The following is a 288358-nucleotide window of genomic DNA, read 5'->3' on the forward strand; positions in this document are numbered from 1 at the left end:
CGGAAAACCACAAAAACAAATGAATCAAATCTGGCTCTGCTAAACTGTGATTACTATATAGACTGAAACCTTTGCTGACTCATGTAGACTTCCATACGGTACTAAAAATCCTCATTTTTTTCAAACTTAGACTACTGCAACTCTCTTCTACTCAGGGCACCTAAAGGTCTTATAAAGAAAAAACAAAAAACAAAACTACAACTACTACAAAATGCTGCAGTGAGACTCCTAACAGGATCCAGGAAATTCGATCGCATCTCCCAAATACGGATAGCTCTGCACTGGCTACCGATACAATTCAGAATCCATTACAAAGTCTTAACATTAATACATTCCTCCCTCCATTGTGCTAACACTGGCCTGGCAGGGGTGGCGATACAGCCACACAAGCCACAGAGATCACTAAGATCTCATAATAAAGGATTACTAGCTGTGCCGTCATTACAGAAAACACACCTGACAAAAATAAGAGACCACATGTTCTCCATTGCAGGCCCTCCATGTTGGAACTTTCTAACTGAGACTCTACTCCTGACTATTGAAACAAAGAAATTCAGACGTGACCTCAAAACATAGTTTTCTCAAAATGCCGACAGTCTTACTTAACCTTTCTGAAATCATCACCTGCTCCTGCACTGACAAACGCATGATGACCCTATCTAAGACCTCATTACCACTCTCTTTCCAACCCAGCACAAATAAATGTATCAGACTCATCTTCTCTCAACTCCCTCTTTATATCCCTTCAGCACCTTTTGCAAAAAGTGCTACTTCATTCCTGTATATCTCCCCTCCCTGACCACTTTAGTCAATGAACGTGTCTTTCGCTAAAAAGTATGAGATCTGACCTCATCTAGTGAATATAATTGGCTACATATAAAATAAATAAATTGAGACACTGCAGAGTGAAGCTTGATTTTAATGGGACCCTGAGCAGACCTGGGGTAAAGAAAAGGCAATTTGGGAATCTTCTGATTGTAGCGAAAGAGATCATGAGCTCCACAAAATAGAATTTGTGTCCCAGGTACTCTGTGGAACTGGTTTCCAGTAGATATAGTCCTGGTCTGGGACTGTGCGTTTTGTAACTCTGAATTATTTACACGCGGGAAACCCTCCCATAGTCCTGCTGATCACCAGCATTGAGAGGTCTCCTGATGCAGAAGGAGCTGAGTGTTTCTGATCTGTGTTTCAGGTCCCAGTAACCTTTGAGGACATCGCTGTTTATTTCTCCCAGGAGGAGTGGGAAGGTTTAGAAGAATGGCAGAAGGAGCTTTACAAGGATGTGATGAAGGAGAATTATCAGACCCTCAGGTCATTGGGTAAGGAGAAAATTTATTAAAACAAATTTCTTAGTAATTGTAGCGAGGAAAAGGAGAGGATGAGGGAGAGGAGTGTAACAGGATACAAAGGGAAAATATTTCTTAGTAATTGTGAGGAAGAGGAGGGGATGGGGATAAATGAGAGAGGGGAGGTGGGGAGGAGTGTAACAGGATAGAAAGGGAAAGTATTTCTTAGTAATTGTAGTGAGGAAGAGGAGGGAGATGGAGATAAATGAGGAAGGGGAGGTGGGAGAGGAGTGTAACAGGATAGAAAGGGAAAGTATTTCTTAGTAATTGTAGTGAGGAAGAGGAGGGGGATGGGGATAAATGAGGGAGGGGAGGTGGGAGAGGAGTGTAACAGGATAGAAAGGGAAAGTATTTCTTAGTAATTGTAGTGAGGAAGAGGAGGGGATGGGGATAAATGAGGGAGGGGAGGTGGGAGAGGAGTGTAACAGGATAGAAAGGGAAAGTATTTCTTAGTAATTGTAGTGAGCAGGGGGATGGGGATAAATGAGGGAGGGAGGTGGGAGAGTGTAACAGGATAGAAAGGGAAAGTATTCCTTAGTAATTGTAGTGAGGAAGAGGAGGGGGATGGGGATAAATGAGGGAGGGGAGGTGGGAGAGGAGTGTAACAGGATAGAAAGGGAAAGTATTTCTTAGTAATTGTAGTGAGGAAGAGGAGGGGGATGGGGATAAATGAGGGAGGGGAGGTGGGAGAGGAGTGTAACAGGATAGAAAGGGAAAGTATTTCTTAGTAATTATAGTAAGTAAGTAGGAGGGGGATGGGAATAAATGAGGGAGAGGGACACTGAGAGGAGAGGATCACCTTGCTGGTGGCTGAAAGGAATCAGTAAGTTTTTGCTTGGGACATTGTCTTTTTTAAAAGTATTGGGGCAAAGTTAACTATTTGGGAATATTATTTAGTGTGTTTGTGTGTGTGTGCTTTTAATAGTCAGGCAGTGAATAAACAAGTTAGACTGTTTGTATTTTTAAATAGTCAGTCAATAAGGTAGCTAGTAAGCAGTAGGTAGTGTGTTTATTTTTAAAAGTCTGCAGAACCGAGTGTTCTGCAGACTTTTAAAGAACTGAGTATTTGTATGTAGATAGCAGGGTGGCTGGTGGGCGTGAGGATCGCCTGGTAACTTGCCTACCTGGTGCGAAGGTGGCGGACCTCATGCGTCACCTAGATAGGATTTTAGACAGTGCTGGGGAGGAGCCGGCTGTCATGGTACATGTGTGTCGGGGAAGACTATAGTGATTGGGGTATACTACCGTCCACCTGGTCAAGATGGTGAGACTGACAGTGAAATGCTAAGAGAAATTAGGGAAGCTAACCAAATTGGTAGTGCAGTAATAATGAGAGACTTCAAATACCCCAATATAGACTGGGTAAATGTATCATCGGGTCACACTAGAGAGATAACGTTCCTGGATGGAATAAATGATAGCTTTATGGAGCAATTGGTTCAGGAACTGACGAGAGAGGGAGCAATTTTAGATCTAATTCTCAGTGGAGCACAGGACTTGGTGAGAGAGGTAACAGTGGTGGGGCCGCTTGGCAATAGTGATCATAATATGATCAAATTTGATTTAATGACTGGAAGGGGGACAGTAAGCAAATCCAAGACTCTCGTGCTAAACTTTCAAAAGGGAAACTTTGATAAAATGAGAAAAATTGTTAGAAAAAAACTGAAAGGAGCAGCTACAAAAGTAAAAAATGTCCAAGAGGCATGGTTATTGTTAAAAAATACCATTCTAGAAGCACAGTCCAGATGTATTCCACACATTAAGAAAGGTGGAAAGAAGGCAAAACGATTACCGGCGTGGTTAAAAGGGGAGGTGAAAGAAGGTATTTTAGCCAAAAGATCTTCATTCAAAAATTGGAAGAAGGATCCAACAGAAGAAAATAGGATAAAGCATAAATGTTGGCAAGTTAAATGTAAGACATTGATAAGACAGGCTAAGAGAGAATTTGAAAAGAAGTTGGCTGTAGAGGCAAAAACTCACAGTAAAAACGTTTTTAAATATATCCAAAGCAGAAAGCCTGTGAGGGAGTCAGTTGGACCGTTAGATGATCGAGGGGTTAAAGGGACACTTAGAGAAGATAAGGCCATCGCGGAAAGATTAAATGATTTCTTTGCTTCGGTGTTTACTGAAGAGGATGTTGGGGAGGTACCCGTAATGGAGAAGGTTTTCATGGGTAATGATTCAGATGGACTGAATCAAATCACGGTGAACCTAGAAGATGTGGTAGGCCTGATTGACAAACTGAAGAGTAGTAAATCACCTGGACCGGATGGTATACACCCCAGAGTTCTGAAGGAACTAAAAAATGAAATTTCAGACCTATTAGTAAAAATTTGTAACTTATAATTAAAATCATCCATTGTACCTGAAGACTGGAGGATAGCAAATGTAACCCCAATATTTAAAAAGGGCTCCAGGGGCGATCCGGGAAACTACAGACCGGTTAGCCTGACTTCAGTGCCAGGAAAAATAATGGAAAGTGTTCTAAACATCAAAATCACAGAACATATAGAAAGACATGGTTTAATGGAACAAAGTCAGCATGGCTTTACCCAAAGCAAGTCTTGCCTCACAAATCTGCTTCACTTTTTTGAAGGAGTTAATAAACATGTGGATAAAGGTGAACCGGTAGATATAGTATACTTGGATTTTCAGAAGGCGTTTGACAAAATTCCTCATGAGAGGCTTCTAGGAAAAGTAAAAAGTCATGGGATAGATGGCAATGTCCTTTCGTGGATTGCAAACTGGCTAAAAGACAGGAAACAGAGAGTAGGATTAAATGGGCAATTTTCTCAGTGGAAGGGAGTGGGCAGTGGAGTGCCTCAGGGATCTGTATTGGGACCCTTACTGTTCAATATATTTATAAATGATCTGGAAAGAAATACGACGAGTGAGATAATCAAATTTGCAGATGACACAAAATTGTTCAGAGTAGTTAAATCACAAGCAGATTGTGATAAATTGCAGGAAGACCTTGTGAGACTGGAAAATTGGGCATCCAAATGGCAGATGAAATTTAATGTGGATAAGTGCAAGGTGATACATGTAGGGAAAAATAACCCATGCTATAATTACACAATGTTGGGTTCCATATTAGGTGCTACAACCCAAGAAAGAGATCTAGGTGTCATAGTGGATAACACATTGAAATCGTCGGTTCAGTGTGCTGCGGCAGTCAAAAAAGCAAATAGAATGTTGGGAATTATTAGAAAGGGAATGGTGAATAACACGGAAAATGTCATAATGCCTCTGTATCGCTCCATGGTGAGACCGCACCTTGAATACTGTGTACAATTCTGGTTGCCGCATCTCAAAAAAGATATAATTGCGATGGAGAAGGTACAGAGAAGGGCGACCAAAATGATAAAGGGAATGGAACAGCTCCCCTATGAGGAAAGGCTGAAGAGGTTAGGACTTTTCAGCTTGGAGAAGAGACGGCTGAGGGGGGATATGATAGAGGTGTTTAAAATCATGAGAGGTCTAGAACGGGTAGATGTGAATCGGTTATTTACTCTTTCGGATAGTAGAAAGACTAGGGGGCACTCCATGAAGCTTGCATGTGGCACATTTAAAACTAATCGGAAAAAGTTCTTTTTCACTCAATGCACAATTAAACTCTGGAATTTGTTGTCCGAATATATGGTTAGGGCAGTTAGTGTAGCTGTGTTTAAAAAACCTGCTATTAATTAAGTTGACTTAGAAAATAGCCACTGCTATTACTAGCAACAATAGCATGGGATCTACTTAGTTTTTGGGTACTTGCCAGGTTCTTATGGCCCGGATTGGCCACTGTTGGACACAGGATGCCGGGCTTGATGGACCCTTGGTTTGACCCAATATGGCATGTTCTTATGTACCATTACCAGTTCCAAGCACTACCCTTCGGCCTAGCAACCGCCCCCAGAACTTTCACCAAAATCATGGTGGTCGTGGTGGCAACACTGAGGAAGGGATCTTGGTACACCCTTTCCTGGATGATTGGCTAATCAGGGCAAAGTCTTCGGAAGAGAGCCGGCAAGTGACCAGCAGAGTCAAGAGCTTACTGCAGGAACTCGGTTGGGTCGTGAACACGGGCAAGAGCAGTCTGCAGCTCTCTCAATCACTAGAGTACCTGGGGGCACGTTTTGACACCAAACAGAACAAAGTCTTCCTCCCTCCTCCGAGGAGAAGGAAACTGATGGAACAATTACGACAGTTGATGACCAATGCACTCCCCAAGGTATGGGACTATCTTTAGGTCCTCAACCTCATGGCATCAACCCTGGAGGTCGTCCCATGGGCAAGGGCCCATATAAACTGCTGCAGCGCTCATTACTGTCACGCTGGAACCCACTGTCCCAGGACTACTCAATTTGCCTCCAACTACCAGCAGATGTACGTTCTCAGCTCCAGTGGTGGCTACAGGAAGACCACCTAAGTAGAGTAAGCCTATCACCACCGAACTGGATCTTGCGAGCCTGTGAGGGTGGGGGTCCCAGGGACAATGGAACAAGGAAGAGGCGGAATGGAACATAAAATCGCCTGGAAGCTCAAGCAGTCAGACTAGTGTGCCTGCGATTCAGCCACAGACTCCGAGGCAAAGCAAATCGAGTAATGTTGGACAATGCGACAGCAGTTGCTTACATCAATCGCCAGGGAGGAACCAAGAGCCAGCGGGTGTCCCTGGAGATAGACCCTCTCATGGCGTGGGCGGAGATAAACCTACCAGGGATCTCTGCCTCCCACATTGCAGGAAAAGACAACGTCTCAGCAGACTTCCTTAGCAGAGAGAGCCTGGACCCGGGAGAATGGATGCTGTCGACCACAGCCTTCCAACAGATAGTAAATCGCTGGGGCCTCCCAGCCATGGATCTACTGGCCACCCGTCTCAATGCCCAAGTCCCCAGGTTCTTCAGCCGCAGACGAGAACCACAATCCCAAGGAATCGACTCTCTCATCCAGTCTTGGCCAGAGGAAGACCTACTGTACGCCTTCACCCCCTCATGGCCACTTACTGGGCAAGGTCATCCGCAAGATAGAACACCACAGGGGACTAGTTCTACTAGTGGCCCCGGATTGGCCAAGACAACCATGGTACGCAGACATGCAAAGACTCCTTGCAGGGAACCCTCTGTGCCTACCTCCACACAGGGACCTTCTCCAGCAGGGCTCGATTCTCCACGAAGATCCGTCTCGATTCTCTCTTACGGTCTGGCCCTTGAGAGGACTCACCTGAAGAAGTGCAGATACTCAAAGGCCGTGACTGACACCCTGCTCCGAGCACGCAAGTTCTACACATCCCTGTCTTACATATGGATCTGGAGAATATTCGAAGCTGGGTGTAAGGACCGTGGGATTCTCCTGCAGACAGCCAAAATCCCCATGATCCTGGAGTTCCTACAGGACGGTATGATGAAGGGGCTGTCTCTCAACTCACTCAAGGTCCAAGTAGCCGCACTGGTTTGCTTCAGAGCAGAAGTGGACAGTATCCGGCTATCAACCCATCTGGATTTGTCCCGCTTCCTGAAAGGGTTAAACAACTCCAACCACTCCTAAAGTGTCTGGTGCCTCTATGGAATCTTAATCTAGTATTGGACTTCCTAGCTGGGGCTTCCTTCAGACCAACGCGCAGTCTGTCTCTACGCCTCCTAACATTGAAGATGGTATTCCTGGTGGCAATATGTTCTGCTCGTCGCATCTCCGAACTACAGGCCCTATCCTGCCGGGAACTGTTCCTTAGGTTCACTCCTGGAACCAATCAGCTGCACACCATCCCCTCCTTCCTACCAAAAGTGGTTTCCCAGTTTCACTTGAACCAAACCATCTTGCTACCATCTCCGGATGAACATAAGGACTCGGAAGACTCCCGCCTTCTTCGCCATCTAAACGTTGGCAGACTCCTGGTGCGATACTTGGAAAGATCGGAACCGGTGCGCAAAACGGATTACCTGTTCGTTCTTCACAGCGGGAAGAAACAAGGAGAAGCGACCTCGCGGGCGACCATAGCCCGCTAGATCAAGGAAGTAATCAAGGCAGCCTACATAGAGGCAGGAAAGCCTTTACCCCTTTACCACTACAGGTTAAGGCTCATTCTACGAGGGCACAGGCAGTTTCTTGGGCAGAAACCAAGCTGCTGTCGCCCACTGAGATCTGTTGGGCGACAACATGGTTCTCCATACACACCTTCTCCAGGTTCTACCGCCTGGATGTTCAGGCCCGAGAAAACGCAGCCTTCACAAGGGCAGTACTAAGTGGGCCACAGGCAGCCTCTCGACCTGTCTGGGAGTAGCTTTTGTACATCCCACTGGTCCTGAGTCCATCTGGCTACACGCTAGGAAATGGAGAAATTACTTACCTGATAATTTCACTTTCCTTAGTGTAGACAGATGGACTCAGCATGCCGCCCACAGCTGTCCCAGAAAAGGAGAACCTCGGATAACAAACCTCGAGACTAAGCAAATACAGGTGAGCCACGGCCTACCCCTAGTTCAAGACACCCACAGTCTGTCCTGTGTCGGGGTTAATTGGTTGAGTGCACTGGCGGTCTTCAGTTTGGAAATTAGTTGAACCAGTTCAAGTTTTAATCAAATTTAATCAAGTTATTGAAGCCAAGATACATCCACAATGCTTTTCGAGGAGAATACTGAGGATCTGCACTTCCTGCAGGGGTATATGTACTAGGGCTGACGTCAGATTGAAATCTGATCCGTCTCCAACTGCTATCAGGAGCACACTATACCAATTGGTCCTGAGTCCATCTGTCTACACGAAGGAAAACGAAATTATCAGGTAAGTAATTTCTCCATTTTCCCAGTTCGTTCCCAGTTTGCCTAGGTAATGGATAGGACTTCAACCCCGCCCCCCCCCCCCCCCCCCCCCCCCGTTTATTAGCCTTTCATTTCCCCTGTTAGCCCCTACCTTTAAAACCCCGCCGATCTAACTATTTTTCTTTTTTTTATTACTTACGCAACCTCCATATCAGAAGCAAAGTTACACGGCAGGGGGGACGCGGTACGTGCCTGTGTGTGTAACGCCCATTCCCCGCGAACACCCCACCCCTTTTTTGGAATTTCCATTTGCACGCGTAGCGGGAGATATGCACGTACGTGGCGCCTTTTAAAACTCACTCTGATCACGCCGGCCCGTCACATTCACGTACCTCCTGCTTTTGGTGCTTGTGCTGGGCTTTTTTAGATTCACCTTTAATTCTTTGTGCATGGGAATAAAATGGAATGACTTTTGGCCAATGCTGTATATATAATATATATATATATATAGTGATATTCCTCATTTCACTATCAAAGCCCAGTCCAGATCTGCATTTAAAAAATGACCTGCTTCAGGTGTCCATGTTGGGTTCTGATAATGGAGTGTTGAAGATCGCTGGGAGACTGCTTCATTGAAGGAGACAGACAGACGTCATAGCTATGATAAGCACTTTAGAATTTTTGTATAAATTTCCAATTAAAAGTAAGTAACTTCAAACTAAGAAGGGCTCAGAGTTGTCCATTTTTGTAAGGACTTTCAGGTGAGAGCTATGATTATAGGGAAGCACTGATTGCATTTGCAAGATTAACTGTATCCGTGCATGAAGACCTCCATGAATGTTTTGACCTGAGTGCTGGACATGAAAGGGCTGTTTACATTTATTTATCTATTTATTTAAAGGGTCTTCTATACCGATATTAGTAGAGACATCATATCTGTTTACAGCGAACTATAGATTAGAAAATTACAAAAAACAGGGGAGCAATATAAGTTAGTTTACAAACAGGTTTTTGATATGTGTGAGTTACATAAAACAACGTTCTGAGAATTTTATACAGCTGACAGTGTTTGCATGATCAGTCCTCTTTTTCATCCTCCTCTGAGTCCTGGCGAGGTGCTGTAGTTCATCCCAGAATGCTGCAGGAAGGAGGGGATGCAGCTGCTTTACACCCCTGTTCCTTCTGAGGTGTTTTAGTGCTGACCTTTGTCACTGTGAGTCTCTCTCACATCAAGTAATGTCTGTCCTTTGTTTTCTTATCCAGAGATCAATGAGTCCAGGAGAAGACACGATGAGACGCATCCTGAGGACCCCACTAAACATCTGGAAGTGACTAAAACTATATCTGAGAAAGATAGAGCAGATACCTGCCCATGTTGTGAATGGGGGATAAAGTACTGGAATGAGTGCAAGTCAGAGGAAAGGCTGAGAAACCCGACAGGAGACTCCACTGAGAATGTGACTTCCTGTGAGCAAAGTTCACAACATTTGAGAGAACAGACTGGGATGAGACCCTTTTCATGCAGTGAAAGTTCAGGTAAACTAATATTAAAAGTTCACCAGAAGATTCATACAAGTGATAAAACTTTTCCATATAGTAAATGTAATAAAAGCTTTATTTATGCATCACAACTGAAAATGCACCAGAAGATCAACTCAGGAGAAAATCAATTTACATGTACTGACTCTGATAACAGCTTCACTTGGAAATCAAAAATGCAAAAGCAAGAAATAATGAATGCAGAAGAAAAGCCATTAACTTGTACTGAATATGATAAAAGCTTCAGTGGGAAATCAGAACTCAAAATGCACAAAAGGATCCACGTGGGAAACAAACCATTCACATGCATTGAGTGTAATAAAAGCTTCACTCTGAAATCGGATCTCAAAAGACATAACAGGATGCACACAGGAGAGAAACCATTTACATGCAATGTGTGTGATAAAAGTTTCAGTTGTAAATCAAACCTTAAAGTCCATGAAAGAATGCATACAGGAGAGAAGCCATTTATTTGCACTGAGTGTGATAAAAGATTCAGTTGGCAAAGCATCCTGAAAATTCATAAGAGGATCCACACAGGTGAAAAGCCATTTACGTGCAGTGAGTGTGATAAAAGCTTCAGTTGCACATCAAAACTGAAAATGCATGAAAGGATTCACACAGGAGAGAAACCATTTACATGCACTGAGTGCGATAAAAGCTTTAGTTATAAATCAAGACTGAAAATGCATGAAAGGGTTCACACAGGAGAGAAACCATTTACATGCACTGAGTGTGATAAAAGCTTCAGTTATAAATCAGCACTGAAAATGCATGAAAGGGTGCACACAGGAGATAAACCATTTACATGCACTGAGTGTGATAAAAGTCTCAGTTCAAAAGCTGAATTGAAAATTCATGAAAGGATCCACACAGGAGAAAAACCATTTACATGTACCAAGTGTGATAAAAGCTACAGTTCAAAATCCCAATTGAAAAGGCATGAAAGTATCCATGCAGGAAAGAAACCATTTACATGCACTAAGTGTGATAAAAGATTCAGTTGGCAAGCCAACCTGAAAATGCATGAAAGGATCCACACTGGAGAGAAACCATTTACATGCACTGAGTGTGATAAAAGCTTTGGTTTCAAAACCGATCTGAAAATTCATGAAAGGACCCACACAGGAGAAAAACCATTTAATTGCACCAAGTGTGATAAAAGTTTCAGTTCGAAATCTGTTCTGAAAATGCATAAAAGAATCCATACAGGAGAAAAACCATTTACATGCGCTGAATGTGATAAAAGCTTCAATTCAAAATCCCATCTAAGAAGGCATGAAAGTGTCCACACGAGGGAGAAACCATTTACATGCACAGAGTGTGAAAAACGCTTCAGTCAGAAACAGGCACTAAAAATGCATGAAAGGATCCATTCAGGAAAGAAACCGTTTACATGCACAGAGTAATAAAAGCTTTAGTTGGAAATCCCAACAAAAAATGCACGAAAGGATCCACATAGGAGAGAAATCATGTACATGCAATGAGTGTGATAAAAGCTTCAGTTTATATCCTTTGGCTTTCCTTTCTCCTGTGTTTAGATGACTATTTTTTTTTCTTCTTTATCTTACTAAGATGTTTAGTTTTTGTCTGTGCATAGATGCAGCTCTGCCTTGGGAAAGGAGAGGGTGGGGGGTGTGCTGCTTGCTGTCCTGTTTTCTGTCTCTATGCTGTAGATTTTAATTATGAAATGTTCAGATGCATTCCATGTTTTCAACATTTCCTAGTAATCCAGTTTCTTGTTCCTAGCTCCAGAAGTTTAAGAAAGAAAAAAAAAAAGCAGTTAATTATTATCCTCTTCTTTCCCTGGAAAATGTTGTTATACTAGAGGCAAATGATGTTAAGAAGGAAAAGAAAACTGTTACATTTTGTTCACTTGGTGTTGAATTAATGTTTTGAATTTTTCCTGACTCATCTCAGGGACTGCTCTAGATTCCAGGCTAGGCACATTCTGCTCCTTGTAATTTACCTTTTCCTGTGTCTTCATTAAGTTACAACTGTTTTAAAGTTGTTTTTCTGCTTTCAGGCTTGTTGATTTGAAACACTGCCTTTGTAAAGTAATAAGGATTAATGTTGTTTCATCTAAAAGAGCGGGGTTTTTTCCCCCTTTCTTCTTTCATATTTAAAGTGTTTATGGTTTATATGGGTTAAGATGCACCCAAACAAAAGGAATGTATTCTTTCTCTTGCTGCAAAGGAAACAGTTCCTAAGAAATTTCCATGCTGGGTCAGACCAAGGGTCCATCAAGCCCAGCATCCTGTTTCCAACAGAGGCCAAACCTGGCAAGTACCCAAACACTAAGAAGATCCCATGCCACTGATGCAATTAATAGCAGTGGCTATTCCCTAAATAAACTTGATTAATAGCAGTTAATGGCTGCTATTTATGAAGTCATAAATTTGATTCATTTTAAACTCATTAATCATGTTAATATTTTAACTTTGCTTTTAGGTAAAGAGGAATTTAAAAGCAAATAACTTACCCCTAGTTTCATCAAAATGCTTTGTTTATAGCGCGCCTACCACTCACGATAAACAAAGGGGTGTGTTTATTCAAATGGGCGGCTTGCCGTAGCACACAATGAGAGAGTGCTCACCGTGGTACGTCATCGTGCAGTGCGATTATTTTTTTCCTAATATGAATGTTCACTTACTGCTCCTCCTTCTTTGAGGGTGTGTCGGGCGTTGTAGTGAGAGGAGAGGTTAGTGGTGTTTAGAGGAGTTCTGGTGGTGTAGTTTTGTGATTTCTGACTGAGTTGTGCTGTTTTGTGTTGTCATTTGTTTCCCTTTGGCTTTGGCTTTTTGATATTTGTTGGAGTGTCATTTTCTGTGGAGTGGAGGAGGAGTGCCAGGAGTGGGTAAGAAGTGTGAGGAGGAAAGCGTGGAGCGTGATAGGCCTGAGAAGAGGGGTGAGAAGGTGGCAGGAGTGCCAGAGGGAATAGGAGTTAGGGACAGGGGGACAAGTAGAGACAGGCAGGAGGGTGGGGGAAGGGGGTTAGGCAGGAAAGAGTGGGTGGGAGGAGTACGGCAGCATAGGGTTAGAGAGAGAGGGCAGAGGGGAAGGGAGTTGGTAGAGCAGGGTGAGGTGGGGGGGGGGGGAAGGGAGGGAAAAGGAGAGCTAGACAGAGAGTGAGGGCAAGGAGGATACCTCACCGGGAGAGGAAGTGGCACCCCCTTCGGCCTGCTAGCAGTATGGCAGAGACTGCTTGCAATTAGGTTCAGTGGGGCAGAGAACGAGCTTCTCACCGCTGGGGTCCTGCAGCACTACACCAGTCTCTTTGGAAACAGAGCAGCCAAGACATCCAAAGCATCTAAAGGGCAGATTTGGCGCAACAGTGCCCAGGCCATCATCCGGCACAGTGGCATTCAGAGAAGCGGGGAGCAGGTCGCCCATCGCTATCGAGATATCAAAGCCCAGCTGAAGGTGAAGGTAGCAGAGCGATCCAAATATGTGCGCCAGACTGGAGGAAGGGCCCCCTGTCCCATTGTCGTGACAGAAATGGAGCAGCAACTGATGGAAAGGCTGGGACTGGACGTGTTGGAGGGCATGGATCAGCGGCCAGACACCACACGAGCCACTGCCGGTAAGTTCACCTCACCCTTAAATGGCCAGACAGCAATGGCTATAGACATAGGGGGTCTTTTACTAGGCATTTTTCCCATAGAGCCAGAATGGCAAAAACCCTTTAGTAAAAATGCCCCAGAAATTCCTATTAGATTATTACATTGGGCTTGATTCATAAAGGTGTTTTCCCATAGACACAGAATGGGAGAAATGCTTTAGTGAATCAGGCCCTCTTTAAAGAAATAAAGTGCACCTCTGATGGCAAAAGGAAAAAAACAATTCTTGCTTGCATATGTTCCTATGGGTTTTTTTTCTCTTCTCTGTTTCCACAGCTCTCGAGCAGGAACACCCAGGGACCGGCCGCCCAATACCCATGCTCTACAGGCCCTTACTCATGGATGCAGAGATGGAGTGGGAGGAGGAGGAGCAGGAGGAGGCAGAGCAATGTAAAAAGTGGGGTGGCTGAGTGGTAGGGTTCTATGTCACAGAGTACACAACACACTTAATTACAAGTATAGGTTCTTTACTTATCAGTCTGAGAATAAGCAATCAAAGCATAGAGTTTGCATTAAAGAATTATTTACACAAAGTACTTTCCTTACAATTCCCAATGTGATGTATTTTGGAAATCCAGGACACTGCATGGGAAAACCAGCAACAACTCATTGGTCACTTCGTTAATCACTGGTAATGTCCAAAAAGCTTTTCCCTACTCCAAGGGTACTTTGTTAACACTGGTGATGTCCAAAAAGCTTTTCCTCTAAGCTGTTGGTTCTCTGATTCCAAACAACCTGTCTCATGTTGCTCTTCTTAAGTTAATTCTTCTGACCTTTGCCTTGTTTTAACTCTGAACCACTCCCCAAGTGCTCGCTGAGGCCCCAACTATTCATTATCGCATCAGTAACAAACAGTGAGGTGTGGCCGAGAGGCTAAGTCCTGTTCTGTTCAGATATCTGCAGTTAGCCTTTCTGAGTAACATGCTCCAATGTATCTGATTTCAGGACTTGTTTTGTTACAAACAGTTATTTGTTACAAGCAGGCTAAGAAACATGGCATATGTATTCTCAGAACTTATAGGCCTTATATTAAGTAATTACACTAATAAATATCAGTGATTTTCTCTGCTTCATTCCTGTCTATCATGGCACAGTACTCTCCCGCATGCTAACTTCCTCCTGAAAATAATTTCCCACAAGCGATCAGAGCCCCCCTGTATGTAATGCACTCCCCAGGCTCAAGAAGTCCTATTAATGTTAACCTCGATCTTGACACCTTAATGGACTGGCAACATTCGGATGAACAGGTGCCAGGAGCCAGCACCCCACGCCACTCTGACAGAAGCCCAGCTGTGCCCACATTGCAGCCTTTGACACCATGATCAACTTCACCACTGGCAATGCTACTGCCACCATTAAGCTAGCCGCCAGCAGCCCCCACATCGCCGCCATCAGGCCCGCCAGCAGCACCAGTTCCTGCAACAGCCGTCTCGTCAGCAGAAGTCCGGCAGTTTCGGGGAGAAATAAGGGTCCTGCGAAGAAGTGTACAGCGTCAAAACAGGATCCTGCAGAAAAGAATGGCAGCCAGTATGCAAAATGCCAACACGATAGCTGCAGCCATCAGCAACCTACAGACGTGATGACAAATCCTACAGCAGATGCCGGACCAGCCATCTGAATTTTCAGATACATCCCTGCGGGGTGTCGTCTCTTCTCATCTCCTGCAAGTGCTGGCTCCATGCTTCTGGGTCTTCTGCTGCTCCTGTGATGGTGATGGCTCATTCTGCAGTCTTCCTCCTGCTGCCTACATGATAAACTGTTTGCTCATTTGCTGCCTGCATGCTGAGCTGTTTGCTTGTTCTCTTGCTGCCTACGAGCTGGGCTGCCATGGTCCCTTAAGCTGTCTTCTTTGAGTTCACTTTTTCAACATGCACTGTCTGAGGCCTTAGCATTTACATACATTGTTGTGCTTTTTGTAGCTGTGCCAATTCCTCTTTCTGGGGCCTATTTACTAAAGGGTTTTTCCCTATTCTTTTTCTATGGGAAAAATGCTTAGTAAATGTCCCCTGATGTTATTGGTTGTAATCATCATTCTGCATGAAGGATAACATGCAATACCTGTATATGTCATGATGCTGTTTGCATATATTACTGTACAGGTTTACACCGAATGTGCTCTTCATGAAATGTACATTGTTGTGTGCTGTTAGCTATCTTGTCTTTGCAGAATGGGATAACCAAAGAAATTGGCTACATTTCAAAGAGTGCACTACATGTGTTTGTTAATAAAGTGCTCACTGTTTGGAAAGATTAACTTTCTGGCGGTGGTGGTGTTTCATGGTGTGGTTTGTGTGTTTATGGGAGCAACGGTTAAAGGCTTGCTCTCAACGTGACCTTGCACGCTCCAATGCCCTGCCACATTAAAAAATGTGCATTTATGGAGCAGGCAAAACCATATGGTCTATGGCAATACAATGAAAGCTCCATGTATGCTGGTTAAGAAGACATCCAGAGGTAAAAAGGAAGCCCCTTACTGTGGTCCTTCACTATTGCCTCTGGTTGCCTTGCGAACCCCTGCTTACACGGGCCTGGATGTCACCAGCTCTGTACCTTAATGGCCAACACATGATACAGGGTGCATGTACAGGCTGGTGGTGGAAAGGGTGAACTTAAGAGTGTTCAGGACCCTGCTTTTTATTTTCTGTCCACTTACTTCAGTCAGGAGTGCAAGGGTATGTGACCGTATACATGAATAGCTTTTTCTTGGTACCAAGGCATGGCATGTGTAGGGAAAGGTTCAGAGGTCTGGAGATTCTTTCAGGCAATGTTGCTTGCAAGGTGCTGAGAAATCACATGCACGGAGTTAATAAGTACTAGTGGCAGTGAATTGAGTATTCAGCTGTGTTTTCACAATTCCTTGCTTTCCCCCCCACTGCACGGTGTTTTGCCGTGGCTTCATCGGTAAGAAGTATGCATGCATGCTGCTATGTGTCTTTTGATTATCTAATGACACAAGGCAGGATGCATACTTCCTGATGATGAAGCCACAGCAAAACACCGTCCCGTGGAGGGAAACCAGGGAATTGTCAAAACACATGCAAACACTCAATGTACTGCCACCAGTTCTTACTAAATCTGTGCATGGAATTTCTACACAACTTGCTTGCAACATTGCCTATAAGAATCTCCAGACCTGTGAACCTTTCACTGCACACCCCATGCCTTCTTATACATTTAGATATGGTGTGATTTTACATTCTCCCGCATCCTTAGTGGTGCTTACTTAGTCTTTGTCCACACGCTCAGCTGCTGGCTCAAAAGTAGGGATGATGAGTGAGGGAGTACCATGTGCTCTACAATGGGCAACCAGCAGAGGTCCTAGAAGGGTGTTGCAGTTGCTGGGGACCAGGTTGCCTTCCACACTCTGGGTGACACCCCTGGTACTGGGCTGCCTTTGGGATCTGGATGCAATGTGAAAGGTGAGCCTAAACTTACATGTACTATAATGACCCCCAAGGCAGGACAGTACAGGCATGGCAGCCAGATTGTGGAAGTCTGCCTTGTGCACAGCCCCAGCAGCACACCTTGTCATCCTCTGCAGAGGACGTACCGCACAGTACTCACTCCTCCCTACTTGTTACACAGCAGCTGAGATGCGTTGCATAATTCACCCAAGTACACAGCAAAGTGGAGCACAACGTTTGGATACTGAACGAGTGAAGCTCCTACAGTGTTTAAGAAACATCCCTTTGTAGGTAGGTGTAGGTGAAACACATGCAGGTTGGCACAGAAAAGGTATTGTGTTTCATATGGGCGACAGCAGGCGTACCATTCCTGTGTACACAGCACAAAGGGAGGAGATTAAAAAAAATGGGCTGGTGTGCCTACCTCTATGTCAACTATGCATGATATTTGTATTGAGAGATGAAAATAGACGGGGAGCCCGTGGAGAGAGAGTGAGGGGCACCAAGCTCCTACCTGCACCCGGTGAGAGAACCCCCCCTGGAATAACTTGGTGGACACCCTTGGAACAGCTCGGGAGCCTAGGCCAACCCGCTGGGCATGTGAGGAGGCGGTGCCAAGTGACGGAGGGGAGCGTCTGCCCATAAAATCGAGAGGCAGATGGTATACACTTGGGAGCCCATGGAGAGAGAGAGAGTGAGGGGCACCAAGCTCCTACCTGCACCCAGTGAGAGAACCCCCCCAGAATAACTTGGTGGGTGCCCTTGGAACAGCTCGGGAGCCTAGGCCAACCCGCTGGGCATGTGAGGAGGCGGTGCCAAGTGACGGAGGGGAGCGTCTGCCCATAAAATCGAGAGGCAGATGGTATACACTTGGGAGCCCATGGAGAGAGAGAGAGTGAGGGGCACCAAGCTCCTACCTGCACCCAGTGAGAGAACCCCCCCAGAATAACTTGGTGGGTGCCCTTGGAACAGCTCGGGAGCCTAGGCCAACCCGCTGGGTATGTGAGGAGGCAGCACCGAGTGATGGAGGAGAGCGTCTACCCATAAAATCAAGAGGCAGACGGTATACACTTGGGAGCCTGTGGAGAGAGAGAGAGTGAGGGGCACCAAGCTTCTACCTGCATCCACTGAGAGAAACCCCCCCCCCCCCCCCGGAATAACTTGGTGGACGCCCTTGGAACAGCTCGGGAGCCTAGGCCAGCCTTCTGGGCGTGTGTGGAGGCAGTGCTGAGTGATGTCGGAGGAGAGCATCTGCCCATAAAATTGAGAGGCAGATGGCGCCCCGCCTAAGCTGCGCGCTCTGTAAGGGGCACGCGGCTTGGTCCAGCTTAGGCTGGCGAAGGCTGGAAGGCCACCTCTCCTTCTGACTTGGATCAGGTACCCCTAACAGGACCTCGTCTCCATTAATACTGGGAAACAACAGAAGCGTGAGTAGAGGGTCAAACTTGTTTGAAAATTTTATTTCTTCTTTTCGATTGTTGCTAACGCCGCATACAAAGTGGAAGGGCAAGATGAGGCAGGAAGCCTCGACCCTTGTCAGACCAAGCCCAGCACAAACAATGCTGACAAACATTTACTCACCTGCAGGGTTTTTGACCCCGGAGAATCCCGTTACAGCAGTTGAAGGAGAGCAAGCTTCACTACTGTTGGGAGAAGTTAGTCTCAGTCCCGGGGCCCCAACAACACCTGCACAGCCTAAGAGGAGCACATCCACCACGGATCCTGGCCCTACTGTAATAAGGGCATCGTTTATACAGTCGAGTCCGTTCGAGGAGGAACGTGATGTAGGAGTACTGCGTAATGGGGGAATAACTGCGTAATGGGGGAATAACTGTTACTGACAGAAAATGAGTGATGTGTGGTACTATGTACAATTCTGGTCGCCGCATCTCAAAAAAGATATAGTTGCGATGGAGAAGGTACAGAGAAGGGCGACCAAAATGATAAAGGGAATGGAACAGCTCCCCTATGAGGAAAGACTAAAGAGGTTAGGACTTTACAGCTTGGAGAAGAGACGGCTGAGGGGGGATATGATAGAGGTGTTTAAAATCATGAGAGGTCTAGAATGGGTAGATCTGAATTGGTTATTTACTTTTTCAGATAATAGAAAGACTAGGGGGCACTCCATGAAGTTAGCATGGGGCACATTTAAAACTAATCGGAGAAAGTTCTTTTTCACTCAACGCACAATTAAACTCTGGAATTTGTTGCCAGAGGATGTGGTTAGTGCAGTTAGTGTAGTTGGGTTTAAAAAAGGATTGGATAAGTTCTTGGAGGAGAAGTCCATTACCTGCTATTAATTAAGTTGACTTAGAAAATAGCCACTGCTATTATTAGCAATGGTAACATGGAATAGACTTAGTTTTTGGGTACTTGCCAGGTTCTTATGGCCTGGTTTGGCCACTGTTGGAAACAGGATGCTGGGCTTGATGGACCCTTGGTCTGACCCAGTATGGCATGTTCTTATGTTCTTCTTCTTATGTTCTTATTACACTTGGTGGCCTAGCTAGCATGGTGTGGCCTGAGAGCCATCAACAGTGGCCCTCGTTTTCACAATCAATGTGGATGTCACCGTGTCATAAGTGTGCTGGTAGCCCACATGCTCCTGGACCCTGAAGAGTGACAGCTGTAGTAGTACAGTAAATGTGAAATAACACTGAAGCTGCAACGTGCATGGCAACGTACGAAGAGCACACTGAAAAGTAGCCCTGGCAGATAGCTATTGATACACCCTCATTTGGAAGTAAGCTTACAGGTGTGCAGCTGAACCAGTACCTCTATAATGGGTGTGCTTCATGTCACAAGGGCATTCCCAGAACAATTTGTGACCACTGGTAGATCAGTTAAAGAGCGAGATAACACTAGGATTTAGAGCAGCATATCAATTTGCAGCACATGTACAGCTAGCCATCGTCTAACTCCCATACCTGCAGGCACACAGAGAGCATTGACGTTGCTGCCATTGTCATGAAATAGCAGCATGTACATACTTCTCATTCAGGACAGGTGGCCACAATACTGCACACATCACACAGCTTTGGCATCACACCTTCCATTACAGCCTGGATGAAAGGGACTGTGCTGTCTGGTGCTGGGTTTCCTATGTGCACAGCTCCTTCAGAGTTTGCATTTACCTTTCTCAATGCATGCACTCCTACGTGCAGGCACTGTAGCACATCAAGCCTGAAAATGTATCAGAACAGTTAACAGTGCAGGTGTTATTTTTGAGGCCCTGTAAAACTCATAGCCTTAGCACGCTTGAGCAAAACACTTAGCATATAGTACTAGTCCCAAATCATGGCTGACTTTTCCACGCTTTTATGGTGCTGCTGATGCACATACGTGTGAGCACGTCTGTGTCCTGCTGAACAGCTGCTATGCTGCAGGCTCACCGGTAACTCCTGTGACACACACGTGTACTTTAATTAGCGAGGTGCCCTGCTATGGTCCAACACGGTCCATGCAGTCCTCTGTGGATTGCATTCTCTGGTGACATTGGGTGGTCAGGTGAACAGGTTATGAGCTTACAGACAGCCTCCATTGCAAGTGCCACTCCCTACTTAGGGGCAGATTTTTAAAGAAGCGCGCGCGGGGTACATTTGTTCACGCTACCCGGCACACACAGATGCACACCCCATTTTATAACATGCGTGCGCTGCCGCGCGCATGTTATAAAATCCAGGGTCAGCCCGCGCGCAAGGGGGTGCACACTTGTGCGCCTTGCACGCGCCGAGCCCTAGGGGAGAACCGATGGCTTTCCCCGTTCCCTCCAAGGCCGCAGCCGAAATCTGAGCGGCCTCGGAGGGAACTTTTCTTCCGCTCCCTCCCACCTTCCCCTCCCTTCCCCTATCCAACCCCTCCCCCCCAGCCCTACCTAAATTCTCCCCTACCTTGGAATTACGCCTGCCTCTGTCCCGCCCCCCGCCCCCGACGTTTTTCAAAGCCCCAGGACATACGCGCGTCCCGGGGCTTGCGTGTGCCGCCGAGCCTATGCAAAATAGGCTCAGCGTGCACAGGGAACATTTTAAAGGGTTACGCGCGTATATTACGTGCGTAACCCTTTGAAAATCTACCCCTTATTTTATAGGGCTACAGCTCCCACTGATGTGATGTGCTTGCCACGATTGATGAAGTCCTTTACGTGTAGGCATCTTGACAAGCAGGCTTTTCGTGCCACCTAATCCATTCAGGGACCCATGTCACAATCTTGCAGTGATATATGCCAGTCACAGTAGTGTTTCCTGTGGGCAGCTATACCTAATGTTTGTGGAGGAAGGAGTCACACCGACTCATTACATGTTACAGGAAGCTGACACACACCTGCTTTTGGTTTAGTGTGGATATCCGCATGTAGTCCCTACTGCTAACATTAGTGAGTGTGGCACTCGGTGGCAGACGTTCTGTGTGGGCCTTGCTTGCGCACTGGGTGACGGTGATATAGCTTTCCCAGCTTGGTCCCTTGCACCTCAGTTCCAATACACCTTACCAGCCAGTGTTTCAGAACTGAGCACGGTCACCTGTTGCAGACTTTCATGGAGTGGTTGTCCTCCGGAGAGGGTGTGCATGTGACAGGCGTAGGAATTGGTTTTACAACTTTTAAGGGCTCATTTTCAACAATTACACTCACAGTTTATATGCACTGTTCGTTGAGGGGCAGAGGGGTGAAGGTGAGCATGGTGACACATCGAGCATGCTGGAGAACTTGAACGCTATTCTGCACATGTGGCTGATTCTCTCACTCCCACAGCGAGGTCTTTCCTAGAAGTCATTGGAGCAGGGCACATAATGCCTGTGTTTAAGGGTTTGGGTGGGCTACCCACAATGACACCTGGCACAGACCCTTGGAACGTCATGGAGGGTGGTTGTGCAGCTATAGATTATGGCCATTGAACGTGGGAATGCTGTGCTGCATAGAACAGCCACTGTAAAGGAGTAGGTTTTTCTGTTTGCACTATAGGCATGATTCACATGAGTGCTTACCATCCCGCAGCTAAACACGCTGCATGTACATAGAATTGCCAGTGCATGGCTTTGTGTAGCTCCTGGCAGCCTTCACTCCTCACACAGGCATTGGGAACATCCTATTACTGAATCCCATCTTTGTGTCAGTCTTGTCTGTTTGCATCTCTATTTTTTTTTTTATTATTTATTTATGAATTTTTAATTTACAATCAAGTAAATAACAGTTCAATGTTACATTATCCAGTTTTCATTGGATATTCTTTAGGAAAACAGGTTTTTTCATTGTATACATACATACTCCAAGAAAGAAAAAAAATTACAATAAACCACTTGTAAATTACCTATTTTCCCTTTACCAAATTACATTGGAAGCCCTTTGAGCAATTAAACAAAAAAAAAAAAAAAAAGAAAACATATATCAATTTATTACAGAAGTCAGCAGGTATTATAATTTAATTTTATTTTCCCAACTATGTATGGATTTGAGTACCACTCTCCTCCCTTTGGTTCCTACGTTCTTCCAAGAACTTTTCTAAATGATCTGGATCATAATACACATTAGGGATGTGAATCGTTTTAGGACGATTAAAATTATCGTCCGATAATTTTAATATCGTCTTAAACCGTTATGGAACACAATACAATAGAGATTCTAACGATTTATCGTTATAAATCGTTAGAATCGTGAGCCGGCACACTAAAACCCCCTAAAACCCACCCCCGACCCTTTAAATTAAATCCCCCACCCTCCCGAACCCCCCCCCAAATGACTTAAATAACCTGCGGGTCCAGCGGCGGTCCGGAACGGCAGCGGTCCGGAACGGGCTCCTGCTACTGAATCTTGTTGTCTTCAGCCGGCGCCATTTTCCAAAATGGCGCCGAAAAATGGCGGCGGCCATAGACGAACACGATTGGACGGCAGGAGGTCCTTCCGGACCCCCGCTGGACTTTTGGCAAGTCTTGTGGGGGTCAGGAGGCCCCTCCCAAGCTGGCCAAAAGTTCCTGGAGGTCCAGCGGGGGTCAGGGAGCGATTTCCCGCCGCGAATCGTTTTCGTACGGAAAATGGCGCCGGCAGGAGATCGACTGCAGGAGGTCGTTCAGCGAGGCGCCGGAACCCTCGCTGAACGACCTCCTGCAGTCGATCTCCTGCCGGCGCCATTTTCCGTACGAAAACGATTCGCGGCGGAAAATCGCTCCCTGACCCCCGCTGGACCTCCAGGAACTTTTGGCCAGCTTGGGGGGGGCCTCCTGACCCCCACAAGACTTGCCAAAAGTCCAGCGGGGGTCCGGAAGGACCTCCTGCCGTCCAATCGTGTTCGTCTATGGCCGCCGCCATTTTTCGGCGCCATTTTGGAAAATGGCGCCGGCTGAAGACAACAAGATTCAGTAGCAGGAGCCCGTTCCGGACCGCTGCCATTCCGGACCGCCACTGGACCCGCAGGTTATTTAAGTCATTTGGGGGGGGGTTCGGGAGGGTGGGGGATTTAATTTAAAGGGTCGGGGGTGGGTTTTAGGGGGTTTTAATGTGCCGGTTTTGCGATTTTACGTTTTTTCGATTTTTCACGATTTTTCACGATATTTTACCCCCCCAAACGGCAACAATACGATTCCCTCCCCCTCCCAGCCGAAATCGATCGTTAAGACGATCGAGGACACGATTCACATCTCTAATACACATACCTTACACCATCTATGCGCATAACATATTTACAAGGAAATCTTATTACAATTTGAATGCCATATGTTCTTGCTAAGTTGGCTAAGGTTATAAATATTTTCCGTCTTACTTAGAGAATAGCCACTGCCATTAGCAATGGTTACATGGAATAGACTTAGTTTTTGGGTACTTGCCATGTTCTTATGGCCTGGATTGGCCACTGTTGGAAACAGGATGCTGGGCTTGATGGACCCTTGGTCTGACCCAGTATGGCATTTTCTTATGTTCTTATGTGTTTCTTTGGCTATATCTGGATAGATCCAAATTTTTTGCCCCAGGTATAGAGAGGTTCTATTTAACATGAATGCTTTTAAAACTTTGTCTCTGTCCGAAGGCAGAGCAAATTTTACCAAGAGAGTACCTCTCTTCTCAACCTGGGAACTAAAAGATGATTCTATCAACTCAGTAACATTTAGTGAAGTTTCTTATATAGCTTGATCGGATATTATACCTTGTTTACTTCCATTTATAAAGTATACATTAATAATCAATGGAAAATTCTCAGGTGACCATGATCTTATTTCAAGAAAGTAATTTTTCAATTGTTCCTTTGAGGAGACCATCTTACACTTTGGAAAATTGACAATTCTTAAATTTGGGTACCTAACAGAATTTTCCAGTATCTCAACTTTTTTTGAAAGAGACAACTCCCCTTTTATTATTAAAGTCTGAACATTTTTGATGGCGGTTAAATCCTCCTGTACTTTTGTCAAAGCTACCCCATAGTTAGATACCATGGGGTTCAAGTTTAACAATACATTTTGCATCTCTTTTATATTAGTATTCAACTTCATTATATTATTTTGTAAAAGAGTTATAGCTTGCCACATTTTTTACATTTCCTGGTATTGCCATAGGCATAGAGGGTAAAGATTGAAAGTTAATTTGCTCTTAGCTGACGTTGTTCCCTAATGGGGGAGTAGATACCCTTCCTCCTGATGGATCAGTTCTTCCGTTGGCTCCGCCCAAACACTCACCAACTAAGGGCACCATCTGGGGGGGAGGAAATTCCTGACCTCTTCCCCCATTACGCATAACTGTCAGTAACCCATAACAAAAACCGTGTAAACTATGTACAAGGAGGGAGTACTTTGAGAATGAACTTTAAGCTTGGCCTCCTCTTCAAAAATTCTGCAGAATGAAAAGGACAAATATGATACCGAATGGACTCTCCAGACTAGTATACCCTGGGCGGGCGTCTGGACTGATCCGTGGTACTACAGGAACGAAAATTAGCAGGTAAGAACCAATTTTCCTTTCCCTGTACATACCTGTATCAGTCCAGACCGCTGGGAATGTACCCAAGCTAAATGGGGTGGGACCTGGAGAGTCCCGCTCGAAGAACACTGCTGCCAAAACAGTCGACATCCGGAGCACGGATGTCCAACTGGTAATGTTTAGCAAAAGTGTGTAGAGATTTCCAGGTAGCCGCTCTACAAATCTCCTGCGGTGAAACAAACTGACTCTCAGCCCAAGACGCCGCCTGAGATCTGAGTGAATGAGCCTTCAAATCCTCCGGTATTGTGCGTCCATGACAGATATATGCTAAAGCAATGGCGTCCTTCAACCATCGGACTATAGTAGCTTTGGATGCCTTCCGACTTTTCTTAGGACCACTCCATAAGACAAAAAGGTGGTCAGACAACCTAAAATCATGGGTCACCTCCAAATATCGAAGCAGAATCTGTCGGACATCCAATCTTCGTAAATCACGAGCCTGAGGGGAATCCCGATCTAAGTCCGTGAAAGCCGGCAACTCCATGGTCTGATTCATGTGGAACGCTGATACGACCTTCGGTAGAAAAGTCCTAAGGGACTTTTCGGTAGAAAACGTCCTAAGGGACACTCCTGCATCTGAAATTCGCAGAAAAGGTTCCCTACAGGACAACACTTGAAGCTCAGATATAGCCTTGCCTAAGTGATAGCCACCAGGAAAACCGCCTTGAGAGTTAGGTCTTTTAAAGTAACCCGTTTGAGAGGCTCAAAAGGAAGGCCACACAATCCACGTAGAACCAGATTCAGACTCCAAGAAGGACACACTGGTCGAACTAGGGGGTTCAAATGTTTCGCACCTTTCAAGAATCGCACCACATCCGGATGAGGTGCAAGAGATATCCCATCAATCTTATCCCTCAAACAGCACAGAGCCGCCACTTGAACCTTGAGAGAACTACATACAAAGCCTTTCTTCAGCCCCTCCTGCAAGAATGCCAGAATATGAACAATAGAAGCGCGACGCAGGGACACATTCAACCCACCACACCAGGAATCGAAAACCTTCCAGACGCGAACATACGTGAAGTAGAAGCCTTTCGTGCATGCAGAAGGGTGGAAATAACCGAATCAGGATAACCCTTCTTTCTCAACTGCCTCCTCTCATAAGCCAGGCCGCTAGACAAAAGCGAGCCGTTTGATTGAAAAATACTTGACCCTGTCGCAGAAGATTCGGGAGATGACTGAGCCGGACAGGATCGTCCACCGCTAAGTTGATCAGATCTGCGAACCACGGCCTCCTTGGCAACTCCAGGGCTACGAGAATGACCAACCCTGTGTGAGCCTCTATTCTTCTTAAGAGTTTGCCCACCAATGGCCAGGGAGGAAAGATGTAAAGCAGAATGTTGTGGGCCAAGGAAGGACCAGAGCATCCACTCTTTCCGCCCCGTGTTCCCGTCTGCAACTGAAGAACTGAGCCGACTTCACATTTCTCTGAGTCGCCATCAAGTCCAGACAAGGCACCCCCCACCGACGAGTCAAGAGATGCATCGCCTCCTCAGAAAGTTCCCACTCTCCGGGATCTAGGTGCTGGCGACTGAGAAAATCCGCCTGAACGTTGTCGACTCTGGCTATGTGAGAAGCCACCAGGCGGACCAGATGGCATTCCGCCCAGATCATTAGTCTGTCCGCCTCCGTGGCCACGGGACGACTTCTGGTTCCTCCTTGACGATTGATGTAAGCCACTGTTGTCGCATTGTCGGACACAACTCGTACCGATTGATGGCGCACAAGGGGGAGGAAACTGCACAACACCAGGCGTACTGCCCTGGTTTCCAAGTGATTTATGGACCATTTCGCCTGCTGACCTGTCCATCGTCCCTGTGCTGCCCGAGATTGGCAAACCGCCCCCCAACCAGAGAGGCTTGCATCTGTCATTACAATCACCCACTGAGACTCCTCCAGGTCCATCCCGCACTGCAAGTGGGCCGGGATCAACCACCAACCTAGACTGGACCTGGCGGGATCCAAGAGCGGTAATGGAACTCAGAATTCTTCCGACTTCGGATCCCAGCGAGAAAGTAACGCCCTCTGCAAAGGTCTCATATGAGCGAAGGCCCAGGGGACTAACTCCAGAGTAGACAACATAGAACCAAGCACCTGCAAGTAATCCCAAACCCGGGGCAGCGGTAGAGACAACAGTCGTCGAATCTGTGCCGTTAGCTTGTTGATCCGCTCCTGCATGAGAAAGACTTTGCCGACCGAAGTGTCGAACCGAGCGCCTAAGAAGGTCAGGACCTGGGACGGGACTAACTGGCTCTTGGCAAAATTGACGACCCATCCGAGAGAGTGAAGATGGTGCAAAACCGACTGAACCGCTGTCCTGCAAAGCTCCTCCGACTTTGCTCGGATGAATAATCGTCCAGGTAAGGATGAACCAAAATTCCCTCCCGCCTGAGGGCCGCTGCTACAACCGCCATCACCTTGGTGAAGATGCGGGGAGCCGTCGCCAATCCAAATGGGAGTGCTTGGAACTGATAATACTCACCCAAGATCATGAACCTGAGAAATCGCAGATGATGCTCGTGGATCCCTATGTGAAGATACACCTCCGTCAGATCTAAAGAAGCCAAATATTCGCCAGAGTGGACGGCCACAATGACTGAGCAGAGAGTTTCCATGTGAAAACGAGGTACCCAAAGTGCCCTGTTCACCTTCTTTAGATCCAATATCAGGCGGAAGGATCCTTCCTTCTTGGGAACCACAAAATATATGGAGTATCTGCCGGTTCCGTACTCTGCCAGAGGAATCTGGACAGTGGCTCCCAGGGCTTTCAACCGACACAGGGTTTGATTCACCACCATCCGCTTTGCGCAGGACCCACAGGGAGACATCAAAAACAGGTCTCGTAATGGACGAGCAAAATCCAAAGCATTGCCGTGTTCGATGATTCTTAGAACCCACTGGTCCAACGTAAACTTGACCCACTCCTCGAAGAACAGAGAAAGGCGGCCGCCGATCACTGGAACTGAGGAGTGGGTCAGCACACCTTCAATGGGAAGATTTGACTCCTGAAGATCCCCGAAGACCTCCGTCTCGGGAAGGCCTGCAGCAACAAAAGGAATGACCCCCAAGCCTGCGACCTCGCCGACGGCTGATGTGGAGTAAAGGAAGGGGCTCTGCACTGTTGAAAACGGCCACTGTCCTCAAAACCGAGCACAAGCCAAACCGAACCGAAGGCCCTGTAAGATCTAGGCTTGTCCTCCGGCAACCTGTACACCTTGTTGTCTCCTAGGGACTTGATAAGAGCTTCCAGATCGTCCCCAAACAAGAATTTCCCTTTAAAAGGAAGATTGCTCAACTGTGATTTAGAGGAAACAGCGGACCAGTTGTGGAGCCACAGGAGCCTCCTGGCCGAAACTGCCGAAGCCATCGTGCGAGAAGAAGCATGAAGAAGGTCATTTAAGGCATCCGCTGGATATGCAACAGCAGCCTCCACCTGATCCGCCTCCTCTGGAGGAAGTTCCTGCGAGGTGAGCAACTGTTGTACCCATCTGAGGGATCACCCTTTGCATGAGACTACTGCAAAATTAGCAGGTAAGAACCAATTTTCCTTTTTGGAGTAGTAGCTTGGGGAGGGAGGGGGGTGAAAAATTAATCTACTGTGATGAACAGTTTGCCTATTTTTAAATAATATCTGTGTATGGTATTCTTTGTTCTCAGTAAAAATGTTAATTAAAAAGACAAAGGCTTTGCTGAAATACAAGTTCACTACATCTAATGCTCTCTCAAATCTCTGGTCACCCAATAAAAGAAATTGATCAGATTCATCTGACTAGATTTTCCTGTGGTAAAGCCATGCTGCCTCGGTGTGGAATCCATTGGATTCCAAAAATTGCACTGTCCTCTGTTTTAGCAGCAATTCCATTAGTTTGCTCATCAGAGGTCAGGCCAACAGTGGCCAATCCAGGTCATAAGAACCTGGCAAGTGCCCAAAAACTAAGTCTATTCCATGTTACCGTTGCTAGTAATAGCAGTGGTTATTATCTAAGTCAACTTAATAGCAGGTAATGGACTTCTCCTCCAAGAACGTATCCAATCCTTTTTTAAACACAGCTGCACTAACTGCTCTAACCACATCTTCTGGCAACAAATTCCAGAGTTTAATTGTGCGTTGAGTGAAAAAGAACTTTCTCCGATTAGTTTTAAATGTGCCCCATGCTAACTTCATGGAGTGCCCCCTAGCCTTTCTATTATCCGAAAGAGTAAATAACCGATTCACATCTACCCGTTCTAGACCTCTCATGATTTTAAACACCTCTATCATATCCCCCCTCAGCCGTCTCTTCTCCAAGCTGAAAAGTCCTAACCTCTTTAGTCTTTCCTCATAGGGGAGCTGTTCCATTCCCCTTATCATTTTGGTCTCCCTTCTCTGTACCTTCTCCATCGGAATTATGTATTTTTTGAGATGCGGTGACCAGAATTGAACACAGTATTCAAGGTGCGGTCTCACCATGGAGCGAAACAGAGGCATTATGACATTTTCTGTTTTATTCACCATTCCCTTCCTAATAATTCCTAACATTGTTTTCTTTTTGACTGCCACAGCACACTGAACCGACAATTTCAATATATTGTAGGGAGGAGGAATAGCCTAGTGGTTAGAGCAGCGGGCTATAAACCAGGCGACCAGGGTTCAAGTCTTGCTGTTGCTCCTTGAGACCTAGGGCAAGTCACTTTACCCTCCATTGCATTACTTTGCACTTGTCCACATAAAATTTCAACTGCCATATGAATGCTCAGTCTTCCAGTTCACAAGAGTTTTCCTGCAATTTATCACAATCTGCTTGTGATTGTAATTACTCTGCATCTTTTGTGTCACCTGCAAATTTGATCACCTCACTTGTATCCCTTTCCAGATCATTTATAAATATATTGAAAAGCACCGGTCCAATTTCAGATCCCTGAGGCACTCCACTGTTTACCCTTTTCCACTGAGAAAATTGTCCATTTAATCCTACTCTCTGTTTCCTGTCTTTTAACCAGCTTGTAATCCACGAAAGGACATTGCCTCCTATCCCATGACTTTTTAGTTTCCTTAGAAGCCTCTCATGAGGGAGTTTGTCAAACTCCTTCTGAAAATCCAAATACACCACATCTACGTTATCCACGTTTATTCAGTCCTTCAAAAAAAATAAAGGTTTGTGAATCAAGTTTGCCTTGGGTAAATCCATGCTATGTTCCATTAAACCATATCTATCTAGATGCTCTGTGATTTTGATCTTTAGAATAGTTTCCATGATTTTTCCCAGCACTGAAGTCAGGCTCACTGGTCTATAGTTTCCCAGATCACCCCTGGAGCCTTTTTTAAATATTGGGGTTACATTGGCCACCCTCCAGTCTTCAGGTACCATAGATGATTTTAATGATAGGTTACAAATTTTAATTAATAGATCTGAAATTTCAGAACTTCCTCTGACTCCCAGTTGCACAGATAGAAAAAAAATTTACTGAAGATAAAACACATCCATAGCCTTTGTCTTCTGTTCTGCTTCTGTCACACTGTCATTGGGTGATCATAATGTCGCTGATGCTCCTGCTTTTTTATTTTCCTGGCTGTAATTAGTTTTTTCTCCTTTGAGCAAAAGAGAGATCGGCTGTAATGTCATCTGATTGTCTAGGGGAGGGGGTGGAGATTGGGGAGAGATTGATCCAGTAGAGTCTGTTCTGATGAGTGAGGGGAGAAGGAACAGGACCAGCCAGCATGGCACTTAAAAAAGGTCTCACTTTCCTTTACTTGCCTGTCACATTCCAGTTAGAGGAGGTCCCACTCTCTTGCACATTCCTGGGGCACTCTAGCCAGAGAAAGGGGGTCCCACTCTCTTGCACATTCCTGGGGCACTCTAGCCAGAGAAAGGGGTCTCACTCTGTTGCACATTTCTGGGGCACTCTAGCCAGAGAAAGGGGTCTCACTCTGTTGCACATTCCTGGGGCACTCTAATCAGAGAAAGGGGTCTCACTCTGTTGCACATTCCTGGGGCACTCTAGCCAGAGAAAGGGGTCTCCCTCTGTTGCACATTCCTGGGGCACGCTAGCCAGAGAAAGAGGGGTCTCACTCTGTTGTACATTCTTGAGGCACTCTAGCCAGAGAAAGGGGGGGTCTCACTCTGTTGTACATTCTTGAGGCACGCTAGTCAGAGAAAGGGGGGGGGTCTCACTCTGTTCTACATTCCTGGGGCACTCTAGCCAGAGAAAGGGAGGGCTCACTCTGTTGTACATTCTTGAGGCACGCTAGTCAGAGAAAGGGGGGTCTCACTCTGTTGCACATTCTTGAGGCACGCTAGTCAGAGAAAGGGGGGGTCTCACTATGTTGTACATTCCTGGGGCACTCTAGCCAGAGAAAGGGGGGTTTCACTCTGTTGTACATTCTTGAGGCACTCTAGCCAGAGAAAGGGGTCTCACTCTGTTGTACATTCCTGGGGCACTCTAGCCAGAGAAAGGGGGGGGTCTCACTCTGTTGTACATTCTTGAGGCATGCTAGTCAGAGAAAGGGGGGGGTCTCACTCTGTTGTACATTCCTGGGGCACTCTAGCCAGAGAAAGGGGGGGGGTCTCACTCTGTTGTACATTCTTGAGGTACGCTAGTCAGAGAAAGGGGGGGGGGGGTCTCACTCTGTTGTACATTCCTGGGGCACTCTAGCCAGAGAAAGGGGGGTCTCACTCTGTTGTACATTCTTGAGGCACGCTAGTCAGAGAAAGGGGGGTCTCACTCTGTTGTACATTCCTGGGGCACTCTAGCCAGAGAAAGGGGGGTTTCACTCTGTTGTACATTCTTGAGGCACTCTAGCCAGAGAAAGGGGTCTCACTCTGTTGTACATTCCTGGGGCACTCTAGCCAGAGAAAGGGGGGGTCTCACTCTGTTGTACATTCCTGGGGCACTCTAGCCAGAGAAAGGGGGGGGTCTCACTCTGTTGTACATTCTTGAGGCACTCTAGCCAGAGAAAGGGGGGTCTCATTCTGTTGTACATTCTTGAGGCACGCTAGTCAGAGAAAGGGGGGTCTCACTCTGTTGCACATTCCTGGGGCACTCTAGCCAGAGAAAGGGACTCACTCTGTTGTGAGGTAAGACTTCCCTTGGGTAAATCCATGCTGGCTGTGTTCCATAAACCATGTCTATCCAAATGTTCTGTGATTTTGATCTTTAGAATAGTTTCCACGATTTTTCCCGGCACTGAAGTCAGGCTCACTGGTCTATAGTTTCCCAGATCGCCCCTGGAGCCTTTTTTAAATATTGGGGTAGGAAACGGGAAGGGGGGGATCTAAAGGTTCACCATGGTCAGTGATTCCTGTCTCCAGGTCTTTGACATCTTTACTGTGGTATTCTTTAATCATCCTGACAGCTTATTCCCAGCTCCCAGGGTCATCCCAGCAGCTGCTTTCCCCATCCCCTGCTCCGGTGCTTCTTATCTGTTTGGGTGCCTCTTTTTCTTTTCCTTTTTCCTCTTCTTTCCGGCCTGTTTTTTTATTCACTGTCAGACTGAGAGCCCTTCAATGCTGTAACGTTTCTTGGTGGGTCCTGGAAAGATCTGTCAGGACTAAAGTAAAGGAAATTAGTAGGGATGTGCGTTCGTTTCCCATTACATGTCAATTAGATGTGCATTTGTTTCATATGTTTCATATTACATGCTTGTATAGGAAACGTATGAAACGAACGCACATCCCTAGAAATTAATAGTTAAGTATCAGCTCCAAGCACGTGTCTGTATGATAACTGCATTGGTAATGAGGACTGCTCCTAGATCCTGCATATGAGCAGCCTATGACACTGTGGATCTCAGGACATCGCTCTCTAGGATGTAATCCCATGGGATATCTGGGATAGTGTTGAGCTGGTTCTTTTCCTATTTAACTAGTCACTCCCAACAAATTAGAATTGGAAATGCTGGCTCTAATAGGAACTCAGTGACCACTGGAGTCACGTAGCTACAGTTCATCATTATCAGCGACATTATTTAACATTTACCTTTCCATTATGCAAACTTTTGGCCTGTCTTGGTGTAAACTATAAGATTTACATTCATGACATCCAATTGTTTGTTCCATACCACTCCCCATGGGTTGGAACATTCGACTGGGTATTCCTGTGTATGAATTTAATAAAGCACTGGTTATTGCATAATAGGCTACAGTTAAATGTTGAAAAGACTGAAATAATCATTCTTACTGGTATTAAAAATTGATCCTTTGAGATTCCTTCTCCATTTCCAAGTTCTCTGCATTCCAATTCCCCCCCCCCCCCCCAAAAAAAAAAAGAAAAGAATTTAGGCATAATCATAGATTCAAATCTGTCAATGAAAGCCCAAAATAGTGCTATTGTAAAATTATCCTTTGCCAAGCCAGAGTCTTTTGAAGCAATTAAAACCACTGCTTGAGCCACAGGATTTTAATTTTGTTCTTCAGTCCCTTGTATTTAACATTCTGAGTTATTGTAATTCATTATATGAAAGCAGTCCTGCCAGTACCGTCCAAACAATGCAAACAGTGCAGAAATTTGAAGGGTGCCAGAATGCAGGCTCACCTAACTCCCATGCTTTCATCTTGGCTTGATTTAAAAAAAAAAAAAATTCTTATGGCTGAACAATTTAGACGCCAATAGCAAGGGGTGCTTAACATAAGACACTTCAGCAACCTCAGCAAAATAACAAACAGGTCGATACAGTAAAGTGTGCTCCGTCGGAGCGCACTGTCAGCCTGCTCTGGACGCGTGTTTTCCCTTACCCCTTATTCAGTAAGGGGAGGAAAACACGCGGCCCACCCGTGGCACCTAATAGCGCCCTCAACATGCAAATGCATGTTGATGGCCCTATTAGGTATGCGCCCGGGATCCAGTAAGTAAAACGTGCAGCCAAGCCGCACATTTTACTCTAAGAAATTAGCGCCAACCTTTGGGTCGGCGCTAATTTCTTCCGGCGCCAGGAAAGTGCACAGAAAAGCAGTAAAAACTGCTTTTCTGTGCACCCTCCGACTTAATATCATAGCGATATTAAGTCGGAGGTCCCCAAAAGTAAAAAAAAGTAAAAAAAAAAAAATTTGAATTCGGCCCGCGGCTGTCGGGCCGAAAACCGGACGCTCAATTTTGCTGGCGTCCGGTTTCCGAGCCCATGGCTGTCAGCGGGCTCGAGAACCGACGCCGGCAAAATTGAGCGTCGGCTGTCAAACCCGCTGACAGCCGCCGCTCCTGACAAAAAGGAGGCGCTAGGGACGCACTAGTGTCCCTAGCGCCTCCTTTTCCCCGTTTGCACCCCGTCTCCTCATTTGAATACTGGATAGGTCGCACCGGCGAGGGGCCGGTGCGTGCGCCGGGAGAGCGGGCGTTCGTCCGCTCTCCCGCGGTTTTACAGTATCGATCCGAAAATAATCGGCCTGAAGAAGCAGGATGACAACAGAAGCTCATATTCAGGCCGATTCAGTACGGTGCGCTCAGCCATAAGGAGTAATAGTGCCTTGAAAACGCGCATCCAAACTTGCGAAAACTAATAGTGCTCATCACATGCAAATGCATGTGATGAGCCTATTAGTTAGTTGCCCGGGATACTGAAAGTAAAATGTGTGGCCAAGCCCCACATTTTAGTCTCAGAAATTAACTGCTTTTCTGTACACCCTCCGACTTAATATCATAGCGATATTAAGTCGGAGGGCCCCAAAAATAAAAAACCCCAAAAACTTCTTAAAAAAAAAAAATCTGCTTGGCAGTTGGTGGGTTAAAAAATGGATGCCCTATTTTGCTGGCTTCCGTTTTCCAAACCCGTGGCTGTCAGCGGGTTCGAAAACCGACGCCGTTAAAATTAAGCGTCAGTTGTCGGACCTGCTGACAGCCGCCGCTTCCGCTAATAAGGAGGTGCTAGGGACGCGCTAGTGTCCCTAGCACCTCCTTATTAGCGCGGGCCATAATTTAAATACAGAATCGCGTGCCTGAGTGCCCGTCGGGAGAGTGGGCACTCAACACGGAGTGCCGGCTCTCCCGCAGGTTTTTTTTTTAAATCAGCCTGACTGAGCGCCCCTTGCAATTTTGGGCATCCAATGCATTTGAGCGCTATGGTCACACAATTCCGCGCCCTTTTTTGCACAGCCCCTCATTTAAATACTGCATCGAGCACCCAAGGGATGTGGCTGCGTGTGCGTTAGGTAAACGGGCGCTTTTAACGCGCGTCATATCACAACAGCCCCATACCGCCACTGTTGTTTCCCGTCGATAGCAGGGCTGAATTAGCCATGCTGTCATGGGATCTGTCCATCAGGCCCAGAGGGTGGAGCTTGACAAAGCAGAGGTTAGACTTTTAGTCCCTCTGCGGCTGCGCGTGGGTTCCCGCGCAGGAAGTACAGATTCTCCTCAGTCTGTTCTTTCCGCGCGCCAGAACGCACGCGGAGCTTGTAATGTCTACAAAAATGTCATCAAAATCGGGTTTTAAACGTTGCCGATGCGGCAGAGTGATGGCAAAAACGGACGGTCATGACCGCTGCTATCGCTGCCTCGGCATTCATCATAAACCAAAAGAATGCGAATTTTGTTCAAAAATGTCGCCTCGGGCGCTACGACAAAGAGCTTACCGCATTCAGGAATTAATTACTACCTCTGATCCTTCAGAGGTTCAGTCCTCACCGGGACCGGTGAAGACCAACCAACAAAAGAAGAAAAGACCCACTTCATGCGATAACGTATCGGGTAATGGTCGGAGCCCAAAACAACAAAGAGGCCGCTCACCTGCCCGAAATCCGCAGCCTTCCACTGCCAGACATGCCAAACATGGCGCGGACCGCGCCACCCGACCAAGTAAGTCGGCACATGGCAATGTGCGCCATACTAAGGCGCAGGACACAACGGCGCCATCGACCACGGCGCAGGACAAGAAAAAATTAAAGGCGCATAGGCATTCTACGGCGCGGTCAGCGCCAAGATCCCTCACTGCGCAGACGGTACCGTTTGTGGACCTAACGAAGACAGCGCAGCATTCAGCACAGTCGGCGCACACTGCGCAGCAACCTCCTGCGCAGACTACGTTACCATCTGCGCAGACGGCGCCGCAGACTCCTTCTCCGGCGCGGTCCTCTTCCCATTACACTTCGGCGCTGCATTTCGATTCGGCGCAGACGGCGCCTTGTCCATCTACTGCGCCATCAGCGTTACCTCCTGGTGGATTAACGGCGCAGCAGCAGCACCATTCTAATTTAACTGAATCTGAGAAAATAATACGGGGGATAAATATTCCTGCAAAAGATTCCACACGCAAACTAAGCGTAATAGAGAAGTCTCATAGGAAGGATTGGTACTCTCTCTCCAGGAAGTCCATATCTGAGGACACTACACATGGAGTAAAATCTCTCAAAGTTCATCGCAAACGGAAGCGTCATTCATCTCATTCCGCTAACTCTTCTGGCTCTCATCATCCTTCCAAAAACTCGTCTCATACACGGAAAAGAAGTCGTAGTCCAGTTCTTCGGACTCATCAACACCGTGCGGAAACTCATACTCATCATTCCCCTTCAGATAAGAGAGTCTCTGGAGCCAGTAAAAGAAAGCTTTCTTCCTCGACTTCGTCATCTCGCTCTAAGTCTATTACCAAGTCAACATCTTCTGTTTCTGTTTCTCAACGTTCTCTCTCTAGAAGCAGATCTCTTACCCCGGTTTCTAAATTGCCTCCGAACCAACCGGAAATCCGTGCAAATCAAAGGCCAACAATGCCATCTCACGCTAAAGAAGCGTTTTTCCAGCTATCACAATCTTTGACTGGCTTCTATGAAACCATAGAATCCGCTTTTCTGATGCCTACTCAGAATGAACCACCACCAGCTATATCAGCATCTCCACTAAAAACTGCTTCTCATCAGCAACGATTGCAGTCTCCAGTTTCAAGTCACAGTCTATCACCTTCGTCTAGACACCATACACATCGTGGTTCTCCTTCGATGTCCCCATCTCTGTCACCGTCCTCCTCAACGGGGTTCCCTTCCGACCCATTAGATGTACCTGCTGAACCGTATTCTCCACCAGAGGATCTTACATATCCAAGGTTTTTGGAGAAGATAGGAAAGATTCTAAATTTACCATTACAGAAGGAAGTGGACCCTCGGGCTGAAACCCTTGGCCTCCTTCGTATTTTTGAAACTCCCGGTGAACCTCTGGCTATACCGCCACACGAATTGCTTCACCAAGTTCTATTGAAATCCTGGGAAACTCCTCAATCCATTACATCTGTTTCGAGAAAATCGGACCTCAAATTTCGTATAAAGAAAGAACCACCTTATGCACTTCCACAGCTTCCACATGACTCCATTGTGGTAGAGTCAGCTATGCAGCGGTTTCGGAAAATGAGAACTCACGCTTCCTACCCGCCAAATAAAGATAACCGCTATCTAGATGAAGTCGGAAGAAAGCTTTTTCAAAATTCCATGTTGAGTACTAGGATATTGAACCACCAGTTTTACATGGTTCAATATCTTTATGAGTGTATCCAGGCGACTAAGGGTCTCTTGACCACTTCAGCCACTACTACCCCTCAGACCCTCCATGATATGGAGGAGTGCACCAGGCATTTATTACGCTCCATATACGAAGGCATGGAGACTTCCTTCAGGGCGTCCGCAATTTCCATAGCGGCTAGACGTACCGCATGGCTTCGTTCCAGTTCCATAAGAGAAGATGTCCATCACAAATTGGCGAATCTTCCATGTATCGGAGATAATCTATTTGGCACCAAACTCCAGGAAACGGTGGGGAAGCTAAAAGATGAGGCACTCGCGGTGCAGTCTCTACAATCTTCTGCTTCAACTCAATACCCCAGGCGCAATTTTACATCTAGTCGCCGTTCAAACTATAACCGCAGACCTTATAGGTCTTACCAACCCTATAGACCTCCTACCTATCCCACCTACCAGAGGCCACAGCAACAGTCTCAGCAAACTCAACAGCCACGACGAGGACGCCCTCGTAACCAGCGTTCTCAACCACAATCTTCCACTACAACAACAAAACCTGCACAGGCTTTTTGATTTCGCAGCCACCACTTTCCCTCCATGCTCCTCCGGGCAGAATTCAAACTTGTTTTCCCAAATGGCAATCCATTACGTCCGACCAATGGGTACTGCAGATAGTACAAACCGGTTATCAGTTACAATTTCAACACAGACCGAACCTCCCGGTTCTTCCCCTACCCCGGGCCACGAGTTCGGAAACTCAACTGCAGTTAGAAATCTCCTCTCTCCTTCAAATGCGAGCCATCAACAAACTCTCACAAGCACAGATCAACCAGGGATTTTATTCCCCATATTTCCTTGTGCCAAAGAAGACGGGAGGACATCGCCCCATTCTAGACCTGCGAGAGCTCAACAAATTTCTTGTGAAAGAGAAATTCAAGATGGTATCCTTAAAGACCATTCTCCCCTTACTGCAACCCAACGATTGGATGTGTTCCATCGACCTCAAAGATGCTTACACTCACATTCCAATCCATCCAGAGTCATGGAAATACCTATGTTTCAAACATCGGAGCATACATTATCAATACAAAGTACTCCCCTTCGGCCTTTCAGCGGCCCCCAGAGTATTCACCAAGTGCATGGTGGTAGTGGTGGCTCATCTTCGAAAGCGTGGAATAACGATTTTTCCATATCTAGACGACTGGCTCGTAGTAGCCTCTTCCAAGGACGCATTACTCAATCAACTTCAAGTGATAATACCCTTTCTACAGGAGCTCGGACTGGTAGTGAATTTTTCAAAGTCCCACCTCCAACCGACACAGAAATTAACTTTCATAGGAGCTCAACTCGACACCACTCGTTGCAGAGCTTATCTTCCACAGGAAAGGCAACTTCTCTTCAAACCTCTCCTCCTCCATCTCTCCGAGATTCGTTCATCGACAGCGAGACAATTGTTAGTAGTCTTGGGTCATATGGCGGCGGCCAACTTCATGGTGCCCAACACCAGGCTTCACATGCGCAATCTTCAGTGGGGGTTGAAGCGTCAATGGAAACAGCACGCCCAACCACTTACACACATGATCACAATTACTGCAGCCATGCGACAAGACATTTTATGGTGGATGAAACCCACTGTTCTAAACAAAGGAGCGTTATTTCGCACTCCCACTCACGACTTAGTTCTAACTACAGACGCCTCAAGAAAAGGTTGGGGAGCGCACCTGGACATATACGAGACACAAGGTCTCTGGACTCCGTCCGAACGCGACCTTCAAATCAATTTGTTGGAACTCAGAGCCATCAGGAAAGCGCTTTTAGCATTTCAGAGCTACTTACAAGGCCACAGAGTAATGATTTACACGGACAATCAGGTGGCCATGTTTTATATCAACAAACAGGGAGGGACGGGATCCTGGACCCTTTGCAGAGAAACGTTGTTGATATTTCAGCATGCTCATCTCCATTGCATTCATCTACAAGCAACATATTTACCAGGAGTGGACAACACGAGGGCCGACAGATTGAGCCGAGTATTCCACCCTCACGAGTGGACTCTACATATGGAAGTCGCCCAACATGTATTCACACAGTGGGGAACCCCCACAATAGACCTCTTCGCTACGGAAGCCAATACACGGGTTCCACGTTTTTGCTCCCTTCGGCCAAGCCAATACAGGGAAGCGCAGGATGCGTTCCTGCTCTCATGGTCGCACGATCTCCTATACGCATTTCCACCCATTCCTCTCATTTCCAAGACCATCCAGAAATGTATAGAGGACAAGGCCTTTCTGATACTAATAGCTCCTGCGTGGCCTCGCTAACCGTGGTACACTTTTCTACTCCGCTTGTCGCAGCAGCCTCCCATTCATCTCCCACAACGTTCCGATCTTCTAGCTCAAGATCAGGGAACACTGCTACACCCCATGCATGCCTCTCTGCATTTGACAGCATGGCTATTGAACGGAGCTATTTCACCGATTACAACGTCTCTGACCGGGCACAACTCATTCTTTTAGAATCCAGAAGGCTCTCGACCAGACGTAATTATAATTATAAATGGAAACGTTACGCTGTTTGGTGTACAAACAACGGGTTACATCCAAAAGATTGCCCTCCGGACAAACTGTTGGACTACTTATGTACACTTTTTGACACTGGGCTTGCTGCCTCTTCAATTCGGGTACATCTCAGTGCCATAGCAGCTTACCATACGTTGTGCAACAACGCAAGTATCTCCACTCATCCACTCCTTTCACGTTTCATCAGGGGACTTTATCGCATACGTCCACCTGCATCCAAACCACTCATACCATGGGACATTAACACGGTTTTGGAACGTCTAATGCTTCCCCCATTTGAACCAATGGAATTGGCACATCCCAAATACTTAACCTGGAAGGTAGTTTTTCTGGTAGCCGTAACATCGGCAAGAAGGGTGAGTGAGTTACAAGCATTGGTACACTATTTTCCTTACTTTCAGTCTCACCCACACAAGGTAGTACTCAGGACACACCCCTCCTTTTTACCAAAAGTGGTCTCGGCTTTTCACCTCAACCAAACCATTGAGCTTCCAACCTTTTTTCCACCACCTCATACCAATGATAGGGAAAAGCTGCTTCATACCCTGGACTGCAAACGAGTACTACAGTGTTATCTTTCCAGAACACAAGCAGTATCGAGACCGTCACAGTTGTTCCTTTCCTTTGACCCTAAAGCACCGGGTCTACCGGTCTCTAAGCGGACCATTTCTAGTTGGATTGTACAGTGCATTCAGTTTTGCTATAGATCTAGCAACATACCACTGTCCTCCACTCCTAATGCTCATCAAGTCAGAGCTTGGTCAACCTCATGGGCTCATCTTAACAATGTCCACCCAACGGATATCTGCAAAGCAGCAACGTGGACTACTCTCCACACATTCACTGCTCATTACTGCCTCCATCAGCAAACCACTCAGGACGCAAAGCTGGGGCAGGCTGTACTCCATTCCTTATCATCTGTTCCTCAAGGACTGCCACTATGATCTGATCACGAACAGTTACCACTTATATCAACCGTGATCGGGAGCTTTGGACTCCCATGACAGCATGGCTAATTCAGCCCTGCTATCGACGGGAAAAGCAAGTTTGCTTACCGTAAACGGTGTTTCCGTAGATAGCAGGATGAATTAGCCATGCTGACCCACCCTCCTCCCTGGCAGTCCATATGTCTTCAACTACCTTAGCTTAATCACAGACTGAGGAGAATCTGTACTTCCTGCGCGGGAACCCACGCGCAGCCGCAGAGGGACTAAAAGTCTAACCTCTGCTTTGTCAAGCTCCGCCCTCTGGGCCTGATGGACAGATCCCATGACAGCATGGCTAATTCATCCTGCTATCTACGGAAACACCGTTTACGGTAAGCAAACTTGCTTTTTCTCTGGCCCAAGCACCTCTACTTTTATGTTGCTACTCATATGTTCCCTCTGCCAGAGCTCCCTCCAAACCCTTCCTTCTAAGCCAACACCCCTTTCTCCTGCACACTGGCCGGCTCTGTCCACCTCAAACAGAAACCTCCCTCTCTTCCTTCCTTCATCTCCCACCCCTTCAGCGTGAAGCTGCCTTGCCTCGTATGTGACGTCATCAGCCTGTGCCTTCGGTGTGAAGCTCCCCTTTTGAGATGTCATCAGTCTGCGCCTTCAGTGTGACGCTCCCCTTTTGAGATGTCATCAGTCTGCGCCTTCAGTGTGACGCTCCCCTTTTGAGATGTCATCAGTCTGCGCCTGGCAGGCGAGGGAGGAAGTAATCAATGCTGTACATTTCCAGCAGCAGAAAGTCAGAGGAAACTTCATCCACCCAGCTCTGATTCTCAACGTTTCTTACCCTCCTATTACAACAAGAGGCAAACACTCAGCTCTTTTCCTGCCTGAGAAAGAGCCTCCAATTCATTTCTAATCCAGAAAGCAGAGAGTCAAATGCCTGCAGGAGCTTCTGCTCAGGTAAGAGATTGCCCCCAAAGTCCTGCTCTCTCTCTCTATAAGCATTAAAAAGGGAATTTTAATACCCGCGCGCGAGGGCGTCCATGTGCGCGTGGTTTTCGTGCGTGCATGTTATAAAATCCGCTACCTGTGCGTGCATGCAGGCAAGGGCTGACTGGTGCGCTTAAGGGGTGGCATTTTATAAAATGTGTGCTGAGAGGTAATAGACCCCCCTTCTCCAGTTCCCTCCCAGTCCTCTCCAATAAAGGAGCAGACTGGGAGGGAACTTCCTACACGCCTTACCTACCCGACCCCTAAAACCCCTCTAACTAGTTTTTTTTAATTTCATTACTTACCTGCTCTCCAGAACAGTAGTAGGTTGCGTGGGTTGGCCAGCTGCCAGTACAGTGCCTAAAGGCGCTGTCCTGGTCCGCCCATGGCACATCCATACCCCACCCTTCCATGGCCTGCCCCCTTTCTCGAAGCTGCCTCTTCCGCACTCATCTCCCATTTTTTTAAAATGAAAATCAGGCCATAAGAAGATGATAAATGCCAGGCTGGGTCAGAGCAATTCTCCATCGAGCCCTGCATCTTGTCTCCAACACGGACCAGTCCAGGTCACCTGGTTGTATCCTACAAATCCAAGTATGAAAGTCTGTTTCCTGTTGCTCTCCACAAGGAAGACTTTGGATTCTCCACCTCTTATGTATCTGATTATTAAAAAATTATGGCCATGTCCCACAATCTATCCTTTTCCCCCTTCCTTCATTCTACTCCAGTATCCCCCTTTTGTCTGCTTCCAACCAACCAGTCTCTCCTTCCTCTCCTCTCTTTCCCGATTGCTCACTCTCCCTATCCTGCAGTATAGCCTTCCTCTCATTTTCTTCTCCAGCTCCCCAGTACCTCATAAGAACATGCCATACTGGGTCAGACCAAGGGTCCATCAAGCCCAGCATCCTGTTTCCAACAATGGCCAATCCAAGTCACAAGAACCTGGCAAGTACCCCTCATCCCTGCTTTACTTGCTGCTGCTATCAGCCTCCTGTACCCCCCCCCCCCCCCCCCACTTCAGCCAAAACCATGTAGCTTTGTTTATTGTACATCACTGCCAGCAGTAGCTGTCAAGGTCAGGCAGGAGAGACTTGTGGCAGTAAGGACGAGCTGCAGAAGTGGCCTGTGAGGGTGGCTAAGCAGCAGGGAGGAAGATCATCAGCAGTAGGAATGGGAACCCAACCGGTAGGAGTTAGAGCACAGGCCTATGGTAGTGGGATCAGTCACGTGGCTACAGCAGTGGTGGAAAAATCCATTATGGAGTGGTGAATTGGATGAAGTGGTGTTAGTGGTGGGATGGGGGTCAAGACAATGCCGAGGTGGTAGTAAGCAGGCAAGAGAATGAGGTGGCAGCCCTATGAACAGCTTCCCATGAAAAAAGATAAAAAGCTGCTGAAGAGAAGGGCAACAGGATCAATGAGTATGGAAGCAGGGATATTTTAAGGAAAGATCTATAAAGTTCAGTTTCTTTAAAATAATCTCGCCTCTCCCAGTATTATTGTGGAACTCTTCACTGTACCTTATGAAAGTTAAAGAAATGACTGCTGGGGATTCTGATGAGTAAATCTGCTAACACATTATCATATTATGCTTTGAATATCCTTTAATTACTACATTAGTAGCTAAAATGAAAAAGAGAGTAGTAAACTCTGCAATCCTGCCCTTTCTATACAATCATTACTGCAGCTTTCTAACTTGAGACACTGAAGCCCTGACTTTAATGAGACCCCCGAGCAGACCCAGGGCATAGAACATGCACTTTGGGACTGTCCTGAGTTTAAGGAGAGAGATCAGGAGTCTCTCAAGGTAAAACATGGTGTCCAGGGTTCTGTGTGTAACTGGGTTTCCAGTTAAATTAGTCCTGCTCTGGGACTGTGTGCTATATGACTGTGAATTATATACACCCAAAAAACTCTTCCCCCCCCCCTGCCCTGCTGGGTCCCAATACTGAGAGGTCTCCTGATGCAGAAGGTGCTGAGTGTTTCTGGTTTGTGTTTCAGGTCCCAGTAACCTTTGAGGACATCGCTGTCTATTTCTCCCAGGAGGAGTGGGAGGGTTTAGAAGAATGGCAGAAGGAGCTTTACAAGGATGTGATGAAGGAGAACTATCAGTCCCTCGGCTCACTGGGTAAGGAGTACTTTAGAAATTCATATCAGGAGGGGCAGCTCAGAATATTTCACTATTGAGTGAAGTTGGGTCTTCTCCTCCCTGAGTCGGCTCACTGGGTAAGGAAGGATATTTTTTTTTTAAGAAATTAATGTTTGGGATGGGGAGAACAGAATATTATTTCATTATTGATTGAAGGCGGGTCTTCTGTTCCCTGAGTTGGCTGAAGTTGGGGCTGGAAATTATGCAGAGGCAGCATTCATTGCCCCTGGGGAGCAGGAGTCAGGGTCATTGCTCAGTGGAGACACCTAGTGGCTGGATACAGGACTTGTGATTGCAGGGTTATAGAAGGTGCCTTGGTGTTTGCTCTCCCACAGCCCTGGACTTGTTACTGCAGTGAGCAGATTTGATGTTTTTGGGGGGATTTAAAATGTGGGGAGAAATTCCCTGGTAGGTTCACGGTGCCAGGTCCAGCCTTGGTTTTCATTGAACTGGAAATACAAAGGAGCAAGAGAAAAGTGGCAGATCACAAAAAGAAAGAGAGGCCAAGAATTTCTTAATAATTGTAGAGAGAAAGAGGAGGGGGATGGGGATAAATGAGGGAGAGGAGGTGGGAGAGGAGAGTAACAGGATAGAAAGGGAAAGTATTTCTTAGTAATTGTAGAGAGGAGGAGGAAATGAAGAGATGAGTTTGTGTTGTAGACGGTGGAAGGACAGACAGACTCCTGACTTTGGGAGAAGGATCTGAGTCATGGATTTTATCTTTAAAGTCCGTAGTAAACCTGACCTGCAGAGGGCTCAGACCTGTATCTGTCCTGGAGGAGATTGGACCCTTTGTGGGCCGTGATCCCTTTCATTAGACTGGGATAAGGATCATCCTCAGATGACGTTGGTGCTTGAGCCTTTGAGGCCCCACAGGCCCCTCCTTCAGATGGGAGCAGAGTGAATCCTGACCCCAGCAGGATTGCTTTGAGGCTGAAAGGCTGTAATCTGCAGTCAGGGCACGCTTGGTTCATGTATGTACATGATATTGTATTCAGACATGTTCAGAGGGGGATATGGTGGAATTACTGTTTTCCCTCTTTTTTGGAGATTGTGAGGGGTAAATGTTCTTGTAATAGTTACACAGCAGCTTTCTGGCAGTTTAGGACTCTTGGTCTTCCTGTGGCCTCCCCCTCCACACTCCCTATCGTGTCACCCCTGACCCTGCCTGACTCTGGTCTCCCTCACCTGCCCCTCCCAGGCCTTCACTGTCCTCTCAGTAAAGAAAGATTTCCTCTGAGCCTCTCTCCTTTCACCTTCTCTACCTGTAGCTTTTTTGTATAGAAAATGCCCCATTCATGTACACTGGGGAGCCCACCAGGTTTTTGAATGTCTCTTCTAAATCCCTCTTTCCCTTCAGTACAAGCATTTTCCAGAAAATAACCAATGATATTATTCTGAGTGACTGTGAGAAAGCTAATGCAGTGCTCTTACCCCAGGAACAGGCTCCCCGACCATCACCCCTGAGATTATATCCCACATTGAACGAGGGGAAGAGCCGTACATCAGGGATGAGCCGGGATCAGAGGAAGGAGGCACTGGGAGAAGCAGCTGCTCAGGTGAGTGCAGGAATAAGAGGGAGCGGGGTCAAACTGCTGAGAGGAAGAGTGGAAGGAGCAGCTGGGAACTGCAGAGACCCCTTCACAAGCTCCTCTGCAGATCTCTGTAATCACGCACAGGGTTGCGGTGACAGGCAGTGCTTGTGTCTGTGTCATTTACTCATATTCACATACTGTGATACTATGTGAGTGGTACTTGTCTTACTAGGTGGGCTGAAGGACAGAGCAATTTTCTTTAGATGATGATTTTATTATTTACAGCACAAGAGAAAACAGGAGGAATAAAGTCTGCTTATTTTAGCAGCTATAAATCAAAAGGTACAGCAATCACAAGTAGTCTTAGGATAGGATCTGCCTTCTCTTCCCCAGAATGTCTCTGTTCCTCTCTAGGCCTGAGCTTTTATTCTTCTCCCCTGGGAAATGCCCTGTGTCTTGGCTTCCCCTCCTGGGTCTCTCTCAAGGTTGATTGTGCTGGGTAGCTGCAGCTGTTCCTTTAAGGGGGTTCTCAGTGCTTTTCTTATGTACCCCTTCCATTACCCTCCCACTCAGTTCATCCTTCGTATGTTGAGCACCTGCTGTACCAGGGTCACTCCCCAGGGAAGGAAATCTCCATTCCTATTTTCCTTTCCTGCCCTGAGCTATGGCTCTCCATTTCTTCTTCTAACAGAGGATAGAGTCAAGGTGCAGATCCCTAAGCCAGGGAGTGACTTCCCCTCTAACATCTGTACATGCCCCCTGCCAAACTTAGGGGAACCATCGTCCACTGGGGCTCACTTAACATTTCCCATGCATTCTGGGGAAGCAATTAAGAGTACGTCGGGTGCCCACAGCCCCTTATTCCTTTTAGTAAGTCTATCTACTGTGGCCTCCGGGTGCCTTCCATTGGTGGCGATGCCATCGGAGTTTGGGTGTCTTGTCATCCCTCACGTATAATTCTGAGCTTCTCCAAAGAGAGGTCTCTGGAAAGGACTTTTCTTTAGATATAACATTATGCTGGATCCAATTTGTTTCAAAGGTTGGGAAATCATGTGCCAGGATGACAGGACATGAGAGCCACAGGAGTGCTCCCACTTCAAGGCTAGCTCACCCAGCGGGTGGCTTCAGTGCCTTTGGTCTCCATGAATGTAAGTTAGTTGCACATCTACCTGAACTTGTGGCCTGATAAGTTGAATTTTAATTTTAGTTACACATGATACAGATTGCTTTCTTGCTGACCTTTTTCTATTGAATTGTCTGTGTTTTTCATGGTTTGAAATCTTTTTTTTTTTTAGCTTTATCAAATTTTTCAGAATCCTTGCTAGTTACTTGTATTTAAGTAACTGTATTTGGTAATTAAAAAAGAAATTAGGGGCTGATATCCTCTGGGTCTAGTGATTCACAGCACACTGTAGAGCGTCATCGAGAACTAATTTAGCTGGAAGTAAAGATCCTCTGTAGTAGCATTTCCCAAACAGTGCGCCACGACACACTAGTCTGCCACAGTTGCAGTTTTTTTTTTTTTAAATAATTAAATTTTTATTAGCAGTAAAATAGTAACACCAGTATTCCGGTATATGCAAGCAAAAACATGATAGAAGCTCAAATGTAACATCCAAATCTTTTACCGGAATTACACCACAATATTATAAATCAGCAAGTCAAAGGATAGCGGCATTAGCTAGTAACATACAGTTTGCATCTCATATAACCACTCCTTTTAAACTTTTACCCCGATCCCTTGTGCTGTGGTGACCATAAAAGCAAACAGAATGTTAGGAAATATTAGGAGGGGAATGGTGACACGACAATGCCTGTGGTTCAGAGATGCAACGAGCCACGCATATAGCCATCAGGAACACTGTTTTCAGGGCTAATAAACACAAGGAAAGACTGTGGATGGATTAACCAGGTAACTAATGTACCACAGAAAAAGGTCCCTTTGACCATTGTCTGGTTTCCTTACACTTTTTCTATATCATGCTTTATGTGCTGCACAGGAGAACTCCAGGGATCAGCCAGTATATGGCAAACATCACTAACCATAGGCTTGCAAATCTCGTTGTGGACAGATGTACTGTGCTCTCAATGATGGACAAACAAATCATTCAATTTAAAACAGCGTCCTCATACCTTCTCTGACATTTCATGTTATCATGAAAACATGAGAGATCCTCCCTTGTGCGACCCTTCCGGTCACATTCAAAACCGTGAGGTGAACTTGTTGACCAGGATTGTCACAAATGAAGGCAAGCAAAATAAGTCATTCAATACAGGAAACCATTACCATGCTTTCCTCAACATTTGGCATGTTGGTGAAGATGTGGGTTTTCCCCTTGTGTGACACCCTCAGCCATGTAAAAGAAAACAAAAAAACCTGGTAAAATAAACTTTTTAGCCAGTTCTGCCATGAATGAAAGTAAGAAAAACAGGCCGCTCGATTCAGCTCAGGTATTCCTTGACTTCTGATTTACTAGTGAGTTTCTCCCTTATGTGATACTCTCAAATGTGCAGGGAACTGTAGAGTAAACTCGATTCCCTTAGCCTATAAATGAATGCAGTATGGTGTCTATTTGCATCAAGTCGCCATAACCCCCCCCCCCCCCCCCCCCCCCCCCCCCCGAGGAGTAATCAGGAAAAATTAGAACCATCATATCGCAGTTCTTTCGCTTTACGATAGGCATTAAGCACTTTAGCTGTTGTCAAGGCAAATGAGATATTTGAGAATCAATTGCCTTGGCTTGTTCTCAGATTCTCTCAGCGGGCCAAGACGGTGTGCACGTTTCCCAATCACTGACCTATTGGGATTGCCTAACGACAACAACTCTGCAAGGCCCTCAGAGCACCACTCATGAAGTGCCTCGCCTTGCGAGGAATTCCAGGAGTCGCACAATTCATAAATGATTCCGTCGACTCCGATTTTATAACTCCTCCAACTTGTCTTCCGATTGTAACTTTTTCTTCTTCAGCCGGTCTTCCTCCGAATCCAGTGAGGCTAGCTGATCTGCGTGTTCTTGCTCCACTGCCGTTAAAATCAAATGGCTTCCTTCCACTTTGCCATGAAGAACATCACTGTGAGATTGGAATTTTTGCAATTTATTGTTCACTTCTGCCACAGCCTTGGAAAGTTCTTTCAATAGAACATCAGAAATCTCGTCAGTGGCAGGGCCTAGGTCAGGTGCCATTTTGTCATCCTGTGACGCAGCTTTGTCCAAACCCCATTTTTTTTTTCCCTCTTCCGGTCATTTCCAATGATTTTTTTTCACCACCCTATTGTACAATAAGGTAGAGCAGAGCACCAATAGGTAAAAAAAAAAGCAAGTAATTCCAGAAACTATGTGATGAAAAAGCAGGATGGATGCTGATCCCCGAGGAGCTCAGATGGCTGGCTTCTTCTCAGCAACTCATCATCGCCGGAAGTCTCAAAGCTACGATAACTAATTTTAATTGCAACTATGACAAAAAATCCCCCCAAAAAAGGTAATTTAAAATTAAGACGTGCTCACTGTTGCACATTTTTGTAAGGACTTTCAGGTGAGAGGTCTATGATTATAGTGTAGCACTGATTGCATTTGCCAGATTAATGGTATCTGTGCATGAAGATCTCTATTAAAATTTTAACTGCGTGCTGGACATCAAAGGGCTATTTAAATACAATTTAAGTTAGTTTACAAACGGGCCGATAAAATTGGATGTGTGTTTTAGACGCGCTAGCTTTACCCCTTACTCAGCCGCCGCTCCTGTCAAAAAAGAGGTGCTAGAGATGCGCTAGTGTCCCTAGCGCCTCTTTTTACTGCCGGCCCTAATTAAAATAAATTAAAATACTGAATCACGCGTACAGGAGAGTGGGCGTTTGCCCGCTCTCCCGCGTTTTTACTGTATCGGCCTGAAAGTGGTTTTTGTTATGTGCGAGTTACATAAAACAATGTTTGAGAATTTATATACCTGACAGTGTTCAGATGTTCAATCCTCTTCTTGATCCTCCTCTGAGTCCCAGCGATGTGCTCTTCTTCATCCCAGAATGCTGCAGAAAGGAAGTGACACGGCTGCTTTACATCCCTGTTCCCTCTGAGGTGCGTTAATGCTGGGAAAAACCTGACTAGTGTCACTGTCTCGCTCACATCAAGTAATGTCTGTCCTTTGTTTTTTTTTCTAGTGAGCAATGAGTCCAAGAGAAGACTCGAGACACATCCTGAGGATCGCACCAAACATCTGGAAATGATTAAAACTTTATCAGAGAAAGATGAAGCAGATACCTGCCCATGTTGTGACTGGGAGAAAAACTGCTGGAATCAGTGCAAGCCAGAGGAAAGGCTGAGAAATCCAGTAGGAGACTCCACTGAGAATGTAACTCTCTGTGAGGAAAGCACACAAGACCTGAGAGAACAGACTGGGATGAGACCTTTTTCATGCAGTGAAAGTATAGATAAACTAATATTAAAAGTTCACCAAAAGATTCATACAAGTGATAAAACATTTCCATGTAGTGATTGTAATAAAAGTTGTATTTATCATTCACAAATGAAAATGCACCAGAAAATACATGCAGGAAAAAAGCAATTTACATGTACAGACTATGATAACAGATTCAGCTGGAAATCAAAAATGAAAAGGCACATGGGAGACAAACCATTTGCATGTACAGTATGTGATAAAATCTTTGGGCAGAAATCTCATCTGAAAAGGTATGAAAGGATCCACACAGGTGAGAAACCAATTACATTCACTGACTGTGATAAAAGATTCTGTCAGAAAGTAGAACTGGAAAGGCATGAAAGGAGCCACACAGGACAGAGACAATTTATAATCAGTGAGTATGATAAAAACTTTGGTTATAAATCAGAACTGAAAAGGCATGAAAAGGTCCACACAGGAGAGAAACCATTTGCATGCACAGAACGTGATAAAAGCTACAGTTCGCAATATCAATTGAAAATGCATGAAAGAATCCATACAGAAGAGAAACCATATTCATGCACTGGGAAAAGATTTTCATGCTCTGAGTGTGATAAAAGATTCAGTTCAAAATTCCTTCTAAAAATCCATGAAAGAATCCATACAGGAGAGAAACCGTTTTCATGCACTGAGTGTGATAAAAGCTTTATTTGGAAACATGTGCTGAGAAGACATGAAATGAGTCACACAGGAGAGAAACCATTTACATGCATGGAATGTGATAAAAGTTTCAGTTTAAAACCTGAACTGAGAAGGCATGAAAAAATCCACACAGGAGAGAAACCATTTGCCTGCTCCGAATGTGATAAAAGGTTCTGTTTTAATTCCAATTTGTTAAACCATAAAAAGATCCACACTGGAGAAAAACCATTTACATGCAAAGGGTGTACTAAAAGCTTCAGGTTTCAATCAAGACTGAAAAGGCATGAAAGAATCCACACAGGTGAAAAACCATTTACCTGCATTAAGTGTGATAAAAGCTACAGCTCGAAATCTGAATTGAAAATGCATGAAAGAATCCATACAGGAGAGAAACCACATTCATGCACTGAGAGTGATAAAAGTTTTAGTTTAAAATCTCATCTAAAAGTGCATGAAAGGAGCCACACAGGGGAGAAGCCATTTTCATGCACTGAGTGTGATAAAAGCTTCAGTTCAAAATTCATTCTAAAAATCCATGAAAGAATCCATACAGGAGAGAAACCGTTTACTTGCACTGAGTGTGATAAAAGCTTTCCTTCGAAACATGGACTGAGAAGGCATGAAATGAGTCACATGGGAGAAAAATCATTTACATGCATTGAATGTAATAAATCCTTTAGTTCAAAGTCTGAACTGAGAATGCATAAAATAAGCCACACTAGAGAGAAACCATTTAAATGCAGTGAATGTGATAAAAGCTTTAGTTCAAAACCCAGATTGTGTACGCACAAAATGACCCACACAGGAGAGAAACCATTTGCATGCTCTGAATGTGATAAAAGCTTCTGTTTTAATTACAATTTGTTAAACCATAAAAGGATCCACACAGGAGAAAATCCATTTACATGCATGGAGTGTAATAAAAGCTTCACTTTTCAATCAAAACTGAAAACACATGAAAGAATCCACACAGGAGAGAAACCATTTACATGCGCTGATTGTAATAAACATTTTCGTACTAAATCGGAACTGAAAAGGCATGAAAGCATCCACACAGGAGAGAAACCATTTAGATGCACTAAATGTGGTAAAAGCTTCAGAAGTAAATCAGAGCTGAAAAGACACGAACAAATTCACACAGGAGAGAAACCATTCACATGTACTGAATGTGATAAATGCTTCATTAGCAAATCAGAACTGAAAAGGCATGAAAAGATCCACACAGGAGAGAAACCATTCAGATGCACTAAATGTGGTAAAAGCTTCAGAAGTAAATCAGATCTGAAAAGGCATGGAAAAATTCACACAGGAGAGAAACCATTCACATGTACAGAATGTGATAAACGCTTCATTAGCAAATCAGAACTGAAAAGGCATGAAAGGATCCACACAGGAGAGAAACCATTTAAATGTCTTGAGTGTGACAAATGCTTCAGTGAGAAATCAAACTTGTATAAGCATGAAATAATTCACACAGAAAAGAAAAAGACGGAGTAAATGGAATAAGTATCTCTCACCAAGTCTTGCTGAGTGTCCTCACGTGGTAAACCTTTCATATAATATCTAAGATAAATCTCAGGCAACTGCTACTATTAAAGTACAACAGGAAGCAAAAAGAAAAATTCTTACCGGCTGCATGTCACCCAGGACAAAAAGGTGCTCACCATTAGTCTAAGCCCTAGGACTAATGATGGTGGTAGCGATAGTGCTTGAATCTTCAGGTGAAGATAAAAACCTTGATGCTGCTGTAGGCCTTCGTGATGCTGTTATTGGACCCACTACAGCAGATGATAAACCATAGAGGCTTATGAAAAAAAATAAAAGGATTATCTACTACCAAGTGGACCCCTGAAGACAGAAAGGAGATGATGTGCTACTGTTTCTATACCAGAAACCCCATTTTTACATCTAAGGGGTACACAAAGAGAGCTCATAAAAAAAAAATGGAAGAAAGAGCAATTATATCAAAGGCAAAGTTGCAAAAGGCAATGAATAAAAGTCTTAGATCTTTGTTTGGCCAGATCATAACACAGAAATACCTAAATGACAATATCTTTAAACAACTGAAGGATGAAGCTGAACGAGAAGAAAATGTAGAGAGGAACACCCCAAGGGAGAAAAAAGCATAATAGTAAAAGTACCAAAGACCAATGCAAAACCAGCCTAGAAGAAGAGCGAGAAGGACCGTGTGACTAGGGTTTCCTGAGCAGCCAGAGGTGGAGGAGAAGTACCTGGTGGGAGGTCCCTGGGAGCTAGAGATAAGCTGTAAAGATGATTAAAGAATACCACAGTTGACTTCTGGTTGTGCATTGAGCCGAGGAAGAGCCACGTGGCTGAGGTCCCAATAAGACTTTTGAAAGTATTCCTGGCCACATTATACAGCTGGGATTGCTCGAATTTCTGCCTCTATGGACTCGGTTAAGTGATTGATTCCAGATCTTTGGCTGAGAGGGGGTTAAAAACTAAAACAATGGACTATAAAAAAGCTGTGGCCCCGTGGCTAAGGCCGCTGAACCTGCCTTGGATGGTGACGCTGAGATCTCCGAATCAGAAGCCGTGAGTGATAACACATACATTTCAAAACTGATGGTAACCTTTGCCACAGAGACAACTAAATAGTCTTGCAACTGATATAGTTGCGATGGAGAAGGTACAGAGAAGGGCAACCAAAATGATAAAGGGGATGGAACAGCTCCCCTATGAGGAAAGGCTGAAGAGGGTAGGGCTGTTCAGCTTGGAGAAGAGACGGCTGAGGGGAGATATGATAGAGGTCTTTAAGATCATGAGAGGTCTTGAACGAGTAGAATAATAGAAGGACTAGGGGGCATTCCATGAAGTTAGCAAGTAGCACATTTAAGACTAATCGGAGAAAATTCTTTTTCACTCAACGCACAATAAAGCTCTGGAATTTGTTGCCAGAGGATGTGGTTAGTGCAGTTAGTGTAGCTGGGTTCAAAAAAGGTTTGGATAAGTTCTTGGAGGAGAAGTCCATTAACTGCTATTAATCAGGTTTACTTAGGGAATAGCCACTGCTATTAATTGCATCAGTGGCATGGGATCTTCTTACTGTTTGGGTACTTGCCAGGTTCTTGTGACCTGGTTTTGGCCTCTGTTGGAAACAGAATCCTGGGCTTGATGGACCCTTGGTCTGACCCAGCATGGCAATTTCTTATGTTCTTATGGCTGCCGGCGCGCGTGTCCCTGGGACAGCGTCTAATGGCATGCAACCCCCGGTTTTTATGCGCACGGGCCTTTTAAAATCGGGCCTTCTGTGTCTAAGACTGACGCTGGGCTGGACTTTGGCCATCGAGATCTGATGCATATGTTCAGTTTAGTTGGTGTCTGGAGAAAGCGTAACCCGACTGTTTGGGATTATACACATTATTCTCAGAGGTACAAGTTGCATAGTAGACTGGATTACTTGTTGTGCTCAGCTGATGTGGGTGGCATTGGTGACCCAGGCAGATGTAATTGTCTAGCAGTCTGTCAGATCACCACCCAGTGTGGATGTCGATAGATTCGGCAGGGACTCGTCTCAGGGCATGAAGTTGCTGCTGGAATACTTCCCAGTTAGGGGATCAGAAATTTAAAGAGATGGTCATTGGGGCTATTGCTGAATTTGCGGTAATTTAATCCAGAAACGAGTTAGAATACTACATTAAGGTGGGAAGCTCTTAAAACTTACTTAAGAGGTCACATCATAGCATACTCTGGTCACAAGCACAAACAGTGTACGGGTTAAACAGGTGGCTTTCAAAGTCTGACATTATTTTTGTTATGAATCTGTATATCAGACTCTAAGTCCAATTTAAAAACAACTGAAAAATGATTCATATATTTAAGAATTTAGATCGTGCCTTTACATAAAAATGTGCTTGCTGTTAACTGTACTCCCATAATAGCCCGTATTAAAGCAGACCTTCTTAAATGGGGTGACCTAGATAGATCCTGGGATGGTAAGATCAGTCTAGTCACTGTAAATATTCTGCCTCAATTAGTATATCTATTCTCTCTCCTCCTTTGTCACATTCCAATGGCAGTTTTTGAGGATTTACATCGTGCTAAGGCTAAATTTATTTTGAATCATAGACCAGCTAGAAATAAGTTAAGCAGCTTATGGTTACCAAGCAGCAAGGTGGAATGGCCCTTCCAAATTTTTGTTGTTGTTACTGGAGCATCCAGGTTGCTCTGTTTAAAATCCTGGTTTAAACCACAGGCAGATAGATGCAGCTTGCGTGTGTTGTGAGCGAGAGTTGGCCGGGGATCTCAGTCTTCATTCTTTTTTTTATTTGTAAATTTTTATTAAATGTTTGTGCTCCGCAACAATAAAAATGTAATATCCATTGACATGTTACATAGTCGGAAAGAAATTGAAAACCTTATCGAGCCAAATGAATATTCTGTTCGTTAACACAATTACAGGAAATAGAGCAATATATACCCCCTCCCACTTCCCAACCCTTGCCCGCCCACCCTCTCCCCCAGGGGTAGACGCTCCGAACAAAATACAGAAGAAAACAAAAGAAAAAGAAAAACAGAGGAAACGTCACAAGTACATGGATTACCCTCCCCCCCCTGGAATTTTTCTACGCACTTTGTAACCCCTGCTTTCGCACACAATGCTAAAGATAAAGCTATATAGTTTGTACAAAGTTACTTTTTCTCTTTATACCTTTTCTTTTTTTCTACCCTACCTATCAGTTCTTTCATGTTATTATATATAACCATATAATGTTTTATTTTCTTATATATAACCATATAATGTTTTTTTTAACTATGATACATTATTCTGTTCATTGTATTTTCCTCCTTTTCAGTTCAATGTAAGCCGGCATGATGTGCTTTACGAATGTCGGCATAGAAAAGCCTATAAATAAATAAATAATGTACAATGCTTCATATATACAGATTGAAAGAGCATTCTGCCAGGGTATGGGAACAGCTCCAATTTCCTAGCCTAGCAACCAGGTGGGTTGCAACAACTGAGCCTAGTCGGAACAGTGATCCAGTCCCAGAACCAATTGTCCAAGTCTTATGTTCTTATCATGGAATAGACTTAGCTTTTGGGTACTTGCCAGGTACTTGTGACCTGGATTGGCCTCTGTTGGAAACAGGATGCGGGGCTTGATGGACCCTTGGTCTGACCCAGTATGGCATCTTCTTATGTTCTTATGAAGGAAGTGACGCTGTCCACTTCTCGTAATTCTCCCATATTTTAGAGAACGTATTAATCGTTTTGTGTTTGAAAGCTGTGATCTTTCCTAATGTATGAATAATTTGAACTTGAGCTTGCACCTTTTGTAGTTGTGGGGCCTGAGAGTCCTTCCACTTTCTTGCTCTTGCACATCTGGTCGCTGTGATAACATATTTAATAAATGAGTTATGGTATCTAGAAGTGTCTTGACAGTTCTTCATTCCGCAATGCTTGCGAGGGCTGTAGTGAGACAGTATTCCCCAACACCGTAGACAACCAAGTCGGCACTGCCTGCCATAACAGCTGAATCTGTGGACACGTCCACCACACGTGGAAGAAAGTTCCCGGGGTGTGACAGTGTTTCCGGCGGAGGTTAGATACAGTATTGGAGAAGTGACTAATTTGTGTAGGCGACCTGTACCACCTGAAAAACAGTTTATATCCATTTTCAATGTGGAGAGATGAAATAAGCCCTTTGCCCATTCTCTGGAATATCCGTGTCCTGTCATCCACTGACCAGTCACATGGAAGGTCACGTTCCCATGCAGCGATGTGCGTTGCAGACAAAGATAAGGTACCAGCAAGCAATACATAAATCCTTGAAATGTGTTTTGCTTACTTTGTCTGCTCCTCTACACACAAGTTCAAAAGAAGAAATGCCCCCCGTAAGCTCTGTGGCTGCATGTTGTTGATGAAAGAAATGCCGAACTTGCAGATATTTAAACATATCTCCTCTGTCTAACTGGCAGCGATCACAAAGAGAGGAAAAAGACAACAAACCTCTGGGTTCCCGCATTTGAGTGATGCCTTTATTCACCCAACTTTTAAAAGCTCGTGGGTGATGAGCCGGTTGAAAGGAGGTACGATGAAAAATGTGTGTGCTGTGGAATAAAGTTTTAGGACCTGTCAACTTTCTCCTCCGTTTTTCCCATAATCAACATAGTGGCCTGCACTGTTTCCGGTAAAGATGCCTGTGGGTGCCATGTAGACTGTGGTTGCCAAAGTAATGCCGCAAGAGGCAAAGAGCCTATCAGTGCTTGCTCCAAGAGTACCCAAGGCTTCTGTCGTCGTAATTTATGCCAATCGACTGCAGCCTTTAGCTGTGCTGCCCCTTGATAAAGCAATAACTGTGGCATTCCCAACCCCCCCCTGGCTTTTAGGCAAATACAATGTCGCCTTGGCTATTCTGGGTCTCTTACCCTTCCACAAAAATTTGTTTATACGTTTTTGCCATTTATCTAAGAGATGAGTGGGAACTACATTGGGCAATGTTTGTATCAGGTAGAGAATTCTGGGCATGATATTCATTCTTATAACAGCAAGACGGCCTAACCAGGAGATATGGTACCTGTCCCATTCCTCTAGGTCTTTATATATTTTAGCCAGCAGTGGAGGATAATTAAGTTGAAATAGATCCGCCTCTCGGCCAAGGTAAATCCCTAGGTATTTTATCTTGGACTTGGCCCACTTAAATGGAAACTCCCGTTGCAACCGGGCTACTAGATCCGGAGCCATGGAGACATTCAATAGTTCAGATTTCTCCCAATTCATTTTAAAGCCAGACACCTGACTAAAATTTGTGATTTCCTCAGTGACCGCCTTCAGCGATTGATAAGGGTCCGTAATGGTAAACAGAATATCGTCTGCGAATAGTGAGAGTTTAGACCTAAAAGCACCTGCCGTAATCCCTTGTATTCTATCATTATTCCGAATCTGATGTGTAAACGGCTCAAGGAAAATGGCAAACGAGAGTGGGGATAACGGGCACCCCTGCCACGTCCCACGACCCACCTCAAACGGTTTGGAATAACCCCCATTAATTTTAAGACAGGTGGTTGGGGGCTTCGTATAGTTTTTGGATCCACCGGATAAATCTCTCCCCAAGGTTGAATGCGCTCATAGTCTTAAATAGGAAGGGCCAATGTACATAGTCAAAGGCCTTTTCTGCATCTATTCCTAGGAGTACCAAAGATTTGTGCTGTGTTTTCGCCCACCGTAATGTATCAACCATCTTCCGAACATTATCGGAGGCCATCTGACCAGGTATAAAGCCAGATTGATCAAGATGTATCAACTCCGGTAAAAATTGGTTAAGGCGATTAGCTAAAATTTTGGCGAGGAGTTTCATGTCTAAATTGATCAGAGAGATAGGCCGGTAAGATCCACAAACCGTCGGGTCTCTTCCCGGCTTCACTATCAGGGTCACCCCCGCAAGATTGGCTGCCTGAGAAAAAGAGAAGGGTCCCTGCAGCGCATTGAAGAGAGTGACTAACAGTGGTGTCAATGTGGTAGCAAATGTTTTATAGAAGGTAGCGGTGTAACCATCCAATCCCGGTGACTTCCCCGTTTTCAATGATTTTATGGCCCACTCAACCTCAAGGTTCGTTATATCTTTATCTAGTGTCTGTTGGTCCGCCGGCTGTACCTGTGGGAGGGCAATACTGCTCAAATAATTATCCATCTCAATCTGACTTATATGAGGATCTGTGGCATATAAATCGGCATAAAAGCGTAAAAATCGGTCCCGAATGGCGGAATTAGAGGTTAATATCTGACCAGATTCGTCCTTCAGCTTTTACTATGTTGTTGAGCGTTGTTTTAGTTTTTAATCTTTTTGCAAGTTGCCTTCCGGCCTTATTTCCTCCTTCGTAGTGTGTTTGCTGTATAATTTCTAATTTGTGGGCTATTTGTGCAGCATCTGATTCCTCGAGGTGATGTCTAAGCCTATCCATTTGACCCAGAATCAGACCATCCCCAGTTTGGATATGTGTGTATCCCAAGGTTTGCAGTTTTTGGAGTGTCTCCTGTTTGTCCTTATTGCGTTGTTTCTTAAGGAAGGACCCTCTAGCTATTAGCTTACCCCTAATAACCACCTTTAAGCATTCCCAGACGGTCACAGGGGAATTCACAGTAGGTACATTTATGCGTAAGTATTCCAGGATATCTCTCTGGAGTTGTTGACAAAAGCTTTCGTCCTCCAGCAAGCTGTCATTTAATTTCCAAAATCGTAATCCCCTAGCATAGGCAGTGATACTTAATTTCATAGTAATGGAACTGTGATCGGACCACGTTATGGGTTCAATGGATGGGTTTGAAATTTGGTTAACACAGCCCTTATCAACAAATAGATAATCAAGCCTGGAATATGATTGTTGAGCCCTTGAATAAAAAGTATAGTTTCTAGCCCTAGGATTCCATAGTCTCCAAGAGTCAAGAAGTCCCTGTCCTTTAAGGAAGCTTTTGAAAGCTCTTCGTGCTTTGCCGAGGCCTTGTGATGAGGTCTGGGAGTTATCTAGTTGTGGATTAAGAGTCAAATTAAAATCACCTCCAACTATCAAATAGCCCTCTGCATGTAGTTCCAGGAGTTTAGTCATGTGATCTAGAAATATATCTTGACCCGTATTTGGTGCATAAAGGTTCCCAGCGTGTAGCGTTCGCCCCCAATTGCTATAACAAGTATTATGTAACGGCCTTCTACATCTGGGAAGTAGGCTATTTCCTCAAAGATGAGATCTTTATGTATCGATATTACCTACTCCTAAATACTTGTGTGCTAGTGGTCTAGCTGCCCAGAATTGGGAAGGGTAAGAATTGTTTTTGAGCAAGCATTCATATCTCCTTTTGAGGTTTGTTTCTTGGATAAATGCGATGGAGGTTTGAAACTGTGCTAAATCAGAAAAGAGTGAGTGGTGTTTTTTGGGAGAATTTAACCCCTTAACATTAAGGGGAAAAAGATTTATTGTGGTCATAGCTCAGCCGTAGTGCCCATGTGGCGTTTGTTACAGAAGCAGGACAACTGATCCCAGAAACCAACCGTCTCCGTGTGCCAGCTGCAAATGACCCCCAACTCTCAAATAGTGATTGTGGGAATTATCCCTAATCACACCATGCGAATGTGACTTTCCTAAATCAAATACTGTAATATATGTCTTGGACCCCTGTGTCCCCCTTTAGCTTTCACATTCCCCAAGCAGCTAGAATCCATCCGTGATTCTGAGCTGTCTCATTATAAGGGGAGGAATACATCCTAACAAAAGCCCCCATCTTCCCGACAACATATGATCCTAACTTGAAAAAAAGTCCATATTTATAAATGCTCCTTCTTTGTAAAAAGAGAGAGAGAAATAGGAAAAAGAAGAAAAAAAAATCCGAATAGCCAGATTTTCAAGAGCCCAACGGAAACAAACATAATAGTGTACAATGGTATTGAACCGGTTAATATGAACAGTACGACCAATATGACAACAAAGCAGAGACATAATTGTCAATACTTATCAGAAATGTCCAGTGTGCTGTGGTAAATGAAATGAGCTGTAGTGGATCTGAGTAAGCTCAAGTGAGTTCACGAGTGTAAGCCTGTTGCTCCAGGTTGCGGCGCAGCGGGTCTTCCCTCCGGATTGTTGGTTTTGCCGTGACTGCTACCTCGTCAAATCCAGTGTAGCCTGTATCCTTAAGAATTCGTGATGCCTCTGTTAACGTTTTCAGTCGCTGGGTCTCCCCCCTTCAAGGCAAAACTCATTCCAAAAGGGAATAGCCAACGGTACCTCACGTTTTCTTTGCGCAGGCAATCTGTGACAGGTTTTAATTCTCGCCGCTTTCTTATGGTAATGGAAAGATCCGCGAAAATCACGATCTCGTGGCCTTGCCATTGCCACGTGGCTTGTTTGCGCGCTATCGTCGCAACTTTGTCCTTCACCGCAAACTCATGATAGCAAGCAATGATGTCTTTTGCTTGGTTGTTGTCTCTGGGGTCCAAGACTCTGTGAGCTCGTGCAGTTTTCACGGATAAGCCCTGCTCTGGGGCCTGAGATGAGGTATCTTCTGCTAATAGCATTTCGCTAATCTGGGCCACCACCATTGCACGGTCTTGATACTCGAGTAGTTCCGGAATGCCCCGAAATCTGAGGTTCTGTCTCCGAGACCTATTTTCAAGGTCCTCGACTTTTCCATGGAGACTTGCGACTTCTGATTGTAATGCGTGGAGATTTTCTTGAGGGCACAAACCATCACCGCCAAGCACCCCCTTTACTGGTTTTTGTTTTTTTTTTTTAAGTCTACATCTGGTCAGGTTTCCAGAAGTAAAGTGCTCAACTGAGGGAGGGACCAAACGGGGGTCACCTGAGGAGCTCAAGCAGAGCATCTGAATCTTTTCTTAGTCTTTCATCTGCTATATATATATATATTTTTTTTTTTACCACAAGCAGTCTCCACCAGGGCAATGTACGTCCACAACGTACATCGCAACGGATGCCAGCCGGGTCCGCAACGGATGCCAGCCGGGAGGTCGGCAGCCGCGAGCGGAGCCCATCCCGCTCACGCTAGAAGAAGAGGGAGGCCTCCGGGGCTGCGAGCGGTGGGAGCACTGGGCAGCTCCATGGGTCTGCAGCCGGCAACTGCATAGCCTTGTCTTCTCCCCGGCCCCCCTGCGGCCTGGAAAAGGAAGTGGTGGGTCTACAGGGACGGGAAGAAGGAAAGGTCATACAGTCGCGACCCGAAGCAGGAGGAAGAGCAACAGTGCTGCCCCCCACCCTCCCCATCGCAGATGCAGGAAGTAGAGCCGCACCAAGAAAAATGAAGAGTCCCCGTCTGTCACAGGGGCTGAAGGAGGAAATCGCTGCTGTGCTTCTGATGGAGAGCGGGGTAGATAGTGAGAGTGTGTTTGTGTCTGTGTGCATGTATGGGAGTGAGGGTGCATGTTTGTGTGTGTGAGAGAGAGCTGTGTGAAGAGTTGTGTATGAGAGAGAGAAATGGAGGGAGCCTGTGTGCAGGGCTGTGCGAGAGAGAGAGCCTGTGTGAGAGAGAGGGGAACCAGAGATCACTGAATTGGGGGGGGGGGGGGGGATGGAGAAATGAAGGGGAGAGGAGGAATGGAGAAGTGAATCTGGGAGGGGGGTGCCAAATACTTTAGGTACACCACTGGTTATATGTCAGTGATGTCAGTGAGTCAGCTTTACTTTGTCTCCATCTGCTGGTAGGACTGCATAACTCACTGGTGTGGATTGCCCTGCCTGAATGCAGAGGAAGTGCATGGTTTGGAATGATGAATCTGTGAAGGATACTAAGAGACCAGGGAATATAAGCCATCCCTATAGAAAGGTTGAGATAAAATGCTAAAGTGGAGAAAGTGCCTATAAGAGCAGAAAGATTCCAAATTATCCCTGATAAGTGAGTTGTTAATACAAATAAGTCAAAAAAAGCAAACAGAATGTTAGGAATTATTAGGAAGGGAATGGCGAATAAAATGGAAAATGTCACAATGCCTCTGTATCGCTCCATGGTGAGACCGTACCTTGAATACTGTATACAGTTCTGGTCATCGCATCTCAAAAAATATATAGTTGCACCAGAGAAGGTACAGAGAAGGGCGACCAAAATGATAAAGGAGATGGAACAGCTCCACTATGAGGAAAGGCTAAAGAGGTTAGAGCTGTTCAGCTTGGAGAAGAGACAGCTAAGGGGGGTTATGACAGAGGTCTTTAAAATCATGAGAGATCTAGAACAGGATAATGGAAGGCCTAGGGGGCATTCTATGAAGTTAGCAAGTAGCACATTTAAGACTAATCGGAGAAAATTCTTTTTCACTCAACGCACAATAAAGCTCTGGAATTTGTTGCCAGAGGATGTTGTTAGTGCAGTTTGTATATCTGGGTTTAAAGAAGGTTTGGATAAGTTCTTGGAGGAGAAGTGCATTAACTGCTATTAATCAAGTTGACTTGGGGAATAGCCACTACTATTACTGGCATGGGATCTGCTTAATATTTGGGTACTTGCCAGGTATTGTAGCCTGGATTGGCCGCTGTTGGAAACAGGATGCTGGGCTTGATGGACCCTTGGTGTAAGGGAAACTGCAGAATCAGCTAAGCACAGCATGTTTGCAGCACTGACATGCGGCCCAGAGAAGGGATGACCTGATCAACCAACCTTGAGTCTGGAATGCATTGTTTAGACTGGGACTGCTGGCACAGGCCTGATTCTAGGATAGTGAGTAATCCTGTCCCACATACACACACAATTTAGTTTGACACGCACACTTGTTTACATCAGGCTAAAAAAGATAAACAGCTATGGCCCAGAGAGAGAGAGAAGATCTTTTTTTTCCTTTGTAGACGTGCAAAGTGATGAGACCCCTTCGCCTGTGAAGCTCTCTCTCTACCAGGCTGATGACTATCAGGGTGTTGTGAGTATTGGTTGAGATACAGTGTACACACACATATATATATATTTTATGCTTAGAACTGTTTATATTTTATGCTTAGGACTATTTTTATGCTTAGAACTGTATATTTTTATGCTTAGAACTATTAAGATTGTATATCAATAAACATATTATTTTACCCTTACCTTGTTCTCGCTTACCTCATTCCAAACACTTGGTCTGACGCAGTATGGCAATTTCTTATGTTCTCATGTTCTTAAAAAAACACTTGGAAATATCTGTATACAAATGCTAGAAGTCTAAAAAACAAGATGGGAGAGTTAGAGTGGATAGCACTAGAGGAAGAGTTTGATATAATTGGCATCTCAGAGACCTGATGGAAGGAGGATAATTAATGGGACACTGTGATATCCGGAAACAAATTATATCAATATGATAGGATGGATCAAATTGGTGCAGGGGTGGCACTAAATATTAAAGAGGGCACTGAGTCAAAATGATAAAGGGGATGGAATGAGTCCCCTATAAAGAAATGCTAAAGAGTTTAGGACTCTTCAGCTAGGAGAGGAGACAGCTGAGGGGAGATATGACAGAGGTCTATAAAATAATGAGCACAGTGGGATGAGTAAATGTGAATCAGTCGTTCACTCCTTCAAGAAATACAAATACTAGGGGACTGTTCTGGGCTCAGACCGTGCACACGGGCATTCTGCCTGGGGGCTAATCTCACTGGAGTCTACACTGAGGGGCTCACTGCCTGCACGCTCACAGGACTACCTCGGGGGCTTCCCAATGTAAATGCACACACATTTACTGGGATGATATCCGGGAGCTTATTCCCCACCCAAATACTCACACGTGCACTCTGACTCGGTACATCATGGTTCCAGGCAATAAGAGGCTAGCACAGAGAATAAATAAAATGGTAATACAGCAGAGTTAATGGCAGATACTTACTGAAGAGAATTCCTAAATATTTGCATACATATATCTATATATAGAGATAGACAGATATACAGTATAGAGCATACAGTATCAAGGGATCAGTCTGTGTTTTCAAATCCAGAAAGCTATCTCTCTCTTCCCATATAGCCATTCTCGCTTCTTATACACTAAAAATTGGCAATTGCTTGGGAGAGGAGCAATGCCCACTCTCTCACTGTATCTTACCAATTTCAAGCACAGTTGTGTGAGGGTTCTGTAAATCCTCCCTCTCTCAGACTAAGTTAATTATTTACTTTCTTATCGTAGAACTACTGGCATAACTAAGGTTAACAGACTCTTGCCTGTTCATAAGCATTTTTTAGCTGTTCACAGTGCAAAACAGTAAATATAAGTTCACTTAGAGGTTGGCCTATGGCCTTCAAACTAGTTTGTGTCTGTGTGAGAACTCTAAATCCACTACAACCTAATTTCTAAATGCATCTTCAGCCAGAGTAGGCAGAAGCAATTCTATTATAGGGAGATACAATGAAGTTATTAAGTTGTACATTTAATACTAATAAGAGAAAATATTTTTTCTCAATGCATAATTATTAATTAAGTTCTGCATTATTAAGGAGGAGTTGAGAAATCCACTGCTTATCCCTGGGATAAGCAGCATAGACTTTATCCTTTGGGATCCTGCCAGGTACTTGTGACCTGGATTGGTCACTGTGGTAAACAGGATACTGGGCTTGATGGACCTTTGGTCTGCCCTGCAAGGCAAATCTTAAGTTTTCCGATCCAGCAAGAAATATTTCAGGGAGATTCCATTTCACTATTCTTGTTTTGCCTGGCGCTGAGCCAACTGAGTGTTCTTATTAACACTTTGGACTATGGATTTTGCCTTAATTCCAGAGATGTTAAGGATCCGCAGACAATGCACCTACTGTCAGAGGAAACATCTCTCTGCCAGAGAACTGTAGCCTAAAAGAACTTCAGTAAGAAATTTTTTAATTTATAATTTCAAGGTAACAGGATTTAAATACAAAGCAGTGTTTTTTTGTTGAAAGACTTCAATACAATACAGTGAAGAATTGTCAAATAAAATGTATAACAGCAATAACTTCAGGTTATCCACTGTAAACTACTGCAGCAAACAATAAACTTTATCAATTCTGTTCCTTACAAGTGTTTTCATCATTATTTCCCAGGTCTCCTAACCCCTCCCCTCAACCCTCTCCCAGTCGTTTCCCCCCCCCCCCCTACTAAATTACCAAAGTGACAGCCATAACTATTAGGTACCTAGCTGTTGCTTTTGCCCTCGAGCGTCAAATTTGGACATTTGATTATGCCGCACTGCAGTCAAGTTGTGTAAATAACACATCAGTCTCGTTTGTACACGACTCAACAGGGGTGCGTCTACTAGTTTCCACTTATAGGCTATTTCAGCCCTTGCTGCCATAAGTATTTGGTGGATAAGATATCCATGCGGGTATGTTACAGGTGTCATTGAGATATGCAGTAAAACGAATGCCGGGTCCCTGGCGATGCGGACTCCCACCACGTCATAGATCATTTGGATTACAGCGTCCCAGTAAGGTATAACTGTAGCGCACTCCCACCACATATGAAGGTAAGTTCCCACTGCACCACACTCTCTCCAACAGTTGTCCGATAACCTTGGGTAAAACCGACGTAACTTGGCAGGGGTGATATGCCACCGATAAAGCATCTTATAACTGTGTTCAATCAAAGACGCAGTTGGTTTTTCACAAAGTTGTTCTTTCTTTTTTTTGTTTTTTAGAGATAGCACTAAAAAAAATGCTCTTTTGTGGTTGCAGAGGTAGTAAGGCAACTAGGTAACTAAAGAATTCTTAGGAGACACAAAAATGCTTCAGCTTGGACAATAAATGGCTGAGGAGGCTCACGAGACAATGCCCACGTGGGAACTCCTGCACATGCTCAGTAGTGCTCAAAGTTTTAAAAGCTAAGAGACAAGAAACCATTCAGTGCAGCCAGATGACATCACCCACTTGTAAAGGCTAATTCAGCCTGCTTATCGACGGAAAAACAGGGTAGGCTAAGTGGTCAGTTTTCCAAATGGAAAAAGATTGTTAGTGGGGTGCCCAGTGGGCTGTACTGGGACACTGAGCATTTCCTGACAGACGGGAAACACCTTGTCCACTGTGTAGGGGGTTAAAGTTGTTTGCAGGTCCTTTTCACCATTGGGTGATGTGTGCCAAGGAACGCCAAGGATCAGCATTTAAAAAGGCATAAATCCGTGATATCAGCCGTCTGAATGCCCCCGCTTGATCACAATACCCTTCAAACAATGATTTCCCCCTGCTTAAATTCAGATTTGACATTTTTCTGGGACACATAATGCCTCAAGCTGGCAATAAGAAACAGTGATCCGAGGGAGGCAAATCGTTTTTTTGCCGAAGCTCTAAAACTTCCTTTATCTGACCCCCTAGACCAGAGGCGAGCTAGTCGGGAGCAGCCTTGTCCCTCCCACCTTGCCACCTGCTACTTACTTTTGGAAACACCAGGTGGGAAATCTGGGTGAAAAAATATGGGGGGTTCTAAGAAAAAAACTGCCTATTCCCCACCAGTTTAGCCTTCCATTGATCCCACAGTTTCAGGGTGAGAGCTATCGAAGGAAAGTCCCCAGTCCCCTTCAATCTGTTCTTACTCGGTAACCAGGCTTGACGTGCGGGTGGTATCCCCCTGTAAGAGGTCTGTTTCCAGTTGCACCCAGCGTTTGTTTGTCCCCCGATTATGCCAGTCAATAAGAGTACGTAATTGGGACGCTACATAACACCAGAGGAGGCAGGGGACACCCCATCCTCCTCTCTCCTCAGACAGAAACAAAGACAGCCCGGCTAACCCGGGGAAGGGCGTCTCTTCCAAATGCACTGAAATAGCTTCCGCTGCCACCTCCAAATGGTCGAGGTAGGTATTTCAGTAGGCAGGGTCTGAAATAAATATCCTAATCTGGGGAGAATATTCATTTTAACAGTGGCAACTCTGCCTAACCAGGACAAATCTGTGCGGTCCCACGTTTTGAGTGTCTGCAAGAATTTCCCCCCCCCAAAGTCCCTCGTAATTTATCGCATATAAATCGGCCAGGTTAGAACTTATTTTTACTCCCAAATATTTTAAAGCTGAATGTACTCTTTTAAAGGGGAACTTCTTTCTGCTCAGCCATAATTGGTCTTCTGAAGGGGTGACATTCATCAATTCGGATTTGTCCATATTCAGTTGGTAGCCAGAGACCACACTAAAGATTCTCAACTCCTCCATCCACGGCCCTAATGAGCTGGCTGGTTGGACTATAGTAAACAAGATGTCGTTCGCAAACATCGTAAGCTTGTATTCATGCTCTCCTACTGAGACCCCTCTTATCCCTGTGGCCCCGCGGACTTTCACGGCCAGAGGCTCTAAATATAATGCAAAAAGCAACTGGGACAAGGGACACCTCTGTCTAGTTCCCCGTTCGATCCCAAATGCCTTGGAATAACCCCCATTCACCTTAATACAGGCACTAGGGGAGGAGTATAGCTTCTTAATCCAGGTTAGAAAGTTTCCCCCCAGTTCCATTTTTTCTAATACCGAAAATAAATAGTCCCAATGGACCAGATCAAAAGCCTTTTCAGCGTCCACAGTAAGGGGTACCGTAGGTATCTGCATCATCTTTGCATGCCATATGATATCAACCACCCTCCTCACATTATCAGCAGCTAAACAGCCAGGCACAAATCCCGTCTGAACAGGGTGGATCAGCAAGGAGGCTACGCGGGAAAGGTGAGTCGCTAATATTTTTGCTAGGATTTTTAAATCCAAATTTATTAAAGATAGGGCTCTGTGTGATCCACACTGAGTATTGTCCCTGCCCAGCTTGGCTAAGATTGTGATGCCAGCCTTGTTTGCATGAGTAGTAATTTGGCTGACCCCCAATAAGCTATTGAAGGCTGCCACCAAAGGGTGGGAGCTAACTGCTATCAATTTTTTTATAAAAACCATCAGTAAAGCTATCAATACCTGGAGATTTTCCCAATTTCAAATCTTTGCTGGCCTGGGTAACTTCCAACTCCGTGATCATGATGAAGACTCACAGCATGATCTGACCAGGATATGGGCTCTATCCCTGTGTCATGAACCTTATTAATCAAAGCTTTAACAACCAAAAAATCGTCAATCCGTGAGTAGGATTGGTGGGCCTTAGAATAAAATGTATAGTCACGTTCAGTAGTATGGAGCAGTCGCCAGGCATCAATTAGATTCCCTTCTCGCATAAGATGTTTTAACCCTTTTCTACTGGCACCCGAATAACCACCGCGCCCCTTACTGGAGCCCAGGAACGTATATCTAGTCAAATTGAAGTCACCGCCTATAAGAAGTTGTCCCTCAACCCATTGCTTCATAGTATTTGAGAGTTTCGCCAAAAAGTGACCTTGTCCAGAATTATGGGACATAGACATTGATCAACGTGTATATTGAGGATCCCAGCATGAACTTAAGGATAACATACCTACCCTCAGTATCCCTCAGGACAGACAGCACATTTACTGTGACTGTTTTACCAAAGAGTATTCCTACCCCCCATATTTTTTATCCTTAGTGGCCGCTGAAAAGTATTGAGTGGGAAAATGATTGGAAAGCAGCAATTTCTCATATTTTTCCCTCAAATGGGTTTCCTGACATAATAACACATCTACCCTGTCCCTGATAGTGTCTTGTAAAAGACATTTTCTCTTACGGTAGGTGTTTAGTCCCTTGACATTCCAAGAACAGATTTTAAGTTCTCCCATGGTTACCGCCACCTACTTGTAATGCAATCTTGCCTCCCATTGTAAACACTATATTCCTTGCAGTATCCCAGACACAAAACTTACGACACCACCTGTAAGTGTAGTGCATACAGATATAGTGGCACTCCTTCCAAAGCATGAGCACTCGATGTATCCCAGATGGTTGTACTTCTAACAAGTAGTCAATCCCTCCCTATACATAACTATACCCTCTTCCCAACTGCACCTTTGCAGGTGCATGGGTCTGATGTCACACTTAGCGCCCCAAAGCCCACGTGTGCTCGAGCCCTCCTTCTGCAAATATTCAACATCAATGAATACAAGAAAAATTAAAGATTCCCTCAATTAGTAGTCATTGAAAAATAAATCTGTGAATGAAGGGTAATCCTTCTTTTCAGACCGGCCCACCAACTCAATGTAATGAGTCCTCATGTTACTGGTAACCTGAATATACTGTTCCATCATAATGTCTCACAGTCCCTCAAGTAGCATCATCTCTGAGAGTGGAAGGTCCTCCTGACTGCCTGCGAAGCCTCTTGCCTCCATGCTGTGCCCACTGCCATCTCTGAGACATTTCGGAGATCGATGATGAAGTTTGGGCAGCGTTGGATGATTCACTGCTTGTCACAAGTCCTGCAGCTCGTAGCAACTTGTACGTGTCCTCCACCGTCTTGATTCTATTGGGTCACGCCTTGGATAGTGAATTGCAGGCCAAATGGGTAAAGCCACTTATATCTATGATTATTGGCTCTCAGGATCTGCAGCACTTCACGAAATTCACGGCCATTTGCGAATAGTAATGGCGGAGAGGTCCTGAAAGATCTCAACCTTCACCCCGTGCCATTGAAGGTCCTTAATTTGGCGCGCTTGCCGCATTACTTATTCTTTGAAAGCGTACTCGTAGAAACACACCACGATGTCCCTCGGTGCATTCCCCTCTGGGTTTTGCTAGCACTCTGTGCGCTCTCTCAATCTTAATATTGGAAGAAGAGGTAATCTCAGTTGTATTTTGATCATTCAAAATAAAGTGACAGATGTCTTTAACCACTTTCTCACAGCCAGCATACATATCACCCTCGGGGATGCCTCTGAATCTCAAATTGCTGCGCCTAGACCTGTTTTCTAAGTCCTCTAACCAGGTTTGGTGCTCTTCCACCTCCTTTTTCAAGCCGTGAATATCTTGCTGAATCACATTTAAATTTGTCCTCTGCTCTCTAACCTGCATTTCCAGCCCGTCCACACGGTCGCCTAGCTCAGCACACTCGCGCCTCATCTCACTGGCGATCGAGCGCAGTTCCTCTCGCAGGGTCCCCATACCATCCCAAATCTCCCGAAACCAACTTTGAAATTCCTCCCACATTATAGCGGGTTCGGCAGTCTTTGTAGTTGGGGCTGTATTAGACCGTGCGGTCTCAGGTTGTATATGCGCGTCCCCGGCCTCCTCCTCAGGCAGGCCCTCTGGCAGGGATCTCCATCGCGTTCTCAAATGAAAATTGCCGCAGCTCTGCAATTTTCTTTCGGAGGGACATTCTCAATATTCTGGAGATGATTCGCTACGATTTAGTAAAATTTTAGGGAAGGATTACCTTATTTCAAGAGGGATTTGCAAAATTCGGGCACGGAGCTCAGGCTTCACGCATCCATCCGGGCTGGTGACGTCCCTTCCACCCTCCACTTTCCCTTTCTATTCGATGTAGTCGGCATCAGAGACAGGTCGGGCCTCCGGGGCTGAGTTTCACTGCAATCGCTTATTTCTGGTTAAGAAAAGTAAATTGCTTTGTTATGAACACGAGGTAGGGGAGAGCTCTTTGTTTTCCATCTAACTTCTGTAGGAAATTTGATACAAATATCTAGGAGTGATAAAAGTGCACAAATTCAGCAAAAGTTACTGAGAGAAAAGACCAGCAAAGGAAACTAAAGGAGACAGAATAAGTTATTTTGAAAAGTTATTTAAAAATCTGAAATAAAATACAGGTTATTAATCAACTTCCAATCCCACACTCTCCTGTATTTTTGGAGCAGTAGACTAGGCTGGTAAAGATCTGAAAGAGTTAGATGTAAGAACAGGAAACTTCTTTGTGTGCGTCATGTATGAGAGTCAGTGTATACTGGGATTGTATATTCCAAAAGTTGAAGGCAGTATGGGCCCTATAGAAATATATTATACACATATAGATCTGCTATTATAGACCTTCAAACATACTTAAGCGCATCAACTGATCCTAATACTCAGAAAGTCCTGAATTACGAAAGTAAACAGCAAAAGTCAGTCTTCATGTTTAAGCTCAAGGACAGAGTTCTTAGTTATTTTTTCTTATATTTTGTGTATGAGCATCAGCCTTGGAGGACTTGAGGATAAAGAAATAATGTAAACAACAGGGAAGGATTGAATCAGATAAAATGTGCCTGGACAGCAGAGATGTGTTCCTAGGGAGACTCTGCTGTGGAAAAAGAAAGAGAGGAACCATCAAAAGGGCTGAAAATGAAACAAACGAGTGATGGTTAATGCACCCCACAATAAGTTGTTAGTGGCATTTCTAGAATAATCAATCACAACTAATCCTAGACTAGCAAAAAAAAATATATATAGTAGTTAAGTGACATATTGCAATCTGAGCTCTTAAATGATGTGAACCTGCCTGCAAGCTACGTGGTATGTTGTATCTCAGCTACTCTACCCTCTTGTATGTATTATTTCTAGTGAGCTTTTTTATATTTTATACTAAAACAGTGTGGCCGTCAATCTGATCTGTTTTGTGCCCTGCACCTAATGCTCAGACTAGACCTTCAGGCATCACTAATGGCTGATGATGGACTCCTGTAAGAGACTCCTGCTAACTACTGAACGAATTGAAACTGTAAAACTGCTGAATGTGCCGACTCCAGTGGAAAAGCAAAGATCAACCTGTTCTGAGAAGTGCAGGCTCATAAGGTCAAGGGCTTGTAAATCATGACTCCACCCTAAAGAAGACCTGCTTTTGCTTTATATTTATTTCTTTTTGCTGGCTGTAATTTGTTCTTTCGCTTTCCTACAGAGAGCTTGGCCCGGACTTGATCAAATTCTGGCTGATCTGTGTAAGGGTAGGAGTTAGGAGAGAGACTTAACCAGCAGAACCTGTTCTGAGGAGTAAGGGATCGTAGAGAGAGAGAGGAAGCAGAACCAGCCAGCAGGGCACTCTAGACAAAGCACGTCTTAATCTCTTGTATTTCCTGCCCCAGTCTAGCCAGAGGAGGTCTCACTGTTGCACATTCCTGGGGCACTCTAGCCAGAGGAGGTCTCACTCTTGCACATTCCTGGGGCACTCTAGCCAGAGGAGGTCTCACTCTTGCACATTCCTGGGGCACTCTAGCCAGAGGAGGTCTCACTCTTGCACATTCCTGGGGCACTCTAGCCAGTGGAGGTCTCAGTCTTGCACATTCCTGGGGCACTCTAGCCAGAGGAGGTCTCACTCTTGCACATTCCTGGGGCACTCTAGCCAGAGGAGGTCTCACTCTTGCACATTCCTGGGGCACTCTAGCCAGTGGAGGTCTCACTCTTGCACATTCCTGGGGCACTCTAGCCAGAGGAGGTCTCACTCTTGCACATTCCTGGGGCACTCTAGCCAGAGGAGGTCTCACTCTTGCACATTCCTGGGGCACTCTAGCCAGTGGAGGTCTCAGTCTTGCACATTCCTGGGACACTCTAGCCAGAGGAGGTCTCACTCTTTCACATTCCTGGTCACTCTAGTCAGAGAAGGCCTCGTTGTCTTGCACTTTTATGCTTCCAGATATGCTCTGCAAGTTGTGAGGCTGATGAAAATTATAAGGCGCTGAGAAAGTTGCTAGATTAGTAGCTAACTTAGCTCCTCAATTCGTTCACAGTTCTAAAATCTCCATTTGGTTCAAAAGGTCTACCTACAAAAGCTCTAAATTGGCAACATTAGAGAGTACGGCGCTCCGCCTCCTGGTGATGTCATCATCGTGAGCCCAGAGTCAAGCTATCGCTCTCCCTCGTCTGTGATGTCGTCAGTATGTACCCTAAATGTAAAGTTCCCTCCTGTGTGATGTCATCAGTCTGCACCAGGAAGGATGTGGGGGTGGAGCTTGCTTCAAGTTTGAAGCTTTCGAGAGACAGAATTGGAAAACGAGCGGCTCCTTCCCTTCCCCCAGCTATGCAGCTCTGATTCTCAGCTTTACTCAGCTCTTCCCCAGCCCAAGAAAGATTCCTTAGTTCATTCCAAATCCTGAAAGCAGAGAAGAAAATGCCTGCAGGAACTTCTGCTCAGGTAGGAGATCGACCCCCAACTTCCTGACCTCTCTCTTTAAACACCAATGACATAAGAAATGCCAGGCTGGGTCAAGCTCAGCATCCTGTCGCCTGGATGGATCCTGCAAGACCTAGTATGAAAGTCTGTTTCACGTTGGTCTCTGCAAGGATTAGACTTTTGCTTCGCTGCTTCTTATCCATATGGTTAATAAATATTTATGGACCTCTCCAAAAATCTATCCTTTTTCACCTTCCTTCAACTCACTCCAGTCTTCCACTCATTAATCTCCTTCCTCTCTTTTTCGTGCCTACTAGTATTCCTATCCTGCAGTATAGCATTTCTCAACCTTTCTTCTCCATCTCCTCAGTAAGTCTACCCTGCTTTACCAGCTACTGCTGTCAGCTTCCTGTGGCCCCACAGATTCAGCCAAAACCATGTAGCTTTGCTTATTGTACACCATTGGGCCAGAAGTAGCTGGCAGTGTATGCCAGGAGAGACTGGTGGCAGTAAGGATCAGCTGCAGAAGTGGTGGTGGAAGCTAACTTGTTGGGGTTACTACACAGAGCAAGAGACTGCCAGCAGCAGAGAGAAAGAGGAGCTATAGTAGCAGTGGAAAGGCATCGGGCAGGAGGTAGAACATGGGACTGATTGTAGTTGGATCAGTCATAGCTACTGCAGATGTGGAAAAAGCCATTACAGATTATTGGAAGCAGGGGAGAGGAGTGATGTTTCAAGGAAATGCCAAGGTTTCTAATACCATCAGAATTTTGTGTGATATTGCAATTATTAATTCCTTTTCATTCTGCAGACCAGTCCACACTGTGGGATTCCCCTGCTTGCCAGTAGGTGGCGACAAATAATTTTTTTCTACTTTTTTTTTTTTTTTTTTGCTTATGACACTCACTATATATCCTGGGATAGCTGGGAGCTTCCTCAGTAGTTCTCTGCCTCCGGCTAGGTGGGAGATATACTGGGATAGTTAGGAACTATAATAAAAAAAAAAAAGAGAGAGAAAAGTAGTAATAGGGCAAGGTAGTTAGACTCTGGGGGGAACCCCTCCTCACCTTTTGAAAAAAATAAGTAAAAACCCAGGAATAGTGCTAAGCAAGCTGTGGTCTGCAGAGGGCTGTTCCAGGAGGGGGAGGCCCATGCTCATAGGGAGCAGTTTGGGGTTCTTAGCCACAGCGGCGGGAGCACAGGCTTCTCCCCCTCCAGCAGCAAGATGCATGGCCGAGAGGGGCCGGAAATGTGAGCATTGTGGGACAAGGAGGAGGAGCGCCATCGCGGGCTCATTTTGCCCTCATTGTGATGGCTGTGAATTGCCAGAAGACAGACAAGGGAGATCAGGGGAGGAGGGGAGGGGCAGGCTGCAAACAGATGCCCTGCCAATCCTGGCTCAGAGGGAGCGCAAGAGCAGTTTGATGGGGCAGAGGGCCCATCATGGGGGGGGGATGCAGCCGAGGTGCAGGCAGGTCCTGAGATAGAGAAGCCCCAAAGGGAAGTAGGCAAGGCACAATGCAGGAAACTGAAATTTCCACAGAATTTATTTTGCTAATGCACCAGGCCTATAAAGAAATGAAAGCCAAAGTGGCTACATTAGAGGGCCCCCCCCCCCTGGAAATATTCCCCCCTTGGGCTCCCAACGCACACTAGGTTTAAAGAGAGCTAGGACAGAGGGAACTCCCCTGCTGCCCCCCCCCCCCCCCCCCCGTCCTTCCCTGGTGGTTGGGAGAGTGATGCAGGGGATTTGGAGCTCCCAGGGAGGAGGAGGAGGAGGGGCGTGAAGGAGGAGATGTAGCAGTGAGATTGTTCAGGAAGGAAGAACGGAGCCTCCTCATAGTAAAAGTTATGCAGAAGTCAGGCAAAGAAAATTAGGAAAAGAGCGTGCAAGGGGACCCAATAATGAGAGGCATAAGGAGACCAGCAAAAGCCTTTCTCCTCCACCCTGCTGTAGAGGAGATGAGTAAAGGAGTACGGGTCGGAGTGGCTGCCTAATCCACAGCTCCTGACCGATCCGGCGGGAATCTTTAATGCTTTTAGCCATCCAGTGACGATTTTTCGCTACAACAGCCTTACCTTGCCTCTGAAAGCTGTCCCATGTCTTGTCGGAAGAAAGGGCACGATGTACAGCAGTACTCTTATCAAAAAGCAGACCGAGCCGACCGTGCCGAAAATTCCAAGATGGCGGGCGCGGCCGAATCGCAAACTCCCGAGGAGGCTGAGGACCTAACGACACCACCAGCCACAGAAATCCCGACTAGGGGTGAGTTCAAGGTCTGGTTCCGGGAATTAAGACACGGATTTGCAAGCTTTTAAAGCGGAGATCCGTGAGGTGGTGGGCGAACTTCGGGAGGAAGTTAGCGACATGGGGGCGTCGCATCTTCGAATGCGAAACGCTAACGGAGGCCCAAACGGAATCTCTTAGCAAGCTCAAAAAAAGAACATGCTATCGCGTCGCAAGATCTGCAGCAAATCTCCACGAAACTAGAAGATCTAGGAAATAGATATCGCAGGGTGAACCTTCGATTCAGAGGCATTCGGGATACCCCTGAATATGCAGACTGCATACAAGTTATCGTGAAACTTTGCTCAGAAATATTACAAAAGCACAGAGACAGTGATGCTGGGGACGCTATTCCCCCTCCAGCAGTGAAAACAGAGAGAGCTCATCGGGCACTGGGCCCAAAGGTAGCCAACAAGGTCAAGGATGTAATAGTGTGCTTCCACGAATACGCAGTTAAGGAACGGATCTACTCGGCTGCGCGCAAGCAGGGGAAACTTGTACTGGATGGGCACGAGATACAGGTCTACACTGATCTTTCGCCTCTTACTCTTAAGAAACGCTCAGAATTGCGACCTGCCACGATGATACGGAACAAAGAAAACATCCGCTGTCGGTGGTTATTCCCCTTCGGGATAGCGTTCACAGTCCAAGGCAGGACATACAGGGCCCAATCTTTAAAGGAGGCGGTGAACTGCCTCCACGAAGCAGGTTTTCAAGTTCCGGAACACCGGGCTCCACCTTCACCTGCTACAGTCCAGAAGGATGAACCCCTGATGGCAGAGAACGGGCAAAGGGGGAAAGAGACTACGCCGCACACCAGATCCGGAAATTACTGCTCTGGAACCCACCTGATGTCTCTCTCTCTGTTTCCCTTTGGCACAGATGAGTATGCTTTTGAAGATTGGCACTGGATGGTTACTTATATCTATGCTGCATTTTTGTTTCTCATGATTCCCTGCCGGGAGGGGCAGCAGGAGTTCTGCTGAACCATGCCTCCTGATGTGGGACACGAGATCGCAGATTTACATGGTCTCGTGGATAGGGGAGGGGGGGGGGGTTCGGGGTTGGGGAAGCATCGCTACACCAGCAATTGACGCATCTACATATATGCATAACTCTTTTTATTATGGATTATCGCTTTCCCACAGCACATCATGTCTATGAATGCTCCGCAGGGGGGGCTAGACTATTTTTGATTTGGTATAAAGTCCACTTTTAATTTGCTTTCTCTCAATGTAAAAGGCTTGAATTCTCCTCACAAACGCAAGCTTCTGTTTAAAGATCTACAGAGGACTAACACCGCCATTGCTCTGGTTCAGGAAACGCATTTGAAACGGAGATTCGAGCACCTGATGCGGTCGCATCACTACCCACAACAATTTTGGTCTGCTTGTACGAAAACATCACGATGTGCAGGAGTGGGAATTTTGTTACAGAAAGATTTCGCCTTTGAACTTCTTAACTGTGTATCTGATCCAGAGGGGCGATAGATTTTTTGCTTATTATTTTAGTTGCGGGGGAAAAATTTACATGGTTAAATGTTTATGCACCAAATGTTCTTACAAGCTGTATTTTTTGATAAGTTACTTAATACTGTTCAACTACATCTAGAGGGCCATCTCTTGTTGGCAGGGGACTGCAACATTACCCTTTAATCCTACACTCGACACATCTGTTGGCCGGGGGTCAGTATCTAAGAAGGATAGACGTGGTCTACTCTCCTTTCTCCGCCATTTTCACCTTGTAGACACCTGGCGTTTCCTATTCCCAAAACAGCGGGAGTATACGTTTTATTCTAAACCACATAAATTATATACCAGAATCGACTATATTTTTGCCGATAAAGGTTTACTTTCCAGAGTGACCAAGGCCAATATAGGGGTTTTCACATGGTCTGATCATGCTCCGACGGGGGGTGGATTTATCATTCCCATTATATGATTGTGGCCAGAAGTTTCGGAGGCTAAATGATAGCCTTCTAGAGGATACTCAATTTCTGACACAGTGCAAACAGCACATCACTGAGTATCTCCAACTTAATTCGACCCCAGATATTTCCCCGGTAGTCCTATGGGACTGCTTGAAAGCGGCGATCCGGGGAAAGCTTATAGCAAGAGCTTCATTTATAAAAAAAAAAGACCGAGAGACAGGAACGGACATCTCTCTGTAATAGACTTGCGTCACTAGAACGACGACATAAGCAGACGTCATCTGAGAAGGTATTAAGACAGGTAGAGCAATGCCGAGCACAGATTTCAGCGTTAGATGCAGCTAAAATAGCTTATGATCTGGAGCGGGCAGAACAAGCTTATTTTGAGGGGGGCAATAGGGCCGGGAAACTGTTGGCTAATAAACTGAGGGCAAAACGTATGCAGAACCTCATTACTAAGATCAGGGATGAACAGGGGACACCACTTACCTCTAATGAGGACATCAGGCAATGTTTTCTTCGGTTTTACGCCAAACTGTACCAAGGCAGCACTGATGTTGCTGCTACTGACATTGAGGCCTTTTTGAGAAGCATTTCTCTGCCTCGATTGTTTAAGAGTCGTCGTGAATCACTGGACGATGAAATTACTTCTTTAGAAGTTTCTTATGCCATAAAGCAGTTGAAGGTAAATAAGTCACCTGGTCTGGATGGGTTCACTACCCGTTTCTATCAGTGTGTTTTGTGGAGGAGTTGGCAGGTCCCCTATCCCAAATGTTTAATGCACTCCGAACGGGGGGGGGGATAATCTGTCGCCACACTCCAACGTGGCTGGTATCACCATCCTAGCAAAGCCGGGAAGGGACGCCACACTGTGTGGCTCTTACCGGCCTATATCACTGTTAAATATCGATCTCAAATTATTGGCTAAAAGTTTGGCGAACCGGTTAAGTAATTATATTGCATATTTAATCCACCCAGACCAGGCGGGCTTTATCCCAGGGCGTATGGCCTCTGATAATGTCAAGAAGATTCTAGACTCTTTATGGTGGGTTAAACGTTGCAAATCCCCTTTCTTGTTGATGGCTATGGACGCTGAAAAAGCCTTTGACTTGGTTCACTGGCCATTTCTCTTTCAGACCCTTGAGAAAATGGGATTCGGTCCCTATTTCATTAATTGGATACAAAAGTTGTATGACGGGCCTCGGGTGTCTATAAAAGTGAATTGGGGGGGGGGTATTCTACTTATTTCCCAGTTGGCAGAGGAACTACGCAGGGGTGTCCTTTATCCCCGCTATTATTTGCTATCTTTATTGAACCGCTTGCCCAGAAAATTAGGGAAGCTCCAGGGGTTACGGGGCATACAAGTGGGAAATTTCTCTTCTAAATTGGCCATGTTTGCGGACGATGTGATTCTGACATTGACTGACCCTGTGAACTCTCTACCGATAGTGGTGGATATTACCAAATCATTTAGTCGGGTTCTCGGGATACCTCCTTAATTGGGATAAAACTGAAATTCTTAATGTTTCCCTTGTTAAAGCGCTTAAAGCAGCCTTCCCGTTTAGGTGGGCCAAAGAAAAAATAAAATATCTGGGGGTTTATATTGGGGCTCATAAGGATCTATTGAGTCTTAATTCTCCTCCCTTCCTATCTAAAATGTACAGAGAATTGGAAGAGTGGAGTCGCTACCACATATCATGGTTGGGGGCGGATAGCCACCTTTTTAAGATGAATATTCTCCCTAGATTGTGCTACCTATTTCAGACCCTACCCGTTAATATTCCCACCTGCATGTTAGTAATATGGCAAAGGCGCCTCATGAAATACGTATGGCAAGGTAAGCACCCACGAGTAGCTCAGAAAGTGTTATTTCGTCCAAAACTACACGGGGGGGGGGGGGGGGGGGATGGCGATTCCCAACTTAGTATGGTATCGCGCTGCTGCTCATCTTAGAGTGGTAGCAGAATGGCATAGGAAGGGAGAGGGAAAACCCTGGAGAGCCCTGGAACAGGAATTAGTGGGAACTCGTCCCTTAGCTGCATTGATTTGGAGGCCTAGGACAGAATGGCCTAAACTGCAGGACCTTCCCCCCCCCCCCCCCCCCCAGTGCAACATACTTTTCAAATTTGGCATAAATGGCGTAAGGTTTTCATGGGGGACCGGATGGGTTCCATTAATTCGGCTCCTTTTTACCATCATGATTTCCTGGAGGGGGGAGGCGCACCTGGTATATAAAACATGGCTTGGGAAAGGTATTACTACCTGCGAACAATTATGGGAAAATAATAGCTGGGTGCCCTTTGAAAACCCTTCAGGACAGATTTGGCCTCAGTCCCAGAGAGCATTATCGTTATTTACAATTGCTGACATATGGCCACAGATCAGGCCTGAAGAGAGATCTTCAATCACCGGGATCATTATTTGAAACCTTTTGCAAGGTAGTAGGTAGGATGCTCCAGGTTGCTCTCTAGGATTTATAAACTGCTAAACAGAGATCTGAAATCTCAAAAACGGGGGGAGGCATTGAGGGGAAAACCCTGTGGCAGAACCAAGGGGAAGGAGCAGTGCTGAACGTGGCTCTTAACCAGGACACCGACTTGTCCACTCAGTTTACCCCCTAGTTCAGTGTTTTTAACATAATCTCTCCTCTCCCAATCGGAGCATGGAGCCCTTCACTGTATCTAGTAAAGCTTAAAGAAACTGGTCCTGGGGATCTACCCGGTCACACATTATCATACTATGCTTTGTATATCCTTTACTTACTAAATTTAAAGGTTAAAAAGGAATGACTGGTATTAAACACTGCAATCCTGCCCCCTCTGTACAAACCCTGCTGCAGCTTTCTTACCTAGGACCCTGCAGAGTCAGCCCTGACTTTAATAGGACCCCGAGCAGATCTGGGGTGCAGAAAAGGCACTTCGGGGCCCTCCTGAGTGTAAGGAGGGAGATCAGGAGTCACTCAAAGTAAAATGTGGTGTCCCAGGTTCTGTTTATAACCGGTTCCCGGTTGCTGTAGTCCTGCTCTGGGATTGTGAATTATTTCCATCCAAAAAAAACCTCTTCCCCCACCCTGCTGAGTCCCAGCACTGGGAAGTCTCCTGAAATATAATCCTGCTCTGGGACTGTGTGTGAGGGGACTGTGAATTTTGTACTCCCAGAAATGTCTCCTCCTGCCCTGCTGAGTCCCAGCACTGGGAGGTCTCCTGAAATATAATCCTGCTCTGGGACTGTGTGTGAGGGGACTGTGAATTTTGTACTCCCAGAAATGTCTCCTCCTGCTCTGCTGAGTCCCAGCACTGGGAGGTCTCCTGAAATATAATCCTGCTCTGGGACTGTGTGTGAGGGGACTGTGAATTTTGTACTCCCAGAAATGTCTCCTCCCTGCCCTGCAGAGTCCCAGCACTGGGAGGTCTCCTGAAATATAATCCTGCTCTGGGGACTGTGTGTGAGGGGACTGTGAATTTTGTACTCCCAGAAATGTCTCCTCCTGCTCTGCTGAGTCCCAGCACTGGGAGCTCTCCTGATGCAGAAGGTGCTGAGTGTTTCTGGTTTGTGTTTCAGGACCCAGTAACCTTTGAGGACATCGCTGTCTATTTCTCCCAGGAGGAGTGGGAGGGTTTAGATGAAGGGCAGAAGGAGCTTTACAAGGAGGTGATGAAGGAGAATTATCAGATCCTCGGATCACTGGGTAAGGAGAGAGAGTTTTTAAGAAATTCATATTTTTGGGAGGGGTAGAACAGAAGATTATTTCATTACTGAGTGAAGTTGGGTCTCCTCCTCCCTGAGGCACTGTTGCTGGATATGTGGGAGGGGTCATCCATAGTTCTTGGGTCGGGGAGGAGGCAGAGAGTCATCGGCATTGCTCAGGGCTGACACCTAGTGGGTGGATTCAAGATCCATCATTGCAGGGTTCCAGAAGGAACTCTGACGTCTGCCCCACCCCCATCCAGCCCAGGATGATCCCTGCAATGAGCAGACTAATGTTTTGGGAGAGGTATAAAATGGGGAGGCAGGAGAAATCCCTGGGTAGTTAAGAATGAAGACGCTTAGTGCCAGTCCCAACCCTGGATCTGATTGACCTGGAAATGCAAAGGTGCCGCAGATAATTCCCAGATCAAAAAAACTGAGAAAAAGGAAGAGGAGGGGGATGGAGATAAATGAGGGAGGGGAGGTGGGAGAGGAGTGTACCAGGATAGAAAGGGAAAGTATTTCTTAGTAATTGTAGTGAGGAAGAGGAAGGGATGGGGATAAATGAGGGAGAGGAGGTGGGAGAGGAGTGTAACAGGATAGAAAGGGAAAGTATTTCTTAGTAATTGTAGTGAGGAAGAGGAGGGGATGGGGATAAATGAGGGAGGGGAGGTGGGAGAGGAGTGTAACAGGATAGAAAGGGAAAGTATTTCTTAGTAATTGTAGTGAGGAAGAGGAAGGGATGGGGATAAATGAGGGAGAGGAGGTGGGAGAGGAGTGTAACAGGATAGAAAGGGAAAGTATTTCTTAGTAATTGTAGTGAGGAAGAGGAGGGGGATGGGGATAAATGAGGGGAGAGGAGGTGGGAGAGGAGTGTAACAGGATAGAAAGGGAAAGTATTTCTTAGTAATTGTAGTGAGGAAGAGGAGGGGATGGGGACAAATGAGGGAGGGGAGGTGGGAGAGGAGTGTAACAGGATAGAAAGGGAAAGTATTTCTTAGTAATTGTAGTGAGGAAGAGGAAGGGATGGGGATAAATGAGGGAGAGGAGGTGGGAGAGGAGTGTAACAGGATAGAAAGGGAAAGTATTTCTTAGTAATTGTAGTGAGGAAGAGGAGGGGGATGGGGATAAATGAGGGAGAGGAGGTGGGGAGAGGAGTGTAACAGGATAGAAAGGGAAAGTATTTCTTAGTAATTGTAGTGAGGAAGAGGAGGGATGGGAATAAATGAGGGAGGGGAGGTGGGAGAGGAGTGTAACAGGGTAGAAAGGGAACGTATTTCTTAGTAATTGTAGTGAGGAAGAGGAAGGGATGGGAATAAATGAGGGAGGGGAGGTGGGAGAGGAGTGTAACAGGATAGAAAGGGAAAGTATTTCTTAGTAATTGTAGTGAGGAAGAGGAGGGGATGGGGATAAATGAGGGAGGGGAGGTGGGAGAGGAGTGTAACAGGATAGAAAGGGAAAGTATTTCTTAGTAATTGTAGTGAGGAAGAGGAGGGGATGGGATAAATGAGGGAGAGGAGTGTAACAGGATAGAAAGGGAAAGTATTTCTTAGTAATTGTAGTGAGGAAGAGGAGGGGGATGGGGATGGGGATAAATGAGGGAGGGGAGGTGGGAGGGGAGGTGGGAGGGGAGGTGGGAGAGGAGTGTAACAGGTTAGAAAGGGAAAGTATTTCTTAGTAATTGTAGTGAGGAAGAGGAGGGGGATGGGGATAAATGAGGGAGGGGAGGTGGGAGAGGAGTGTAACAGGATAGAAAGGGAAAGTATTTCTTAGTAATTGTAGTGAGGAAGAGGAGGGGGATGGGGATAAATGAGGGAGGGGAGGTGGGAGAGGAGTGTAACAGTATAGAAAGGGAAAGTATTTCTTAGTAATTGTAGTGAGGAAGAGGAGGGGGATGGGGATAAATGAGGGAGGGGAGGTGGGGGAGGAGTGTAACAGGATAGAAAGGGAAAGTATTTCTTAGTAATTGTAGTGAGGAAGAGGAGGGATGGGGATAAATGAGGGAGGGGAGGTGGGAGAGGAGTGTAACAGGACAGAAAGGGAAAGTATTTCTTAGTAATTGTAGTGAGGAAGAGGAGGGGGATGGGGATAAATGAGGGAGGGGAGGTGGGAGAGGAGTGTAACAGGACAGAAAGGGAAAGTATTTCTTAGTAATTGTAGTGAGGAAGAGGAGGGGGATGGGGATAAATGAGGGAGGGGAGGTGGGAGAGGAGTGTAACAGGATAGAAAGGGAAAGTATTTCTTAGTAATTGTAGTGAGGAAGAGGAGGGGATGGGGATAAATGAGGGAGGGGGAGGTGGGGGAGGAGTGTAACAGGATAGAAAGGGAAAGTATTTCTTAGTAATTGTAGTGAGGAAGAGGAGGGATGGGGATAAATGAGGGAGTGGGGGTGGGAGAGGAGAGTAACAGGATAGAAAGGGAAAGTATTTCTTAGTAATTGTAGTGAGGAAGAGGAGGGGATGGGGATAAATGAGGGAGAGGAGGTGGGAGAGGAGTGTAACAGGATAGAAAGGGAAAGTATTTCTTAGTAATTGTAGTGAGGAAGAGGAGGGGATGGGGATAAATGAGGGAGGGGAGGTGGGAGAGGAGTGTAACAGGATAGAAAGGGAAAGTATTTCTTAGTAATTGTAGTGAGGAAGAGGAGGGGATGGGGATAAATGAGGGAGGGGAGGTGGGAGAGGAGTGTAACAGGATAGAAAGGGAAAGTATTTCTTAGTAATTGTAGTGAGGAAGAGGAGGGGATGGGGTAAATGAGGGAGGGGAGGTGGGAGAGGAGTGTAACAGGATAGAAAGGGAAAGTATTTCTTAGTAATTGTAGTGAGGAAGGGGAGGGGGATGGGGATAAATGAGGGAGGGGAGGTGGGAGAGGAGTGTAACAGGATAGAAAGGGAAAGTATTTCTTAGTAATTGTAGTGAGGAAGAGGAGGGGGATGGGGATAAATGAGGGAGGGGAGGTGGGAGAGGAGTGTAACAGGATAGAAAGGGAAAGTATTTCTTAGTAATTGTAGTGAGGAAGAGGAGGGGATGGGGATAAATGAGGGAGAGGAGGTGGGAGAGGAGTGTAACAGTATAGAAAGGGAAAGTATTTCTTAGTAATTGTAGTGAGGAAGAGGAGGGGATGGGGATAAATGAGGGAGAGGAGGTGGGAGAGGAGTGTAACAGGATAGAAAGGGAAAGTATTTTTTAGTAATTGTAGTGAGGAAGAGGAGGGGATGGGGATAAATGAGGGAGAGGAGGTGGGAGAGGAGTGTAACAGGATAGAAAGGGAAAGTATTTCTTAGTAATTGTAGTGAGGAAGAGGAGGGGATGGGGATAAATGAGGGAGAGGAGGTGGGAGAGGAGTGTAACAGGATAGAAAGGGAAAGTATTTCTTAGTAATTGTAGTGAGGAAGAGGAGGGATGGAGATAAATGAGGGAGGGGAGGTGGGGGAGGAGTGTAACAGGATAGAAAGGGAAAGTATTTCTTAGTAATTGTAGTGAGGAAGAGGAGGGGTTGGGGATAAATGAGGGAGGGGAGGTGGGAAAGGAGTGTAACAGGATAGAAAGGGAAAGTATTTCTTAGTAATTGTAGTGAGGAAGAGGAGGGGATGGGGATAAATGAGGGAGGGGAGGTGGGGGAGGAGTGTAACAGGATAGAAACGAAAGTATTTCTTAGTAATTGTAGTGAGGAAGAGGAGGGGATGGGGATAAATGAGGGAGGGGAGGTGGGAGAGGAGTGTAACAGGATAGAAAGGGAAAGTATTTCTTAGTAATTGTAGTGAGGAGGAGGAAATGAAGAGATGAGTTTGTGATGCAGAGGGTGGAAGGACAGACAGACAGACTCCTGACTTTGGGAGAAAGATCTGAGTCATGGATTTTATCTTTAAAGTCCGTAGTAAACCTGACCTGCAGAGGGCTCAGACCTGTATCTGTCCTGGAGGAGATTGGACCCTCTGTGGGCCGTGATCCCTTTCATTAGACTGGGATAAGGATCATCCTCAGATGACGTTGGTGTTTGAGCCTTTGAGGCTCCACAGTCCCCTCCTTCAGATGGGAGCAGAGTGAATCCTGATCCCAGCAGGATTGCTTTGAGGCTGGAAGGCTGGAAGGCTGTAATCTGCAGTCAGGGCACGCTTGGTTCATGTATGTACATGATATTGTATTCAGACATGTTCAGAGGGGGATATGGTGGAATTACTGTTTTCCCTCTTTTTTGGAGATTGTGAGGGGTAAATGTTCTTGTAATAGTTACACAGCAGCTTTCTGGCAGTTTAGGACTCTTGGTCTTCCTGTGGCCTCCCCCTCCACACTCCCTATCGTGTCACCCCTGACCCTGCCTGACTGTGGTCTCCCTCACCTGTCCCCCTCAGTATCTGCCCCTAACCTGCTCAATTTCTGTCACTCTTGTGCTTTCTTCAACCTCTGGTTGTCTCTCTCAGGCCTTCACTGCCCTCTCAGTAAAGAAATATTTCCTCCTGATTCCTCTGAGTTTCCCTTCTCCTATCTCTGTGCCGGGAGCCTTTGTCTTTTTTATAGAAAATGCCCCTTTCTTTTACACTGGTGCAGCCCACTTGGTATTTTAAAGTTTCTGTCAAATTCATCTTTCTCTTCTTCGTATTTTAGTTCAGCACAGGTCTTCTCCATAAACTCTCTAATAATATTATGCTGAGTGACTGTGAGAAAGCTAATGCAGTGCTCTTACCCCAGGAACAGGCTCCCCGACCACCACCCCTGAGATTATATCCCACATTGAACGAGGGGAAGAGCCGTACATCAGGGATGAGCCGGGATCAGAGGAAGGAGGAACTGGGAGAAGCAGCTGCTCAGGTGAGTGCAGGAATAAGAGGGAGCGGAGTCAAACTGCTGAGCTGGAGAGTGGAAGTGCAGAGACCCCTTCACAAGCTTCCCTGCAGATCTCTCTAATCACTCACAGGGTCTCTGTGACAGGCAGGGCTTGTGTCTGGGAGAGTTTCGCAGTGGTTCGCGTATATGATTAGCATGTGTATGTGTATTTAGCATGAGGTAGAGTATATGTGTGTGTGCAACCCCCCCTTTCCCTGTCCGTACCCGGATCAGTCCAGACTCCTGGGTTCATTCCCCCCAGCCGGCAGATGGAGACAGAGAAAAGCTTCGCTGACACTGTCTCATAAACCCCAGCGCCCCCTGCAGTTCCTCAGTATTTCTCTGTCTCCAGCAGATGGCAGAGGGTGTGAATCCTGTGCAGTTCCTCGGTATTTCTCTGTCTCCAGCAGATGGCAGAGGCTGTGAATCCTGCAGTCCCTTTCCTTTTTTTTTTCAGCAATTTTTTTTTTCCTTTTGAGCCTTCCTCCCGGGGGTTTCTTTTTGATTTCTGGAATCCTAGTGGTTCTACTCTGTCCGGTCGAGGCGGCCGAGCCGGGGGCTGGTGCCCTTGCGTGTGCTTAGTCTGTGCGCACACTGGTTGTCCAGATCCCTCCTCTTCACGAGGCCGCTCGGGTGGCTGCAGGATCTGCTTAACTTTTAGATCCCCGTCTTGAGGCTCAGCCCTTTTTTTTTCTTAGGGGCTGGTTTGTGTCCTTGGGACAAAGTTTAATAATAAAAAAAAAGAAAAAAGAAAAGTTTAAGGCAAGGCTGTTTTCAGCGGAGCACAACTCTGCTATGTGGGCGGCTTCCTCCCCTTAGGGTTGGGTCTCTTCCTGCCTGGAGTTAGTCTGCTTAGAGGGGCTGCTTGCGGCAGTGTTTGGAGGTGAGGGTTTATTCTGGCTCAGATTGCTTCTCCTCTCTGCTGCGATGGCTCGCGGCCTGGCGTGCCGCTCGTGTGGCTCAGTTCTCTCAGGTTTTTTTTTAAACAGGTTAGGGCTGTGCGCAGGGTGTGTGGATGGTGGGGAGGGCTCCTCCGACGCCCCCCCCCCCCCCCCAGCTAAGCAGCATTGCGTTTCCAGCGCTTTTGTACCGGCTCTGAGCAGGGGCTCTGGTTCTGCCGCGGTCCCTCACCCGATCTGCGCGGGAACGGTGGCCATATTGGATTTCTCGGCGGCAGTTCCCGCACTGTCCGGGGGGGGGGGGGAGAAAGGGTTCCCCGTGTTTGCCTCTGGCCTGATCTGTTGTGGGGAAGAGTCAGGGAGGGCTGGAGGGGGAGAAAAGCCCGTTACCGCCATCTTCTCAGCCGTGCCCTGCAGGAGTTTAATTTTGATTCTCTGCGAGTCACCTTCAGATTTTCTTCATATTACCCAAATTAGTTGCCCTTCATCCCGCTTTTTCGCGGGCTTTTTTGAGATAAGTAGACAGCGCAAAGGAGAGTACCTGGCGTTTCTGGATCTCACGGAGGCTTAGCTACATAGCCCCATTCATCAGAAATCACAACGTTTTCTTCGTTTCATGACTCTCAGGCAGCACTTTCCGTTTCAGGTCCTTCCATTTGGTCTGGCCACAGCCCTGCGCACCTTCACTAAGGTGATGATTGTGGTGGCATCATCTCTCCGGAAAGAGGGGATTCTAGTGCACCCATATCTGGATGACTGGTTTATCAGGGCGAAGTCAGAGTTTCTATGCCGCAAATCAGTTCAGAGAGTTTTTGGGATTCTCCAGTTCCTTGGTTGGGTGGTGAACGTCTCCAAGAGTCAATTGTCCCCGGCACAGTCCTTGGAGTACTTGGGGGTCAGGTTCGACACTCTGGTGGGCAGGGTGCACCTTTTTCAAGACCGGATCCTGAAACTTCAGGAGCAGATCAGGTGGGTTTTGCAGTTGCGCATACCCAAGGTCTGGGACTATTTGCAAGTTCTCGGCTGGATGGCCTCCACGCTGGACTTAGTTCTGTGGGCGTTTTCCCATATGAGACCATTGCAGAAGGCGGACAGCCTTTCATGGTGGCTTCAGACGGCCAATCTTGTTCGTGGAGTGGACCTCGGGCTCCGGAATGGGTGGTAGTTACTGCCGATGCCGGTCTCTCTGGTTGGGGAGCGGTTTGTCAATGTCACTCGGTTTAGGGGACCTGGTCCAGGAAAGAGTCTGCATGGTCTATCAATCGGCTAGAGACCAGGGCTGTGCGCTTAAGCTTGCAGGAGTTTCTGCCGCAGATAAGGGATCGCGCAGTCCGAGTGGTGTCGGACAGTGCGACAACAGTGGCTTAAATCAATCAACAGGGCGGAACCAAGAGCCGGGCAGGAGCTCGGGAGGTGCAGGAGTTAGTTCTCTGGGTGGAACAAAATCTAGAGCGAATAGCGGCGTCCCACATAGCCGGAGTTGAAAATGTTCAAGCGGATTTCTTGAGTCAGACTTGCTTAGATCCGGGCGAGTGGGAGTTATTGGAGACCGCGATGCTAATGATTCAAGATCGTTGGGGATCCCCTTATGTAGACCTAACGGCGACTCGTCAAAATGCCAAGGCCTTTCGCTTCTTCAGTCGAAGAAGGCAGCACGGGGCCGAAGGGATCGACGCTGTAGTCCTACCGTGGCCTCAGGAGGTTCTACTTTATATTTTTCCCCCTTGGCCGCTGGTGGGCAAAGTTCTGCGTCAGATAGAGAAGCACTGCAGCGATGTGATTCTGGTAGCCCCGGAGTGGCCTCGGTGTCCATGGTTCGTGGATTTAGTCAATCTGGCTGTGGATGGGCCACTTCATTTTTGGCCACCTGAAATGTCTCCTTCGTCAGGGTCCCATATTTTCAGACCAGGCTGTTCACTTGTCTAGCGGCATGGCTTTTGAGAGGAGGCATTTGAGGTGGAAAGGTTATCTGGAGTCTGTTGTCACTACGTTGTTACAAGCTAGAAGGAAGTCTGCTAAGCTGTCTTACGTTAGGGTATGGAAGCTTTTTGAGACCTGGTGCTCCGCTAAGGGCATGCGTCCGCTCAGGGCTTTCATCCCTGATATTCTATCTTTCTTGCAAGAAGGCTTTGCCAAAGGCTTGTCACTCAGTTCACTTAAAGTGCAGGTGGCCGCTCTGGGCTCTCTTCGTGGTAAAATTGATGGTTCTCCTATTTCGGCTCATCCGGATGTCATTAGGTTTCTTAGGGGGGACAATGAATTTACGGCCTCCGGTTCGGAGGTTTGCCTGTCCTAGAATCTTAATCTCGTCCTTAGAGGTTTGTGTGAAGCTCCCTTTGAACCACTCCGGAGGTCAACCTTGAAGGATTTATCTGTTGAGGTGTTTTTTCTTGTGGCCATTTGTTCAGCTAGGAGGATTTTTGAATTGCAGGCTCTGTCTTGCTGGGATCCTTTCCTTCAGATTCAGGGGTTTCCTTAAGGACTGTACCTTCATTTTTACCAAAGGTAGTCTCAGTGTTTCATCCCAATCAGCTTCCAGCTTTTCCGGCCTTAGAGGTGTCCGATCCTCATGTGAGGGAGCTCAGACGTTTGGACATGCAGAGAGCTTTGTTATGTTACCTAGAGGCTACGAATGAATTTCGAAGGTCTGATCATCTCTTCGTATTGTGGAGTGGTGCAAACAAAGGTTACAAGGCTTCTAAAGCCTCTATTGCAAGTTGGTTAAAGGAAGCGATTGCTTCTACGTATAAGACTCGGGGTCGCCCGGTTCCGGAAGGTTTCCGTGCTCATTCTACACGTTCGCAAGCAACCTCATGGGCGGAAGCACAGCTTGTTTCTCCACAGGAGATTTGCAGGGCGGCGACTTGGAAGTCGCTGCATACTTTTGCTTGGCACTATCGTCTGGATGTAGGGGATACCTGCTAATTTTCGTGCCTGCAGTACCACGGATCAGTCCAGAACCCATCCAACTAGGGAAAGGGGAGTGTCAGGGGAGAGTCGTCCGCTCAGCTGTAATATTGTTCTCTGATGTGTTCAGTTTTGTTGGAATCAGTTTTTCTTGTTCAAAATGTTTTGCTTTTTTTATTTTTTTTTATTTATGTTTTTTGCACAAATGTTTTGCTCTTTTTACTACTTTCTGCTTTGGTACAGATATATACTGAGGAACTGCAGGGGGCACTGGGATTTATGAGACAGTGTCAGTGAAGTTTTTCCTCTGTCTCCATCTGCCGACTGGGGGGAATGAACCCAGGAGTCTGGACTGATCCAGGTACGTACAGGGAAAGGGGGGTTGTTCACTCTACCTCAAGTCTGAGATGATGTCCCTACCTCATATTTCTACAGCATGCGTGAGAACTACATTATTTCCTTATTCGTTCTCATATATATATTTATTTCCTGTTACTGTTTCTCATTTATTTTACTTCATTATACTTTTTGCCTTTCCTCATTATAACTATGATTTTATTCACTATTATTCTATTACATTACTCCCATTCAATTATTGCTATTATGATTCCTTATAAGTGTCATGATTATTATTCTTGTTGCATTAGTCCTACCTCATGTTGATGATATCATCATTGGTGGTCATACATTCACAGCTGAGGCCTGCATAGTAGCTGATAGTTAGGCTTAAGCAAGATAAGCTCCATTGATGGCTCTTCCTGCCTAAGAAGGGGGAAATGTTGGGAGATATGAATCATAATAGCCAAGAAACGTACAGGCCCCAAAAGCACTGTCACAGCAAGGGAAAGAACCTAGGCCCCTAGCAAAACAGCACTGTCTCAGTGGAAAAACAACAGACTTACCCTGACATACTAAAATATACTTCCTCAAGATGTGCCTGTTTGCAAATGTCTGACTAAATTAAAAAAAAACAACAGATAGAGAGACAATACAACTTAAGCTCATAAGTAGGAATCATGGATGAGCCAAAGCAGAGCCCAGAGGTCACAAAGACCCCCAACCTTGGAAGAAAGATGGGAGGGGGGAGGCTGTCAGAGATGGAGGAAAACACTCTGGCACACAGCTTGGCATACAGATGTGGCAGTTCCCCCCCACTGAAGAAATGGGGAGGGGGAAAAGACCTGCAATGCAGCAAAGACCCTCCATCCACCACATGATTTTGCCTGAGCTTATGCATATTTATCAGGTGGAAAGTATAAGACAGGGGGGCAAAGAAGAAGAAAGGAATGAGACCCGAAAAAACAAAGGACGCGCTGGGGAAGCGAACACTGAGAGGGAATCCTGAGAAAAAGCCCTGAAACTAGAAAAGGGACCCCTGAAAGAAAAGAAAGGGGACCCTGAAGCTTACCAGCGGCCCTGCTATCGAGGAAGGAGAAGACTAGGTGTGGCCAAGAGACTGGGGCAGGAGGACAGAGAGAGGAGACACCTGGCTCAGGTGCAGAGAGTGACACTGCTGCTATCTCTGTTATTCCCCTGAGCCCTGAGGCTCCTGGGAGTTGGGTTGAGATTTCAGTCTTGGGACGGAGCTCATTCACAGTCCTCATCCTCGCCTTGATAACTTTTACTCCAATGCACTGCATCGCTTCTCCTCAGACGAGACATCCCAGTGGCAAGATAGGTGACAAAATCTCCTGGAATAAGTCTCCCCTCATTCTTTTACAAACAAGAACACATTTATCTCTCCTGTTCTCTGCAGTACGAAGGCTCGGGGTCTGGGTCCACAGATCCCCTTTGTCTTTTCCCTGCGTGATTTGGGCTTACAGAGTCCTTTACAGTCTTTTCCTTTGACTTGCTGCCCTCTGCTCTTCTGTAGGGCCTCTCTTTTGGGTACTGAGACGTCATCATTCAAATCCTTTTCCTCTCCTGCTCTCATTGGGTTCAGAGTTTCTCCGCATGGGGGGTGCGTGAGCTCTCGCTCTGTTTACAAGGGTAAACAGTGGAGTGCCTCAGGGATCTGTACTTGGACCGGTGCTTTTCAATATATTTATAAATGATCTGGAAAGGAATACGACGAGTGAGGTTATCAAATTTGCAGATGATACAAAATTATTCAGAGTAGTTAAACCACAAGCGGATTGTGATACATTACAGGAGGACCTTGCAAGACTTGAAGATTGGGCATCCAAATGGCAGATGAAATTTAATGTGGACACGTGCAAGGTGTTGCATATAGGGAAAAATAACCCTTGCTGTAGTTACACGATGTTAGGTTCCATATTAGGAGCTACCACCCAGGAAAAAGATCTAGGCATCATAGTGGATAATACTTTAAAATCGTTGGCTCAGTGTGCTGCAGCAGTCAAAAAAGCAAACAGAATGTTAGGAATTATTAGGAAGGGAATGGTTAATAAAACAGAAAATGTCATAATGCCTCTATAATCGCTCCATGGTGAGACTGCACCTTCAATACTGTGTACAATTCTGGTCGCAGCATCTCAAAAAAGATATAGTTGCGATGGAGAAGGTACAGAGAAGGGCAACCAAAATGATAAAGGGAATGGAACAGCTCCCCTATGAGGAAAGGCTGAAGAGGTTAGGGCTGTTCAGCTTGGAGAAGAGACGGCTGAGGGGGGATATGATAGAGGTCTTTAAGATCATGAGAGGTCTTGAATGAGTAGATGTGACTCGGTTATTTACACTTTCGAATAATAGAAGGACTAGGGGGCATTCCATGAAGTTAGCAAGTAGCACATTTAAGACTAATCGGAGAAAATTCTTTTTCACTCAATGCACAATAAAGCTCTGGAATTTGTTGCCAGAGGATGTGGTTAATGCAGTTAGTGTAGCTGGGTTCAAAAAAGGTTCTTGGAGGAGAAGTCCATTAATGGCTATTGATCAAGTTTACTTAGGGAATAGCCACTGCTATAAATTGCATCCGCAGCAAGGGATCTTCTTAGTGTTTGGCTAATTGCCAGGTTCCTGTGGCCTGGTTTGGCCTCTGTTGGAAACAGGATGCTGGGCTTGATGGACCCTTGGTCTGACCCAGCATGGCAATTTCTTATGTTCTTATGAAGGGTTCGGCCCAGCTCTGTCTGATCTTTCCCTTCCTCGGGGAATCCATGACGACCTTCATTTCCTTGCACTTCACCAGCGTGAGGGCAGTGATTGAGCTGAGAGATAATGTCCAGTCCCTGCTTACAGCGGCTTCTGCTTCCTGTTACTCCTGCCCTGGGACTCTGCAGGGGTCAGGGATCAGCTCTCTCCTGTTTATATGGAACAGGCTTTATTTATAGAGAAATAGAAATCTTGGTACAATATCTCTGTATATATTTTAGGTTTAGATTTATTTTCATTGGTAGCTCAAGGCGTTACATTCAGGCACTGTTGGTATTTCCCAGTCCCCAGGGGACTTACGGTCTAAGGGGCTTATTTACTAAGGGTTTTCTCCCATTTTGTGTCTACATGAAAAATGCTTAGTAAACAGGGATCTCACTTTCCAGTGATTAATGTCACAGCATTGTTTAAAATTGAAATGACATTTTTAAAAAAACGTAAGCGGTCGATGCAGTAAAGTGCGCCAGCCTATCACACAGGTTTTCGCGTAGTTGGACGCGCATTTTGGATGCACCAGAATAGCACCCGATGCATTAAGGGGGATTAGTGTATCGAAAGTACTCCCTGGAGGAAAGGAGGAGCAGGGGTGATATGATTCAGACTTTCAGATACTTGAAAAACTTTAATGATCCAAAGACAACGACAAACCTTTTCCGTCAGAAAAAATTCAGCAGAACCAGAGGTCACGAGCTGAGGCTCCAGGGAGGAAGACTAAGAACCAATGTTAGGAAGTATTTCTTCACGGAAAGGGTGGTGGATGCCTGGAATGCCCTTCCGGAGGAAGTGGTGAAGTCTAAAACTGTGAACGATGTCAAAGGGGCGTGGGATAAACACTGTGGATCCATCAAGTCTAGAGGGCGTGAATAAAGAGGAGGCATTCAAACACTGCACGGAGCGGCAGTAGCCACAGAGGCATTCAAACACTGCACGGAGCGGCAGTAGCCACAGAGGCATTCACGGAGCGGGATGCCAGTGGCCAGTAGTTGGTGTTCCACCTTCACGGAGCGGAAGGATGGAGGGCTGCTATCTCCAAATAAATAAATAAATAAATAAATAAACAAACAAACAAAAAAATAAAAACAGGGGTGGGCAAGGGGGTGGCCTGCTTGTTACAGCGGTTGCTACCCCTATTGAGCTGGATGTCACTTGAATGCAGATATGGAGCTGCTCTCTAAATTGGTGGTGGAGTGGAGGGGAATTAGGGCTGGAGGGTACTGGAAGCCAATAGTAACAGGTGGGAGAGAAAAAGGGAAAAAAAATGGATAAAGTGCGTAGCTTGCTGGGCAGACTTGATGGGCCATTTGGTCTTCTTCTGCTGTCATTTCTATGTTTCTATGAAAATGCATCCAAACAAACGGGCACCCAATATCGCCCGTGACTTGTAAAATTCCATGTAGAGGAGGGCTGTTAGCTTTTACCCCTTGATGCACCAAATTGCCGGGCGCCACAACGCACCCGTTGCAATGCAGCAAATTTTAAGTCCAGCCCCAGAGCTGGCGTTAAGTCAATCCACGAGTCAAGTGCTCATAAGAATTAAAAAAAAAAAAAATTACCATCCTCTGTGGTTCTTCCTACTCACTACTGTTGTGAGTCGTAAATCTACTCTTTACAGTGTTTAAAAAATAAAGGTATTAATATTGTGCCTTGATGTAAAAAATTAAAAAAAATTCTAGGCGCACACGTTACACACACGTTACACACACAATGTCCATGCACAATAGCAAGGGGCGAAATCGACCTGAAGCGCATGTTGAGCGCTAGGGATTCTTCCCCTAGCGTAGAGCTTTCCAAACTGTGTGTCGGGACACGTTAGTGTGTCGCCTGCAGTGTGCAGGTGTGTCGCGCAAGCCCGGTCAACTCTGATGCGAGTTTGGGCTTTTTTTTTCCTAGAGATTCACTTTTTTTTTTCAGTTTATGGGTTGCTTATTATTGGGTGATTTTTGCTGTCAATCGCGTTTTTTTGGGGGGGCTTGGTGGGTGGAACGAGCCCAGCCATCCTTGCATTGGCTGCTGCTGCCGATGAGGCCTGGCCATGAGGAGTACTGACTGCAAGCAGCAGTGTCTGGTGATCATGGAAGGGAGTGAAGCACTTAACTGGCAACAATCAAAAAGACGAGGTACATGAGTGTGGGGGCCAGACATGTGCTGGGGGGAGAGAGATGAGTGAGTGGGGGGCAAACGTGCTGGGGGGACAGACATGTGCTTGAGGGGGAGAGATATGAGTGTGTGGGGGTCAGACATGTGCTTGAGGGGGAGAGATATGAGTGTGTGGGGGTCAGACATGTGCTTGAGGGGGAGAGAAATGAGTGTGTGGGGGCCAGACATGTGCTGGGGGGAGGAGAGAGATGACTGTGTGGGGGACAGACAATTTGTTTTATTATTGTTTCTCATAAATTATAACAATAACATGAATCTTGGAATATATATTTTTAATATAAATTTAAGGTTTTCATGAGATAGGTTGTGTCGTGAAACATTTTATTTATGTATATATTTAAGGAAACATACATAAATTGTTGAAATATGTTTCGTTCGTTTAACCTTTAACCTCTGGTTTGCTAGTAGACAGAATTACTGTGTCCTGAAATTATGTTTGTCTAAAAAGTGTGTCACCAACATGAAAAGTTTGGAAAGCTCTGCCCTAGCGTGTTCCTTTATAACCCAGCAGCTCCTTTTAAATATTCCATCGGGCGCCCAGGGGACGTGGCTGTCTGCCCGTTAGGAAGAGGGGAGCTGAATACGAGTGCCCGTTTTTTAATTTGCGTCTTATTGCATTGGTCCCTGAATTTCATCCTCCACCGGCCTTCCCCCAAGGCTGCATCTGATGCAGTCCTCTGGCGTCCGTTTCATAGAAAGGGCATCACTCCTGTCCTTAAGGAGCTTCTTAACTTTAAATTGCTTTTTCTGGAATGTTTGTTTATAGGGATGTGCTTTGGTTAAACATTTCATGTTGGGCTTCGTTTCAGGCCCCCCCATGGGAATTTCGGTTTTCCCCCGTGGTTCGGGGTTTTGTTTTTTTTTTCAGGGGCCCTGATCTTCGGGTTAGTGCGCACTAACTCAAAAATGAATTTGTTTCCAAAATTTCGGAAAAAAAATCAATCGTTTTTCAGTTCTCCCGAACCATTCTGAATTAGGCAATTTCATTGACATTGGCTAATTCGGGAAAAACGATTGCACGTCCCTATTTATATTCTCAATTAAAATTACTTATCATAAGAACATAAGAAATTGCCATACTGGGGTCAGACCAAGGGTCCATCAAGCCCAGCATCCTGTTTCCAACAGTGGCCAATCCAGGTCACAAGTACCTGGCAAGTGCCCAAAAACTAAGTCTATCAGAGCTTTGGCTTCTGATAGTGGAAAGTAGAATATTGCTTGGGGACTGCGTCATTGAAGGAGACAGCAAGAATTCACTGCTATGATAAGTGCTTTTAATTGCAAATTTGACAAATTCCCCCCCAAAAGTAATTTGTCTATTTTTGTAAGGACTTTCAGAAGAGATCTATGATTATAGTGAAGCACTGATTGCATTTGCAAGAGTAACAGTATTTCTGCATGAAGATCTCATTAATATTTTGAACTGAGTGTTGGTATTCACAGAGCTAAGTAAATACAATTTAATTTAATTTACAAAGTGGTTTTTGTTATGTGAGAGTTACTTAAACCAACGTTTTGAGAATTTATACACCTGACAACATTGGGCTGATCAGTTCTCTTCTTCATCCTCCTCTGAGACCCAGCGAGGTGCTCTAGTTCACCCCAGAATGCTGCAAAAAGGAGGTGATGCAGCTGCCTTACATTCCTGTTCTCTCTGAGGTGTGTTAGTACTAGAAAAACCCTGACCATTGTCACTGTGAGTCTCCTGCACATCAAGTAATGTCTGTCCTTTGTTTTCTTATCCAGAGATTGCTGAGTCTAAGAGAAGACACGAGGAGAGACATCATGAGGAACCCAGTAAACATCTGGAAGCTAGAAAAACTGTATCAGGGGAAGAGAGAGGGGAATCCTGCCCATGTTGTGCCTGGGGAAAAAACCGCTGGAATCAGTACAAGCCAGAGGAAAGGCTGAGAAATCCAACAGGAGACTCCTCTGAGAATGCTATTCCCTGTGAGGAAAGTCCACAATACCTAAGAGAACAGACTGGTATGAGACCCTTTTCATGCAGTGAAAGTGCAGGTAAACTAATGTTAAAAGTTCACCAGAAGATTCATACAAGTGATAAAACATTTCCATTTAGTGAATGTAATAAAAGTTTTATTTATCATTCACAAATAAAAATGCACCAGAAGATCCACTCAAGAGAAAAGCAATTTACATGTACCAAGTATGATAACAGCTTCAGCTGGCAATCAAAAATGAAAAGGCACATGCCAGAAAAACCATTTGCATGTGTGGTTTGTGATAAAATCTTCGGGCTAAAATCTCATCTGAAAAGGCATGAAAGGCTCCACACACGAAAAAAACCATTTACATGCATTGTGTGTGATAAAAGCTTCAGTTATAAATCAGAACTGAAAAGGCATGAAAAGATCCACACAGGGGAGAAGCCATTTAAATGCACAGAGTGTGATAAAAGCTTTATTTCAAATTCTAGATTGAAAAAGCATGAAAGGATCCACACAGGAGAAAAACCATTTAGGTGCACTGAATGTGATAAATGTTTCAGATGCAAATCGGATCTGAGAAGCCATGAAAGAATCCACACAGGAGAGAAAACCATTTAAATGCACTGTGTGTGATAAAAGCTTTATTTCAAATTCTGGGTTGAAACAGCATGAAAGGATCCACTCAGTAGAAAAACCATTTAGGTGCACTGAATGTGATAAAGGTTTCAGATGCAAATCGGATCTGAGAAGCCATGAAAGAATCCACACAGGAGAGAAACTATTTAAATGCACTGTGTGTGATAAAAGCTTTCTTTCAAATTCTGACTTGAAAAAGCATGAAATGATCCACACAGGAGAGAAACCATTTACATGCACTAAGTGTGATAAAGGTTTCACTCGCAAATCAGACCAAAAGTATCATGAAATGCTCCACATGGGAGAGAAACCATTTATATGTGTTGTGTGTGATAAAAGCTTCAACCGTAAATCGAACCTGAAAAGCCATGAAAGGATCCATACTGCAGCAAAACCATTTATATGTACTGAGTGTGATAAAAGCTTTAGTTTCCAATCAAATCTCAAAAGGCATGAAAGGACTCACACAGGAGAAAAGCCATTTGTGCATGTAAAGGGTGATAAATGCTTCAGTGAGAAATCAAACCTGAATAAGCTTGAAAGCATTCACATAGAAGAGAATCATATAGAGTAAGTATCTCTCACCATGGTGACCGTTTTGCATAATATCTAAACTCAATCTGAGCTAGGCGATTACTATTATTGACATGTGGTAGGAAGCAACAATAAAATTCATGCACGTCACCCACCCAGGATAAAATGGTGCTCACCATTAGTCTAAGCAATAGAGCTGCTGATGGTGATAGTGACAGTGCTGAATCTTCCCATTGCAGCAGCTGATAAATGATGGAAGCTAATGAAAAAATTAAGAGTATTAGCTACTACCAAATGGCCCCTGAAGATAGAAATGAGACGATGTACTGCTATTTCTGTGCCAGAAACCCCATTTTTTAACATCTGTGAGGAACACAGCCCACCAAAAAATGGAAAAAAAAAGCAATTATATCAAAGGCAAGGCTGTAAAAGGCAGTGGATAAAAATCTTAGATCTATCTTTAGCCAGATCATAACACAGAAATACTTAAGTGACAACCTCTTGAAGCAACTGAAGGATGAAACTGAAAACAAGGAAATCTAGAGAGGAACCCCAAGGGAGAAAAGATCTCAACAGTAAAGGTACCAAAGACCAATGCAAAACAGGTCAGGAAGAAGAGGAAAAAAGAAATAAAATGAGGCACCCAAACAAATAAGGAGCACCGGAGCAGGGGTGACCGAGCGGCCAGAGGAGGAGGGGAGGAAACTGCTGGAAGGTCCGTGGGAGCCGAGGATAAGCTGTAAGGATGATTAAAGAATGCCACAGTGGACTTGTGCTATATACGCTGAGTCGAGGAAGAGCCACGCGGCTGAGCTCCCGATGATAAGTCTTTTGAAAGTATTCTTGGCCACATTATACAGCTGTGATTGCTCGAATGTGTACTTCCAAGGACTCAATTAAGTGATTGATTCCAGATCTTTGGCCGAGAAGGGGTTAAAAACTAAAAAAAAAAAAAAAAAAAAAAAAGAAAGGAATATAAGAAAGCTGCGGTCCCCGTTGGCTAAGGCCGCTGAACCTGCTTCGGATGATGCGCTGAGATCTCTGAATCAGAAGCTGTGAGTGATAAAGCATATATTTCCAAACTGATGGAAACCTTTGCCACAAAAATACCTACAAAATTAGACTTGCATCTGAATATTATTGTGGCGAAAGTAGTCCAATTAACGGAGGCAGGGGAATATACCACTCGCTTGGATGAATTTGGATTCTGCCGGCTCTGTAAGATATCGGATGTAAAAATGGTGTTGTGAAAACAGACAGGGCCCATCCAGCACCAGCAGCAGGAAAGAGACCGCATGCAATTATTACGAGACTTCATGATTTCGCTGACAAACAACGTAATTTGAAAGATGCAAGGGAAACAGCCGAGCTGAGTTATAAAGGAAATAAGAGATCCTGATTTTCCAGGACTTTTCAGTAGAGCTCCAAAACCAATGGCAGGAATTTGGGAAAATTAAAAACGAATGGCAGAAGCTGACGCGGCTGCTTCCCTTTGACAAGCTCGTGAACTGATTGGTGGACCCTGTTTTATCAAGTGTGGGCTGATGCTGTTTCTCTAGAGCAGGGGTGGGCAGTTCCGGTCCTCGAGGGCCACAAACCAGTCTGGTTTTCAGGATATCCCTAATGAATATGCATGAGAGAGATTTGCATGCACTCTGCCTCAGTTGTATGCAAATCTATGTCATGCATATTCATTAGGATATCCTAAAACCTCGACAGGTTTGTGGCCCTCGAGGACTGGAATTGCCCACCCCTGCTCTAGAGGGAAGGGGGGTGGGTGGACAGGTTGGGGGTTACCTAATGTTTCTGGAGAGTGTTTCAGATCTCCAGCACTCCTCCACTATGTTGTACTGCCTTTTAAAACTAATAAAAATTGTTTAAAACAAAAAAAAAAAGGAGCTGCATTGGCTTGGAGTTAAGCCCGCACCGATGTACCCTGCAAAGCTTGGGGTGGTGATTGATGGTAAAGTCACCATCTGTCCGGACGTACGGGCGGCGGAGGCAGTGGTGTGGCGAACACGAAGGGCGGCAGAGTGAGGTCTTTTTTTTCTTTTTGTGCATTATCTGGCTGCCTAATTATGAGACGAAGCGGCTCCTTGACCTGGCAGTGAAGAACGGAGTCCTGTTTGGGTGCAAGTTTTGTTTTTTTTTTCCGTTTCCTCTTGTTTTGGGGGTCTGCACCACACTCGGATTATTCACGTTACTTTTGGGTTTCTTTCACCGTGTGTGCTGTTAATGCTTCTGGAGTGGGTGTTTTTTGCTTTCTCTCTTTTTTTTTTTCTGGAAGACTGCAGAAGACGTGTGGTGGTGTTTGGTGACTCAGCTCTGAGAGGTCTTTATAGGAAGCCGTTTCTCAGAACCCTATTTGGATGTTAATTGACATTTGCTTTATGGGGTTTTTTTGGCCTCACTTCAGGTCGGAGGGCCTTGTGCAGTCTTGAGATGCAAATTCGAGGGGAATTTCCTTGCTGGAAATGACATTAAGATCTGGATTCCCCTTACGTTTTTCAGGCCTTGTTGCTGTCCGACTGAACATTTGGTGTTAATTTAATACTTTGGACCCACTTTTCTCTATACATTGTTTGTGTTTTCATGTATAATTTTTCCCTTTTAATGTTTTTATTATTTGTAGTTGTGAGTATTGATGGAAGGAATACAATGTTCCAGAAATGTATGGAGAAAAGAATACAGATAGGGATTGGGGAAGGTGTGGGGGGTAATAATTAATCTTGGGAGTGGGGTTTGGTTGGTTTCCCTGGTCCTGAAGATTTTCCCACCAGGAGTTTAAGGTTGGGGATTGTCCAGGGTGGAACTGGGGTCCTCCAGATTCCGCACTGCTTAATGCGTTTCCCCACTGGGTCCACGGGTAGGGTTGGCCGGCGATCGGACTGGGGATGTTTCTTACAGGGGGAGTTCAGTTTTAGAAGGGAGGGTTTGGTTGAAAACAAAAAAATGCATTCTCGACCTTTGGAATGAGGAGAGACGCAGATCATCGTGCAAGAATATAGCTGGGGGTGTGTGGAGGGGTTGGCACTGGACTTTGCTCTTCTGGTGCCTTTTTCTAATTTTTTTCTTAGTAAATGGGCAGACAGATTAATATTTTCACCCAAAATGTACAAGGTATCCTCCAGTATCAAGAGGAAAAGGATTCTTCAGTACGCTAGAAGACACAAAGCACAAATCGTGCTCTTGCAAGAGACGCATCTTTCACAGACAGCATGGGAAGTTGAAGTATGGTCGGATGGGTCAGCAATACACAGCCACATATAATTCACGTGGCCGTGATGTAAGCATTCTTATTGAGGAACATCTTCCCTCAGTGGTCAAGCAGCATATTGCTGATACGGCTGGGAGGTTTGCCATACTAAATTGCTCTGTGAATCAGTTCTCATTCTCTCTGGTTATTATTTATGGTCCCAATTCAGCTGGAAATTTAGTTTTTCACACATCTGGGAGAGAGATTGCTAGAGCTGGGTCCCACCACATTGATTTTGGGAGGGGACTGGAATTGGTGTCCACATCTTACTTTGGATAGAACTTCTGTGTCTAAGACTGGTGCTGGGCTGGACTTTGGCCATCGAGATCTGATGCATACGTTCGGTTTAGTTGGTATCTGGAGAAAGCGTAACCCGACTGTTTGGGATTATACACATTATTCTCAGAGGTACAAGTTGCATAGTAGACTGGATTACTTGTTGTGCTCAGCTGATGTGGGTGGCATTGGTGACCCAGGCAGATGTAATTGTCTAGCAGTCTGTCAGATCACCACCCAGTGTGGATGTCGATAGATTCGGCAGGGACTCGTCTCAGGGCATGAAGTTGCTGCTGGAATACTTCCCAGTTAGGGGATCAGAAATTTAAAGAGAAGGTCATTGGGGCTATTGCTGAATTTGCGGTAATTCATCCAGAAACAAGTTATAATCCTACATTAAGATGGGAAGCTCTTAAAACTTATTTATTTATTTATTTATTTAAGAATTTATATACCTGAGGTTCCTGTATAATATACATATCACCCCAGTTTACAATGAACAGTAACTATCGCTTCAAGTTAGCGGTTTACAATGAACATAGTTAATCCAAGAAACAGAAAATATATATATATAACAATGCTAACAATTAATAAAAAACAATAAATGAAATAACAATTAATAAATAAACAACAATAAATATCAATGAAAAAAAAATGGCAATAAATAAAATGACAATAAATAAAATTGCAATTAGTAAAATAACAAGAGGGTTAATGAGAAAATAACATGGTTAAATAACAAGGTTATGTGAAATATGCTGGGGTAATCGGATAATATGTGACTGACTTTCTTCCTGCTCTTAGTTCTACGGGAATGCTTGTTTGAATAGCCAAGTCTTAAGTTTCTTTTTGAATGTAGCGTGGCATGGTTCAAGGCGAAGGTCTGGAGGAAGCGAGTTCCAGAGTGAAGGGCCCGCTGTGGATAGGGCGCGTTTCCTCAGCGAGGATTTAGCCGGTTGGGTGATTAGTCTGTTTTGATAAGCGCTTCTAGTCGGTTTCATGGATGTGTGTAGTTGAATTTGGAATGTTAACTTGAGCGGCGCGATGTTGTACTTAAGAGGTCACATCATTGCATACTCTAGTCACAAGCACAAGCAATGCATGGCTAAACAGGTGGATTTAGAGGCTAAGATCCTAAAACGTTGTGAGAGCTCAAGAAGGTGCACAGACAGCTGAGATCTCTGGAGGTTGGGCGGGTTGAAAGGGCACTCAGAGTTACCAAATTAAAATATAATGAGCATGGGAACAAGGCTGGGGAGTTCTTAGCAAGGGCGCGTAGGCAAAGAGCTAACAGTACTATTATTGCCTCAATTAGGAATGATTCGGGTCGAATGTTTCATGCAATTGCTGAGACTGAGCTAGTGTTCGTTAGGCACTTTTCTACCTTTTATACTGCATTGGGTGATGTGGATCCAAATGCCATTGATTCCCCTTTGACGTCTGTCCTATTACTAGAGATGGCTTTGGACAAGATTGAGATCGCTCAGCTCCAATTGCCCTCATGGAGATTCAAGCTGCTGGCTCAGCTCTTCTGAAAGGGAATGCCTGGGACCTGACGGATACCATATAGACTTTTCTAAAATCTTTTCGTTGGGTGTGGGGCCCTTATTACCATATTTCTTCGATTCTAAGACGCACACTAGTTTCAGTCGGGTTACGCTTTCTCCAGATACCAACTAAACCGAAAGTATGCGTCAGATCTCGACAACCGGAGTCCAGCCCAGCGCCAGTCTTAGACACAGAAGTTCTATCCAAAGTAAGATGTGGACACCAATTCCAGTCCCCTCCCAAAAGCAATGTGGTGGGACCCAGCTCTAGCAATCTCTCTCCCAGATGTGTGAAAAACTCATTTCCACCGACAATTTAAAAAGCCGGTCGCACCACAGGACCTCACTTTTGCTGACGGGGAGTGGGAACCCCACCAGCACGTCACTGCTCCGTGCCGCCATGGGACCTTCCTGCTGGTGGCAGTGGCACCCCTCCCCCTGTTGTCACCCAGGGTGGAACACCCCCCTCGCTCCCCCCCCCCCCTTAGTATGCCACTGGTCCCTTCAGATATCAATAAAAAATGTAAATAAAAAAGAAACACAGTTATCCAGATGGTAGAGGATGTTGAAGAGCCAATCTCACCTCTGTGAATAGTCAACAATGGAGCAGAGTGGAGCAATAACAGTAAAACTTGGATGCAGGGTTTCCGCATACAAACGAGACGTGTGGTGCCATCTGCGCAGAAAATTTTGGAAAAAACGCAGTTCTTAGACGATCGCGATTCTTTGACGCACCCTGTTTTTAGAGATTTTATGTGGGAAAAAGATGTCTTAGAATCGAAGAAATACAGTACCTAGACTCTTCATCTCTCCAGGGCAAGGTGGGTTTCAGTCTGGTAATTTGGTTGACACTAATATTTCCTTCATATTCAAAAAAGGAAAGGATAATGACGATTGTAGTTCATCTGGAGGAATTTGGAGCAATTCTAGAGCTTAGCTGTCCCATACCACATCCAAGACTCACTGGTCCATTGTAATCTGGGCCCACCTTTGATAAAAGTGAGATAGATGGCCTTCCTAGCTCCTGATCCAGTAGGTGAGCCCCACACATTCATTGTGAAGAACGAGGTGCTGCGGGCCCGGAGCCCACATCCTTAAAAGGCTTCCTAGGCTGAAAGGACTGAGATCTTCCAAAGCGATGTGACTTTTGAGTAGTTGCTCTTCTGTAAGGATGAAATCGACGAGAAACCCTGGAGCAGCCCTTCCCCCAAAAGGATGTGATGCCGTCTTGTCCTGCAGCAATTGAGGAACCTTGTATCTTCCCTAGCTATTCACCATCTTCTCCAAGTCACTCTAGAATATAAGAGAACCTTATATCTCACAAGGTTACCTAAAGTGGTAACCTTGTGAGATTGGAATGGAAATAGTGTCTGCTGTTCAATTCCACAGCCACAATTGGCGCCCAGCCGCTATCACTAAAGCCACCCCTCTAGCGGCCGTCCGCACCAAGTCACAGCGCGCATCGGATAAGAATGCAGCTCCCGGTTCCAATCACCGATCTGCTATCGTACCCTGCTCCTTGTGTCTCTTGAAAGAGATGCAAACCAGCCCAAGCCAACAGGCAGCAGCAAGAAGCAATTTGAAAATTCATGGTCATGGCTTCAAAGGCCTGTTTAAGGACAGCCTCCATCCTCTGTCCTGAGCATGTTTTAGAGCTGCCTCTTCTTCCATCAGGATGGTGGTGACAGCGCATACCAAAGCATACACCTTCGGGAATCATAACTGTTCCCTTGTCTTCAGATCCAAGGTGTACAAACCCGCTAAAGCACGCCCCCCTTTAAAACTTGCCTCTGGGAAGTTCCACCCAAGGCCAATTAACTCTTGAATAGGATCCAAGAGGGGAAAGAAACAGGATGCTTTGCATAAAGTGAATGATATGGGATCTTTCGTTTGTAAGCCCTTAGCATCACCCCTGTCCACATCGAGAGTCTTCAGGGTCTGAGTCAACAGACTTGGCAACTCATCCTTGTGAAAAAAATGGAGTAGAGTCTAATGTGGCTTCAAATCAGCTGGAATTTCTCCCTCTGCCAGAGGGGATAAAACCAAGGCCCCATTGGAGTCATCTGACGTACTATAATCCACAGTCCCCTTAACATCTCTGGGGATAGCCTCCCTGTGGGTTTTCACGCAATGGCTGACAAGTGGGAGACCTGAGCATGCTATCCCCTCTTAGCTGCTGGGCATCCATGCAGAAAAGCCTGCAAGTCCTGGAAAAATTCCAGCAAGGGGAAGGAGGATTGATCCATACTAGGGCCCATAGCCCAAACCTGGCATTCTGCGACCACTCCCTCAGGAATGTCTCTGCCTTTGGGGACAAGGGAGGAGGGGAACTTGTCTGCTGTGTCACCTCGCATCCCACTCTACTCCACTCCGGAGCCACCAGAGGCTGAAGAGATATCCCAACATCAACAAAATCTGTAGTAGCCAAATTGCCTTGAGCATCTAAACAGCGCTGACACAAGCGTAAAGAAAGAGATTACTGGATTAACCTTATATGGCAAGCCTCATAGAGAGCAAGGCACTTAGACACTTTCGTCCCTGCCACTATATTATTCCTGCATTCAGTTCTAGGCGGCCTCCTGCGTACACAGCAATGGCACTCAGGTTTACCCACACAAATTCAAACTCAAATCTAGGCCTCACCCTTATGCGCACAAATACCCGTACACGTGCCTGTCCACATCAGGACAGTACCACGCAGCAAGAATGCGTACATAGGCCTGAGCGAGTGGGGAAAAAACGCCAACGTGGCCTACAATGCGCCTGCTGAACCAAGCTTGAGAGAAGCAGGGTGTAGCCAAAAGCAGCTCAACCCGCCGAGCCCAAGCTGCCTCCACTCTACACTTACTCCCAAGAGAAGTGAGAGGGGAAAAAGCGGGTAAGAGTTGCAGAGGAAACGCCGAGGGAAGATGGATCCGGTAAGGAAAAAAAAGAAGGGCTTAAAGCTTCCTTATTCTTTGTATTTACCTAAGCTCAGCCCTCCCTGGCTGAGAACACGATTGGGTCACCAGCTATGGGGGGAGAGGGCATAAGTCTTCAGCGCTGAGCACTCCCTCGTCCTCTCTTCCACTTTTTTCTTTTTTTTAAGTCTACGCCTGGTCAGGTTTCCAGACTTAAAGCACTCAACTGAGGGAGGGAACAAACTTGTGTCATCTCAGGTGCTCAAGCAGAGCATCGGAATCTTTAGTTTTCTATCATATATATAATATTATTTTTACAACAAGCAATCCCCACCTTGAAGATGCATGTCCACAATCTGCTGGAGATGGAGAATATTGTTGGGCTGATGTTGGGGCAGGGTTATATGTCAGTGACCTCAGCAAATCAGCTTTACTCCATTTCCATCTGCTGGTAGCAGAAACACTCTTGGAAAGTCCAACATGCACCAGGAACTGAGACCCAGCAATGCAATGCTGGTCTCTAGGATAGCCTCCGGCCAGTCCAAAAGCCCTTTTGGACTTGCCACATGGCAACAGCTTGTGCATCGGGACACATGAAGGCTGAGGACTGAAGATGACTCTGGTGATGTGAACTTGACAAAGGCACTAAAGACTTGAACACTGAAGACTCAGGAACTTGGCAACATGATGAAAGTTCAAACCTTAGAACATGTAGAAGCTCTGGAAGAGCCTTGCACTGCTGCATGCCCTACATGGCCCGTGGGCTGGTCATGAACCACGCCGAAGGTGGAGCAGGCTCTAGACTTAGAAGCATGACAAAGACTCGGGGAGAGCCCTGCGCTGCTGCATGGCCTACGCCGAAGGTGGAGCAGACTCTGACATTGAGACTTGGACATGGATGGAAGCTGGAATAAGAACTCCAAAGACCAGGAACAGGACTCAAAAACTTGGAACTCAGACTTGGAAACTCGGAACAAAAGGACTCTCGAAGACTTGATCCAGCAGCAAGGACTCTGAAGATTCTGGACAGAACGAAGGCTTGAATCAGAAATGAGACTTGGACTCAGAACACTCTGAGACTTGAACAGAAAGCACTCGGAAACTTGGACTCAAGACACCCGGAGACTTGGACTCAAGACATTTGAACTGAACCTTTGAAGATGAAGATTGGAACATCAGGAACTTAATTGAAGATGCAAGACAACAGGAACTCGCTGGCAAAACCAGGAACAAGGAGCCACCGAAGACAAGACGAGACCTTACAAGCAGACAGAAGAACAAGAAGGTGGAGACCAGAAAGACCTTGCAAAGGCAACAGGGAGTGGACGAGGAGCCCTTTTAAAGGGCCGGAGAGTGATATCATCAGGGGGGTGCAGTGGGCTTTTCCCATCACAGGCACTCTAAATTAAGAGGCAAGGAGTGCGCATGCCCAAGGAGGACATCAGCAGAATCTGGTACAGGAGCGGCGTCGGCGGCGTTTCCAGGCCGCACGGAAGATGGCAGCAATAGCGGCTCTCCGCCGCACGGAAGCAGCAGCGTCGGTGGCGACCATGCCTCGGAGAAGGAAGGGGCGGCGTCTCTTTGCCGCATGGAAGCAGTGGTGTGGCTGGCAGCGTCAGGTGGCCGGAGAGAATGGCGCTTCAGGCCGCACCGCCAAAAGGCAACAACTGGGATGAGTGAGCCACTCACAGGCCTGTCCCACGGGTGGCCATCGTAACACATATCTGTATCTGTATAGATAGAGAATACAGTATATAGCTTACAGTATTAAGGGATCAGTCTGTTTTCACATCCAGAAAGCAATTTCTCTCCCCCCACCCCCCCCAAGCTCTTCTTGCTTCTTATGCACTAAAAATTGGCAATTGCTTGGGAGAGGAGCAATGTCCACTCCCTCGCTGCTTCTTACCAAGTTCAAGCACAGCTGTGTGTGTTTCCTGTAAATCCTCCCTCTCTGACTGTTAAATGTTTACTTTTTTATCGTAGAACTACTGGCATAGCTACAGTTCACAGACTCTTGCCTGTTCATAAGCATTTTTAGCTGTTCACAGTGCAAAACAGTAAATATAAGTTCACTTAGAGGTTGGCCTATGGCCTTCAAACTAGTTTGTGTCTGTGTGAGAACTCTAAATCCACTACAACCTAATTTCTAAATGCATCTTCAGCCAGAGTAGGCAGAAGTAATTCTATTTCAGGGAAACAATGGCGTTAACTAAGTTGTACATTTAAAACAAATAAGAGAAAATATTTCTCAATGCATGATTATTACTTAAGCTCTGGAATTCATTCCCAGAAAATGTGGTGAAAGCTGTTAGTGCAGCTGGGTTTAAAAAAGGTTTGGACAAGTTTCTAGAAGAAAAGATCATAAAGCATTATTAAGGAGGAGTTGCAGAAACCCATTGCTTGTCCCTGGGATAAGCAGCATAGACTCTATCCTTTGAGATCCTGCCAGGCACTTGTGATCTGGATTGGTCACTGTTGTAAACAGGATACTGTGCTTGATGGACCTTTAGTCTAACCCATTATGGCAAATCTTAAGTTTTTAGATCCAGCAGGGGAATATTTCAGAGAGATTCCATTCTATCACTCTTGTTTTGCCTTGCACTGAACCAACTCCGTACTCTTATTAACATTTTGGAGTATGGATTTTGCCTTAATTCCAGAGGTGTTAAGGATCTGCAGACAATGCACCTACTGTCTGTGGAAACATTTCTCTGACAGAGGACTATAGCTTAAAAGAGCGGTTCTCAACCGGTGTGTGGCAGCACATTAGTGTATCGCGATGCACCAGCAGCTGTGTCGCGCACCTGCTGCTCTCTCCCCCCCCCCCCTTTCACCTCAGCGGGATGAACACTGCTGCTGTTCCTGCGCGGGCTATCAGCACACTCAAACCCCAAAGGGGAACGGCAACAGGAACGTGACCTTTTCTTCTTCCTGCCCCTGTGGCCCGGAAGAGGAAGTGATGTTTACCGGGCATGCGGGAAGAAGAAAAGGTCCATGCTGCAGAAATTGCACCCCAAGGCTCTCCCCGGCCCTACTACACTCAGCAGTTTGCCTGTGCTGCGATCATGTGGCCACCGGGATTTCCTGCTGCGCAGCTGTTGGGGAAATCTCATCCATTAGCTGCCCGGACACGGAGCTGAAGATCGATGCTGGCTGGTCACTTTGCCAGGGGCTGCAGGAGAACAGTGCCACTGCCCCCCTCCCGGCCTGGCTCTGACCCCCCCTTCTCTCGCCAGTGCAACACCAGAAAGAAAACATAAAAATAATAATAAGCAAATTGCAAAAAAATAAAAGGCTGGGGTGGGGAGAAGAGAAAAAGCATAAAATTACATTTTAGGCTGACTGCTCTGTGCCGTGATAGCAGCACAAGCAATCAGCTGAGTGCTGCCTTCTTAGCGCTGTGGGGCTGGGGAGGTCACTCCTGCTGCAGTTTCCAGCCTGTCAGGACTCTACTTTTAATAGCAGCATACCGGCTACCTTGTGCTATAACTGCCATGTGTTCTGTGGATTGGGGTGAGTGAGTGAGACAGAGCGAGCCAGCATATGTGTAAGTGTATGAGAGAATGTGTGTGTGTGTGTGTAAGAGAGAAAATGTGTGAGAGCAAGATACTACTCAGGAAAGTTACTGGTGTGTGTGAGAGACATTGGTCAGGGAGGTGACTGGTATGTGTGTTTGAGGGAGAGAAAGATATTGGTCATGGAGATGACTAGTATGTGAGTGTGAAAGAAAGAGACATTGGTCAAGGAGGTGACGTTTGTGAGACAGAGATTGGTCAAGGAGGTGATGTGTGTGTGAGAGAAAGAGATTGGTCAGGGAGGTGACTGGTGTTTGTGTGTGAGAGAGAGACATTAGTCAGGGAGGTGACTGGTTTGTGTGTTTGAGGGAGAGAAAGATATTGGTCAGTGAGATGACTGGTGTGTGAGAGAGAGAATGTGTGTGTGTGTGACGCCCGTCGGTCGCAGATGGCTGTGACCACTAATGCTCACCTCTTTTCATGCAGCCCTGACATCATTGGGGAAAGTGGCAGCCTCCACCAGCTACCGCCGACCTCCCTGGCGTTCCCGGGACAGCGTGGGCGCTGCCGACCATCATCTTGCTCATGGGATCACTTAGGTGCATGCACGGGTCAGTATTAAGCATGTCATGGGGCGTCCCATCCGGATGATGTCTACACTCTGCTGTACTTAAGCTGCCTGGCCCTGCCTATCAACAAGTTAGCAAGGAGTTCCCTCATTGCTAAATCCGCTTCTCTCGTATGGACTTCCTGTTCCAGTTCCTGCACTTTGGCGTGAGACACTCTGGGTACCCGCTCCTCAGGGGCCCTTCCTCATCTCTGGCTATCCGCTCCTCGGAGGGCCTTCTGCCTTGGACTGCGGTCTGTTCCTGTTCCCCGGGACCTCTCCTGGAACTACCACTCTGTGAGTACCTTGACTCCACGGATTACTACTGAACCAGCTTTATTGTGAGATCCTCTCCAGTGTACCCCGTACCTTGGGCCACTACCGTTCCAGCACTAGTGAGGAACCGCCTCGGTGTACCCTGCGCTGCAAGCCATTGCCACGTCATCGTTACAGAACCCCCGCTGGTGTACCCTGGGCCTCGAGCCAATACCGTGCCAGCTCTAGTGAGGAACCGCCTCGATGTACCCTGTGCTGCAGGTCATTGTCATGTCATCGCCACAGGTCCCTCGCCGGTGTACCCGTACCCGGGCCACTACAACATCATCTCTGAATGAGGAATCTCTCGGTGTACCCTGCGCTGCAGGCCACTACCGCATCATCACTTCGGAGAGACTTCTTCGGCGTACCCTGCTCTGCGGACCATTACTGGATATTCATGTCTAAGGCATTCCCTCTGGGTGTACCCCTTCTCAGACCTTATCTCCTCCTGCACCCCCTGCTCCGTGGGCTGTGCCTTTTCTACTTTTATAATAAAGACAATTCCACAGCTGTGTCTGACATCCACTGAGACCGCGCCTCCTGACGGTGAGGCTCACAGGGCTCCTCCCTGTGGGCAGTACCATCTCTCACCTCGGCCCAGGGCCCACACACCTACAAGTCATAATAGAGAGAGAGAGAGTGTGTGTGTGTGTGTGTGTGTGTGAGAGAGAGAGAGAGAGAGAAATAGACTAGTCATGGGCCCTAAGGAAGAAGAACATGAGAACAGAGCTTCAGCAGCCCTTGCTGCTTCTGGTATGTGCTATTGGCTTACAAGGGAAAGGAGTAGGAGAGTTACTGGAGAGGGTAAGTAAAGGTGGCTTTTTAAGTTTATCTTTCTTGATTGACTGCCATTTTAATTATTGGGTATTATGTGATGTCTGCTGTTAGAAATATTTTATTGGTGTTTGAAGAATTTTTAATAATTTTGAAAAATTTTAATGATTGGATGTTATTCCATTTATCAGTTTTGAAACATTTATTATATTCTAGTTTTAGAATTATTTTATATTTCTCGAGGAATGTATAAATAGAAATGTGTAGACAAAAACTGAACTGGAAACAGCAAGAAGCCAAACTTTGTATGCAGTAAAACAACACAAAAACAAAAACATTAGCTTTCTGGTCACTTTATTCTGTATTTGGTGAGGGTCTGTCTGTGTTCTGCGAGCTTGTAGTTTCTTGGTAGGGATCTATAGCAGCTTGGCTTGTTCTGTTTTCCTAATAGGAGGTGTATTGGGGTTTAGGGCCTGGTGTAATTTTTGCAGTGCTGCCTTTTCATAGGTAGGGTTCCATAATGCAGGTGTAACTTTGGGCATGTTAGTTTGTGTACATTATTTCAGATCCTGGAAGTCCGATAGGTGCTATATTTTTGTTTGGCACTGCATGCAGAGTGGCTTTTTTGGGTTTCCATTCCAGTTTCTGTTTCCATATTTGTAATTTGTGATCCTTCTGTACTTGGTGAAGGTTGACTCTATGTGTGTGACCGAGGTGAAGTATTTGACTAGCTTATAGGCATTTGTATCAATATTATTTGTTGTGTTTTCTCAATAGAACATGCATTGGTGGTAAATTACTGTTTTTTCATAAGGAGGGCTAATGCACCTGGTAGGAGAGAGTGTTTATGTTGCTGTTACTGAGATGACACCAGAAATATCTCTTTTTTATGGTAAATTGAACGGGGAATGTCCTAGTTCTTTTCTGTAGCCATTGTTGGAGGGGTCAGGGTGGATCCTGTAGATACAGAATATATGATTACATTTAGCCCCGTGACTATCACATGTGTCACGCATGTGAGAACCATCTGTCAGGTGTGTCCCGTCAGAAAAGAGTTTGAAAACCAATGGCTTAAAAGAACTTGAGCAGGAAGGTTGATAAAAATGTCTAGGAGTGGAAGGTGCACAAATTCAGCACAAGTTATGAAGAGGAAAGACCAGTAAAGGAAACTCTAGGAGTCTGAATAAGTTGATTTTGAAAAGTTCTTTAACATGCTGAAATAAAATACAGGTTGTTAATCAACTTCCAACTCCCGCCCTTTCTTCTCGATTTAGAATAATAGACTAGACTGGTAAAGACTTGAAAGAGCTGGATGTAAAAACAAGAAAACGCCTTTATGTGCATTATGTATAAGAGTCAGTGTATGCCGAGTTTGTACATTCCCAGCGCTGAAGGCAATATGGACCTTATAGAAATAGATTACACATCTAGATCTCCTATTATAGGTCTTCAGACATACTTAACAGCATCAACTGATCGTAATCCTCAGAAACTGTTGAATTACAGAAGTAAACAGCCAAAGTCGGTCTTCATCTTTAAGCTTGAAGGGAGAGTTTTTATTTATTTGTTCTTATATTTTATGTCAACTGAACCACAGGGAAGAGTATGAATCAGATAAAATGTGCCTGGACACCAGAGATGTGTTGCTAGGGACACTGCTTTGGAAAAAGAAAGGAAAGAAGCATCAAAAGAGCTGAAAATGAAACAAAAGTGATGGTTAATGCTAAGTTGCTAGGGGAATTTGTAGAATAATTAATCAACTAGAAAAAATATATTAGTTGTTTGACATTGCAATCAGAGTTCTTAAATGATGTGAACATGTAATTAAACATGTAATTAATAGACTAAACCTTAAGAAAATGGTTAATTCTACATCCAAAGACTGCTTTTACAGACTCCAGGTTCTGAAACGACTCAAGCCACTTCTTTTTTTTCAAAGATTTCAGAACAGTACTCCAGGCGTTGTTATTCTCCAAGATAGACTATTGCAGTGCCCTCCTCCTTGGCCTACCCAAATCGACCACTAAACCGCTTCAGATGATACAAAATGCTGCAGCGAGAATTCTGACCAACACCAGCCGAGGAAATCACATCTCACCCATCCTCAGAAACCTACATTGGCTACCAGTAAATTTTAGAATCCTCTACAAAGCAATCACCCTAATTCATAAATCCATCCATCACCAACTCCAACTCAGCCTTGAAATACCCTTCAAACTTCATTCCTCCAACAGGCCAATTAGAGATAATCATAAAGGTTCTTTGGATTACCCCCCAACTAAAGCTTCACGCCTTTCCTCAACCAAAGACCGAGCTTTTTCAATAGCAGGTCCATCTATTTGGAACAACATTCCTTCAAGCCTCCGATTAGAACCCTGTCTCATTACGTTCAGAAAAAAACTTAAGACGTGGCTATTCCACCAAGCCTTCGATGATCCTCCAGACAACCCTTAATCTTCTTTTTCCTCACCTGGACGTAGAAGATTAAATTCCTCCAACCATTCAAACAAAGAACTCTGGCACTCACTGATTAAAGCATCTTTTGCTCTAATCTAAATTCCTTTTTGGATTATGCTTCTTTAATTACTTTTTGCCTTTAACTTTCTTCCAGCTCTTAAGCTTCCCAAGTTTTTACTCCTTGTTAAATGTAACTTTACCTTATTCTCTTCTCTTGTTAATTACTTTTATTTATTGCTTCAGTTATACCCTTGTTTTATGTAAACCGATCCGATATGGTTTATTTACTATGAAGGTCGGTATAAAAAAGTGTTAAATAAATAAACAGTGTGTCGTCATATTTTGTGTCTCGGCTACTCTTCCCTCATACATATATTTCCAGTGAGCTTTTTTACATTTTGTAATAAAACAGTGTGGTGGTCAGTCCGATCTGTTGTTTTGTGCCCTGCACTTTATGCTCACAGTAGGACTTCAGGCATCACTAATGGATGATGATGGACTCATGTGACAGACTCCTCCTAACTACTGAACAAATAAAGATGGAAGCCATAAAACTGATGAATGTAACGACTCCAGTGGAAAAGCAAAGATCAACCTGTTCTGAGAAGTGCAGGCTCACAACTACATGTGCTTGTAAATCAATGAGTCCAACAACAGCTGTAAACAGGGACCATTGATGAATACACAGCAAGGCTGAGGGAAAGGTTTAGGAAAGAAATCCAATTTGCACTCCCCTAATCTGTACGTCACTTGTACCTAACAAGCAACTAATGTAAGAATGACCCAGAACAATAGACTATGGAGACATCATTATATAGATATCCTGGCAAATACTGGTCTGTGCTCCTCCTATTTCATAAGCATTGTTATCTTCAGAAATGTGGTCTGCATTTTAATGCATGTAGTATCTACATTCGAAGGATTGGGTGAAGAGATAATTAGCACAACACCCACAATGGCTCTAATGTAAACCATGATCGGTGATGTCATTACCAGTGGTGCCAACTCCTATGTAAAGAAATTCACTACGAAAAGTCTCCAGCATCGGCAAAATGTAGCTAGAATTGAGGTTCTTTGTAGTGCCACCAGTATAGCTAGGAAATTAAATTCTAATACCCAAAGAGGGGCAGGGGAGACATGCATAGACATTGCTGCTGCTCATGCACTCAATGAGTGCTTCCTAATCCGAGCTCACGTGGCCACTCCCTCCAACACAAAAGCCTCAATGGGAGGAAGAGCAGAGAAATCTCCTTTCCGGTGACAGCAGCTGCCTTTCAGTTTTCCCGCCCCTGCATGGGATTGGTCGGTAGAAACGTAAACGTCATCAGCAAGCCCCCCAAAGGGCGGGGCTCCGAACCCAGTACCTGCTGAGTCTGTGAGAAGCTGAGTGGATATTTTAGAAATGTGAAATTTCAAAACTAGCTATAGAAGATTGCTGTCGCATTCATGTTTCTAAAAATCTCCATTGAGTTTAAAAAGTAATCAAATCCCTCTAAATTGGCAACACTAAATCGGCCTCAGACTAAAGTTTCCCTTTCACCTGTGATGTCATCAGTCTGCACCCTCTGGACCGCTGTCCCGCCTTCAGTGTGATTTCATCAGTCTGCACCGGGCAGGATGTAGGAATGGAGCTGTTCTGCAAGTTTGATTCTTTGGGGCCGATGTATTAAGACCTGCTTTTTGCTTTTTTTTATTTATTAATGGGATATTAATGGGAGATTTCAACATCCATGTTGATGCTACACCTCGTTCATCCAACTGTGAAGCCTTCCTCAGCTCCCTCAATTCCATGGGTTTCAAACAACTCATAAACGAACCCACACACAAAGCTGGTCATACCCTTGATCTAATTTTCATAAATCACAATCTCTCCCTCAACTCCAATATTACCTGCCATTCTATACCTTGGTCTGACCACAAGTTAATCAACTTATCTTTACGAAACCACCTCTCAATTCCTACTGCCCCCCAAAAAACCACAATCCATTTCAGAAAACTCTGCAAGCCAGAAACCCTTTTATCTCATCTCACTCAGGAGTTAAATATTCTAGATCTTACAGACGCTAACTCAGCTTTGGCCTCCTGGTCTAAAATCACTAACAAAGTTGCAGACCTTACTTGCCCACTAATCACCAAAAACATTCAAAGCAACAAAGATCCTAAAAAACCTTGGTATACTCCAAATCTCAAATCTGTTAAACATGATCTTAGGCACAAAGAAAAGATCTGGCGCAGGAATCCTTCAACTACAAACCTCATAGCCTATAAAACTCTAATGCATCAATACAGGATCTCCCTTCTTCGGATAAAAAAGGACTTCTACGCTCAAAAAATTCATAACTTCATATTCGATCCTAAAGCCCTCTTCGCTTTAGTGACATCACTCACCAAACAACCCGCTTTCTCATTCCCAGACGACAAAGCAGTAAGTAAAGCCGCAGAACTCGCCACCTATTTCAAGAACAAAATCCCTAACCTCCTGGACCCTCTCAAGATAAAGAAAGCCTCTTCTCCTCCTCATCTACTCTCCTCCCCTCCACAAATCACTGCAAGCCTTGAGATCCTTGAACCGGTCTCCTCGTTGGAAATTGAAAATGTTCTAAAAAGACTCAAACCTTCCTCCCACCCACTAGATGTTATTCCAGCTAATCTCCTTATCTCAATTGCCAAAGACATCTCTTATCCTCTATCACAGATCATCAATGCCTCCTTATCACAAGGTCTCGTTCCTACCCCACTCAAACTCGCCATTCTGAAACCTTTGCTAAAAAAACCAAATCTCTCTCCAGATAATCCAGCCAACTTCCGCCCTATAGCTAATCTTCCAATCATCTCTAAAATCATGGAAAAATTAGTCAATAAACAACTTTCCGAATACCTGGAAAACAACAACCTCCTTTCATCATCTCAACTTGGTTTCCGTAAATCTAGAAGTACTGAATCCCTCCTTCTATCTCTATCAGACAATATTCTCTTGAACCTAGAAAAAAAACATTCCTGCCTCCTCATTCTTCTCGACTTATCTTCAGCCTTCGATACGGTGAACCATGATTTCCTCTTAGATCGTCTATCAGAGATTGGCATAAAAAACACAGCACTCAAATGGTTCTCATCTTTCCTCCAAAATAGATTTTACAAAGTCAAAATTAATAGTAAAGAATCACCTCCTTTCAGATCCACCATGGGAGTCCCACAAGGTTCGTCTTTATCTCCTACATTATTTAACATTTATCTTCTCCCCCTATGTCAGCTCCTTTCCAATCTTAATCTTACACATTTTATTTATGCAGATGACGTCCAAATCCTTATCCCAATCAAAGATTCATTACAAAACACCTTACAATTCTGGAATTCCTGTTTACTTTCCATCAACAATCTCCTAACAAAGCTTAATTTGATACTTAACTCCAATAAGACAGAATTTCTGCTCATCACTCCAGATGGCAACCATTCCTCACTCAACACACACTCCTTTTCTCCTCCAGCCTTCTCCACCCAGGTCAGAAATCTTGGGGTCACCATGGACAATCTGCTGAACTACAAAACTTTCATCAATAACATCATAAAGGATTGCTTCTTTAAACTTCAATTATTAAAGAGACTAAGACCCCTATTATATTTCCATGACTTCAGATATATTCTACAAACAATAATATTCTCGAAAATAGATTATTGTAACTCTTTACTGCTTGGTCTACCCGCTAACACTTTGAAACCTCTACAATTATTACAAAATGCCACTGCGAGGATTCTAACCAAATCCAACAAAAGGGAACATATTACACCCATCTTAAAGAACCTTCACTGGCTCCCCATCAATCAGAGAATCTTCTATAAAACCATAACAATAATCCACAAAGTCATCAAAAACTCTTCTCCAATTGAACTCACCATCCCTTTACAACTTCACACCTCTTCCCGTCCAACGAGGCTAGCCCAGAGAGGCACGCTTAAGGCCCATCCGCTCACAACTTCTCTTAGTAAAAGAGCTCTTTCCACCGCTGGACCTAAACTCTGGAACTCTCTCCCTCCTGACCTGAGATTGGAACAATCGACTCCCACCTTTAAAAAGAGACTCAAGACTTGGTTGTTTAATCAAGCATTCTCCTAATCCCAATAACTATTCTGAACTTTTCAATATTCGACCTCAGGCCCGACTCATTCAATTCCGAACATAGATTCTCCTAAATTATTTTGTTATTTAAATTGTACTCTCCTTGCTCCGTTGAAGTTATTTATTGTTCTCATTAAGTTATTTTATTTTTCCAAGTTAAATTTTCCCTGTTCTCTGTAAGACATTATTCTACATTCTGTCAATTTTATTGTTACAATGTAAACCGAATTGATTAGTAACTTTGTTGCTAGAACTTTGGTATATAAAACTGTTAAATAAAAATAAATATTTATTCATTCATTCATTCATTCTTGGCTGTAATTTATTATTTCTCCTCCCTGCAGAGAGAGCTCAGCTCCGACTTCATCAGAGTCTCCCTGATTTGGGTATGGGTGGAGGTTAGTGGAGAGGCATAGTCAGTAGAGCCTGTTCTGAGGAGTAAGGGACTGTGAGAGTGAGCAGAACCAGCCAGTAGGGAACTCTAGCTAAATGTGATCTCAAATCTATTGTACTTTCCTGCCAGAGGAGGTCTCACTCTTGCACTTTTCTGCTTCCAGATATGCTCTGCAAGTAGGGACCCCGATGGAATTATAGAGCTCTGAGAAAGTTGCTAGATTTGTAGGTAAATTAGCTCCTGGTCTCATTCACAGTTTTAAAATCTCCATTTGGTTCAAAAAGTCACCAGATTTAGCTACAAAACGTCTAGATCGGCAACAATGGGGAGGGATGTCATCATTGTGCGCCCTCAGAGTAAAGCTATGACGCCCTCTCATCTGTGTTGTCATCAGCCTGTGCCCTAGATGTAAAGCTCCCGCCTTCTGGGTGATGTCATCAGTCTGCACCGGGCAGTATGTTGGGGGTGGAGGTCTCTTAAGTTTGAAGCTTTTGCCAGTCAGACCCAGGAAACGAGCGATTCCCTCCCACAGCTCTGATTCTCAGCTTTACTCAGCTCTTCTCCAGCCCAAGAAAGAGCCCCAAATTCATATATAATCCTGAAAGCAGCAGAGAGGAAAATGCCTGCAGGAGCTTCTGCTCAGGTAGGAGATTGCCCCCAACTTCCTGCCCTCTCTCTATAAACACCAATAACATAAGAAATGCCAGACTGCGTTCATCGAGCCCAGCATACTCTTTCCAACAGGGGCTAGTCCATGTTGCCTAGATGGATCCTGCAAGACCTAGTACGAAAGGCTGTTTCATGTTGCTCTCTGCAAGGAAAAGACTTTGGCTTTGCCACCACTTTATCTAGCTGGTTAATACATATTTATGGACCAGTCCCCAAATCTATCCTTTTTCCCCTTCCTTCAACTCACTTCAGACTCCCCTTCATTCATTTCCTTCCTCTCCTTTTTCATGCCTGCTGGTATTCCTATCCTGCAGTATAGCATTCCTCACATTTTCTTCTCCAGCTACCCAGTAAGTCTATCCTGCTTTACCAGCTACTGCTGTGCCCCCACCAATTTAACCAAAACATTGTGGCTTTGCTTTTTGTACATCACTGTGTCAGAAGTAGCTGGCAGAGTCAGGCAGGAGAGACTGTTGGCAGTAAGGACCAGCTGCACAAGTGATGGTGGAATCTGGCTCGTAGGGGTTTCTGCACAGAGCAAGAGACTGCCAGCAGCAGGGAGGAAGAGCAACCACAGTAGCAGTGGAAAAAGCCATCACAGATTATAGGAAGAGGGGGAGAGGGGTGATGTTTCAAGGAAATGTCAAAGTATCTATTACATTCAGATTTTTGTATGATATTGCAATTATTAATTGTGAGCCCTCTGCTGAGAGGAAAATACTTACAGTACCTGAATGTAATCTATTTTGAAGTGCCTGAAAAAAACAGAATATAAATCAAATAAATTAATATTATAAAGGCTGAATTATTGTAGTTCAGTCTACATTGGTCTGCTAGAGAATACTATTATGGTTGTGCTTATGACTGCAGAATTGTGACTTTATAATCACATCCCATGAGTTTTGAGATTACTACACTGGCTTCCAGTCTCCTGGTGAAAACAATTTAAAATAATTTTGAGGGAGTCACATGATGCGGTGAACTCGGGTGGATGCTTTCTACTGGGCTCCAGGTGCCGTTCCCTGAAATCAATTAATAAGGACAGCATCGGCACCTCCACAAACTCTGGAAGAATCAAATTGAGCTGCTCTAATGAATATTGATCGATCCATGCAAATATCTCCCTCTGGTATGCCAGTGAACCTGGCAAAAAAGAAGAGAGAAAAGCCTAAGCTCATGAGGAGAAAATAGCCGCCACATCAGACAAAACTCAGCAGTGTCTGATAAATGACAATGCGATCGGTGCAATCATAGTGGCAGTAATGGCAGCAATATTGGGCAAGTTAGATGCTATTGCTGAGCAAATTGCTGAACTAAAACCCTCAATGTCAGGCTGAGGTTGGATATGTTAGAAGGCCGCATAATGGTGGCAGAGGATGATTTGCTGGAGGCAGCTAAGAAGCTACAGAAACTGATAAAAAAGTAGCAACCAAGAAAAAAGATTGATGAATTAGAGAGCCAGTTGCAATGAAACAACTTATGTTTCATTGGCACATCAATCCATTGGTACAACTTATGTTTCATTGGCACATCAATCCATTGGTACAACTTATGTTTCATTTGGCACATCAATCCATTGGTACAACTTATGTTTCATTTGGCACATCAATTCCATTCACACATCATGTAAGAAACCTCGGCGTCATCATTGATGACCAACTCAGCCTTAAGAAATTCATCACTACTACTATGAAAGACTGTTACTTCAAGCTACAAACCCTGAAAAAAACTAAAGCCTCTCCTCCACTTCAGTGTCTTCAGAACAGTGCTCCAAGCAACCATATTTTCAAAAGTCGACTACTGCAACTCTCTCCTACTTGGCCTCCCCAAAGCCCACATTGCCCCCCTCCAAGTGCTCCAGAACGCAGTCGCACGTATTCTCACCAATACCAGAAGGAACGAGCACATCACCCCACCCCTCAAACAACTACACTGGCTTCCCATACAACAATGCATCCAATACAAAATCCTCAACATCGTTCACAAAACCCTACATAACCAAAATATGAAATGGCTAAATGACTCCTTAGTCTTCCACAAAACCAATAGACCAACCCGTTCCTAATACTCAGCAACCCTAAACACACCCTCACCCAGACTTACCCACTACAACTCCACCAAAGTGTGAACCCTCTCCATCGCAGGTCCCGCACTATGGAATACTCTATCCCCTGACCTTTGACAAGAAATAAGCCCACAAAAATTCAAACAAAAACTAAAATCCTGGCTTTTCTCACTAGCATACACTTAACCCTCCCTTTTAAACTCCGCCCCCTCCTCACCAGTTACCGATGTAATTATCTATATTTATTTTACTCACCCTACCCCAACTCCCGCCACATATATAGCCCATCCAAACTCTGCAAACATCTAATAATTGGAAATTTTGTTATCATCTATGTGTCATTTATATAGTTCGCCCCCTGCTCCCCCCCTGTATATACGACCTTTGTTTAATTTCACTGTGTTCTTTGTAAAGCATATTCTTACTATTGTTATGTTTCTAATGTAAACCGATGTGGTGTATCTAACGAATGTTGGTATAGCAAAATCCTTAAATAAATAAATAAATAGATGTTTCATTGGCTTGCTAAAACAATCGAGGAATCGAGAGTGGATTGCTGATGCGTTGGGCCTTCCAGATTTGCATGACAGTCTGGTTATAGAAAAAGCGCATAGATTGGGGCGAAGAAAGCAATAGATGCGCGGCCTCGCATTGTGATCGCAAGGATCCTTAGCTTCATCCACAAACAAGCGATCCGAGAAGTCTCTACAATAAAACAACAGCCCGATAATTTTCCAAGATTTCTCATTTAATGTATCGACAAAGCAGCGAGAGTTTGGTCCCCTGTGCGCTCAGCTAGCAGCAAAACAGGTCAGGTTCATGTTGCAGCTTCCGGCTAGGCAATGTGACTAGCGCAATGGCCGTGCATACTTTTGATAAGATGTCCGAGGTTAAGAAGTTCATTGTTGCGATGTCCCAAGCCTCAACTGGCTAAGGGCGGCTAAGAGGCCAACGTTTTGGAACTGTGTTCTTCTTTCTTCATAATTGTGGGCCTTTAACTACAGTTGGAATGCAGTTGATTCCCGGGGTGGGGTCGCACGGAAGTTGAAAGCACGTTGTGCTCTTTGTGCTGTGCATACGCTCATTGGTCGGAAGTTCATTACCTTGACTCTTCCATAAGTGAGGTGGAAGCACCGACTTGCTGACATTCTCCCATGCCATTTCTGCAGTCATTGTTAAATTCTATCTGTGCTGTCGTCGAAGGGTTATGGCGCCCGAATAAGCAGAATTCAACAGCTGCGGCCCTGTTGGCGGGTCTTGCAATCGCTTTTCTTCAAGGTGACAGCCATTGCTAATTCTTTTGTTCCGGCAATCACAATTAGACTTGGTTGATGTTTTCTAAAGCGTGGTAAAGTCTACTCCAAGTTCACTATACCTGCCTGAAATATATATATATATATATATATATATATATATATATATAGGTGGAAGTTGTATTAGCTGCAAATTACCTTCTTTTGCCTTAATTATGTGTGTGTTTTGTATTAGTGTCTCAAGAGGATATCACTATATTGGGATAAGGTAAGGGGATGGTATCTGATCGCAAACATAAGTGGCTCTGGATCTCTGGACTAAAAGGGGTATAGGGGAGGGGAGGGCAGGATGAGTGGGTGAGAAGGGGTGAATTGGAAGTGGTGGGACATAGGTGGGGTAGGGGGCTATATCCTTCCATAGCAATATTATTACAGTTGTACATGTCCTTACAAAGGGTGATAAAGGTGTTAACTAGTGGCATTTGCAGATGTTTGTTAATTTGCTCCTGGGCAATTCATTGGCAGGGGTGGAATTTGCTGACGCATGGCTGGTGCTGTCTGAACTGTGCAGTTGAAGCGAGCTGGCTGTCACAATTTCGTGACGGGAGCCAGGGCTAGGTATATGTCTTGGAATGTAGCTGGCTTGGGCTCATCCATTAAAAGGGAAAAGATTTCGATGCACTTTCAAAGGTCAGAGGGGGATATCACTCTTTTACAAGAAACACATGTGAGAGATGGGGACCACAGCAAAGTGAAAAAATGTGGGTTTAATCAATTTTTTTACTCTTCAGATACTTCCAAGCGTAATAGAGTAGCCAGTTCAATCCATAAGAGGGTGTCTTTCACATTGGGAAAAATCTTGGGCAGATACTGAACGTAGAATTATCATGGTTAGAGGCAGCTTATATGGGAGAATTGTCATTGCCCCGATTTATGCCCCAAACCAATATGATTACAGGGGATTTTTTTGGTTTTTTTTTTACTAGGTTGGTTACTTGCCTTTCTGAGTTGGGATCAGCTCCAGCCTTGCTGGGAGGTGATTTTAAGTGTGTGAGAGAGCACCTGCTTGATAAATGGTCTAAGTCTTTGGTTTCTAAGCTGGGAAGTGGGAAGGGTGTTCAATTTCTATGTGATAGTTTGTCCGTTATGGATATATGGCGGGACCTCCGTCCAGAAGAGCGGGACTACACCCATTATTCAAGAGATCGTCCTGCCAAATCTAGAATAGATTACATCTTGATTTCAGAAACATTTAATGAGGTGGACAGGGCTGATCACTGCCCTGTATTTTGCTCCTTGCATGGCAGCTTCGAGCCGGGTTCCCTATTCAAGTGGAGGATGCCGGAATGGTTAAGGGTAGAACCGGATTTTGAAACTTACCTACAAAGAGGCAACCAAAGCACATAAAGATAACCCTGGGCTAAAAAAAAAAAAAAAAAAAAAGATAACCCTGGGCTGCTTTGGCAAACAGCCAAAGCTGTGCTACATGGTGATATTATTAATTACTGCCTGTAAGAAAAAGGAATACGCAGATTCTAGAAATCAAAGAGAGGATGACGTATTATAAAGCTCAATGGAGTACTCCTAACTCAGAGTGGGAAAAAGGTTTAAAAATGCTCCGCGCACCCTGAACGATTTGTTGCATCAGCAGGCAAAAGGATCAGTGTTTTCCTTTCAACACAAAGTATTCTTACATGGAAATAAACCTGGGCGTATGTTAGCTAACTTGATCAAAACCAATCCACAATCCAAATTAGTGGGGTTAAAAATAATCTGACGGCACCGTTGCGACGTAACAGCTTCATAGGGCAGAAACTCCTGTTTTAGAGAACCAGAGGGTCTGCCTTTCAAATGTGCATTTAACCCAATTCACTGAGGCACAACTCACCAAACGAAATACTCCATTTTCGGAAATAAACCAGGTTATGAAGGAGTTAAAATTACACAAGGCGCCTGGTCCTGATGGATTAACTTGACTCTTCTATAAACTCCTACAAGACCCAGGAGCTCCTTCCTTACAAGAATTGTGTAATCATACGGTGAATTCCAGATACAATGAAAGCGGCAGCAATAATGGTTTTAGCAGTTTTAACAGATCCTGGTTCATACAGACCAAGATCTCGATTACATGTGGATGTAAAACCGTCCGCCAAAATTATAACAAATCGGCTTAAGCATGTCATCCCCCTTTTAACTTCTCTGGAGCAAACCGGATTTGTTTTTGGGAGGAAATCCGATCCCAATATCCGTCGTCTTGTTAACTTTGGAAACAGGCAATCGTTCTCAGGCAAATGACCCCTATTGTTGGTGAGTTTTGATGCACTGGGCAAGTTTGGGTTTGACGGCCAAATCTTATCAGCTATCCAAATTCTTTATAGAGAGCCCAAGGCTTTTCTCTGCATCAGCGGCCCAGCTTCTCCCATGTGTAGTCTGGGAAGAGGTACCAGGCAGGGGGGTCCCCTCTCACCTATTTTATTCTTTCCCTTGAACCTTAAAGAGGATATGAGAATCACAGGCATTAAGGTAGGGGATCAGGAGCTGAAAATGTTATTTGCGGATGACGTGCTAATGACTTTGCTCACGTTCCCAAGATTCTCCGATTGGTGTTGGAGAATATTCGGAGTTTTGGCAGTTTTTTCAGCTTTGAAAGTGAATCTGTCCAAATCAGAGACCATAGATAGAGCTGGGCATCTACAAAAAAAACACGGCTCAGTTTCCCGCTAACCTGGGCGACGGTTATGGTAGCGTGTTTGGGAATAAAGGTTCACAGCAATACAAAGTTATGGTGCCGTTATAATATTTCTCCTATTATTCAGGAATTTAGGAAGAACTGAACTAGCTGGACCCCTTCCCCCCTCTTGTTATCAGGGCGTATAGCCCTGATTAAGATGATCCTAATCCCTAAGCTGCTATAGGTCCTGCAAAGGGGGCCTTTTAATTTATTACAAAAGGACATATGGCTTCTGCAAAGGCTTTGCTCCAAATCTTTTTTTTCGCTGCAAACGGGCGAGGCTGAAATTCACTGGTCTAATGGCAACGATAGTTGAAGGGCGGGTTGGGTTTTTCTGATCATTATTACTCTGCGGCCTGCTCATTAAAGGTACTAGAGGAATGGTAAATGGGGAACACCAGTAACCCTTTACTGGAATTAGAAGGGGGTCCTTATGAAACCTTAAGAGTTTACTTTCCGTGCCTCGTGCTCACCAGTAAGTTTTGCCACCACGCGTTACGCAATCTTTAATTGCAGGAGCGATGAGGAGTTGTTGGAGTCGCTTGGGATTGCCAGGGCAGAAATCCCATTGCATGCCGTTGACGGGTAATCCCCAGTTCACTCCTGGTTTCATTAATAAACAATTAAATAAATGTTTGCGTATTGTTGTCAGATAAATGTTCTAAATGTGCCAGAATTCTGCCGCGCTCTTACACTGCCTTTGGGAATGAACCGTCATGCAGCAATTTCGGCAGAGCGTGCAGCAATATTTTTCCCTTCTAAAAGTTCCTGTACCTTTCTGGTCAGCAGCCTTTTGTTGAACGGGTTAGGCCGATCCGAATTCCAGTGTCAGGTCGGCAGATAAATCTTTACGGGTGAAAGGCCACCTCACCGCGTGTCGCCTTACATTGGCGAAATGGCCGGATGCTCCGGGGGCTGTCGTTGATAGCATGGAAAATGTCTCTGCTGGATTGGTTTTATATTGAAATGAGAGGGGGAGCCTAAGAAAAAAACAACTTTTGGCCCAGCAAATTTTGGGCTTCCTGTGTGAGCCCGCTATCCGCAGATCGGAAAAATGAAATAAAAGTCACTGGATCGGGTGCAAGGTTTGTCTGCCGTGCCGGTTAATTGGCTTTAGAGATTCGTGTTGCTTTGCATTGAATTGGTGTAGACCACGGATGGGAGTGCTGGGGGGACCTCGTTAGTTCTAATGTCTGCAACATTAAAGTCTATAACAGCTCGATTCATTTCTCATTGTAAGTAGATTTAACACATTACGCCTATCTCATTAGGGTCGTTGCAAGGGATCAAATATATCCTATCCATTAATTTAGAACATGTGCATTGTACCACAACACTACAATATGTAAATAAGGAGATCAAGACGCGTTGGTATCTGGCCTTTCCCTGTACGTACCCGGATCAGTCCAGACTGTGGGTTAGGCCTCCCTTCCAGCAGATGGAGACAGAGAAAAACTGGAAGGGCACCCTCTCTTAAGCCGGTGTGCCACCTGCATCCCTTCAGTATTTGTCTCCAGCAGATGGAGGTTGTACAAACCCTGCAGTCTTGCCCTGATCTTAGGGTTGGGACTATATCCCCCCTGTGTAGTTCTAGACCAGTGATGGCGAAACGTTTAGGCTCGGCCTGTCAAAAATGCCTAACTTGACTCTGCTGGTGTGTCACCCCTTCTCCCGAACAAAACAGACACAATGCTTTACATATTCATTTATTTTCAAAAAAATTCAATCCTATCTGGTGCTATGTATTATATAAAAAAAATTAACACATTATTTGGGGGGACTTACAGGGGTCCTATAATTGTGTCAGGTGTTGGTGTGCCACCCAAAATTTCGTGGTGAGTCACCTTTGACACGCGAGTCAGAGATTTGCCATCACTGTTCTAGACCTTGATTGTGAGTTTCCTCTATGTCTTTCTTATTCCTCTTCTTGTGTGCTATTGATGGACATATGTTGCTTGCTTTGTTTTGAAAACATTCAATAAAAAAGATTACATACAGAAAATAATTTTGACTTACGTGTAAGGCCCTGAATCAACTATGGTGATATGTATCACCATAGCTCTTAAAATGTATCGACCTTCATGGAATTGAAGATCTGGTAATCGGGGCCTACTTGAATTTCCATCTATAAAACTACTACATCTAACGGAGGACAGGGTGCGAGCATTTTCTGTAGCTGGGCCCACTGCATGGCATGCTCTACCAGGACAGCTGTGAACCACTGCTTGTATCCTGCAAGCAACTAAAAACACGTTTATGTAACCAGGCATTTGAGATCTCTGTAGATTTCCAAGGATCGTAGAACAACTGTGACTCATTCTGTTGTACCCAGATGTATTTAATTACAGATATTTGAGATCACTGTAGATTGTTCAGGATAGTTTTAGTGTACCTTGATATTTATTTTATTGAGGTGTTTGTGTTAATGATGGTGTTTTATTTTACATTTTATGTATATGAATTAGTAACTTTCTTAGCATGGGAGAAATACATTTTATTATTATTGTCAAGGTGGTAATAAGCAGGCAAGAGAATGAGATGAAAGCCCAATGAACAGCTTCCCAAGCAAAAAGATAAGAACAGGGAGCTGCTAAACTAGGGCAACAAGATCAATGAGTTCTGAATCTGATATTATACGGCAAGATATATATATATATATATATATAGTTGATTTTTTTAACATAATGTCTCCTCTCCCAATCTGATCATGCAACTCTTATCCATATCTAATAAAGGTTAAAGAAACTGGTGCTGGGGATTCTGCTCACACATTATCAGATTATGCTTTGTACATCCTTTACTTTAATTTAGTGGTTAGAAAAGAAAAAGGGAGAACTTCATAGTGACAGGGATTAAACACCACAATCCTGCTCTCTCTATACAAACTCTGCTGCATCTTTCTAACCTGGGACACCGCAGACTCAGCCCTGACTTTAATGGGACCCCGGGCAGATCCGGGGCATGGAAAAGACACCTTAGGACCCTCCTGAGTGTAAGGAGAGAGATCAGATTAAAATGTGGTGTCCCAGTTTCTCTTTATAACTGGTTTCCAGTTGCTGTAGTCCTGCTCTGGACCTGTGTGTTTCATGACTGTGAATTATTTACACCCAAAAAAGTCTTACTCCTGCCCTGCTGAGTCCCAGCACTGGGAGGTCTCCTGATGCAGAAGGTGCTGAGTGTTTCTGGTTTGTGTTTCAGGACCCAGTAACCTTTGAGGACATCGCTGTCTATTTCTCCCAGGAGGAGTGGGAGGGTTTAGAAGAATGGCACAAGGAGCTTTACAAGGAGGTGATGAAGGAGAATTATCAGACGCTCAGGTCATTGGGTAAGGAGAACATTTATTAAAACAAATCAAACAAATGTCTTAGTAATTGTAGTGAGGAAAAGGAGAGGATGAGAATAAATGAGGGAGAGGATTGTAACAGGATAGAAAGTATTTCTTAATAATTGTATTGAAGAAGAGGAGGGGGATAAATGAGAGAGGGGAGGTGGGAGAGGAGTGTAACAGGATAGAAAGGGAAAGTATTGCTTAGTAATTGTAGTGAGGAGGGGATGGGGATAAATGAGGGAGAGGAGGTGGGAGAGGAGTGTAACAGGATAGAAAGGGAAAGTATTTCTTAGTAATTGTAATGAGGAAGAGGAGGGAATGGGGATAAATGAGGGAGGGGAGGTGGGAGAGGAGTGTAACAGGATAGAAAGGGAGAGTATTTCTTAGTAATTGTAGTGAGGAAGAGGAGGGGGATGGGGATAAATTAGGGAGAGGAGGTGGGAGAGGAGTGTAACAGGATAGAAAGGGAAAGCATTTCTTAGTAATTGTAGTGAGGAAGAGGAGGGGATGGGGATAAATGAGGGAGGGGAGGTGGGGGAGGAGTGTAACAGGATAGAAAGGGAAAGTATTTCTTAGTATTGTAGTGAGGAAGAGGAGGGGATGGGGATAAATGAGGGAGGGGAGGTGGGAGAGGAGTGTAACAGGATAGAAAGGGAAAGTATTTCTTAGTAATTGTAGTGAGGAAGAGGAGGGGGATGGGGATAAATGAGGGAGGGGAGGTGGGAGAGGAGTGTAACAGGATAGAAAGGGAAAGTATTTCTTAGTAATTGTAGTGAGGAAGAGGAGGGGATGGGGATAAATGAGGGAGGGGAGGTGGGGGAGGAGTGTAACAGGATAGAAAGGGAAAGTATTTCTTAGTAATTGTAGTGAGGAAGAGGAGGGGATGGGGATAAATGAGGGAGGGGAGGTGGGAGAGGAGTGTAACAGGATAGAAAGGGAAAGTATTTCTTAGTAATTGTAGTGAGGAAGAGGAGGGAATGGGGATAAATGAGGGAGGGGAGGTGGGGGAGGAGTGTAACAGGATAGAAAGGGAAAGTATTTCTTAGTAATTGTAGTGAGGAGGGGGATGGGGATAAATGAGGGAGAGGAGGTGGGAGAGGAGTGTAACAGGATAGAAAGGGAAAGTATTTCTTAGTAATTGTAGTGAGGAAGAGGAGGGGATGGGGATAAATGAGGGAGAGGAGGTGGGAGAGGAGTGTAACAGGATAGAAAGGGAAAGTATTTCTTAGTAATTGTAGTGAGGAAGAGGAGGGGATGGGGATAAATGGGGGAGGGGAGGTGGGAGAGGAGTGTAACAGGATAGAAAGGGAAAGTATTTCTTAGTAATTGTAGTGAGGAGGGGGATGGGGATAAATGAGGGAGAGGAGGTGGGAGAGGAGTGTAACAGGATAGAAAGGGAAAGTATTTCTTAGTAATTGTAGTGAGGAAGAGGAGGGGATGGGGATAAATGGGGGAGGGGAGGTGGGGGAGGAGTGTAACAGGATAGAAAGGGAAAGTATTTCTTAGTAATTGTAGTGAGGAAGAGGAGGGGATGGGGATAAATGGGGGAGGGGAGGTGGGAGAGGAGTGTAACAGGATAGAAAGGGAAAGTATTTCTTAGTAATTGTAGTGAGGAGGGGGAGGGGATGGGGATAAATGAGGGAGAGGAGGTGGGAGAGGAGTGTAACAGGATAGAAAGGGAAAGTATTTCTTAGTAATTGTAGTGAGGAAGAGGAGGGGATGGGGATAAATGAGGGAGGGGCGGTGGGGGAGGAGTGTAACAGGATAGAAAGGGAAAGTATTTCTTAGTAATTGTAGTGAGGAAGAGGAGGGGATGGGGATAAATGAGGGAGAGGAGGTGGGAGAGGAGTGTAACAGGATAGAAAGGGAAAGTATTTCTTAGTAATTGTAGTGAGGAAGAGGAGGGGATGGGGATAAATGAGGGAGGGGAGGTGGGGGAGGAGTGTAACAGGATAGAAAGGAAAGTATTTCTTAGTAATTGTAGTGAGGAAGAGGAGGGGATGGGGATAAATGAGGGAGGGGAGGTGGGGGAGGAGTGTAACAGGATAGAAAGGGAAAGTATTTCTTAGTAATTGTAGTGAGGAGGGGATGGGGATAAATGAGGGAGGGGAGGTGGGAGAGGAGTGTAACAGGATAGAAAGGGAAAGTATTTCTTAGTAATTGTAGTGAGGAAGAGGAGAGGATGGGGATAAATGAGGGAGGGGAGGTGGGGGAGGAGTGTAACAGGATAGAAAGGAAAGTATTTCTTAGTAATTGTAGTGAGGAAGAGGAGGGATGGGGATAAATGAGGGAGGGGAGGTGGGGGAGGAGTGTAACAGGATAGAAAGGGAAAGTATTTCTTAGTAATTGTAGTGAGGAGAGGAGGGGATGGGGATAAATGAGGGAGGGGAGGTGGGAGAGGAGTGTAACAGGATAGAAAGGGAAAGTATTTCTTAGTAATTGTAGTGAGGAAGAGGAGAGGGATGGGGATAAATGAGGGAGGGGAGGTGGGGGAGGAGTGTAACAGGATAGAAAGGGAAAGTATTTCTTAGTAATTGTAGTGAGGAAGAGGAGGGGATAAATGAGAGAGGGGAGGTGGGAGAGGAGTGTAACAGGATAGAAAGGGAAAGTATTTCTTAGTAATTGTAGTGAGGAAGAGGAGGGGATGGGGATAAATGAGGGAGGGGAGGTGGGAGAGGAGTGTAACAGGATAGAAAGGGAAAGTATTTCTTAGTAATTGTAGTGAGGAAGAGGAGGGGATGGGGATAAATGAGGGAGGGGAGGTGGGGGAGGAGTGTAACAGGATAGAAAGGGAAAGTATTTCTTAGTAATTGTAGTGAGGAGGAGTAGATGGGGATAAATGAGGGAGGGGAGGTGGGAGAGGAGTGTAACAGGATAGAAAGGGAAAGTATTTCTTAGTAATTGTAGTGAGGAAGAGGAGGGGATTAGGATAAATGAGGGAGGGGAGGTGGGAGAGGAGAGTAACAGGATAGAAAGGGAAAGTATTTCTTAGTAATTGTAGTGAGGAAGAGGAAATGAAGAGATGAGTTTGTATTGCAGATGGTGGAAGGAGAGACAGACAGACTCCTGGCTTTGGGAGAAGGATCTGAGTCATGGATTTTATCTTTAAAGTCCGTAGTAAACCTGACCTGCAGAGGGCTCAGACCTGTATCAGCCCTGGAGGAGATTGGACCCTCTGTGGGCCGTGATCCCTTTCATTAGACTGGGATAAGGATCATCCTCAGATGACGTTGGTGTTTGAGCCTTTGAGGCTCCACAGTCCCCTCCTTCAGATGGGAGCAGAGTGAATCCTGACCCCAGTAGGATTGCTTTGAGGCTGGAAGGCTGTAATCTGCAGTCAGGGCACGCTTGGTTCATGTATGTACATGATATTGTATTCAGACATGTTCTGAGGGGGATGTGGCGGAATTACGGTTTTCCCTCTTTTTTGGAGATTGTAATAGTTGCGCAGCAGCTTTCTGGCAGTTTAGGACTCTTAGTCTTGAAATATTTCCTCCTGATTCCTCTGAGTTTCCCTTCTCCTACCTCTGTACCTGGAGCCTTTGTCTTTTTTATAGAAAATGCCCCTTTCTTTTACACTGGTGCAGCCCACTTGGTATTTTAAAATTTCTGTCAAATTCATCTTTCTCTTCTTCGTATTTTAGTTCAGCACAGGTCTTCTCCATAAACTCTCTAATAATATTATGCTGAGTGACTGTGAGAAACCTAATGCAGTGCTCTTACCCCAGGAACAGGCTCCCCGACCACCACCCCTGAGATTATATCCCACATTGAACGAGGGGAAGAGCCGTACGTCAGGGATGAGCCGGGATCAGAGGAAGGAGGCACTGGGAAAAGCAGCTGCTCAGGTGAGTGCAGGAATAAGAGGGAGCGGGGTCAAACTGCTGAGATAAGGAGTGGAAGCGCAGAGACCCCTTCACAAGCTCCTCTGCAGATCTCTGTGATCACTCACAGGCTAGGCTGTCTGTGACAGGCATTGGTTGTGTCTGTGTCATTTATTCCTATTCAGATATCCAAAGCTCTAGAATGAGTGATTTACATAATATGATCTGTCTGTTTTTCATGTGCTTTAAATTATGTGCAAAATCTATAATTTTATATGCCCAAGCCCTGGACAATTTTATAATAGTAATTTCCGTATATAATACCATTTTAAGGAGGCAATTTTCAGAGAATTATGCAGTGATTTGCATGTAAGAATAGCTTATGCATGTGTATTTAGCTTGTACGTTCCTGTGATATATTTTATGAAGCTTGGGAGTGCGCATGTCCTTGCTGTGTTGCATATAAATATGAACTGAGAAGAAACGGGGCGTTGGGAGCTGGGTTCAGAAACGCGCACTCAGTGTACGGGCGTTCATTACCAAACTTGTCTGTGCATTTTACAGCTGCTACGTGACTCTCAGAGCTGAAATCACACTTCCTTTTCAGCTGCTAGATTGGTCCATTACTGTAGTTATTCCCTTCTCCACAGCTGGACAGAGACACAGGTCGCTCCTCTTCCATGACCTCACTCTAGGCCATAATGGGGATGTGGTTCTGGTCCAATAGGAGAAGCCTCTGTCTCCATGCAGCGGGAGACACAGGAAGAGAACGAGGCTCCCAGGGTCAGGGTGCAGCTCTGGCCCTGGGAGCCCTTTGGCTCCCATGACAACAATCTCTAGGGGTTAATTTTCCCCGGGAGAGCAGCCTTCCAGGTCCTACCCTGGTTGAGCTCCTGGAAGTCGCTCCCGGTACCTTTAGGGGCCTGGGGAACCTCCATATATTGCTGCTTGGCCCAGCACCCTTAGGAGTCTCTGCAGCCTATAAAGCAGGGTGGTGGTCACAGTATCCTTTGGGGTCTGCAGAATCTCTGTCGAGAGGTTCCCACATGCTCAGGAGCCTGCCAGTCCCTACCAGAAAAAAAGAGAACAGACTGGAGAGGGCTTGCAAGACTCTCTTTCTCTCTCCACCCAGGCGCCTCCCTTTCCCTCTTCCACAGCTGATGGAGCAGGAGACGTAAGTAGAAGCTGGGCCCGCTATCAGCAGGCAGTGGCTCTCTGGAGGGGATGAGTAGAGGCTCTGCCACGGGTTAGGAAAATGGACGCTCTTAAATTGACTGTCTCTTTTCCTGGCATGACTGCTTGAAAGACTTTTGGTTGCTGCTTCTGTGAGTCCTTCTGCTTAGTATCGTGACAATGCTGAGTCGGGGGGACCACAGAAGAGCACAAACAAGCAGTATTGTCTGCTTTTCCGTGCATGACTTGCGGCGCTTCAAAACTTAATGCCAGCTCTGGGGCTGCTGTTCATTTTTTTATTTAAAGTTTATTAAAGTTTTCATTTGCAGTACAATATCCAAATTGTTATGCACGATACAGGAATGGAAAATAAACAGTTAATGAAACAGCTTCGAAGGTATCAACTCTTATTCATCACAAACAACATTCTGCAATGTTTAATCCCCCTCCCCCAGTCTCCATCCCAAGGTACTTTCTCCAGAATCTATCTTCGCAGTCCAGTGATATCGCACGTTGACACGATTGTTCGTGGTCATAAAGTTGCTATTTATTTATTTTATTTTACAATTTCTATATACCGGTATTCGTGGGTACATCATATCGGTTCACAGAGAACTTTACTCATCAATATGAATAGGTCAATGCACATTATTGCATCCTGAGTATCCGACTTAATCTTTTCTCCCTCCTCTGGTATCGTGAGGGGCCTGATCATTCCCACTTTCCTGGGAAGTTATGGACAAAACACATTGAAAACGGAAGTTAAGTTGTAGTTCTCATTCCTCTGTGAGTCAAGTGCTGAGTGGTTGCCGTACCCGGTCTGTCATATTTCGCCGCCGTCAGGAAGTCTGAAGCGGTGGCGAATCTGCAGTGTGGTCTCCACCTCATGCAGGGGCCGGCACACCCTGTGGATTTCCAGTGCTGGGCCATAGCTGTTCCCGATGCTGTCATTTATATACGTGCATAACGTTTGCTGATATTTCTCCAACCCTTCCACGGGGGCGTTTAATAAAGCAGATAGAGGAGCCACTGACAAAGAGACCTGGAAAAGTTGGTTAACCCCTTTTTGAGAATTATGTGCCTTGTAGCCGATACCCTAACCAAAGGGGGTCTCCAAATATAGGGTCTGCTGAATACAGCCGCAACTTCCACTCTTAATCGTATTGCCAAGTGGGAAGCAGATCTGGGGGAAACTATCCCTGCTAAGTTCAGAGAGCCAGTAAATGTTCCATATCGGCGCCGACTACAAGACAATAGCTATAAAATGCTTTCCAAATGGTACCTAGACCCTGGGAAAACTACACAGGATGTTCCCTGCGATCTCACCCACGAGTTGGAGGGAGCGCGGCGCCACAGGATCCTTCTTTCTCACGTGGTGGGGAGTGTATGAAGATAGTCCCCTTTTGGCACTGGATTAACCAACTTTTCCAGGCTGCTGTTAATTTTTGAGCGTAAAAACGTGTGCGACCGGTGCGCGCGGTAACCTTTTACATCGGGCGCGCCAGCTAAATAGCCTCGTCAGCGTGCACTTGCGTGTGATGAGCGCTATTAGCTACGCGCTGGTTTGGGTGGGCGTTTTGGACGTGCTAATCCCGGCGTAAGTCTCGAGCGTCCCACCGTGCCTTCGGCGGCACGCCGACCTCAGCGCCGCTATTTCATTGGCCTGATAGTTCTCTCCAGCTGCAGGGCAGCACTGAGAAGCCCTTTCAGCAGGGAATGCCTCCCAATCAGGCTCCCTGACCACGCCCGCTGTGTCCGCCAGCAAGCCTGGCAGCTCGTAAGGAATCGGTACATTATCAGGCCGCTGCCACGAGGACGCGCTACAAATGTGCGTCCGTTCTGGGCCTCCCGCTGTGTCGCCGTGCGCGCAGCCACCTCTCCCGGGTGCGCGATCGAGGATCCAGATGAAACACAAATGTCAAATGCGGTCAAAAAAAGAGCATCCATGGCGCGTCCCATCTTATTGCGTCGGACATCCATGTAGCATCACACGTGTGGCATGTGGACGCGCCGAAGGTCTGTCAAAAGGGCATACGTCCGTCAGATGGAATATGGGAGTTTATTTGCAGTTTACTCCTTTTCAAACGTATCCTTGGTCCCTCGCGTGACGACATGCCGCGCGTCGTATTCCTGCCCGGGAAGTATGTAAATGGCTGCTGGGAGTCCAGCTGTCCTTTTGCGTTCAGATTGGATCCGTGTTCTGCACAGACTGGTGTGAGCCGGTGCCTGGCATTCGTATTCCATATCGCAGCAAGAGCAAGATCGGCATTGCTTCGTTTTGGAAAAGTTAAGAGGTATTTCTTTTTTTCTTTTTTACCGTGTGAACAGCTTGGACGCCCAAATCATGGACGTCCAGGAGAGGAGCGGGATGTCCAGGATTTGCACTCGCCCGCCCTTCTCCTTTCCTGGGCGTTCAGGACTTGGGTGACCGAGTCCCAGGCCTGTAACTGACCCACAAGTCCTGTTCCTTTCCAGGACGTGCCCGTCTGTTACGGGCCTGGATTCGGTTGCCCAAGTCCTGCTCCTTCCGTTAACTGCATGTATTGGTATCTGTTAATATTAGCCACGCGGCCTGCTTCTCTCTCCTTTCATTAACTGCATTTTTTGGCATCTGTTCATGCTAGCCATGTGCCCTGCTTCTTTCTTCTTCCGTTACTTATTAGTGGACAGTTGATATGCCGACATGTTATCTTGAATTGGAACGTAGTGTTTATTAATAACTGACGGTTGCAATGTTTTTATTTGCATTCACAGTCCCAATGAGCAGAGACAGATTGTCATGGCTGGAAAAGGAACCTCTGATCAGGTGGCCAGAGAGGCCGGAGATCTGGAAGATCAGGCAGGCCCTAGTGGTCGCTTCACGCGCCCAGGAAACGAACACGTGATGCCCGCTTTACGGACGGAGAGCAGGACCTGCTGTGCCGGGCCGTGTGGGAGAACTACAAAGTTCTCTTCGGATGAAAGGCTTCTGCCTCCGTGAAGAGCTGGATTTGGGAGCGGATCGCGCTGGAGGTCAGCTCCCAGTCTGTAACGCCCAGGGAGGGCGAACCAATCCAGCCCCGGTGGCGCGACACTAGAAGGGCCGCCAAAATCGAGGCGTCAGCTTGCAGGACTGGTGGAGGGAGGGGTGCCACCACGTGATATAGTTTTGTTCCCCGCTGAAGAGCTAGTCCCGAGCGCTGTGCGCCCAGAGATCGTGGCGGGTGTGGCCGTACTGCCCGGGGTCGACACAGGAGCACGTGAAGGTATGAATTTTGAAAGTGCCTCCCCGTTTGCATTTTGATGTCTTTCTTTCGGGCTCTTGGGCGGGCGACGGTTGTCAAGAACTTCAATTTGTGTTTCTCCATCTTTCTACGCAGATCGAGGAGTTGACAATAAAGGTGGCAGATGTCGTGGAGGGAGAGAGTCACAAGCCCTTCCCACACCGGAATTCGTCTTTCCTTTGTCACCCGAGGTGTCCCCTCCAGCCATCTAGTCCAGGAGAACAAGCCTGAGGCCCCTGTCACACTCAACATGACGGAGGTTAGACCTGAAACTCCGGGAGCTGAGGCAGCAGCGGCCCGAGACCTGGAAGAGGCTTTTGTTCCGCATCGATGGGCTGAGTGGGACCCTTCACGTCCGATATGCTGTCATGACAGGAGCGGCACAACAATTTAGTCCGCTCTGAACTCCAGGAAATGCGCAAGGAGAACAAAGCTGGCCGGCTTGATGGGCAATCTGATCAGCGCCGTCCAGGATGTAGCCAGTGCTTTGCGTTCTCTGAAATATCCATGAGTTTTTGCCCATTAAAAGTATTCTAACAAAAGGTTCTGTGTAAGTAGTGAATCACGTTTCCTGTTTATGGGCTTAGGTTTAGACAAAGGGCAAGATGTCTGCCTTGCGCAGGCTGAGGCCTAGCTAGAAGCCTCACTGGTGCATAACCGCTGTCATGGTTAATTGGGTGCCGTGGGGCATCCCTGCCCTGAACCTTTCCCTAGGTTGGAAGGAACGGGCGGGGAGTACGGGAGCCCGTCTGGGGCTCCGTTTTTATTTTTTTGGGGCCATTATTTTGTCGTTATGACCTTTTAAAAGCTACACTATTATAAATGTTGGGAAAACATCCTACAAAACCACCCTCAATAAAAAAAAAACAAAACCAAAAAAAAACCTAGTCTAGAAAATTTAGCAACCAACATAAAAAGTGATTTTTCCACCGTGCACATCTAAGCCATATCTGATCAGTGGTCTTGTTTGCTAGCTGTCTATTCTTTTTTTTTTTTAAACTTCTGCTTGCATATGGCACAACACCCACTTCCCCATCCTCAATCTTCTTTTCGCTCACCCTGCCCCTTGGCATCATTGCCATCTCCCTCCCCTCTTCCCCCAGCATTATTGTCAAGCCTCTCCCCAGGTATCATCATCCTCTTCCCTCCCTTATCCCCACCACCACCATTGGCATCAGTAACATCACCTTCCCTCACCCAATATCGCATTCCTCTCCCTCGTCTCCTTTGTACACAGGACAACCACAAACATGTTTTAACAAATTTAAAAAACATTAACAAGAGAGAGAGGGCAGGGATAAGGTCCATGGGGGCCGAGGAGGATCATCGTCACGGGCGGGGGTTGATGGTGGCTGGCTTGGCGGAGCCCGGGCCACGGCCACCAGGGTTTGAGCTGCTGCCCGTGGCTTTCAGCATCTCGATCATTTCCTGCTGGCCACGCCTCAGGTCTGCCAAGCCGGCCACCATCTGGAGCACCAGGCCCTCAAGGGACATTGTTAAAAAATACCATCTTTGCGCAGTCCAGATGTATTCCATGCATTAAGAAAGGTGGAAGGAAGCCATACAATTGCTGGCATGGTTAGAGTGAGGTGAAAGAAGCTATTTTAGCCAAAAGATCTTCATTCAAAAATTGGAAGAAGGATCCATCAAAAGAAAATAAAATAAAGCATAAGCATTGGCAAGTTAAAAGTAAGACATTGATAAGACAGGCTAAGAGAGAATTTGAAAAGAAGTTGGCTGTAGAGGCAAAAACTCATAATAAAACCTTTTAAAAATATATCCGAAGCAGAAAGCCTGCGAGGGAGTCAATTTTACCATTAGATGTTAGAGGGGTTAAAGGGGCACTTAAGGAAGATAAGGCCATTGCAGAAAGACTAAACAAATTATTTGCTTCGGTGTTTACTGAAGAGGATGTTGGGGAGATACCTGTTTCGGAAACAGTTTTCAAGGGTGACGATTCAGATAAAACCGAACCAAATCATGGTGAGCCTGGAAGATGTGGGAGGTCATATTGACAAACTGAAGAGTAGTAAATCACCTGGTCCAGATGGTATACACCTGAGGGTTCTGAATTAACTCAATAATTAAATTTCATACCTATTACAATTAATTTGTAACCTATCATTAAAATCTCCATTGTATCTGAAGACTGGGAGGTGGCCAATGTAATCCCAATGTTTAAAAAGAACTCCAGGGGCGATCTGGGAAACTATAGACCAGTGAGCCTGACTTCAGTGCTGGGAAAAACCGTATTATAAAGAATAAAATTACAGAACATTTAGATAGCAATGGTTTAATGGGACACAGCCAGCATGGATTTACCCAAGAGAAGTCTTGCCTCACAATTCTACATTTTTTTGAAAGGGTGAATAAACCTGTGGACAAAGGTGAACCGGTAGATGTGTATTTGGATTTTCAGAAGGTGTTCACAAAGTCCCTCATGAGAGGCTTCTAAGGAAACTAAAAAGTCATGGGATAGGAGGTGATGACCTTTAGTGGATTACAAACTGATTAAAAGACAGGAAACAGAGTAGGATTAAATGGTAAGTTTTCACAGTAGAAAAAGGTAAAACAATGGAGTACCTCAGGGATCTCTGCTTGGACCGGTGCTTTTTAATATATTTATAAATTATCTGGAAAAGGATATGACGAGTGAGGTAATCAAATTTGCGGATGACACAAAATTATGCAGAGTAGTTAAATCTCAAGCAGATAGTGATAAACTGTAGGAGGACCTTGTGAGACTGGAAGATTGGGTGTCCAAATGGTAGATGAAATTTAATGTGAAATAACCTTTCCTGTAGTTACACGACTTTAGGTTCCATATTCAGAGTTACCATGCAGGAAAAAGATCTAAGTGTCATAGTGGATAATATATTGAAATCGTCGGCTCAGTGTGCTGCAGCAGTCAAAAAGCAAACAATATTAGGAATTATTAGGAAGGGAAAGGTGAATAAAATGGAGGATGTCATAACGCCTCTGTATCGCTCCATGGTGAGAATGTACCTTGAATACTGTGTGCAGTTTTGCTCTTAAAAAAGATATAGTTGCGATGGAGAAGGTACAGAGAAGGGCAACCAAAATGATAAAGTGGATGGAACAGCTCCCCTATGAGGAAAGACTAAAGAAGTTAGGGCTGTTCAGCTTGGAGAAGAGACGGCTGAGGGGGGATAAGATAGGAGTCTACAAAATCATGAAAGGTCTTGAACAGGTAAATGTAAATCTGTTATTTACTCTCTCAGACAATAAAAACACTAGGGGGCACTCCATGAAGTTAGTAAGTAGCTCATTTAAACAAATCGGAGAAAATTCTTTTTCACTCAGTGCTTAATTAAGCTCTGGAATTCATTGCCGGAGGATGTGGTTATGGCAGTTAGTGTAGCTTGGTTTAAAAAAGGTTTGGATAAGTTCCTAGAGGAGTAATCCATAAACTGCTGCTAAGGATTAGTAGCTTAGGATCTATTTAACATTGGGGTACCTGCCAGGTACTTGGACTGGCCAGTGTTGGAAACAGGATGCTGGACTTGATAGACCCTTGGTCTGACCCAGTATGGCTTGTCTTATATTCTTATAGAGACATAGAAATCATGCTACAATATCTCTTTATGTTTTTTTAGATTTAGATTTATTTTCATTGGTAGATCAAGGTGTTACATTCAGGAACTGTTGGTATTTCCCAGTCTTCAGGGGGCTTACAGTCTAATTGGTCTATTTATTAAAGGTTTTCTCCCACTTTGTGTCCTCATGAAAAATGCTTAGTAAATAGGGCTCTCAGTTTCTAGTGATTAATGTCACAGCATTGCTTAAAATTGAAATAAAAAAAACCCTTTAAATGTCCTCTTCCATTGGCCTTCCAGAGGCTCCTCTGGCGTCAGTTTCATACAAAGAGCATCACTCCTGTTCTTAAGGAGCGTCTTAATTTTAAATTACTTTTTCTGGAATGTTTGTTTATATTTACAATTAAAATTACTTATCAGAGCCATGATTTTTTGCTTTCTCCTTCAATGAAGCATTCCTCAAGTGCTATTCGACACACCACTATCAGAACATGATGTGGATCCACATTTCGAAAATGATTCTGCTTTGGGGGTCCGTATCAGGTTCTGATAGTGGAAAGTTGAATATTGCTTAGGGACTGCGTCATTGAAGGAGACAGCAAGATGTCTCAGCTATGATAAGTGCTTTTAATTGCAAATATGACAACAATTACCACGAAAATAATTTAAAATTAAGAAGTGTAAGGGCTTTTAGGTGAGATCTATGATTATAGTGAAGTACTGATTGCATTTGCAAGATTAACGGTATCTGTGCAAGAAGACCTCCATTAATGTTTTGAACTGAGTTTATACACCTGACTGTGCTGAGATGTTCAGTCCTCTTCATCCTCCTCTGAGTCCTGGCGAGGTGCTGTAGTTCATCCCAGAAAGCTGCAGAAAGGAGATGATGCAGCTGCCTTACACCCCTGTTCTCTCGGAGGTGTGTTAGTGCTGACCTTTGCACCGTGAGTCTCTGTCACATCAAGTAATGTCTGTCCTTTATTTTCTTATCCAGAGATCGATGAGTCCAAGAGCAGACATGAGGGGACGCATCCTGAGGACCCCACTAAACAGCTGGAAGTGACTAAAACTGTATCAGGGGAAGAGGGAGGGAACACCTGCCCATGTTGTGACTGGGGGGAAAAGTACTGGAATGAGTGCAAGTCAGAGGAAAGGCTGAGAAACCTGGCAAGAGACTCCACTGAGAATGTGACTCCTTGTGAGCAAAGTATACATCTGAGAGAACAGACTGGGATGAGACCCTTGTCATGCAGTGAAAGTGTAGGTAAACTAATATCAAAAGTTCACCAGAAGATTCATACACGTGATAAAACATTTCCATGTAGTGATTGTAATAAAAGTTTTATTTATCATTCACAAATGAAAATGCACCAGAAGATACATGCAGGAAAAAAGCAATTTACATGTACAGACTATGATAACAACTTCAGCTGGCAATCAAAAATGAAAAGGTGCATGGGAAGCAAATCATTTGCATGCACTGTGTGTGATAAAATCTTTGGTCTGAAATCTCATCTGAAAAGGCATGAAAGGCTCCACATAGGAGAGAAAGCATTTAAATGCACTGCCTGTGATAAAAGCTTTAGGTGTAAATCTGAAATGAAAAAGCATGAAAGGATGCATATGGCTCAGAAACGATTTTCATGCACTGAGTGTGATAAAAGCTTCAGTAGTAAATCAATACTGAAAATACATGAAAGGATCCACACAGGAGAGAAACCATTTACTTGCACTCAGTGTGATAAAAGCTTTAGTTGGAAATCCCAAATGCAAAGGCATGAAAGGATCCACACAGGGGAGAAACCGTTTAACTGTACCCAGTGTGATAAAAGCTTCAGTTGGAAATTTGAACTGAAAATGCACAAAAGGATCCACACAGGAGAGAAACCATTTAATTGCACCAAGTGTGATAAAAGCTTCAGTTGGAAATTCGTACTGAAAATACATGAAAGAAGCCACACAGGAGAGAAACCATTTACTTGCACTGAGTGTAGTAAAAGCTTCAGTTGTAAATCAGAACTGAAAAGACATAAAAGGACCCACACAGGAGAGAAACCATTTATATGCATTGTGTGTGTGAAAAGCTTCAGTTCAAAACCCTGTCTGAAAATGCACGAAAGGATCCACACAGGAGAAAAACCATTTACGTGCACTGTGTGTGATAAAAGCTTCAGTTGGAAATCCCAAATGAAAATGCATGAAAAAACTCATACAGGACAGAAACTATTTAAATGCACAAAATGTGATAATAGCTTAAGTTCAAAACCTGAACGGAAAAGGCATGAAATGAACCGTAGAGGAGAAAAAACATTTACTTGCACTGAGTGTGATAAAAGCTTCAGTTTTAAATCAAAACTAAAATATCATGAAAGGATCCATACAGGAGAGAAACCATTTGCGTGCACTGAGTGTAATAAAAGCTTTAGTTTGAAAGGTAATCTGAGAAGACATGAAATGAGCCACACAGGAGAGAAACCATTTACATGCTCGGAATGTAATAAAAGTTTCAGGTGGAAATCGTATCTGAAAAGCCATGAAAGGATCCACACAGGAGAAAAACCATTTACATGCAATGAATGTGATAAAAGCTTCAGGTGGAAATCATATCTGAAGAGCCATGAAAGGATCCACACAGGAGAGAAACCATTTACAAACGCTGAGTGTGATAAAAGCTTTAGTTGGAAACATGAACTGACAAAGCACGAAATGAGCCATACAGGAGAGAAACCATTTACATGCACTGAGTGTGATAAGAGCTTCAGTTGTAAATCAATACTGAAAATGCATGAAAGGATCCACACAGGAGAAAAACCATTTACCTGTACCAATTGTGATAAAAGCTTCAGTTGGAAATCCCAATTGAAAATGCATGAAAGGATCCACACAGGAGAGAAACCATTTAACTGCACCAAGTGTGATAAAAGCTTTAGTTCAAAATATGAGCTGACAAGGCACGAAATGAGCCACACAGGAGAGAAACCATTCAAATGCACTGAATGTAATAAAAGCTTCAGTTCGAAATCTGAACTAAAAAGTCATGAAAGGATCCACACTGGAGAGAAACCATTCACATGCACTAAGTGCAATAAACGCTTCAGTTGTAAATCAAACCTGAAAATACACGAAATGAGCCACACAGGAGAGAAACCATTTACATGCATTGAGTGTAATAAAAGCTTCAGGTGTAAAGCAATACTGAAAAGGCATGAAACGATCCACACAGGAGAGAAACCGTTCACATGTATGAAGTGTGATAAACAATTCAGTTGTAAATCAAAACTGAAAATGCATGAAAGGATCCACACAGGGGAGAAACCATTTACATGCATGGAGTGTGATAAAAGCTTCAGGTGCAAATCGTATCTGAAAAGCCATGAAAGGATCCACACAGGAGAGAGACCATTTACATGCACTGAATGTGATAAATGCTTCAGGGTGAAATCAAACCTGAACAAGCATGAAAGGATTCACACAAAAGAGAATCAGATGGAGTGATTGTATTTCACCAAGTCTTGCTGAGTACTTTCACGTGGTGACCCTGTTGCATAATACCTAAACTCAATCTCAGCTAGGCGATTACTACTATTGAAGCGTGGTAGGAAGCAAACAAAGAAAAATTCATTCTGATTGCACTTTACCTAGGATAAAAGGGTGCCCTCCCTTAGTCTAAGTACTAGGGAAATACCGGTGCTGAATCTTCAGATGAAGATAAAAGCCCTGGTGCTGCTGAAGGCCATGTTGATGCTGTTCATGGACCCACTGCAGCAGCTGATAAACCACGGAAGTCAATGAAAAAATTAAGCGGATTATCTACTACCAAATGCACCCTGAAGACAGAAAGGAGATGATGCACTGCTATTTCTATGCCACAAATCCCATTTTTACATCTGTGGGTTATACAGAGAGCTCGCCAAAAAAAAAAAAAATGGAAGAAAGAACAATGATATCAAAGGCAAGGTTGCAAAAGGCAATGGATAAAAATCATAGACCTTTATTTGACCAGATCATAACGCAGAAATCCTTAAGTGATAACATCTTTAAACAATTGAAGGATGAAACTGAAAAAGAAGGCAATATAGATAGAACTCCAAGGGAGAAAAGAGCACAACAGTAAAAGTGCAAAAGACCAGTGCAAAACAGTCTGGGAAGGAGAGGAAAATAGAAAAAAATGAAACACCCAAACAACTAAGGACCACCAGAGGCCGAAGGAGGAGGGGAAGGTACCTATTGGGGTGTCCCTGATGGGATGGGGATAAGCTGTCAGGATGATTAAAGAATACCACAGTAAAGATAGCAAAGAGCAGTGCAAAACCAGCTTGGAAGAAGAGCGAGGAGGAGAAGAATGATTCACCCAAACAAGTAGGGAGCATAGGCCTCGGGGTTCCTGAGCAGCCAGGGGAGGAGGGGAGGAAACTGCTGGGAGGTCCCTGGGAGCCGGGGATAAGCTGTCAGGATGATTAAAGAATGCCACAGCGGACTTGCAGTTATGCGCTGAGTCGAGGAACAGCCACACGGCTAAGCTCCCGATGATAATTCTTTTAAAAGTACTGTTAGCCTTTTTCCCTGTTTATCCTCTTGCTTGGCCAACCACTTTTATTGATTTATTTAGTCAAATTTATATACCGACATTCAAATTCATTTCAAGTCGGTTTACATGACAAAATTTAACATAACGAACAGAAGTGCAATTAAAAACATAACATACAGCAACCTCAATATTATACTAAAACACAATTCTCTATCATTAAGCAGTAATTCTCGCATAACAAATATCAACCAAAATAATAAAATTGTTACTTATCATAAAACTAGACTTAAAATAATCATAATATAATACAGTAGCATAAAATTCTTACTAAAACTAAAACAACCTAAAATAGAATAAAAGAAATAAAACCACTTAATAATAAAATGTTCATTACTAGTCTAGATGGATAAATGAATAGACCAGGCAACAAATTTGGGAAAATATCAGTCAGCTAATTTGGGAAAATATCAGTCAACTTGTCCCTCCAGATGATATACGGGGCACACATTTTCTCAAATTTCAGAAAACTATCATGCGTACATGCCATAAGTTTACACCTGTTATATACCTTCCCCACCATTGAACGTTAAAGGAGTTTCAACCTTATGCCACCATGCAGCAATTTAGCACCTTGCTGCCACCATGATTTGCAATATCAGGTGTCGAACTCTCTCATTTAATTCAGCCATCTTTATTAGGAGTAACAAACTAGGATTCTTCTGGACTTTAAAACCCGTAATTTCATATATCAATTCTAAAACCATGTTCCAGAAACTACTTCTTATGGGACATTCCCATCATATATGATAAAGATGTCCCTTCCCCCCCTACGTCAGCAGAGATGAGAGATATCAGGAAACATCTTTTTAACTTTACTGGTGTCGGGTACCACCTGTACAGAATCTTGTAGCCATTCTCCATACTTTGTGATGAGACTGAACTCTTCCCCGTGATCTGAAAGCACAAATCCCACTCAGCTTCTTCTATTTGCAACCCGAAATCCTGCTCCCAGGCAAAGATATGCCTATGTTTGGACCGCAACTCGCCAATCAGAGCTTAGATTGTTTGATGTGTTCTTACTTGACATCCTCTGCTCTCGCACGATAAACTTCAAACATCGTTTTGCTCTGCTGTAATACCTCCACTATCCCCTTTGGTCATACAGAAGATGTTAATTGCAAATATGGGCACCTATCCTTTTTGCTCTAGGGGGTAACCTTGGCACAATTCCTCAAACCGTTCCAACCTGTTCTCATCTCTCAGTTCCTAAAGCTATCCAACGAAGCGCTTCCGCACCCAAATTACCTGACAAAAAATCATTGGTAAATAGGAAAGAAATGCAGTGCCAGTACACTTTATTACCAGTCAGTTTTCCCCTGTAGGCTTTCCAGATTGCTAATGTCAATTGGTTAAAGGGTAATGCCCTCATAAACCACTTCTTATAACTATCTGCTCCCCATATTAACCATTCGAGAGGTGGTGTGCCAATTATCGTCTGTTGTATAGTCACCCAAATATTTTTGCATTTAAACACACTTCCTTACATTATAGATGTCTCTGGATAATGATGAAACATAATGAGATAACATTATCATCGTGAATATAGTCATCAGTTTTATATAAACACAGTGGACCATAAGCATCGTTATACACGTAATGCATACCTACATACAGATTCCCCCTCCCGAGACAACCATGCTGTTTAACTATAATCACCCTCGTGTATTGATTTTCTTCCCACTTAAAATTCTCCCTTTCCTTCCTATAATCCCTCCCCATCCCTCCTACCCCAATGATCAGCCTTCCGACTCGCTATTTTAGCCCTTTATGTGTACTATGTCATGCTCTGTCGATCCAGCCCCATATCATTTATCATTATTCTCATACTTCCTATCCAGCCTCAAATACTCTCTATTATCCCTTCTACAGTTTACAGAGAGCATTAAACATGGCATTTCTTTTGAATATCAATAGACAAGTTCTGAATGTTGGTGATAGCCACAGGGAGGAGCTCTGCAGGTCCCCAGCATCGGCAGGCAGAGCTGGCTGGAACAGAGGCCCAACAGGAACTTCGCCAGTACCAGCCCTCGTTCCCCTTAGGTTGAGCCCTCGGGTGCCAGGACCGGCTGGATTTAAGCATGGGCCTCTGGAAGGAGATGAATCCGTCGCGGAAGGTGTAGTAGGCTAGCAGGCATGAAACAGGGTCAGTCCAAGTAGTGGTCGGGGCAGTCAGCAGAGACTGGTCCAGGCTGAGGTCAGGGGCAGGTGGAGTTCGTGGGGAGACGAAGTCCGGGCCGAGGTCTGGGCATTCAGAGTTCAAGCGAGACGATCAACAGGCAGTGGTCACAGGGCCAGGTGGAAGGCAAGCAACATCGAGAAGCAGTCTGAAGTCAGGCCAGGCATCCAATCGAAGACAAAGCCAAGAGTCCCAACTGACGTCAAACCAGGAGGTTAATCCGAGGGGGTGAGGCAAGGCGGAGCAACAGGATGGGGTGCTGAAGAAAGACGAGGGCACACAAGACAGGAAACCAGGAGAAGGGCAGACCGAAGAAGGACCAGGAGCCAACACAGGACTGCCGAAGACGCAGAGCAGAACCAGGAATGCAAAGGCAATAGCTACTCTGAGGAGTTAGATCTATTGCGAGGTGCCTGAGGCAGGTCAGAACAGGCCTTAAATAGGGGGAAGGCCTGTGATGTCATCTGAGGGCGCCGCGGCGGATTTCCCACTGCGGGCTCTTTAAATTTGTCAGAGCTGCACATGTGCGCGCCTAGGGACGCCCCGCTCAGCTCAGCGGCGTCCCTAGCCCAGCGTGTCAGGCCTGCACAGCGGCGGGGGCCTAGCAGTGGCTTCAATGGGTCCCCTCTAAGCCGGGGCTGGAGGTATTTATTTATTTATTTATTTATTTTATTTCGAGTATTTGTATCCCGCGCCCTCCAATGTTCAGGGCGGGTCCCAAGGAACACACATAATATTATTAATCAAAACAAAGTTAAATAAAACAACGTAGAAAAAACTAAAGTCGAGGGCACAAAAATGAAAAACAAATCTTGAACATGGGTTTAAAAATAAAACTTAAAAGACATCATGATAACATTGTCAAACAGAATGTCATCAGAATAAGACGCATGTATTGGAGAAAAGATAAAATGAAAGTAGCACTGATTTTGGGGAGTTGGAAAGGCTAGTGCAAAAAGAGAATGTTTTAGTGCCTGCTTGAACTCTCTGGAACTGGGAATTAATCTAAGGCTAGGGGTAAAGTGTTCCATAGAACTGGCCCTGCCACTGAAAAGGCGCCTTCACGTGTTATGTTTAATCTGGTGGACTTTGGTGATGGAATTTGTAACGGTCCCTCCTGGGCTATCCACTTCGCCGGGATGCTTTTCTTTACAATACAAAATCCCTTAGCCGCAAATGTAAGATCATGTTTAGAGCAACTTAAACCCTGTGGTTTGATTAACAAAATGCAAGACGTGGATAATCAAGGAAATGAAATCTGGAGATTAGCCTCTGTCTGATGTACTATTAGCTCCCAAAAGCCAGGTCCCGGGGCACGCTCCCAAACACAAGGGAACAAAGTAGTTTTGTTTACGTCTCATACAGAAAGCCACTTGGCCACTTTACTGATACCCATTTGATAAGCTGGGTAAGGGGAAACCTTAATCCTGTGAGTTAATTTCAGTTGTTGTTCTCTCAAGGGCACTGAAATAATTCTTATACATCCATGCCTAACCGTTATCTATATCATCTTCTGCTAGTGATATGTACTAACCGAGTGTAGATATTTGTAGCAAGTAGATAGTTTATATTTTCCTCCTTGTTACACACATAAAAGGTTCTGGGATCCCACTAAGGTAGCACTTTGATCTTTAGAGGAAAATTTTGGAAGAATAAAGCTCGCCAATTTTCTGTATGCAAACTAATCACTGTTTATAAACCCCAAATTTGCCTTACATTGCTCAAATGGATAGATTGTCATAGTCTGGCTATCAATAAAAAAAATTGCACTGTATCTGTTTTGTTTTGACTTCATTTCTGAAAAATCTTATTGTGATCCCCCGGAGAAACATCCGGCTTGGTATCCATAGTGACGCCCGCGGGAGCGACCAAAGTTGGAGTACAAACCGCCACGCATAGCTCATAACAAATACTAATGGACTGGACGTTATCGGCCCGATTTTAAAAGTGCCGGGCCTTGCAAAAGGGCCGAGCCGGGGGTGCGGTCTGAGTAGGGGGACGGGCCGAGACAGCGCCATTAGCTGCTGTCCCGGGGAAATGCGCGCCGGCAGCCAGCCAGTGCATGGAATTTACTACTGCTCAAAGGAGAGGGTAAGTTCAAAAATAAAAAAGATAGGGTAAGTTTAGGGGTCGGGAAGGAGAGGAGAAGAGGTAGGAAGGGTAGGGTTAGGGATAGAAATGTTCCCTCCCAGTCCATTCCTTAATTGGAGCGGACTGGGAGGGAACCAGGGGAGCCCGATCACGTTGCTACGTGTATTTTTCTAAAATCTACCCCCCCCAGGTGCGGAGCAGGCCACCTGCCCACACATGCGCGCAGTCATGAAAATCCGGCACCGGTATAACATACGTGTGCCGGTGCGCGCATGTTATAAAATAGCCGCGTCCGTGTGTGCGCGTCAGGAACCGCACACATTTTTAAAAATCTACCTTTAAATATTCAGGTATACTGGACCTGTTGCCATGCAATAAATATCGGAGGTCATAAGGAGCGCAACCAATTGCTCCATTTTTGTATCTGAGTAACAGTTACTCATCCTTAACCAATCGCCAACCGAGTGAAGCAAAATGTAATCTCCCACTGGAGTTGAACGTTTGGCAGTAGATATCCGCGGTCTTCTATTGTTCCAAATAAACTGAGAACATTAAATTATTTAAAAGCTTTAGATGTTTTGCTTTTATCACCAATAGTACCAGCTTGGAGGGTATAGAGTAGATTTGGTAGTAGCATCATCTTAAACAATACTATTCTCCCTAGCATCAAGAGGGGGTAATGCATGCATTTCTTAATATTAGAACAAAAAGACACTATGATTGGGTTAATATTAGAGGGAGACCATTCTTCCATATTTTTATCTATCTGGATACCCAAATATGTAATAGTACATTTAGCCCATTTTAGTGGGCAATTAGGCCATTTATCTAGTAAAGAGCTGGAAAGGTCTAGCACCTTGTATTTCTCTAGATTTATTTTGAATCCCGAAAAAGCCCCATATATTTAAAAAATCTCTAATATATTTTCCATATGAAGTCACGCCTTTGGAATGTACAATAGAATGTCATTCATAAACAAATGTCATAAGTAATTAATATCTACTGACCAATTTAATCTGCTACATATAATTGTCCAGGGGTTCTAATATGAGAATGAATAGCAATGGTGAGAGAGGGCACCCTTGCCTTGTTCCTCTAGAAAGACAAAACAGTTTAAAGAATTCTCCATTCACCAGAATACTAGCCATTGGATTAGAGCAGCGGTTCTCAACCTTTTTCCCATTGTAACAGACCTGAGAGACCACGCTCACATGTGCGACAAACTGCTCATTACAATTCACAGCGGAAATAAAAAATAAAGGCCCAGTATTACTTTTATTGTTAAGAATGACACAGGGGAAAGATAAGTGCTCTGAACAGAGATTGCATAAATAATAAACATCCCATACCAAAACAGCACCAATTTCCAGCACTCAAACAGTAACCACCTTACCTAAGAAAAGGCAACACTGAAAATATTACACCAGGCCTTAAGACACCAATACATCGCCTATTGGAAAACGGACCAAGTCAGGCTGCTATAGAGCCCTACACAGAAACTACATACCAGCAGAGAACTTCACCCGAATCACATGTGCTGACCCTCACCTAACAAAGAATAAAGAGACCAAAACGCATAACTAGAAGCATGCAGACAAAAACTGAACTGGAAACCGCAACAAGCCAGAGTCTCTGTATGCAGTGTAATAAAGGAAAAAAAGAAACATCACCCATCCTTATAAAACAAATCAATAAATATAAAATCAGTAGCAGTAAAACCATACTAACAAAAATAACAGATTATTTCAAAACAGCTGATGATTGGAATATCCAATAATTAAAAACTCATATAAAAATGTCTAGATACCAATAAAATATTTCAAAATAGCAGACACAAAGACCCAGTAATGAAAAATAAGGATATAAAATTGTTTTGCTCTCCATACTTGGGAATGTTTGATATCCAGGTGTCCTGAGATTGTCTTGAATTAGCAAGAGGAGGACTGGTTTGCTTGCAACTTTAACAACATAAGAACATGCCATACTGGGTCAGACCAAGGGTCCATCAAGCCCAGCATCCTGTTTCCAACATTGGCCAATCCAGGCCATAAGAACCTGGCAAGAACTCAAAAACTAAGTCTATAGCGGTGGTTATTATCTAAGTCAACTTAATTAATAGCAGGTAATGGACTTCTCCTCCAAGAACTTATCCAATCCTTTTTTAAACACAGCTCTACTAACTGCACTAACCACATCCTCTGGCAACAAATTCCAGAGTTTAATTGTGCGTTGAGTGAAAAAGAATTTTCTCCAATTAGTTTTAAATGTGCCCCATGCTAACTTCATGGAGTGCCCCCTAGTCTTCCTATTATCCGAAAGAGTAAATAACCGATTCACATCTACCCGTTCTAGACTTCTCATGATTGTAAACACCTCTATCATATCCCCCCTCAGTCGTCTCTTCTCCAAGCTGAACAGCCCTGACCCTGAAGGCTCCCCACCCTGCCCCCGAGTTAGCCAGATAATGTTTTAGCCAGAGAAAAAGTCATCGGGCTAAGTCGGGCCGCTCAGGGGATGGGATTTTCAAAGTCTGCAATTTTCCTGGCTAATACCAAATTTAGCCGGACAAATGGAGCCGAATATTGGCCTTTTGAAAAAAATCCCAAAAAGGTTTTTTCCATGTTTATTGTTGTTGGAGAGAGAGGTAATTTGCCTTTGCAATCCCTGAGTGGGAACTGAACCCTGGCTTCCCTCGTTCAGGGCCCATTGCTCTGACCACTAGGCTACGACTCCACTCCAGAACCTGCTGGCGGCGGCTTGAATGATGACCTTCTGCCTGGGCGGCGGTGTTCCGCGGCGTCATCGCGCTCCGGAACGCTGAAGCTTCTCATGAGGCCAGAAGGCACACTTTGCTCTGCATCTCACAGGAGGGAAATCTCTTCTTCTCCCTTTTCTGTTTCATCTTCAAATTTCGGCTGCCTCCCTTGCCCGATATCATCCACCGAGGCAAGGCCCGAAATGTCCCCGGTCACCCGCTATCACGCGTCACCCTGAGCCGGCCTTTCGTGATGATGTCCGGCCGGGGGAGACAGGCCCTCACTAACTCGCCACTTCTGGTGTCACCTCAGTAACACAGACGCACAGACACCTTTCACTGCCAGAAACTGTGGCGACTCCCATAAAAGCCGTACCTGGGAAGGGACTGGACAAGCCAAACACATCCCTCCTGAAACCCTAATCCACACCTCCTATCGGAAAAACAGGGCATGCCAGACAGATAAAACGGAAACCCTCATTGAAACATGACTGGTGTAAAAAGAAACACCAACAAAAATAACATTCTCAAAAAGCGAATTAGAAAAAAAATCCCAATAGGGACCAGATCCGTTTTAAAAAAAAGAAAAAAGCTTGACTAGTACCTACTTTTCACCTCCCTCCCATTTTCCCTAAGCTGGATTCAAACTCACAGCCCCTGGCAGTCAGAGGACCGAGCCCTTACTGACCAGGCCACCAGCACACAGTCAGAGGGGTTAAAGAAAAGAGCAGAGCCTTACCTACTAAGAAAACTAGGAAAACGGAGGACAGTGGCTGAAAGGAAAAGCCAGACCAGCCTGAGGTGCATGCACTGGGAAAAAGCAAAAGAAATGCATTGCCTCCCGAACTGAGCAAAATGCAAAGACAGAAGGAATGCACGTTCCCAGAGCAGTCCTATGATCCTCTCTAAAAAGTGCAAAGAAAACATTTTCAACCTTTTTTTCTCTCTTCACATTCTTTTTGGCATTACCCTTGGTTCTGCTCTTCCCTTCTGCTGTCTTCCCTACCCCTCTCTCAGACATTGAGCCTTCCCTTTTCTCTTTTACTCCTTTAACTTTCTGTCCACTCGCAGGGAAGTGTCACCCCTTTCTGTCCCTCACCAGCACTCCAGTCCTCAGTCTCTCTCTTTTCACCCATCTAATCAACTTTCCATCTCCATCTCCCACTCTCACCCCCTGCCCAGCCCTCCCATTTCCCCTCGTTTGAACCACAGAGCTCTTTATCTACGGAGCCCCGCGTGGTTCAGACTTCTGCCGTGCGGTCGTAACGGCGGATGTTTGAAGCCCGCGGGGCTCCCTAGATGCAGTGTTTCACGGTTCGCTCGAGGGATGTTCCACCGTGGGGGGAGCCGCTGGTGTTTAATTTGCAGCTCGACAGGCTCACAGGCGCTCGATTAAGCTGAAGAGGGCGAGGCCTGAAACGGCCCGCTAGTGACGGATGCAGGTGCCGTGACTGCGACAGTCTCGGGGCACGCTCGGGACCCATACAGCCAGCGGCGGTGGGAACAGAGTTGAAAAGTGAGGTGAAAGACACAGGGGGAGGCAGAAGTCGTCGCTGGGTTGCCTATGGCAATTTCTAGGAACTTCTAACCAAAGTGGACGAATCTCAAATGGGTGGACCCTTGTGATCTTTATCTGCCCTGCCTTGGTTTACTGTGTTACTTTGTTACCTCCGGCCTGGAGCTATCAATAAAAAGGTGTGGGCTAAATATAAATATAAATAAAATAATAAATTAGACCACCACCCCCCGGTCTCCCGGAAGGGCCTGGGATTAGGATGCTTGTGTCTCACGTGCCACCTCACATACCGGAGGCTATGCTGAGGTGGCCGCAGGCTAGGCCCCAGCACTCACCTCAGCCGGAGAGCCGAATTCTGACCCGGAAGGCTCCCCACCCTGCCCCCGAGTTAGCCAGATAATGTTTTAGCCAGAGAAAAAGTCATCGGGCTAAGTCGGGCCGCTCAGGGGATGGGATTTTCAAAGTCTGCAATTTTCCTGGCTAATACCAAATTTAGCCGGACAAATGGAGCCGAATATCGGCCTTTTGAAAAAAATCCCAAAAAGGTTTTTTCCATGTTTATTGTTGTTGGAGAGAGAGGTAATTTGCCTTTGCAATGCCTGAGTGGGAACTGAACCCTGCCTTTCCTGGTTCAGGGCCCATTGCTCTGACCACTAGGCTACGACTCCACTCTAGAACCTGCAGGCGGCGGCTTGAATGATGACCTTCTGCCTGGGCGGCGGTGTTCCGCGGCGTCATCGCGCTCCGGAACGCTGAAGCTTCTCATGAGGCCAGAAGGCACACTTTGCTCTGCATCTCACAGGAGGGAAATCTCTTCTTCTCCCTTTTCTGTTTCATCTTCAAATTTCGGCTGCCTCCCTTGCCCGATATCATCCACCGAGGCAAGGCCCGAAATGTCCCCGGTCACCCGCTATCACGCGTCACCCTGAGCCGGCCTTTCGTGATGATGTCCGGCCGGGGGAGACAGGCCCTCACTAACTCGCCACTTCTGGTGTCACCTCAGTAACACAGACGCACAGACACCTTTCACTGCCAGAAACTGTGGCGACTCCCATAAAAGCCGTACCTGGGAAGGGACTGGACAAGCCAAACACATCCCTCCTGAAACCCTAATCCACACCTCCTATTGGAAAAACAGGGCATGCCAGACAGATAAAACGGAAACCCTCATTGAAACATGACTGGTGTAAAAAGAAACACCAACAAAAATAACATTCTCAAAAGTGAATTAGAAAAAAAATCCCAATAGGGACCAGATCCGTTTTAAAAAAAAAAAAAGCTTGACTAGTACCTACTTTTCACCTCCCTCCCATTTCCCCTAAGCTGGATTCAAACTCACAGCCCCTGGCAGTCAGAGGACCGAGCCCTTACTGACCAGGCCACCAGCACACAGTCAGAGGGGTTAAAGAAAAGAGCAGAGCCTTACCTACTAAGAAAACTAGGAAAACGGAGGACAGTGGCTGAAAGGAAAAGCCAGACCAGCCTGAGGTGCATGCACTGGGAAAAAGCAAAAGAAATGCATTGCCTCCCGAACTGAGCAAAATGCAAAGACAGAAGGAATGCACGTTCCCAGAGCAGTCCTATGATCCTCTCTAAAAACTGCAAAGAAAACATTTTCAACCTTTTTTTCTCTCTTCACATTCTTTTTGGCATTACCCTTGGTTCTGCTCTTCCCTTCTGCTGTCTTCCCTACCCCTCTCTCAGACATTGAGCCTTCCCTTTTCTCTTTTACTCCTTTAACTTTCTGTCCACTCGCAGGGAAGTGTCACCCCTTTCTGTCCCTCACCAGCACTCCAGTCCTCAGTCTCTCTCTTTTCACCCATCTAATCAACTTTCCATCTCCATCTCCCACTCTCACCCCCTGCCCAGCCCTCCCATTTCCCCTCGTTTGAACCACAGAGCTCTTTATCTGCGGAGCCCAGCGTGGTGCAGGACGACGGAGGCGCTGGTGTTTAAGTTGCAGCTCGACAGGCTCACAGGCGCTCGATTAAGCTGAAGAGGGCAAGGCCTGAAACGGCCTTGCTCACGGAGCCCCGCGTGGTTCCGACTTCAGCCGTGCGGTCGTAACAGCGGATGTTTGAAGCCCGCGGGGCTCCCTAGATGCAGTGTTTCACGGTTCGCTCGAGGGATGTTTCACCGTGGGGGGAGCCGCTGGTGTTTAAGTTGCAGCTCGACAGGCTCACAGGCGCTCGATTAAGCTGAAGAGGGCGGGGCCTGAAACGGCCCGCTAGTGACGGATGCAGGTGCCGTGACTGCCACAGTCTTGGGGCACGCTCGGGACCCATACAGCCAGTGGCGGTGGGAACAGAGTTGAAAAGTGAGGTGAAAGACACAGGGGGAGGCAGAAGTCGTCGCTGGGTTGCCTATGGCAATTTCTAGGAACTTCTAACCAAAGTGGACGAATCTCAAATGGGTGGACCCTTGTTATCTTTATCTGCCCTGCCTTGGTTTACTGTGTTACTTTCTTACCTCCGGCCTGGAGCTACCAGTAAAAAGGTGTGGGCTAAATATAAATATAAATAAAATAATAAATTAGACCACCACCCCCCCGGAAGGGCCTGGGATTAGGATGCTTGTGTCTCACGTGCCACCTCACATACCGGAGGCTATGCTGAGGTGGCCGCAGGCTAGGCCCCAGCACTCACCTCAGCCGGAGAGCCGAATTCTGACCCGGAAGGCTCCCCACCCTGCCCCCGAGTTAGCCAGATAATGTTTTAGCCAGAGAAAAAGTCATCGGGCTAAGTCGGGCCGCTCAGGGGATGGGATTTTCAAAGTCTGCAATTTTCCTGGCTAATACCAAATTTAGCCGGACAAATGGAGCCGAATATCGGCCTTTTGAAAAAAATCCCAAAAAGGTTTTTTCCATGTTTATTGTTGTTGGAGAGAGAGGTAATTTGCCTTTGCAATCCCTGAGTGGGAACTGAACCCTGGCTTTCCTGGATCAGGGCCCATTGCTCTGACCACTAGGCTACGACTCCACTCCAGAACCTGCTGGCGGCGGCTTGAATGATGACCTTCTGCCTGGGCGGCGGTGTTCCGCGGCGTCATCGCGCTCCGGAACGCTGAAGCTTCTCATGAGGCCAGAAGGCACACTTTGCTCTGCATCTCACAGGAGGGAAATCTCTTCTTCTCCCTTTTCTGTTTCATCTTCAAATTTCGGCTGCCTCCCTTGCCCGATATCATCCACCGAGGCAAGGCCCGAAATGTCCCCGGTCACCCGCTATCACGCGTCACCCTGAGCCGGCCTTTCGTGATGATGTCCGGCCGGGGGAGACAGGCCCTCACTAACTCGCCACTTCTGGTGTCACCTCAGTAACACAGACGCACAGACACCTTTCACTGCCAGAAACTGTGGCGACTCCCATAAAAGCCGTACCTGGGAAGGGACTGGACAAGCCAAACACATCCCTCCTGAAACCCTAATCCACACCTCCTATTGGAAAAACAGGGCATGCCAGACAGATAAAACGGAAACCCTCATTGAAACATGACTGGTGTAAAAAGAAACACCAACAAAAATAACATTCTCAAAAAGCGAATTAGAAAAAAAATCCCAATAGGGACCAGATCCGTTTTAAAAAGAAAAAAGCTTGACTAGTACCTACTTTTCACCTCCCTCCCATTTCCCCTAAGCTGGATTCAAACTCACAGCCCCTTGCAGTCAGAGGACCGAGCCCTTACTGACCAGGCCACCAGCACACAGTCAGAGGGGTTAAAGAAAAGAGCAGAGCCTTACCTACTAAGAAAACTAGGAAAACGAGGACAGTGGCTGAAAGGAAAAGCCAGACCAGCCTGAGGTGCATGCACTGGGAAAAAGCAAAAGAAATGCATTGCCTCCCGAACTGAGCAAAATGCAAAGACAGAAGGAATGCACGTTCCCAGAGCAGTCCTATGATCCTCTCTAAAAAGTGCAAAGAAAACATTTTCAACCTTTTTTTCTCTCTTCACATTCTTTTTGGCATTACCCTTGGTTCTGCTCTTCCCTTCTGCTGTCTTCCCTACCCCTCTCTCAGACATTGAGCCTTCCCTTTTCTCTTTTACTCCTTTAACTTTCTGTCCACTCGCAGGGAAGTGTCACCCCTTTCTGTCCCTCACCAGCACTCCAGTCCTCAGTCTCTCTCTTTTCACCCATCTAATCAACTTTCCATCTCCATCTCCCACTCTCACCCCCTGCCCAGCCCTCCCATTTCCCCTCGTTTACCACAGAGCTCTTTATCTGCGGAGCCCAGCGTGGTGCAGGACGACGGAGGCGCTGGTGTTTAAGTTGCAGCTCGACAGGCTCACAGGCGCTCGATTAAGCTGAAGAGGGCAAGGCCTGAAACGGCCTTGCTCACGGAGCCCCGCGTGGTTCCGACTTCAGCCGTGCGGTCGTAACAGCGGATGTTTGAAGCCCGCGGGGCTCCCTAGATGCAGTGTTTCACGGTTCGCTCGAGGGATGTTTCACCGTGGGGGGAGCCGCTGGTGTTTAAGTTGCAGCTCGACAGGCTCACAGGCGCTCGATTAAGCTGAAGAGGGCGGGGCCTGAAACGGCCCGCTAGTGACGGATGCAGGTGCCGTGACTGCCACAGTCTTGGGGCACGCTCGGGACCCATACAGCCAGTGGCGGTGGGAACAGAGTTGAAAAGTGAGGTGAAAGACACAGGGGGAGGCAGAAGTCGTCGCTGGGTTGCCTATGGCAATTTCTAGGAACTTCTAACCAAAGTGGACGAATCTCAAATGGGTGGACCCTTGTTATCTTTATCTGCCCTGCCTTGGTTTACTGTGTTACTTTCTTACCTCCGGCCTGGAGCTACCAGTAAAAAGGTGTGGGCTAAATATAAATATAAATAAAATAATAAATTAGACCCCCCCCCGGAAGGGCCTGGGATTAGGATGCTTGTGTCTCACGTGCCACCTCACATACCGGAGGCTATGCTGAGGTGGCCGCAGGCTAGGCCCCAGCACTCACCTCAGCCGGAGAGCCGAATTCTGACCCGGAAGGCTCCCCACCCTGCCCCCGAGTTAGCCAGATAATGTTTTAGCCAGAGAAAAAGTCATCGGGCTAAGTCGGGCCGCTCAGGGGATGGGATTTTCAAAGTCTGCAATTTTCCTGGCTAATACCAAATTTAGCCGGACAAATGGAGCCGAATATCGGCCTTTTGAAAAAAATCCCAAAAAGGTTTTTTCCATGTTTATTGTTGTTGGAGAGAGAGGTAATTTGCCTTTGCAATCCCTGAGTGGGAACTGAACCCTGCCTTTCCTGGTTCAGGGCCCATTGCTCTGACCACTAGGCTACGACTCCACTCCAGAACCTGCTGGCGGCGGCTTGAATGATGACCTTCTGCCTGGGCGGCGGTGTTCCGCGGCGTCATCGCGCTCCGGAACGCTGAAGCTTCTCATGAGGCCAGAAGGCACACTTTGCTCTGCATCTCACAGGAGGGAAATCTCTTCTTCTCCCTTTTCTGTTTCATCTTCAAATTTCGGCTGCCTCCCTTGCCCGATATCATCCACCGAGGCAAGGCCCGAAATGTCCCCGGTCACCCGCTATCACGCGTCACCCTGAGCCGGCCTTTCGTGATGATGTCCGGCCGGGGGAGAATGGCCCTCACTAACTCGCCACTTCTGGTGTCACCTCAGTAACACAGACGCACAGACACCTTTCACTGCCAGAAACTGTGGCGACTCCCATAAAAGCCGTACCTGGGAAGGGACTGGACAAGCCAAACACATCCCTCCTGAAACCCTAATCCACACCTCCTATCGGAAAAACAGGGCATGCCAGACAGATAAAACGGAAACCCTCATTGAAACATGACTGGTGTAAAAAGAAACACCAACAAAAATAACATTCTCAAAAAGGGAATTAGAAAAAAAATCCCAATAGGGACCAGATCCGTTTTAAAAAAAGAAAAAAGCTTGACTAGTACCTACTTTTCACCTCCCTCCCATTTCCCCTAAGCTGGATTCAAACTCACAGCCCCTGGCAGTCAGAGGACCGAGCCCTTACTGACCAGGCCACCAGCACACAGTCAGAGGGGTTAAAGAAAAGAGCAGAGCCTTACCTACTAAGAAAACTAGGAAAACGGAGGACAGTGGCTGAAAGGAAAAGCCAGACCAGCCTGAGGTGCATGCACTGGGAAAAAGCAAAAGAAATGCATTGCCTCCCGAACTGAGCAAAATGCAAAGACAGAAGGAATGCACGTTCCCAGAGCAGTCCTATGATCCTCTCTAAAAAGTGCAAAGAAAACATTTTCAACCTTTTTTTCTCTCTTCACATTCTTTTTGGCATTACCCTTGGTTCTGCTCTTCCCTTCTGCTGTCTTCCCTACCCCTCTCTCAGACATTGAGCCTTCCCTTTTCTCTTTTACTCCTTTAACTTTCTGTCCACTCGCAGGGAAGTGTCACCCCTTTCTGTCCCTCACCAGCACTCCGGTCCTCAGTCTCTCTCTTTTCACCCATCTAATCAACTTTCCATCTCCATCTCCCACTCTCACCCCCTGCCCAGCCCTCCCATTTCCCCTCGTTTGAACCACAGAGCTCTTTATCTACGGAGCCCCGCCCCGCGTGGTTCCGACTTCAGCCGTGCGGTCGTAACAGCGGATGTTTGAAGCCCGCGGGGCTCCCTAGATGCAGTGTTTCACGGTTCGCTCGAGGGATGTTTCACCGTGGGGGGAGCCGCTGGTGTTTAAGTTGCAGCTCGACAGGCTCACAGGCGCTCGATTAAGCTGAAGAGGGCGAGGCCTGAAACGGCCCGCTAGTGACGGATGCAGATGCCGTGACTGCGACAGTCTCGGGGCACGCTCGGGACCCATACAGCCAGCGGCGGTGGGAACAGAGTTGAAAAGTGAGGTGAAAGACACAGGGGGAGGCAGAAGTCGTCGCTGGGTTGCCTATGGCAATTTCTAGGAACTTCTAACCAAAGTGGACGAATCTCAAATGGGTGGACCCTTGTGATCTTTATCTGCCCTGCCTTGGTTTACTGTGTTACTTTGTTACCTCCGGCCTGGAGCTATCAATAAAAAGGTGTGGGCTAAATATAAATATAAATAAAATAATAAATTAGACCACCACCCCCCCGGTCTCCCGGAAGGGCCTGGGATTAGGATGCTTGTGTCTCACGTGCCACCTCACATACCGGAGGCTATGCTGAGGTGGCCACAGGCTAGGCCCCAGCACTCACCTCAGCCGGAGAGCCGAATTCTGACCCGGAAGGCTCCCCACCCTGCCCCCGAGTTAGCCAGATAATGTTTTAGCCAGAGAAAAAGTCATCGGGCTAAGTCGGGCCGCTCAGGGGATGGGATTTTCAAAGTCTGCAATTTTCCTGGCTAATACCAAATTTAGCCGGACAAATGGAGCCGAATATCGGCCTTTTGAAAAAAATCCCAAAAAGGTTTTTTCCATGTTTATTGTTGTTGGAGAGAGAGGTAATTTGCCTTTGCAATCCCTGAGTGGGAACTGAACCCTGGCTTTCCTGGATCAGGGCCCATTGCTCTGACCACTAGGCTACGACTCCACTCCAGAACCTGCTGGCGGCGGCTTGAATGATGACCTTCTGCCTGGGCGGCGGTGTTCCGCGGCGTCATCGCGCTCCGGAACGCTGAAGCTTCTCATGAGGCCAGAAGGCACACTTTGCTCTGCATCTCACTGGAGGGAAATCTCTTCTTCTCCCTTTTCTGTTTCATCTTCAAATTTCGGCTGCCTCCCTTGCCCGATATCATCCACCGAGGCAAGGCCCGAAATGTCCCCGGTCACCCGCTATCACGCGTCACCCTGAGCCGGCCTTTCGTGATGATGTCCGGCCGGGGGAGACAGGCCCTCACTAACTCGCCGCTTCTGGTGTCACCTCAGTAACACAGACGCACAGACACCTTTCACTGCCAGAAACTGTGGCGACTCCCATAAAAGCCGTACCTGGGAAGGGACTGGACAAGCCAAACACATCCCTCCTGAAACCCTAATCCACACCTCCTATTGGAAAAACAGGGCATGCCAGACAGATAAAACGGAAACCCTCATTGAAACATGACTGGTGTAAAAAGAAACACCAACAAAAATAACATTCTCATAAAGTGAATTAGAAAAAAAATCCCAATAGGGACCAGATCCGTTTTAAAAAAAGAAAAAAGCTTGACTAGTACCTACTTTTCACCTCCCTCCCATTTTCCCTAAGCTGTATTCAAACTCACAGCCCCTGGCAGTCAGAGGACCGAGCCCTTACTGACCAGGCCACCAGCACACAGTCAGAGGGGGTTAAAGAAAAGAGCAGAGCCTTACCTACTAAGAAAACTAGGAAAACGGAGGACAGTGGCTGAAAGGAAAAGCCAGACCAGCCTGAGGTGCATGCACTGGGAAAAAGCAAAAGAAATGCATTGCCTCCCGAACTGAGCAAAATGCAAAGACAGAAGGAATGCACGTTCCCAGAGCAGTCCTATGATCCTCTCTAAAAAGTGCAAAGAAAACATTTTCAACCTTTTTTTCTCTCTTCACATTCTTTTTGGCATTACCCTTGGTTCTGCTCTTCCCTTCTGCTGTCTTCCCTACCCCTCTCTCAGACATTGAGCCTTCCCTTTTCTCTTTTACTCCTTTAACTTTCTGTCCACTCGCAGGGAAGTGTCACCCCTTTCTGTCCCTCACCAGCACTCCAGTCCTCAGTCTCTCTCTTTTCACCCATCTAATCAACTTTCCATCTCCATCTCCCACTCTCACCCCCTGCCCAGCCCTCCCATTTCCCCTCGTTTGAACCACAGAGCTCTTTATCTGCGGAGCCCAGCGTGGTGCAGGACGACGGAGGCGCTGGTGTTTAAGTTGCAGCTCGACAGGCTCACAGGCGCTCGATTAAGCTGAAGAGGGCAAGGCCTGAAACGGCCTTGCTCACGGAGCCCCGCGTGGTTCCGACTTCAGCCGTGCGGTCGTAACAGCGGATGTTTGAAGCCCGCGGGGCTCCCTAGATGCAGTGTTTCACGGTTCGCTCGAGGGATGTTTCACCGTGGGGGGAGCCGCTGGTGTTTAAGTTGCAGCTCGACAGGCTCACAGGCGCTCGATTAAGCTGAAGAGGGCGGGGCCTGAAACGGCCCGCTAGTGACGGATGCAGGTGCCGTGACTGCCGACAGTCTCGGGGCACGCTCGGGACCCATACAGCCAGCGGCGGTGGGAACAGAGTTGAAAAGTGAGGTGAAAGACACAGGGGGAGGCAGAAGTCGTCGCTGGGTTGCCTATGGCAATTTCTAGGAACTTCTAACCAAAGTGGACGAATCTCAAATGGGTGGACCCTTGTTATCTTTATCTGCCCTGCCTTGGTTTACTGTGTTACTTTCTTACCTCCGGCCTGGAGCTACCAGTAAAAAGGTGTGGGCTAAATATAAATATAAATAAAATAATAAATTAGCCCCCCGGTCTCCCGGAAGGGCCTGGGATTAGGATGCTTGTGTCTCACGTGCCACCTCACATACCGGAGGCTATGCTGAGGTGGCCGCAGGCTAGGCCCCAGCACTCACCTCAGCCGGAGAGCCGAATTCTGACCCGGAAGGCTCCCCACCCTGCCCCCGAGTTAGCCAGATAATGTTTTAGCCAGAGAAAAAGTCATCGGGCTAAGTCGGGCCGCTCAGGGGATGGGATTTTCAAAGTCTGCAATTTTCCTGGCTAATACCAAATTTAGCCGGACAAATGGAGCCGAATATCGGCCTTTTGAAAAAAATCCCAAAAAGGTTTTTTCCATGTTTATTGTTGTTGGAGAGAGAGGTAATTTGCCTTTGCAACCCCTGAGTGGGAACTGAACCCTGGCTTCCCTCGTTCAGGGCCCATTGCTCTGACCACTAGGCTACGACTCCACTCCAGAACCTGCTGGCGGCGGCTTGAATGATGACCTTCTGCCTGGGCGGCGGTGTTCCGCGGCGTCATCGCGCTCCGGAACGCTGAAGCTTCTCATGAGGCCAGAAGGCACACTTTGCTCTGCATCTCACAGGAGGGAAATCTCTTCTTCTCCCTTTTCTGTTTCATCTTCAAATTTCGGCTGCCTCCCTTGCCCGATATCATCCACCGAGGCAAGGCCCGAAATGTCCCCGGTCACCCGCTATCACGCGTCACCCTGAGCCGGCCTTTCGTGATGATGTCCGGCCGGGGGAGACAGGCCCTCACTAACTCGCCACTTCTGGTGTCACCTCAGTAACACAGACGCACAGACACCTTTCACTGCCAGAAACTGTGGCGACTCCCATAAAAGCCGTACCTGGGAAGGGACTGGACAAGCCAAACACATCCCTCCTGAAACCCTAATCCACACCTCCTATTGGAAAAACAGGGCATGCCAGACAGATAAAACGGAAACCCTCATTGAAACATGACTGGTGTAAAAAGAAACACCAACAAAAATAACATTCTCATAAAGTGAATTAGAAAAAAAATCCCAATAGGGACCAGATCCGTTTTAAAAAAAAGAAAAAAGCTTGACTAGTACCTACTTTTCACCTCCCTCCCATTTCCCCTAAGCTGGATTCAAACTCACAGCCCCTGGCAGTCAGAGGACCGAGCCCTTACTGACCAGGCCACCAGCACACAGTCAGAGGGGTTAAAGAAAAGAGCAGAGCCTTACCTACTAAGAAAACTAGGAAAACGGAGGACAGTGGCTGAAAGGAAAAGCCAGACCAGCCTGAGGTGCATGCACTGGGAAAAAGCAAAAGAAATGCATTGCCTCCCGAACTGAGCAAAATGCAAAGACAGAAGGAATGCACGTTCCCAGAGCAGTCCTATGATCCTCTCTAAAAAGTGCAAAGAAAACATTTTCAACCTTTTTTTCTCTCTTCACATTCTTTTTGGCATTACCCTTGGTTCTGCTCTTCCCTTCTGCTGTCTTCCCTACCCCTCTCTCAGACATTGAGCCTTCCCTTTTCTCTTTTACTCCTTTAACTTTCTGTCCACTCGCAGGGAAGTGTCACCCCTTTCTGTCCCTCACCAGCACTCCAGTCCTCAGTCTCTCTCTTTTCACCCATCTAATCAACTTTCCATCTCCATCTCCCACTCTCACCCCCTGCCCAGCCCTCCCATTTCCCCTCGTTTGAACCACAGAGCTCTTTATCTGCGGAGCCCAGCGTGGTGCAGGACGACGGAGGCGCTGGTGTTTAAGTTGCAGCTCGACAGGCTCACAGGCGCTCGATTAAGCTGAAGAGGGCAAGGCCTGAAACGGCCTTGCTCACGGAGCCCCGCGTGGTTCCGACTTCAGCCGTGCGGTCGTAACAGCGGATGTTTGAAGCCCGCGGGGCTCCCTAGATGCAGTGTTTCACGGTTCGCTCGAGGGATGTTTCACCGTGGGGGGAGCCGCTGGTGTTTAAGTTGCAGCTCGACAGGCTCACAGGCGCTCGATTAAGCTGAAGAGGGCGGGGCCTGAAACGGCCCGCTAGTGACGGATGCAGGTGCCGTGACTGCCACAGTCTTGGGGCACGCTCGGGACCCATACAGCCAGTGGCGGTGGGAACAGAGTTGAAAAGTGAGGTGAAAGACACAGGGGGAGGCAGAAGTCGTCGCTGGGTTGCCTATGGCAATTTCTAGGAACTTCTAACCAAAGTGGACGAATCTCAAATGGGTGGACCCTTGTGATCTTTATCTGCCCTGCCTTGGTTTACTGTGTTACTTTCTTACCTCCGGCCTGGAGCTACCAGTAAAAAGGTGTGGGCTAAATATAAATATAAATAAAATAATAAATTAGACCACCACCCCCCGGTCTCCCGGAAGGGCCTGGGATTAGGATGCTTGTGTCTCACGTGCCACCTCACATACCGGAGGCTATGCTGAGGTGGCCGCAGGCTAGGCCCCAGCACTCACCTCAGCCGGAGAGCCGAATTCTGACCCGGAAGGCTCCCCACCCTGCCCCCGAGTTAGCCAGATAATGTTTTAGCCAGAGAAAAAGTCATCGGGCTAAGTCGGGCCGCTCAGGGGATGGGATTTTCAAAGTCTGCAATTTTCCTGGCTAATACCAAATTTAGCCGGACAAATGGAGCCGAATATCGGCCAATTGAAAAAAATCCCAAAAAGGTTTTTTCCATGTTTATTGTTGTTGGAGAGAGAGGTAATTTGCCTTTGCAACCCCTGAGTGGGAACTGAACCCTGGCTTTCCCTGGTTCAGGGCCCATTGCTCTGACCACTAGGCTACGACTCCACTCCAGAACCTGCTGGCGGCGGCTTGAATGATGACCTTCTGCCTGGGCGGCGGTGTTCCGCGGCGTCATCGCGCTCCGGAACGCTGAAGCTTCTCATGAGGCCAGAAGGCACACTTTGCTCTGCATCTCACAGGAGGGAAATCTCTTCTTCTCCCTTTTCTGTTTCATCTTCAAATTTCGGCTGCCTCCCTTGCCCGATATCATCCACCGAGGCAAGGCCCGAAATGTCCCCGGTCACCCGCTATCACGCGTCACCCTGAGCCGGCCTTTCGTGATGATGTCCGGCCGGGGGAGACAGGCCCTCACTAACTCGCCACTTCTGGTGTCACCTCAGTAACACAGACGCACAGACACCTTTCACTGCCAGAAACTGTGGCGACTCCCATAAAAGCCGTACCTGGGAAGGGACTGGACAAGCCAAACACATCCCTCCTGAAACCCTAATCCACACCTCCTATTGGAAAAACAGGGCATGCCAGACAGATAAAACGGAAACCCTCATTGAAACATGACTGGTGTAAAAAGAAACACCAACAAAAATAACATTCTCATAAAGTGAATTAGAAAAAAAATCCCAATAGGGACCAGATCCGTTTTAAAAAAAAGAAAAAAGCTTGACTAGTACCTACTTTTCACCTCCCTCCCATTTCCCCTAAGCTGGATTCAAACTCACAGCCCCTGGCAGTCAGAGGACCGAGCCCTTACTGACCAGGCCACCAGCACACAGTCAGAGGGGTTAAAGAAAAGAGCAGAGCCTTACCTACTAAGAAAACTAGGAAAACGGAGGACAGTGGCTGAAAGGAAAAGCCAGACCAGCCTGAGGTGCATGCACTGGGAAAAAGCAAAAGAAATGCATTGCCTCCCGAACTGAGCAAAATGCAAAGACAGAAGGAATGCACGTTCCCAGAGCAGTCCTATGATCCTCTCTAAAAACTGCAAAGAAAACATTTTCAACCTTTTTTTCTCTCTTCACATTCTTTTTGGCATTACCCTTGGTTCTGCTCTTCCCTTCTGCTGTCTTCCCTACCCCTCTCTCAGACATTGAGCCTTCCCTTTTCTCTTTTACTCCTTTAACTTTCTGTCCACTCGCAGGGAAGTGTCACCCCTTTCTGTCCCTCACCAGCACTCCAGTCCTCAGTCTCTCTCTTTTCACCCATCTAATCAACTTTCCATCTCCATCTCCCACTCTCACCCCCTGCCCAGCCCTCCCATTTCCCCTCGTTTGAACCACAGAGCTCTTTATCTGCGGAGCCCAGCGTGGTGCAGGACGACGGAGGCGCTGGTGTTTAAGTTGCAGCTCGACAGGCTCACAGGCGCTCGATTAAGCTGAAGAGGGCAAGGCCTGAAACGGCCTTGCTCACGGAGCCCCGCGTGGTTCCGACTTCAGCCGTGCGGTCGTAACAGCGGATGTTTGAAGCCCGCGGGGCTCCCTAGATGCAGTGTTTCACGGTTCGCTCGAGGGATGTTTCACCGTGGGGGGAGCCGCTGGTGTTTAAGTTGCAGCTCGACAGGCTCACAGGCGCTCGATTAAGCTGAAGAGGGCGAGGCCTGAAACGGCCCGCTAGTGACGGATGCAGGTGCCGTGACTGCCACAGTCTTGGGGCACGCTCGGGACCCATACAGCCAGCGGCGGTGGGAACAGAGTTGAAAAGTGAGGTGAAAGACACAGGGGGAGGCAGAAGTCGTCGCTGGGTTGCCTATGGCAATTTCTAGGAACTTCTAACCAAAGTGGACGAATCTCAAATGGGTGGACCCTTGTTATCTTTATCTGCCCTGCCTTGGTTTACTGTGTTACTTTCTTACCTCCGGCCTGGAGCTACCAGTAAAAAGGTGTGGGCTAAATATAAATATAAATAAAATAATAAATTAGACCCCCCCCCGGAAGGGCCTGGGATTAGGATGCTTGTGTCTCACGTGCCACCTCACATACCGGAGGCTATGCTGAGGTGGCCGCAGGCTAGGCCCCAGCACTCACCTCAGCCGGAGAGCCGAATTCTGACCCGGAAGGCTCCCCACCCTGCCCCCGAGTTAGCCAGATAATGTTTTAGCCAGAGAAAAAGTCATCGGGCTAAGTCGGGCCGCTCAGGGGATGGGATTTTCAAAGTCTGCAATTTTCCTGGCTAATACCAAATTTAGCCGGACAAATGGAGCCGAATATCGGCCTTTTGAAAAAAATCCCAAAAAGGTTTTTTCCATGTTTATTGTTGTTGGAGAGAGAGGTAATTTGCCTTTGCAATCCCTGAGTGGGAACTGAACCCTGCCTTTCCTGGTTCAGGGCCCATTGCTCTGACCACTAGGCTACGACTCCACTCCAGAACCTGCTGGCGGCGGCTTGAATGATGACCTTCTGCCTGGGCGGCGGTGTTCCGCGGCGTCATCGCGCTCCGGAACGCTGAAGCTTCTCATGAGGCCAGAAGGCACACTTTGCTCTGCATCTCACAGGAGGGAAATCTCTTCTTCTCCCTTTTCTGTTTCATCTTCAAATTTCGGCTGCCTCCCTTGCCCGATATCATCCACCGAGGCAAGGCCCGAAATGTCCCCGGTCACCCGCTATCACGCGTCACCCTGAGCCGGCCTTTCGTGATGATGTCCGGCCGGGGGAGAATGGCCCTCACTAACTCGCCACTTCTGGTGTCACCTCAGTAACACAGACGCACAGACACCTTTCACTGCCAGAAACTGTGGCGACTCCCATAAAAGCCGTACCTGGGAAGGGACTGGACAAGCCAAACACATCCCTCCTGAAACCCTAATCCACACCTCCTATCGGAAAAACAGGGCATGCCAGACAGATAAAACGGAAACCCTCATTGAAACATGACTGGTGTAAAAAGAAACACCAACAAAAATAACATTCTCAAAAAGGGAATTAGAAAAAAAATCCCAATAGGGACCAGATCCGTTTTAAAAAGAAAAAAGCTTGACTAGTACACCTACTTTTCACCTCCCTCCCATTTTCCCTAAGCTGGATTCAAACTCACAGCCCCTTGCAGTCAGAGGACCGAGCCCTTACTGACCAGGCCACCAGCACACAGTCAGAGGGGTTAAAGAAAAGAGCAGAGCCTTACCTACTAAGAAAACTAGGAAAACGAGGACAGTGGCTGAAAGGAAAAGCCAGACCAGCCTGAGGTGCATGCACTGGGAAAAAGCAAAAGAAATGCATTGCCTCCCGAACTGAGCAAAATGCAAAGACAGAAGGAATGCACGTTCCCAGAGCAGTCCTATGATCCTCTCTAAAAACTGCAAAGAAAACATTTTCAACCTTTTTTTCTCTCTTCACATTCTTTTTGGCATTACCCTTGGTTCTGCTCTTCCCTTCTGCTGTCTTCCCTACCCCTCTCTCAGACATTGAGCCTTCCCTTTTCTCTTTTACTCCTTTAACTTTCTGTCCACTCGCAGGGAAGTGTCACCCCTTTCTGACCCTCACCAGCACTCCGGTCCTCAGTCTCTCTCTTTTCACCCATCTAATCAACTTTCCATCTCCATCTCCCACTCTCACCCCCTGCCCAGCCCTCCCATTTCCCCTCGTTTGAACCACAGAGCTCTTTATCTACGGAGCCCCGCGTGCTTCCGACTTCTGCCGTGCGGTCGTAACGGCGGATGTTTGAAGCCCGCGGGGCTCCCTAGATGCAGTGTTTCACGGTTCGCTCGAGGGATGTTCCACCGTGGGGGGAGCCGCTGGTGTTTAATTTGCAGCTCGACAGGCTCACAGGCGCTCACTTAAGCTGAAGAGGGCGAGGCCTGAAACGGCCCGCTAGTGACGGATGCAGGTGCCGTGACTGCGACAGTCTCGGGGCACGCTCGGGACCCATACAGCCAGCGGCGGTGGGAACAGAGTTGAAAAGTGAGGTGAAAGACACAGGGGGAGGCAGAAGTCGTCGCTGGGTTGCCTATGGCAATTTCTAGGAACTTCTAACCAAAGTGGACGAATCTCAAATGGGTGGACCCTTGTGATCTTTATCTGCCCTGCCTTGGTTTACTGTGTTACTTTCTTACCTCCGGCCTGGAGCTACCAGTAAAAAGGTGTGGGCTAAATATAAATATAAATAAAATAATAAATTAGACCACCTCCCGCCCGGTCTCCCGGAAGGGCCTGGGATTAGGATGCTTGTGTCTCACGTGCCACCTCACATACCGGAGGCTATGCTGAGGTGGCCGCAGGCTAGGCCCCAGCACTCACCTCAGCCGGAGAGCCGAATTCTGACCCGGAAGGCTCCCCGCCCTGCCCCCGAGTTAGCCAGATAATGTTTTAGCCAGAGAAAAAGTCATCGGGCTAAGTCGGGCCGCTCAGGGGATGGGATTTTCAAAGTCTGCAATTTTCCTGGCTAATACCAAATTTAGCCGGACAAATGGAGCCGAATATCGGCCTTTTGAAAAAAATCCCAAAAAGGTTTTTTCCATGTTTATTGTTGTTGGAGAGAGAGGTAATTTGCCTTTGCAATGCCTGAGTGGGAACTGAACCCTGCCTTTCCTGGTTCAGGGCCCATTGCTCTGACCACTAGGCTACGACTCCACTCTAGAACCTGCAGGCGGCGGCTTGAATGATGACCTTCTGCCTGGGCGGCGGTGTTCCGCGGCGTCATCGCGCTCCGGAACGCTGAAGCTTCTCATGAGGCCAGAAGGCACACTTTGCTCTGCATCTCACAGGAGGGAAATCTCTTCTTCTCCCTTTTCTGTTTCATCTTCAAATTTCGGCTGCCTCCCTTGCCCGATATCATCCACCGAGGCAAGGCCCGAAATGTCCCCGGTCACCCGCTATCACGCGTCACCCTGAGCCGGCCTTTCGTGATGATGTCCGGCCGGGGGAGACAGGCCCTCACTAACTCGCCACTTCTGGTGTCACCTCAGTAACACAGACGCACAGACACCTTTCACTGCCAGAAACTGTGGCGACTCCCATAAAAGCCGTACCTGGGAAGGGACTGGACAAGCCAAACACATCCCTCCTGAAACCCTAATCCACACCTCCTATTGGAAAAACAGGGCATGCCAGACAGATAAAACGGAAACCCTCATTGAAACATGACTGGTGTAAAAAGAAACACCAACAAAAATAACATTCTCATAAAGTGAATTAGAAAAAAAATCCCAATAGGGACCAGATCCGTTTTAAAAAAAAAAAAAGCTTGACTAGTACCTACTTTTCACCTCCCTCCCATTTCCCCTAAGCTGGATTCAAACTCACAGCCCCTGGCAGTCAGAGGACCGAGCCCTTACTGACCAGGCCACCAGCACACAGTCAGAGGGGTTAAAGAAAAGAGCAGAGCCTTACCTACTAAGAAAACTAGGAAAACGGAGGACAGTGGCTGAAAGGAAAAGCCAGACCAGCCTGAGGTGCATGCACTGGGAAAAAGCAAAAGAAATGCATTGCCTCCCGAACGAGCAAAATGCAAAGACAGAAGGAATGCACGTTCCCAGAGCAGTCCTATGATCCTCTCTAAAAAGTGCAAAGAAAACATTTTCAACCTTTTTTTCTCTCTTCACATTCTTTTTGGCATTACCCTTGGTTCTGCTCTTCCCTTCTGCTGTCTTCCCTACCCCTCTCTCAGACATTGAGCCTTCCCTTTTCTCTTTTACTCCTTTAACTTTCTGTCCACTCGCAGGGAAGTGTCACCCCTTTCTGTCCCTCACCAGCACTCCAGTCCTCAGTCTCTCTCTTTTCACCCATCTAATCAACTTTCCATCTCCATCTCCCACTCTCACCCCCTGCCCAGCCCTCCCATTTCCCCTCTGTCAGTAGGGTTGGGGGGGTTGGGTTGAACGGGTTATTTTCCTTTTTCCTTTTCATGTATCCTTCTGGGACTTTTTGTTTATAAAAATATGTCCAGACAGAAGTATACTTCTTTGGTATTGGCTGGCCGGGATTTGGATTACGCTCCGTGTTATGCCAAACAGTAGAGTATTATGCATAGTGTATATGATGCTGTATTATAAGTTATTTCTTTACACTGTGGAATTGGCAATGTTTTTGGTCTTTTGTACGTTCTGTCAATAAAAAATGTTTAAATATAAAAAAATAGCAGCGGACAGGTCAAGGAGGAAAGGATTGTTTCTAGACATGAAACAGGTCACTGGAGACTTTTTTTTTGCAAGAGATGATTCTGTGGAATGTAGATGGCGAACACCGGACTGGAGTGACTCAAGGTAAAAAAGTCATGACAAGGGGAGAGGAACAGCACTTTTGAGCAATTTGGATGAGCAAGGGAGGAGGGAGCTGGGACGATAGGCTGGGCAGAGCCCAGTGAGGGCTTTTTTTCACGAGTGCGTGATTGCAGCCTGTTCGTGGGAGCTCTAAGTTTTATGCAATCTTTCTTCAGAAGACTTTCGTGGTGCCTGCCAATCAGCTTATTACCATTCCCGCATTGCGCCTTTTTTTTTTTTTGTGGAGGGGGAGGGGGAGGAATACACTGTGCGGAAGGGGAGGTATACTGTGCAGTCAGTTTGCAAAGATACTCAGCGAGACTAGGAAAGAGCATTTTGTTCTGTTTAATAATACCCCAGCCCTCAGATCACCAGTGCTCTCTCAGGTGCTCCAGAATATCTTCCTTCAGACTGAAGCTTTCCCCACACTCCTTGCACAGAAAGGGACAGGCTCCGGGGTGGATTCTCAGGTGCTCTGCAAGGCTCTCCTTCCGAATAAAGCTTCTCCCACATTCCCTGCATCGAAAAGGCCTCTCTTCTTTATGGGTCTTTTGGTGTATGAGAAGGTTCGCCTTCTTAATAAAGCTTTTCCCACATTCCGTGCAAAGAAATGGCTTCTCCCCTGTGTGGATTTTCTGATGACTTATGAGGTTTTTCTTATAAAAGAAATTCTTCTCACACTGGGTACAGGCAAAGGGCCTCTCACGGGGCAGTGTCTGTAAATGGATTTTCTGGTGCGTCAGAAGATTTCTCTTCCAGTCAAAGATTTTTCCACACTGAGTGCATGAATAAGGTCCCTCTCCAGAGTGGATTCTCTGGTGCTCGACAAAATTCCTCTTCTGAATGAAGCTTTTTCCGCATTCAGCGCATGTGAAGGGTCTCTCTCCAGCGTGAACTCTCAGGTGTTGGGTAAGTTCTTTCTGACTGAAGCTTTTCCCACATTCAGTGCAGGGAAATGGCCTCTCTTCTGTGTGGCTTCTCTTAGTCATTACCAGGTCTGGTTTGTGAAGGAAGTATTTCCCATCGCCCCCATGGAGAACTGGTCTGTCATGGTTAGTGTGAATTCTCTGGTGTACTGGGACAGGATCCTTCTGACTGACATTCTTACCACAGTCTGCACATGTATGTCGTTTCTCTCCTCCATGAACTCCATCCTGTGACTTTAGAGTTCCCTGATCCTTGTAGCAGTTTCCACATTCATTGCATACAGACTGCTGTAGTGTTGTCTGGTTTCTCTGATGCTGCATACTGTGGGAATCATTAGTAGTTTGCACACTCTCAGTGCAGTTTCCTGCTGGGTTTCTCAGCTTCTCCTCCAGTTTATATTGAGTCCAACAGTATTTCTCCCATTCACAACATGGGCAGATGTCGCCTCCATCTCTCTCTGGTACAGGTTTAATCACTCCCTCAGGATGTGCCTCCTCGTGTCTTTTCTCACACTCATTGATCTCTGGATAAGAAAATAAAGGACAGACATTACCTGATGTGAGGGAGACTCACAGTGAGAATGGTCAGGCTTTTCCCCACATGGATATATCTCAGAGCAGTCATTCTCAAGGACCACAAACAATGAATATCCATCAAAGGTATTTGTATACACAACATCTAAGAACAAGTCTAATTTTCATAGCTTGCTTACTCTGAATACCAGATCTGTCTGCATCCACTGAGGAAGCACTGCCTCCAAGGAAACAGAAGAGTTATAGCAGCTCCTTCCCTCCTATTTATAATATTTCAATAGTGACCAAATCCTTCACCATGATGTTAAACATCAGCTTCAATTTCATTCAGTATTGACCCAATGCTTCTGCATGGCATTAAAGACAACCTACTTATTTATTTTCTTTTGGTACTGACCCAGCGTCCCAGCATGGTGTTAGGAGCACTCTTCCCTCTGAGCCAGCACTGACCCAGTGTCCCAGCATGGTGTTAGGGGCACTCTTCCCTCTGAGCCAGCACTGACCCAGTGTCCCAGCATGGTGTTAGGGGCACTCTTCCCTCTGAGCCAGTACTGACCCAGTGTCCCAGCATGGTGTTAGGGGCACTCTTCCCTCTGATCCAGCACTGACCCAGTGTCCCAGCATGGTGTTAGGGGCACTCTTCCCTCTGATCCAGCACTGACCCAGTGTCCCAGCATGGTGTTAGGGGCACTCTTCCCTCTGATCCAGCACTGACCCAGTGTCCCAGCATGGTGTTAGGGGCACTCTTCCCTCTGATCCAGCACTGACCCAGTGTCCCAGCATGGTGTTAGGAGCACTCTTCCCTCTGATCCAGCACTGACCCAGTGTCCCAGCATGGTGTTAGGAGCACTCTTCCCTCTGATACAGCACTGACCCAGTGTCCCAGCATGGTGTTAGGGGCACTCTTCCCTCTGATCCAGCACTGACCCAGTGTCCCAGCACGGTGTTAGGGGCACTCTTCCCTCTGAGCCAGCACTGACCCAGTGTCCCAGCATGGTGTTAGGGGCACTCTTCCCTCTGATCCAGCACTGACCCAGTGTCCCAGCATGGTGTTAGGGGCACTCTTCCCTCTGATCCAGTACTGACCCAGTGTCCCAGCATGGTGTTAGGAGCACTCTTCCCTCTGACCCAGCACTGACCCAGTATCCCAGCATGGTGTTAGGGGCACTCTTCCCTCTGACCCAGCACTGACCCAGTATCCCAGCATGGTGTTAGGAGCACTCTTCCCTCTGAGCCAGTACTGACCCAGTGTCCCAGCATGGTGTTAGGGGCACTCTTCCCTCTGATCCAGTACTGACCCAGTGTCCCAGCATGGGGTTAGGAGCACTCTTCCCTCTGATCCAGCACTGACCCAGTGTCCCAGCATGGTGTTAGGAGCACTCTTCCCTCTGATCCAGCACTGACCCAGTGTCCCAGCATGGTGTTAGGAGCACTCTTCCCTCTGAGCCAGGACTGAATCAGTGTCCCAGCATGGGGTTAGGGGCACTCTTCCCTCTGATCCAGCACTGACCCAGTGTCCCAGCATGGTGTTAGGGGCACTCTTCCCTCTGATCCAGTACTGACCCAGTGTCCCAGCATGGTGTTAGGGGCACTCTTCCCTCTGATCCAGCACTGACCCAGTGTCCCAGCATGGTGTTAGGAGCACTCTTCCCTCTGAGCCAGCACTGACCCAGTGTCCCAGCATGGTGTTAGGGGCACTCTTCCCTCTGAGCCAGTACTGACCCAGTGTCCCAGCATGGTGTTAGGGGCACTCTTCCCTCTGATCCAGCACTGACCCAGTGTCCCAGCATGGTGTTAGGGGCACTCTTCCCTCTGATCCAGCACTGACCCAGTGTCCCAGCATGGTGTTAGGGGCACTCTTCCCTCTGATCCAGCACTGACCCAGTGTCCCAGCATGGTGTTAGGGGCACTCTTCCCTCTGATCCAGCACTGACCCAGTGTCCCAGCATGGTGTTAGGAGCACTCTTCCCTCTGATACAGCACTGACCCAGTGTCCCAGCATGGTGTTAGGGGCACTCTTCCCTCTGATCCAGCACTGACCCAGTGTCCCAGCATGGTGTTAGGGGCACTCTTCCCTCTGAGCCAGCACTGACCCAGTGTCCCAGCATGGTGTTAGGGGCACTCTTCCCTCTGAGCCAGCACTGACCCAGTGTCCCAGCATGGTGTTAGGGGCACTCTTCCCTCTGATCCAGCACTGACCCAGTGTCCCAGCATGGTGTTAGGGGCACTCTTCCCTCTGATCCAGTACTGACCCAGTGTCCCAGCATGGTGTTAGGAGCACTCTTCCCTCTGACCCAGCACTGACCCAGTATCCCAGCATGGTGTTAGGGGCACTCTTCCCTCTGACCCAGCACTGACCCAGTGTCCCAGCATGGTGTTAGGAGCACTCTTCCCTCTGACCCAGCACTGACCCAGTATCCCAGCATGGTGTTAGGAGCACTCTTCCCTCTGACCCAGCACTGATCCAGTGTCCCAACATGGTGTTAGGGACACTCTTCCCTCTGACCCAGCACTGACCCAGTGTCCCAGCATGGTGTTAGGAGCACTCTTCCCTCTGATCCAGCACTGACCCAGTGTCCCAGCATGGTGTTAGGAGCACTCTTCCATCTGATCCAGCACTGACCCAGTGTCCCAGCATGGTGTTAGGGGCACTCTTCCCTCTGATCCAGTACTGACCCAGTGTCCCAGCATGGGGTTAGGAGCACTCTTCCCTCTGAGCCAGTACTGACCCAGTGTCCCAGCATGGTGTTAGGGGCACTCTTCCCTCTGATCCAGTACTGACCCAGTGTCCCAGCATGGGGTTAGGAGCACTCTTCCCTCTGATCCAGCACTGACCCAGTGTCCCAGCATGGTGTTAGGAGCACTCTTCCCTCTGATCCAGCACTGACCCAGTGTCCCAGCATGGTGTTAGGAGCACTCTTCCCTCTGAGCCAGGACTGAATCAGTGTCCCAGCATGGGGTTAGGGGCACTCTTCCCTCTGATCCAGCACTGACCCAGTGTCCCAGCATGGTGTTAGGGGCACTCTTCCCTCTGATCCAGTACTGACCCAGTGTCCCAGCATGGTGTTAGGGGCACTCTTCCCTCTGATCCAGCACTGACCCAGTGTCCCAGCATGGTGTTAGGAGCACTCTTCCCTCTGATCCAGCACTGACCCAGTGTCCCAGCATGGTGTTAGGGGCACTCTTCCCTCTGATCCAGTACTGACCCAGTGTCCCAGCATGGGGTTAGGAGCACTCTTCCCTCTGAGCCAGTACTGACCCAGTGTCCCAGCATGGTGTTAGGGGCACTCTTCCCTCTGATCCAGTACTGACCCAGTGTCCCAGCATGGGGTTAGGAGCACTCTTCCCTCTGATCCAGCACTGACCCAGTGTCCCAGCATGGTGTTAGGAGCACTCTTCCCTCTGATCCAGCACTGACCCAGTGTCCCAGCATGGTGTTAGGAGCACTCTTCCCTCTGATCCAGCACTGACCCAGTGTCCCAGCATGGTGTTAGGGGCACTCTTCCCTCTGAGCCAGGACTGAATCAGTGTCCCAGCATGGGGTTAGGAGCACTCTTCCCTCTGATCCAGCACTGACCCAGTGTCCCAGCATGGGGTTAGGGGCACTCTTCCCTCTGATCCAGCACTGACCCAGTGTCCCAGCATGGTGTTAGGGGCACTCTTCCCTCTGATCCAGCACTGACCCAGTGTCCCAGCATGGTGTTAGGGGCACTCTTCCCTCTGATCCAGCACTGACCCAGTGTCCCAGCATGGTGTTAGGGACACTCTTCCCTCTGATCCAGCACTGACCCAGTGTCCCAGCATGGTGTTAGGGACACTCTTCCCTCTGATCCAGCACTGACCCAGTGTCCCAGCATGGTGTTAGGGACACTCTTCCCTCTGATCCAGTACTGACCCAGTGTCCCAGCATGGTGTTAGGGGCACTCTTCCCTCTGATCCAGCACTGACCCAGTGTCCCAGCATGGTGTTAGGGACACTCTTCCCTCTGATCCAGCACTGATCCAGTGTCCCAGCATGGTGTTAGGGGCACTCTTCCCTCTGACCCAGCACTGACCCAGTGTCCCAGCATGGTGTTAGGGGCACTCTTCCCTCTGATCCAGCACTGACCCAGTGTCCCAGCATGGTGTTAGGGGCACTCTTCCCTCTGATCCAGCACTGACCCAGTGTCCCAGCATGGTGTTAGGGGCACTCTTCCCTCTGATCCAGCACTGACCCAGTGTCCCAGCATGGTGTTAGGGGCACTCTTCCCTCTGATCCAGCACTGACCCAGTGTCCCAGCATGGTGTTAGGGGCACTCTTCCCTCTGATCCAGCACTGACCCAGTGTCCCAGCATGGTGTTAGGGGCACCATCTAACGCTCCTCCTTTGTACTCTACCATCTTGGGAAGAAAAGCATACAAGATCCCCACTCAGTTCCCTCCTGCATCCACTGTTCCCATGCCCAACCCCAAAGCTCTGTAATAATCTTAACAGGTGGCAATAATAGTGCAGCTGTTGCCCAAACATCTGGCCTCCTAGATCCTCTGCATAGCCTGCCAGGCAGACCCAGCTATGTGAGTGCCTGCAACTCTGCTAGGACTTGTAGTTATTACAGAGCCTGCAGCCTGCCAGGCAGACCCGGCTGCTAATTTAATTTTGTCATCACAGCCAGGTCTAAATAGCTGCCATTACTAGTGACTCTTCAGGGTCCCCTGCGCTGCCTTCCAGACAAACTCAGTCACGTGGGTTACCTGTTCCCAACTGCTCCTTCCACTCTTCCTCTCAGCAGTTTTACCCCGGTCCCTCTTATTCCTGCACTCACCTGAGCAGCTGCTTGTCCCAGTTTCTCCTTCTTCTGATCCCGGCTCATCCCTGATGTATGGCTCTTCCCCTCGTTCAATGTGGGATATAATCACAGGGGTGATGGTCGGAGAGCCTGATCCTAGGGTAAGAGCACTGCATTAGGTTTCTCACAGTCACTCAGTGCTTAGCACACAATATTACTGGTTACTTTCTGGAGGAGACATATTGGGGAGATGCTGTGTATTGTAAGAAGAAGGCAGAAAACACAAAAAGTATTCTCCCTGGAGCTCAATGCAACAATCTACAATAAAAGCAGCTACATAAGAATGACTATAGTTTGAAACCACTAAGGTAATGTTATACCGAAGGTAACAAAATGTCAATCAAAATATCACAAAAAGGTGCCACCATTATATGTAAGAATATTGAAATTTTTATTTATTCATTATCCACATTATCCACACTGTATAAATCAAATACTTTATATCATCAATTCTAAAACATAAAAATTACACAGGTATAAGCGTTATCTGGTATATACATAACATACCAAACACCCCACTAAAATTTACCTAATCCCAACTAGGACCCTAGTTTCGACGACCATATTCATGTCTTCTTCTTCAGGGGAGAAGTCAAACCCTTAAAAACACACTTTACCTGAAAAGTTCAAATCTACCACCATACAATGCTTATTATTCCAATTCACATTAAATAACATATTCTTCTGTAACACGACCATTAATACAGATTCGGATCTGAATGTTCTTTAGCTGCCAACATTCCAATGTATGATATTAATCACTTGCAATCTGGTTTTTGATTATCTACTTCTCGCCCTCCGGTTCTATTGTTCTCTTATGTTGTACACTATCACACAGATCTTCAATCTCACCGCTATTTTCTCTTCATATCACGAAGGAAGAAACTCCTTTATTCTAACCTTCTCGGATTTCTGATCTCACTACTGTAAATGCTTCTCATCACTAAAGCAAGAATTCCTCCGTTATGATGTGCCTTGATTTTCACAATATATCCAGCATCTCGTTAGCTTCAAAAAATTTTTATTGCAGATCAATTTGCTTTTTGGCAAGTAATCAATAAACTGTTCATCATAGATTACCTCCAACCCAAAATGCATTCTTGCTCTCATAACCACCGCATGGGAGTATGTTGTGTACGCTCTTGTTTGCCCCGTCCCAAATTATATATTGTTAGGACTACTCGCAAAATTAGGATTAGACTCAATAAACACAAATTGAAACTACACATAGAAACTGTGGCCGCACCAATATTTTCACATTGCCTACAGCATAAGCATATGTTTTCTCAATTACGTTGGACGATTGTGGAACAAATTGTATTGTCATTACGAGGAGGGAATCGCATTGCTACATTAAATCGGCGAGAAGCCTACTGGATATTTACATTGCGGACTCAGGCACCGGAAGGTTTAAATGAAGAATTAGATTGGGGTTCGTTGATTTGAAAAAACATATTGACGTAATACATACGTGTTTCTGGATTGGTTGGTTTTGAGAGACACTCGCTACTGAACTAGGTTGGCAGGAGGACTGCTTAAGGACACTCTACCTCGAAGGACTATCTCCAACCCTTAAGGACGAACTGGCTGCTCGTGAAATCTCTCTCTCTCTCTCTGGAGGAATTGATCTCCTTGGTCGGTAGAATTGACTACTGTCTCCGACAACGTCATCAAGAGGTAAGGGCTCTCCGAGCTCCTACTCCACAACCAAGTACAGTGAGTCCATTGAAAGCCTTGCCAGCCCCTCAGCTGCCTGAGGAGCCCATGCAAATCAATAGTGGTCATCTGACCCCAGAAGAACATCTCCGACGCAGAAAGGCAGGTCTGTTTATATTGCGATGGTTCCAGACACCTTCTTCAAACCTGCCCCGTGCGTCCGGGAAACTCCAAAGCCTGAGCCTGGCGGGGGTCCCGAGCTTGGGTGCTACTGTTTCTGGCCCTCAACTATTACTCCCTATCTCCCTCCTAGGGGAGACACGATCCTTTGCTACCACCGCCCTTATAGACACTGGGGCGAGTGGCAACTTCATCATGGAAAATATCGTAAAAATCCTTCAGATACAAACCCAAATACTAGCCATACCTGTCCATATTGCCTCGATTCAGGGGAACACCTCTCTGGTTGTATTACCCATCGTACCATGACTATTCGCCTCACCGTTGGAACTCTTCATAACGAAGAGATCTCCCTTCTGGTCCTAAGTCGGTCCACGCATCCGGTAGTCATTGGACTCCCCTGGTTCCAGTTACATGCACCCTACTTTGACTGGCAATCCTTACAACTAACCCAGTGGGGCTCTCAATGTAAGAATCGCTGCTTACGCCAAGTGTCCCCCTCCGTGACCGTGCTCAACACCACAACCCTTCCAGGACTACCTGTCTACTACTCAGACTTCAAGGATGTCATCTCCAAGACTAACGCTGACATCTTGCCGCCACTTCAAGAATTTAACTGTCCCATAGACTTACTACCTGGAACCATGCCTCCTAAGGACAGAACTTATCCTGTCATTTCCTGAAACACAAGCCATGTCTGAATATATCAAGGAGAACTTAGATAAAGGGTTCATCAGACCCTCTAATTCCCCAGCAGGAGCTGGGTTCTTCTTCGTAAAGAAGAAGGACGGGAGCTAAAGACCCTGCATAGACTACAGAGGCTTGAATGCAGTGACTCATAAGGATCACTACACACTACCACTTATCAGCAAATTATTTGATCGTCTGCAGGGCACACAAATATTTACAAAATTGTATCGCCAAGGGGTGTACAACCTTGTACGGATTCAACCGGAAGACCGCCTTCAACACAAGAGACAGCCATTACGAGTACGTAGTGATGCCCTTCGGACTTTGCAATGCCCCTGCAGTCTTTCAACGGTTAATGAACGAGATCTTCCGGGACCTTTTATACACATTTGTCATAGTATATCTGATGATATACTAATATTCTCCAAAGACTTAAAGTCTTATCGTTCCCATGTTCAAACAGTCCTCCAACATCTCAGAGACCAACATCTCTATGCGAAATTAGAGAAATGCATATTTGAACAACCCAGTCTCCCAGTTTTAGGATATATCATTTCCAACCATGGCTTCACCATGGACCCCGACAAACTCCAGGGTATTTGAGATTGGCCTCAACCAGCAGGCCTCCGCGCTCTTCAAAGATTCTTTGGGTTCAAAAATTACTATCGAAACTTCATTGCTAATTACTCCATGCTGGCCGCTCCACTCACCGTCATGACTAGGAAGCGATTTGACCTTCGAGTGTGGAGCCCCAAGGCCCAATCAGCATTTATTTATTTATTTAAAATCTTTTCTATACCGTCATTAAGTTATTTACCATCACAACGGTTTACAAAAAGGCACATATAGTAACATTAAATATTTAAACTAAGTAAAACGTTATAGAAGTGCCAACAATGATCCGGTTACAAAGTGCATTCTATTATAAAATTATTTGATGAATTTCGTTTGTCTTGTCCTTTTAATACATGTATCAATGTTAATTTACATGTAAGTCTCTCTTGCAATTCATATTCTATACCAGACTGTGTCTACGACATCCTAACCGCCCCTTCACCGAAGTCGATGCATCTGCCATCGGAGCAGGGGCGGTCTTGAGCCAATACATCACCAATACATAAGACAGGGCTCAGTCCCTTGATACTCGCCTTGGCAATCGGGTTGACACCGTTGGTGCTCTAGTTTGCCTCAAGTGTTCCAGTGTCTCCTGTTCCAGCATCTCTTCGTTCCCTGTATCTCCATGTGTTCCTGTAGCCTTCTCAGATAGTACCTCTTCGGACTGACCTCTGCCTGCCTGACCATTCTTCTGTCTGCCGCCTGGAACTGACCTCTGCTTGCCTGACCATTCTCCCATCTGCAGTCTGGAACTGACCCTAGTATTGACCCTTGCTTTGGCTGACTATTCCTGGACTGATACTCTGGCTCTGACCCTTCGCTTCACGCGGACACTCTTTTCTGGCCTACTGTGACTACCAGACCAACCTGCTTGGAAACTCACCACGGCTTCCACTTGACTAGACACGCAGGCGCTGCCTGTCTCGCCCAGAGAACCTCCCTGGACTGCTACCTCCCTGAGGTCTCCGGAGCTTCCAGTTCGGGTTTAGTCCATTCATCCTGCAGCCACGTACACCCCTCTGCTATCTCTCCGGGAGACCACTAGAGGCCCACCTAAGTCCAGGTGGTCCGGGTACCCAAGAGCTCAACCTACAGAAACCCCGGACTGTTATTGGTGAAGCTCCAGTTAGCCTCTGTCTCCTTGTGTGCTCCACCTACTGGTGGAAGTCGCTCTCTGGATCCGACCAGAGGGCCGTACCAATCCTGCACCAGGCAAAGGGTTCACCTCTAGCGCAACAGATCCCTCCCATCAGGGATCCAAAGGAGAGACTGAGTCTGTGAGAAATCTAAGGAATTTGAAGAGCTGCTAACCGTGAATAAAAGAATTACAATGATCATTGAGGACATCCATCTGGAGTCTTCACCTTCTGGGGAAAGAAAGATTTGGATTCTCTGTGCAGACATTTTGTTTTTTTTCAATTTGCCAGCTCAGAAGGTGTCTCCCTCAAATCCAGGGGATACTCTGTCCACATGGGCATTCCGGTTATCCAAACCCTGGAGGCTAGAAGTTCTTGGACCCTGTTATAAGTTATTTGTGCACAGATAAGAGAAAATGAACTGGAAAGAGAGCAAGAAAGTCTGTGGTGCTGAAGTCATATTTATTTTGCCATTATTCATCAGTGTTTGAGAGTAAAGATTTTATTTTGGACACTAACCCACTGAGTCCAATATATTTATTGGGGGCATACAGCATACACAGCAAAGACACAGGGACAATCCGAAGGAGGTAGGTCACCCTCAGCACAGGGCCCTGAAAGTAAATTTTTCCCCCCATAAAAGGACCCACACCTTGGGGGAAAGAGTTGCGGAAAAGAGCTAGCCAGGGTCCCCGAGTCAAAGAGTTTACAAATTCTTTTATGGCCCCACCCATACAGCACAGGAACATCTGGATGGGGTTACATTAAAAAAAAATAAAATATCACTTCTTACCCAGTGAGCAGATCATCTGATAATTCTCCTTCATCACATCCATGTAAAGTTCTTTTTCCCATTCTTTTAAATCCTCCCACTCTTCCTGGGAGAAATAGATAGCAATGTCCTCAAAAGTTACCAGGATCTGAAATACAAACCAGAAACATAATCAGCACCTTCTGCATCAGATGGCCTCCCATCACTCTGGCTCAACAGGGCAAGGGAAGAACTTTATTAAAGTATATAATTCATAGTCACATAAGAAAGTGTCAGTTATAGTAACTGGAAACCAGTTACAGAAAATCTCACTTTGCAGGACGCCTGCCTTGACTCTTCACATTCAGGAGGATCCCAATGTGCCTTTTTTGGGCCCCAGGTGTGCTCGGAGTCCTATTGCTGACTCTGCAATATCCCAAATTAGAAAACTGCAGTAATGCACGAAGTGGGAGGCAATCTCCTACCTGAGCAGAAGCTCCTGCGGGCATTTTCCCCTCTGCTTTTTGCTGCTTTCAGGATTAGAAATTAATTGGGGGAAGAGGTGAGTATTTGCCTTTTGCAGTGCAGCTCGGGTGGCAGGAGGAGGGAGAGTGAAGAGTAGAAGCAGAGATTTGGGGCTGGTTTTTATCTGTTAATCTGTACACGAAAGGTTAAAAGAAAAAGGGAAAAAAAAACAACAAAACTTTATCTCTCCGTCTGTCTCCAGACCAGTACAGCGTCTCTTCTTATTCGGCACAGATTGATGACATCGCGCGGGGGGCGGGCGGGGACAGTTTTACACGGTGGGCACAGAGTGATGACATCATACAGGGAGCTGGCAGGTAGATAAGCCGAGGGGTTTTCAGAGGCTGTCACCGCTGCCAATAAAGTTGTTTTTTAATTTTAATTTTTTTTTAATTATACTGCACACTGCTCCCTCTTTAAAATCCCACTGCGTGGCTACTCTGGCATGCATCAGACTGGGAATAGTGGGAAAGTAGGGGAAAATCCGCGGGTGACTGGGCATGAAGGCTCAGATCCCAGTACTGCTGGTTCAGACTGAGCTGGACGAAGAGGAAAGGGAGGATCCATCAGGGAAAGAAATGTATAGCAAAGTGGAGCAAGTTATACCGGCATGTAAATTAATGTAAAGGGGCGGTATAAGAGAATATATAATGGAATTTCTTAAATTGCCCCTTGGGAACTTGTTTAGTGCTGCATTTTTGCTCCTGGTGAAAATAAACCAAAATTATAGAGATTTGTTTTCCTGCAGTTAATGTTCTAAAAGGATACAAGTACTGTCTACAAGTTAAAACACCAGATTCTAATCTGACACCACTTCACTAAGCTGCATTAGTTGGTTGGTATTACATATGACCTGATATGCAGTGCAGAAAAAATTGCTGTTTTCTGAGGCATTATTGCTCCTCATCAAGGAATAAAAAAAATGCTAACTCTGCTTTCTCCCTTAATTCACAGGCAGTATCCCCATCAGATTAACTGAAGAGGATTGGAAGCTGAGGCCCTCCTGCTTATCTGCAAAGCACCCTATTTTCTTCAATAGAAAAAGGGAGGTGATATTGCCCCTGTATAGATCCTTAGTGAGACCTCATTTGGAACACAGTATAGTTCTGGATGTAATTGGGATGGAGTTCTGGATGTAACTGGGATGGAGTTGGTCCAGAGGAGGGCTACTAAAAAGATCAGTGGTCTTAATTCTAAAGCACATGGGGATAGACTTAACTATCTAAACATATGTACCCTAGATAAAAGGTAGGATAGGGGAGATATGACTGAGACATTTAAATACTGCAAAGTTTCCATGCACAGGAGGCTCGCCTCTTTCCATTGGGTCATCGGATGAGGGTGAAAGGGAGTAGACTCAGGAGTAATCCAAGGAAATATTTCTTCAGAGAGAGGGTAGTGGATGCATGGAACATCTTCCTCATGAAGGTGATGGAGACAAGGACAGGATCTGAATTCAAGAAAGCATGGGATAAATATAGGGAATTTCTGAGGGAGTGGTTAAGGATTGTAAAGCTAATTAGTTGGTGTGGATGCACAGACTAGATAGGCCTTAATGGTCTTTTTCTGCAGTCATGTTTCTATGGTTGTATCATGGCTCCTGAAGAAGGCTTGCCACTAAAATTCACCTGCTCGAAATGAATTCTAGACAGTCTGAAGTGTTCACACCTGCACTAATCCTGACTTTCAGACAAATGCGGACTTGTACACATTCCTCATGTGCAGCCTCCTACCATTTTTTTTTAATTATTTTACTGGTCGGTACTCAGTTTTTCTTTGAGAGGTCATTGTTTCTCTGTTATTACAGCAGGGGCTAGTGTCCAGAGTATTTATTGCCAAATGCAAGTAAACATATTGATAAAAACATGATTGTTTTCCATTTTAAAAGACTGGCTAGCCTGGGAGGATTTTTTGTCTACTTTTGAAGAAACTTTGAGCTAGACATTTAGCTGCCACCTGGGAACACTAGTTGCTTCTGCTTTACTTTTCTTCCATCTTTCTGGTGCTGTAACTGCCTCTCCCGCTCTCCCAGTCTTCTGGTTCTGAATTGCAGCTGTCTCATCTCCCCCTCTCCTAGTCCTAGTTTGCAGCAGCCTCTCTCCTCCAAGCCCTGGTTTGTAGCTGTCTCTAACTCTCTAGCAGGCCCAGTGTACAAATGGTTATGGTTTTGTGACCTTTGAAGTTCTTGTAATCGAAGCAATTGGTGTCAGTTAGAAATTAAAACACCGCAGCTATTCAGCTGGTTTCTTCAGGCTGAATTTTCAAAAGCATTTACTGGCATAAAATAAATGTTTTATGCACATAAATGGACTTTTGAAAATTGCCCAGGGAAAGAGAGGATTGCATTCAAAGAAGTGATTCTGTGTGTATTCTTACACGCATAGCAAAGAGGCATTCTAGGAACAAAAGCATTTCCGTGCACATAAATCTACTCACACACATTAACACCTAATGAGCAGATGTGTGAGTTCCACACAGCCTCTCATAGGGGATTTTCTGAAAATCTACATACCAACTGGCTCACCTTTATCTACATGCTTATTTACACCTTCAAAAAAATCTAAAAGATTGGTAAGGCAAGATTTCCCTTTCCTAAAACCATGTTGAATCTTCCTCATTAAGCCATGTCTGTCTGTAGGCATGCCCAGTGATTTGCCCGGCATCGACGTTGGGCTCATCATTTTATCCAGCACCAATGTCAGGTTCAGCAGTCCACAGTTTTCTGGATTACGCCTGGAGCCCTTCCTAAATATTGGCATGACATTGACCACCTTCCAGTCTTCAGATATTGTGGCTGTTTTAAATGATAGATTACAGATTACTAGCAACAGGTTTGTAATGTCATATTTGAGTTCTTTTAGGACTCTGAGGCTGTGTGGGAAATTATTTTAAGCATTTATTTAGTTTACGTGAAGAACTTTGTACCGCGATAGAAATTAGTGGGGCAGAGAATCACTAATATTGCTAGTGTAATTATTTGATATAAGGCCTATAAGTTCTGAGAATAAATATGCCATGTTTATTAGCCTGCTTGAAACAATTCATGAGATCAGATACGGTATATATAAAAATCAATCAATAAATAATAAAATAAATAAATATTAAAGAGAAGTTATTCAGGAGGCAAACTGTGCAGAGGGTGCGCAGGTGATGCAGAGCGGTTGAACTACACCTGAACCGGAAGCTCCAGAGACCTTGGGAAGGCAACAGTTCAGAGAGGTCCTCTGGATGAGACAGGCAGCACGCCTGCAGGTCTAGCCACGTGGAGGCCGCGGTTGTTATCCAAGTGCGTTGGCCCAATGGTCACCGGGGGCCAGAAGAGTGTGTCCGAGTGAAGCACAAGGGTCAGAGCCAGAGTATCAGTCCAAGAGAGGTCAGCCAAAGCAAGGGTCAATACCAGAATCAGTCCGTGAGTAGTCGTGACAAGTGAGGGTCGGTTCCATGCGGCAGACAATAGAGTGGTCAGCCAGGTAGTGGTCAGTTCCAGGCAGCAGACAGTAGAGTGGTCAGTTCCAGGTGGCAGACAGTAGAGTGGTCAGGCAGGCAGTGGTCAGTTCCAGGCAGCAGGCGAGAGAATGGTCAGGCAGGCAGAGGTCAGTACCAAGAAGTCAGTCCGGATAGGTACTACCTGGGAAGGAGACGCTGGGCCTGGAGATGCTGGAACAGGAGACACTTGGAACAGAGGCAAACTATCACACCAACGGTGTCGACCCGATTGCCAAGGCAGGGATCAGGGGTTTGAGCCCTGCCTTATATATGGAGCCTTAGTGATGTCATCAGCATGCGCCTCCTGGGGTTTTCCCACACTGCTGCGGGAGTTAGTTCAAGTCATGAGTCAATAAGTATGAATCAAATGGTTGCTTACCAATATGAGATAGAACAGCCAGCCTCTGGCGTGTTACACTGAGAACAGTATAACAGCCCCGAGTGACTGGTCTTCACTGTTTTTATACCTTTAGTCTAGGTTGCAGATCATGGCTTATAAATTCGAATAACTAACCTAGAACCTCTGATTGCTATATGTATTAGTCAAGCTAAATACACAAGAACATTTGACTATAAAAGAGAAACTCTTTGATTTTCCACCAGATCTATGTACGGCAAGACATCTGGGGGCCTTGATCACAGCTCATCAGTCTCTAACTGACAAAAAAGACATTTAATCTCATATACTAAAGCATAACATAGGATGAGTACAATCTCCTAATCTGCAGGCTTCTTAACACTTCTAATGTTTAAATGCAGTACTAAGATGCGGTAAATATATTTATTTTTTAAGTTCAGAAGAATGATTTATTTTATTCAGGTCCTGTGTTACCTTGAGAGAGAAAAGTTCTTGGAACTCTGCCATACTAAGGTCATTAATCACAGAGATAGCAGAGCGCTGGCTAGTTTCCCAGATTCAACAACTGCAGGTGTTAAAAAAAAATATTCTTCTTAAGCAGAGAGAAAAAATGTATTACTGCAGTTTATCTAAGAATGGCTGTGGTCATTTTTAATCTAAAGAATAATTCAGAACAATTTAAAATAAGTCTGAATGGGTCAGAGTTTATTGGTTTTCATACCCGTTACATTTTTTAAAGGTAAAGGGGAACCAAATATCATGTCAAGAGTAAGTAAAGGTGGCTTTTACTTATTGGGCATTGTTTGCTGTTTTGAAATATTTTATTAGTGTTTGGAGAATTTTTTATAATTAAGAGTTTTTATTTGTCAGATGTTATTCTGTTCCTCAGCTCTTTTGGGTTATTTATTAGTATAGTTTTACAATTATTTCTGTGTGAGGATCTATAGCAGCTTGGCTTGTTCTGTTTTCCTAATTGGAGGTTTATTGTTGGTTAGGGCCTGGTTTAATATTTCTAGTGTTGTTCCATTTGAGTGCATGCCGTAATGCAGGTGTAACTTTGTGTGGATTAGTTTGTGTGCATTATTGCAGATCCTGGGAGTATGTTAGGTACTATATTTCAGTTCCAATTTGTCCAGTTTTGCATTGAATGCAGAGTGGCTTTTTTGGGTTTCCATTACAGTTTGTCTCCATCTCTTAAGATCAAGTCATAGATAGATGGTACGGGAGTATCCTCAAGGCTATTTTAAAGACTACTCCTTTGAGATAAAAAATGGTGTGTGTCATGTTTTAAAGCCTGAGGCTTTACAAACTGTACCTCCCGTAAAAGCACGGTTGAGACTGGTTAAAATGGCCGGGGTTGGAGGGGAAAGATGGAAAAGTAGGAGTTTGTTCTGTTTATGCTTGTACTCTGCGCGAAACTGAGCTCCTATGGGCAGAATCAACCATAGTGCTCGATCTTTTGTGATTGCTATTTTTTCCATTGTTGTTGGTTGAAAATGAATGAAAAAAGATTTAAATATAAAAAAACCCAAAAAACTAAAGAACAGCGACTTGGCTCTTGGAGACTTCTTAAGCAGCAATATTCAGGTTGGGCTGTGGTCACCTTCCTTTCTGTGGGGTAAGTGCACTGGGCAGTGGGGAGCCTCTTTTTTGGCATCTCTGTAGCATTGGGAATGCCTTCATGGAAGAACATAAGAACATAAGAACATAAGAAAATGCCATACTGGGTCAGACCAAGGGTCCATCAAGCCCAGCATCCTGTTTCCAACAGTGGCCAATCCAGGCCATAAGAACCTGGCAAGTACCCAAAAACTAAGTCTATTCCATGTAACCATTGCTAATGGCAGTGGCTATTCTCTAAGTGAACTTAATAGCAGGTAATGGACTTCTCCTCCAAGAACTTATCCAATCCTTTTTTAAACACAGCTATACTAACTGCACGAACCACATTCTCTGGCAACAAATTCCAGAGTTTAATTGTGCGTTGAGTAAAAAAGAACTTTCTCCGATTAGTTTTAAATGTGCCCCATGCTAACTTCATGGAGTGTCCCCTAGTCCTTCTACTATCCGAAAGAGTAAATAACCGATTCACATCTACCCGTTCTAGACCTCTCATGATTTTAAACACCTCTATCATATCCCCCCTCAGTCGTCTCTTCTCCAAGCTGAAAAGTCCTAACCTCTTTAGTCTTTCCTCATAGGGGAGTTGTTCCATTCCCCTTATCATTTTGGTAGCCCTTCTCTGTACCTTCTCCATCGCAATTATATCTTTTTTGAGATGCGGCGACCAGAATTGTACACAGTATTCAAGGTGCGGTCTCACCATGGAGTGATACAGAGGCATTATGACATTTTCCGTTTTATTCATCATTCCTTTTCTAATAATTCCCAACATTCTGTTTGCTTTTTTGACTGCCGCAGCACACTGAACCGACGATTTCAATGTGTTATCCACTATGACACCTAGATCTATTTCTTGGGTTGTAGCACCTAATATGGAACCCAACATCGTGTAATTATAGCATGGGTTATTTTTCCCTATATGCATCACCTTGCACTTATCCACATTAAATTTCATCTGCCATTTGGATGCCCAATTTTCCAGTCTCACAAGGTCTTCCTGCAATTTATCACAATCTGCTTGTGATTTAACTACTCTGCACAATTTTGTGTCATCTGCAAATTTGATTATCTCACTCGTCGTATTTCTTTCCAGATCATTTATAAATATATTGAACAGTAAGGGTCCCAACACAGAACCCTGAGGTACTCCACTGTCCACTCCCTTCCACTGAGAAAATTGCCCATTTAATCCTACTCTCTGTTTCCTGTCTTTTAGCCAGTTTGCAATCCACGAAAGGACATCGCCACCTATCCCATGACTTTTTACTTTTCCTAGAAGCCTCTCATGAGGAACTTTGTCAAACGCCTTCTGAAAATCCAAGTATACTATATCTACCGGTTCACCTTTATCCACATGTTTATTAACTCCTTCAAAAAAGTGAAGCAGATTTGTGAGGCAAGACTTGCCCTGGGTAAAGCCATGCTGACTTTGTTCCATTAAACCATGTCTTTCTATATGTTCTGTGATTTTGATGTTTATAACACTTTCCACTATTTTTCCTGGCACTGAAGTCAGGCTAACCGGTCTGTAGTTTCCCGGATCGCCCCTGGAGCCCTTTTTAAATATTGGGGTTACATTTGCTATCCTCCAGTCTTCAGGTACAATGGATGATTTTAATGATAAGTTACAAATTTTTACTAATAGGTCTGAAATTTCATTTTTTAGTTCCTTCAGAACTCTGGGGTGTATACCATCCGGTCCAGGTGATTTACTACTCTTCAGTTTGTCAATCAGGCCTACCACATCTTCTAGGTTCACCGTGATTTGATTCAGTCCATCTGAATCATTACCCATGAAAACCTTCTCCATTACGGGTACCTCCCCAACATCCTCTTCAGTAAACACCGAAGCAAAGAAATCATTTAATCTTTCCGCGATGGCCTTATCTTCTCTAAGTGCCCCTTTAACCCCTCGATCATCTAACGGTCCAACTGACTCCCTCACAGGCTTTCTGCTTCGGATATATTTAAAAAAGTTTTTACTGTGAGTTTTTGCCTCTACAGCCAACTTCTTTTCAAATTCTCTCTTAGCCTGTCTTATCAATGTCTTACATTTAACTTGCCAATGTTTATGCTTTATCCTATTTTCTTCTGTTGGATCCTTCTTCCAATTTTTGAATGAAGATCTTTTGGCTAAAATAGCTTCTTTCACCTCCCCTTTTAACCATGCCGGTAATCGTTTTGCCTTCTTTCCACCTTTCTTAATGTGTGGAATACATCTGGACTGTGCTTCTAGAATGGTATTTTTTAACAATGACCACGCCTCTTGGACATTTTTTACTTTTGTAGCTGCTCCTTTCAGTTTTTTTCTAACAATTTTTCTCATTTTATCAAAGTTTCCCTTTTGAAAGTTTAGCACGAGAGCCTTGGATTTGCACACTGTTCCTTTTCCAGTCATTAAATCAAATTTGATCATATTATGAAGAGTCAGAGGATGGCCATCACTGTGCAGCATGCGGCTGCAGGTGCTCAGCATCCTTATCAGGGCCTCTAGGCGGGTCATGCATCCACTCAGTGGGGATTCATAGGGGAGGTTTCACAGGCCTTCACTGGCTCCAGTGCCCTTTCTCCAGGCACACAAGCAAGCTTCATTGGTAGATCTGCGGCCTGACCATATCCCTGTTTGGGCTTCTAGCATGCTGTTTTCCATGGGTGTGGTGGCCATTTTGAGCCAGCTTCCCAATTAATTTTCTTCCCTTCTACACACTCATTTGGGCTCTGATGGGGAGATTAATGATCCATCAGTTCTGGATCTTGTGGAAGACACTCTAGACAGATTCACTTATGAGGAAAGGCTAAAGAGGTTAAGGCTGTTTAGCCTGGAGAAGAAATGGTTGAGAGGAGATACGATAGAGGTCTATAAAAGAATGGAGTAGAACGAGTAAACGTGAATTGGTTGTTTACTCTTGCAAAGAATACAAAGACTAGGGGAGGAAGTGGTGAAAGCTATTAGTGTAGCTGCATTTAAACATGGTTTGGACAAGCTCCTGGAGAAAAAGTCCATAAACTATTTTTAAGAAGGAGTTGCAGAAATCAACTTCTAAACCCTGGGATAAGTAGTATGGAAACTATCTATCCCCTTGGGATCCTGCCAGGTACTTGTGACCTGATTGGCCACTTTTGGAAATAAGATACTGGGCTTGTAAGACATTTGGTCTGACACAGTATGGAAAATCTTATGTACATATAAGGTGCTTTATCTCAACCTTGAGAGTCTGGTGAATTTTCATCATAATTTATTTTGTTATTTTTCTTGCATCAATCCTTCTGTGAAATACAAAGGCTCTATTCTGAATGTAAATCTTCTCTAGATGTTTTTTTTTTTATCATCAGGCTGAGGCTCGGTTCCTCCTAAGAGGCCCAACGAGACCTTGGATCTGTGTTCGCCAGTTGTGCAGGACCTTCCAGTGGAGCCTGAGGGCTCGGTGGAGTCCTTGATTTATGCTTCAATAGACAAAAGTGAGGTCTCCTTGGATACAGAGGAAGGCACAGTAATCCACTTGTTTCATAAGAACGTAATTGTGCCCTGATAGATCAGATAGAAGATCTAGTTGTGGAGGAGGCACTGGCTTGGGATCCGATCATTGAGAGGGTCTGCAAGTCCTTCAGGGATTTTTCCCTACTTTCCAAGCTTGAAGAGATGGCCTTAGCTGAATGGGAGTCCAGCTGACAGTAGACTCAAGGGTAGGCAGGATCTTTTCAGGCTGTATCATTTATCTCTGGATGTAGTGTAGTGCTTGTTTCAGTTACCTCATTTGGATACATTGGTCACAGTGGTCCCTAGAAAGACTATAGTCCTGGTTGAGGGTAGCACTTCTCTTAAGGATCCCCAAGATTGGAAGACTGAACTTCCACTGAAACATATGTTTACGTCTGCAGTTCTGATGGTCCTGATGTTGATTTGCAGTGGTTTGTTATTGGGGCCCTCTTACGGTAGATTCAACAACTCCTGAAGAGGGAGGATGCAGTTAAAATGAAATCTGCAGCAGCCTTTTTGGCTGTCTCCCTTTAAGATCTCGAGGGTCTCTTCCAGATTGGTTACATCTTCGATGGCTACCAGAAGGCTTCTTTGGCTTCACAACTGGTCTGCAGGTTCCTGTGAGATGTCTTGCTTGGAAAAGCTCCCTTTATAGGCAGGCTGTCTTTTGAGAAGAATTTGGAACAACTAGTCAAGAATTTGGAGGTTCCTAAGCCCCAAGGACTCCCTGAGAATAAACCATGACCTTACTTCCACTCCAATTGGGGTTGAGGCCAACTTCGAGATTCTCAGTGCTACAGGTCAGGAAAATAATCTTATTATTCCTTTTGAGGAAGGGATCCGTCCTTTCAAAATTTCAGAAGACTGAAGTCCAACTCAGCCTCCAGCATGGGAACTGTTCACTCTTCTCAATGATGCTTGATGGGTCCATTTGCTGATGTTGCCTGTAGGCAGTCACTTGCCACAGTTTTACTGAGAATGGACCAGAGTTTCCTCAGATCAGTGGGGTTTGGCTATGAATAGTCTAGGGTATGCCCTTGCACTTCATGCCCTCATCACCAATTCCTTTATGGTTTATCCCTGTGCATCGACCTTCAAACAGAAGATGGCTCTTGAAACGCTGCTGCAACTTCAGCTGTTAAAAGAGGTAGTGCCTGTTCCCCACAAAGAGGGGGCTCGGGCACTATTCAGTTTAGTTTGTGGTTCCTAAGAAAGAATGGCTCTTTCAGGCCAGTTCTTGATCTGAGGGGAGTAAAAGATCGTCTCATGATTTTGTATTTTAGGATGAAAACTCTTTGTATGGTCTTCCTGGCTATATGTCAGGGCAAGTTCCTGGTCTCCTTGGACTTCTCCAAGGCTTACAGTACTTTCACGTTACCATCAGGCAAGATGATCAGGGATATCTCCATTTTTGTATCCTGCAAGATATTTTCCGTTCCAGGCACTTCCATTTGTTCTAGCGACAGCTCCACGACTTTCACTAAAATAATGGTGGTAGTGGCAGTTTTCTTGCAGTGAAAAGGAGTCTTGGTTCACTCCCACCTGGACAATTGGTTAATAAGACTTTGCTCTTATCAAGCAGATGTTCAGGCATCCAAAAGTGCTGTCCAAGTTTTAGAAAGCTTGGGATGGGTGGTCAATTTCACAACAGCATCCTTACTCCTTTTCAGTCCCAGTCCTCTACCTGGAAGTGTGCTTTGACATGAAACTGGATCATGTATATTTGATGTCCAAAAGGATGGTGTGAGGTTTCCGGGCTTGGTCAAGCCCAGAAACTGGTATTTTATCCAGCTTCCGGGTACCAGAGCAGCCACTCTGGGTCTAGTTCCTTGGGCTAGGGTTCACTTATGCTTTCTGAAGTTGGCTCTCCTTCTCACTGGTTGTCTCACTCCCAGGACTACGAGGTATGCCTCCCATTGTCGGTCTCAGTGAAGGACAGTCTTCTATAGCCGATGCACCCTCAAAACCTAATACAGGGTGTCACAATCTGTCAACCCCAATCCCAGACTCTGGTAATGACAGATTCAAGTTTATCTGAATAGAGGGGTCCATTGTTTTGGTCTGCTAGTCCACGGGTGCTGGACTCTGGAAGTAGCAACCTGGTCCTAGAGTCTAGGGCAATCAAACTGTCTCTCAGCCTTTTTTCTTCCCTTACTAAAAGGTGAGGTAGTCAGGGTATTGTCCGACAATGTGATAGTGATAAAATTAGTGAACAGGCAGGAGGGAATCAGAAATTGGGGGCAGGAGGAGGGAGTTTAAAGGATATAGATCTTCTCTTCCCATGGGCAGAAGGGAGCCTGGAGTTGCTGTTGGCGGCCCACATTACAGTTTAGGAAGATATGCAGGCAGACTTTTTCAGCAGGAATCTTCTGGATCTGGGTGCAAGGGAATCAAGATGCCTTCCATCGCGAGGTTCGCCAGTGGAGTTTGCCTCATATGGAATCTTACTGCTACACACAAAAATGCCAAGCTCTCTCGGTTCTTCAATCATCGCAGGGAGTTCAGATCAGAGGATTTACATGCTTTGGCTCAGTAGGGTACCCCTGCTGTCTTTCCTCCTTTGCTTCTGATAGGCGGAGTCTTGTGCAGGATCAAAGCTGTGAGCAATTGTGTGATTCTTGTAGCTTTGGACTGGCCATGGAAACCATGGTATGCTGATCTGATCAGACTGCAGGTTGCTCCTCCTTTGCAACTTAAAGAAGCTCGGGGAACCAATATTCATGGATAATTCTCCATTCTTTCTTATGACCTGGCTCTTAAAAGGCCTTGCTTAAGGGTAAAGGATTACTCCTCTTTGGTGATTTCTACTTTGTTGAAGGTTGGGAAGTCCTCCACTTCTTTGGCTTACATTCACGTTTATTTATTTATTTATAGTTTTTTATATACCGCCGCTCATCAAAGATATCACGTCGGTGTACAATGAACAGGAACTTACACCGGAGCGTTTGATACATTTCGAAGCCTTCTGCAAAGCTTGATCTGTTTCTCCTTGGATCTTTAATCCTCCCTACTTTTGGCCTTCTTTCAGGACAAGTTGGAGAAGGACCTGTCTTTAAAAGTTCAGGTTGTGGCTATTTCTTGTTACATGGGCAAGATGCAGGGGGTTTCAGTAGCAGCCAATTCAGATATGTTTTGTTTTCTTCGGGGAGTTAAGAGAGTTTGTTTTCCTTTCAGGTCTATATTGCCTCAAGGAGACCTCAATTAAGTACTGAACGCATTTGGTCTCAGCCCCTCTCTGACCCCCGAAACATGCTTCTTTGAAAGATCTTACCTTGAAAGTTGTCTTCCTGTTAGTGTTTTGTTAGCATTTTGTTCAGTCCGCCATATTTTATAGGTTTAGGCTTCTTGCCTAAAGTGGTGTCATCGTTTTTTTGTTTTGTTTTTTTTATTAGTTTTTCAAAACTATTACAAAGTAAGAATCAACTTTGCAAAATGAAATATTAAAGTTTTGAACATACATTCTAATTACACAACTTACAGATAAGAAGTAAACATATTTGTTCAAAAACTAAACATCATAGAGGCAATTCCAAGAGGACGAAATTTGTGGTGTCATTTTTCTATTTGAAATAGTCTCTTTGCCTCCCTTTTCTATGGAAGGGGGTCAGGAAGCAAGCAAGTCTCTTAGGTGTCTTCTGTTATTTGGAGATGATTATTTGTTTCCATAAAACAGACAAATCTTGGTTGGGGATACCTGTAAAGGCAAAGTGGCCTCCAAGGCTACCATAGCCCCATGGAGTCGAGATACAATCTCTTGCCTTGTTTAGGGGCCGGAAAGTTGCTGAGCTTGTTCATGTGCTTTTTTACTAGAGCACAGTCTTTGTCTGGGGTGGAGGTGGTTGCTGTGATCCCAGAAGAGATTTGCAAAGCAGCTATGTGATAGTCTTTGCAGTCTTTTAGAAAACATTATTACCTGGATGTTCTTGCTAGAGGGAATGCAGCTTATGGGCTGGTGTCCTTAAAGCAGACCTTACTTCTTTCCCACCTGTAAGGACTCACTGGACTGGTGTAGCAGGATGAAATGGAAGGAGACGTTTTCTTACCTGTTAGTTTTCTTTTCACCAATCCAGAAGCCTCCCGGGAAGTAGGGCTGGCTTGATACAGTTAGTTTGCTGCAATTCTCTTGCTTCGCCTGTCCTGTTCGAGTGCTGACTTCTACAGTTTTGTAATCATAAGAGGGAGGGTGGTGTTCTCTCCAAGCATGTTTTTTCTTTTTGATTATTAACTCAGTTTATTCTCAGTGCTTTATCATGTATATACTGGCATTTCTTTGTGCGGCACCACTTATTACTTTTGGCCGGCCAAGACCTATGACCGGCTGCACTCACTGTGAACGCCGATGCCTGGTCTCTGGAATCACCATGCCCTCCCATAGGTGTGCACACTTTAAAGGTCCTCTGGTGGGAAAGTCCTCTGTTGGCATGCATGGGTTGACATCAACAGACCCTCTCCTTAAGTGCCTGGCTAGCACTTCTACAAAGCCTCAGCAACAGGTCTCCTGCTGTGAAACAATGCTTGTTGCTCCAGTGCTCCTGCCTGACCTAGTGTTCCTATTACAGTTCCTGCTCTAGCCTTTCCTTGTCTTAGCCTTTCTCTGTCTTATCTTGATCTCCCAGTATTTGACCTCAGCCTTGGACCTTGACCATGTCTTGCCTGCCGCCTGCACCTGACCTCAGCCTTGGACACTGACCTATCCTTGTCTGCTGCCTGCCCTATCTCCAGGTTTGTTCCTGGACTCTCATTTGCCTGACCACCCTCGGGGCCCACCTAAGTTCTGCCAGCCATCAGAACCCAAGGGCTCAAACTGCGGGGGAGGTATAGGCGAAGCTTCAGTCTGTCCCACTTCACTGCGCATTTGCCAGCTGTTGGCATGGGTCTAATAGGTTCGCCTACTAGGCTGCTCCAACCAGGCCACAGCACTAAGGGCTCACACTCATGATGCTCATCACACCTATACTCAGTCTTTGTGCCCTGCCTCCATCTGCTGGGAGGGGGACATAACCCATTTGTAAGGACTCACTGGACTGTTGTAGCAGGATTCATGTAATGAAAATTAGCAGGTAAGAAAATTTCTTATTCCATTAAATGGCAGTTCCTTATCTCCTTTTTATCTTTAGGGGTCCATATAATTGTATTGAGTCCTCAGTTTTTTTCATCAGCTGTCGTGGTATGTTTCCTGTTGAGGTGGGTCTATGAACAGATTCCTAGGGCCTATACTGTACCAGTGGTGCTGTCTTCATCTGATGATTCTGCTCTGTCGCTAACACCATCATTAGCCTTAATACTGAGGCACAGGGTAGGCACTTTTTCATTCTGGGGGATATGCGGTCTTTATGCTTTCTTTCAGACTTAAATGGTAGTGGTTGCCTTGCTGAGATTTGGTCTGGATATTTTATAGTTCATATGATTGTGTTTTGTTTAATTTATCATGTTGTTGTGTTTTGTTTTATTATTTCAAACTATGCATTTAATTTTGTTTGTAAATGTGCTTCCTTTAATTTTTGAATGCATTATATTTTAATTGCAAACAGCACTGAAAAATGTTATTGCATACTGCAGTGTATAAATGATATAATAAAAGACAACTGAAATTAATAAAATTATACAATTAAATCACTATGTGAAGGTACTCAGCAAGACTTGGCAAGCGAATTCTACTCTAATTATTCACTACCCCGCAGATCACCAGTGCTCTCTTAAGTGATCCAGAATATCTTCCTTCAGACTGAAACTTCTCCCACATTCCCTGCATAGAAAGGGCCTCTCTTCTTTATGGGTCCTTTGGTGCATCAGAAGGCTCCCCTTCTTACTAAAGCTTTTCCCACAGTCAATGCAAGGAAAAGGTCCCTCTCCAGAGTGGATTTTCAAGTGATCTACAAGACTTCCCTTGTGACGAAAGCTTTTCCCACATTCATTACATGGAAAGGGTCTTTTCCCAGTATGAATCAGTAGGTGCCGTATGAGAGAACACTTCCTACTGAAGCTTCTCCTGCATTCCTTGCACTGGAAGGGATTCTCTCCAGAGTGGATTCTCAGGTGTATCTGAAGATCGGAATTCCAAATAAAATTTCTTCCGCATTCAGTGCAAGGAAATGGCTTCTCCCCTGTGTGGGTTCTCTGGTGAATTATTAGGTTTTTCTTATAAATGAAATTCTTCTCACATTGAGTACATGCAAAAGGCCTCTCACGGGCTGGTGTCGCCAAATGGGTTCTCTGATGAGTCATCAGAATACTCTTCAAATTAAAGCTTTTACCACATTTGTTGCATAGATAAGGTCTCTCTCCGGTGTGAATTCTCAGGTGTTCAATAAGATGTCCTTTCTGACTGAAGCTTTTCCCACATTCAGTGCACAGAAAAGGCCTCTCTCCTGTGTGGCTTCTCTTGTGTATCACAAGATCCCTCTTCTTGATAAAGCTTTTCTCACAATAAGTACATGAAAAGGATCTCTCTCCAGAGTGGATTCGCAGATGCTCTACAAGACTGCTCTTTTGAATAAACCTTTTCCCACATTCAAAGCACAGAAAGGGTCTTTCTCCAACATGAATTCTCAGGTGTTGTGCAAGATATCTTTTCTGACTGAAGCTCTTCCCACACTCAGTGCATGGAAAGGGTCTTCCCCCAGTATGAATTTGTAGGTGCCGTTTAAGTTTTTCTTTTTCACAGAAGCTTTTCCCACATTCAGTGCATGGAAAAGGTCTCTCTCCTGTGTGGCTTCTCTTGTGTAATATGAGATCTCTGTTCTTGATAGTGCATGTCTCACAAACTGTGCATGGAGAAGGCCACTCTCTTTTATGAGTTTTCTGATGTAACAGAAGACTCGCCTTCTGCACAAAGCTTTCACCACATTCAGTGCATAAAAGGGATCTCTTTCCTGTGTGAGTTCTCTTAGACATTACCAGGTCTGGTTTGTGAAGGAAACATTTCTCATCTTCAATACAGAGAAGTGATCTATAATGATTAGAGTGGATTTTCTGGTGTACCGGCACAGGGCTCTTATGACTAAGATTATTGCCACAGTCTGCACATGTATATGGTTTCTCTTCTCCATGAAATCCATCTTGTGACTTTAGAGCTCTCTGATCCATGAAGCAGTTTCCACATTCATTACATACAGCCTGTTCTATTTTCTGGTTTCTCTGCTGCTTCACAGTGTGCTGGATATCACTGAAACTTTGCTCACAGGGCGTCACACGCTCAGTGGATTCTCCTGGTGGGTTTCTCAGTCCTTCCTCTGGTTTATACTGAGTCCAGCAGTTTTTTCCCCATTCACAACATGCACAGCTATCCCCTCCTCCTCTCTCTGGTACAGTTTTTGTCACTTCCAGATATTTAATGGGTTCCTTAGGACGTGTCTTTCTATGACTTTGCTTGGACTCATCGATTTCTGGATAAGAAAAGAAAAGACAGACATTATCTGATGTGAGGGAGACTCACAATGGTCAGGGTTTTCCCATCATACACTAATCTCAGAGCTGCAGTTCTCAAGGGCCACAAAAAGGTCTGGTGTTCAGGACATTGCCAATGAATATTTTTCAGTGGTAATTGCGTGCACATGGTCTAATTTGCATATATTGCATACCCTCGTCAGGACCAGCCAGTCGAGCCAGGGTTTGCTTGGCTGAGGGCTGGTGTGCTGTGAACGGAGCCACAGAATGGCTCTGAGAAAGCCAGGTTCTGTCTACTGTATGGCCCCACTCCCAAGGAGCCAGATAGATCCTCAGGGTATTCAAAAGGAATGCTGCAGGGATGGTTTGGGATCCCAGAGGAAGACCCATGAGCTCTTCTCACATGTACACTAATGCTATGTTACGTGATGTGAAGTCTTGAAGTTCTGTATCAAAGTCTGTAAGTAGAAGTTGAGTCTCAGGCATTGTCTGTGTTTGTGTATGAAAAGGAATTACTGTGAATTGACTTGGACTGGATCTATGGACTAGGTCTAAGCTTTTCCCTAACAGTGAATGTTACCTGTTTTATTTGTACCTGCAGTGCAACAATAAGTCAGGGGATGTTCCATTATTGCCTTATCTAATAAAAAACCCTGCATGAGTTTGCAATGTAGGGGTTTTCAGCTTGACAACCCGGAATACCAGACCTGTTTGTGTCTCTCGGGGAACCCCTGCCTCAAAGGGAACAGGAGAGTTATTGCAGTTATATCCCCTCCTCTCTGCAGCATTTCAGTAAAGACCCAACGCTTCAGCACCATGTCAAAGATCACTTCCCTTTTTCATTCAGTACTAACTCAATATGCCAACATGGTGTTAGGGAGCAAGCGCTCTTTAACTCTGAACTGGTACTAACCCAATATCCAAATATGGTGTTCTGGGACAATTCACCTAGTCATGCAGTACTGACCCATTTCTGCAGAATGGAAAGGAGGTTCTGGAAGCCAAATTTAGGCTCTTAGGTAGAAAGCTTAAATCTAGAACCTCCAACATAGCATTCACAGAAATGCTCCCTGTCCACTCGCAGGAACCCAGAGGCAGGCAGAGCTCCGGAGTCTCAAACTGTGGCTGAGATTATGGTACAAGGATGAGGGCTTTTGTTTTTTTAGGAACTGGATGACATTTTGGGGAAGGAGGAGCCTAGTCTAAATGGATGGGTTACACTTTAACCAGGGTGGAACCAGGCTGCTGGCGCCTAATCCTCAAAAAAAGAGAGAGAGCAGCTTTTAAACTAGAACAAAGGGGAAAGCCTACAGTCGCTCAGCAGCGCATAGTTCTTTGAAGGATACTAAAACTACAGAGGAGTTAGGGCAGCCTGATAGAGAGGTTCTGATAAAAGCAAAAGTATCTCATGTGCCAATAAGTAAAGAACCACCTAAATTAAAATATTTCAAATTACCCCTGTCAACCGATAAGCAGATTGCTAATACAAACAAAAAACACACTTTGAAATGCGAATGACAGAAATCTAAAAAATAAGATGGCAGAGGTAGAATGTATAGCATGAATTGAAGAGGTAGACATAATTGGCATCTCAGACACTTGGTGGAAGGAAGATAACCAATGGGACACTGCTATACCAGGATACAAATTCTATGGCAATCACAGGCTGGGTGAGCTTGCTGTGGCGGGGAGGGATGGTGCTTTATGTTAGGGATGACAGAGTCCAACAGAATGAAGATCCTACAAGAGACTACATGCATAGTAGAATCTTTATGGGTGGAAATTCCATGTGTAACAGGGAAGAGGGTAACAGTAGGGGTATATTTCCGTCCACCGGGCCAAAATGAACAGAGTGACATGGAACTGCTAAGAGAGATTAGAGAAGCTAACAAATTTGGCAGCACAGAAATAATGGGAGATTTCAATTACCCCATAATTGACTGGGTAAATGTCACATCAAGACATGCTAAGGAGGTAAAGTTCCTAGATAAAATAAATGATTGCTTCATGGAGCAGTAGGTTCAGGAATCGACAAGATGGGGGAATTTTTTTAGACTTAATTCTTAGTTGAACACAGGATATGGTGTGAGAGGTAACAATGGTGGGACCACTTGGCAACAGTGATCATAACATGATCAAATTTGATTTAATGACTGGCGGGAGGCCATTAAGTAAATCTACAGCTCTAGCATTAAACTTTCAAAAGAGAGACTTTGATAAAATGAGTAAAATAGAAAAAAAATGAAAGATGCAGCTACAAAGATTAAGAGTTCGTATCAGGTGTGGTCATTGTTTAAAAAGGAAAATTAGTTCTTACCTGATAATTTTCGTTCCTGTAGTACACGGATCAGTCCAGACACCTGGGTTGTGACTCCGCACCAGCAGGTGGAGACAGAGTAAAACTTGTCGGGCTCCCTACATATAGTAAGGTGCCACCCACAGCCCCTCAGTCGCACGTAATGTCAAAGCCAGATAAAGCCAAAACTAGCTAACTAGAAAAAAACCCCCAAACATGAGGCCAATTCACAACAGCCCCTGAGCTGGAGCCGAAAACCTTCAGAACCATGAACACAACGTGCAAAAAACTGCAAAACTACAATGGCCAAATAAGCAACCGAGCAGACTCTCTCTCTTTCTTCTGACAAACTACAAGACACAGACGGGCGGGAGTCTGGACTGATCCGTGTACTACAGGAACGAAAATTATCAGGTAAGAACTAATTTTCCTTTCCCTGTACGTACCGGATCAGTCCAGACACCTGGGATGTACCAGAGCCAATTTACCCAGGGTGGGAAGCAGAGAGTCCCGCTCGGAGAACACTCGCCCCAAAACCCTGAGCCTCAGCCGCCTGGACATCAAGCCTGTAATGTCTCGTGAAAGTGTGCAACGATTTCCACGTTGCCGCTCTGCAGATCTCCTGTGTGGCTACACTAGAAACTTCGGCCCAAGACGTGGCCTGCGCCCGTGTCGAATGGGCCCGAAGCTCCCTGGGTGCCAACTTGCCCTGCAGAAGATACGCCGAACCGATCGCCTCCTTGAGCCAACGCGCAATCGTGGCCCGGGAAGCCGCCGATCCTCTACGAGGCCCCGACCAGAGAAAAAACAAGTGATCGGAAACCCGAAAAGGATTCGTAACTTCCAGATAACGAAGTAGAATCCTACGGACATAAAGTTTCCTCAGTTCCCTTGATCCTCTGGCCTGAGGATCCATGGCCGAAAACCCGGGAAGATCAACTGACTGATTTAAGTGAAAAGACGACACCACCTTGGGTAAAAAGGAGGGAACAGTCCGTAGTGAGACACCAGTCTCTGTAAAACGCAAAAACGGTTCTCTACAAGAAAGAGCTTGTAACTCCGAGACCCGACGCGCGGACGTAATAGCGACCAAGAACACTGTTTCAATGTTAAATCCTTCAACGTCGCACGCTTGACCGGTTCAAAAGGCGACCCACAAAGAGCCGAAAGCACGCAGTTTAAGTTCCAGGAGGGACACGGATTCCGGACCGGCGGCCGGAGATGCTTTGCCCCCCGCAGAAACCGCGTCACATCTGGATGGCCCGCCAAAGACACTCCCTGGACCTTTCCTCGAAGGCAGCCAAGGGCTGCCACCTGAACCTTCAGGGTACTCCAGGACAGTCCCTTCGAGAGGCCCTCTTGCAGGAAGGAGAGAATCTCCGGCACCTCCGGTCGAATGGGGTTCACCTCGTGAGCACTACACCAGTCCTCAAAGACCGTCCAGACCCTCATGTAGGTCAAAGACGTGGACTGTTTTCTAGCCCTCAACAACGTGGTGACCACTGCCTCGGAGTACCCCTTGGATCTTAGGCGCGCCCTCTCAAAAGCCAAGCCGCGAGACAGAAGTGATCCACGTCCTCCAAACAGACGGGTCCCTGCCGCAGAATGGTCGCGTCGCCCCGCAAATGGAGCGGAGATTCCACCGCCAGCCGCAGAAGATCCGCGAACCACGGACGTCGTGGCCACTCCGGCGCCACCAATATCACCGCCGCCGGATGTAGCTCGATCCGTCGGAGCACCTTGCCTATCAGAGGCCACGGGGGAAACACGTAGAGCAGCACGTCCGTGGGCCAAGGAAGCACGAGTGCATCGACCCCTTCCGCGCCCCGCTCCCTCCGACGGCTGAAGAACCTCGGAGCCTTTGCGTTGTGCGCGGTGGCCATCAGATCTAGACGTGGTTGACCCCATCTGGCACAGATGAGACGATATGCTACCTCCGGGAGCTCCCACTCCCCTGGATCCAGCCGATGCCGGCTGAGGAAGTCCGCTTGTACGTTGTCGACGCCGGCGATGTGTGACGCCGCAATGCTGCTGAGGTGCCGTTCCGCCCAGTCCATCAACTGAGCCGCTTCCTCCGCCACTTGCTGACTCCTTGTCCCGCCTTGGCGGTTGATATAGGCTACCGTGGTGGCGTTGTCCGATAGGACTCGTACCGCCTGGCCCCGTATCCATGGCAGAAAAGCTTGCAACGCCAGTGCCACCGCCTTGGTCTCCAACCGATTGATGGACCACTGCGATTGCTGAGCTGACCACAGACCCTGCACCGAGCGCCCCCCACAGACCGCTCCCCAACCCGAGAGACTGGCATCCGTCGTGATCACCGTCCAGTTGGGCAGGATCAGAGAAACGCCGCACGTCAGATGGTTGGGGCAGAGCCACCACTGCAGGCTGGCCCTGGCGCGGTCCGTGAGAAGCAGCGGGCGCAGGAACTCCTCCGAGACCGGCCTCCAGCGGGAGAGTAACGCTGATTGTAACGGTCGCAGATGAGCAAAAGCCCAGGGCACCAAGGCGAGTGTCGACGCCATGGAACCCAAGACCATCAGGTAGTCGCGGACCAAAGGGCATCGTAGGGCTAGCAAACGCCGCACCTGTCCCTGGAGCTTGAGGACCCTGTCCTGAGTCAGGGATACCGTGGCCTCCTTGGTGTCGAACAAGGCCCCCAGATATTCCAACCTCTGGGTGGGCTGAAGGTGACTCTTGGCTAGATTGACCACCCAACCAAGCGACCGCAGGAGCTGCAGAACCCTGGCCACCGCTTGCCGACACTCCAACTCTGATTTGGCCCGAATGAGCCAATCGTCCAGGTAAGGATGAACGAAGAGCCCTTCCCGTCGGAGCTGAGCAGCCACCACCACCATAACCTTGGTGAAGGTGCGTGGAGCCGTGGCTAGACCGAAGGGAAGAGCCCTGAACTGGAAATGCTTGCCCAGGATACAAAATTGCAAGTACTGATGATAGGCTGGCTGGATCCCTATGTGGAGATACGCCTCCGTCAGATCCAGGGACGCCAGGAACTCGCCCGGGCGAACCGCCGCCACTACCGAGCGAACTGTTTCCATCTTGAACCGGGGCACACGAAGGCACCGGTTTACTCCGTTTAGATCGAGGATCGGACGGTACGCTCCGTCCTTCTTTGGAACCACGAAATAAATGGAGTACCTTCCCATGCCCCGTTGCGTCGGCGGAACGGTAGTGATGGCGCCCAGCACCTCCAGACGCTGAAGGGTTGCCCGTACGGCGGCCCTTTTGGCTACGGCCTTGCAGGGGGAGACGAGAAACTTGTCCCAGGGGAGACGTGCAAATTCTAACGCGTAACTGTGTCTTATCACGTCTAACACCCACTGGTCCGAAGTGATTTTGGTCCATTCCTCGTAAAAAAGCTCGAGGCGCGCTCCCACCGGTGGCGCAGCCTCCTGAGCCCTCGCCGAGAAACGAACCAATTGTGTATCATTGGGCCGACTTGGCCCCGGATCCCGCCGAGGATCCACCTGACTTGTTGAATCTCTTCCCCCGAAAGGGCTGGGGCCAGGTCAACGCTCTGGTAGCGCCTCCTCTGAAGGATTGACCTGCCCCAGCTGACCTCTGCGGCCTCTGGCGACGGTTGTTTCGAAAACGGTTCCGTGCAGAAAAATTTGGTCTAGGACGTGGCCTGTCCTCCGGTAGCTTAAAAGCCTTGTTCTCACTCAGGAACTGCATGATATCATCCAGCTGCTTTCCAAACAGCAACTTCCCCTTAAAAGGCAAGGCGCCGAGATGAGCCTTAGACGTACCGTCCGCCGCCCAGTTTCGGAGCCAGAGAAGACGACGTGCTGAAACCGCAGACACCATGGCCCGGGCCGAGGTGCGCAGCAGATCGTGCATGGCATCAGCGCTGTAAGCGATTACTGCCTCCAGAAGGTCCGCCTGAGCAGCCTCCCCTTCTGAGAGACCCGCATTCGCTTGTAAGGTCTGGGCCCAGCGGAGCCCAGCCCGCAACGCAAAATTGCTGCAAATAGCAGCCCTGGCTCCCAGGGCTGACACCTCGAAAACTTTCTTGAGCTGCACCTCCAGCTTCCGATCCTGGACATCCCGCAGCGCCGTAGCGCCGGTGACAGGAATGGTCGACCTTTTGGTGACCGCCGACACAGCGGCATCCACGCGAGGGAGCCGCAGGAGCTCCAAGGCATCCTCCGGCAGAGGATATAGCTTATCCATAGCCTTACTTACCTTGAGGCCCAACTCCGGGGTGTCCCATTCTCGGAAGAGAATGTCAGACGCAGAAAAATGGAAAGGGAATGCTACCGTAGGACCCGCGAGTCCCAGGAGTACCGGATCCATCTTAGGCCCTTGACGGGTTTCCACCGGCGGGGCCTCCACTCCAATCTCGTCGAGGATCGCTGGGATGAGAGGGGAAAGCTCCTCCCTCTTAAACAGGCGGACGACCTTGGGGTCGTCACCATCCCCAGCCTGCGCGCCCTTGCCTGCGCCTGACTGCGCTGGACCCTGCTCATCGGGCCCCTCAGGCCCTTCCGGCGCCCCCGAGATCGACCGTTCCTCCTCCGAGGAAGTGGATTCTGAATCCGCGTCCTGGGGTGCGCCACGCGCCAGCCGCTTGTCCTTCGGGGGCACAGCCGTGTCTCTAGGGCGGGCAGACCTCTTCCGGGAGCGGGACCGTCCATCCGCATCTCCTGGCACTTTCCCGTGCCTGCGCCGCTCCCTCTGATACATCGCCAATTTTTTTAATAAAAAATTAAAATCCTCCGAAAAGGACTCTTCAGAGTCCGAGCGCCCCTCCCCCGAACCCCAGTCAGCCGCATCGGAGGCACCCCGAGGCGCCCCCGACGCGGCCCGAGGCTGGGGGGAGAGCGGAGGGGGCTGGGAGCCATGTTCCATGGCTCTCCTGGTCGCCTCGTGGACGGTCGACAAAATGGCCGCCGCTCCCGCGCTAAGCGGGAACGGATCCGGCCCCACCTCCTGCACTGCACCAACGCGCGGCGGCGAACGAGACGCCCGGGTCCGACCCCCCCGATCGCCCCCGGACGGTCCCTCGCCTCCGGCGAGGCAGCCCGAGCACATGCCGTCCCTCGAGACTCGCGTGCGCGCGGAGCCGCACGCGCGGCAGGCGGCCCCGACGGGCATTCCGGCCGAGATCGCACAAAAAACGCCGCAGCCCTAATCAAAACAAACCGCCCCCCCCCCCCCCCCCGAACGAAACGTCGCGCGGGAGAGAGAGAGAGAGCCGGCGCAAAAGTAAAAAACTTTTTTTTTTTTTTTTTTGTTACTAAAGTCGCTGACCAGGGTGCTGAAAAACCTCCGGGCTCCACTGGGGGTGAGTGAACCGGGCTCCCCGGTGTCACCCCCAACGCTGCTGCCAGAGGGGCCGGGTCCTCGACCCCAGCAGCGGCCTCTACCAGGGGAGGATGATCCCCTCAGGATCTGGCAACCCCCCTGGGAGGCACTTCCACCGGGAGCTTCCTGGCCCAAAACTTTCTAATTAATTCTATTTGTTTTTTTTTGTTTTTTTTTACTATGAATTAAAAACAAAAAAGGAAAACCCCTTTCTGTCCAATGGTTTTTTTTTGTTTTTTTTTCTATCCCTGACTGGCTAACTCCAACCCCAGGGATCCCAGAGACTGTGGGTGGACCTGCCCCATCTGCTGGAGACAGAGAAAGACTGAGGGGCTGTGGGTGGCACCTTACTATATGTAGGGAGCCCGACAAGTTTTACTCTCTCTCCACCTGCTGGTGCGGAGTCACAACCCAGGTGTCTGGACTGATCCGGTACGTACAGGGAAATACTATTTTGGATGCTTAGTCCAGATGTATTCCATGCATTAATAAAAGTGGAAAGAAGGCAAATAACCGCTGGCATGGTTAAAAAGTGAAATGAAAGAGGCTATGTTATCCAAAAGAACATCTTTCAAAAACAGGAAAAAGGATCCATCTGAAGAAAATAGGAAAAAGCATAAGCACTGGCAAGTTAGATATAAAACACTAATAAGGCAGGCTAAAAGAGAATTTGAAAAGAAGCCAGCTGTAGAGGCAACAACTCGTAAGAAAAACTTTAAAAATTGTATCTGAAGCAGGAAGCCTGTGAGGTATTTGACTGGACTGTTAGATGATAGAGGGGTTAAAGAGGCTGCCACCAGAGAGCTGCCAGTTCCCAGAACCCAAAGGCTCAAACCGAGGGGAAAGAGGTTGGTACAGGTGAAGCTGCAATTCAGTTTCTGCACCATCTGTTCTGCCAGTGGGTGATGAGGACCTTCAGGGCCTTCCATGAAGGTTGTGCCAACCTCACCCCAACACAAAGGTCCACAATCCTAACAGTTCCATATTAGGAGTTACCACTCAAAAGGATTTCAGCATGACAGTGGACAATATATTGAAACCTTCTGCTCAGTGTGCTGTGGCGGTCAAAAAAGCAAACAGAATGTTAGGAATTATTAGGAAGGGAATGGTGAATAAACTGGAGGATGTCTTAATGCCTCTGTATCACTCCATGGTGAGACAGCATCTTGAATACTGTGTGCAATTCTGGTCACCGCATCTCAAAAAAGATATAATTGCACTGGAGAAGGTACAGAGAAGGGTAACCAAAATGACAAATGGGATGGAATGGCTCCTCTATGAGGAAAGGGTAAAGAGGTTAGGGCTGTTCAGCTTGGAGAAGGGGGAGGGGAGATAAGAGAGAGGTATAGAAAATCATGATTGGAATAGAACAGGTTAAGGTAATTTGGTTATTTACTCTTTCAAAAATTACAGAAGTCAATATTCAAAAGCATTTAGATGGATAACTCACAACTTATGAATCTAACTCCAAGTTATCCATCTAAGTGTTTAGTTTTGAATATTGACCTTACAAGACCAGAGAATAGTCCATGAAGTTAGTAAGTAGCACATTTAAATCAAATCAAATTTTTTTTTTACTCAATGCACAATTAAGCTCTAGAATTCACTGTCAGAGGAAGTGGTTAAGGCATTTAGTATAGCTGGGTTAAAAACAGTTTGGACAAGTTCCTAGAGTTAATGGAGAAATTACTTATGTGATAATTTTGTTTTCCTTAGTGTAGACAGATGGACTCAGAACCAGTGGGTTTATACTCCCCCGCCAGCAGATGGAGATGGAGCAAGCTGACATCACAGTATATATAACCCTGCAGTGACCCCAGCCTGCCCGTATTCTCTTCAAAAGCAACTGTGGACAGACTAGCAAAAAAAACTTAATTAAAAACAGGTAACCAGAACTGTACTCAACCGACCATAAACACCAAACTCAAGTAAGATTCTAGATACCCCAAGCTAGGGACTGGATGAACACTTACCAGTAATCCCTTGGGACCCAAAGCCCCACAAGAGGACATGCACAGTAGAACCTTTATGGGTGGAAATTCCATGTGTAACAGGGAAGAGTATAACAGTAGGGGTATATTTCCATCCACCGGGCCAAAATGCCGCACATGTTATAAAATCAGGCGTAGATTTGTTTGCGTCGGGTTGCGCGGCAGCGGAGGACGAGAAGCTGAGTCCATCTGTCTACACTAAGGAAAACAAAATTATCAGGTAGATAGACTCAGGACCAGTGGGATGTACCAAAGCTACTCCTCAACAGGGTGGGAGGCTGCCCGAGGTCCAGTCAACACCACACATGCAAAGGCTGCATCCTCCCGGGCCTGCACATCCAGATGATAAAACCTGGAAAAAGTGTGTAAGGAGGACACATCGCAGCTCGGCAGATATCGATGGGACACAACAATGTAACCTCCGCCCAAGACACTGTCTGAGCCCTAGTGGAATGAGCTCTAACCTGAGTAGGCAATGCCTTTCCAGCTTCCACATATATGGCCGTGACAACCTCCTTAATCCAACGAGCTATGGTAGCCCGCAAAGCCGGAGCACCCTGCTTACTCCCACCATGGAGAACAAACAGGAGACCCGTCTTTCAAAAAGGTTCAGAAACCTCCAATAACTGCATGACAAGGAGACAGACTGACTCAAATTAAAGTCCGAGACTACCTTGGGCAAAAAAGATGGAACAGGTCACAGCTGTAACACCCCCGGAGTCACCCGAAGGAACAGCTCCTGGAAAGACAAGGCCTGCAGCTAGTCCTGGGGGAATTCTCTGCTATTGCGGCGTGCATAAATCCCCTCCTGCGCAGAAATGCCAAACTCTGCGCAGAAAATCGCAGAGGAGACCCCCGGCATGCTGCAAACGATGAGAGAGAAATGTGTGTGTGAGAGAGAGCAGGAGGGTGTGAGAGAGAGCTTGGGAGGTAAGAGGGGGGTGGGGAGGGGATGCTTCAGTATGGGTTTCAGAGAGCCTATATGAGGGGAGGGAGTGTGGGGGAGGGTGAGAGAGCATGGGAGGTAAGAGAGAGGGGATGCTTGAGTGTGGGTTCAGACAGGGGGAGCCTATATGAGGAGATTGTGAAGGAGTGTGTGTGTGTGTGAGAGATTGGGAGCTCGTGTGTATGAAAAAGGGATTGTGTGTATGTGAGGGTGCTAGCCTGTGTGAAGGGATTGTGTATGTGTGAGACAGAGCCTGTGTGAAGGGCTGCGTGAGACAGAGACATAGGTAGCCTGTGTGAGGATGTCTGTGTGAGAGAGACAGGGAGCTTGTGTGGGTGTGTATGCAAGAGAGAGGGCCCTGTATGAGGGGACCTGTGTGTGTGTGCTAGAGAGTGAGGGAGCCTGTATGAGGGTGTGTGTATGTGTATTAGAGAGAGGGAGCATGTGTGTGAGAGAGGGTGGGACAGAGGGAGCCTGTGTGAGGATGTATGTGTGAGAGAGACAGGGAGCTTGTGTGGGTGTGTATGCAAGAGAGAGGGCCCTGTATGAGGGGATGTACGTGTGTGTGCGAGAGAGTGAGGGAGCCTGTATGAGGGTGTGTGTATGTGTATTAGAGAGAGGGAGCATGTGTGTGAGAGAGGGTGGGACAGAGGGAGCCTGTGTGAGGGACAGTACTGAGAATGGGGTCAAACTCTGGGACTGGCAATAGAGTGGAAGGGGTTGAGCCTAGAGGTGGAGGGGAGAGATACTGGCAGGTGGAGAAGTTGGGGCCTGAGAGGGCAAAGTGGCCAGGGGAGTAGGGAGAGCGTGTGGAAGGGACACTCTTACAGTGAATTTCTAGGGAAATTCTGCTCAAAATATTTAAAATTCTGCATCTCTAAGTAATGCATTTTAAATTAATACAGAAAAAAGTTAATCATTTAAAGACTGTCATGTAAATTGTGTTATTTTGACCCAATATAAAGTTTGCAGAATTTTAAGTTTTTGTGCGCAAAATTTTTAATTTTTTTGTGCAGAATTCCCCCAGGAGTACCTGCAGCTCAGAAATTTGACATGCTGAGCAAAAAGCCACCAGGAACAGTCTCGAAGGTCAACAACCACAAGGAAAGCTACGCAGCGGTTGGAACGTAGGGCCCGCCAAAAAATCCAGCAGTAAGTTAAGACTCCACAATGGATCTGGTAACCTCAAGGGAGGCCTAAGATGGTTCACTCCCTTCAAAAAATGGGCCACATCAGGATAAGACAACAAGGAAACACCATTCACCGGGACTCTGAAACAGGCAAGAGCCCCAACCTGCACCTTCAAGGAATTAAGGGCCAATCCTTTATTCAATCCATCCTGCAAAAAAATCAAGAATGAGTGGGATCTTAACTGAACAAGGAAGAACACACCACTTCTCACACCAGGCCTCAAAAATTCTCCAAACCTACCCAAAGCCAAGGAAGTGGAGAACTTGCGAGCACGGAGTAAGGTGGCAATCACTGTAGAGGAATAACCACGCTTTAACAGGCAAGCCCTCTCAAGGGCCAAACTGTAAGACAGAACTAAGTCAGATCCTCTTGAAGAACCAGTCCCTGCTGTAACAGATCCATGTGCAGTGGAAGATGAAGGGGGGTCTCCACCAGGAGTCTTTGCAAATCTGCATACCACGGACGCCTGGACCAGTCCAGTGCCACCATGAGTACTAGTCCCCTGTGGCCTTCGATCTTGCGAATTATCCTGCCCAGCAAGGGCCACAGAGGAAAGGCATAAAGCAATCTGTCTTCCGCCAGACCTGTACAACAGCATCTATTCCCAGGGACCACTGATCTCTCCTGCGATTATAGAATCGAGGAACCTTCGCATTGTGAGAAGTCGCCAGCAGGTATAGGAACGGAAGGCCCCAGTGATCCACAATCAGCTGAAACGCCTTGGCTGACAACACCCACTCTCCTGGGTCCAGACTCTCCCTACTGAGAAAGTCCACTCTTACTTTGTCTTTTCCTGCAATGTAAGAGGCCGAGATCATCTGCAGATGACCTTCCGCCCATTCCATAAGCTGGTCTATTTCCTGTGACACTTGCTGGCTCTGGTTCCTCCCTGGCAATTGATATAGGCCACTGTCATCGCATTGTCCAACATCACATGAACCATTTGATCCCACAGCCTGTGGCTGAACTGCAAGCGGGCCAGTTGTACCACCCGGGTTTCCAGGTGATTCATGTTCCAATGGGAGTCTTCGGCATTCCAATGCCCTTGGGCCATTAACGCCAGACAGTGAACCCTCCAACCATGGAGACTCACCTCAGTCATGAGTACCAACAAGGTCGGCGAGGACAAGGGAACTCCCTTTCTCAGATGGTCCTCCTGTAACCACCTGTGGAAACAGGAGCAGATTTCTATCAGCAAGTGGAGCAAACCGTATAGTCCTGAGACTGCGGGTTCCAACGAGACAGCCGAGAGCTTTGAAGAGGACGTATATGTGCCCTTGCTCATGGCACCACTTCCAGGTAGTCTCCATCAAGTCGAGCACCTGTAGGTAGGACCATACTGTCGGGCGTATGGTGTTCAGCAACCGACGCACTTGAAAACTCAATTTCTGGATCCGAACTCCTGGTATGAAAACACTGTCCTGCCCCATGTCAAACCAGACCCCCAGATATTCCAATGACTGGGATGGCTGAAGATTGCTTTTGGTCAGGTTCATCACCCAACCAAGCTCCTGCAATGTGTGTCACCAGGCAGCTCTCTTCCTGAGACTTGACTTGAATCAGCCAGTCGTCCAAATACAGGTGTACCAGGATTCCTTCTTTTTGCAAGGCTGCTACTACCACCATAACCTTGGAAAATGTTCTGGGAGTGATGACTATACCAAAGGGCAGTGCCTAAAAACGATAATGGTGCCCCAAAACCACAAAGAGTAGAAAGCGTTGGTGTTCCAAATGGATGGGAATATGAAGGTAAGCCTCTGACAGATCCAAGTAAGTCAGAAATTGCCCTGACTACACCGCCATTATCACACAGCGTAAGGTTTCCATGCAAAAATGAGTCACCCTCAAATGACGGTAACCCTCTTGAGATCCAGGATGAGTCGAAAGGAGTCCTCCTTCTTGGGCACAACAAAATAACGGAATATCGCCCCATACTTTCTTGAGACGTGGGCACCGGAATCACAACCCTCAGCCTGAGGAGCCTTTAAAGCGTATACTCCATTACCTGCTTCTTCTGCGGGGAGTGGCATGGGGACACCATGAACATGTCCCGAGGAATACTGAGAAATTCCAGCATATATCCTTCTCGTATTACCTCCAGGATCCACTGGTTCAATGTGATCTCAACCCACCTGTGATAGAGAGAGAGAAAGAGACATCCCCTATCTTTGTTTCAGAAGGTGAGTTGGCAAACCTTCATTGGGAAGCTTGGGTAGGTCCACCACCTGAGGCCGCTCCTCTCTTGGGCTGTCGGGGATGAAAGGATTGAGATTTACCGAAAGGCCGAGTCTGCTGAAAAGTCGACCTTCTGTAGGGACGAAACTGCCTGGTACCCCGAAGGGGTGCTGTAACTGCTTCTTATCCTCCGGCAACCGAGGAACTGGAGACACGCCCCACTTACTGGCAGTTTCTCCAACTCGCTCCCAAACAAGAGCGAGCCTTTAAAGGGCATCTTGGTAAGATTAGCTTTGGAGGCTAAGTCAGCTGACAAATTTTGCAACTAGAGTTGATGCCTGGCTGCTATCACTGAAGCCACTCCTCTGGCAGAGGTACAGACCAAATTGCAGCCTATGTCTGCTAAAAAGGCGAAAGCAGGCTCCATAACCGCTCTGGAATTCCCTCCAGATTCATCAACCTTCTGAAAGAGAAGACAAGATGGTGCCCCTAGGGCGCAACAGGAAACAATCTGTGAAGTCATCGCCACTGCCTCAAAGGCTTGCTTAAGAATAGCCTCAATCCTTCTATCATGTACATCCTTCAAGGCCGCTTCTCTCTCTACGGGACATGCCACATACCAGTGCATCCTCTTTGGGAAAACACAAACACTCTCTCACAGCAGGATCCAGGGGGTACAGCCCTTCCAATGTTCGACCCCTTTTAAAATTTGCTTCTGGGGCGTTCCATTCCAGATCAATCAATTCCTGAACAGCATCCACCTCGGGGAAAAAAACAAGAGGCTTTATGTAAGGAAACCAAAATGGGATTCTTCCTCAGCTCCGACATGGCATCCAAACCAGGGACACCCAGTTGTTTCAAGGTGTGGGAAATCAGGGCCGGCAGTTCATCTCTATGAAAGATGGTTTGATACGGTTCCAGCCCTGGAAGAATTTCTCCATCTTCCAGGGAATCAGGATCAACCCCATCATGAGTGCCATCTGGATTCCTGTTGGGAACACCCGCAGGGAGCCGAGGAGAGCTCGGGCGCCTAAACATAGGACTGGAAGAGGGAGGAGCCACCGGCTGAGAGTCCGACCGGACAGAAATGGGGAAAGCGGAGGACTGCGTCTGAAGAAAAGCAGCTTGTAAGCCTTGAAAAAATTCCACCCAAGAAAAAGCAGCAGGATCCAGACCAAGCCCAGAAGGAAGTGGAGCTGGTCCCACAGAACTGCCCTCACCAGCAGAGGAGCCAGTCAAGGGAGAACCAAGGTCTGGTGACCCTCCAATCAAGGCCGTGACCAACCCATCCACAGAATGGGAGGAACCAGGCTTAGCAAAATCCAAGGAGGACAACTCTTCCTGAGCGTCTGAGCAGCGCTGACACAGGTTAGAAGCCAGGTCAGGCTGATAAGCCCTAATATGACAGGCAACACAAATACGAAGGCGCTTAGGCTTCTTGCTTTCCAGCGCCATTGCTGTGGTAAACATGAGTCGGAACGGCTTGCGCTCCAGAATGAAATGTGCCTAAAAAATAAGCGCCTAGAAGAAAGCACAGCAAGGCACATGCACAACCTGTTCCCCAAGTTAAGCGTGTACAAACGTTTGTGTGCGTAAAAAGCGAACCCAAAAACCAAGTGTACAATGCGTGTGCAGAGCTGACACACTGCACACACTGATGGCCTATAGAGGGTACAGCACACACAAGAGCGCACGAAAATGGCCGCTGCGGCCTACCACACAGCGTGCAAGAAAAAATTCTAAGTATGGGGCCTAGCCCACCAGAGGCCGCTCAACCCACCAGGCTGCCCAGTTCCCCAACCCAACGGGAGTGGGAACGAACATTGGTACAGCGTGCCAAGCCCGGAGACCAGAGGAAATCTTGAAACCCATCTGTCTCTGATTCAAAGGTAAAACTTCTTTTTTTTTTTAAACCTTACCTGAGCTCAGCACTTAAGAGCTGAGTACAGAGATGGTCTCCGGCTGTGGGGGGAGAGGGCATCTGCAGTCACCGCCATGCTTGGCCTCCTGCACCTGCTGCCTTTCAGCTGAACTAGCAGCTAAGTCCACGCCGGGAAATCCAGCTACCAGACCAAGTCACACCTCTGAGGGTCCACGGAAATCACCTCAGGAATTCTCAACTGGGGGAGGGACCTTTAGGTATCACCGCAGGAGAGTGGGGCTTTCTTTTCCTTAATTTAGAATTTCAAATTTCTCCTTCCAAAAAGCTCAAAGCAATCCCCATTGGGAGATGCACGTCCACCATCTGCTGGAGGTGGAGAATACTGGGAGGCTGGGGCCATTGCAGGGCTATATATACTGTGACATCAGCTTGCTCCATCTCCATTTGCTGGCAGGGGAGCATAAACCCACTGGTCCTGAGTTCATCTGTGTACAAGCTAGGAAAACTGTTATTAACCAGTAGACTTAAAGACTAGCCACTGCTTATCACTGCATGATAGCAGCATGGGATCTAATATTTAATGTTTGGCCTCATGCCATTTACTTATGACCTGAAATGACCACTGTTGGAAGCAGGATTCTGGGCTTGATGGACCCTTGGCCTGACACAGTATGGCAATTCTTATGTTCAGTAGTGATGCAATGCTTCAGAACAGTGTTAAAGAACAATTCCCCCCTTTCATGCAATATCCTAGCATGCTGTTAGGGGACATCTTTCCCTCTGAGCCAGAACTGGCCCAGTGTCCAGCATTAGGAGACACTCTTTCCTTTGAGATAGTGGCATAGAACCAGCATGGAGACTCTGAGCCAGCATGGACATAGCATATACTGTGCTGTATAAATAATGGCCTTGCAGTGTTTCTGTTCCCCTACATAGGCTTCCTTAGCAACAGGAAGCCTGTGGGGTTCGAGGGGACAGGGCCTTTGAGTAACCTCTGGACAATGGGTCCCACGCTGGATTCTGTCTTCTGGTGCTGTTTGGAAGATCTTCAGCCTGGTGGCTCCAAGATGGCAGCGGGATGGTGAAGGGCCCGGCATGGAGCAGGGAAAGGTACGTAAGAGAGAGACAGAGAGGCCAGAGAGAAAGGGCTGGGTGTTGCTGTGTAAGGGAGACCAGAGACAGAGGACTGGTGTTGCTGGGCAGGGGACAGGGGAATAGAGAACGGGTGCTAATAGGCAGGGGAGGCCCAGATATTGCTAGGCAGGTGGTGGGGGTGGGAAGAAGATGGTGGGGACTGGATGCTGCTGGCAGAGGGAGGAGGAACCAGAGAGAGGAACTGAAGTGGCAGAGGGAAGGGGAACTAGAAAAACAGGGAGGCTGGTGCTTCTGGGCGCAGGGAGGCTGGGTGCTGTTGGTCAAGGAGTGAGGGTGGGGAGAGAGGTAAAATGTGCTGGAGCCACCACTGCAGCCATCAGAGAGAGAGAGAGAGAGAGAGAGCTGTGCTACAGCCATTGCTGGCAAAGGTGGAGGTAAGGGTGCAATTTTGAATATCTGCCACAGATGAAAAACAAGATGGTCCTGGAACTGGCCTCTGCCTTCTACCACTGGGGCCAAGAAGTGAGCAGTAACCTCTGACTCTCCCTGGCCAGCAGAACAGTCTGGAACTTCTAACTCCTGCCCCCAGTTCTTTTCCTCTCTCTTCCGTGCAGATCTGAACCAGGAACAGGGGATGCACCAATGGCAGGAGGATCATGGGTTTTGAAGCCACCAATGTCTGGCACATCTCTTCTGCTGGGCCGAGAAGTGGGGAGGATGGGGAAGGGTCACGTGATGTGCTGAACAAGAGCAGATGCAAAGGCAGAGCGCTCCTCAGGCCCGTGTCACTCTCTGAGGAATGTGAGCCCTTGGCTGCCGCTGAGTTGCTACAGCCTGAAGCACAGAGACACGGATCAGGCCCCAGAGGGTGGAAGCTGATACACCCACAGGCAAGTTCGAGGAGTCCGAGATCTTCACCTGTACCTACCCTCTTCCCCGCAGGTTGAGCCCTTGAGGTCTGGAGGCCAGCAGGACTTGGTGGGACAGGACGAGGCTGAAGCAGATAAGGACAGAGACAAAGTCCAGGCAATGGTCAGGGCAGGCAGCTAGAAGCAGAGTCAGAGTGCAGGCAATGGTCAGGGCATGCAGCTAGAAACAGAGTCAGAGTGCAGGCAATGGTCAGGGCAAGCAGCTAGAATAGAGTCAGAGTCCAGGCAATGGTCAGGGCATGCAGCTAGAAGCAGAGTCAGAGTCCAGACAATGGTCAGGGCATGCAGCTAGAAGCAGAGTCAGAGTCCAGGCAATGGTCAGAGCAGGCAGCTAGAAGCAGAATCAGAGTCCAGGCAATGGTCAGAGCAGGCAGCTAGAAGCAGAATCAGAGTGCAGGCAATGGTCAGGGCATGCAGCTAGAAGCAGAGTCAGAGTGCAGGCAATGGTCAGGGCATGCAGCTAGAAGCAGAGTCAGAGTGCAGGCAATGGTCAGGGCAGGCAGCTAGAAGCAGAGTCAGAGTCCAGGCAATGGTCAGGGCATGCAGCTAGAAGCAGAGTCAGAGTGCAGGCAATGGTCAGGGCAGGCAGCTAGAAGCAGAGTCAGAGTCCAGGCAATGGTCAGCCACAGTCAGTCCACAGAGGGAAGGCAGGGAGCAAGGCAACGCTGGAGATACAGGAACAAGGCAGCAACTAACACCAATGAGTACATGCAGAAAGACCTCTTGCCTTTTACCCCTTTTACATATTTCAAAATCCTTTACTTTCTCTCATGCATGATTTGTCTCTCCCCTCCCTATCTGCTGTTTTTCATCTATTATGCCTCCTTCCTTGACTCACTGTCAAGCTTTGTCCCATTTTTCTAACTACTCCCTCATGTTCCTTCTCTCCTCCATTGATATTTTTCAGCCCTTTCCTTTCGACTGCTTCATTTACAATTCTATCATATTCCCTCTTTCTGTACTATTGTCTTCTTTTATTGCTTTCTGGCCAGGGTGTCATTCACAAAATCACTGAGAGTGGAATATTGGAAAATATCCCAGAAAAGACCTTGTTTATAGTGAGCCACAATAACAGAGGCTTTCATTCAATTTATGATCAAATAATATTCTGTTCTTCCCCTCTCACAAATTATTTTTCTGAAAAAAAAATCACCTAGTGAGCTGAGCATCTGATAATTCTCCTTCATCACATCCTTGTAAAGCTTCTTTTGCCATTCTTCTAAACCCTCCCACTCCTCCTGGGAGAAATAGACAGTGATGTCCTCAAAGGTTACTGGGACCTGAAACAAAAAACCAGAAACTCAGCAACAGTTCATCAGATGATCTCCCATTGCTGGGACTCAGCAGGACAGGGGGAAGGGTTTTCTGGATGCATATAATTCATGATTACAGAACACAGAGGTACTCAAACTGGTCCTTGGGAACCCACCCCAGTCAGGTTTTCAGGATATATCTAATGAATATGCATGAGATGTATTTACATGTACCACCTTCTATGTATACAGATATTTCTCATGCATATTCATTAGGGGTATCCTGAAAACATGACTGGCTGGGGGGGGGGGGGGGCAAGTATCAGTTTCATCACTTATTACATAACATACAGTATAGAAACTGGGACACAAAATCTTACTTTGTGAGACTTCCGATTTCTTTCCATACATTCAGGAGGTTCCCAAGATGCCTTTCTCCTCCCTAAGTCTACTTGGGGTCCTATTAAAGTCAGGGCTGACTCTGCAGTGTCCCAGGTTAGAAAGCTGCAGCAGGATTTGTATAGAGAGGGTAGGAAGTTGGGGGCAATCTCCTACCTGAGCAGAAGCTCCTGCAGGCATTTTCCTCTCTGCTTTCAAGATTAGAAATGAATTGGGGGCTCCTTCTCGGGTTGGGGAAGAGCTGAGTGTTTTGCCTTTTGCAGTGCAGCTTGGGGACTGTTACCGGGGCAGAAGCTGAGATTTGAGGCTGGAGCTTTTTTTTTTTTTTTTTTGCTTCCAGCATCCGAAAATGAAAGAAGACTCTTTGTGCCTGCCTCCACTACACAGAAACTTCACTTCCTGTCAGGCGCAGACTGGAAACATCACTAGGCGGAACTAGAGGGGGGGGGGGGGGGGAGATTATACACTGTGGGCACAGAGTGATGACGTCTTGCAGGAGGCGGAGCTTCACGCTGAGATCTGGCACCGTTCACGTTCCGATTCCGATAACTTTATTGGCATGACAGGCGTACACGCTGTAATCAGTGGTTATTAGTGGAGATGGTTCATTCCAGCCCCCCGTTTTGGGGGTGGGTGAACGGTCTGATCTTTTTGTTTTGCTCGGATCATACGCCAGTCTTTGGAGAGCCACTCTGGAGAGAGCACGGGGTTCTGGATGGGTGTTCAGATGTAGCCCGAGTAGTGGATCCAGCTTCCTGTGGAGCAAATATAAGCTCCATGGAGGATTCTGCCTACAACCTGATCTGGGTCTGTTTTGGGGTTTTTTTTCTCGTGTTTTGATGCTCACAATGATCCATTCTTCAGTGAATGTCTGGGATTTGCACTACTTCATGATAGGGACCATGGCCATTGAGAGCCGAATGCCTGAACACGATGGTGACTTGTACCAGAGTTACTTTTATCTCCCTGTGGTGCACTGACTGTCCAGCATTTGAATGTCTCGAAGTGAAACAACTGCCCCTTGCTAGCGAGATACTGTCATGTAATGTGTTTGAATGAAAATAAACAGTTGGTTGGACTCAAAGAAGTGCCCCTTTTTTCTTTGAAGAGCACAAACTTTAAGAAGTGCAGAACCAGCGAAAGGCAAAACCCCTAGTGCATACCTCAGAGACATGGCAAGCTCTGTGGACGATGGGGTGGTGCAGATTACAAAGTGTTTGCCAAAGTAACACACAGAATAATACAAGAAAAGGGAAAAAATAATAACATTACAGTTACAGATAGTAGTTTCACATGTATGATTTTTTACCCACCGGTGAGAGTTGTACATGTGCATGCGATGCAAAGAGCTCCTGGCTCTCAGAGAATGAATGAGTCCAGTCTTGGAGACTAGAGTGGCAGACCTGGAGGAGATTAGGTAGATGAGAGATATATAGATGAGACCTTCAGGGATGTAGTAGTCAAGTCCCAACTTCAGACTGGCAGCCCTGGTGCTGCCTTGGAGGAAGAAGGTCTCATGATTGGAGGGCATCAACCAGGTGCAGCAGGAAAGGATCCTGTAGCAAGGACCTGCTCTCCAGGTGATGCATTGTCCTTTCGCACAGGGGATATCTCCCCAAGGCCTGCTGCCCAGGAAAGAAGGGTTAGGTCGGCCGTCATAGTTGGTGATTCAATTAGTAGGAATGTAGACAGCTGGGTAGCTGGTGGGCGTGAGGATCACCTGGTAACATGCCTACCTCGTGCGAAGGTGGTGGACTCACGTGTCACCTAGATAGGATTTTACACAGTGCTGGGGAGGAGCCGGCTGTCGTGGTACATGTGGGCACCAACGACATAGGAAAATGTGGGAAGGAGGTTCTGGAAGCCAAATTTAGGCTCTTAGGTAGAAAGCTTAAATCCAGAACCTCCAGGGTAGCATTCTCTGAAATGCTCCCTTTTCCATGCACAGGTCACCAGAGGCAGGCAGAGCTCTGGAGTCTCAATGCATGGATAAGACGATGGTGCAAGGAAGAGGGATTCAGTTTTGTTAGGAACTGGGGATCCTTTTGGGGAAGGGGGAGTCTCTTCCGAAGGGATGGGCTCCACTTTAACCAGGGTGGAACCAGACTGCTGGCACTAACCTTTAAAAAGGAGATAGAGCAGCTTTTAAACTAGAACAAAGGGAAAGCCAACAGTCGCTCAGCAGCGCATGGTTCAGAGAGAGGTATCTTTAAAGGATACTAATGATGCATTAGAATTAGGGCATCCCAACAGTGAGGTTCCAATAATAAGAAAAGTAGTCCAAGTGCCTGTAACTAAAAACTCTCCTGAGCTAAAAAATTCTAACTTATCCCTATCAATTAAAAAGCAGAATGAAAATACAAACAAAAAACAAACTTTGAAATGTTTGTATGCTAATGCAAGAAGTCTAAGAAGTAAGATGGGAGAATTAGAATGTATAGGAGGGAATGATGACAGACTTAATTGGCATCTCAGAGACATGGTGGAAGGAGGATAACCAATGGGACAGTGCTATACCGGGGTACAAATTATATCGCAATAACAGAGAGGAGCACCTGGGAGGCGGTGTGGCGCTTTATGTCCGGGATGGCATAGACTCCAACAGGATAAACATCCTGCATGAGACTAAGTGCACAATTGAATCTTTATGGGTAGAAATCCCTTGTGTGTTGGGGAAGACTATAGTGATAGGAGTATACTACCATCCACCTGGTCAAGATGGTGAGACAGACAGTGAAATGCTAAGGGAAATTAGGGAAGCTAACCAAATTGGTAGTGCAGTAATAATGGGAGACTTCAATTACCCCAATATTGACTGGGTAAATGTATCATCGGGTCACACTAGAGAGATAAAGTTCTTGGATGGAATAAATGACAGTTTTATGGAGCAACTGGTTCAGGAACCGATGAGAGAGGGAGCAATTTTAGATCTAATTCTCAGTGGAGCACATGATTTGGTGAGAGAGGTAACGGTGGTGGGGCCGCTTGGCAATAGTTATCATAATATGATCAAATTTGAAGTAATGACTGGAAGGGGAACAGTAAGCAAATCCACTGCTCTCATGCTAAACTTTCAAAAGGGAAGTTTTGATGAAATGAGAAAAATTGTTAGAAAAAAAACTGAAAGGAGCAGCTACAAAGGTAAAAAGTGTGCAAGAGTTGTGGTCATTGTTAAAAAATACCATCCTAGAAGCACAGTTCAGATGAATTCCACACATTATGAAAGGTAGAAAAAGGGCATAATGATTACCAGCATGGTTAAAAGGGGAGGTGAAAGAAGCTATTTTAGCCAAAAGATCTTCATTCAAAAACTGGAAGATGGATCCATAAGCGTTGGCAAGTTAAATGTAAGACATTGATAAGTCACACTAAGAGAGAATTTGAAAAGAAGTTGGCTGTAGAGGCAAAAACTCACAGTAAAATCTTTTTAAAATATATCCGAAGCAGAAAGCCTGTGAGGGAGTCAGTTGGACCGTTAGATGATCGAGGGGTAAATGGGGCACTTAGAGAAGATAAGGCCATCGCGGAAAGATTAAATGATTTATTTGCTTTGGTATTTACTGAAGAGGATGTTGGGGAGGTACCCATACTGGAGAAGGCTTTCATGGGTAATGATTCAGATGGACTGAACCAAATCACAGTGAACCTAGAAGATGTGGTAGACCTGATTGACAAACTGAGGAGTAGTAAATCACCTGGACTGGATGGTATACACCCCAGAGTTCTGAAGGAACTAAAAAATGAAATTTCAGATCTATTAGTAAACATTTGTGACCTATCATTACAATCATCCATTGTACCTGAAGACTGGAGGGTAGCTAATGTAACCCCAATATTTAAAAAAGGCTGAAGGGGCGATCTGGGAAACTACAGACCGGTTAGCATGACTTCAGTGCCAGGATAAATAGTGGAAAGTGTTCTAAACATCAAAATCACAGAACATATAGAAAGACATGGTTTAATGGAACAAATTCAGCATGGCTTTACCCAAGGCAAGTCTTGCCTCACAAATCTTCACGTTTTTGAAGGAGTTAATAAACATATGGATAAAGGTGAACCAGTAGATGTAGTGTACTTGGATTTTCAGAAGGCGTTTGACAAAGTTCCTCATGAGAGGCTTCTAGGAAAAGTAAAAAGTCATGGGATAGGTAGTGATGTCCTTTCATGGATTACAAACTAGCTAAAAGACAGGAAACAGAGAGTAGGATTAAATGGACAATTTTCTCAGTGGAAAGGAGTGGGCATTGGATTGCCTCAGGACCCTTACTTTTCAATATATTTATAAATGAACTGGAAAGAAATACGATGAGTGAGGTAATCAAATTTGCAGATGATACAAAATTGTTCAGAGTAGTTTAATCACAAGCAGATTGTGATAAATTGCAGGAAGACCTTGTGAGACGGGAAAATTGGGCATCAAAATGGCAGATGAAATTTAATGTGGATAAGTGCAAGGTGATGCATATAGAGAAAAATAACCCATGCTATAGTTACACAATGTTAGGTTCCATATTAGGTGCTACCACCCAAGAAAAAGATCTAGGCATCATAGTGGATAACACATTGAAATCTTCGGTTCAGTGTGCTGCGGCAGTCAAAAAAGCAAACAATGTTGGGAATTATTAGAAAGGGAATGGTGAATAAAACGGAAAATGTCATAATGCCTCTGTATCGCTCCATGGTGAGGCCGCACCTTGAACACTGTGTACAATTCTGGTCGCCGCATCTCAAAAAAGATATAATTGCGATGGAGAAGGTATAGAGAAGGGCGACCAAAATGATAAGGGGAATGGAACAGCTCCCCTATGAGGAAAGACTAAAGAGGTTAGGACTTTTCAGCTTGGAGAAGAGACGGCTGAGGGGGGATATGATAGAGGTGTTTAAAATTATGAGAGGTCTAGAATGGGTAGATGTGAATCGGTTATTTACTCTTTCAGATAATAGAAAGACTAGGGGGCACTCCATGAAGTTAGCATGTGGCACATTTAAAACTAATCGGAGAAAGTTCTTTTTCACTCAACGCACAATTAAACTCTGGAATTTGTTGCCAGAGGATGTGGTTAGTGCAGTTAGTGTAGCTGTGTTTAAAAAAGGATTGGATAAGTTCTTGGAGGAGAAGTCCATTATCTGCTATTAATTAAGTTGACTTAGAAATTAGCCACTGCTATTACTAGCAACAGTAACATGGAATAGACTTAGTTTTTGAGTACTTGCCAGGTTCTTATGGCCTGGATTGGCCACTGGTGGAAACAGGATGCTGGGCTTGATGGACCCTTGGTCTGACCTAGTATGGCATGTACTTATGGTTGTCCTTCTCTGCACTTTCTCCAATGCAACTATATCTTTTCTGAGATGTGGTGACCAGCATTGCACACAGGATTCAGGGGGCAAGAAGATGAATTCATCTTGGCAAGGATCTGAGCAATTTCTTCTTTCGATGTCAGTTCAAAAAAATCCCATACCTGAGTCAGACTGGAGTCTGCTATAAGGGATGAAGCAGAACCAGCACTAAACTTTCTTTCAATGTTTGCAATTTTAGTTACAAAGAAATCCCCAGCTAAGCGAATCTTGTGTGAATAGTATTGTTTTTTTTTTGTATCATTAATCTTTGCTTGATAGGTTGCAAGTTTATGGTAATAGGCCGTTTTGGTGGCTTAAGGTGGAGTTTTCTGCCATTGGCACTCACAGCATCATAACTGCTGTTTCACTGTTCGCAGATCAACTGTGAACCATGTTATTAATATTAATAACTTTAATAGGTGCAATTGTATCTAGAGTTTCCTGATTCTGCATCATGCTTTGATAACTTAATTAAAGGGGTCATTTATCAAAGTGCTATATGGTGTTTTCGCATGCAAAAAATGAGAGAGAGAGAGTGACTAGCCATATTGCCCTCACACTAGATAGGTATTTATATCTCTATGGGAGGCCCACCTAGTCACTCGAGGTGAGGTTTAGGTATTAGTGTAGGGGTTAGGGGCCATTCTACGAGCAGAGAAGCATAAAAAATCTCTTTCTCTTTTGGAGTTAGCTGGCACAAATAATCTGTTCAAATCTTAATATTGGGGCATAAAGACTGTTTTAAAACAATTGACCAAAAAGGACAGACAACCTTCCAGAAGTGACCTGATCTAACTGGATTGGGTGTGTCTCAGACCTTGGGGGAGGTAAAACTTAGAGAGCAGGAGAGCCATTGTGGTCCAGTGCACAGGCTGGAGTATATTATTGGTCTGGTTCTTTGCTAATTCGTTTGCTTTAAGATTCAGTATACCTGCATTTCTCTTATTGTAGAGCTATCTTTATAATCTGTTTAATATTGGCACATAAGTACTGAGAGATCATTTAATAGATAAAGGACTATTAATGTTCCAGGAAGTGCCCTGCTTTACCCAGCTTGTCCCAGGTTAAACTGTTTGACTCCCTCCCACTCTACCCACCCACCCCTGGGGCTTGTTTTCTAATAAAGACTGCCTAACTTAACATTGGCAGTGAGATAAATTAGTACATTGGTAACTGTCAAGGAAATACAAATCACAAATTACCAAGATGAGGACTATCCAATGTAACTGCTGTGGAGCCTTTATTCTGAGGGAAAGCATCTGGAAACTTAGAGCTTGCCCAATTTGTGCACAACTCTCTTCCTTGAAAAAGGAGCTGACAGAGGTTAAAGCTCAATTAGCTTCAATTACAAGTATTACACCCACATTGCATTATTCAGAAAATAATTCCCCAATATCACAGAAAAACCAGGAGTCAAGAAAAGGAGATTCATTAGGCTCAGGTAGGACCCACAGTCACCCATTCTTGACAGATGGGCAGCCAACAGGTATACCCCCCCACTCAAACAGGTCATTAAGAAATTCTTTAAAATTCAGGATTACAGTGGGCTCTGGTAGAATTATTTATTTATTTATTTATAGATTCTTTTATACCGCGGTACGTATAGACATACATCACCTCAGTTTACAGTGAAACAATAAATTAGCAACAGGCTTTACATGTAACAGTTTAAAAAAAAAACAGTAAAACATTTAACAGCAACAGGCTTTACAGAAACAAGGGTTTTAAAGATAATATGCATACATCATTAAATATCAAACAATAAAATATAAATAACCATGTATTCGCAGGAGCAAATTAACTGTCAGCAGCGAGACCAATGTCACATTGAATACAATAGCCTAAATTGAGTAACAGTGGGGGGGGGGTATGGAATAGCAGAATGTAAATACAAAATGCGAGGAAAAGAACTTGGAGCCAGTGAGGAATAATAAGGGATAGCTGAATTTTTAGGTTAGATGAGATTCATAGAGTGAATGCTTGTTCAAACAACCATGTTTTAAGGTTTTGTTTGAAGGTTTTGTGACAGGATTCAAGACGCAGGTCCAACGGCATGTTGTTCCAGATTTTGATACCCGCTATGGAGAATGATCGGTCTATGGTGGAAACGTGTTTGATGTGTTTTAGTGGATGGACAGCTAATTTCGCTTGGTGAATATTTCTAATTGGTCTGTTGGAGGTGCGAAAAATGAGCTGATCAGAGAACCATTGCATCTCTTGGTTGTGAATTGATTTGTGGATGAGTGAGAGAACTTTAAAAGTAATTCTGAAGGATACGGGTAGCCAATGTAGGAACATGAGTGCTGGAGTAATATGTTCATGCCGTCGAGTATTAGTAATTAAACGAGCAGCGGCATTCTGCAACATCTGAAGAGGTTGAATTGTGCTTTTAGGGAGACCCAGTAGTAGTGCATTACAATAGTCAATCTTTGGTAGAATTGTGGCTTGTAACACAGTCCGGAAGTCCTGAGGATGTAATAACGGTTTAATTCTTTTCAATGTATGTAACTTGAAGAAGCCACTCTTGATTGTGGTTGAGATGAAATTGTTCAAAGTAAGGTGATTATCAATAATGACCCCAAGGCTGCGGACCTGCTTTAGCTTGGTATGGTCTGTTGTTGAGGAAGGATCATGTTGCGTGTTGGTTGAGGTGTTCTTGTGTGGTGTTATAATGAGTAGTTCAGTCTTGTTGGTGTTGATTGCAAGAAAGTTTTCCATGAGTAGATTTTTTATTTCAGTAAGTGCTGATTCCCAGGTTTCCATGGCCTTAGCAAGTGAATCCTTGATTGGAATAATGATCTGGACGTCGTCGGCGTATATGAAATGCCGGAGATCCAATTTCTTCAGTAGTTTACAGAGTGGAGATAGATATACATTGAAAAGAGTTGAGGAAAGTGAGGATCCTTGAGGGACACCTTGTGACAGATTTCTAGGTTTTGACGTATGGTGTCCCACTTTGACACTGTAAGTCCTATCTTTCAGGAATGATTGTATCCAGGATAAGGCAGTGCTGGTGATGCCAATTTGTGAAAGGAGAGAGAGGAGTGTATTGTGGTTCACGGTGTCAAATGCTGAGGAGATATCCAGAAGGGCCAGAATATAAGAGTTACCAGTATCAAGGGATTTTAGTATGGAGTCTGAAAGGGACACTAGTAGTGTTTCGGTGCTATGGTTCTTCCATAGCACCGAAACACTACTGTGATGAGGAGACACACAATGTACCAAATGCAAATGTACCAAATAGTGTTTCGGTGCTATGGTTCTTCCATAGCACCGAAACACTACTGTGATGAGGAGACACACAATGTACCAAATGCAAAAAGAACAAAAAGCCTTCTCTATATTAAAAACTGAAGAAGTTCTTGAGAAAAACATTGAAGTGTTACCAGAAAAGAGAAAAAAAACACAATGCATGCAGAATTTCAAGATCCATAACCAAAAGAAAAATCTAATTGAGATGGATAACTCTGTCAACAGTGGCACAACTGCAAAAGGAAAGAGTGAAGTGAATAACAAATCTCAACTAAAGTCTCATAAGGAGTCCAGGAAAAGCAATAACCTTAAAGAGAGTACCTGGAAGGCTATGACCACAAATGCTCATAGTTTGGGAAATAAAATCCCAGATCTGCAGGCCCTAGTGACTGAGGCAGAATTGGACATTGTTGCTATCACAGAAACATGGTTCACAGAATCTCATGAATGGGAGACAACAATACCAGGCTATAACTTATTAAGGAAGGACAGAGAGGATAGAAAAGGGGGAGGTGTGGCTCTTTATGTCAGAAACAACATCCAAGCATCTGAGCTGCAAGGAAGTTGGGGTAAGGAAGAAGCTCTATGGGTCTACCTAAAAAAAGATGACGGAGCGTCCATTTATATTGGAGTGATTTACAGGCCTCCAAACCAAAAGGAAGAGCTGGACAGAGATCTGGTTGAAGACATCCATAAGATAGGTAAGAAGGGAGAAGTGGTGATCGTTGGTGACTTTAATATGCCAGATGTAGACTGGAAAATCCCATCTGCAGAAACTAAAAATAGTAGAGCGATAGTGGATGCCATGCAAGTATCTTTGTTCAAACAAATGGTATTGGAACCCACGAGAGAAGGAACTATACTCGACTTAGTGCTCACTAATGCAGATAATGTCTCTGATGTCCAGGTGGGTGCCCACCTCAGCACCAGTGATCATAAAACGGTATGGTTTAATATCACTAAAAGAATATGGAAAAGAACCACAAAGACCCGAGTTTTACAGTTCAAAAACACGGACTTTGAGGAAATGGGGAAGTACCTGGAGGAAGAACTAAAAGGATGGGAGAACGAGAGAGATGTGGATCAGCAGTGGACCAATCTAAAAGGTGCAATCACCAAGGCAACTGCTCTATATGTTAGAAATGTAAAGAAAGCAAAAGAAAATTGAAACCTATCTGGTTCTCAAAGGAGGTGGCTGACAAAATTAAAGCTAAAAGAACAGCATTCAAGAAATATAAAAGATCCCAAAGGGAGGAGCACAAAGAAGAATATTTGTTTCAACTGAGGGAGACAAAGAAATTAATCAAGTTGGCAAAAAGTCAAGCGGAAGAGAGGATTGCCAAGGAGATAAAAAATGGTGACAAAACATTTTTCAGATACATCAGCGAAAAGAGAAAGGTCCAAAGTAGTATAGTGAAATTGAAAGGTGGTAATGATCAATGTGTGGAGAGAGATGAAGAAAAGGCAGAAATATTAAACGAATACTTCAGCTCTGTGTTCACTAAAGAAGACCCTGGAGAAGGACCATCTCTACACAACAAGAAACTGGAGGGAAGTGGAATAGATGAAAATCCTTTTACAGTAGAAAATGTATGGGAAGAGCTAAAGAATCTGAAAGTGGACAAAGCCATGGAGCCTGATGGGATTCATCCAAGGATACTGAGGGAGCTCAGAGATGTTCTGGCGGGTCCGCTGTGTGACCTGTTCAATAGATCCCTAGAAACAGGAGTGGTACCAAGAGATTGGAGAAGAGCGGTGGTGGTCCCGCTTCACAAGAGTGGGAACAGGGAGGAGGCTGGCAACTACAGACCGGTTAGCCTCACTTCGGTGGTGGGAAAAGTAATGGAGTCACTGCTGAAAGAGAGAATAGTGAACTATCTACAGTCCGGAGAATTGATGGACCAGAGGCAACATGGATTCACCAGGGGAAGATCCTGTCAGACAAATCTGATTGACTTTTTTGACTGGGTAACCAAGGAATTGGATCAAGGAAGAGCGCTCGATGTCATCTACTTGGATTTCAGCAAAGCTTTTGATATGGTTCCGCACAGGAGACTGGTGAATAAAACGAGAAGCTTAGGAGTGAGTGCCGAGGTGGTGACCTGGATTGCAAATTGGTTGACGGACAGAAGACAATGTGTGATGGTAAATGGAACTTTCTCTGAAGAGAGAGCGGTTTTAAGTGGTGTACCGCAAGGATCGGTGTTGGGACCGGTCCTGTTCAAAATCTTTGTGAGCGACATTGCGGAAGGGATAGAAGGTAAGGTTTGTCTTTTTGTGGATGACACTAAGATCTGCAACAGAGTGGACACGCCGGAAGGAGTGGAGAGAATGAGACGGGATTTAAGAAAACTGGAAGAGTGGTCGAAGATTATGGCAGCTGAGATTCAATGCCAAGAAGTGCAAAGTCATGCATATGGGGAGTGGAAATCCGAATGAACTGTGTTCGATTGGGGGGGAAAGGCTAATGTGCACGGAGCAGGAGAGGGACCTTGGGGTGATAGTGTCTAATGATATGAAGTCTGCGAAACAATGCGACAAGGCGATAGCAAAAGCCAGAAGAATGCTGGGCTGCATAGAGAGAGGAGTATCGAGTAAGAAAAGGGAAGTGATTATTCCCTTGTACAGGTCCTTGGTGAGGCCTCACCTGGAGTACTGTGTTCAGTTCTGGAGACCGTATCTACAAAGAGACAAAGACAAGATGGAAGCGGTACAGAGAAGGGCGAACAGGAAGGTGGAGGATCTTCATCGGATGACATACAAGGAGAGATTGAAGAATCTAAATATGTACACCCTGAAGGAAAGGAGGAGCAGGGGTGATATGATTCAGACTTTCAGATACTTGAAAAACTTTAATGATCCAAAGACGACGACGACAAACCTTTTCCGTCGGAAAAAAATCAGCAGAACCAGAGTTCACGAGCTGAGGCTCCAGGGAGGAAGACTAAGAACCAATGTCAGGAAGTATTTCTTCACGGAAAGGGTGGTGGATGCCTGGAATGCCCTTCCGGAGGAAGTGGTGAAGTCTAAAACTGTGAAGGACTTCAAAGGGGCGTGGGATAAACACTTTGGATCCATCAAGTCTAGTGGGCGTAAATAAAGAGGAGGCAGCAAAACACTGCACGGAGCGGCAGTAGCCACAGAGGCATTCACGGAGCGGGATGCCAGTGGCCAGTAGTTGGTGTTCCACCTTCAGGCAGCAAAACACTGCACGGAGTGGCAGTAGCCACAGAGGCATTCACGGAGCGGGATGCCAGTGGCCAGTGGTTGGTGTTCCACCTTCACGGAGGGCTGCCATCTCCAAAAAAAAACAAAAACAAAAAACAAACAAACAAAGCAGGGGTGGATAAGAGTATGGGGCAGGGGTGTGGCCTGCTTGTTGCGGTGGTTGCTACCCCTGATTGAGCTGGATGTTCACTGGGATGCGGATACGGCGCTGCTCTCTGCATGGTGGAGGGGTGGAAGGGAGTTGGGGCCGGAAGGTGCTGGAAGCCAATAGTGATGAGTGGGAGGGAGAAAAAGGGTGGGGAAAAAAAATGGATAAACTGCGTGGCTTACTGGGCAGACTGGATGGGCCGTTTGGTCTTCTTCTGCCGTCATTTCTATGTTTCTATAACAGCCAATATGATTGCCAAGCTTATCAGAACAATGCTGGCACTAACGAAATGTCATTGAAAATGCCACCAAATCATGGCCTTAAGATTGACCATGCATGCTGGTGCTGCCTCTCCTCTTCTCTAATACTCCTCTATGCTGTTTCCAGGGGAGTGCTTTCTCGCTACCTCCTCCTGGTGTTTTTCCTCTGTCTCATTCTCTGCTGTCTCTGACATGGTCTTGTTCCTGCACTCAGCAGCTTCCTTTCTCTAGTGATGCTGCCTATCCTCTTCTCTGGTGCTTCGCTGTGCTGTTTCCAGGAAAGTGTTTTACTGCTGCCTCCTCATGGTGTTTTTTTTTCTCCCTGCTTTGATGCCATCACTCATATGTTCTTGTACTGTTGGTGCTGTTTTTTTTCCTTGGGCAGAGTGGATCACTTTCACTTGGCAGCACTGATATCTGATTGGTAGTCCTTTGTTTTATAATGTGCAAGATAGATGTTGAGCAGTTTAGTTTTTGTTGCTTCAGACATCGAACTGAAACATTCTAGAAGTTTTCAAAGTAAAGGTGGGTGAGCATCAGATGATGTGGGCCCCAGGGGTTGTGGTGGGGCATGCTGCTGAGGCACCAGGACACTCATTGGCATTGGTGGTTATAATCTTTGCCCCAGTGGTCTCCGGTGGCATTTAGGCGAATCATCCTTGGATGCTGTGGAGGGGCTATCTGGAAAGACAAAGATGAAAATGTCAGATTGTGACAAACTGCCTGGAGCGGAGCAGACAGAAAGAACTTGCCCCAGAAGAGTGACCTTCCTGCTAAGTTCCTCTCATAATTCAGTCATTGTTACTCTTTCCTTTGCAGCTGCCTCCCTCTCTTCTTTAAATCCTCAACCTGGAAAGAATAAAACATGAAAGAAACACGTTCAGATTCGAGACTAAAGACCAGATTGACAGAGTCCCCTCCCCACCACAGCTGCTTTATCTCCCCCAACCATTCCAAACAAAACTGACACCCCCACTCCCTGCTTGTGTGGAAGCAGAGGTTAATATGACTATCCATAGATAGGAAAAGCGCGTGTAGCCTCCACATACACTATCCTGCACTTACATCTGTTGGATACGAGACCTGGATGTTGAATTGGTGCAGCAAAATCCTCCAGGCTGCATCCATCCTGTCCTGATTTCTCTGCCTTACTGGCTGATAGTACAATCTTTTTTTCTCCAGCCACGATTAGCTGGGTCAGGAGACGGACATCACCTTCAGCGAAGTTCGGCTATTTTGCCCTGCAGCATGGCTCAGAAGACTGTCCCTGGGTATAAGGTGGGCATGGGCGTGATTACCTCAGTGTGTAAAAACCACGTGCAAGGTCAGATGCACACACACAATGAATGTTCAACTATCCTGAATGTTCTGATTGTTCCTTCCCTGTCCCCTGGCATTTCTTCTCTCTCCTTCCGAGCAGCACCACCATCACCAGTAGTGCAGGGAAACAGACCACCACCATCCAGTGCCCCAGCACCATCACAACTCCTGAGGCAAGATCCAACATGTTCCCATCTGCTTCGGGGCCCCTTCTTTGGAGCACCCGGGAGTTGAGGACAAGGGCCAGGTTGTGGTCCTTAGTTTGAAGGAGGGACAGATCTGACCCCACTCAATCCAGAGGAACATAGGTTCCCATATCAGCAGGGCCGGCGGGACCATTAGGCTGACTAGGCAGCTGCCTAAGGCACTAGAAGAAGGTAGGGCACCATAGCCCAACATGAGGGCAGCATTTTTTAAATCAAGGGAGGCTGGAAGGGTGACAAGAGATGAGGTAGCGTATGCGGAGGGAGCCGAGGAGGGATGTTTACTGCGATTTGGTAGGTTTTGGAGAGAGAGAGACAGTGGCAACAACGTCACTACCTAGGGCAGCTGGATATCAGCATTAATAAGTCCAACCTTGTTGCTGAAACTATGGACTTACCTAGCAACCAGCATCACTATTTTTCTTTTTTATATTTCGCTTTTCGCACTTTTTTCAGCACTTCAAAGCGGATTACATTCCGGTACTGTAGGTATTTTCCATTGGCAAAAGTGCAATAAAGTACAGAACGGGAAAGGATGTAAGATTCATGACAGCTCCCAGGAAATCTTGATACAACATCCAGAATCTTGAGATGTGCATTGCACATTTATTTATTTGCTTAGATGCTTTATATACCGTCATTCCATGTGAGAATCACTAGATCACAACAGTTTACAGGTTAAACATTCATATTTATACTACGTATTACAAAGGTAGATATACAAGAATGAAACCCAGACAACATTCATAGATATAGGATGTATTACATCTGCAGACATACAGAATGAAACAGAACTGGGGTATATGGGGTTGAGAGGGAAGGGTCTTGCTCAGGTTATGTTTTGGCTAACTGGGTCATGGTGAACTGGAGGTTTGTGTTAAGCTGTAGGCATTTTTGTTTAGCCATGTTTTCAAGTTAGTCTAGACCTGGAGTCTGTTCTTTGTTTGTAATAAGCTAGACTCGCTTGCAGTCCAGTGAGTGCAATTGACGATTTCTGTCCAACTGATGACTGTCCAACTGTAGACTTCCATTCCTCTGTTCTTCTCCCTGAATTTTAGTTATAATTTTATCTCACAATTAACCTATCTTTCCAATTTTCTTCCAATCCCACTGTATATATTGTACATTGATTATTGGTTATATATATACCTCTCAGTTAACCTATTTATCCAACTATTTTCTTTAACATCTATCATGTATCTCCTATTATTCTGGTTCCTTGTAAAGGCTATGCCTAGTTGACAGATCCTCTGTCCAAGTTTCAAGTTATGTGTAAACCGATACGATGTGCAAACGGTTGTCGGTATATAAAAATGTTTAAATAAATAAATAAATAAATAAATAAGATAGGTAGGGTTATTGTCTGATTTAAATGGAATGCTGAAACCACCTTGGGCAAGAAAGTGGGGTGAGTACAAAGGGTTACTTTGTCATGGAAGAATTCAAGGTATGGAGGGAACTAATGCTTGAAGTTCGCTAACTCTGCGTGCCGACGTAATTGCCACCAGGAAGACCGTCTTCCAGGTTAGATATTTTATATGAGCCTTGTCCAGGGGTTCAAATGGAGTTCAAATGGTGCTAACATCAATTGTTCCAAAACAACATTCAAGTCCCATGGAATTGGTGGTTTTAATATTGGTGGCCGCAAGTGGAGCAACCCCCGCATGAATCTTGAGATTAAAGGATCCTGGGAAATTGGAACCCCTTTGATAGTGCGGTGGAAAGCTGCAATAGCACTGATGTGTACCCATACAGATGCCATAGCTAGTCCTGACTGGTAGAGGTGATGCAAGTAGTAGAGAATGTCCATCACTTCAGACAAGAAGGGGTTAAGCTTTCTTTGTTGGCACCATTGTGAATATCTGTGCCATTTCCCTTTATAGTTACGTCTGGTGGAAGACTTTCTAGAAGAAATAAGTATGTCTTCTATGTGTGTTGGAAGGACAAGATGACTTAAATATCTGCCTTTCAATCTCCACACTGTTAGGTGAAGGGAGTGATGTATCGAGTGGAGGAGAGCTCCTCCCTCCTGCATTAGGAGGTCTGGGTTGGACCCCAGAGGCATTGGGTCGGCAATGCATAGACGGAGGAGATAAGCATACCATGGCTGTCGAGGCCACTCTAGAGCTATTAGGATCATATCTGCTACATCCTGCATACACTTCTGAATCATCCATGAAATGAGAGGAATGGGCAAGTATGCATAAAGTAGGCCGTTCGTCCATGGGATGAGAAAGGTGTCTGGGAGCGTATCAAAGTTTGCTGGGATAGATGGAGCAAAGGCGAAGGACTTGTCGATTGTCCTCTGTGGGAAAAAGGTCTATTGTTGGGTAACCCCATTTGTCGAAAAGATCTGTCGCCACTTGTGGATTGAGCATCCACTCGTGTGGATGAAATATTTTGCTGAGACGGTCCGCTGTGGTATTGTCCAGACCCAGTAAGTAGATAGCTTAGAGAGAGATGTTCATCATCTCTGCCCAATGGAGAATGCGAAGGGCTTCTCGAGAGAGAGTCCACGAACCGGACCCGCCTTCCTTGTTTAAGTAAAACATGGCGACTTGGTTGTCCGTGTAAATCGTGATCCGTTTCTCTGCAACATGAGTGGAGAAGGTTTGGAGGGCATTCCAGATTGCTCGAAGTTCGAGTAGATTTATGTGGAGTTTGGACTCTTCGGGGATCCACAGACCCTGAGTTTTTAAGTCGATCAGATGTGTCCCCCAACCTTTCCTGGATGCGTCTGTGGTGAGTATCATCTGATAAGGAGGTATTCTGAAAGGTGCTCCTGTGGAGAGATTGGAGCGGGAGAGCCACCATCGAATGTCCTGCTTCATCATTGTGGTAATATGAACTTTTGTTGATAATGGTTGGCTGTACTGACACCACTGGCATTTGAGGCCCCATTGCAGTCGACGCATGTGGAATCTTGTATGAGGAACCACATGAATGGCTGCTGCCATGTGGCCAAGGAGCTGTAGAACTTGTCGCGCCGAAGAACTCGCTTGATTGTACATGCGTTGTGCTAGACTTGAAAGGGTATAAGACCTGTCTTGAGGCAGGTAGGCTCTGTTGTGAATGGTGTGTATTACTGCTCCAATGAATTATAGTAGTTGAGTGGGCTGGAGATGTGATTTCTCGTAATTGATTATAAATCCCAGCTGGTGAAGACTTTGAAGAGTCGTGGAGTGTGATCGGATCTGAAGCTACAATCAGCCAATCGTCCAGATAAGGGAAGATTTGAATTGATTGCTGTCTGAGATGGGCCACCACTACTGCTAGACATTTGGTGAATACTCTGGGTGCCGAGGAGAGGCCAAAAGGCAGTACCTTGTATTGGTAATGAGTGTTCTGAACTTGAAAACATCGGTAATGCCAGGAGGATTGGTGCAAGGGGATGTGCAAGTACGCATCCTTCAGGTCGATGGAACACATCCAATCGTTCTGTTGTAGAAGGGGGAAGAATGTTCTTGAGCGAGGTCATTTTGAACCTCTCCTTCTGGATGTGCTTGTTGAGCTCCCGAAGATCTAGAATGGGTCGAAAACTGCCTGCCTTCTTTGGAATGAGGAAATATGGGGAGTAAAATCCTTGATCTTTCTGAGGATTCGGCAGTAATTGTATGGATCCATTTAGAAGTAGTTCGGAAACTTCCTTTTTTAAGGATGGAAGTTTGTGGTCGAACCCATGAAGAAATTGCACATGCGGTAGGGGGGGAGAGATAATGAAATTTAATGGTAGCCTTCCCTCATTATTTGTATGACCCACTGGTCCGAAGAAATGGTTTCCCAAATATTGTGGAAGTATTTCAGGCGCCCTCCTATTTGTAGCAGTGATGGTGGCTGTACCAACCTCAAAAAGCCAGTGGCTGTTTTTGTTGTGGTGTTGTTCCCTGTCTGGCTGGTTGCTGCCGACGGGGACGTTGTCGAGGAAGCGAGGTTTGAGCAGAAGACGAACTCGGTTGTGCGTATGGCTGAGGTCGGAAAGAGGAATAAGGGCGAAATTGACCCCTTGCAAATGATTTCCTATGATAAGATGGATTGTATCTTTTAGGAGAAGAATGGTACTCCGAAGGGGTTGTGAGAGACAATACTGCTAAGTTTTGCTCTTTCAACTTAGAAACAGTCTCTGCAAATGGTTCACCAAAAAGATTCTGCGCCTTACAGGGGATGTCGGCCAACTTTTCGAGGACATCGTACCATATAGCGCTTGCGCTCAGCCAAGCTATGCGACGGCCGCTATCGCTGCTGAGGAATTTCTTGCAGACGTTTCATAGTTCTCATAAATGGAACGCAACATGTATCTTAAGCCTTCTTCCATGTTGGTAAAGGATTGCGGTAAAGAGCCGTCATCCGCAAGGCAGAGAGGTAGTAATTTTTGTAGGGATTCAAAGAGATATTACGTTATGTAGAATTGATGCATACTAATTTTGGAGGACAACATTGCTGAATGGTAAGATTTTCGACCAAATTCATCTAAATACCTGTTATCCTTCCCTGGCGGTGTATTGGCGTGAAGTTTCGGTTGCTTTGCTTTTGACATTGCAGATTCCACCACAATAGAATTGTGGGGAAGCTGTGCTGAGTTATATGTCAGAGAATTTCTCATGCGGAATTTCAAGTCTGTTTTCCTAGAGGAGGAAGCAGTAGAATACGGCTTTTCCCACATTTTTTGAAGCACATTCTCTAGAACTGCATGCTGTGGTAAGACAGTAGGGTTCATGAGGCATGTCAAATATCTTAAATTCCAAGTGTCTCAGACAGGGGATCTGCCACCTTCCCTGTTTCTACATTTAGGAGTGCCCCTACTTTTTCGATGAATTTGGAATATGTAAGGTCCTCTGGCAGGGAGTAGGGTTCTGGTAGGGTATATCCGGTGGGTCGGAAGGTAGACTCATAGAGGAACTGGGAGACAAAACAGATGTGATTGGCGACTCTGGATCGTAAGTGGGGTCTGGCATAGGTAATATGGGAACCTCATCTCCTATAGGAGAGGGTTCTTGAGGCGAAGATGGTGGCTGCAAGTCCTGTAGTGGAAGATTAGCCTCTTCTTGAGAAACTTGCAGGTCCTCAAAAAAGGAAGACAATGCATGAGATATTCGCGCCATCTTCCTTGACGCTAATACCCCACTTGGCTTGACTGGATGTAGTGGTGCGGAAGGTGGGCTAGCCGGGGCTGCTGGTAGTAAAGGATCTTCAGGAGAGACAATTTTTAATGGTGGAAACACCTGTGATGGTTTGTGTTTCTTAGATAACAGTTCCTGCAAAACTGAGGAATGAGTTCGTTTGGAAACTGATGACATATCCGAATATATAGACCTCGCCTTTGAGGATACAGAAGGGGAGTCCGAGAGACACTCCACATCAACATCAGAGATGGATACTCTGGAATGGGATGAGTATCCCGAATGCACTGAAGCTGACGTAGGCTTGTGAATTTCCTGCGGTGACTTCCTGGAGCATGAGGCCTGTGTGTGTGATGATGTCTCTTTTCTTTGTATTTCAATGAAGGTGGGGGCGCTGACGGTGTCATAGGCTCTCCTTGCATCACTGACTGTGTAGTTTTCGTATGGTGCATCGCTGGCGCCGTAAGCGGCGCATGCTGCGTCGATGGTGCCATGGACAGGTCAACCAGCTTCGTAGACGAGGCATGCGTCGAGTGCTTCATTTGCTGCTTATGCGCCGTTTCTTCTAATGGCGCCGGCGCCGTACAAAGCGAAGAGCCGGAGACAGATCCCTGTGATCCATCTGTGATGGACATAATTTTTCCACACTGGCAGAATTTGAAACCGGAAGGTTTCGATGCCATTTGCGTGAGAAAAAGGAAAAATTTCGCGAAAAAAGACTATGAGAAAAAATTATTTTAACACTGAGAGAAAAGCCCGCGTGCAAAAAAGAACTGAGGGAGAGATGGCCAATTCACGCGGGAACACACCGCGCAAATGCACAGAGTTCAAGCTCTGTGACTCACTGAGGGAAGCTCCGCCTACGAAGGTCGCCCGGCGCGCTTCCATACAGCATGGCTAAATCAGCCTGCTATCGACGGGAAATTGGTTATTCCCCTTCTACTATGATTTCCCTGTATAACATTTTGGGCATTTGTTTCTGTAAAACTACCTATTATGCGATTTACCTAGAGTTTGGTTTACAAGCTCTTATGGATGTTTTTTGGTAGTGTGGCACTTCTGTTTACCTATATTCCCACTGCTGCCTATGACCAGAACATGTTTTATGTTTTTGCAACACCTTTGTAACCTGTCCCACATTATATATGCATAAGATAGTGTGAATTATTCTGCTGACTCTTAGTTTTCCTCCCTATGTTCCTGGCTTCTTGCACTTTTCTGATTTATTCCTCTTGCAGATGGCTGTTTTTTTTCATACAGTACTTTTCTCATGCAATGTAAACCATAACTTAATACTAATATTGTGATGTAGCCGTACCTGCAGCTCAAACACAGAGCTGAATGACTTTCAGTGGATCTCAGTCCTAATGCTGCCATTTGCTAACCGATAAATGCTTATATATATATATATGTGAGTATCACTTACATTATTAGGGATCTAGAGGGATACATACACTGTTCTGCACATCTGATACAAACCAAAGGTTAGTTGTTAGACTACACATTTAGGCCTACTTGCCATGGATCATCCTCACTAACCTGTCACCCTGTCTGGTGCTTTGGTGTGCATCTCTTGCCATTTGAAAGTGGCACAAGAGGGAAATGATATGTGTGCCTGAGTTTGAAACCAACATGGAGACTATGACTGACCCAGAATCCTCTGCTGCCTTGGCCTGCTTGCAGTTCCTGCCATGGGAACCTTAAATGCCCTACTGACCCTAATTTGGAGAAATTCCAGGAGACATCTGGACAGCAGCAGGAGCTGTCAAAAACTTATGATGGAGGGTGATGGGGGACACAAAAAAGAAGAAGAAAAAGGTCAGAATCTCCAGGCTAACGTTTCAACTACGATGGCACCAGTAAAACCAGAGTCTTGGAAATCTCCCTGAGGGTGAAAAACTGACAGGGCAAAGGACTAACAGAAGATTGATGTAAACATCAGGCAAGTGGGTCCCAATTTGGGAAGGGGGATCAGGGTAACATAGGTCTAATTTATCTTGTTTTGATATGAGAAACTGTGTACATGACACTCCCATAGGTTTAAGCAACTTAGGGATTATTATATGTTTTACCTATAAAAAGCAGCACTCGCTGACATACAAAGAGAGACAGGGGCTAGCGCTTTTCATAAGCAGAAGCCCTGCCCTTCTGTTCCTCCCCAGGGTACCTTATTTTTTTATTGATATGCAATAAAAAATTAATATTTGTTTCTACAAAATTTGGTATGATATCCTTGTGTCCGTGGAGAAGAGCCTTAAGCATGTTTGGCGCTTAACATCCCACAATATCAACTTCCACTGGCCAGAAAATATAAAGCACTTAGCAGTTTCACCATATTAAGTATAGCATGAGTCACAACAAAGATCCTCATAAAGGAACAAAATTGCTCTTGAGCTCAAAACGATACCTTTGCACCACATCCATGCCTGACTATCTGAGGAGTGTTGTCTGCAGTGTCTCCGGATTATGGTTCTAGTCTGGATCATATGGTCCTTCATCTTTTTCTCTCTTCATTGATCTCATGGTCCCTCTATTCTCTCTTTCTTCTCTAGCTCTGCTTATTCTTGCTCATACGTGCAAGAGATAGCTGAGCAGGATAAAGAAGTACAAATACACCATCTATCGTGAGAAATGCCAGTGCTAGCTCAGAGCTGGAGTTATATTTCCCACATTAAAACACTATGTTTTGGGCACATATCCCTGCATAGGACAGTAATAACTAATGTCTTTCTTTACAAGTAATTTACATGTGTGAGCGCTGTCCGGTACGCACAATTTTGAATGCACATTTTATGCATGTAAAAATCCTTGCTGCATCAGCAGTAATGTTTGCGCACATGAAATACATGCTCAATGGTGGGTAAAACTGTGCGTTCGGCTGAACTCGCTTTATTGCACTGGCCTGTCAGATTATAAGCTCTCTGAGGAAAGGACCTGAATGTGAGATCGGATTTAGACAGGCAAATAATTATAATCAAAATCCAAATTTTTATTTTTTTTAATTTTTCCCCTAAAACTTTTACTTTCTCTTCCAGCTTTTGATTTGTTCTCTGTATATTCTTGAAATAAAGTCAGAGCTTATCTTTAGGAGTCTTTTAAATTGTATTTAGTCTTCAAATTTTTAATCAGCTGCTGTGCTGTATCCATGAACAAGTTACTGAGGGCCTCAATTAGTGCCAAGGCTAAGGGGGGGCCCTTTTTATCCTGGGTGACATGTGGCCAATATGGATTTGTATTTCTACTTCTTTTGATACTTGAATAGTTGTAGTCACCTTTCTGTTACTTATATTAGATATCATACAATTAGGTCACCATGTGAAGGTACTCATCTAGACATTGCAAAAGAATTATACTCTATTCAATTATTCTCCACCCCTCAGGATCACCAGTGCTCTCTTAAGTGATCTAGAATATCTTCCTTCAGACTAAAGCTTTTCCCACATTCCCTGCATTGAAAGGGCCTCTCTTCTTTATGGGTCCTTTGGTGATTCACAAGGTTCCCCTTCTTAATAAAGTTTTCCCCACATTCACTGCATGGAAAAGGACCCTGTCTAGAGTGGATTCTCAGGTGCTCTACAAGACTTTTCTTCCGATTAAAGCTTTTCCCACATTCAATGCAAGGAAAGGGTCTTTTCCCAGTATGATTTCGTAGGTGTCGTATAAGGGACCCCTTCGCAATGAAGCTTTTCCCACATTCACTGCATGAAAAGGGTCTCTCTCCAGAGTGGATTCTCAGGTGTATCTGAAGATCTGAATTCAAAACAAAGCTTTTTCCACACTCAGTGCAAGGAAATGGCTTCTCCCCTGTGTGGGTTCTCTGATGAATTATCAGGCTTCTCTTATAAATAAAACTCTTCTCACACTGAGTACATGTAAAGGGCCTTTCACGGTCTGGCATCTCCAAATGGGTTTTCTGGTGTATAAGAAGCTTTTGCTTTAAATTAAAACCTTTTCCACACATAGGACATGAATAAGGTCTCTCTCCAGTGTGAATTCTCAGATGTTGTGCAAGACCTCCCTTGTGACTGAAGCTTTTCCCACATTCAGTGCACGGAAAGGGCCTCTCTCCTGCGTGGCTTCTCTTGTGTATCAGAAGATCTCTCCTCTTGGCAAAATATTTCTCACATTCAGTGCATGGAAAGAGTCTCTCTCCAGAATGGATTCTCTGGTGATATTTGAGCTTTCCTTTCTGAATGAAGCTTTTCCCACACTCAGTGCATGGAAAGGGTCTCTCTCCAGAGTGAATTCTCTCGTGTATTTTAAGATGTACTTTCTGAGTGAACTTCTTCCCACATTCGGCACATGGAAAGGGTCTTGCTCCCGTATGAATCTGCAGGTGCCGTATTAGATTCCCTTTTACACTGAAGCTTTTCCCGCAGTCGCTGCACAGAAAGGGCCTCTCTCCAGAGTGGATTCTCAAGTGCTCTACAAGACTCCTCTTCTGAACAAAGGTTTTCCCACATTCAGTGCATGGGAAGAGTTTCTCTCCAGAGTGGATTCCCAGGTGATATTTAAGATCTCCTTTCTGGCTGAAGCTTTTTCCACACTCAACACATGTATAGGGTCTTTCCCCAGTATGAATATATAGATGCTGTTTAAGTTTTCCCTTCACAATGAAACTTTTCCCACACTCACTGCATGAAAAAGGTCTCACTCCTGAGTGGATTTTCAGGTGTTTTACAAGACTGCTCTTCTGACCAAAGCTCTTCCCACATTCACTGCATAGAAAGGGTCTCTCTCCTGTGTGGGTCACATTAGACATTACCAGGTTTGTTTTTTGAAGGAAGCATTTCCTTTCTTCACTAATTCTTTTGTGGTTCTTGAGGATTTTCTGATTTACTGGGACAGGGCCCTTCTGACCGAAGTTCTTGCCACAGCCTGTACATGTATGTGGTCTCTCTCCTCTATGAACTCCATCTTGTGGCTTTAGAGTTCCCTGATCCATGTACAAGTTTCCACATTCATTACATACAGACTGTTGTACTATTGTCTGGTTTCTCCGATGCTCCATACTGTGGGTATCATTGGTACTTTGCTCACAGGGAGTCACATTCTCTGTGGAATCTCCTTCTGGGTTTCTTAGTTCTTCCTCTGGTTTACACTTAGTCCAGCAGTTTTTCTCCCAGTCACAACATGGGCAAGTATCCTTTCCATCTTTCTCAGATACATGTTTAGTCACTTTCAGATGTTTAGAGGGTTCCTTCTCATGTCTTCTGTTGGACTTATTGATTTCTGGATAACAAAATAAAAGACAGACAAAAAAACACAAGAACATAAGAACTGTTATACTCATTCAGAACTAGGGTTCATTAAGCCCAATATCCTGTTTCCAACAGTGGCCAATTAAGGTCACAATTACCCGGGAGGGTCCCAAACAGCAGAGAGATTGCATACTACTTACATCCTGGCATAAGCAGTGGCTTTCCCAAGGTCTACCTGCTTAATAATGGTTTACGGACTTTTCCTCCAGGAACTTGTCCAAACCTTTTTTTACATCCAGCTATACTAACTGCCTTTACCACATCCTCCAGCAATGAATTCCAACTTTAATTGTACACTGAGTGAAAAAATGTTCTGATTTATTTTAAATGTGCTACTTAGTAACTTCATGAAGTGTCCCTCTAGTCTTTTTATTTTTTAAAAAGCTAACAACCAGTTTGCATTTACCTGTTCCACTCTACTCATGATTTTATAGACCTTTATCATACCCCCCACAGTTGTCTCTTCTCCAAAATGAAGAGCCCTAAGCTTACTAGGCTTTCCTCAAGGAGAGCCATTCTATTTTGGTTGCCCTTCTCTGCATCATTTCTAGTTTTGTTATATCTTTTATGAAATGTGGGAACCAAAATTGCACACAGTTCTCTAGGAACAGTCACACTATGCAGCGATACCGAGGTAGTACGATATTCTCTGTTTTATTCTCCATTCCTTTCCTAATAATTCCTTGGAAATAAAAGGTTAACAAATAAAAATATAAACATTAAAGTGCATTAACACCGTAGCTACGGATAGGGAAATACCTACAGTACCTGAATATAATCTGCTTTGAAGTGCCGAAAAGCATAACATACATCAAATACATAAAGGGGGTAAAATATTGAGCTGCTGAGCGGCTAGTTAAGTTAGCCGGATACACATATCCGGCTAACTTAACCGGGATATTCAGCAGCACAGCCATGCCACTGAATATTCTCAGTAAGCTTGTTAGCTGGATATGTGGCCCTATGACACAGCTAGAATTAACCAGCTAACTCCGCTCCTCCCCGGAACGCCTACCTCCCACCCCAGGAATTCCCCTGACTTACCTGGTGAAATTCTAGCCGCATAATTCGTTATTTAGCCAGATAAGCTTTTTAAATATGCAGCTAAATATGACAGACTGAATTGGTTTCTAAATACATGGAGTTTATACATTAAGTGGTTGGACGCACAATCATACTCATTCCTGCTCTGTTCTATGACTCGGAGGCACAGGTTTGCATGGATCCTTGTTCTTTATTGGGCTGAATGATGCGTACCCTATTTCTGTTTATTTCTGTTTGTTCCTGTTATATCCGATTCATGAAACGACCATAGTGACCAACTTTGTATTTCATCACAACTTATATTCCCCGTTACCGAGTCAGTAGAAGATTACCTGCCCGGTCCCCTTACATGATATGCTATGATGTTTGCTTCCCTATTACTATCTTTATAGAACACATACTTCCCATCTGTGTGTATATTTATATACTGTACTTTTTATCCTATGTGATCCTGGATGCGAGGGTGGGTGGGGAGGATTTCAAACGGTCAATCATTTTGGATGTTTGATATTGAATACGTTCTCAATGTAACTATGTTTCTACTTATGTTCATATTGTGCTTGGTTTTGTTTTTGATTGGCAAAAATTATTTAAACACACAAAAAAAAAATATGCAGCTAAGCCATTTAGACACATACATTTCCTATTATCCGTCTAAATGGCTTTGGAATATCTACCCCAAATAAATAATAAATGATAAAAATCCTAATAATTTCTAATCATTCTGTTTGCTTTTTTCACCACTGCCACACATTGAGCTGAGGATTTCAAGGTATTGTTCACAATGATACCTAGACCCTTTTCCTGGGTGGTGACTGTTCATCTGGAACTGAACATCGTGTAACTGCAACCTGGATAATTTTTCCCTATGTGCATCATGTTCTACTCATCATCCTTACATTTCTTAGTATTCAGACAGGTTAATCCACACCAGTGGGTTATGCACCTCTACCAGCAGATGGAGACAAAGCAAAGTTGACGTCAAGGTATATACATCTCTGCACTGACATCAGCTCGCCAATATTCTTCATCGCCAGCATATGGTGGACATGCATCTCCATAAGGAGGTTGCTTTAAAAAATAAAAAAAAATAAAAGGAGAAAAGAAGGAAATTAATTTGCCCCACTCTCCTTATGATCCCTCCCTCGGTCAAGTTTTCCTGAGGTGATATCTGCGAATCCCTCTCTCAGCAGAGTGCCTCGGTCCAGCAGCTGGTTTTCCAGCATAGACTTAACTGTAGAGAGAGAGAATCAGCTGGGAGGCTAGTGGGTGCAGGAAGCAGAGCGCGGCGGTGAAGGCCTTTGCACTCTCCCCCCCCCCAGCTGGAGATCAACTCTAACTTGGCTGGGACGAGCTGAGCTCAGGAAAAGAGTAAATTAAAAATAATAAAAAGAGGGTTTCCATTCCCCTTCTGGTCTCCGAGCCTCAGTGCACCGATCCGACATCCATACCAGCCTCCGAGGGAGCTTGGGGAGTCGAGGCGGCTTGGTGGGTTGAACAGTCTTTTGGCTAGGCCACGCTCTCAGGCTTTGCTTAGATGCCATGTGGTAGGCCACGACAGCGTTCACGCGCTTTTCTTCACACAAGCCTGCCGCGAAACAGTGTCTGACATTGGTGGATTAACCTAGATTCATTAAAGAAAAGGAAATTATCAGGTAAGTACTAATTTCTTCTTTCATCTGTCATTCGGATGCCCAGTCTCTCAAGGTCCTCCTGCATAAGTGGATATGAGGGAGATTCACAGTGACAATGGTTAGGATTCTCAGAGCAGCTGTTCTCAAGGGCTGCAAACATCTGATATTCAGTATATCCCCAATGAATATTCAAAGTTATTTGCATATGCAGGATCTAATTTGCATAGACGGCTTACTCTGAATACTACACCTGCTTGCATTCTTTCCTCTCTGCAGCATGATAGTAATGACCCAGTGCATCAAAATTGAGTTAAAAAACATTTCCCCTTTTCATTTGGTACTGACCCAGGGTCCCAGCATGGTGTTAGGAGCATTCTTCCCTCTGAGCCAGCACTGACCCAGTGTCCCAGCATGGTGTTAGGGGCACTCTTCCCTCTGTACTAGTACTGACCTAGTGTCCCAGCATTGTGTTAGGGACACTCTTCCCTCTGTGCTACTAGAGCCTACTAGAATTAAACATCTCCCCACTATGACTGCATTCAAAACAGATACAGATAGATCTAGACAGGATTTAGCACATTTACCAAATTATAATTATTATAAACTATGTTACCGAACCTGTATGGCACCTATTTAATGGATATAATTCAATATATTTAGTAACATTAATTTATGTGCCTTATTGTTAACCGTTGTGATGGTACCTATCTTAACGACGGTATAGAAAAGTTTTTATATAAAATAAATGGAGCTAGAGGGCATTCTGTTCCCAAGATATTGTACCAATACCTGACTATGGCACTAGAAAGCAGCCTTCTTTTCTAATCTGCATTCAACCAATGCCCAGACTGGTGTGAAGGAGCAGCAGAGGACAGGAATTTTACCACAATAGGTACAGGCGTAAATCCAGGCCTGCTCTCAGTATAGACCGAGGCTGGGGAGGAAATCCCAGTCATCACACAACAGTGACACCGAATGGCTGGATTCATGAACCATGGTTTTATGGATCTGAGACCACTGCTGCAGTGACTCGGCTAACCTGGGTGACAGAGCAAGCAGCTGCCAATTGGAGAAATTACTTACCTGATAATTTCGTTTTCCTTAGTGTAGACAGATGGACTCAGGACCAACAGGTATAGTGTACTCCTGATAGCAGTTGGAGACGGATCAAATTTCAATCTGACGTCAGCCCCAGTACATATACCCCTGCAGGAAGTGCAGCTCTTCAGTATTCTCCTCGAAAAGCACTGTGGATATATGTGTGACTGACTAATTTGAATAACTTGATTAACTTTATAACTTGGTTAACTTGATTAACTTGAATCTGTTGAATTGGCTATAGCTGGAGACAGTCAGTGCCCTCAACCGGGAAACGTCGACACCCGGTAGGGTGGGTGCCCTAGATGAAGGAAAGCATGGCTTACCCTTGATTCCCTTGCTCTCTGAGCTGTCCCCCGAGGCTTTCATGAGTAACAGCAGCCGTGGATGGGATGCTCAGTCCATCTGTCTACACTAAGGAAAACGAAATTATCAGGTAAGTAATTTCTCCATTTTCTAGTGTGTAGCAGATGGACTCAGGACAAATGGGATGTATAAAAGCTACTCCTGAACCAGGTGGGACGCTGCCCGTGACCCACTTAGTACTGCCCTTGCGAATGCTGTGTCCTCCCGAGCCTGAACATCCAGGCCGTAAAACCTGGAAAAGGTGTGGATGGAGGACCATGTCACCACCCTGCAGATCTCGGCGGCTGACAGCATCTTGGTTTCTGCCCAGGATACTGCCTGGGCCCTAGTAGAATGGGCCTTGATTTGTAGAGGCGGCAGTTTGCCTGCTTCTACGTAAGCCGCCTTGATGACTTCCTTGATCTAGCGGGCAATGGTTGCTCGCGAGGCCGCTTCCACTTGTTTCTTCCCATTGTAAAGGACGGACAGGTGGTCCATCTTTCTTATGGATTCCGATCTTTCCAGGTATTGGACTAGGAGTCTGCCGACGTTAAGATGGCAAAGAAGGCATGAGTCTTCCAAGTCCTTGTGCTCGTCTGGCAATGGCAGCAAGATGGTTTGGTTTAGGTGGAAATGAGAAACCACCTTCGGAGGGAAATAGGGTACAGTTTGGAGCTGGATCCCGGTGTGGATCTAAGGAACAGTTCCCTACCGGATAGTGCTTGAAGTTCGGAGATGCGACAGGCTGAATGTATTGTCACTAGGAATGCAGTCTTCAAGGTCCGGAGATGTAGTAATAGATCGCGTGTTGGTCGGAAGGAAGCTCCTGCCAGGAAGCCCAATGCCAGATTGAGATTCCATAAGGGCCCTGGCCCCTTTAGTGGTCGTCGGATTTGCTTGACTCTTCTCCGGAAGCGGGAAACGTAGACCGATGACATCCACGTTGGCGCTGAAGCAGGCCAGCGTAGCCACCTGAAGCTTGATGGAGCTGAGGGATAACCCCTTCTTCAAGCCATCCTGCAGGAATTACAGGACTATGGGAATTTTGAATGTCCGCAGAAGGTGATGTGTTCCTCATGCCAGGCTTCGAATATTCTCCTTATTCATATGTAAGTTAGAGATGTGGAAAACGTGCATGCTCGGAGCAAGGTGTCAATCGTTGCCCCAGAGTATCCGCTCTTCTACAGGCGAGTCCTCTCAGTGGCCAGACCGTAAGAGAGAATCGAGTTGGATCTTCGTGGAGGATCTGTCCTTGCTGGGGCAGGTCCCTGTGTTGAGGTAGACACAGAGGGTTCCCCCGCCAGAAGTCTTCGCATGTCTGCGTACCTTGGCCTTCTTGGCCAGTCCAGGGCCACTTGAAGTACTGGTCCCCTGTGGTGTTCTCTCTTGCGGATGATTCCGCCCAGTAATGGCCATGGGGGAAAAGCATACAGCAGGTCTTCCTGTGGTCAAGGTCTGGACGAGGGCATCGATTCCCTGGGATTGTAAATCTCATCCGCGGCTGAAGAACTTGGGAACTTGGGCGTTGGACCGGGTTGCCAGAAAATTCATGGCTGGAGTTCCCCAGCGGTTTACTATCAACTGGAAGGCTGTGTTCGACAGCGTCCATTCCTCTGGGCCTAGACTCTCTCTGTTGAGGTAATTCGCAGTGACGTTGTCTTTCCCGCGATGTGGGCGGCTGAGATCCCTTGTAGGTTTGCTTCCATCCATGCCATTAGGGATTCTATTTCTAGGGAAACCTGTTGACTTCTGGCTCCTTCCTGGCGGTTGATGTAGTCAACTGTCGTGGCGTTGTCTGACATGACTCTGAAAGATTCGCCCCGGAGTTTGTGACTGAATTGTAGACCGGCTAGTCTGACTGCTCGGGCTTCTAATCAGTTTATATTCCATCCCGACTCTTTTTTGTCCCATTACCCCATGGCCATCATTTCCTGGCAGTGGGAACCCCACCCTCGCAGGCTTGCATCCGTGGTGAGTAAGGCCCGGATCAGTGGGGATAGTCTTATTCCCTTGCTCCGATGGTCTTCTTGTAGCCACCATTGAGCTGACTCCAAACCTCTGCCGGTAGCTGGAGGTGAACGGAGTACTTCTGGGACATCGGGTCCCATCGTGACAGTAGGGAGCATTGTAGTGGTCGCATTTGGACCCTTGCCCATGGGCCGACTTCTGGGTGTAGTCCCATACCTTGGGGCGAGCACAGTTCAACAGTTTTCGCAACTGGCTCATCAATTTCCTCCTCCTTGCAGGGGGAAGGACGACCTTGTCTTGTATGGTGTCGAACCGGACTCCCAGGTACTCTAGCGATTGGGGGGGCTGCAGGCAGCTCTTGGTTGTGTTGACGACCCACCCGAGATTCTGCAGTAGATTCTTGACTCTGGTGGTCGCCTCTGGTAGACGATGAACAGGGAATTCGCCCCATTTGTTGGTGAACTTCTCCAGGTCGCTTCCGAACAAGAGGAATCCTTTAAAGGGTATTCCCGTGAGGTTCGTCTTGGAGGTCGCATCGGCTGACCAATTTCGTAGCCATAGCTGCCTTCTGGCTGGCACTATGGACGAGACGCCCCTGGTTGAGGTGCGTACCAGGTCAGAGGTCGCATCCGTGAGGAAAGATATCGCCAGTATTAATGTTTCGGCTGAAGTGGTTGCGTCCCTGGAAAGAAGTGATTAGGCACGAGTTTCAATGGCGCAGCAGGAAGTGATCTGCAGGGTCGTTGCTACGACATCAAGTAACTGTCGTAGCAACCAATCATCTGCTTCAGCCGCACAGCCTATCGGGGGACAGCCCCTTCGGCTTAAATCGTCGAGCGGCACTCAAAAAATCCTCTTTCGCTGCAACAGGAGTTCCGGGATCGCTGAGGGCCTGCGCATTCGGCGCCGAGACCTGCCGGGGTGAGGCCTTTAAATTTTCAGCTTACCCACGGCAGCTCCAGCGCCGACCACGAGGCTGCCCCGATAAAAACCGCGCCTCTTCTCCGCCTCCTTCCTCGCCGGAACCAATCATCTGCTTCAGCCGCACAGCCTATCGGGGGACAGCCCCTTCGGCTTAAATCGTCGAGCGGCACTCAAAAAATCCTCTTTCGCTGCAACAGGAGTTCCGGGATCGCTGAGGGCCTGCGCATTCGGCGCCGAGACCTGCCGGGGTAAGGCCTTTAAATTTTCAGCTTACCCACGGCAGCTCCAGCGCCGACCACGAGGCTGCCCCGATAAAAACCGCGCCTCTTCTCTGCCTCCTTCCTCGCCGGAACCAATCATCTGCTTCAGCCGCACAGCCTATCGGGGGACAGCCCCTTCGGCTTAAATCGATAGGCGGAAGCCAGGCGTCGTGCGCCGGGCGTCGCGCGCACGAAGGAGCGCGACAAAGGGGCCTGCCCCTTTGTTTCGCCCCTTCGGCTCGCCCCTCGCGCACCCCGAGCAGCACCCCACTAGTCTTCCTAAACTGTTTCTAGCAATTTCACTAAAGCCAAGAACACCCCTCAGAAGTAGCCTTCGATCAATTGGAGACAAGTACCCTCACCAAGAGAACCACGATCATTAAAGACAAGCCTCAGACCGTTCGCAAATCTCAGCCCTACCAACACCTTGGACCTCACATCAAACGCATCACACGTAAGTGTGTCTCCTTCAGAAGACTTTCACATGACCTTCCTGACTAAACTCATAGCGTAAAATACGTAACAGTATCTGCATACTATAAACCACAACCACAAACTGCATTAATCTTCTCTACTGCATTCCTCTGGTAAATTGCTGTGCCCTGTACTCTGTTAAATTGTACATCTTCCGATTCAATTGCATTATTCTGCTCAAGTACTCTAATGTTGTTAAACTGCATTAACCTATTCATTTGCACTACAGAGCCTACATCTGTATCAATCTGCTACAACTGCATTATTCTGCTCAATTGCTTTACTGTGCCTGCAGCTCACAATTGTCCTTCTCCACTATACTCTCCTGCTAGCCCTCTACCCAATAATGCCCCCACACGCTCACCCCTGCTCCCCCAACTATCTAATCGGACACCCCTCAAAACTTTCCCTCCCCCCTTTCTCCCACCACAACACTCTAAAAAGGCGTTTGACCTCCATCCCCATCTCTCTCACCCCGCAAGCCCTTACCATCTCCCTCATTTCCCTTCTACTCATTAATGCCCAATCCCTAAGACAAAAAACACATCTCCTCCATGATATTTTAACTGACTCCAAACCAGAAATTCTTGCTGTTACCGAAACCTGGTTCAAACCCTGTGACACCCCCCTTATTAACCAATTTCCTTCAGAAACCTATGACATTTTTTCCATCCCCCGCAAAAAGAAAAGAGGAGGGGGCCTACTCCTCATAGCTAAAAAAGAACTCAAGCTTACCTCACAAACCTGCAATATTCCCAATCAATACGAAGTAGGCCTTTTCAAATCGCAATCTCTACAAATCTGCCTTATCTATACCCCTCCTGGCCTTCTAGAAAAAGACCCCTCCCCCCTCATTGAATTCCTCACCATTTCCCTCTCTCCCGACATCCCCACGATACTCCTCGGCGACTTTAACCTCCATGTTGATTCAGTTCCACAATCCCCACCATGCGAAGCCTTCATCTCTTCCTTAGACGCAATGGGCCTCACCCAACTTATCCACTCCCCAACCCATAAAGCCGGTCACACCCTCGACCTTATCTTCACCAACTCACACATCAACGTCATCCACTCCCCCACATGCCTCCCCGTCCCCTGGTCCGACCACTCCATCATCAACACAACTCTCTCTCTACAAACCCCATCCACACCCTCTCCCTCTCAGCCTAAATCCTTCCAATTTCGTAAAACCTGTCCACTAGAAACCCTTGCCACGGCTTGCTCCAACATCCCAAATTACATTGACCTGGAGACAGCAGATAGTGCCATATCCTCCTGGACTGAAACTACCCAAGAAATCGCTAACAATCTATGCCCAGTCATCCAAAAAACAATCACACAACCCAAATCATCCAAAAAACCCTGGTACACCCAGACACTCAAAACCCAAAAAACCAAGCTTAGAGCAGCTGAAAGACTTTGGCGCAAACATCCCACTCCTGCCTCAAAAACCATCTATTACCAACTCATGCATGCATACAGAAATGCCATTCAAACAACAAAAAAAGAATACTATGCCAAAAAAATTCACCACCTCCAATTCAACCCAAAGGCTCTATTTTCCCTAGTCTCCAATCTTACTAAACCCATCGTGTCTACACCCCAAGTCCCCTCCTCACAGACACGATGCAATGAAATTGCCTTCTTCTTTAAGAACAAAATATCAAATATCACCGCCAAGTTTAACCCTAACACCAAAAATTCCTCTAACACCAACAGTATAACCCCCCCCCACCCCACACACTCTCACCTCTCTTTCCTCATTTGAACCCTCCTCTACCCTAGAAATAGAAAACATTTTAAAAAAGATGAGACCCTCTTCCCACCCCTCAGAAACTATCCCTACTAAATTACTACTCGCTATTCCTAAAACTATAGCCTCTTCACTCTCCAAAATCGTGAACTCTTCCCTGGAACACGGCCTTGTCCCTATCCCCCTGAAACAAGCCGTGGTCAAACCCATTCTAAAAAAACCCTCCCTCGATCCCTCCAACCTATCTAACCTCCGTCCCATTTCCAACCTCCCCTTCCTCTCCAAAATCATGGAGAAACTAGTTAACTCCCGTCTCTCTGACCACCTAGAACAAGCCAACATTCTCCTTCCCACACAATATGGCTTCCGAAAACACCTCAGTACAGAATCCCTTCTCCTCTCCCTCACAGACACTATCATCAAAGGTATGGACGCCGGTAACTCCTACCTTATCGCCATGCTAGATATTTCCGCCGCTTTCGATACCGTAAATCATAACATCCTCATCAACACTCTCATCAGCATAGGAATCACAGGTACCGCTCTTTCATGGATAAAGTCCTTCCTCCAAAACCGAACTTACACAGTCCTCACCGAGAACTTTACATCCCCCCCTGTTAATCTCGACTGTGGCGTCCCCCAAGGATCCTCCCTTTCTTCCACCCTATTTAACATCTACATGCTCCCCCTCACAAACCTCCTCCCCAACCTTGGTATTACACACTTCATCTATGCCGATGATGTGCAAATCCTCATTCCCTTCACAAATTCTGTACTCACTGCTCTCCAAAAATGGAACACCATCCTCACCTCCATAAACCAACTTCTCACTGACATGCACCTAGCCCTTAATCCGCAAAAAACGGAACTCCTCCTCATCTCCTCAAAACATGCTTCCATACCCTTTCCCGCCACCCTCCACCCCCCCAATTTTCTCTCTGACACAAGAAACCTGGGGGTTATTCTCGATAACCAACTAACCTTCAAACCATACATCAAATCTATCCTTAGCAGCTGTTACTTCAAACTACAAACCCTCAAAAAACTTAAACCCCTTCTCTACTTCTCTGATTTCCGCACAGTACTTCAATCTATAATCTTCTCAAAAATCGATTACTGTAATGCACTCCTACTTGGTCTCCCTGCTACCCACATCAAACCTCTACAACTCCTTCAAAACGCTACTGCACGTATCCTAACCAATGCCAATAAGAAAGACCATATTACTCCCACCCTCATTAATCTCCATTGGCTTCCCATTCACTCACGAATTATTTACAAGACCCTTACCCTCATCCACAAAAGTATTGCCAACGAACATTACAATTGGCTAAACCCACCTTTCCTCCCTCGGATCTCCACAAGACCCACCCGCTCCTCTCTCCGTGGAACCCTTATCCCCCCTTCAATAAAATCTACAAGACTCATCTCCACCACCAATAGGGCCCTCTCTCTCGCAGGCCCTTCCCTCTGGAACTCCCTGCCTCCTGACCTTCGCACAGAAACCTCCACACCCACTTTCAAAAAGAAACTCAAAACCTGGCTCTTCCTCCAAGCATTCCCCCAATCATCCTCATCTCTTACTAACACCCTAACCCGACCACCACCTCTCACCAACACTCCCCCTCAAGACCTACACCCGACACCCACCCCCTCCAAGAAGCTTCAAATCTAAACAAAAAAAAAACAAAAAAAAAAAAAAAACAAAACAAAAACCAAAAACTTTGTATATAACCTATGTACATATTAATTGTTCCTCGAACCCCTGTACATATCTTTTCCCCATGTTCTCCATTTTCACCCCTCCCCCTCCCCCCTCCACTTGTCTCGTATATCCCTACCCTTCCCTCACCTACTTATTTTTCTAGTTAATTGCCATGTTACTGCATTTATGTTACAAACTGTTCCTTGTAAAGGCCTCGCCTATATATTATGTGTTATAAGTTATCTGTAAACCGGCACGATGTGCAAACGGTTGTCGGTATATAAAACCAAATAAATAAATAAATAAATAAATAAACTGTTTAAGGATGGATTTCTGACGTCTGTCCTGGGCATCCTTGAGTGCAGCTCCTCCTTTGACTGGGATGGTAGTGGGCTTTGAGATAGCGAAGACCATGGTGTCCACTTTTGGGAACCCAGGGATTTCTTTGGACATGGGTTCCAGGGGGTATAGTGCTCCTAGGACCCGTCCTCCTTTGAAACTGGCCTCCGGGGCATTCCATTCCAGGTCAATCAGTTGTTGTATGGCCTGCAGCATTGGGAAATAGCATGAGGCCTGGCAGAGACCGACGTAAAACTGAGTTCGTCTTTGGCTCTGCTGTGGTACTTGCGCCTGGAATGGCCAGCATCTTCAGACTCGCAGGCCCGAGATCTGGTAACTCGTCTTTGGAGAAGCATCTCATCATGGTTCAGTATAGTTCCATCCCTGGAGGGATTTCCCCTTCCTCCAGGGGTTCAGGCTCTTTCCCCGAGGTGTCAGTGTTCCCTAAGGGGAGGCTTTTGCTTGGATGTGGCACGTCTCGGGAGTGGTCCGAGAAGGTTTGGAAGGTCTTGCTCTTCCGCTTGCGCCTAGACAAAGGGTTTGCAGCCCTTTAAAGAATTTCACCCATGAAGGGGTCCCTGGGTCCCTATTGACTCCAGCGGGGTTCCCCGAGGCGCCCATTTGAGAAGGGGCCGAACCGGAGGTACAGCGGTCCGGACTATCATTGGTGGAGCCGGATTCCTCTACTGGCTGAGGGGGGCCTAGTTTCGGTTCCCCCTGAGTCTGTTCGCACTACAGGGGCCACTTCGGGTTGCGCAGCTCTCAGGTGGCAAGCTGGGTAGAGGGCTTGTCCCTTGGCTTACTTGGCCGGCGGTGCCATGGTTTGTGTACGTGGAGTGGCTCAAAACTCGTGTGTGCATGCCGGGAGACTTAGTTGTGCGCTCCGGGTTTAGCGGGGATGTGCGCGCCGCAAATCGCACAGGCCAGTTTGTGCGCCTGGCACCGTTGTGCGTGTCGCTGTGCGCACAAGACGTTTGGAATTTTCTTTCTTCTTTGGTTTGGATTTTCTAACGCTGTGCAAGCAAGCGTAGAGTCCCAAACTACTATGGAGACGGAGAAATACTGAAGAGCTGCACTTCCTGCATGGGTATATGTAGGCTGACGTCAGATTGAAATCTGACTCTGTCTCCAACTGCTATCAGGAGCACACTATATCCATTGGTCCTGAGTCCATCTGCTACACGCTAGGAAATGACAGAGATTCAACCAGCCAATCAGCTTGGCTTGCTAAATATAGAGTCTGCTAATGATCTGTCAAGCAAAATTTACAGCTACAGGAAGTCTTTGAATTAAGATGAGTTGCAATGATTTAGAATTACAACATTTCTAAACTGACACCCATTTTCCAAGGAGGGGGAGCAGCCTCGTGACTAGAAGAATGTGTTAAGAACCAGGGAAGCCGGGGTTCACTTCCTGTGACCTCTGCCAAAGCCACTATCTCCCATCGCCTCAGGTACCCTCTTTGGGGCAGGGATGTATTGTACTTAGCACCATTATACAGTGCTGCATATGTCTAGTAGTGCTACAAAAATGGTAAGTATTATATTAGCTGACAATACTTATTTCAACTTTAAGACACCCAAGTGCAGATGACCATGAGGCTTGGCGAGATGACATCAGCAGGAAGAGCACCGGGGACTTCCTCTTCTTAAAATAGTGTCAATGCAATGTGTGCTATAGGCATGCCCCGGCACTTTCCTCTTCAAAAAAAAATGAAAAGTAATGCTTTCAAATGTGCCTGTGCTTTTTCCAGTACTACAGGTTATTAATTCTATTTATTTTGGTGACAATATGGTATTAGGTCCAGGTGCTGGAACCAATTCTCCCATTAATAAAGTTATTTTTATGCTAACAACTGGTTTCGACTTACGTTTCAAATTGTTAAAAATTGTTAAAATTGTTAAAAAAAGACGACCAAATCAAAATATTATATGCAGTATATGATTTATGATAAAGAATAATAATGTAAAATAAAATTGTTCTTTTAAACATATTTTGATTTGGTCGTCTTTTTTTAACAATTTTAAGGTACGGCTTTCAAGAACCAATCGCGTGTTAAGTCTGAGGACTTGTATTGCGTTTAACTGAAATGGGGATCGGTGAAGGGGATTTGATCAGCCTCCAGGATATTTTTCCTGTGGGCTATTTACGTCATTACAAGGAAAGGAGGTAGAACAGCAATAGTTTTTTTTCGGAACCACTAAAAGCTGAGTTGGTAGCTTCAGTTCAGTTTCAAAACATTGACAGTTAAGTTGTGAAGTTTGGAATGCAGAATCCATTGGCTGCCCATCACCCTCCATCAGCGGCATTATCTGTTGCTGCTGAACTGACTGAATGCATCGTCGGATTACTGGTGGTATAAGTTAAACATCTATTGGAGGGTGATTTGAACCTACCTTTACATTCTGCTCATGGAACATTTGCAAGGAAATTGTTTTATAACATTAGTTGGAAGATCTGGAGCTCATCTATTTGGTGAGGAACCCTATGTATATTAAAGAGTCATTGGAGCTGATCTTTAGATCTGTTTATGTGTTCAGGGTGACCAGGCTGAAATCATTCCATTTGTGATCTGATCATTCCCTTCTTAATTTTTACGTAGATATCTCTATGCCTGAGGTTCAGTGATTATAGGAATATGAGAAATTTGACTGCAGAAAATGTAGTGAATTTTCTGTTGGAGGCTCAGTTTATGCTTGATGGTTTAGTTTTGGAGGCCATGACAAACTCTGCATGCACTGCCAAATGTTGAACAAAAGTAGGCTGATAGAAGAAGGGGCACCTCATCGGTGTTCCTTGATCTTTCCTCTGCCATTGAAAAAGTTGGCTGTGAGCTGCTGCTTCAACAGTCAGCAACTTTGGGAATGCCAATTGTTATTATGAACGGCTAAGCTTGTTTAGATAACACATCTTTTGTGGTCAACTGGGAGGGTAGTAGTTTGACTCCCCATGAGTTAGTCCACAGGGTACCCAAAGGTTCATTAGTGTCCTCAATATTCTTTGAAGCCAATATTGAAAAAAAAAAAGTACAATGGACAACTTATTCTTGATAGTCAGAGGGAGAAACGCCCTGTTGAATATCCTCGATAACTTTAAAACTAACCGGCTGTGGTTGAATAACTTTAGCCTTAACCGGCTGTATTCAAAGAATATAGCAGGTTAAGTGGTGCTGCAGAGTCAAAAAAAGAGATCTTCCCGGCTCCAGCAGCCCAATCACTGATCTCCCACCCAAGCTGTAAATCACGGGCCCTGCCAGGCCTCTCCACCTTCCACCGCAACCTCTCTGACAGGATTTAAAGTTCAAAAATTGAAGGGGGCTGGGAGAGGCCTCCCTCCTCCTAAGTGTCCTGTGTAGCCTCCTAGAGAGGCCGAGCTACACGAGTGCCCACATTTCTGCTAGAACCTGCAGTCTGCCATACAGACCCAGCTGCTAATTTAATCCAATCATCACAGCCAGATCTGAACAGCTGCCATTACACTAGTGACTCTCCAGGGTCCCTTGTGCTGCCTTCCAGACAAACTCAGTCACGTGGGTTACCTGTTCCCAGCTGCTCCTTCCACTCCTCAGCTTGGCAGTTTTACATCAGTCCTTCTTATTCTTGGACTCACCTGAGCAGCTGCTTTTCCCAGTTCCTCCTTCCTCTGATCCCAGCTCATCCCTGATGTACGGCTCTTCCCCTCGTTCAATGTGGGATATAATAGCAGGGGTGATGGTCGGGGAGCCTGTTCCTGGGGTAAGAGCACTGCATTAGGTTTCCCACAGTCACTGAGTGCTTAGCACACAATATTACTGGTTATTTTAGGGAGGAGATGTATATTAGGGAGATGCTGTGTATTATAACAGGAAGGCAGAAAACACAAAAAATATCCTTCCTGGAGCTCACCGAGACAATCTACAATATCAATAAAAGCAGCTACATAAGAATGACTCTTTCGATGGTTTGAAACTTTATTGCACATTAACCTGCTATTGGCAAGTACTCAATAAGCTGCTCATCAGAGGCTCTAACCCCATACACAAAATGCTTTCTAGCGTTCAAAGCCACACCACATGTTTCTGCTCCCTCTGAGACTTCATCAGGGAAAAAGGGCTCCTGTGCTCAGCATATGGTTAAAGACGTGACTAGAAAGATCCCAAGCACCTGCTGGGAGGGAAGAGGAGCAAACATTTAGGGAATGGAGATATTACTTCTTGTGTATAGGTCTGTAGTAAGAGCCCAGACCTTCGCAAGGACATTGAGCAGACAGGGCCGGTTCAGAGAAAGGCCGTTAAAATGATGCAGCTCCCGGACACAAGCCACAGGAAGAAAGGGCTGAATCCCATCGCAGGTGAATTTGTAGCAACTCCAGTGTTTCAATGAAGTGACGGGGGAGGGCACAGTGAAACAGAGTCTTTATTTGTTAGTTATTCCTGGTATGCCTGGAGTTTGGTTATCTCCCCTCCCTTAAATATTCCTGAGTTAACCTGCAGGGGGGCATCCTGACGCCCCCCCCCCCCCCCCCAGCATTCTGCAGTTCCTGCAGTCAGGATTGGAAGGGTTAATCTCCTGCTGCTCATGTGTAATAATATCTGAATGAGGCCATTTCTTATTCAACTGCCGAGAGAGGGATGTAACAGAGGCTGAAGGTCTGTGATCCCGCTGCTGACAGGGGAGACAGGCAGCGATCTGGGTCCAACTAATCTTTCTAAACGTAGCCCAGGAAGCAGGGGCGTTGCTAGTAGTGTTGCCAATTTTTCCACAGACCAGGACTGGACACTCGAGGACCCAGGGGGAGGCAGGTGGGTTGAAAAAAGGATCCCCCCCTTGCATACATTTTCTCCCACTTCCCCTAAACCTAATCCAGCATCTGTACTGAGGACCTTCCAGTTTCTGCTGTTTTGGTTTTTTTTGGAACTTGCTTTTTACCTGACCAAGGGCTGCATTTTCCCTAGAAGCTGCTACCTGAATTTGTTCCAGGCCCCAAGTGACATGGGAGAAGAGGCTGCAGTACGATTGGGTCCGGCCACACCACACGAGCCATGGGAGTAGAAGAGGAAGCAGCTGTGGCAGGCAACAAAAGCTCCAGTTAGGAAGGGGCAGCTGTGCTAGCCAGAGGCGTAGTTAGCAGTCAAGGGGCCGCCATAACACCATGTACAAGGATATTAGGCATAGTAGGTAAACCTTACAGCCTTGAGCCCTCCCCTCCACCACACAGCCCTTTCCACACACAATTAAAAATTATGCATTTCTAACAGATTTTACATGAAAAAGGACATTCAAAGTAGAGTTTTCTGAGGTAAGAATATCACAACAATATGTATACAAATATTTTCATGCACTGCTGTGGTGCCAGCCATAAAACCCTATGCAAAAGATACTTGGAACCCATAAACCCATATGGCATTAGACCTATCTTAACATGTGCTGGGTGTGTGCTTTGCCCTCAGAAAGGCATGAATTAGATACATAAACCTACCATACAAAAACAGCACTGACTCAAGCAGAAACAATACTACCTATGAAAAGGCAACACAGCACATATTACACCAGGCCCTAAAACATCAATACATTCTTATTAGGAAAACAGAATAAGCCAGGCTGCAGTAGATCCCTACAAGAAATTACATGTTAGTAGAATATCACACTTTGGTTACACATGCAGAACACAGACAGACCTTCACCAAATACACAATAAACAGACCATAAAGCATAAATCAAACATGTACACCAAAACTAAACTGGAAACTGCAACAAGCAAGATTCTTTATGCAGTGCAACAACTGAAAAATGGAAATCTCATTACTCATAAAACATCAAACAATAAAATCAAGAAATATAAAACATCATTCATAACAATTGAACTGTATTAATAAAAAGATTAAATATTTCAAACAGCTGATGAGTAGAATAAAATTAAACTCATAAACAATTTGAAAAATTTCAGAAACACCAATAAACTGTTTCAAAACAGCAAGCACAAATACTTAAAATGAATAAGGAATTTTAAAAATTCCTGCACGCTGCATACCTGGAGATTTTGATTTTCAGTCACCCTGCGCTTGCTGTGGAATAGTGGGGATGATGCACAAACTCTCTCTTCTCTTTGATATACACATACATGTTTATTCTCTCACACATACACTCACCTATACACTGTCTTGCTCATGCTTACTCTCCCCCCCCACACACAGCACACACATGCTCTCTCTCTCATTCACACACACACACACACACACACATGCCTATGATCTCTGTGTCACATCATTCAGGGAGACACTGCCCCATTCCCATGGCCGGCCATACAAGAGCCTGAGGGGACCAGGAGAATTCTAGGTAGGGAAGGGGGGAGACTGGGGTTAGAATAGGATGCTGGACAGGAGAGAGCAGGGGAAGGTTCAGCAGGGAGAGGATATGCTGGGCAGGGGGAGAGCCAGGAAAGGGGTACAGTACAGGCAAGGGGAGAGCCTGGGGTTTCATTACAGTACACTTCAAGGTTTTGTTTAATAACAGGTAATTCCAACTTAAGGGAAGAAGATTAAGGTGACTTCCCTTTTTTTTGTTTCACAGCTACTACTGACCTGGAATGTTTGGCTCAACTACAGCAACATCAGCCCGTAGAATAAAAAAAGGCTGCTTTCAGTCAGCGGGAAGAGGCATCAACAAATAGCAGAACAGAAAATAGGGGAGGGGGCAGCAGCCCAGGGAGGCAACACAGTGCGAGGCTGAAGCAACTGGCCAGGTTCAGACTTGACAATCAGGCCGATACAGTAAAAGTCGCGGGAGAGCGGGCGAGTGCCCACTCTCCTGTGCACGTGATTCACTAAAACAAATTATTCAAATTAGGGCCCGCGGTAAAAAGAGGCGCTAAGGACACTAGCGTGTCCCTAGCGCCTCTTTTTTGACAGGAGCGGCAGCTGTCAGCGAGTTTGACAGCCAACGCTCAATTTTGCCGGCGTCGGTTCTCAAACCCTCTGACAGCCATGGGTTCGGAAACTGGGCGCCGGCAAAATTGAGCGTCCGGTTTTCAACCCGCAGGCCGATTTTAATTTTTTTTTTTTTAATTTTTAATTAATTTTTAACTTTTGAAACCAGGTCTCTTTCCCGGTGCCAGGAGTGAAGTTTAGGGACTATACAGGATAGGACAGAATCCAAATATAAACCCTGCACCTCAAATTCTACAAAACCTTGCATTCACAAAAGCTCTCCCAACAAAGGGTGAAAAGCATAACAAGGATATTCCCCCTTACTACTCACCATTGCAAAATAATATTCAAATTCTGGTGTCACTTCAACAGCAACACCAATTCCATTCACTTATCAGGAACACTATATAATAATTCAAAACCCTGCAAAAAAAGTACTCAACCTAAAGAAAATCTGCCACACCATAATACCTTAACTGCCAGAATCAAACAGTGGCAATCCTATCTATGAAACGGCAACACTGGACGTATAACATCAGGCCTTAAAATAACAATACACCTATTAGGAAAACAGAACAAACCGGGATGCTAGAGCCTTACACAAAAACTACGTGCTAGCAAAATACCTCACCTACACATGAGAACAGTCAGACCCTCACCAAATATTGAATAAAGACACCAAAACATTAAAATATAAACATGCATACAAAAACTGAACTGGAAATCACAATAAAGCAGATTCTGTATGCAGTGCAACAAAGGAAAAACAGAAACAAACAAAACAATCAAGAAATATAAAACATCAATCAAAATAGTAAAACCATACTACCATAAAGAATATTTCAAAACTGCTGATGAATAGAATAACATTCAATAATTAAAAACTCACATAAAAATAAAAAAAACATTACCAAAACACCAATAAAGTATTTCAAAACAGCAGCATATCAAATTCCCAATAAATAAAAGTAATAAGGATAAAAATCCCCTGAGAACTTTTGCTATGGTTTGTCTCCTCCCTCCCTATCTGTTTTTTTTTAACATAATTTATTTATAAGGATTTATTTCCCCTCCTTTTTGATGGTTATGAACCAAAAGTGGGTTAGAGTAAAATAAAAAGTTACAACATATAAAATCAATTAGGTATTACAAATTAGATGAATGAGGTGAATAGAGATTTATGGAGATAAGTAGTAGTCTAGAGTATATAAGTGAATAATATGCCTTCTTCCTTGTCCCATTTTCTGTCTTTCCTTATTTATTTATTTATATAAGACAACTTAAAGTCTGCTACATCCAGAAAAAGATTAGAGCAAAGAACAATCCACAGTCATAAAATACACATTACAACTCAAATCAATAACCTGCTCTCTCCCATCCATTATTTCTGCTAACCTGCTCCTATTTTTTCCCCTCAGCTTTCTGTCTGCCTTCTCCATTCTCTATCTCTCTGTAACCATTAAAATGTTTCTGTTCATTTTTATTCCATGATCTCTTCATTCTGCTTTCCTCTATTATACCCTCTTCCTCTTACCTTCTCTCAAATTTCCCTCAAACTCTCCTCCTACCTCATTGCATTTTCCCCATCTCCCTCCTATTTATTCACTGTTCTTCTCTATCATTCTGTCCTTCTCACTCCTTTCTCCTCCTGGAGCCCTCTCCTGCTTCTTCATATTCTTCTCTCCTCCATTCATATCCAAGTTCCTTCTCCCTCTTCCTGTCCCTGTATCTCACCCTCCTACACATCTCCTGCTCCCTTACATTCTTCTCTCCTCCTTCCATATCTTTCAGTCCCTTCCCCTGCCTATTATTCATTCTCCTACAAATCTGCTGCTTCGTGTTCTTTTCTCCTAACTACATATTTTTAATCACTTGTACTTTTCTCCTATTCCAAGTTCATCATCTTCCCTCCTTCTGGCTAGAATGTCATTATCCTGTCTCTCAATTTTTTTATGCTGGAAAATATCACAAAAAATGTTTTGCTTCTAATGAGAAGCAATACCAGAGGCTTCCACTCAATTATAATCAAACAGTCAAGTCTTCTTCGACCTAAAATCTTTTTCTGAAAAAAGATAAACTATCACTCCTTACTGAGTGAGCTGAGTATTTGATAATTCTCTTTCATTACGTCCTTGTAAAGCTTCTTCTGCTGTTCTTCTAAATCTTCCCACTCCTCCTGGGAGAAATAGACAGCAATGTCCTCAAAGGTTACTGGGACCTGAAACACAAACCAGAAACACACTCAGCACCTTCTGCATTAGGAGACCTCCCAGTGCTGGAGCTTAGCAGGGCAGGGGGAGAGGTTTCTGGGTGTAAATAATTAACAGACACAACACACACTCCCAGAATAGGCTTATAGCAACTGGAAACCAGTTACACACAAAACCTGGACACAGAATCTCATTTAGGGGAACTCCTGATCTCTCCCCTTACACTCAGGAGGGTCCCAAAGTGCTTTTTCTGCGCCCCAGGTCTGCTCAGGTTCCTATTAAAGTCAGGGCTGAATCTGTAGTGTCCCAGGTTAGAAAGCTAAAGCATTACTTGTATAGAGAAGGCAGGACGTTGGGGGCAATCTCCTACCTGAGCAGAAGCTCCAGCAGGCATTTTCCTTTCTGCTTTCGCTGCTTTCGGGATTAGAACTGAATTGGAGGCTTTTTTTCGGGCTGGGTAAGAGCTGACTGTTTGCCTCTTGCAGTGCAACTTGGGGATATTACAGGGGTAGGAAGAAGGGGCCAGAAGGCGATATTTGGAGCTGGATTTTCTGGTTTCCAGTTGCAAATGAAAGAAAAGATCCCTGCCTCCAGAACAGGGCATTTCCTGTTTCTGCTGGGTACAGAGTGATGACATCATAAGGGAACAAACCGTACATTGCGGTAACCGAGTGATGACATCACGCAGAGGGCGGAGCTTCACACAGCAGTAACGCTGTAGAATTCTTGCAGCAATGAGCAGACTGGGAGCGGTGGAAGAATCCCCCCCGTTAGCTGGGGATGAAGGCTCATGGCAGCAGATTCCCGGCACTGGTTCAGATTGAGCTGGAAGGAGAGGGGGAAAGGAGGATCTATCAGGCAATGAAAATGTATAGCAAGTTGTACCAGTATGTAAATTAATGTAAAGGGGCGGTATAAACAGAAGAGTGTATAATGACATTTCTATGGGAACTTGTTTAGTGCGGTTTTACCCCGGTCACAATGAGTCTAAATTATAGGGAAACAGCATTTATTGTTGTGATGCATAAACATTATTGGGAGTCAAAACCACTGCACTGAACTGCATTAGTTACTTACAGATGCCCTGATATTATCCAGAGTAGGGAAATTTGCTGCTCCTAAGGCTTCATCACCATACCTAGGAGCCATTGACATTGCTGTTGCTTGGGGGGGGTGTAAGAGGAAGGAATAATCTGTATCATAGTAACATTTTGACCTAACTGCTCATCCACGCCAACTGCTCTACAATCCCTACCACTCCCTTATTGTTATGTTGTGAAGAAAGTCAATAGTGGACCCTTGGGCCGGCTGATATGGACGACGTCCACAGTTGGTAATGAGCCGGGAGGCGGAGCTTAGCTGGAGCTGAAGGATGACGTCTTCACCCTGGAAACCCGAGACCCCCCCAGGAGGGGCCCGTAGGGGTCCGAGTCGCTGGGACTTAGGAGAATCGTGAAGAAATCCGAGGATCGCAGCTGGCTGAGGGTAAGGAGAATCGTGAAGAAGTCCGAGGATCGTGGCTGGCTGAAGGCAAGGAGAATCGTGAAGAAGTCCGAGGATCGTGGCTGGCTGAAGGCAAGGAGAATCGTGAAGAAGTCCGAGGGTCGTGGCTGGCTGAAGGCAAGGAGAATCGTGAAGAAGTCCGAGGGTCGTGGCTGGCTGAAGGCAAGGAGAATCGTGAAGTCGGAGCTGGAGTCAAGGCGCAGCAGGAACGAGCTGGAACCTGAGCTGGAAGCAAGGCACGGCTGGAACAAGCAGGAACCAGAGCTGGAAGCAAGGCACGGCTGGAACAAGCAGGAACCAGAGCTGGAAGCAAGGCACGGCTGGAACAAGCAGGAACCAGAGCTGGAAGCACGGCACGGCTGGAACAAGCAGGAACCAGAGCTGGAAGCAAGGCACGGCTGGAACAAGCAGGAACAAGGCAACTAACCACTCAAGGAGCGACCACGTTGCAAAGGCAAGGTAAGACAGTCAGACGCTGGTTTAAATAGCCAGCCAGCGTCTGACGTCAGGAACGGGGCGTTTCAGCACTTCTGGGTGCTGGACCTTTAAGAGCCCCCTCCTCGCGCGCGCGCGTGCCCAGGCAGTGGGAGGAGTCAGGCTCGGCCTTCGGCGGCGTCTCCACGTGGAGGGAGACGCTGCCATGCGGCCCTACAGGCCCCAGACGCGGCGGATCGCGGCAGCCCCGGGGGAGCCGGCAGAAAGGTAAGGACCCGGTCGCTAGCCTGGCGACCGGGACCGCAACAGTACCCCCTCCTTTACGCCCCCTCTTCAAAGGGCTTGGCCTGTCAGGATGGTCTTGATGGTATTGTTGCAGAAGAGTCTTGTCCAAAATGTTGCGGGCAGGTTCCCACGTATTGTCTTCATTCCCACAACCTTCCCAAGCCAACAGATATCCCCAACGTCTGTTGGCGAAGCGCGCATCAAGGACCTCTCATACCTGGAATGTAGGATCCTCAACCGTAGTGGTGGAACCATCATCGAGCGGTCTGGGGTGAAATCTGGAAAGAATTACTGGTTTCAAAAGAGAAACATGAAAGACATCATGAATGCGTAGAGTGGTAGGGAGTCGAAGGCGATACGAGACTAAACCTACCCTCTCTGCTACGCGGAAAGGCCCACAGAACTTGGGTGAGAGTTTTTTGGACGGTTGTCTCAAGTGAATGTTCTTTGTACTGAGCCACACTCGATCTCCTGGAAGGAAAGTGAATGCAGGTTTTCGATGACGATCGTAGTGGTGTTTAGCAGTGCGTGCGACTTTATGGAGTCGATGTTGAACAGAGGACCAAAGTTTACTCAATTGGTCTGCGGTAACCTGAGCGGCAGGTGAGGAGGTTGGTACTGGTAGAGGTAATGGTGGTTTGAGTTGTTTACCATACACGATTTGAAAAGGCGACTTCCCTGTCGCCGTATGTATTTGATTGTTATATGCGAATTCCGCCCAGGGCAAAAGTTCTACCCAATTGTCTTGCTTGTGATTAATGAACGCTCGTAGGAACAACTTCAATGAACGATTCATGCGTTCTGTTTGCCCATTACTTTGTGGGTGGAAAGCGGTAGAGAAACTCAACTGGATCTTGAACTTTTTGCATAAGGCTTTCCAGTACCTGGCTGTGAACTGAGGACCCCTGTCAGACACAATGTCCTGAGGCAGACCATGTATACGAAATACATGATGTGTGAATAGAGAGGCCAATTCAGTGGCGGAAGGTAATTTGGGCAAAGGCACAAAGTGAGCCATTTTAGAGAAGCGGTCCACTGTGACCCATACCACGGTTTTGCCTTGCGAAGGCGGAAGTTCCACCATAAAGTCCGTGGCAATATGGGTCCATGGTTCTGTGGGTATGGGTAATGGTTGCAAAAAACCTCTTGGAGAGCCGTTTAGTGGTTTTTGCAGGGCGCAAGTAGGACAAGAGTTGATGTAGGTGGAAACGTCACGGCGAAGGCCGGGCCACCAATAGTAACGATTTATAAGGTCCAAAGTTCGTAGCCTACCAGCATGCCCCCCGGTCAGCGAGTCATGTCCCCAAGACAAAACTTTCTTCCGTAGTCTTTTAGGAACAGTAATTTTATTTGCGGGGGCAATGGAGGTGATACTTAGTTGAATACAAGCAGGGTCCAGGATGGTCTGTGGTGAGTCCTCCTCCTCCTCCGGCTGAGAAGTGCGAGAGAGGGCATCGGCCCGCACATTCTTCTCTGCTGGTCGAAACTTGAGGAGGAAATTAAAATGACTGAAGAAAAGTGACCATCTTGCTTGCCGCGGGTTTAGCCGTTGAGCTTGGGCTAAATACAATAAATTTTTGTGGTCCGTGTACACGGTTACCGGATGATTAGCCCCCTCTAGCCATTGCCTCCACTCCTCGAAGGCTAACTTGATGGCTAGGAGTTCTTTGTCCCCGATGCCGTAGTTACATTCGGCAGGTGAAAACTTTTTAGAAAAGTAGGAACATGGCATCAATTTGCCGGAAGCATCGTGTTGACTGAGAACGGCGCCGACAGCCAGATTCGAGGCATCGACCTCCACAATAAAGGGACGTTGTGGATCTGAGTGTCGTAGGCACGAGGCTGTTATGAAAGCTTGTTTTAACGCTTCAAAGGCCTCCGAGGCGGTAGTGGACCAGTCATGAGCGTTAACTCCTTTGCGTGTAAGCGCAGTGAGGGGAGCTACCTTCTGGGAATAATGCGGTATGAAATGTCTGTAAAAGTTGGCAAAGCCAAGAAATCTTTGTAGAGCCTTCAGGCCAGACGGGCGAGGCCAGTTGGTAATGGCTGCCACCTTTTCTGGATCCATCTGGAAACCGGACGAGGAAACTATGTAACCCAAGAACGGAAGGGACTCACACTCAAACTGGCATTTTTCAAATTTAGCGTATAGATGATTGTCTCTTAACGCCTGCAAAACCCGTTTGACGTGTTGGCGATGGGAGGAGAGATCGTGGGAATAGATCAAGACATCATCGAGGTAAACAATGACAAAGGAATGAAGCATCTCCCGGAGAACCTCGTTCATAAGATTCTGGAAGACAGCTGGGGCATTACATAAGCCGAAAGGCATTACCAGATATTCATAATGTCCATCTCGAGTGTTGAACGCTGTCTTCCATTCGTCACCCGGACGAATACGAACAAGGTTATAGGCCCCACGCAAGTCCAGCTTTGTAAAAATCTTAGCCCCTTGAAGTCTATCGAGTAACTCCGGGATTAGCGGCAAAGGATAGCGATCCTTCTTTGTGATGGAATTCAGGCCTCGATAGTCTATGCATGGCCTGAGGGAGCCGTCTTTCTTGGATACAAAAAAGAACCCAGCTCCTGCAGGGGAATGTGAAGGGCGAATGAAGCCCTTAGCAAGGTTTTCCGTGATGTAATCCGACATTGCACGGGTCTCTGGCAGTGACAGAGGGTACACCCCACCCCGTGGTGGGGTGGAGCCTGGTAAGAGATCGATGGCACAGTCAAAAGGCCGATGGCATGGGAGGAGTTCGGCCTTTTGTTTAGAGAACACGTCAGAGTATTCTCGGTAAGGCTGAGGAAGTTCTAGGACTGAGTGAGAGAGTACTATCTCTGAACTTGGAAGAGGATCCAGGCAATTCTGGAAACAGTGAGAACTCCATTGCACAATCTGGAGGGAGTCCCAATGGATCACAGGAGCATGTTGTTGCAACCAGGGAAGTCCCAAGACCACAGGGTGCACAGATTTCTCAAGTAGTAAAAAAGAGATTGTCTCTGTGTGAAGCACACCAGTTCGTAAGGTGAGAGGCATCGTGATTTCAGAAATGTATCCCGGTAACGGGGTTCCCCGGATAGAGGTAACCCGTAATGGGGGTCTCCGGTGCTTAGTAGGTAGTCCGAGCTGGTGTACCAGTTCTTTCCAGATAAAATTCCCTCCGGCACCGGAATCAATCAAAGCTAGCGTCTGGAAGGAACCTCCAGGATACTCCAAGGTTATAGGAACTGTACATTGAGGAGCAGGATTAACACAGCCTAGGGGAATCTCCTCATTTCTCCCTAGACTCGACCATTTCCCGGTCTTGCAGGACATTGAGCAAGGAAATGACCCTTAGTACCGCAATATAGGCAAAGACCCTGGATGCGGCGTTGTTTCTTCTCTTCCTCGGTTAGAGACGCCCTTCCAAGTTGCATAGGTTCCTCCGAGGAACTGCCGGTGGCCGATGATGTTTTGTGAGGTACTACCATAGACCTGGAGAAGGAAGGTGCCAAGGAAACGGGACGACGAAGCACTCGAGCCTCCTTGGTTCATTGTTGCAATCGTCGGTCTATCCTCCCTGCTAAGTCTATTACCCCATTCAGGGTGAGGGGCAGGTCGCGAGCCATCAACTCGTCCTTGATACGACCTGCGAGTCCTTCCAGGAAAATACCCCGTAAGCAGTCATCCTGCCAACCGAGTTCCATTGCCAGAGTACGGAATTCAATAGCATATTCTGCTAGTGAGCGGGACCCTTGTCTTAGCTGCAGGATTTCAGTGGTAGCGGTAGCTGCACGAGCTGGCTCGTCAAAAGTCTGTTTGAAATGAGTCACGAAATCCTGTAAGTTGTGCAGCATGGCGTCTTGTTTCTCCCACATGGGAGAGGCCCACAGCATGGCCCTCCCATCGAGTAAAGACAAAATGTAAGCTACCTTGACGGCATCGGACGGGAACTGCCCCGGTAATAAGGTGAAACGGATGAAGCATTGGTTCAAAAACGCCCTGCACGATCTGGCATCCCCGGAATAACGTGTAGGCGCTGGAAGCTGAGTCTGAGCGGGAATTTGAACTGCCGGTGGAGGCAGAGGTTGTGCCACCAATGGAGGATTGGCGTCCAAGCGGCTGGCTAAACGATCCACTGTAGCAGCCAAGACTTCTAGGCATTGCTGTTGCTGCTGGATTCTTTGAGCCATGCCAGGGATGGCCTGCACAGGAGAGGAGTCCGCCGAGTCCATGGCCTTTGCAAACTGTTATGTTGTGAAGAAAGTCAATAGTGGACCCTTGGGCCGGCTGATATGGACGACGTCCACAGTTGGTAATGAGCCGGGAGGCGGAGCTTAGCTGGAGCTGAAGGATGACGTCTTCACCCTGGAAACCCGAGACCCCCCCAGGAGGGGCCCGTAGGGGTCCGAGTCGCTGGGACTTAGGAGAATCGTGAAGAAATCCGAGGATCGCAGCTGGCTGAGGGTAAGGAGAATCGTGAAGAAGTCCGAGGATCGTGGCTGGCTGAAGGCAAGGAGAATCGTGAAGAAGTCCGAGGATCGTGGCTGGCTGAAGGCAAGGAGAATCGTGAAGAAGTCCGAGGGTCGTGGCTGGCTGAAGGCAAGGAGAATCGTGAAGAAGTCCGAGGGTCGTGGCTGGCTGAAGGCAAGGAGAATCGTGAAGTCGGAGCTGGAGTCAAGGCGCAGCAGGAACGAGCTGGAACCTGAGCTGGAAGCAAGGCACGGCTGGAACAAGCAGGAACCAGAGCTGGAAGCAAGGCACGGCTGGAACAAGCAGGAACCAGAGCTGGAAGCACGGCACGGCTGGAACAAGCAGGAACCAGAGCTGGAAGCACGGCACGGCTGGAACAAGCAGGAACCAGAGCTGGAAGCACGGCACGGCTGGAACAAGCAGGAACCAGAGCTGGAAGCACGGCACGGCTGGAACAAGCAGGAACCAGAGCTGGAAGCAAGGCACGGCTGGAACAAGCAGGAACAAGGCAACTAACCACTCAAGGAGCGACCACGTTGCAAAGGCAAGGTAAGGCAGTCAGACGCTGGTTTAAATAGCCAGCCAGCGTCTGACGTCAGGAACGGGGCGTTTCAGCACTTCCGGGTGCTGGACCTTTAAGAGCCCCCTCCTCGCGCGCGCGCGTGCCCAGGCAGTGGGAGGAGTCAGGCTCGGCCTTCGGCGGCGTCTCCACGTGGAGGGAGACGCTGCCATGCGGCCCTACAGGCCCCAGATGCGGCGGATCGCGGCAGCCCCGGGGGAGCCGGCAGAAAGGTAAGGACCCGGTCGCTAGCCTGGCGACCGGGACCGCAACACTTATCACATGCTTTCTTGATTTCAGATACTGTCCTTGTCTCCACCACCTGCATTGGGAGACTGCTCCATGTATCCACCACCCTCTCTATAGGAAATGTCCTTCGATCAGGAGTTCTCAACCTTTTTTCCTGTCAGGACACACCTGACAGTGCTCATATGCGTGACCCACTGATCACATGAGCGTCATTAGGGTAAATATAAATATATACCTTGCACAGCAGCAGTGCACTCCGTATCCTACAACAAAGACAGATAAATCCCTACATGCTAGTATAGTACTTCACCTTATTCACACACAGAGAACATAGACACTGACCTTCACCAAATACAGTATAAAAGGAAAAGTACAAAGATAGAAGACATCCACATTCCGATAATATTGACATTTTATGGCTCTTGTCCCTCATCACTCCCACTCCATGTGTAACTTCTCCCAACAATGCCCCTTCTGCCCATATTTCCCAAACACCCCTCCCCATCCCTATACTACATCTCACTCTGCTTGTCTCTCCCTGCCTCCTTCCTCCTCACTGCCCAGCATACCCCTGACCATCTTTTTCCCCTCCTCTTTCTGCTCAGCATCCTTCTGACCTCCTTTCTCTCCCCTGCCCAGCAGCCCCCACACCCCTTCTCCTTCACCTCTCCCTACCCAGTAGCTCTGACCTTTCGCCATCCCTTCCTACCCAGCAGACTCCTGATCCTCTATCTCCCCATGCCTTTCTGCTCCGCAAACTCCTAAACTCCTATCTCTCCAAGGCCAATATTCAGTCATGGAGCGGCTAGTTAAGTTAGCCAGATACACCTATCCCCAGGATATATAACCGGGATATTCAGCAGCGCAGCAGCTCCACTGAATATACCCAGTTCCCTGTATGTACCCGGATCAGTCCAAACCATGGGTTATGCCTCCCTTCCAGCAATCTTTGGCTTTGTTATACAGTTTTTGATCCCTGTATAATAATTGATGCAAACTTCCTGAGCCGCCTAGGGAAATCTGAAGAGTTCCCAGGTATGAATTCATTGCTCCTGATCAAGGAATAAAGATGCAAACTGTTGTGGACTGAGCCCCGCCTGCTTATCTGCAAAGCGCCCTGGTTCTCTTCTCTTTCTGAGGTACCAACCCTTCACATTACAACACTCACCTGCTCTAATTGATCTCGCCCGCACTGGTCCTTACTTGCATCTTCAGTTATTAAGCTGCTACTGATCTCAGAACGTATGCTGCCAGGCTAATATGTGAACCCCCACCTTGGCTGAATTTCTTAAACAAAACGGTGGGCAATAAATCCAAATGAAAAAATAAATGTCTTTTACTGATTTGTACTCAAAACAGATTTCCTTTGAGCAGTCATTGTTTCCCTGTTGGTCACAGCCAGAACTAGAGACCAGAGCATGTATTGCCAAACGTGTATAAACATACAGCTAAAAATGTGATTTTCTATTTTTAAAGACTGGCTAATCTGGGGTTACTTTGTGGGTCAGTTTTGTAGTAACATTGGCCTATAACTTTAGCTGACACCTGTTAGCATTGGTTGCTCTGCCTTTACATTTCTTCCATCTTTCTGGTTCTGTAGCTGTCCCTTCCCTGCTCCCAGTTCTAGTTTGCAGCTGTCTCATCTCCTGTCTGCCAGGCCTAGTCTGTGGCTGTCTCTCCCTCCCTCTCCCAGACCTGGTGTAACAGTTCTTATAATTCTGTGACCTGTGAGATTCTGGAAAATCACAGTGACTGGTATCAGACAGAAATGAAAACCCCACAACTCTTCAGCTGTTTTCTTAAACCACCTTATCACACGCACTGGGCTTATAGTGTAAGGGTGCTGCGAGGGAGACTCCAGAAACAGAACTTGGGATGTGCACTCATGTCACTGACTAGGCGTGCATACATTTTTTATGCAGATAAAATTGTACTTACAGTATTCTGTTTGACTTCACAAAGATAAGAATAACTTTATGTGCATAAAACCGGCTACATGCGCAAAGTAATGAAACCATTGGAAAGAGAATTTAAAAACATGACCCAAAAAAAATGAATGGAATGATCTGAATACAATTTAGCCCATGCACATCTGTAAACACCCTCTGCACACCCCCACACCCCCCCAAAGGTTAAATGCAAAGACTCCGTGCAAATTTGAGATACACCTCACTTTTAAATTCTCCGAGCTTCCTTTCATGACTGGGTTTGGGGTCGATGGGGGGGCTTGCAGGATGAAGAACCAGAGGGGTCCTGAAGTCCTCAATATCAACTGGGCAAACTGGTGGTTTACTTGGAAAAAATGTTTTTTTCCCCTCGCCTGAGCTTGTTTTAAAATCCGCCTGCGTGTGCGAGCAAAAGCCACTAAAGCCCTAGTGGAAATACGCGAGGGACATTTACTCGAGCCCCCTCCTAAGATTACGTGCACACACACACATGGCAGGGGGATTTTAAACGATGCGCATGTACTTGAATTCACGATATAAAATTGCAGAGTATCTCCCCTCACATGCAAACATTTGCGCGTTCCTCTTAAAATTAGCCAGAAAGTGGTACATATATACCCGGACTATAAATATCCTTATATAAATAAACATTTTGCCTGTTTGAGCTCAGCTATTCCTTATGGTGAAACTCAAATCAACCAAAAGAACTTGAACCCGAACAATAACGTGTAATGAAAATGAAACTCTGTTTCTGCTCCTCTTTTCTACAGCAAATGAGTCACTCTGCCATCACGTCCCTTTCTCAGAGTGTTTTCCACATGTCCTATTACTGACCGAGTAGACAGACATGGTTTAATGGGGGAGAGTCAACATGGGTTTTGTAAAGGGAAGTCTGGCTTTACCAGTTTACTAGATTTTTTTTGAAGGTGTAAACAAACATTTAGTTTATTAGCATTTCTCTACCGTCACATCAGACATGCCTTCACAACGGTTTACAAATTAAAACACCACACAAGAAAATACATTGTTTTGTTAAAATAGTAACTGCTAAAATACTACATAAAAGAGGAAAATTAAATAAATTAAGTGTTAAAGTAAAAGATAAAAAAATAAAATAAAAAGGTTCAATCTAAAACAAAATATCAAATTGCATAAAAATATAAATAGTAGTAATAGGCTGTTAAATTTAATTAATGTTGCTAAGACAAATAAAATAAAAGTAAAAATAGAATTCATAAACGTTAAGCACATAATCGATTCTGGTGTTTTGCAGCCTATATCTGAAAAGATGTTTCATGCTCTGCAAAGGCACACTTGAATAACCAAGTTTTCAATTCTGCTTTAAATTGCTTTTTTTCTGCTAGTAGTCTCAAGTACATTGGTAGTGAGTTCCAGACTTTGTTCTAGCAATAGATATAACGCGTTCTCTTACATGGCTGAGTCTTGCTGATTTAATTGTAGGCACTGATAAAAGATCCTTATTGGCAGATCTCAGGTCTCTCTGTGGTACATGGAGGTGGATAGATGTATTAAGCCATTCAGTTTGTTCTCCGTATATAACATTATGAACTATACAGCAGATTTTATATTGGATACGATAATAAATTGGAAGCCAATGCAATGTGATCAAGGTAGGGGTAATGTGATCACATTTTCGTTGGCCTGTCAGAACTTGCGCGGCAGAAAAAAGTGAGTTGGATGATACCGCGTATTTGGATTTTCAGAAAGCAATTGACAAAGTCCCTCATGAGAGCCTCTTCAGGAAATTGGAAAGTCATGGGATCGGAGGCCGTATCCTATTGTGTACTGGTGACTGGATAAAAGACAGGAAACAAAGGATAGGACTGAACAGTCGGTTTTCCAAATGGAGAAAGGTCTGAACTGGGACCTGTGCTATTTAGTGTATTTTTTTCACTCAGTGCACAATAAAGCTATAGAATCTGTTTCCAGAGGATGTGTTCAAGGCAACTAACATAGTGGGTTCAAAAGAGGATTGGGCAAAGTTCCTGAAAGCAAAGTCCATAAACAGTTATTAGCCAGATAGATTTGGGAAAGCCAATCCTTATTCCTGGGAGTGAGATCTGCCGCGTACTTGTGATCTGGACTGGCCACTGTTAGGAGACAGGATGCTGGATCTTGGTCTGACCCAACATGGCACTTCTTATGTTCCTATCTTCTAAGTTACATGGCTTCAAACTGTTTCCCAGAACTTACCCCACAAATTATTGATCTTACTTTTCAGCTCACAAGTCAGTTTCTCCATGGTATGTCTAACAGTCTTATCCATATCACTCTGATTTGAAAATTAGTATGCATGCGCAGAACACCATGTGGAATGTGTGCACGCATTTACACCTGCTCATTAGCAGGTGTAAATGTGTACGAGCAGCTATCTGCTTTGAAAAATAGAAAATGTTTGCATTAATTCCATCCCTGCCCCAACTCTATCTGCTGAATGCCTCTTTCCAGGGCATGAAAAAGCACACCTGGAATCCTTTCTGCATGTACTCTACTCTATGGAATGCCTCTTTCCAGCACATGTAAAAGCACACGTAGAATCATTTCTGCATGTACTCCACCCTATGGAATGCTATTTCCAGCACACATAAGAGCACACGTGGAATCCTTTCTGCATGTACTCTACCCTATGGAATGCCTCTTTCCAGAACACATAAGAGCACACGTGGAATCCTTTCTGCATGTACTCCACCCTATGGAATGCTATTTCCAGCACACATAAGAGCACACGTGGAATCCTTTCTGCATGTACTCTACCCTATGGAACGCCTCTTTCCAGCACACATAAGAGCACACGTGGAATCCTTTCTGCATGTACTCTACGCTATGGAATGCCTCTTTCCAGCACACATAAAAGCACACGTGGAATCCTTTCTGCATGTACTCTATGGAAAGTCTCTTTCCCCCACACATAAGAGCACACGTGGAATCCTTTCTGCATGTACTCTTCCCTATGGAATGCCTCTTTCCAGCACACATAAGAGCACACATGGAATCCTTTCTGCATGTACTCTACCCTATGGAATGCCTCTTTCCAGCACACATAAAAGCACACATGGAATCCTTTCTGCATGTACTCTACTCTATGGAAAGCCTCTTTCCAGCACACATAAGAGCACACGTGGAATCCTTTCTGCATGTACTCTTCCCTATGGAAAGTCTCTTTCCCCCACACATAAGAGCACACGTGGAATCCTTTCTGCATGTACTCTACCCTATGGAATGTCTCTTTCCAGCACACATAAAAGCACACGTGGAATCCTTTCTGCATGTACTCTACTCTATGGAAAGTCTCTTTCCCCCACACATAAGAGCACACGTGGAATCCTTTCTGCATGTACTCTTCCCTATGGAATGCCTCTTTCCAGCACACATAAAAGCACACGTGGAATCCTTTCTGCATGTACTCTATGGAAAGTCTCTTTCCCCCACACATAAAAGCACACGTGGAATCCTTTCTGCATGTACTCTACCCTATGGAATGCCTCTTTCCAGCGCACATAAGAGCACACGTGGAATCCTTTCTGCATTAACTCTACCCTATGGAATGCCTCTTTCCAGCGCACATAAAAGCACACGTGGAATTCTTTCTGCATGTACTCTACCCTATGGAATGCCTCTTTCCAGCGCACATAAGAGCACACGTGGAATCCTTTCTGCATGTACTCTACTCTATGGAAAGTCTCTTTCCCCCGCACATAAGAGCACACGTGGAATCCTTTCTGCATGTACTCTTCCCTATGGAATGCCTCTTTCCAGCACACATAAAAGCACACGTGGAATCCTTTCTGCATGTACTCTACCCTATGGAATGTCTCTTTCCAGCGCACATAAAAGCACACGTGGAATCCTTTCTGCATGTACTCTACCCTATGGAATGCCTCTTTCCAGCGCACATAAGAGCACACGTGGAATCCTTTCTGCATGTACTCTACTCTATGGAATGCCTCTTTCCAGCACACATAAAAGCACACGTGGAATCCTTTCTGCATGTACTCTACCCTATGGAATGCCTCTTTCCAGCGCACATAAAAGCACACGTGGAATCCTTTCTGCATGTACTCTACCCTATGGAATGCCTCTTTCCAGCGCACATAAAAGCACACGTGGAATCCTTTCTGCATGTACTCTACCCTATGGAATGCCTCTTTCCAGCACACATAAAAGCACACGTGGAATCCTGAGGTGAAGCTGGCTCCAAAGAGGTAGCTACAGTATATCATAATCTCCAGCCTGATGCTGCTCCACAAAAGCTGAAGTGATGAACGGCCCTGAAGACTCCACACCTTGCAGACGAACAGCCCAATAGAAAAAAATGACACTTTTAGGAGGGCCATAGTGCCTGCTAACATGGGTAGCCACAGAATCACCATCTTACTTATTACTACCTTTTTATTCCATATAAAGCTGGAGAGACCCCCACTGAATTTGGCAGAAACCTTAGCGAGTATGACTTACTTGACATATTCTGAATCAAGTTCAGTAAACAGGACAAGATATTCATCTTCGGCACACAGATTATCCAAGCCCAGGAGAAGCAATGAAAGGCTCAACTCTCCATTATCTTGGATAACTTTTTATGGTGGAAATAAAAGCCGTCTTTAAAACCGTTTTCCCCCCATCCTATGCCATTTCAATGCATTTTTGGGCTGAACCGCTGGTGAGAAACAAAAGAGGGCCCTACCCCGCATATCTTTATTGTGTGAGTAAAAACAGTCTTTCAACCGGTCACACAAACAGGGAGAGACTACAATGCTCAAATATTTTAATCTCCTCCGCACCACCCTAAATTTAGCCAAAAATGCTGGAATAGGAGTCAAGGGACCAATTCACAGGATTTCAGACTTCTCCTATATTCATAGGCAGTCCGACAGGACCAGGTCAGAAGTCATCGGGTTTAGCGACAAACAGCAGCATGACGTCTGCACACAATGCTGTTTTCTAAACTTCACTCTTAGTCATGACCCCTGTGATTTCAGAAGAACGAATTAGCAGAGCATGAGGCCGCCCTGCTGAGGCCCCCCCTTTATGGTCAGCTGTTTTGTCCACATCTTCTCCCTGTCAGCAAGGTGGATGAAATTAAATAACCCTCCTGGTCAGTAGACATCCCCCTCCTCTACCCTCTCCGCAAACTCATGTCTGGTCAGGATTCACAAGGGGTAGGCAGCAGGGAAAAAAAATCTTGGCAGACAATTTTTTTTTTTTTATAGATGAATTAAATTAAGAAATGGCTCAACACGTCATTGCCTTTCTTGTGAAGTAAGAATTCTATACGTCTGTCAGACTGCAAATATCCGGTGAAGAGCCTCCCAAATAGCTGAAGAGGTCCAAAACGAAGCGTTGCTGAAATTATTTTCTATGGATCCAAATGTGGCAGGCCTTTTGATTACCCCAATCACCTTTTCTGCCATGAACAAGAAAACCAAGGCCTCTCTGTCCCCCTGTGCCTCAGTAAGCTTTGAGAGAGAAATTCAGTCAGAAAGAGGATGATTGTTCTTCAGCTAGACTCAACTCCGCAGTGTAGAGAGAACGAAGATGTGCCAAGCAAACCTCAGTAATGGGGGAAAGTGTCAGGGAAACAGGTGTGTATACCCCAGCCTCGAACCTGCTGGGTCTGGGGCAGGTGCCTTATGCACAGAGAAAGCCCACCTTAACCTAAAGATAGCCTGTTTATATGGCCCCCACTCCTGAGGAGCTGGATTTTTCCTCAGGGCAACTGAAAAGGATTGCTAGGACCAGCAGCGGACTCACGATGTCGGACCGGCCCGGGTATTCGCCGCCCAGGCCTGCCCAGGACACATCATGTGGTCTGCCCAGCGCGGCTCTGTCACGGCCGCGCATGGCAGACCACGTGACTAGAGCGATTGGCCCACCGGGAGGATGCCCGATCCCCCGATAGGGCAATCCGCCCCTGGCTGGAACCTCCCAGGTGTTCCCAGCATTTAGGTGGCATGGAGGCCAAAGAAAGGTGTTTGGAAGTCTTGCCTTTAATTGTGTGTGAGCTGGGACTGGAAAAAATCCACAGTGCAAAGGCCCATAGTATTAATTCATGGACTAGAAGTAAGCCCTATCCCACTTGTGATTTACCTTCCTTGTGAATGATCCCTTTAAGTTTACCTGCAGTCCCATAAATCAGGAAGGGTCCCGTTTGCATGCCTAACAAAACCTCTGCTGGGCAACATAAATCCTGTGCACATGTGCTGCAGGGGTCTTCAGCCTGACAACATGCTGGGAACCCTCTGTCTCCAGCTTTTGTGGTTAGTTGGCCAGAGGAAACACTGAGCTTTTGAAGGAATGCTTGCTTTTTTTTCTGCGCGTTTTCCCTTACCCCTTATTCAGTAAGGGGCAGAAAACGTGCGTCCAACCCGCGGCACCTAATAGCGCCCTCAACATGCAAATGCATGTTGATGGCCCTATTAGGTATGCGCGCGGGATACAGTAAGTAAAATGTGCAACCAAGCCGCACATTTTACTCTAAGAAATTAGCGCCTTCCCAAAGGTAGGCGCTAGTTTCTGCCGGCACCGGGAAAGTGCACAGAAAAGCAGTAAAAACTGCTTTTCTGTGCACCCTCCGACTTAATATCATGGCGATATTAAGTCGGAGGTCCCGAAGGGTGTAAAAAGTAAAAAAAATGAAAAAAAAAATTTAAATTGGGCCGGCGGCTGTCGGGTCGAAAAACGGACGCTCAATTTTGCTGGCGTCTGGTTTCCGAGCCCGTGGCTGTCAGCGTGTCCGAGAACCGACGCCGGCAAAATTGAGCGTCGGCTGTCAAACCCGCTGACAGCCGCCGCTCCTGTCAAAAAAGGCGGCGCTAGGGACGCGCTAGTGTCCCTAGCGCCTCCTCTTGCCCGTTTCTACCGCCGAGCCTAATTTAAATACAGAATTGCCTGCACCGGTGTTCGTCCGCTCTCCCGCGTTTTTACTGAATCGGCCCGATTGTAAGCTGCAACCCCTAATGGGTTTTTCTGTTTGTTTGTTTGTTTTCAGACCAAAAGGGATTGATCCCTGGTCTGAGGCCAGTTAGAAAATTAAGTTGTGTGTACTCAGTGCTTGGTTAGAGCTAGGGTTTTAATTTATGAGGGGGTTTTCGGTATGTGATGCTGGAGAAATAAACACCTCACAGGCGTGAGCTCCTCAGCCATTAGGCCAGAAAGCATCCCAAATGCTGCCTAAGCAACTTGCCCCACCCTGAAAGCTTTTCTGCTCGTAAGCTGTGCAGCAATCCTGATGCCAGCCCTGCTTTTGCACTGGAATAAAGACGGACGTGAATAAAAGCTTCTACAGATGTTCTACCCAAGCCACCATTGAAAGGGCCCTTGGTGCCAAATCTCCTTGATTAGTGCACTATTAAGAATTTCCAGTGCCTAACACAGTCAGAGGCAATGGCTACATTAGAGCAACCGTTCTAGGAGCTACTGCAATGGTGGGATCAATGGCGATAAGCAGTCCAGGAAGAAATGTGATCATTTAGAGACTTTGCAGCAAGAGAGTGTCGGCATTTAAAATCTTCAGTGCACAGCCCATGCCAGTTCTCAATCCAGTGTCGGACTTGCTTTAACCTGCCAGCCTGACACAGCAATAAATACCTTTTAACTCTCACTTTTGGCTGTCTGCTCAGCTTCTGAGCCAAATGTTCTGCCAACCCCCTCCCCAGCCAGATTCTGACTCCAGGCTGATGTTTTCTGCAAGTCCAACACCAGATCCTGTGCCTATTCCACGTGACCCGCCAACAAACGCTGAAGCAATTTCAAGGGAGGATACCCCTGATCTAGCCGGAATTATTGATCAAGATAAATAATGAAGCAGGCTCCACACCCCTGCCAGTCTTCTGGAGCCTGTGGATATAAGATGGACTCTTCATCTACCATGCTGGACCCTGTACTTGACGGTGCTCCATCTGGAACTCCTGATGAGACAGACTCTGTGTGCCTGAAGGGGTTGCTTCAATCATTGTTTCAGATATATTGACCCCTGTGCCCGAAGAGGACACTTCACACAATGCTCCACATTCATTGGACCCTGTGCCTGAAGGATACAATCCTTTGGCTGCAGAACTGAATTTTGAACCAGACCTTTACCAATTTCATCTTCACTCCAGACTATGAGATCCACTGCCGGATCCAAATCCGATTCCCATTACTGTGGACTCAAGATCTGGGGGACTAGACAGTTCTGAGTTATTAAGAAATGTTTCCTTATACACTGTCTTAACTAACCATTCTGTTCTTACTTCAGAAGCCACTGATCAAGAACCTACCCCCGTGCTGACAGGTCCTGGGAGTGTGGCTCCTGAAAAGCCTCTATTCATAGGGGGCATATTTGCACCCAAAACTAATGCACCCATTTCCACTGCAGGGACCTCTGGTGATAGGATGTGCTGTTTGATGCCAGATCCCAACCATGGCACAATCTCCTTCACGCTTGGACGAGAATAGAGAGAGCACATGTGTGAACATGTTTCAGATGGTAAAGATGGCCCTCGAGATAAGACCCCTGCCTGGTTTTGTGACCGCTTCTATTAAGAGCAAGATGTTAGAAGCTACTGCTGAGTTGAGAAGTGGGGTCACTGAGACTGGAGGCCACCTTGACGAGGTGGAACAGCATGTAGAAGAGCAGGCCGCTCAGATCGCAGAGCTCCAGAGCCTCGTGAAAGAGCTGGCTGTGTACAAGGAAGAGTTTGGCGATAAGACTGAAGAAGCTGGAGAATCGTGCGTGCTGGAATAATCTCTGCATTCGGGGAGTGCCGGAGCTGAGTGAGTAGGAAGACTGTGCTGACGTGGAACAGCAGCTCAGTAAAGCACCTCTGAGTAGTGAGGAAGATGAGAAGGCTGAAATCCCAACAGTTAGCACTGAATGGGCCCCTACAGCTCTGGGTCTGAAAAGACAGAACCTTCCCCCGAGACATAATAGTCTAATTTCAAGCCTACCCCCTGAAGGAAAAACTGAAGATGAAAACCAGGAATATTGGGAGTACCATAAAGTTCAGCTCTTCGCAGATCTATCTGGGGTTCTGCAAAGGAAAAGAGATATGTGAGATATCATTAATACTCCCCAGGGAGGCAATGCTCACTACAAGTGGCTGTTTCCTTTTGGTTTCAGCTTTACAGGAGGCGGCGCTACATTTAAGGAGAAGACCTTGGCAGAAGCACGAGCTGCCTTGAAGAGCGCAGGGCTTGTCCATGAGCACTGTGGGACTGCAAGCCCCTAATGATAACATGGTGGCGACATTCTCCTCCCTCCCAAGCTGGGATTTCTCAATCCTTCGACTCCTTCAGCTGCTTGGTTTTCTGTTCTTAATCGCTAGCAGGGATGCAAAAAGTGATCTGTCATCTGACTTTATCTTCAGGCTGATGGTCTTTTTTTTTCTTGGTTTTATGTTACTTTTCTCTGATTTTCATGGTAGAATAATGATCTACGATTGCTGCTGTAAAATAATGTGCTGTTGGCATTTACATCTGGCCCATGGGTACTTTGCCAGGAGGGGAAAGGTGGAATATTTGGATAAGGATGGGGGTTGTATGGTTTTGGGGAGGGGGGATTAGGATTGGCTGAGGGGGGATTTTGGAGGGGATTTTGGGGAGGGTGAGGGGTGGGGTGTGGTGAGAAGGGCTTGGGAGTGAATCTGTAAGTTACCAGGATGGCAGGTATCACGTTATTGTCTTTAAACATTAAAGAATTGAATGCGCCTATGACAAGGCAACTACTGTTTAAAAAGGTTAATTACACGAGAGCAGATATATTAATAGTGCAGGAAACTAATTTTAGAAAAGTGCAGGATCTAATTGTGCCAGCATCGAACCGTGAAGGAAGAAATGTGGAGGGGTAGGTGTGCGGTTTAGAAAAACCGTTGGAGGTTCAGATCTTGGGGGGTGATTCGTGCTAATTCATGCAAGAATTGGAGGAGCTGAGCTAACCTATAGGCCCCAAAAATTGATCAAGGGCAGTTTTTTGAGAGGCTTATGGAGCAATTAATAGCTTTTTTAAGAGCCCTTAACTGGTTGGCGGGGGCATTAATCTCACTTTATTTATATTTCGTTTTTTCAGTTACTTCAAAGCAGATTACATTCAGGCACTGTAGGCATTTCTCTGTCCCCAGAGGGCTCCCAATCTAAGTTTGTACCTGAGGCAATGGAGGACAAAGTGACTTGCCCATGATCACAAGGAGCGGCAGCAGGACTCGAACCCACTGCTCTACTCCTCCACTCCAAGCTGAATTATTCACCAGAAATGGATAGTTCGGCTTCCCCAGGGTTGTCTCTGAAGAGACATAGAGGGAAACTGGCAACTACACTTAAGAATCTGAACCTTATTGATGTTTGGAAGGTATTTTATTCCACTTCTCGGGATTATACACTCTATTCTATTCCCCATGGGTCACACTCTAGCACTGATTTTATATTGGAGGAGTATACCTTGATTGTGTGTGTGTGTGTGTGTGTTGACAGCGGATATAGGATGCTGCATATGCTCTGACCATTTGCTGGTTTGATGGAAACTCTGGGGTCTACAAACTCCTTGCAGGAACTATTTTTGGAAACTAAATGATGCTTTGATTTGGGATGAACACCTTGCTGAGAGAACAGAGGGGGAAATATGGGAATACCTAGAACTTAATGGGACAGGGGAAGTAAATCCAATGTGGTCTGGGATGGCTTAAAAAAGATAATAATTAATAGGTTGTACGATGTGGACAAAGAGGGAGAAAAATAAACTGAAACCATCCATCATTTGGAGACTCAGAACAAACGGTCTGGCTCTCAATAATGTGGCTGCAACTGAAAAAGCATAGGGGCAGTTTTAAGGATTTATATGGAGACTCCATACACTACCATATGTTACTAATTAGGCAGATAAGAACATGCCATACTGGGTCAGACCAAGGGTCCATCAAGCCCAGCATCCTGTTTTCGTCACAAGAACCTGGCAAGTCTATTTCATGTTACTGATGCCAGTAATAGCAGTGGCTATTTTCTAAGTCATCTTAATTAATAGCAGGTAATGGACTTCTCCTCCAAGAACTTATCCAATCCTTTTTCAAACACAGCTATTCTAAGTGCACTAACCACATCCTCTGGCAACAAATTCCAGAGTTTAATTGTGTGTTGAGTAAAAAAGAACTTTCTCCGATTAGTTTTAAATGTGCCCCATGCTAACTTCATGGAGTGCCCCCTAGTCTTTCTATTATCTGAAAGAGTAAATAACCGATTCACATCTACCCGTTCTAGACCTCTCATGATTTTAAACACCTCTATCATATCCCACCTCAGCCGTCTCTTCTCCAAGCTGAAAAGTCCTAACCTCTTTAGTCTTTCCTCATAGGGGAGCTGTTCCATTCCTCTTATCATTTTGGTCGCCCTTCTCTGTACCTTCTCCATCACAACTATATCTTTTTTGAGATGTGGCGACCAGAATTGTACACAGTATTCAAGGTGCGGTCTCACCATGGAGCGATACAGAGGCATTATGACATTTTCCGTTTTATTCACCATTCCCTTTCTAATAATTCCCAACATTCTGTTTGCTTTTTTGACTGCCACAGCACACTGAACCGACGACTTCAATGTGTTATCCACTATGATGTCTAGATCTCTTTCCTGGGTGGTAGCACCTAATATGGAACCTAACATTGTGTAACTATAGCATGGGTTATTTTTCCCTATATGCATCACCTTGCATTTATCCACATTAAATTTCATCTGCCATTTCGATGCCCAATTTTCCAGTCTCACAAGGTCTTCCTGCAATTTACCACAATCTGCTTGTGATTTAACTACTCTGAACAATTTTGAATTTAGCAATAAGGCCTCTAAACTACTGGCACATAAATTAAATACGAGAGTTGCGCAATCCTCAATTACACAAATTAGGAGAGAGGACAGCTCTACGGTATATGAGTCAGTTAAGATTCGGGACCATTTTAGGCAATTCTATCAAGAGGAGGTTGCAGAGGGTTACTTGGAGGCAGTTTCTCCAAATTGGTTTGCTTTGCGAATACCATGACAGGAATGAATGTCATCTGTAAGCCCTGGCATGTTGGGGATGATCTCTATGTCAAATTTACTGCTAATGCCTTCCGTAGTACTTGCATTGTACCAAAGACAGCCCTCGCCTTCTATATGCTGCCATGTGCTTCAGTTGCAAGGGAAGGGGTGTATAGGGCTGGAGGAGTCCAGAAGTTTGTTAGTGGTCCGGAATAGTTCTCTCAATGAATTCTTGCCTTGGCTGATTAATTTTGTGTAGTAAGCTCACTTGTCATCTGTAACTGCTTTACAGAAGGCTATCTGGTGTATCGTGCATTTGTACCTGCCAGACTGGGACTCTGAATTTCACCATTTACGTTCCACTTTCCAATTATTCTCCACCCCTCAGATCACCAATGCTCTTTTAGATGATCTAAAATATCTTCCTTCAGACTGAAGCTTCTCCCACATTCCTTGCATAGAAAGGGATATGCTCCAGGGTGGATTCTCAGGTGCTCTACAAGGCTTTCCTTCCAAATAAAGCTTTTCCCACATTCCTTGCAAGGAAATGGTCTCTCCCTAGAATATGATCTCTCTCCAGAGTGAATTCTCAGGTGCTTTACAAGATTTCTCTTCTGAATAAAGGTTTTCCCACATTCATTGCATAGAAAGGGTCTCTCCCCAGAGTGGATTCTCAGGTACTCAACAAGAGTTCCCTTCAGAGTAAAGCTTCTGCCACATTCCTTACAGGAAAAGGGTCTTTTTTCAGCATGAATTCATAGGTGCCTTTTAACAGACCCCTTCACAAGGAACATTTTTCCACATTCATTGCATGAAAAGGGTCTCTCTCCAGAGTGGATTCTCAGGTGTACCTTAAGATCTATATTACATATAAAGCTTCTCCCACATTCAGTGCATGGAAATGGCTTCTGTCCTGTGTGAGTTCTCTTGTGTATCAAAAGTTCTTTATGCTTCATAAAACATTTTTCACAGTCTGCACATGAAAAGGGTCTCTCTCCAGAATGGATTCTCAGGTGCTCTATGAGACTTCCCTTATGTCTAAAGCTTTTCCCACATTCAGTGCAGGAAAAGGGTCTCTCTCCCATGTGGATTCTCTGATGTTCCTTAAGAGTTACCTTCTCCATGAAGTTTTCTCCACAGTCCTTGCATTGAATGGGCCTCTCTTCTTTATGGGTTTTCTGGTGTATCTGCAGATTCCCCTTCCGAATAAAGCTTTTCCCACATTTAAGGCATGAAACAAGTCCCTCTCCTGTATGCAATCTCAGGTGATTGAAGAGACCTCTATTCTTATGGAAAGTTTTTCCACATTCCCTGCATGAAAGGGGTTTCTCTCCTCTGTGCGATCTCTGATGAATTATTAGGTTTTTCTTCTGACTGAAGATTTTCTCACATTCAGTACATGGATAGTGTCTCTCCCCTGCATGGCTTCTTTTACCTACTACTAGATCTGGTTTGTGAAGGAAGCTTCTACCATATTCAGTAGTGGAAAGTGGTCTAGCATGGTTAGCGTGGATTGTTTGATGTATCAAGAGAGACTTCTCAATGAAGTTCATACCACATTCCATACATGTGTGTGGACTCTTTCCTTCATGATATCCATCTTCTGACTTTAGAGCTCTCTGATCCATGTGGCAGTTTCCACATTCATTAAACATATACTCTTCTATTATTTGATTTCTCTGCTGTTCCATAGTGTGGGATATAACATTGGTACTTTTTTCACAGGGAGTCACGATCTCAGTGGTGTCTCCTGGTGGGATTCTCAGCCCCTATTCTGGTTTACATTGATTCCAACAGTTTTTCTCCCAGTCACAACATAGGCAGGTATCCCCTTCATTTCTCTCTGATACACTTTTATTCACTTTCAGATGTTTAGTGCATTCCTCAGGATGTCTCTTCTTATGTCTTTTCTTGGACTCATTGATTTCTGAATAAAAAAATAAAGGACCACCAAGGTATCCTATTCTAAAAAAACAACAACGATGAATGCACAAACCGATCTAAAATGAAGACCCATAATAAACAAGCTATGTCGGAGGCCACAGTGATCCCCCATTGCTGTTCCTTTAATCTGTTCATATAAAACTTTCCATTAAACTCAAAATCATTTTTGGGAAAGCCAAAGCTGCCACCTTAACAAAAAAATGAAAGGTGGGACCCTAATGGGATCATCGCCTGTGGTCAATACCTGTTGAATCATAGATAAGTATTTTTTAAATATTTTTAATTTTCCTCTTCTGTCCTATGTTTCCGGCTACCTCAGCTTCCAAGTTTATTTCACCTTGTTTATTGTAACTTTGCCTCTTGTTTAAATGGTCTGTTAAAGTTATAACCCCCATGTTCTCTGTGAATCGATGTGATATGATATTGATCATGAATGTCGGTATAGAAAAGAGGTAGGTAGGTAGGTAGGTAGGTAGGTAGGTAAATAAATAAGTAAGTAAGTAAGTAAGTAAGTAAGTAAGTAAGTAAGTAAGGCAGGCAGGCAGGCAGGCAGGCAGGCCGGCCTCCTGCAGCGATATATTTGAAAATAAAGAATTAATGTCCATACTAACAAGCCAGAGTTCCTCAGAAAGATCCTGAATACTCTGCAAAACCTCAATAAAACATGAAGAATCCCAGAAGAATGAAGAAATCTCTGGAACAAATGGTTGTAGGAAGTGATCAACAAATAGAGATAATGGCTCAAGAACAGAGGTGAGACCAGAAACACTCTGTTCTTAATAAACCTCAGGTGGTCCTAAAAAAAACTTTTTTTTTTTTTTTTGCTGACAGGGAGAAGACCTGGGAGTGAAGGAGGGGATGTCAGTAGATGTCCCCTCCTTCACTTCCTCCACAGATTCAAGGCTGGTCAAGATTCACAGCAGGGAAATATCTCGGCAAACATTTTTTTTCAATATTAATTGAGAGATGGGTCAAGAGGAGAGAGACACAGTGCAGCACGTCATTCCAATTTTTGGGAAGTAAAAATATGACATAACTGTCAAATTGAAAATATCCAATGCGGGGTCTCCCAAACAGTTGAAGAGTTTGTTTTGTTTTGGTTTTTTTTGAGTGGAGAAGTTGCCTAACGATTAGAGCAGTGGGGCTATGAACCTGGGAAAACCATGGCTCAAATCCCACTGCCACGTCTTCTGACCTTGAGCAAGTCACTTTATCCTCTGTTGATTCGGGTACAAACTTAGGGCCTGGTTTAATAAAACAAAAAAACCTCTTACATGTAGAAATCTGGGTTTTACATGAATAAATGCACTTTACTCAAGTAAGTGGGCTTTTGAAAATTGCTACATTAATACGTCACATTTACGCGCGTAACTCCTTCATTAGATTGTAAGCCCACTGGGGATAGGGAATGTAATCCATTTTGAAGTGCTAAAAAAAAGCATAATAAAAATCTACCTTATAAATGGGCTCTGACCGACGGCCCGCAAATGCGCAGTAGAGAGCAGCTCTACCGCGCATGCGCGGGCGAGCACGTCGGTCAGAGCCGAGCGTGCCTGAAAAAAAAAAATGGC

General features: G+C 45.9%; 8 protein-coding genes and 1 long non-coding RNA gene across 13 annotated transcripts; 4 read left to right on the forward strand and 5 right to left on the reverse strand.

Moving 5' to 3' along the window:
* The first annotated feature begins 41234 nt into the window (after nt 1–41234).
* LOC115083800 (oocyte zinc finger protein XlCOF6-like) lies at nt 41235–51835 on the forward strand. Of its 4 annotated transcripts, none has more exons than XM_029587822.1 (4): nt 41235–41496; nt 43527–43653; nt 45114–45233; nt 49366–51835. In XM_029587822.1, the coding sequence occupies exons 1-4, from the start codon at nt 41473–41475 to the stop codon at nt 51801–51803; spliced, it is 2709 nt and encodes a 902-aa protein (XP_029443682.1). In that variant the 5' UTR covers nt 41235–41472; the 3' UTR covers nt 51804–51835. The 4 variants fall into 4 exon arrangements, with proteins under 4 accessions (XP_029443682.1, XP_029443684.1, XP_029443683.1 ...); XM_029587824.1 differs by lacking the exon at nt 43527–43653 and adding an exon at nt 49230–49282; XM_029587825.1 differs by lacking the exon at nt 41235–41496 and adding an exon at nt 49230–49282 and having other exon boundaries at nt 43639–43653.
* LOC115083805 lies at nt 46160–49588 on the reverse strand. Of its 2 annotated transcripts, none has more exons than XR_003854407.1 (3): nt 49466–49588; nt 49155–49233; nt 46160–48281 (listed from the first exon to the last, which is right to left on the reverse strand). It is a non-coding gene; the product is annotated as an uncharacterized LOC115083805 (long non-coding RNA). The 2 variants fall into 2 exon arrangements; XR_003854406.1 differs by lacking the exon at nt 46160–48281 and adding an exon at nt 48442–48479.
* A 20271-nt stretch (nt 51836–72106) lies between the features above and the next one.
* LOC115083804 (gastrula zinc finger protein xLCGF3.1-like) lies at nt 72107–97139 on the forward strand. Its single transcript, XM_029587830.1, has 4 exons — nt 72107–72656; nt 80414–80540; nt 85226–85345; nt 96184–97139. The coding sequence occupies exons 1-4, from the start codon at nt 72633–72635 to the stop codon at nt 97002–97004; spliced, it is 1092 nt and encodes a 363-aa protein (XP_029443690.1). The 5' UTR covers nt 72107–72632; the 3' UTR covers nt 97005–97139.
* Nucleotides 97140–97227: 88 nt separating this feature from the next.
* On the forward strand, nt 97228–97596 carry LOC115083182 (gastrula zinc finger protein xLCGF3.1-like). The gene has a single exon (XM_029586989.1). It carries the CDS (start codon nt 97228–97230, stop codon nt 97594–97596), a length of 369 nt encoding a protein of 122 aa, XP_029442849.1.
* Nucleotides 97597–118141: 20545 nt separating this feature from the next.
* On the forward strand, nt 118142–143573 carry LOC115083807 (zinc finger protein 271-like). The gene is made up of 4 exons (XM_029587831.1): nt 118142–118357; nt 127631–127757; nt 131489–131608; nt 140572–143573. The coding sequence occupies exons 1-4, from the start codon at nt 118334–118336 to the stop codon at nt 143070–143072; spliced, it is 2772 nt and encodes a 923-aa protein (XP_029443691.1). The 5' UTR covers nt 118142–118333; the 3' UTR covers nt 143073–143573.
* A 27642-nt stretch (nt 143574–171215) lies between these two features.
* LOC115083809 (gastrula zinc finger protein XlCGF57.1-like) lies at nt 171216–183075 on the reverse strand. The gene is made up of 4 exons (XM_029587832.1): nt 182771–183075; nt 182328–182454; nt 177234–177353; nt 171216–172422 (listed from the first exon to the last, which is right to left on the reverse strand). The coding sequence occupies exons 1-4, from the start codon at nt 182792–182794 to the stop codon at nt 171341–171343; spliced, it is 1353 nt and encodes a 450-aa protein (XP_029443692.1). The 5' UTR covers nt 182795–183075; the 3' UTR covers nt 171216–171340.
* A 12257-nt stretch (nt 183076–195332) lies between these two features.
* On the reverse strand, nt 195333–218174 carry LOC115083810 (gastrula zinc finger protein XlCGF57.1-like). Its single transcript, XM_029587833.1, has 2 exons — nt 218128–218174; nt 195333–199140 (listed from the first exon to the last, which is right to left on the reverse strand). Exons 1-2 carry the CDS (start codon nt 218159–218161, stop codon nt 197438–197440), a joined length of 1737 nt encoding a protein of 578 aa, XP_029443693.1. The 5' UTR covers nt 218162–218174; the 3' UTR covers nt 195333–197437.
* A 12933-nt stretch (nt 218175–231107) lies between these two features.
* Nucleotides 231108–264025, reverse strand: LOC115083811 (oocyte zinc finger protein XlCOF6-like). The gene is made up of 4 exons (XM_029587834.1): nt 263784–264025; nt 263295–263421; nt 257909–258028; nt 231108–242726 (listed from the first exon to the last, which is right to left on the reverse strand). The coding sequence occupies exons 1-4, from the start codon at nt 264015–264017 to the stop codon at nt 240877–240879; spliced, it is 2331 nt and encodes a 776-aa protein (XP_029443694.1). The 5' UTR covers nt 264018–264025; the 3' UTR covers nt 231108–240876.
* Nucleotides 264026–285598: 21573 nt separating this feature from the next.
* On the reverse strand, nt 285599–286534 carry LOC115083183 (gastrula zinc finger protein XlCGF7.1-like). The gene has a single exon (XM_029586990.1). It carries the CDS (start codon nt 286532–286534, stop codon nt 285599–285601), a length of 936 nt encoding a protein of 311 aa, XP_029442850.1.
* Nucleotides 286535–288358: the final 1824 nt, after the last annotated feature.

This window comes from Rhinatrema bivittatum, chromosome 2 (assembly GCF_901001135.1).
Source record: "Rhinatrema bivittatum chromosome 2, aRhiBiv1.1, whole genome shotgun sequence".
Taxonomy (NCBI): domain Eukaryota; kingdom Metazoa; phylum Chordata; class Amphibia; order Gymnophiona; family Rhinatrematidae; genus Rhinatrema; species Rhinatrema bivittatum.

What these genes read in the sequence shown, in the direction of transcription:
- LOC115083800 (XM_029587822.1), top strand. Translation starts at nt 41,473, where the DNA reads ATGCCTGCAGGAGCTTCTGCTCAG. An exon ending in CTGCAGGAGCTTCTGCTCAG is followed by an intron (nt 41,497 to 43,526) that starts GTAAGAGATTGC and finishes TTTGTGTTTCAG; the next exon opens with GTCCCAGTAACCTTTGAGGA. An exon ending in TGGGAGAAGCAGCTGCTCAG is followed by an intron (nt 45,234 to 49,365) that starts GTGAGTGCAGGA and finishes TTTTTTTTCTAG; the next exon opens with TGAGCAATGAGTCCAAGAGA.
- LOC115083804 (XM_029587830.1), top strand. Translation starts at nt 72,633, where the DNA reads ATGCCTGCAGGAACTTCTGCTCAG. An exon ending in CTGCAGGAACTTCTGCTCAG is followed by an intron (nt 72,657 to 80,413) that starts GTAGGAGATCGA and finishes TTTGTGTTTCAG; the next exon opens with GACCCAGTAACCTTTGAGGA. An exon ending in TCAGATCCTCGGATCACTGG is followed by an intron (nt 80,541 to 85,225) that starts GTAAGGAGAGAG and finishes CTCTTACCCCAG; the next exon opens with GAACAGGCTCCCCGACCACC.
- LOC115083182 (XM_029586989.1), top strand. Translation starts at nt 97,228, where the DNA reads ATGATCCACACAGGAGAGAAACCATTTACATGCACTAAGTGTGATAAA.
- LOC115083807 (XM_029587831.1), top strand. Translation starts at nt 118,334, where the DNA reads ATGCCTGCAGGAGCTTCTGCTCAG. An exon ending in TCAGACGCTCAGGTCATTGG is followed by an intron (nt 127,758 to 131,488) that starts GTAAGGAGAACA and finishes CTCTTACCCCAG; the next exon opens with GAACAGGCTCCCCGACCACC. An exon ending in TGGGAAAAGCAGCTGCTCAG is followed by an intron (nt 131,609 to 140,571) that starts GTGAGTGCAGGA and finishes TTTCTTATCCAG; the next exon opens with AGATCGATGAGTCCAAGAGC.
- LOC115083809 (XM_029587832.1), bottom strand. Translation starts at nt 182,794, where the DNA reads ATGCCCGCAGGAGCTTCTGCTCAG. An exon ending in TCAGATGATCTGCTCACTGG is followed by an intron (nt 177,354 to 182,327) that starts GTAAGAAGTGAT and finishes CTCTTACCCTAG; the next exon opens with GATCAGGCTCTCCGACCATC. An exon ending in TGGGACAAGCAGCTGCTCAG is followed by an intron (nt 172,423 to 177,233) that starts GTGAGTGCAGGA and finishes TTTCTTATCCAG; the next exon opens with AGATCAATGAGTGTGAGAAA.
- LOC115083810 (XM_029587833.1), bottom strand. Translation starts at nt 218,161, where the DNA reads ATGAAGGAGAATTATCAGATGCTCAGCTCACTAG. An exon ending in TCAGATGCTCAGCTCACTAG is followed by an intron (nt 199,141 to 218,127) that starts GTGATTTTTTTT and finishes TTTCTTATCCAG; the next exon opens with AAATCGATGAGTCCAAGCAA.
- LOC115083811 (XM_029587834.1), bottom strand. Translation starts at nt 264,017, where the DNA reads ATGCCCTGTTCTGGAGGCAGGGATCTTTTCTTTCATTTGCAACTGGAA. An exon ending in CTGCTGGAGCTTCTGCTCAG is followed by an intron (nt 263,422 to 263,783) that starts GTAGGAGATTGC and finishes TTTGTGTTTCAG; the next exon opens with GTCCCAGTAACCTTTGAGGA. An exon ending in TGGGAAAAGCAGCTGCTCAG is followed by an intron (nt 242,727 to 257,908) that starts GTGAGTCCAAGA and finishes TTTGTTATCCAG; the next exon opens with AAATCAATAAGTCCAACAGA.
- LOC115083183 (XM_029586990.1), bottom strand. Translation starts at nt 286,534, where the DNA reads ATGGAACAGCAGAGAAATCAAATAATAGAAGAGTATATGTTTAATGAA.